At 39.5% G+C, this 206,856-nt stretch overlaps 2 protein-coding genes and 2 long non-coding RNA genes across 8 annotated transcripts; 3 read left to right on the forward strand and 1 right to left on the reverse strand.

Annotated features, from left to right (window-relative positions):
* Nucleotides 1-1,151: 1,151 nt before the first annotated feature.
* Nucleotides 1,152-83,382, forward strand: OSBPL11 (oxysterol binding protein like 11). Of its 3 annotated transcripts, XM_070583635.1 has the most exons (14): nt 6,686-7,081; nt 21,683-21,738; nt 22,155-22,223; nt 29,037-29,212; nt 30,064-30,143; nt 31,707-31,883; nt 40,509-40,710; nt 44,373-44,518; nt 47,922-48,062; nt 54,471-54,969; nt 58,160-58,346; nt 69,234-69,416; nt 79,807-79,960; nt 81,708-83,382. In XM_070583635.1, the coding sequence occupies exons 3-14, from the start codon at nt 22,162-22,164 to the stop codon at nt 81,771-81,773; spliced, it is 2,073 nt and encodes a 690-aa protein (XP_070439736.1). In that variant the 5' UTR covers nt 6,686-7,081; nt 21,683-21,738; nt 22,155-22,161; the 3' UTR covers nt 81,774-83,382. The 3 variants fall into 3 exon arrangements, with proteins under 3 accessions (XP_008516599.2, XP_070439736.1, XP_008516602.2); XM_008518377.2 differs by lacking the exons at nt 6,686-7,081; nt 21,683-21,738 and adding an exon at nt 1,152-2,162; XM_008518380.2 differs by lacking the exon at nt 6,686-7,081 and having other exon boundaries at nt 19,461-21,738.
* A 14,630-nt stretch (nt 83,383-98,012) lies between these two features.
* SNX4 (sorting nexin 4) lies at nt 98,013-157,221 on the forward strand. Of its 2 annotated transcripts, XM_070583636.1 has the most exons (14): nt 98,013-98,249; nt 110,714-110,835; nt 114,651-114,786; nt 114,864-115,013; nt 115,604-115,651; nt 121,936-121,991; nt 125,785-125,857; nt 132,655-132,716; nt 143,429-143,494; nt 146,578-146,667; nt 149,167-149,266; nt 151,146-151,291; nt 152,855-152,969; nt 156,050-157,221. In XM_070583636.1, exons 1-14 carry the CDS (start codon nt 98,109-98,111, stop codon nt 156,095-156,097), a joined length of 1,353 nt encoding a protein of 450 aa, XP_070439737.1. In that variant the 5' UTR covers nt 98,013-98,108; the 3' UTR covers nt 156,098-157,221. The 2 variants fall into 2 exon arrangements, with proteins under 2 accessions (XP_070439737.1, XP_070439738.1); XM_070583637.1 differs by lacking the exon at nt 146,578-146,667 and having other exon boundaries at nt 98,043-98,249.
* A 16,915-nt stretch (nt 157,222-174,136) lies between these two features.
* LOC139077027 (uncharacterized) lies at nt 174,137-189,889 on the reverse strand. Of its 2 annotated transcripts, XR_011529173.1 has the most exons (6): nt 189,814-189,889; nt 188,806-188,915; nt 182,642-182,835; nt 180,649-180,821; nt 174,544-174,653; nt 174,137-174,399 (listed from the first exon to the last, which is right to left on the reverse strand). It is a non-coding gene; the product is annotated as an uncharacterized lncRNA (long non-coding RNA). The 2 variants fall into 2 exon arrangements; XR_011529174.1 differs by lacking the exon at nt 174,544-174,653 and having other exon boundaries at nt 189,814-189,880.
* Nucleotides 185,355-187,252, forward strand: LOC139077028 (uncharacterized). The gene is made up of 2 exons (XR_011529175.1): nt 185,355-185,466; nt 187,002-187,252. It is a non-coding gene; the product is annotated as an uncharacterized lncRNA (long non-coding RNA).
* Nucleotides 189,890-206,856: the final 16,967 nt, after the last annotated feature.

Below are 206,856 nucleotides of genomic sequence, written 5' to 3' on the forward strand. Positions count from 1 at the left end.
TTTTTGTCATTTATGCTTTCCTGTCCTATCCAAGAAGGCTTTGCCTAACTCCAGATCATGGAAATTTATTCTTATGTTTTTCACTGAAGAGTTTTATAGTTTTATCTCTTACATTAATGTCTTTGATCCATTTTGAGCTAACTTTTGTATGTGGTGTGAGGTAGGAGTCCAACTTCACTCTTTGGTATATGGATCCAGATGTCCCAGCACCATTTGTTGAAAAGACTGGAGAGATCTTTGGAAAACATAAATCAGATCATAACCCTCCTCTGACTAAAACTTTCGATGACTTTCCATTGCACTTACAAAAAAATCAAAAAATTTCTGTGCCTATCTCTTCACTCTCATTTCACACCACTCTCTCTTGCTCACTATGTTCCAGGCACCAAGGTCCCTCATTTCCCAGAATAAGTAAAGTTGCTTTTCCTTATCTTCCTCATCTTTCTTCATCTTCCACTTTAAATGTCATCTCCTCATAGATGACTCTCCTCAACTGTTCTTCTAAACTAGGGTTTCCATTCTCATCCCATTTATTTCCTAAATCATTCTCTTTTATTTTCTTCATAGCCTTAATTACCTGTAAATCTGTATTTATTTTACTACTTTATTTGTTTACTTTTTTACTTTGAGTAATACTTCTTTGCATCTGCCATAGTGTTTTGCATATGATATGCATTCAACTCTCAAGTCGTGTTAGAAACTAGAATTTACAGTTAGAAGGGACTTTAGAAATCACCTAGTCAACCACTCTTATTTAACAGAATCAAAAACCAAGGTCTAAAGAGGTCTAAAGAGGTGTTTGGGGTCAGCAAGAGCACCTGGCTTTCATTCTGAAAGCTCTAATATCCATGACAGTTTCTTTTTCATTTACAACACTGATTTGCCTTATTCCAATGTCATGCATTTTTGGAAAAATTACTAAAATGAAGAGGTGTCTTTTGTTTTGTACTTTCTTTTTCTAAGCTTTCTTCCTAAAACGTCTGGAATGACCCCTCAAACAGATGGACCGGAGCTGTCGACGAAGGCCGGCAGTCACACTCCACATGGGGACTGCCTGCGAGCGCCCCTTCATTTCTCCCTCCTTGGCTGTCCCACCTCCTCCTCCCTGTCTTCCGGGTCAGCCGCCCCAACACCGCGACCCCCGAGGCTCCGCCTCCTTCCGGGCCGCGTGCCCTGCTCCAAGATGGCGCCAGGCGCTTCTGCTCTGGGGGAAGTGAGCTCACACTACTCCGGAAGGGAAGGCGGGGAGAGAGCAGGCGGGCGGGTGACCCGCCGTGGGGTTGTGGGTGGGGCGGCGGCCGTATCTGTGGCATTCACGTTTGGGGCTGGAGAGAGGGCGAGGGAGTCGCCCGCCCCTAAGAGCCCAATCGAGGGCCCAGGGCCGAGGGCGCTGGAGGAAGTCGCCCCGAACGGCGAGCGGCTGGCCGGAGGAGGGGCGGTGCTGGGAGCCGGCGTCCCGCCCTCGGCGGCCTCCTTCCCCGACCCTCCTCCTGGCTGCGCGCGGGCAGCCCCGCTCTGTGTCGGGGGCTGCGGCTGGCCCCTCTCCCTGGGGACCCGCTGGAGGAGAAGGAGCGCGGCGGGTCGGTCCGGCCGCCGGAGGTCAGGCCGCGGGTCCGGGTCCGCGCCCCTCCGTCCTTCGCCCGGCCCTCTTGGCTGGCGTCCGCGACCTCCCCACGCTGCTCTGCTTCTCCTTTGAGTATGCCACCGAGTCCTCTGGCAGGGTGATTTTTCCTCCTTGCTTTTGCCAGGAAGGAGATATATATTTAAGGGCTGTCTGTCCCCATCGCAACCCCTGTCCTCTTAAAAGTTTTCCTTGGGTGGGAATGCTTGTCTTCCTTCCCTGGACCGTTTGATGGTTCCCACTCTAGCCGCCGGCTGAGCAACTGGGATCACCTTCAGATCAAATCTTAAAATTATCACCTCTAGAACTCTACGGAGTTGTGCTCTCCCGCCCAAGAAGGGCAGATGGACTTGGGAGTCAAGATGCAGGGGGCTGAACCAGTGTCAACCATGAAAGTCTCAGAGAGCGAAGGAAAGCTGGAGGGACTGGCCACCGCGGTGACCCCCAACAAGAACAGCAGCAGCAGCAGCTGTGGGGGTGGAATCAGCAGCAGCAGCAGCAGCAGCAGCCGCGGTGGCAGTGCCAAAGGCTGGCAGTACAGGTATGGCCCTTTCTCCAAGGTGGTTCCCAGAGGTGGAGGTGGGGTGAGTATGCTGGAGTCTGCGTTCCTGGAGTTGGTGAAAGGTAAAGTTTATCCACGGACTTCCAGAAGCAGCTGATCTCCTCTTTCATTAGCAAGGTGTAGTTCATTAATTCGTCTGCTCAACAAGTATTTATTGAAGGCCTTTTGGAGAATATATAAGTGTATCCCAGAACTTCCTCTACAGCTCCTTTCTCTGATTTAATTCTGTCCTCACTTCTCTTTTTGCCTGTGTTGTAATTTGTTTACAAGCTTCCCTCCTCTGCTTGACTGTGAGGGCAGGTACTGTTTAACTCAGCTCTCTCCAGAGGCTCACGAATACTACCTGCTCAAAACGTGTTTGTTAAGTGATTGAATGGAGTAACTGAATCAGAAAAGATTCTTGCCCTCATGGTGTGTGTGACTTAGAAGGGGAGATGTACATCAGTCATTCGAATACAAGGGCAGAGGTACAGGTGCTAGTACCTGATACCCTAAACCAGTGAGCCTGGAGATGTTTCAGTTGGAGTTGATGAGGCCACATTCTCCCTCTCTGTCTTGATGAGATAGTCTACATTTGTTAATTTTCATTAATCTGGATGAGAAACTTATGGAACAAGAAGACAGTCCTGGAGAAGCAACAGTAGTTTTGTTTTGTTTTTGTTTTTTGATATATAAAGTATAGGGGGATATAAACTTCCAGAATCTTAAGGATGGGTGAAATCAGGATATACTGTACTATTGGACCTAAAGGGATGAATTCTTAAATTTTGGCTAACTGCCTGCCTATGTGTGTCTAACTCTGGTCTTTTTTTTTTTTTTTTTTTTTTTTTTAGCTCTTGTGCTGTTTGTAGTTGTGAAATTTGTGTGAAACTTGAAAGGGATTAAAGCCAAGATTTTGTGAAGGATGTACCTTTACCATGAATAATATCCATCTGTGTGAAATATGAAGACTGTGGTAACATACAGAAAGGAAATCTGGAAGGCTATACCTTTTTATTGGTGAATGATTGTAGGACAAGGAAGTATGTTAGTTACTGTGAGATGTGTAGGCCCACTTTTGAAATCAACAGGATGCTTTTTTTTTTTTTGTAGTTTAAAGACTAACCATATAAAATTATCAGTTGCTTGCCAAGGATATTTTGATATGACCAAGGAAGCAAGAGAAAATAATATTTCATATAGTCAGAGGTCAATCCTCTGACATTCTCAACTCTTTGAAACCCAGTCTCAATTGAATTGAAAAGTGAAACAAGTTTCTTAGAATCAGTCTGGAGAGTTGTTATACAGCCATATAGTTTACTCCTGTACTTTTATTCAGAACCCTTTTTTCCCTTATTTAGGGTATTATTTAATGGTTATATAATTTCCAAACTGGAATCTGTTGGAACCACAGATGAAAAAGGTCTCGGGAGAAATGTAACAGAGGAAATGGCAACTGACAACATAAGACAGTCAAAGAAGATTCAAAAAATTAACATGCACACTCAGCTATATTACTTCCTAGTGCAATAATCCTGGCCACAATGACCTTAAGTCATCCAGAAAAGCGCACTCTATTTAAGAAGGCAGAGAGCTGTATGGTACAGTAGTGAGCAATTTCCAAGGAAATAGCTGAAATTAAAAAAGAGATGCTTAAGTTTCTGGAAAACTCAGTTCTGTGGAACTCTTCCCCAAGGACACAGATAAATAAGGCATTACTGCATTTGCATACTGACATATTTTGTTTTGATTTGGCTTGTCCAAGGCTATTCTTCAACCTAACCCTCTAGCTGATTTATGCCTTTGTCCTCTAGGTCATTGATCAAGCAGTTTTCTCCATTGTCCTGTGTTGCTCCCTCTTCCCTGGCTGCTGCTTCTGAGGCTCAAAGTCTCTAGACTTTAAAAAGAGCAACAATAATAAAAACCAACATAATCCTTTCCTCTTAAAAGCAGTTTATACTCACTGCCTCCATTTCCTTAACCCTCATTTATTGCTCAACCTACAACAGTTTGCTCTGTGCTCACCAAGGATATGAGTGAAAACAAGGAATGTTTGTAGATTCTTATTCCAGTTGATTCTCTATATCTGTTATAATTCTTTTCTTGACTTTTTTGATCTTGCTTTCTCTTGGTTTCTCCTTTATTCCTCTGACTGTTTCTTTCTTAGTTTTTTGGTTGGCTCTTCTCCATTAAAGGTTGGTATGATACATACTCAACATCTTTTCTTCTTATACTACATGTTTTCAGTTGGTTATCATTCTCTTCCATGGCCTCAGCTCTTTTTGGAACTTGAGAGCCCTATATCCAACTGCCTACCTTTAATTTCTACTATCCCATTTTTAAAATGGAAATTTCAGGTTATTGTATGGAGTGGTTGAAATTTAGTAAAGACCCTATGTTTCGGACCCTGGGCTTTGGCTTTGCAGTCTTAGAAATTTAATTGGCATAATGTTTTCAAGGTTCATAAATGTAGCATGTATCATTACTTCATCCCTTCTTATTGCTGAATAATATTCCAGTATATGGATATACCACATTTTGCTTATCCATTTATCATTTAAGGGACATTTGAGTTGTTTCTATTTTATGGCTAATATGGATAATGCTACTGTGAACATTTGTGCAAGTTTTGTGTGGACGCATGTTTTCATTTCTCTTGGGTATGTACCTAGGAGTGGAATTGCTGGGTCATATGATAACTCTTATGTTTAACTTTTTGAGGAACTGCCAGACTATTTTCCAAACAGGCTGCACCATTTCACATTCTCACCAGAAGTATATTAGGGTTTTAATTACTTCATATGTTCATCAACACTTATTATTGTTTGTTTCATTTTAGCCATCCTAGTGGGTGTACAGTGGTATCTCATTGTGGTTTTGAATTGCATTTCCCTGATGATAAGTAAGGTTGAGTATCTTTTCATGTACTTACTGGTCATTTGTATATCTTCTGGGGAGAAATGTCTCTTCAGATCCTTTACCTATTTTTAAATTGGGTTATTTATCTTTTTATTACTGAATTGTAAGAGTTCTCGATGTATTCTGGATAGAATTCCCATATCAGATATATGATTTGCAAATATTTTCTCTCATTCTTTGGGGTGTCTTTTTGCTTTTTTGATATTATTTGCAGCACAAAAGCTTTTTATTTTCATAGAAGCCCAATCTATTTTTTCTTTTTTTTTTCTTATACGATGTCACATCTAAGAAACCATTTCCAAGTCCATGGTCACAAAGATTTATGTGCATGTTTTTGTCTAAGAGTTTTATATTTGAGCACTTATCATTAGATTTCTGATCCATTTTCAGTTAATTTTTCTTTATGATTAATTGTGTTTTTTTCTTTTGTGATATATCTGCTTATATGTTTTGTTTAATTTTCTATTAATATTTTCTCTTAATATTTTTCTTAATATACTTGAAGTCTATTTTTAAAATATTACACATTAATTAATATTTTTTAATATCAATTTTACTTTAAAAATACTTTGTTGATTTTTTTTTTTGAATAGGTAAAGGAGTGAAATACAGTGAAATGTTCACCTTCATTCTTGTCCCAGCCACCCAGTTTCCCTCCCTGGAGACACTATCTTTTACTGATCTCTTCACTATAGTTCTGGAGAAAGTTATATTAGTTCTTTATATAATAAATATGTAACTACATGCAGCATATTTTAATTTTACTGTACTTGCTGCAAAGATTTTCCTAGTCTTTGTATTTTATTACGTTTTTTCAGGCCTAGAGAACTCTTGCTCTTTTTCTCTTCACTTCTAATTATAGAAAGTTATTTTTATAAATACTTGTTTTCATGTAGTTTTAAAATTATTTGGTAGTTTTATATTTAATTTTGCAACGTTTTTTATCTCACAGTGTCTGTGGGTCGGGATCTTCGTGTAGCTTAGCTGGGTCTGCTGGCTCTGGGCCTTTCGTAAGGCTGCTGGTCATCTTGAGGCTCAGCTGGGAAGGATCCACTTCCTGGCTTACACATGTGGCTTTTGACACAATTCAGTTCTTGTGGCCTGTTAAACAAAGACCTCAGTTCCTCACGAACTGACTGCTGGCGGCCTCCTTTGGTTCCTGGCCACATGGGCCTCTCCACAGAGCATCTTACTGCTTGACAGCTTGTTTCATCAGAGCGAGGAAGTGAGAAGGCAAGAGAGTGCTAGCAAGAAAGAAGTCACAGTCTTTTGTAACCTAAGCATGGAAGTGAAGTCACATCACTTTAAACAGTGTATTAGAAGCAGAAGATGAGGTTCAGCCCATAAAAGAGCATGACTACCAGCAGGTAGGAATCACTGGGAACCATGCAAGAGAGTGCCTATCACAGATGTTAATGTAAGTGTACTCTAGATTGTCATCTCCTATTGAGATGGATTTGACAAGCAGGCACTTGGGACTTTGTTTATAAAGCTGAGAGTTTGGGACTGAATGTGATTGTTGGGGAATAGGAGGAGCTTCTAAGAGATCAGTTGCAATGATCTAAACATGAGATAATAAAGGGATGGTGTTAGTAGGCTGGAAAAGAAGGAAACCATCAGAGGATGGTTGACAGACCTTGGTGATTGATTGGGTGCAGGGCAGTAGTGAGAGAAGGCAGTCAAGATTGACTTAAGTCATCTAGATTTGAAATTTTGAAGAGTCTAAAGGAGAAGCAGATTTTGGAATTCAAATGATGCATTTGGTTTAGGTATGTTAAGCTTAAGTTGCCAGAAGGTTTAAGTGGCATATCCAGCCAGCCCTTAGAGATACAGGGCATTGGGAATGTAGATAGTTGGCTTTATAGTATCCAGAATGTTTTATTTCTGTTATCACATTAAATCCTCCCAACAACTCTTGGAGGAAGGTAGGGCATTGTTATCCCCATCTAACAGTTGAAGAAAACAGAAGTCAAAATGAGTTGGCCATCGTTACACAGCTAGTAAGTAGAAGAACCTTTATTCCTTGGTAGTTGTTTGCGTAGAGGTATTTAAAGTAGGTAAGCTCTCTAAAGGAATGAATAATTATTGATAAAAATACTTAGTGTAGGACGTGGTGTTCTCATCATTTACTAGTATTCTAGCTCATGCAGCAAATATTTTTGAACCTCTACCGTATGTGAACCCCTCTGTTCATTAATTCCAAATTAGTGTGTACTCTCAGAACGATGAAAGTAGGGATCCCAAAGCTTATTTTGGGAGGATCATGAAGAGGAATCAGAAAAGGGAGGAGCTTCAACTGCATTTGCAACTTGTGATGACCTTTTTTAAAACCAAAGTTGACACGTGAGTTTATTAAATTAGACTTAAATTTTATTTTTTCCAGAGTAATTTATACTCATATGATGTGGTCTTTGCTCAGCGTTTAAAAGGAAAATAGATTTCTTAATTCTGGATACTTCCTTCCTTTTTCATAGTGACTGTCCAAAGTTTATAAATGTGCCTGCTTCCATTATTTTTATATTCTCATGTCAGCTTTCAGAAAAATTTACAAATCTGCAAATCCGCCACTTGTTTATTACAATGGACAGAAGAGAACTATGCGAAGGAGGAACTGAAAAGCAAATCAGGATATATGATGGACCTACTTTTTCTTATTTTGGGCTCTGTGCTGGCTAACTACCATTAGTAAACAGGCAGATCTCTTTTCCCCATTAGCGAATAGTTAAGTGTTTCAGTAAATGGGTAGAAGTCTGCAAATGTATAGAAATAATTTTTGTGGTCAGACCTGATGTCATCCACTCTAAATACTCTGTTACGAGGAAGAGTACCTATTTGCAAACTGGGAAAGGCGATCTGCCTAAATATGACCTAATGTTTACTCTCCTAGAGGTTTTAGTACTTGTTTTGAGGTTGATTTAAAGAAAAAGTCATAAATGTTTGCTTTTTTTCTCTGTAGGGGTTAAAGGAAAGTATATTTCTGTACCCTTGTTTTTGTTTTCCCTATCTGAAATCTGCTACAGATGCCAGTAGAAACAAGGGAGAGACAACTTATAGGCATGTAACTGAAAACTATAAAATGTTGTTCCAAAATCTAGTGAGAACTATACTAAACCTTGAGGAACAAGATTTGGGTTATTATGGTATACTCTGATTTCTTAATTTCCTTACAGTTTTGCTTTACAGATCTAAATACAGTCTATTTGAGTTCATGTTTTCCATAGAAGTTATACTGTATCAAAACTGTACAAACAGGTTAATGTTAGAACATGCAAATTAATCTTTTTAGGATAAATCACATAATTTAGGTCCTAGAGGAAATTGTCCATCAAATAGACTTCTGGGAAATAGGTCTTCTTAAAACTCTTTTGATTTTGCTTTTGAAAATAGTGGAGAATATTTTTTATGTAAATTATACTACATTGAAGAGAGGGAACATCTTCCCCAGCAAAGAATCTTCCCCTGTACTGAGTTTGCTTAATACCGTGATTTGTGTCCAGACTTACTCAGGTTTAACATAAAACTAAATTGCCTGATTAAACAATCACATTAGTGTTTTGGCATTACCATATGGATTTTAGGATAATTTCTAGAGCAGTTTAGTTTGCTGGTGGCGGAAAAGATTTTCTTTTTGATTTACTAAGTATTATAACAAACCATGATTTCCACTCAGTCTCCCTGTACCTGAGTTTTGGCGGCCTTTGCAGTTTACTACCGTTGCTGTTCTTGAGGTTGGCTAGGAGCTCCCTGGAGGGGATAAACGGAAGTCTATGGTTGCTCCTGGCTGCAGCTGGAAACCATAGTTGGGGATAGAAGGGAGAGAAAAAGAAAAGGAACAAGAGGGAACACAGGGAAAGAAAAAGGACGTAGCTAAGAGATAGGGACATAGAGGGATGGAAGGGAGGGAATGAGAATGATATAAATGGTGACATGAAATACCACCAATAGTTACTTCTGGAATAGGTTTCCTATCCTTGATAGAGGCGTTTTTAATGTGCTGCCTGAGCCTGTACCCTCAATTCTACAAAGAATAACTTCTTTATCAATCTCGTAGATGTTTCACATATTTATAACTAACATAAATGAAAAGTATTTTTAATTTAATTTTTTGGAATAGGTAATATGTTCACTTGATCCGAAAAAATATTAGAAAATATACAGTGGAAAATCTTCCTTCCACCCCCTCCTCCACCTGCTCAGGTCTCCTCCTGCTTAAAAAGAGAGTGTAAACACTCTTGGCTTCTTGTGTGTGCTTCCAGAGATTTTTAGAAAAGAATTAAGCAAATACATTTGCCCCACTTTTAATTTTACCACAAATGGTATCATATGCATTAGTTCAGGCTGCCATAACAAAATACCGTAGACTGGGTGGCTTACATAACAGGAATTTATTTCTCATAGTTCTGGAGGCTGGAAGGCTGGGATCAGGATGCCAGTATGGTTGGGTTCTGTGAGGGCCCTCTTGCAGGCTTGCAGACAGCTCCTTCTCACTGTGTCCTCCCATGGCAGAGAGAGAGAGCACGCTCTCTAGTGTCTCTTCTTGTAAGGGCACTAATCCCATCATAAGGATCCCAGCCTCATGACCTCATCTGTACCTGCTTGTTTCCCGAAGGCCCTGCCTCCAAATACCATCACACTAGGGGTTAGGACTTCAACATAGGAATTTTGAGGAGACACAGTTCAGTCTATAGCTCTATATACACTGTGCTCCTGTAAGAAGTTCCTTATTGATGGACATTTAATTTATTTCCAAAATTTTGTTACTACAAATAATACTTCAATGAATAACCTTGTACACATGTCATCTTGTGAGCATGTGAATATATCTGTGGGAAAAATACTCAGGGCTGGAAGTACTGAGTCAATTTGTAATTTTGATAGTTACTATCAGGTTTCTCTTCATTGGGGTGTACAGTGTCAGTGACTGAGTGCCTATTTCCCAACAGCCTCATCAGTTTTATATGTTACTAGGTTGGTGAAAATCTACAAGTTTGCTAAGTTAGAAAATAGTATTTCAGTGTAGTTTTAATTTGCTTCTCTCTTATTATGAGTGAGGTTTTTAGCATAAAATTTTGAGTTGGGATTTTATCCTGTTTTGCTATCATGGTAAATATTGAATCAATTTAAATCAGCAATTGGGAAGATTCTATACAAAATATAATACTTATGCCTTAAAAATTTTTTTTTCTTATTGTTATATTCTTGGTGGCTCACAGATCGGGTTTTATCTTAGAGTATACATTGTATATTTTAAAGTAATATTTTATTTTTAAATTTTCACATGATTTTATAGCTATACAAGATACTCAGTCATTTGATTATACAGATATTTGTCATTGGGAGATGATTCACTTCCTTGTCAAGAGGGAGTGTGAGGGATATATATTTATTTTGCCACCAAAAATTGTGATGAACACTATTACAAAAAAATTGAGAGATTTTTCTTTTATTCAAATAATAGAATGAGCCTTTTTAATTTTGTTGTTTTTTAAATAATATTTGTAGGTACTAAAAGAAAAAAACTTGAGTGTTTGAATTTGTTACTTAAATTATAAATGTGAAATTTGTAAAAGAAGAATCAACTCTTTAGTGAGATAATAAATGTATAAAAATGAACATTGCTTGGTACTTCTTGTGTGGGCTTCACCTTTCTTTTCCTTGTTTATTCAAATATGGAGGAAGGAAAATGCCTTTCTGCTTTTTCTTTTTGCTTTCAGTTTAGAAAGAATTAGTCCAAAGGAAGAGAACATTCCTTATACTAATTTCTTGGGTTATGCTATTACAGACAAAATTAAATGTTACGCTAAGTATATTTTGGACCTAAGTGTGGTTTAAAGCCAGAGAGAGGTACATATAAAAATAGGATGAGAGAATAGACATACAGATAGGGAGGGTGGCAGTAGTACTTTCAGTACCCTGCCATTCTCTTGGTCTGTGGTGTCTTGGTCTCATTGAAATGGTTACTCTGCAGACCTTTTGGAAGTATACAGAGAAGTAAATGCTATGTGAACAAGATACTGTACTGGAAAAAATTTTCTGCTTTTCTCTAAGAATTTTTAATAAGAAATATATTGCTTTTATTTACAAAATTTTCTTTTGAAATAACAATTTTCTGTTGAGAAAAACCTTTAAATTTTGAGAGATGAGTGATATACACACATTTTAGGCTGAAAGGGGCATTTAACTAACACATGAGAAAACTGAGGACTGGAGGTGAAGTGATTTGGCCAAGGTCACTGCTGGCGTTAGTCAGTGGGAACGGCAGAACTGGACCCTCTGTCCCTTTTAGGTGCTCGCTCCATGGGATAGCACTACCTCACACTTAAGTTTCAGAAACTTAATTTTGAACATAAGAGGTATTGAAAAGCCTGCTAGTACTGTCTGAAAGTCCTGTTTATAGGTAAAAGCTACACCTTATTTTTGTTGGCAGACATCACAGCCATAGGCTGGTGTGAGGAAACAGACTCCTTTTTACATTGAAAGGTGGGAGTTAAATTGGTGCAGTCTCTTCAGAGAGCAGGTTGGCAGTGTTTACAAAAACTAAAAATGCATATATCTTTCACCTAGCAATTTCATTTTTAGCAAATGGACACAAAGATGTGTACAACTGTTTGTTGCAGCATTGTTTGTAATAATAGCCTGGAATAAAAGCCTGGAAACAAATGTCCATTAGTAGGGGGACTGGTTAAATATATAATATACATTATAAATATATAATGTATGTATATACTCTGAAATGTATACGTAAAGTATGTGTGTATGTTTGTAGGTGCATAAAATGTCTCTGAAGAGATACACAAGGAGTTGAGGCAAGTCCTTGTCTCTGACGGGGGGAGCTGGTGGCTGGAAGACAGGGTCGGATAAGGGACTTTTGACTGTAATATGCATGTAATACTTGTTGGGACACAATTCTTCATGGGTCTCTCATTTTTCTACATGTCTGGTGAGCAGAGGTACTGACTGCCATTTGTTTCATACTGTTTCTTCAAAAATGTTTGCGTAGCAAACTGTTTTGGAAGCTAGAGAGAGCATCTCCCTCCTGAGTAACAGTTAGGTTTATTTACTGTCCAATGTGAAAAAGATGGTGTCTCCTTGCCATGGAGGTCAGGCAGACTCACTGTCTGTTAAAAGATTCAGGTTCCCTACACTTGAGGTTCCTCGTCTGTACCGCAACCCACTGCTTGTACAGACGTCTCTTGCCCTCTTTGCATTGCCCCGTGTGACTGGGACTCATAATCTGTCTACTGCTATTGCTGTGACTATGGAAGTATTTTGTCTCTGACTCAGGAATGTCAAGTCTTCTGTCTGCATCCAGGAAATGGTGGGTGGCTAACTTGTTAGCTTGCAAGTAGGGTAACATCTCAGACCCTTCATAGTCCCCATCAAAATACATACTGGAAAAAAGTACAATAATTATTTTTTAAAATAAAAGAAGTAGAGGGGGCCAGCCCCGTGGCATAGTGGTTAAGTTTGGCATGCTTCGCTTCGGCAGCCTGGGGTTCACGGGTTTGGATCCCAGCTGCGGACCTACACCACTCATCTGTCATGCTGTGGCAGTGACCCACATACAAAATAGAGGAAGATTGACATGGGTGTGAGCTCAGGGCTAATCTTCCTCAAGCAATAAAAGAGAAAGATTGGCAACAGATGTTGGCTTAGGGCGAATCTACCTCACCAAAAATAAATAAATAAATAAATAATAAAATATGTGGAAGTCTCAGGGCTTTTCAGCCCCCATCATTCTGACTTGAAAATGTCAGGCTAACAAGGTAAGTCAGATCTAGAAAACTCATCTAGAAAATGAGCCCTTTGCCTGCAGAGGAATTGACTTCCTAGAGTGGGAGAGAACCAATAATTGTTGAGTGTTTACCATGTTGAAATAAACTTCAAATACATATGGCTTGAAATATATTATCTCTTTCCTCATTATAGATCTGCAAGATAGATGCTCTTATCTCCATTTACAGACGAGAAAAGTTAGGACCAGATGGGTTATTTGCCTAAGGTCACGCTGAAATTAAAACCGTTATCTGTCTGGTGTTAAGCTCATGCTCTTTCCACTATAATAAATAGTTTCCTAACTTTCTGGAAGTGTTAGAGGTGGACTTTCTACTTTTCCATGTAGGAGTTTCTTTTGTCCCATCTTCAGTGAAGCTCTGTTAAATGACTGGTATCTGCGTGAGAGATTTCCCAAAATTCCCTGTGACAATCAGATTGTGCATAGGAGTTTGCCTTTTTTTTGTCTGTATATGCAGACATTTACAGCTGTGGTTCTCAAACTTTCTTTGTGAAATATCTCAACTGCATAAGACAATAAGTACCCTTGAGGGATCTAGTTTGTGATTTAAAGCAGCCCGTGGCTGATATAACGTTCTTGAAAATTTTCTGTATTATCTTCAGAATTCATGAAGATTTTATATTCTGCTCTGTAATATGTCTGTTATTGAGTTTTCAAGAGGTCATTGAATATTATCCTGAATTCAGGACCCATTGAGAGAGAGGACATAGGGATCAGACAGGACACAATCAAATTGTCAGGTTTTTTTTTTATCGTGGTAAAATATACATATCATAAAGTTTACCATTTAAACCATTTTTAAGTGTATGGTTCAGTGGCATTAAATACATTCACGTTGTTGTGCAACTATCACCACAGTTCTCCAGAATTTTTCATCACCCCAAACTGAAGCTAGGAACCCATTAAATAACTGCCCTTTCCCCCTCTCCCCCAGCCCCTGGCAACCACAGTTCTAGCTTATGTCTCTATAATTTTGACAACTCTAAGTACCTCATATAAGTGGAATCATACAGCATTTGTCATTTGGTGTCTAGTGTATTTCACTTAGCTTAATGAACTCAAGGTTCATCTATGTTGTAGCATATGTCAGAATTTGCTTCCTTTTCAAGACTGAATAATATTCCATTGTATAGTGTACCACATTTTATTTATCCATTTATCTGTCGATGGACATTTGGATTGTTTCCACTTTGGGCTATTGTGAATAACACTGCTGTGAACATTGGTGTACAAATAACCTGTTGGAGTCCCTGCTTTCATTCTTTTGGGTACATACCCAGAAGTGGAATTGCTGGAAGATATAGTAATTCTATGTTTAATTTTTTGAGGAACCAGCATACTGTTTTCCACAGGTGCTGCACCATTTTACATTCCCAACAGCATTGCACAAGGGTTCCACTTTCTCCACATCTTCGCCAACACTTGTTATTTTCTGGGTTTTTGTTTTGTTTTGTTTTTGTTGTGGTAATAGCCATCGTACTGGGTGTGTAAAACAGTTTTATGAGTGGAAAAGCTCACTGGAGAAAGTGCTTCCGATGTGAGTACAGACGCTTTGCTAATCCTTCACCCTGGACTTAGGCACGCTCGGGCACCCAGTCACGGGCAGCTTGGAGTACTCAGGTGACATCTCTGCCGGAGCAGATAGGAATGTCTTCTCTGGGTAGGCAGGCAGATCTGAGGAAAATTGCCCAGAAAGGGCTGCACCATGCATGCCCAGCTGTCGAAGGTGTGAGGAAGGATGGGGAGGGGGGACGAGCTCTCTGGAGAAGTTCACCACGTGGAAATATGTGAGGAGGGAGCAAGTCTCTTCTTAACATTTATGCGAGTTTTGGTATTAAAAATGCTTTAACTTCTTACAGTCAAGTAAATTTGCTCTAGAACGATACTCTAGTTTTACCCTGTTCTTGTGGCTACCCAGCCCAGTTTGGGGTATGTATAACCTAGTTTGGGAAGTAAGGGCTTATAGGAAACACAGTTCTGCATCCCAAAACAGCAATGTGCATATAGTCACATTGGAAAGTTTAAAAAAATTTAATCCATACCTATTAATAGGTATAAATAGCTCTGTGCATGGACTCTCCCACCTATTCAAATAAGTGAACATTTAAAAGTGTCTTAGGGGTCGGCCTGGTGGTGCAGCGGTTAAGTGCACACGTTCCGCTTCGGCTGCCTGGGGTTTGCCAGTTCAGATCCCAGGTGCGGACATGGCACTGCGTGGCAAGCCATGCTCTGGTAGGCGTCCCACGTATAAAGTAGAGGAAGATGGGCACGGGTGTGAGCTCAGGGCCAGTCTTCCTCAGCAAAAAGAGGAGGATTGGCAGCAGATGTTAGCTCAGGGCTAATCTTCTCAAAAAAAAGAGAAAATGTCTTATTTGATTATAAAAATAAGATATTAAAATTGGAAAATATGAAACAAAGGGAACAAAGTAAAACCATCTCTGATTCTTTTATCCAGTGATAACCACAGTTGCTATTCTGTGTACCTATGTTCTGGGCATTTATCTTATATGCTATATAAAATTTCGTAACCTGCAATTTTAGTGATTTTAATAAGCACTTCCCCATGTTGTTAAAGACTCATAAACATTTAAATTGGTGAATACTATTCCATTACATTTCTTAATCATTCTCCTAATGCCATTCATTTAGCTTGTTTTTCTTCCTTTCTTCTCCATTCATTTCCCTTTTTCTCCATTTTTTATTTTTATTTATTTTTTTCCTATTATAAATAGTGCTACGGTGGATAGGGTTGCATATTTGTCTACATTTCTAATCATTTTTCTTAGACTGGATATCTAGAAGTGAAATTCTTGGGTCAAAGAGCATTAACGTTTTTAAGACTCTTGGCAGGAGGGAGGACCTCTCCCTTAACCTTACACTTTTTGGTATAGATTAGGACACAATTGGAATTAGAATTTGTTTTATCTGAGATTTATTTGAGTATACAGGCTGTGAATTTAGTTTCTTTTTTGCAAGCTACTCAGAATTGTGGTTTTATAGAAAACTTCTGCTTCTATCTTCCCGTTGTTTAATTCATTCAGCAGAGATTTATTGAACACCTGTTGTGTGCCAGGCCATGCACCAGGTGCTGCAAGGAATACTAGGATGAGTGAGAAGCAGTCACTGCTCTGTGGAGTAGCTGGGACAGCAGAAGGAGGCCCACGTGCTGCAGTCACTCCCATCTGTTCAGTTGCTTTTTCCTCAGCTAAGCAGGCTGCTCCCTTGCTTCATCATGCTATTATGTTATCAGAGGAATGAACGAAAGCTAAGCCTTTCTGGAAGACAGTTTTTGCCCAAGAGAATGTAGGAATTTTGACCTGTGGCTTTACTGACAGCTCCTTTATACTTAGTACAGCTTGTGTAAGTTCCTGCCCGCAGTTAAATGCCTTAAGGTGCCCAAGACTGATTCCTCTCCCTGGGCTGTGGAGCCCACCCCTCCCTCATTTCCCCTCTATCTTTCCCCTTAACTCTCTTTATTCTCTCCTTCCAGTTAGTCACTTAGAACTATCCTGCCTTAAGGCCACATGCCCTTAACCACTCCTATTTCTCCAAGACTCTCTTCAGTTACTGCCAGCTGGCTCTGCCTTCATCATTACATTGAACTGTTATCTCTTTTTTTTTTTTAAGATTTTATTTTTCCTTTTTCTCCCCAAAGCCCCCCGGTACATAGTTGTGTATTTTTAATTGTGGGTCCTTCTAGTTGTGGCATGTGGGATGCCTCCTCAGCATGGCCTGATGAGCAGTGCCATGTCCGTGCCCAGGATCCGAACCAGTGAAACCCTGGGCTGCCAAGGTGGAGTGCGCGAACTTAACCACTCAGCCACGGGGCCGGCCCCTGAACTGTTATCTCTTGGTTGTTAAATTTAACGGAAATGTTTCAGTCTTTCTCTGACTTCATCTCTCAGTAGCATTGAACATTCGTGACCACACACTTATTTGAATTACAGTCATGTGGCTACATAACTATGATTCAGTCAACTACAGAGTGCATATATAACAGGGGTCCCATAAGGTTAGAACCATATGGTCTAGGTGTGTAGTAGGCTGTACCATTTAGGTTTGTGTAAGTGCACTCTGTGATGTTCGCATAACGACGAAATCAACTAAGGATGCATCTGTCAGAACAAATCCCTGTTGTTAAGTGATGCGTGACTGTACTTCTGGTTTTCCTCCTGGTACTCAGTTACTTCTTATCTCCTCTCTGCACCCTTCTTGCCTTCAAAATTTTCCTTAAGATTCTCTCAGACTCTGTCCCATCTCTTGTCATTTTATAATACTTCCTGGGTGATTTTATATTACTCTCATGGCTTCAAATACCGGTTACACGCTTATATGCTGATTATTACCAAATCTCTAAGTTTAACCCAAATCATGCTGCCTTACTGGATATGTCCCTGTGTCTGTCCCACAGGTCCCTTAAATTCAACATGTTAAATTGGAACAAATCCAAAACTTCCTCAATGACCCCCCATTTCAGACATGACTTTCATATCTACACAGTTGCTCCAGCTGGAAATCTGGGTGTGGCCGTTGTCCCTTTTCTCTCAGTTCTCATTCTGTGTCTCAATTCATATCTAATCAGTCATCAAGTCCGATCATTTCAACCTCAGTCACTGGTGAATCGCGTGTCTTGTTTAATGACTCATGTGTCTTTAATGAATATTTTTTCATTGGTACGACAGCTAAAAACACAGTCCCATTGTGTCTCTTCTCCAGTAGCAGGAGCCTTTGTCATGTCTTTTTCTTCAAGGAGATATATTTCTCTTAGGTTAGGTTATGGATTTGAGATGAAGAGGAATTGCCTTTTTTATTTTCTCATCCTTTCAGTGGATTTTCAGAGTGCTTTGCATTTAGAAGGTACTGAGTAATTGTGCTGAAGTGAAATGAAAGGATTTGAAACTGTTCAAAAAGCAGCTTAATTTTAAAAGCTTGTGTATCTTCCTTAAGTCTGATAAAGAAGGGTTAAGGAATAAGTGTGTTATAGTTATGGAGATTTAGGAATTGAAACAATCATCAAGATATCTAGGAGGAGATGAGCTTCAACTAAATATAATATAATGCCACTTGGCATAGTTCAGTTAATCAACTGTCAACTTCTAGTTCTAATCTCAATTAAATGTTAACAAGTGTAAAAGATCAGAATATACCCAATTTGTTGAGTTGCTGAAGCACTGAAGAAGACATTAACTTTTCCATGGCTTATTTTTCAGTGTATTAGTCTTTTTGACCATCATCTCTACTTCATAGAACACAAAAGAGCAGTGTGATATAGAGATATGTCGTGTGTTCCCACTTTAACAACTAGATTTTGTTCATATTAGCATGTACATTAAAAATGTTCTATAAAAATTCACACTTTTTTTTTGTGAGTAAGTTTGGCCCTGAGCTAACGTATGTTGCCAGTCTTCCTCTTTTTGCTTGAGGAGGATTGTTGCTGAGCTAGCATCTGTGCCAGTCTTCTCTATTTTGTATGTAGGACACCACCACAACATGGCCTGATGAATAGTGTGGAGGTCCACATCCAGGATCTGAACCCACGAACCCTGGGCTGCCAAAGCGGAGCATGCAAATGTAACCACTACGCCACTGGGCAAGCCCCTAAAAATTCACACATTTTAAATGGGAACAAAGCATGAGGGTTAGAGGTGCTACATGATAACTCAATTATTAGAAAGAAAAGAGGAGGGAACAAGATTCACACAAAGCTCTCTGTGCCGGCCACCAGATGGCACAGTCGTTCCACAGCAGCTGGTTGCACTGACTAGAGAAGGGAGAGGGGGAGGTAGAGAGAGGAACAGTGCAACCAGCTGTTCCAAGGAATTGGGTGTTCTTAAGTTGGATCTTTGTACCCTGGAGACATCTGTTTTATATGGTAAAAGCAGGCCAGCAGGCTATAGTTGCATATTTGAATTTCTAGTTCTTTTGAGGCTTGCTTTATGCTACTATCAAATAAACCATGTTAGTATCCCTCTTGTAATTTTTGTGAGAACGTTAACTCTTTTTAGATATAAGCATCAACGAACTATTTATAACATTAAAAATGAACATAAAACATTACTGTACTGTGAAATATGAAGATACACTGATTTTATTTAGTTAATGATGCTACTAAAATTGTACTCTTAAAAATTCATTGGTAGCTATTAAGTGAATGATATAAATAACTAGATATTAACAAAATGAGAAATATCTTTAGTAATATGAGAGACTGAACAAAGTAAAGGAGATGATGCCTTATCTTTGCTTTGAAGTGAAAATTTTGTTTTTCTCAGTTATGGATAGTATACTTGAGGTTTTAAGAAAGATTCTCCCCACAGTTCACACATGCATTTGAAGAATATATATAGTCCTAGAACCAGAGGTAATGAACTATAATTGAGTTATAATGTTTTTATTACATGCGATAGCTATGAAATGGCACTTATCTCGTAATGAAGGGTTGGTATAAAAAACCTAGATTAAAGGGGAATACCAAAAATGGTGAATTATGGAATATTTTGGTACTTTGAGGAAATATTTAATTTAGGATATTTGACAACTTAGGCCTTTTGTGTATTGATGCAGAGTATAAGTAAATAAATATTCAGGTTATGAAGCTACAGGACAGAATGGACAAAATGTTTTTTTAATTGAGATGTAATTGATATATAACATATTGGTTTCAGTTGCACAACATAATGATTCGACATTTGTATATATTGTGAAGTGATCACCACAATAAGTCCAGTTAACATCTATCACCACGCTTAGTTACAAGTGTTTTTCCTTGTGACGAGAACTTTTAAGATCTGCTCTCTTAGCAACTTTCAAATATACAGAACAGTATTGTTAAATATAGTCACCACGGTGTATGTTACATCCCCAGGACTTATTTTATAACTGGAAGTTTTTGTCTTTTGACCACTCTCACCCATTTTGCCCACCCCGTCTCTGGCAACCACCCATCTGTTCTCTGTATCTATGAGTTTGTTTTTTGTTTGTTTTAGATTCCACATGTAAGTGAAGGAATAAATTTTGAGGACAAGAACAGTTCAGGGAAGCTGAGCTGTGTGTTAAATATCTAAAACAGTGGAGGAACTCTTTGGGAAATTATTTTTGGGCAAAGTCCTGGGGCGTTGGGATTCCTGTGGCCCCGAAGAGCTGTTTAAGCCTGAAGCCTGAGAAAGATGTGGGAGGCAGACAAGAAAGGTCTCTCTCTGCGTTTTCAAGTACCAGTGGAGCTGAAAGAAATAGCTTTGCTGTGACCTGGGGCTGGAAGTAGAGGAGCTCTAGCAGAAACCCAAGGCCCTGGGTTTTTAAAGAATCTTTCCCTCTTCATGTGAGCTTTAGAAAATACTGAAATTGATACGGGCCTGGGTGTGACTGGGGTCCCGGATCAGACCTTGTTCTTAGTATGGGTTCTTGACCTTGTGCAAGAAAGAATTCAAAGGTGGGTCAGGAGAGATGATACAAATTTATTGAGAGACAAAGCCAGGCTGATTAGAAAGAAACTAAAGAAGGAAAGCCAGCTGGGCTGATGAGGTGGAAACCAACCGACCAGCCCTGGGTGTGGTCTGGGGTGCTATTTGTAGTGGTCGAAGTGGGCAGCTGGGGATTGGTTAGTCTCTGGGCCAGGTGGTCATCCTCTGCAGGCCAGGCACCAAGCTGGTGATCAGGCTGCTGGTTGGCTACCTGGGGTGGTCAGCATCTGGTCAGGCCCTGGGCTTGTGATCAGGCCGCTGGTTGGCTGCCTGGGGTGATCAGGCATCTGTTGCTGCTTGAGTGACAGCTTTTGCTTCTGCCTTTTCCCTGTCTTAAAATGAGCATCCAACTGTGCTGTCAGTTTTAACATGACAGAATAGATATATAATTATCAGAACTTTGGGTTTCATTGTGGAAGTTGAGAACCTTTGTCTTCCTGAGATGAGTGACCTTATGAAACCAAAAGAATTTGAGCAGTTTCGCTTAATATTGAAAAACAGTGTTGCTTGCTAGCCTTAGAATGGAAGAAAAATATAGGAAAAAATAACATATTCTCAGTCATGGGATCAGTTCTTTATTTTCAGATTTGATCTTTACTTTTAAGCTTTCTGAAGACATGCAATTAGAAAGGACCCAACAGTGAGGTTGCTCCTGAGGCATCTCCCTGCTTCCTCTCCCCTAATAGCTACTGGAATCTTAGTCAGTTTGCCGTTTTGTTTGCTGAGAGAGTGTCTTTATCTTCATCTCTTTTCATTTGTCATTCAGATCACTCTAAATTTTTTTTGAACTTTGTTCTGTTGGTTGTGTTAGCTCTCCCTTGCTTTTGCTTTGACATCCATGTTTTAAAGGTTGCCAGTTGACTGACGCTTTCAATTTCCTAGATGCTATTAGCTGAAATTTTATCAAATATGCTCTGTGATTCAGGGATGGTAGAGAAAATAAATTTTTACTATCCGTTTTATTTTATAGTGTAAATTTAAAACTTTTAGAGTAGGTGAGTTTAAAAGGAATTCTTAATGTAAATTACCAAATGATAAATGAAGCCCATATATCAAAAAGGTCTAGCTTTAATATCTTTTCATAACTATAAGGAACCTTAAAATACTGGAAAAAAATATCAATGAGATATTGCATTTTCTATGAACCACTATTACAGAACATACCTGTTGTAATAAATGAAAAAAGGGGGCAGGAAATCAAGAAACTCAGTTGTAGTAAGGACAGTGATACAGGTCCCAGATAAAATCTTACCAATGGCAAGGCTTGCAGTGAGACTTTGTCGACTTTGCCGCGTGCCTCTCTGGGGCAGGGGAGTGGGAGTGAGGTGTCACGCTCTCATCAAAAGCAGGATCTTCATTTTGGAAGCCCAAAGAATCGGAGACATAACACGTCGCACAAGAGGTAGGAGGCGCTATTCAAGATGAAGATCTTTTTTAGCTTTTTCTAGAACCATAAAACTGGACTTTATTTCCTCAGTGTTGAATTAAGTTATAAAATGTTTTTATAGTTATATTTGTAGTACATTTGTTTTATATTTGTATAATTTCATACTTATATAATTTTATATTTGAAATATTATGTAATAATTTATGGGAGATTACACTTGTTTTGAAGAAATGTGATAAAAAAAGTCCTGTGGATGAAATTTGGGGATTAAATACCTCTATTTATTAACCAATGAATTTTACTTCTGAAGAAATTTCGAGGCGTTTGTAGAAAATGTGTGTCTACCACTGTTTTTAAAACTGAACGGTTAACTTGCTGGAATTTCTTCTAATTTTCACTGACTTTGGTGCTTTCTGATCTTTTTGAAACAGTGATCACATGGAAAATGTTTATGGCTACTTAATGAAGTACACCAACCTTGTCACTGGGTGGCAATACAGGTAAGTGTAATTATTCTGTGTCATATCACTCTCCTAGGAGGCTGGAAGTAGAGCTTTTTATGTTCTGATATTACTTCAGTAGAGATATGGCTGGGAAACCTTTTAGAGAAGGATTTACCATGTTTTCTAACAGTCTGATGACTTTCTTTTCCTTTTTAGAGGGCAGGAGGACTTGACATCTGTCCAAATGGCAGCCTCTAAATGCCTCAGAAGTTAGTATTTTATTAGCATTAAAATCACTTGTTCACCTGCCTTGGGCTTTCTGTAGGCTCTTAGAGTGGTTTGGAGGAGTATACAGATTTGTGTTAGGTGCCTATTTTGTACAGGATTCTCAAAAGTTCTCTTGGACCTTGGAGAGTTTAAATAAGTAGCCCAAGGTCACACAGGCGGTCAGTAAGTAGCAAAGCCAGCTATCTTAAATACTTTAGAATTGGTAGTTGTGGAGCAGAAGGTTAAACTTTTATTTATTTTTTTATTGTGATTAAATATACATAACATAAAATTTACCATTTAACCATTTTTAAGCATACAGTTCAATGGCATTAAATATGTTCACATTGTTGTACAACCATCACCACCATCCACCTCCAGAACTTTTTGCATCTTCTCAAACTTAAGCTGTTTACCTGTTAAACAATAACTCCGCGTACCTCATCTTCCCGCTCCTTGGCAACCACTATCCTGCTTTCTGTCTCTATGATTTGACTACTCTAGGTACCTTATATAAGTGGGAGCATACAATGTTTGTCCTTTTGTGACTGGCTTATTTCGCTTAGCATAATGTCCTCAAGGTTCATCCATGTTGTAGCGTGTGTCAGAATTTCCCTCCTTTTGCTAACATCTGCTGCCAATCCTCCTCTTTTTTCTGAGCAAGACTGGCCCTGAGCTAACATCCATGCCCATCTTTCTCTACTTTATCTGTGGGATGCCTGCCACAGCATGGCTTGCCAAGCGGTGCATACATCCACATCTGGGATCCAAACTGGTGAACCCTGGGCCACCGAAGCAGAGCGTTCGAACTTAACCACTGCGTCACCAGGCCAGCCCCTTAAGGCTGAATAATATTCTGTTGTATGTGTATAGCACATTTTGTTTATCCATTCCTCTGTCGATGGACACTTGGGTTGCTTCTACCTTTTAGCTATTGTGAATAAATGCTGATGTGAATGGTGGTGTACAAATATCTGTTGGAGTCTCTGCTTTCATTCTTTTATGTATATACCCAGAAGTGGAATTGCTGGATCATACGGTAATTCTATGTTTAGCTTTTTGGGGAATCTCCATGCTGTTTTCCACAGCAGCTGCACCATTTTACTTTCCCACCAGCTGTGCAAAGGGTTCCAATTTCTCCACATCCTCCCTGACTCTTGTTACTTTCTGGGTTTTTAAGTATTATTATTTTTTATAATAGCCATCTAATGTATGTTAAGTGATATCTCATTGTGGTTTTTAAACTCTTTTAAACTGATGAAACTAGTATTTGAACCCAGATAGTTCTGACTTCCAAACTAGTATTTGAACCCACATAGTTCTGACTCTGTGTTCTCTGCATTACAATGGGCTACTTCTTATGCACATGTCATTTGGAGACTTCTGCTTTTGGCCCTTGATAGAGTAACAGGAACTGAATTTGCCTCTCTACCTTAAACAACTAGAAAATGGCACATAATATATGAAAGAATGGTTTTCAGACATTTTAAAGAATAGTCAAAGCACTGGTGAACATGTGGTAGATTAAAAGAGAAGGCAGTTTGGGCCATGTTTAGTGACATTAGGGAATGCAAATGGGGTGATGTGCAGAAAGTTGGACGCCATATGAGAGGTCAAAGCTGGATATGAAAATGGAATCATTGAAGTAAAAAGGGCAGTTCTCTGTGCTTCCCATATTTTATTTTTTAAAAAAAGAGAAAAGTCAAGGGAGCCTTTTCACTTTGCATTTTTTCCACCTTAGTTTTTATGTAATTTTTTGAAGGCTTACACATTTAAGTGACATATAGAATATTACTTTTTAAAAAATTTTATGTCACTTTGCTCTTAATACTATTCTTTGTTCTCTTTTTAAAAAGGGAAATAGGTCAACTCCCAACATTCATTCAACAACCTTCATTCATATAATATTAATGAATATTATTAATGAATTGAGAAAGTCTCAGAAGTGGAACAGAGTAAGAAAGCTCCAAAACGTACCCAACTGTATAAGATTTAGTTTATATTAAAGATGGCATTTCAGGTCAGGGCAGCCTGAGACCATGGGAAGAAGGAGCAGGTGTTTGTATCACTGCATAAGGAAGCCTACCAAAAAGATCCATTGGCCACTGATTGCCTGGGGAGCTATCTAACAGGGCCAAGCAAACGTTCCAGGCTAGGGAGGGGCCCTCCTCTGCCTAGTGATCCCTGCAGCTGCTTCAGATCCCAGTTTTAGCAGTGCAAGAAAGGGGAAGGATGAAGACAGCCCATTCCTGTTTGCTACTGAGAACACTGAACCTTTTACCAACTCGCCCATCAGAGAGGTCTCAGCTTGTCACCTGGATTGCTGTAGGCCCACTTTAGAAAAAACTTTCATCCTCCTTTTTCTGTCAGCCTGGCTGGAGGTCTTGTGGCACAACAGAGACACACTGGGTCCTCAGCATGGAACATGTGGACACAGTGAAAAAGGGCAACAGAAGGGTTAAGACCATATTAAAGGACCCTAGGCTCAGTAGCTCAGTTTCCTTGGCATGCCTAGCCACTTTTGCCCATGTGCTGCAGATAAAGCTTAAGTAAGAAAAGCGCTGCTCCTGTGCCAGATGTTCAAGACGCTTTCCCTACAATCCATTTCTGTTTTGACTAAGGGCGAGTTAGAGCAGCTTGGAGAAATCAGCATGGGCCCACTCTATAAATAACTGAGTGCTCTGGAATGTAGTACCCTAGGAAAGTACACTACAGCAAGACCCTCTCCTGAACCCACTTCCCTTCCACTTTCAACTTTAATCCCCAGGGTGAGATTGCTTCCTGTTTGGTTTAGAAGTTCTGTACACACTCAGTGTTAAAGCCCTCGGATGGTTGGGACAAAGCACATGGTTGCCTTTCCATCCAAAATTTTCACTGAAGTTTATTTTTGTCATCATAAGACACACTTCCAAGTCAGAATATTTTTTAGATTGCATTTGATGATACTTCACTTTAAGTTGTGGGTTGTTCCAGGATTAGTCATTTCCCAAACTGGCAGTCTTTGTTATTTTGTAATTGCAAAAAATAAACGATTACTTAATTTTTCTTTTAAAACAATTTTTCTTTAAAACAATTATTGAATTTCTTTTTTTTAACAGCTTAGGTGACTTTTCTGCATATAAAGATTTGTGCTGAATCTTAAATTTGCCTGTCACACTTAGCCCTTGTTTCTACATTTCTTGAGCTTCTTGGTTAGGACAACTTGCTAAAAATACCTCAGTCAAGAGTCTAGGACCCTTTTAGGCAAAATAGCTTTGTTAAGTTTCCTTACTCTGTGGATTGTTTCTCTATCCCCAGTCTACACATCTTGTAAAATATCTCCATAGAAGGGGTGAGATAAGAACATTGGGATTAATCCACGTATAATGAAAGAGCCCAAAGTGCTCTATTATTACCAGTGGGTCCACAGCATCATCTTGGTGTTAGAAAGAAAATCAGTTATTGGCTTATATCATTTTACTAATCCCTCCTCAGCGTTTCTTTCTGTATATTAAAGTGAGTGCCTCCATGTTGTAAATTTGTGGGAATGCTTTTGGGATAAAAATGTATGTTCACAGCAAACTTGAGATTTCTAAACATACTGTACTCTAAATTTTCTTTGAATTGACTACTTCTAAGAGAAGAGACCAGTCATTTTCCTTTGCCTGTTTGAAGTGGATTGTTCTTATGGCTTAGAAGGAAAGATTTCTTTCCTTCTTCTTTCCTTCCTTCCTTCCTTTTTAATTCCTGAATTTTTTTTTTTTTTGGTGAGGAAGATTAACCCTGAGCTAACATCTATGCCAGTCTTCCTCAATTTTATATATGGGTTGCCCCCACAACATAGCCGACGAGTGGTATAGGTCCACGCCTAGGATTCGAACCCATGAACCCAGGCCACTGAAGTGGAGCATGCCGAACTTAACCACTAGACTATGGGGCCGGCGCCTCCTTCCTTCGTTTCTTGTTTGTTCACTTGTTGTTCTTTTTGTTAACAGCTTTGTTGAGATGTAATTCACAGACCATACAATTTGTCCGTTTAAAGTGTACAACTCAGTGGTTTTCAATATATTCAAAAGGTTGCATTCTTGCTAACAGACTCTATTTATTTGATGAATTTTTTTATAGTGGATTCATGTCTTAGTTTGTTCATACTGCTATAATAAAATACCACAGACTGGGTAGTTTATAAACAACAGAAATTTATTTCTCACAGTTCTGAATGTTGGCAGCCCAAGATCATGGTGCCAGCATGGTTGGGTAAGGGCCCTCTTTCAGATCGCAGGCTTTGTATCCTCACATGGTGGAAGAGGGACTAGAAAGCTCTCTGGGGTCTCTTTTTTTATAAGGGCTCTAAGCCCATTCATGAGTGTTCTGCCCTCATGACCTGATCACTTCCCAAAGGTGCCATGGCTTTCAATGGATGGGTTTTGGGGAGACACGTTCAGACCATAGCACATTCATATGTGCATTTTACCAGGGACAGGTCATATGTTTTAGAAATTTGAGATGTTGTCAGTGGTTATCTTGTGTTAATTCAAATAATCCCTTCAAATCTTTGGGAAAAGAAACAACCCTTTTATTTATTTGTTTATTTTTAAAGATTGGCACCTGAGCTAACATCTGCTGCCAGTCTTTTTTTTTCTTCTTCTCCCTCCCAAAGCCCCTTAGTTTATAGTTGTATATTCTAGTTGTAGATCATTCTGGTTGTGCTGTGTGGGATGCCACCTCAGCATGCTTGATGAGCAGTGCCATGTACGTGCCCAGGATCTGAACCGGTGAAACCCTAGGCCACCAGAGTGGAGCGTGTGAACTTAACCACTGAGCCACAGGGCCAGCCCCTAAACAACCCTTTTAAAAATAGTCAAAAATGCGACAGGCAGTTCACTGAGTAGAACTATGGATGATCAATAAACACATAAAAATTTTTAGATCTTGTAGTAATTAATGAAATAGAAATTTAAAACTCTCCAAAATACTATAATTAATTTATATTTTTTATCAGAATATATGAACATAATTTTAAAAATCAGAAGCATGCTAAAAGATGAATGAGAAAAACAATAGTCCTTTGCTTTCCCCTCTCCCTTCTCAGGCAACCACTTTCAACTTCTTTTGCTTACTTCTCATCAGTTCTTTTTCTTTCCTTAAATAAAAGGCTGATTCTATTCTCTCCCAGTTTGATATGGGTGATAATGGTTGCCACGTTGCTTAAGACAGTATCCTTTAGGAACTTGAACTGGATCAAATTGTCTACCTGATTCAATTATGGAACATACCAACATGTAGAATGCGAAAATCCTCCAAACCCAAACATTAATTTGTTGTTGTTGTTGAGGAAGATTAGCCCCAAGCTAACATCTGTTGCCCATCTTCTGTCTTTTTTTTTTTTTTTGCTCAGAAAGGTTAGCCCTGAGCTAATATCTCTTGCCAGTCCTCCTCTTTTTTTGCTTGAGGAAGATTAGCCCTGAGCTAACATCTGTGCCAGTCTTCCTCTATTTTATGTGTGGGATGACACCACAGCATGGCTGACAAGTAGTGTAGGTCTGCTCCTAGGATCCAAACCCCCGAACCTTGGCCACCAAAGCAGAGTGTGCCAAACTTAACCACCATGACTAGGCTGGCCCCCAAACATTAATTTTTTGAAGTAGAAAATTCTAGATTTTTTTTTTAAAGATTTTATTTTTTCCTTTTTCTCCCCAAAGCCCCCCAGTACATAGTTGCATATTCTTCGTTGTGGGTCCTTCTAGTTGTAGCATGTGGGACACTGCCTCAGCGTGGTCTGATGAGCAGTGCCATGTCCGTGCCCAGGATTCGAACCAACGAAACACTGGGCCGCCTGCAGCGGAGCGCACAGACTTAACCACTCAGCCACGGGGCCAGCCCCAGAAAATTCTAGATATTTTTTAAAAGAAAAGAACAGTTGCACTACTTAAATTGGAATCTGAATTAATATATTTCCTAAAGCAGTTAATCTAGAAACAAAGCAGAACATCAAATTCTTTTCCCAGGTGTATCAGTATTTCATCATTTAGTTTCAAGTTCCTTATGTTTCTGCATCTCCAGTTGCAGCTTTTTCATTTTTAAACAGGATAAGTAATCTTTAGTTGTGACCTGTTTAATGATATAGTCACAAAATCTTTCTACCTTGATATTATTCTCGTTGTATATTTCACTGATTAAATCTTAAATCAAATTCATTTGTTACCTAGCATTTAGTTAAACTCAGAGCTCATGTTTTGATTTCTTTCCAGTGAATTTTAAGTAAAACTTCTCACTACCATTTGTCTTTGGGCAATTTACCCTCCCTGTTAATGAACTCTGGAGAGAAATCTTCCTCTGAAAGGGTACTATATCTTTGTTTCCTTTTTGCATTATCTGGTATGTCTCTTCCCTATTTAATACTTCTCCTGCAGTTGAAGGTGTTAGATCTTTCATTAAACTCATTCAGTTTTTCAGTAATCTTTACTGCTAGCTAATTCAATCTAGTGTTTCCAAGCACTTCTTGAAATGCTTTTGAATTTTTTTTTTAATAGTAAAAAAGCCAGATTGTGTGGTTGAAATTAGTTTGCTTTAGTTTCACTAGGGGAAATGTTTAAAAATTGACTTTTTAAAAAATCATTCCAGGTTTTTTGTTTTAAACAATGAAGCTGGGCTATTGGAGTACTTTGTGAACGAACAGTCTAGAAATCAAAAGCCCAGAGGTACTTTGCAGCTTGCTGGAGCTGTAATATCACCCAGTGACGAGGACTCGCACACCTTCACTGTCAATGCTGCTAGCGGGGAGCAGTATAAACTCAGAGGTATGACTGATAATGGGAGTTAGTAGTGTGATTGTTTTCTTCTTGTGAGAAGTTGATGTACTTCCCTGTTTTCGTTTGGGTTTTCGAAATAGAAACTACTGTCATTGATGATGTAGACCCAATATTCTAAACCTGGGATTTACTTTAAGAATTTATGAAATCTGTTTTCATAAATAACTTTTTTCAAGTGGCACAATGAACAAATCTGTTTAAGATTGACCCCTCTGAAAAATTTGTGTAGATGAAACCCTGATTAGTGAGAAATCTAAAAACATAAACTTCTTTAAATGATATTTTTTATGTCTGCTATGGATTTGTATTTTACCCCTTTTCTTGGTTCGGTTTGCATGCACTCTTTGCGGTTTTCAGTGACTAATGTACATCCTTGGGATTTATTAAAATATTCATATTCATTCAAATAAAGTGTAACTTCTGTTATTATAAATTTAACTTGTATAGAAGTTTATGTTTTTTGTTTAATTAATGGCCATCCTAATTGAGCATGCTGCTAGACATCTGAAAGTATCAAGTACATATCAGTGCTTAATAAAAGTCATTTCTTTAAAAAAGAGCATATTTTTACAAGAAACTTAAGACATGTCAAGGGTCATATACCGACCCAGCTGCATGTAATCAATCCTCGTTATGAAATATCCATATCCAGCTACTGTGTTGCCTCACAAAGTTGATGCTTTGGCCTCCTTCCTGCCCGCCTCCAGTCAGAGACCTTTGCCCCAGGGAGATCAGGACCAATCCCTGGTTTTCAATTATCTGTTCTTCATGTTATAGACAATTAATTGTATTCCAAAAATAAGGATAAGGGTGAATAACTTTTTGATACTTTTTATCAGCTACAGATGCTAAAGAGCGACAACATTGGGTTAGCAGACTTCAGATATGTACACAACATCACACTGAAGCTATCGGCAAGGTATGTGGATCCGTATCTGATATTAATGCACAAAAATGGGGAAGAATGTTTTTTAATTTTTTTTTTACATTTTTAAATTGATATACTATTCACATACCATAAAATTTTCCCTCTTAAAGTATACAGTTCTCTGGTTTTTAGTATATTCTCAAGATTGTGCAACCATTGGAACTATCTAATTCCAGAACATTTTCATCACCCCCCAAAAACACCCATATCCGTTAGCAGACGTTCCCTATTCTCCCCTTTCCCAGCCCCTGTCTAATACTGCTCTACTTTCTCTTTCTATGGGTCTGTCTCTTCTGGGCATTTCGTATAAATAGAATCATACAACATATGTTTTTTGTGTTTGGCTGCTTACACTTAGCAAAATGTTTTCACAATTCATCCATGTCATTGCATGTATCATACTTTATTTCTTTTTATGGTTGAATAATATTCCATTGTATGGATATGCCACATTTTGTTTATCCATTCATCACTTGATGGCCATTTGGGTTGTTTCCATTTTATGGCTATTATGAATAATATTGCTGTGAACATTTGTATTCAGGTTTTTTTGTGTGAACACATGATTTCACTTCGCCAGGTTATACCTGGGAGTGGAATTACTGGGTCATATGGTAGTTATCTGTTTAGCTTTTTGAGGAACTGCCAAGCTGTTTTTCAAAGTGGCCAAACCATTTCACATTCCCTCCAGTAATAATTGAGGGTTCCAATTTCTCCACATCCTTGATAATACTTGTTATTGTCCTTTTATTATTATTATTATTATAGCCGTCCTAGTAGGTGTGAAGTGGAATCTCATTGTGGTTTTGATTTCATTTCTCTAATAGAGACTAATAATGTTGAGCATCTTTTCATATGCTATGAGTCCTTTGTATATCTCCTCTGGAGTAGTTTTTATTTTTTAAAGTGAAAAGGAGGGTCTCAGGACTTGAAAACTGAGGTTAGAGATGTCTAAAAACTAATGTATAGGCAGTATAGTTAAAGGATTCCTATACCTAGGTAATACCTTGACTTTTTTTTTTAATTCTTTCTAGTGTTTTTCCCCGTAAGTAGATTTTAAAAAGTTCTTTGTGATTTAGGCCTGTAGCTTAGTCTTCAGGAAATCTGACATAGAGACTTTATTCATACTGCAAGATTCTAATCATTGGCAGTGATCAGAAAGTGCTAGTTTGTTCCAAAGATACTTTCATGTTACATTAGAAAATTGATTATATTGAATACTTCTGATTACATTTTGTTTTGCTTCAATCATATTTAAAAATCTGAAATTAGGAATTTCTTGTTTTTCTAATATATGTCTAATGTGAAAAAAATTTCTTGACAGCACAAACCTGGAATTAATTTTCTAAATAAATTACCAGTTTACTATGGGATGTGTGAAAGACTTAAACTTTGAGTGTCTTAAATTTTGTCTCTTTAGAAATGTTCTTATAGTCAATTCTGAGGTTAATTTTATTTCTAAAACTGTTTGTGTGTAAGCCTCCAGTGTAAGATAGGATGAAGGTTAGCCTACATTTTTTAAAACAGGAATGATTTTCTTTGTTTGTTTAATAGAATAATCCTCCTCTGAAATCACGGAGCTTCTCACTGGCATCTAGTGGCAATTCTCCTATATCCCAGAGGAGACCAAGTCAAAATGCCATTTCCTTCTTTAGTGTTGGACATTCCAAACTACAATCAGTGAGCAAAAGAGCTCCCTTACCTCCAGACCATCTTGTGGAAGTCAGAGAAGTAAGTATGAATTGAAGTCAAGTTAAAATGCATAAAATAATCTTACCTACTTGGTTTTGTCACAAACAACCTTTAAGTCCTGTTTGTGTCTTCTGGGGCCCTCAGTGTTTAAGTCATAAATATTCCCTAATTATATATGACATCTTAAGTTTCCTCAAGTTTGTCAGCTAGCTTCTGGGTACACTGTCATTTTTCAAAAGTCTCTATCTTTGATTTCTCAAGTAAAAGTACAGACTCCTTTGAGGTAAAATTTATGATCAAGAGGGTTATTAAGCCTAGTGGGAAGACTATATGGCCAAACAAGTGACAATTTTTTTAAAAAACTGATATATAGAGAAAATTTCAAACATACACGGAAATAGAATAATCACTTAGGTTGCCTTATCTCTCCATTTCCCTCGTTCTCTTTCAAACTGAGTACCAAATAATTCTAGTTAATAAAGGATGCAGTTGTTAGGTTCTAAGTGTTCCAGGTATTGTTTGCTGAGTTAAATTTGGTAGAGCTTATAGATAGCTATGCAGTGGATTGTGAAAATAATATCAAATCACACCCAAATCATTCAAGGTAGGAGGCTGGGGAGAATGAGCCCTCTCTCAAGTTATTTGGGGTTGTATTTATAGGTGAAGAAATTGAGATTTAGAAAGATGAAGTAACATGCTTGAGATAGACAGTAGCTTTTGATTCAATTTCTAGTCCTGTTACATAAACAAGTGATCATCACAAAGACCGTTTTTCATAAAACAGTGCATTTTTAGTATTCAGGATGATGGTATTCAATCTGTAGGTAAATATCTGTGTTTGTGTTTTAAGGAAATCAAGGTATTTCTATATTCATCTAGAGTGAAGGAAAAGGAAACATTGAAAGTGGTTAAGATGCAAGGCATAGAATAAAAAATAAGGTCTAGGGACAGACGTGTCATAGTGTGTTCCTTAACCCTTAAGAATTTTTGGAACTCTCCAACCCTGCCTAGTGATGGGAGTTCAAGGGAGGGCTTCTGAGATGCTGGTGATGTTCTGTTTCCTGATCTGGGTGTTGGTTACATGGGTGTGTTTGGTTTATGAAAATTCATTAAGCCTATACACTTGTGATATGTGTACTTTTCTATCTGTGCTGTATGTTGTTATACATCAGTAAAAAGTTAAAAACAAAAAGCATATAGTTGAAGTTGTCATGGATTATGTGCACATTTTCAGGGAAAAGGAACCTTTTCGTATTTGAAATTTTAGCCTCAGTAGAGGGCTCTGCTGGGCTGTGCTCGGGTCGTTGAGACTGTTATCGTATCTCTTTTAGCTTCCCTTCTACTGTGAAGACTTTTATCACCTACTCTTCTCTTTCCTGCTCTCTTGCTACTTTTGTTATTCTCATTGGCCCAGAAGTAATTTCTCACCGTACCCGCGCTACAGTTTTGTGTCTTTAAATGTACTTCTTATATCATTGTGATAGCGTGTTAATATTTAACACATAACTCTGGTACTTGTGTGTAGAGAGTGTGTGTCCCCAAAGTTTCACAACGACGTCTTTGGGAAGGACAGGTGTTTACTCACAGAACTGCCTAATTTAATGGCAGGCTCCTTGAATTATAGCTCCAGTAATTATTCTAGGGTTTGAGTGGTGTTTGGCAATCTCTGTGCCAGTGCCGCCGCCGTCCCTACCCCACCCATGCAAAAAAAAGTTTTAGCTAAGTGTCTGGTTCTTCACTGAGTTGATGTTTTTGCTTTTAAGAGTACAACAAGTCAAACTATAAAATTGTGACTCTAGGGCCGGCCTGGTGGCACAGCGGTTAATTGCACACGTTCTACTCCGGTGGCCTGCAGTTCACCGGGTGGGATCCCAGGTGTGGATATGGCACCGCTTGGCAAGCCATGCTGTGGTAGGCGTCCCACATATAAAGTAGAGGAAGATGGGCATGGATGTTAGCTCAGCGACAGTCTTCCTCAGCAAAAAGAGGAGGACTGGCAGCAGATGTTAACTCAGGGCTAATCTTTCTCAAAAAAACACAAAATGTTGTGACTCTATTAGGAACATTTCTGTATTCTAATAGAATAATTCTATTTGTGAAAAAATAGTCCATTGGGAGGGTATATACCATCTTTTGTCCTCCAGACAAATATTAAATACCTCCAGAACTGCTTTTTCCTTTAAAAGTTAGCTTATTGCTGATTATTTAAAATTATCATAATCTAGTCTCTAGAGGCATATTGTTTCCTAGTCTTGCTTAGGATGCCATGCATTTAAGAATCTCGTTTCAATTTTGTGGCCTGGATGGATTTCATTGTAGGAGTATAAATGCTTTATGAAAGAAGGGCCCTTGGAAAGTTTCTGAGCCTTTCTCCAAAGCATTTTTATCCAATACAGTGACTGAAAAGTTTTGTGTTAAGCTAAAACCAAAGCTAACAGTTTCACAAGTTGAGAATTTTTAAATCTTTGAACTAACTTTAAATTTACCGAAAAGTTACAAAAATAGTACAGGATTTCTGTATATCCCTCACCCAACTTTCCTTATGCTACTATCTTTCGTAATCATGTTATAATTATCAAGCCCAGGAAATTATATTGCTATATTGATACAGTACTGTTAACCACAGTCCTTATTCAAATCTTGGCAGTTTTTCCACTAGTGTGCTTTTTCTTTTTTAGGATGCTATCCAGGATCCCACGTTGCATTTACTTATTACTACGTAGTCTCCTCCAGTCTGTAATTGTTCCTCAGTCTTTTCTTGTTTTTCATGGCCATGACACCTGTGAAGATTATTACTCATTTATTTTTGTTTAATGTTCCTGAATTTGGATTGGTCTGATGTTTTCTTATTATTTGAATAGGATTATACATTTTTGGAAAGAATACCCCAAAAAGATGTATCTGTAGTACCTCATATCAAGGAGTTCATATGTCAGTATATCTTATTACTGGTGATGTTGGTCTTGATCACCTGGTTAAGGTAGTTTCTACTGGATTTCCCCACTCTAAAGTTGCTATCTTTCCCTTTATAGTTAATAAATATCTTGGGGAGATACTTTGAGACTATGCAAATCCTTTTTGTCTTCAAAGAAATTGAGAGAACTTTTGATACCAAGCTGACCTGTGGTTCTAGGTAGGAGTTCTCAAGTTTTTTCATCTTGAGATTCCTTTTGTTTTTAAAAATTATTGAAGACTTCAAAGATTTTTGTTTTATATGGGTTAAATTTACCAGTATTTACCTTATTAGAAATTAAAACTGAGATTTTAAAAAATATTTATTAATTTAAAATAAAAATAAACCCATTACATGTTAACATATTTTTATGTCGGACAACTCTTTTTCTAAAACACACACAATAGTTGAAAAGAGTGGATTATTGTTTTTTGCAGTCTCTTTAATATCTGGCTTAGTAGAACACAGCAAGAGTCTCATATATGTCTCTGCACTCAATCTATTGCAATATGTTGTTTCCATTGAAATACATGAAAAAAAATATGATCTCACACAGATATGTGGTTGGAAAAAAGAGAATATTTTAATAGCCTTTTAGATAATTGTGGCTATTCTTCTTTGATACTGCGCCGAATCTTGACAGTGGTAATGTCTTAAATGTTAGATGCAGTGTGGAATCTAATGTATCTCAGTGAACTTTTTATATTCTGTTACAGAAAAGTCCATTGGTCTGTTTTGCACTTTGAGTGGATCTTTAACCTACGTATGATTTTGTAACAGCATACATTAGTCATTTGGAAAATAGCAGTTCACAGAGTTATGCAGGTCTTGCAAATGTTGATCCGTTTTATCATTATACAATATCAAAAATTCACGTTCATTAACATCCCCACCAGTCTCATCAGAAAAAGGCTTTCAGTATTAGGAGCTGTCAAGCTTATGATGACAGGTATAGGTTTTCCAAAATTCTAAGTTCATTTTAAAGCTCAAATTTTATAGTTGGCAACAAATACTGTCAGTTTTTCTTTAACAAGCTGATTCTGTTTAATTTTGAGAAAATGTTTACCACATGCCCCAAGCCTGAAGAGTCATAGTTTCTAACAGTCGTTCTGTCAAAGAAGAACACTCCTGTGTTTCTCCTCACTCTACTGCAACACTCTGTACTTCTGTACTCTGGACATCAAATGTGTGGGGTTCTCCCCCATACCAAGCAGTTCTCTAATTCGCTGTGGACACCAACTGGGTGTCCTACAATTTCATTCAATTCTGACGCTATTTGCCTGAGATAATGTCAGATCACACAGGACTGCACCCACGTCAGATGCCAATCGCAAGTCCAGGTGATCACCTGTGCTTCTGACCAACCAGCTATAAATCAGAGGTTTCCATTGTTCCTTCCTCGGGTTCAGTCATTTGCTAGAACAGCTCACAGAACTCAGGAAAACAGTTTATTATTATCAGTGTATTATAAAAGAATATAACTCTGCAACAGCCAGATAGAGGAGATGCATAGCAACAAGATATGGGGGAAGGGGTGCAGAGCTTCCATGCCCTCTCTGGTTGCACCACCCTCCCAATACCTCCACATGTTCACCCACTGGAAGCTCTCTGAACCTCCTCCTTTGGGATTTTTATGGAGGCTTCATTACGTAAGCATGATTTACTAAATCATTGGCTGTTGGCGATTAATTCAACCTCCAACTCCTCTTTAGAGGTTAGCGGGTAGGGCTGGAAGTCCTTATTTTTTTTTTTAAGATTTTATTTTTCCCTTTTCTCCCCAAAGCTCCCCAGTACATGGTTGTATATTTTTAGTTGTGAGTCCTTCCAGTTGTGGCATGTGGGACGCTGCCTCAGTATGGCTTGATGAGTGGTGCCATGTCTGCGCCGAGGATCCGAACTGGCGAAACCCTGGGCTGGCGAAACCCTGGGCCACCGAAGCAGAGTGCGCGAACTTAACTACTGGGCCACAGAGACGACCCCAAGTTCTAACTTTCTAATCACAGGGTTGGGTCTCCCTGGCAACCAGCCCCTATCTAGGGACTCTGCAAAAATCACCTTATTAACAGTAACTCGAGTGTGGTTGAAAGGGGTTTGCTATGAATAACAAAAGATGCATTTCACCTTTATGCTCTGAAGCTATTTTAGAAACAAAACCAAATATTATAACAGAAGATGCCTCTCTGCTGATTAGTCACTTAGGAATTTACAAAGGTTTTAGGAGCTGTGTGCCAGGAAGGGGTGAGGGCCAGAAACCGAATGTATATACAGTAATCTGGTTTTCTAACAAACTAGATGCCACTTAAGTGATGTACTATCACCATAGTTGCCGGATCTCGCTACTGGTTTTACAATGTTAGGAACAATCACAGGTCAATTTTCTGTTTCATTGTAAATAGATGATCAACTCATTTGTTTGCTTTGGAGAGAGCCATAACCAAATTTTAATATTTGTGCCATAATTATATTTTAAAGTTTATTTTTTCTAGCCAAGAATATAACTTTTTAGGCCTCTTCTAACATCAGCACTAGCAGGTAGCTTTTTGGGCCATTTGCACAAAGAAACACATTTTTTTTCCTTAAATGTTATATTGTGGTAGCTGATTGTGTTGTGAATATCTTGCTTACAATTTTTTTCCTTTATTAAACTTTTTTTGGCTTATAATATAGAAAAGCACACAAATTATAAGTGTACATCTTTTTTCTTTGTGCTCTGTTAATAAAACAGGTGTTTTTAAATTAATGAACAGGTGTTTTTAATCTAAATGTAGTCCAGTTTTTTAACTGTTTTTCTTATGGTGAGAATAAAAAGTTGTGTTTCCCAAGTTCAAGAAAGAATGCAGAAAGCACACTCTCGTTTGACACTAGATTAAAGTCCCAAGCAAGTAAACACAGAGTGGGTTTAACCAGCTCAAACTGGTCACTGACACCGCTTCCATATGCTTACGTCTGAACATTAGGCCAGCCCTCCAGGCCGCGCTTCTTCTGCTCTGTCAGCTTTGTTTGTAAGTCAGCTTGTCCTCCAACGTTGTACTTTCCCAAGAGGTCTGCATAAGATTAGCTCTTTGATTTGTTCTGTGAGGACGGCTCTCCCTCGCCTGGAAAGTAATAAATTCAGCCTGGTTTCAGATATACTTGAGGAGTAATCTTTTCCCTCAGCAATACTAGCACTTAATTGTGACTTGCTTAAGAAATCTGACAAGTATAAAAGTTAGTGTTCACTAACAACATTCCTAGATGCAGAGGGGAAGAGCAGTTATATTTAGGACCCCTAGACCAGAGAGGGATACCAGAGGCATGAGTTAAGCTTCCCGTTTCTGATTACGTACCAAGAAGTTCTTGTAAAATAAAGAGGTAGCGTAAGTATATAGTTTGTTTTTCAAACGAACACGTTTAGACAGAAAGGAGACCCTATCCATAGTTGCGGCAGGACCATCAGCATAAACTGGGCCTGGCTCTAGAAGTCTGGGGCTTATGCCCCAACTAATTTGTGGAATTTTGTCTATAATTTCTTATCCGGTTTTCTGCTCTACTCAATTAATGATGGAGGTTCTTTTCATTAGACCAGTGGTAAACCTAAGGGATCTATGTGGCCCGTTCCCTTGGCCTCCATCTCAGTTCTTAATTAACCTTCTAAGCATGTGTCCATGTTAAAAGAACCTGACCACGAAAGTGCACATCTTGATATAATTTCTGTGTAACCGCCTCCTGGATCAAGAAATTAAGTATTACTAGCATCCCAGAAGACCTTCATTACCCCGTCACTACATCCTTCCTCGCTATCCTGACTTCTCTAACACCGTGGATTTATTTTGGCTATTCTTGAAATTGCTAAAACTGGGCTCAAATAGTATGTACTCCTTTGAGTATGGCTTCTTTTCAGTCAACATTATATGTTTGAGATTTACTTATGATGTTGAGTGTAGCAGTTTCCTTCTTTTCATTGCTGCACAGTATTTATTGTATAAATACCTTAATTTTTTATTTGTTCTAGTGGTGAGAGACATTTGAGTTGATGAACATATATACGCATGTATCCATTGATTACATGCCTACAAGTGTATAATTGTTGGATCATGATTTATTTAGCTCTGTATATTTAATTCCAGTAGCTATTGCCAAACTGTTTTCCAAAGTGGTTGTACTTATTCATAATTTTGGATTATTTGGAGTTAGTCCTGAAATTTATATACAAAAACATTTACACACATACAAAGCACACATATGTATCCATGTATAAGTATGTATATATAGATACCTTCGTACCCACACTTTTTAAAAACCTTTTTTTCTGGTAAGGGTGAATGTTTGGTCTATTACTATGACACATGTTTTCAGGAGCTATTACACGTATGACACACGTGATTTGCTTAGTAGGATCATTTTGCATCTCTCTTTCACTAATCCTCTGATGATCTATATTAAAAATCATCAGGAACAGAGCTTCTGAAAGCTAAGAGAATCTCTCCACTGTGAAGTTTCTATGTGAATTAAAATAATATCCAGGGGCTGGCCCAGTTGCGCAGCAGTTGGGTTCGCACATTTTGCTTCGGCGGCCTGGGATTTGCCAGTTCAGATCCCGGGTGCGGACATGGCACTGCTTGGCACGCCATGCTGTGGTAGGCGTCCTACATATAAAGTAGAGGAAGATGGCCATGGATATTAGCTTAGGGCCAGTCTTCCTCAGCAAAAAGAGGAGGATTGGCAGCAGATGTTAGCTTAGGGCTAATCCTCCTCCTCAAAAAAAAAAAAATAGCATCCAAAGGATGGGCAATCTGAAAACTTTCTGCTCACAATTGAAAGTAATTTAGCATAATAAATTCAGTTTTCATTTTAAAACATTGGGTTGCTCGTCCATCATTGTTATTGCATTGGCTCTGTTAGGAAAAGTGGACAAGGTTCCTAATCAAAGCAGAATGTATTAAATTCTTTTAACCTGAAAAGCTTATTATATCCCGTATTTGCTCCAAAATCAGCCTAATGGGACCAGAAAGTTAGATAGGAAAAAGGAAGCAGGTAAACCATTGTGTTCTCAATGTAGGTTCAGGTTGAGCCAGACCAGAGCTGCTGTGAAGCAAGCGGTTGAGAGGCCAGACTGGCAATTAATTTTACTTTGGAATGAAATATTTAATGCTGCTATTAAGCATGATCTGGAATGTTCTTTCTGATGACTTGTATAAATTTATACTATTAATAAAAGGTGGCAAGTCTTTTTTTTTTTTTTTGAGGAAGTTTAACCCTGAGCTAACTGCTACCAATCCTCTTCTTTTTGCTGAGGAAGACTGGCCCTGAGCTAACATCTGTGCCCATCTTCCTCTACTTATATGTAGGACGCCCACCACAGCATGGCTTGATAAGCAGTGCCATGTCTGCACCCGGGATCCGAACTGGCGAACCCTGGGCCGCCGAAGCGGAACGTGTGCACTTAACCAGTGCTCCACTGGGCGGCCCCCACAAGTCTTTTAAGCTTTGTTGCTTCCAAAGAAAAAGTACAGCTGCCAAAGATTACCATCTTTTACTCAATTGATAAGCACTATTAAGTGCTTACTAATTGAAAATAGCCAAACAAACTCAAAAAAGATTTCTAAGCCTAAAATGTCCTAAAAATGGCTCTCAAGCTGAATATCGTAATTAAACTAGCAACTGTAGGTCTGTATGTATATGTGTTATACAGAAATCATGAGCAGGACACACAGATCTGTCGTTTTCTTTAGATGATGTCTCATGCTGAAGGACAACAAAGAGACTTAGTTAGACGGATTGAATGCCTTCCTGCTTCTGGCCATCTCAGTTCCTTGGACCAGGATCTCTTAATGCTCAAAGCTACTTCCATGGCAACTATGAACTGCTTAAATGACTGCTTTCATATTCTCCAGTTGCAGCACGCATCACATCAGAAGGGTTCATTGCCTTCAGGTGAGTTATTGATTAAAGGTAGGACTCAGACATTAAGGGCCAAAACATGGAAAGAACTGCATTCCTTGTAATTCTGTTCCAGAAAAGTCTTAATTAAAAAAAAAAAAAGAAAACCAGCAAGCCTTTTGGTTTTTAAGTATCACAGTAATGTTATACAAAGTCTTTTTTTATTGTTTCCTTTTTTGAATTTAAAACAATTTTCTGTCTGACATCATTGAATATGCTTTTAGAGACCTCAAACTCAACATGTCAAAAACTGAACTCAAAACCCACATCTCCTATATTTCTGTTAAAATTGGTGGCATCACTGTCTATCCAGTTGACCAAAGTAGAAATGTTGGGATCATTTCTTGAGTTTTGGTTTACTCTACTATTCGTTATTTCCATATTGAGATATATATGTTAATCTCGTCAGTCACTTTTCAGTTTGAAAAATAAAGTGTACATCTACTATTTGAGAGCAGCTGTTTGTTGAAGTTAATTTACTGGGGAAAAGAATGTTATTGCATGGGAGAACAAAAAATGAGTTTCTCTATTAAATGAGTTGAATAAACATCACATTGGGTTTTTTTAAATTGAGATATAATCGACATGTTGTGTAAGTTTAAGGTATATAATACATTGATTTGATACATTTATATATTGCGATATGATAACCACTGAAGTGTTAGCTAACACCTCAGTCACATCACGTAATGATCATTTCTTTTTTGTAACGAGAACATTTAGGATCTAGTCTGTTAGCAACTTTGAAGTAGGTAATACAGTGTTGACTGTATTCACTGTGCTGTCCATTAGATCTCCAGAACTTAGTCCTCTTCTTGTTGCAAGTTTGTGCTCTTCAACATCTCCCCAATTCCTCCACCCTCATCACATTGTATTAGAAGCAGTAACTTAGTATTTCATAACACTCATTGTTCTCTTATCCAACTAACTCCCCTTGTGAAAGAAAGATATTTTAGAAAGATATTCGGTCTCTGCTCAAGAAAAAGTTTACTTTAGGGACCGCTCCATGGCCGAGTGGTTAAGTTTGCGCTCTCTGCTTCGGTAGCCCAGGGTTTCACTGGTTTGGATCCTGGGTGCGGACCTAGCACCGCTCAGCAGGCCATGCAGAGGCAGCATCCCACATAGCAGAACTAAAAGGACCTACAACTAGAATGTACAACAATGTACTGGTGGGAAAAGGTCTGGGAAAGGCACAGAAAGCTATGAAAACCAGTTAGGTAGGGGAGCAGGCATTCCAGATAGATAGAAGAGCCTGAATTGTGAGTCGTGAACATGGACTGGTGCCTTGGAGGAATTCTAAGTAATCCAGTATAAATGTTCTCCTATTATAAAACAACACACACTCATGAAGAATTTAGCAACTACCATACAACTGAAAGAAGAAACAAAAATCATGTACTGACCTACCAGCCAGAAATTGCCACTGTTTTTTCTTTTTTTCTTCTTAGTTTTGCTTTTCCTCATGGTTATTAGAAAATATATGTTTGTATTTTACATTTTTCACTTAATATCAAGAATATTTTCCAACTTATGATATGCTTTTGGTCAACATAATTGTTGTTGCCTGCCTTATATTCCTTTGAGGGGACAGATGTACTTTGGTTTTTGGTTTACTTAACTATTCCCTCTGTTGAACATTGGATAAGTTACACTGAGCTTTGAAATTTGGGTTAGTTCTAGTGTTGGTAATAATTGTTTTGTCAGAAAAATGAAACAGTTTGTTTCTGGTTTGTGCTACTTAATTTTTAAAAAGTCTATCAAGTGGCACAGTGCTAGTTACTAGATGTTCAATAAATACTTGATTAATTAAATACTGTATAATTTTTTAAATTCTTAGAAATTTCCTTTGTGTAGTTTAAATTAATACATAACCTTTTAAATGACTGCTTCATGATTAATGAAGCATGCACAATATAAATTTGCATTTTTTAATTAGAAAAATGAAGCACATTGTAAACTTTACAGAAGTGCTTAAAGTAAAAGTTGTTCTCCTGTATCACTATTTTTTGGAGCAAAGTTTTGTAGGCATTTGTGGGAATTAATGAACTAGTATTGATATTTCTCACCATTAAGAGCCACGTTTTCCAAATTAGTTCTGTAGAAATTTAATCTTAAGTCACTTGAGAATGAAAATGTAACTGTGGAAAGAAATTCTGAACTACCTTCCCGCTCGAATTTTGAGATGACACGAGAAATGAAATCCAAATTCAGATTAGTGTTTAGTCCCATGAAGCCTTAATGTATGTTCTCCAAAGGCTCGGTAGTGATCATTGATTTAGAGGGATCCTGAGACCAAATGATTAGTTTGATAAAGAGTTTGGTTAAGGTTTCCAATCAGTTAAGGGATCTCTTAAAGCACATCTTTTAAATTTAGTATTTGTGTGCATTTTATTTGTGGAAATAAATCTAGATATTGATAATAAAAATAAACATTTAGAGGCCAGCCCCATGGCCTAGTGGTTAAGTTCGGTGCACTCTGCTTTGGCAGTCCGGGTTCTGTTCCTGGGTACAGACCTGCGTCACTCATCGGCAGCCATGCTGTGGCAGCTCACATACAAAATAGAGGAAGACTGGCACAGATGTTAGCTCAGGGTGAATCTTCCTCAGCAAAAAGAAGTAAACATTTAAAAGGTAGGAACAAAGTGCTTTCATTTCTTTGGAATTTTGAAACAGGCCCCATGAACTAATCCAGGGCGTTCCCCCAATCGTGAATTCCCCTAGTGCAGGGTGAGACTGAACTGAATGGCAAGGCAAGATGCTCTGCTAGCCTGGTAGGTACTTTGTAATTTGTGTCACTGCTGAAGGCTGGGGTTTTGTTATAGAATGAGTAGAGTCTGTACTCATTTTAGTTTCTGCTGTAGTATTCTGAGCATCCCTTATTGTAACACTCTATAACCAAGCTTCTGTGAACCTAGATCAGCCTCTGAAATCAAATGGAACATTTTCCATTATTGATTAGGCATAGAATCCGCTTTGTAAACTAGTTGAGAGTAATAAGAGACATTTGAGTCATTAACTGAGAAGATGACAGGTCTCTGTGACCACTGTCTTTCACTAGGTCAACTGTTATTTATTCAGTAGAAGAGCCTCTCAGTTTAAAAGTATATGGAGCTTTTTTATATGATTGCAAAAAAGAAGAATGGACATGTATTTGCAATTCTTAAGTCAGATCAAGGGGTTATCTTGATTGGTTAGAAAACTGCTACTCGAGAATAAGGTTCAATCACAAATTGAAGCAAATTTTACTGTTTCACAGTCCCGAGGCTCCTCCTGTAACTGTGACTCCTTCAAGCCTAACGGCATACTCTTTGATCACTAGAGGGACAGGGTTCCTACAGAAAGGACAGCAAATCAACAGTTAGGGTGGGAATACGCTTTATAATTCACGGATTTGCCCAAGAAGTGAGTTCAGTCCTGTTCAGGGTTGATTTGTTTAAATGGTATCTGATTTCAAGTTGCAGGTTGCTCTGTTGTAAAATACCCAATCATGGTGCTCATGCTAATGATATACAGGTGGCTGTCTTGCAGAGTCTCTTAACAGGTCGAATTGCTTTTGGTCTTATAGACGCAAAATAAAATTGTTTAATAAAATCACATCTGCTGAACTTTCCAGATTATGAGCAAGTTTCAGCGAAAGTTTTCTCTTACTTCATCAGGAACGACAATCGAGTGGTTGGAACCAAAGATACCTTTATCAAATCACTATAAAAATGGAGCTGACCAGCCCTTTGCAACCGAGCAGAGTAAGCCAGTGGCAGTCGCAGAAGAACAATGTGTTGCAGAATCTGGACTATTAGCAAGGGTAAGGTAATGCAAAAATATGGTTTGGGTGAAAAAATTAGGAATCACTGAAAAAGATCAATTCTCTTTTCACTGTCAGGGCATGCAAGTCAACCTAACGCCAGAGCAATAGTCTTGCAGACTCTAGACATTATTGTTCTACTTTAAACTGCCTTGGCCTTGGAAGAGGTTTTATTGTTTAAAACTTGTACATGTAGTATTTTCCAGGTTAAATTATGTGCCCTTTTTAGTATTGGTTTGTTTTTGCTTGATAAAAATGTATTTAATTTATCTAATATAACATTATTTGTACCGTATTTATCTGTTGCATTCCTTACCCCGTTATCTTAATTGAACATTATTTACTAGATGTTTACTATTAAGTTTACAAGTTTACTCTTAAGTCTTTCTGATAGTGAGCACTTTACCAAACCAATTTTTTAAAGTGTTATTCTACTTAAAATAGCACACAGTTTTAGAGTTTAATATTTTTATAAAGTATTATTCATTCCATATTTTTCAGAAGCTAAAGAATGTTTTATTCTATTCATAGTTTTACCACTGTAACAAATCATACTGGTTTTTTGCCTTTTGTGTTCACATCTGTTATTTTTATGGCCATGATAATTACATAGATGGTTTCATTTTAAGTGCTTTTTACATGATACTTCTCATAAGCATTTTTCTATGTTATTTTGGCCTATATAATTAAAATTTTAAAGGTTAAAGTAGACTATTGGATATCCATATTGTTATTTTTTGTTATTATAAATAGCACTGTATCATCTTGTCTACCGTTTTTTCCCCCTTTATTTGCATAATTTCTTTAGGTTATATTCCCAAGTAGAATTAACTGAGTCAAGAATAAGGCAGAGTTTATGGTTATTTATATATTAGCAAATTACTTCTTAAAAGAAATATGCGACAAAGGGACTTCCAAAACTGGCAAAGTCCTTGGCTTAATGAGGCAGGCAATGGTGGCAGAGCAGGCAGGGGAGAAGGAAAAAAGTATGAAGCACCTTTTTTTCTATAACTTTTTGACTAGCTCATTTGTGGAGTCAAGCCATTAGTAATTATATATCAAGCTGTCTAGGATATGACAAGTCGAGTGTTAGGAATTAGAAGAGACCAAAAAACGAGGACATAATTCTTTTACTGAAGAGACTTATAATCCACTTGGAGTCACAACACACATCCACTGAGGAATGGGATGATAATATGAAGCAGTAGTATTTTTTTTCCATCTTACTTGAAATGGTTTAGGCTGTTGAGATATGGGCATTCAGAGAAAGAAGAAAGATGTATTGAGTAGAGTGGAAAGGAAATACTTTGGAAAGAAGGTGGAAGTGGAATTGGGCTTTGAAAAGAGACAGGATTGGAGGAGGAGTAATAAGGGAATCTCAAGCTGGAGGAGTACCACGAGCAGGGACACTGAGCCATGTATGCTTACTGTGGAGGCTTGCCTGATAATGTTGAACCCAGATTCCATCATTTACTAACATTTGGGCCAATTCATTAATCACTCTTAGCCTCAATTTCCTTATCTGTAAAGTAAGGATAGTAATACCTTATAAGATTGTTATGAAGATAAAATTAATTTAGCAAAGCACCTTGTTTATGGAAAATGATCACAGGGTTGTTGGATTTTACAAATCCCGATGACCATTCATGTTGCATTCTACGGGAAGTGATAATCCCTAGAGCCCTACTCCATAGAATGCAGTGTAAACTGTGCCCCCAGGGAACATAAAAATCATGCAGAAGAATTCAGTCCTAAAGTGATAGACACTAGGGTCACGAGCATGGGGGGGATGTGATATGTTTAGGAAGATTGGTATATAATGTGACCTGTAATTAAAGTGTAGATAGAAGGCTATGGAAGTAGATATGAAGACAAATGAATAGGTATGGGATTTCAAATGAAAAATCAGTTGGACTTGTGATTGACTGGGAATAGGGTTGGATCAAAGATGACTCCAAGTTTTTGAGCCTAAATCACTAGATACAATTGTGGTGCCATTCACAAAGCTAGGAAAATTGGGAAGAATGAGCCTTTTGAGAGAAAAGATTTAGTATGGCTTATGAGCATGTTGAATTTTATGTGAGAAGAGGATATATGATTGTAAATGTATATAAAAAGCAATTGGATTGCTGTATTTCCAAATCTTTTGAAACAGTGAATAGACTAAGTACATCACTGAGTGTAAGTAGAAAAAAATAATCACATAGATTTTTTTTTAATTACAAAAGGCATTAGACTCTACTTAACCTACCAGAATAGACCTGTATTTTCCAAAAATTTCAATACACCTTCTTTGAAATATGAGTGTTAAGGCAAGCTAGAGACATATAGTAGTGGAGGTTTTGCTGTCAGGTGATGAAGTAAACCCGAGGGAGGCTGGAACGAAGCCCTCAGTTCCTTTGTGCCCAAGTCAGAAATCAGAAGGACAGAAATGGGGTTAGTATGAGTTTTGTGGAATATTAGGGTTTCTTTTTGCCATGCAGTATCCAGATAGTACGAATTCCTAGAAACTCACCTTGCCACTGTATTTGCTAACCATTCTGGGATTGTAGGGATTTTATGCATTTGAGCGAGTTTATTCGAATTTTGGTAATGCTTTTACCTTAAGCTTTTCTTTAAGAAAGGCATGATGGCCTCTGAGAAGAGGCATTTCAAGAGGAGAGAAGAGCTTTCAAAGTCTTCCGTTCACACCAAGACTTAGAACCAATGTTAATTGTTAATAGAATTCTTCTTTTTTCCTATTCTAGTAAGTGATTTGAACGTAAAGTTTTTCTAAAAACAGCAAAAACTGTACTCTCTTAAATAGTTTTCTACCAGATTATGTTTTATTTCTTTAATATTATTTTCATTAGAGGACGTTGCAACCCGCAAAGTAAACTTTGTATTGTATAGTAAGGTTAAGGCTATATTTGCATTGTTAATCTGTGTCCCAGGGTCTGACCTCAAATGTAATGGTACCTTTTCAGAGGGTTGGAGAACATTATCTAATCAAGACCTGTTAGGTTTTTTCCTCAACATTTCTCAAATGAATAATTATTATATTTGTTATCCATGTGTAGAGAGGAGGATGATCAACTTTTCTCCATGTTTATGATGAGTAAACGTTGGCAAATATACTAAACTATATTGTGCAACTGATTTAGAGTTGATAACAGGAGATGCTTCCTGACAGTCCTACTACCCATTGAAAAGGGGAGTTGAGAAAGCCTCTCCTCAAGGTTGTAAAAACAAGTAATTCTGATTTACACAAACAGTAGTTGTCTGTGTGATCTTAACATATATAAAAAAGAAAATACAGGAGTATTTCTTGCACAGAGAGACAGTGACAGAAAAGAGACTTTTATTCTCAATAGAAATTAGTAAACATTTATAACACTAGACTTTTGCTTTGTTTTGCATTAAGGAACCCGAAGAAATAAATGCAGATGATGAGGTGGAGGATACATGTGACAACAAGGAGGATGACCTGGGAGCAGTGGAAGAGCAGCGCAGTGTCATCCTCCATCTCTTGTCACAGCTTAAGCTGGGCATGGATTTAACAAGAGTGAGTAATGGGTTAAACTGGCTGTGGAGATCGTTGGGGCAGGACTATACCTGTAATTGTTAATGTTGTCAGGGCTTTTTGTTCTTTTACGTTGTTGTTATTTTGTGTGTGTGTGAGGAAGATCGGCCTTGAGCTAACATCTGTTGACAATCTTCCTCTTTTTCTTGAAGAAGATTGTCACTGAACTAACATCTGTAGCCTTGCTTACTTTAAAAATGTTATCTGGGGGCTGGCCCGGTGGCACAGTAGTTAAATTCACACGTTCTGCTTTGGTGGCCCCGGGTTTGCTGGTTCAGATCCCAGGTGTGGACCTACACACCACTTGTCAAGCCACGCTGTGGTAAGCGTCCCACTTATAAAGTAAAGGAAAATGGGCACGGATGTTAGCTCAGGGCCAGTCTTCCTCAGCAAAAAGAGGAGGATTAGCAGCAGATGTTAGCTCGGGGCCAATCATCTTCTTCTTCTTCAAAAAAGGGTGATCTGAATTAACTAGGTGGTAGGAATCCTTTCACAATGTATATGTATATCAAATCACCACAACATACACTTTAAATATCTTGCAGTTTTATTTGTCAGTTATACCTCAGTAAAACTGGAAAAAAAAAAGTGTGGTCTGAAGACCAGTAGCGTCATCATCACCTATGAACATGTTAGAAATTCAGAATCTCAGCCCTCTATTTCAAACTTAGAAGACCAGAACCTGCATTTTGATAAGATCCCCATGCAGTTCATATGTACATTAAAGTTTGAGAAGCACTCGTTTATTGTTTTTAATTTTAGGCCAGTTTTCTCCATTCCCGGTTTATTTAATTTCTGTGCCTTAATTTGTTTTAACAGTTAATCCATGACATTAATTTAAAAAGCAAATCAGATTTAAAACCTATATATGTCAAATGTTACCACTGTGGGATTATGTACTTTGAGTTACTGTTGACACTACTGTGCATTGGTATAGGATTGCAAAATTGACTTTAGGAGAATTGTTTCAAATTGAGGGTTTTGATGCCATTGAAGGTGATGAAAGTGTAGATTAAAGGTGGTTTGATTCCAGTGAATTGTTCACTTGAAAACATAACTTAAACAGAAAGCATTTTGCCTTTAGAATTTACTTTGAAGCATTTCAAAATCAAAAACACCTTTCTTTACTCAAACTTATGATGATTATAGGCGGGTTTAGAAGTAAATAGACTAAATTAAAAGCCTACTAAAGAAGCAGACATTTTAGGAATTAATAAAGAAATCCATTAACCTTTCCTCTTTCATCTAACCTTAGTATTTCAACTGGGTATCATGTCTATTCTAGAAATCTTCATATTAGTGGTGCAGAAAAGACTATTAGTTATAAAATCAGTTAAAATGAATAATGATATGAGGGGTTTGTTGGTTATTATGGTGTTTGCTTTTCCTTAGTAGATTTAGCTTTATAAGGCATAAGAGCAGTGTTGGAGTTTATGAGGCATAGGAACATTTGAAAAGAATGTGCTTTGATAGTAATCCAGATAGCAAAGCTCTCTCTTGGCATGAATAACTATATATGAAAAACTTTCCCCACATTTGTTCTTTGTTAATTAAAAAGATATGTGTATATATATGTTTTTTATATTTATATATAAAATCATTAACATTGGGGCTGGCCCCGTGTCCCAGTGGTTAAGTGCACGTGGTCCGCTGCAGCGGCTCAGGGTTTCGCTGCTTCGGATCCTGGCCATTGACATGGCACTGCTCATCAGGCCTCGCTGAGGCGGCGTCCCACATGCCACAACTAGAAGGACCCACAACTAAAATATACAACAATGTACTGGGGGGATTTGGGGAGAAAAAGCAGAAAGGAAAAAAATTTTTTTTTTAATTATAAACATCAACCAACCACAAATTATAAACATTCACATAACATTGAAAAGAGTGCTGCTTTTTGAACAACATTAAAGAACCTGGTGACTAAACTGCAGTCACATCTACCTCCTATCCATCAAGAACACTGATACAACACGTATTTATTGAGCCCCCCCTTATATTCCAGACACTGTGCTGAGTGCAGGAACTATAACAACTAGAAGGTAACCATGGTCCTAGCCTGTGTGTTGTAAATAAGTAATATATGTGTTCCCCACTGTTCATTTTGCTCCTTTTTAAATAATAGTATGAATTTAGTATAATTAAACACCTCACGGAAAGTTTTGGAAAACAGAAGGAAAAAATCTCCTATAATTTCACCACTCTAACAACACAACTCTCACTTTTGAGAATCCCTTCCAGTCTTTCTTCAGATAACCATAGTTTATATCCAATTTTGTTGTATTTCCTTTTCTCAGTTAATATCTTTGTGAAATGTATTATGCATGCAGAAGACTGAATAGAATGCATATAAACAGATGGAAGAACACTGGTAAAACACATACCTGTGTACCTACCTCTCAGATTAACTTATAGAACATTGCCAGAACTTGGAAGCTCTGTGAGTGCCCCTCCTGGTTGTAGTCCCCTACTGTTTCCTAGATGTACCCACTTACTTGACTTTTGTGTTAATCATCCCCCTACTTTTCTTCATAATTTTACCACCTGTATATGTACCCCATAAGAATGTGTTATTTGGTTTAGAAAAAGTGATAGCCAGCACACGTTTAGCTGTATGAGGAAGGGGCTATAATGCCTTTCAGAGAAGGCTCCCAGGGGAAGATAAACTAAACAGTCTCTGGCTTCAGCTTCTTATAAATTACTGAGAAAGTTTAAAAGAACCATTTCTGAGGAAATCAGAAGGCAAAATTGTGAGTGAGTCCTGTGAAATATACAGCTCACAGTTAAAGCATTTGGTGTGAGCTGGATGCTGGACATCCAGGAGGAACGTGGGCAGGGGGAGTGAGCTGCTCAGTGTTCTCTGCTGCTGAGCGAACTGTGACCTAGCCCCAACTCTCAGGAGTAGATTGAAGCCAGAACGCATCTGTGGGTGAAACAGTCTGTGGGTGAAATGAGTGTCTTCGGCCAATCCAGACAGCAGAGCGTGGAGAGGAGAATAGGCACCTTATCAGCAGAGGGTCAACACAAGCCAAATACAGATACAGTTGAAACCAGTTTCACTAGGGCATTCTAGCCTCAGGTTTAAAAAGATGATCTCAATGGCAGCATGAAGCACGTAGATGATAGTCTTCCACCTGTCTGGGTCTTGAATCACGTCATTCTAATCTGGGTCATTTCCCTGTGTCTGCTGTACAACTTTCTTCCTGGGATGGCCTTTCATTGTCCTCCTGGCGTTTCCTTTACCTTTCTCCTGTGCTGAATCTGTTTCCTGATTCCTCGCTTCTTTTTTGTTGCCTCTCATTTTGATGGAGCACATTCTCCTTTCCCTTCTGAGAAAGATCTGTCGGAGGCAAAATGCGAAAATGTATGTCAGAAATGTCTTTATTTTGCTCTCATATTTGATTACTGGTTTGGATAGAATTTCTAACTTATAGTTAATTTTCCTTTAGAACATTGCCTCCTTGCTGTAGGGTTTTAGTGAAAAGACTGATGTCATTCTAATTCCTCATCTTCTGTTTGTGACCTGTTTTGCTTGTTTTTGGAGTCTTTTCTTTGTCCCCAGAAGTCTGAAATTTCACAGTGACGTATCTTGGATAGGATTCTTTTTTCTTTTCTTTTTCCTTTTTCTCCCCAAAGTCCCCTGGTACATAGTTGTGTATTTTTAGTTGTGGGTCCTTCTAGTTGTGGCATGTGGGACGCTGCCTTAGCATGGCCTGATGAGCGGTGCCTTGTCTGCACCCAGGATCTGAACCAGTGAAACCCTGGGCCACCCAAGCGGAGCGCACAAACTTAACCACTCTGCCACGGGGCCGGCCCTGAGGATTCTTTTTATCCGTTGTCTCTGGGCACTTGGTGGGCCTTTTCAGTAAGACAACACATACTTTTCAGTTCTCTGAATGTTTCTTGAATTTTTTCATTGACAATTTTCTATTTTTTCCTGTTCTCTCTGAAATCCTTATTACATAGACATTGAACTTCCTTGTCTGGTCCTCTATTTTTCTCTTCTGTCTCTCTCCTATGTTGTAGGAGATTTCCTCACCTTTATTTTCTAACCTTTCTCTTGATTTTTAGTTTTTGCTGTCATATTTTAAAATTTTCTTTTTCAAAAAGCATCCTTGTTTCATGTATGTAATATGTTCTCAATTCTCTGAAGATATTAATTATTATTTTTAAGTTTTTTCCCCTCCCTCCAGTGAGGTTTCTGTTTCCTCCAACTCTGTTTCTTTGTTTTGGTCTTTAAATTCCTAATTAGAGGTTTTCTCAGAGATCAGGTATTTCTTGGATTTCTGTGCATGAGTAAGTGTAGGGGAACTAAAAACCTGATTTTAAGTTTTGAACATATGGGTGGGGCCTATGCTTTTCAGTGTTGAGTAATCTAGATTTGTTGGGGAACCTGGTGTCAGTATCATTAGATTTTTCCTCTAATGGGTTAGTCAAATTCCGCGAAAGGAATTCTTCTAATCTCCTGCTTGGTGAGTAAGCAACTAGGAGTTGTGGAGGAGAGGGCTGTGTGCAAGAGGATCTCAGCATCTAACATTTAATTCACATGGGGTGACTTCGTCCCCCTGTTATCAGTATGGTATCTACTCTCTTGGGAGTCCTTGACGTTCCCCAGACTAGAGAATAAGCCGCCTTAGTTCACTCTCCAGAGACTAAACTTCTTGATTTTGGCTGCGGTGCAAGAGGGACAGTTACCACAGTGCGGAGTTGGGGAGGGGGGTTATGGATCTAATTGCTTTGCACACAGATTTCACTCCGTTGTCTTTATTTTAGCGTTTCTCTAAACCCTCAGATCCAAAGGTACCTGGTACTGTCAGTTCCTGAGTCCTCTCAGGAATCTGTAAACCACTGCTTAAGAGTCATCTTTCTAGTTAACAACTCCCAAAATGTTACTGCTTTTTGTTAGCTTTCCTGATACCTCTAGGTTTGCCCTTATATGACATTTATTTATATAATTTTAATGGGATTTCAGTAGAAAGTGAAATTAAGATGTGTGTGTTCAATCCATCCTGAAATGAACCTGAAACATCAGTATCTTTTGTATCACTTATATCATCTTCATAACCATCTTTTTAAATGACTGTAATAGTCCATTAAATTAAAGTCCTGTATTTAAGTTAGCTAGAACTGTAGTTAAAAACATAGTTTGTTCATGGATGGACCTTGAGGGTATTATGTTAAACTAAATAAGCCGGATAGAGAAAGACAAACTCTGTATGATTCCACTCACATGTGGAAGATAAACAAACACATGGACACAGAGAACAGATTAGTGGTTACCAGGGGAAAGGGGAGTGGCGGGTGGGCACAAAGGGTGAAGTGGTGCATCTATAATATGACTGACAAAAAATAATGTACAACTGAAATCTCACAAGGTTGTAAACTATCATAACCTCGCTAAAAAAAAATTTTTTTAAAATAGGTTGTTTTAATTTTATTTTCACATTCTTTTTTTTTCATTCATATTATTTCCTAAGACTAGCTTCCTGGTAGAGTATTCACAAGGCTAAATGGATCTGAACATCTTCAGGCTCTTGAAAAATATTGCCAGATTGTTTTCTCAAAGAGTTGAACCAGTTTGCAGTGCCTCTCCAATTCTGCTTTAAATAAAACAGTCAGTCTTCCTTACCTTACCTGGCTTTACGTGGCAAAAGTTCTCTTCTTGGAAATAGTTCTCTTGTGCTTAAAATTAAATGTAGGTTAGAAATTTTGCTTTGGTTAGTGATCCTCTTTATTCTCAGGGAATGGCATTTATTTCCTCTTCTCATACCTCGTATCATGATCAATTTATTTTTAAAGTAGGAGAAGAAGAAAAGCATGGGTAGCATTTACTTTGAGTTTTACCACCATTTCCCTCATAACACTTTTATTCATTCCAAGGAGTTTGGGGATTTAAAAAAAATTTCTTGGGGCCGGCCTGGTGGCATAGCAGTTAGGTGTGCATGTTCTGCTTCTCAGCGGCTTGGGGTTTGCCAGTTCGGATCCCGGGTGCAGACATGGCACCGCTTGGCAAAAGCCATGCTGTGGTAGGCGTCCCACATATAACGTAGAGGAAGATGAGCATGGATGTTAGCTCAGGGCCAGTCTTCCTCAGCAAAAAGAGGAGGATTGACAGTAATTAGCTCAGAGCTAATCTTCCTCAAAAAAAAAAAAAAATTTCTTTTACCTGACCCTCTTGAAGGCCTGAATTGGTATTTAATTTTAACCACCTGGCTGTCATTTCCTTTCAAGCATGCTTATTTTTTAATGAGACCATACTTTTCTTCTGTGACTTTGTTTTTACTATCCATCTAGAATGAAATGTGTTCAGAGAGATAAGAATAGTTATCTACTGATATATACATGGATTAAAGTTTTCCTCTTTGGTTAATTTTGTCGTTGTTGTTGTTTTAGGTGGTGCTTCCTACGTTTATCCTAGAGAAGCGTTCCTTGCTGGAAATGTATGCAGACTTTATGTCTCATCCAGACCTATTTATAGCCATCACTAATGGAGCCACAGCTGAGGACAGAATGATTCGTTTTGTTGAGTACTACCTTACCTCATTTCATGAAGGCCGTAAGGGAGCCATTGCTAAGAAACCGTACAATCCTATCATTGGTGAAACATTTCACTGTTCCTGGAGGATGCCAAAAAGCGAGATAGCATCCAGTGTTATTAGCAGCTCTTCCACCCAGGCAATCACAAATCACGCTCCTGTGTCAGAGGAGGCTTTGAGCCAGGTGGGATCAGACTGTTATACAGTCAGATTCGTCGCTGAGCAGGTTTCCCATCATCCTCCAGTCTCAGGATTTTATGCAGAATGTGCAGAGAGGAAGATGTGTGTAAATGCCCATGTCTGGACTAAGAGCAAATTCTTAGGCATGTCGATAGGCGTGACAATGGTTGGAGAAGGTAAGTAGAAAAATTGTTCTCCAATTTTTAATATCAAACTACAGTCTTAAATTTTGGGAAGCTAGATAAATATTACGTATAAATTTGAAATGTTATGTGTACTACTTTTTTGTTCCAATTCCTAGTGTGTCCCAGAAGGCTGGGGGTGGTGGGAGCATACCTATGAACAAATATAAATTCTCTTTTTAAATGATTTTTTTCTGATTTTAAATATAAAATGTTTTTATTGTAGAAAATTTAGAAAACTTAGAGAAATATCAAGGAGAAAATAAAGCATCTCTAATCCCCCTGTCCAGAGATGGATAAATTTAGCTAGAATTTAGTATTTTTTCTGTGTGTGCATGTTCAGACTTTTCTTTTTGTTTTCTCAAATTAGGATTAATTCCCTCTCTATAATTTGTGTCCTGCTTTTTTGCGCTAAATATTCATTTTCTCATGTCATTGATAATACTTGAAAACATGTTTTAATGACTGCATAATATCCTATGAACTGGGATATTTACTATCTTTTAACTATTTACTCTATTTGAACATTGAAGTTGTTTCCATATTTTCATTTTTATAAAAACCACTCAAGAAATATCTTCTAGGTAAATCTTTATCTACATCTTTTGTATTTCCTGAGGAGATATACATGGAGTATTTTAAAATACGTTGCCACACTTTAATTCTACTTCAGGAAAAGGTCATGAAAAAATAATTTAAGGAAATACAGTGTTTTTTGGCCAAGAAGATGCAAAAAATCAAGAACAAAAAAAGCCTCCACAGAAATCATAGCAGAGTTAATGAAAATACAATGGTGGAAAACCCATTTTAATATTACAGGCAGACTCTTCTGTGTAGCATAATTGGTTCTGATTGTAAACTTACATTGTAAGCACAGCGTAATAAGCCTGTGACGCTGACATTTTGAGATTATGTTGTTGTAGCTGTCAGGAAAATACTTTATCCTCCTTTTCAGTTTTCCCCATTTTTAAGATCTGTTGTGATAATTTCCAAATAATGTCTCAAGCTAATCAAAACTTTCATAACATATAAAGTACTCGTGTTTTATCAGTTAGAAAAAAAATTGCCACCTTGAGTTACAAGCTCCATAACATTAGCCCTAGGATCTTCATCAATCAATTTATTTATTTTTTAAATGAAAAAACTGAAGTTTAGAGGTGGTGGGACATATTCAGGATCACAAAGGTTAAAGCATAGACAGATTGAGAACCTCGTTCTTTGACTTGCTCTCCCCGACAACAGTTACTCTTATCAATTCATATAACAGAAAGAATCTGATAATGGTAGCCTCTCCCACTCCAAGAAAGGAAATACCTCCAAAAATAAGGAGAAGCATTAATATCTTAACCATGCATTAATCATGAAGGAGGTATAAAATCATTAATTTTTGATTATTTAAGTGCTAATTATATGTTTATGGATTGTCTTTTAGAGATTAAATTGCTATTGGTACCCTCAACAGAAAGTAAATAAAATCAGTGAATGGAACGTAAGACAATTTATTTTGCTATTAGCAATCTTGTTTTTTATTTATTAGTAGGGGGAAATTCTGTTTAATGATAAATGAGATTTTAGAATTCTTTGAATCTCAGTTATCCTAACTAGTCGTTTATCATGTACATTCAAAACTGGCTGTGTATGTCTTCGGATTTTAAATTCTGTGTGTGTGCTACTTATGTTAAATATATTCTTAGAAATCAAAGATCATAAACCCAGTTTATAAGATATTTTTTAAAAAATAATAAAAATATATCTTTTCCAACTTAGAATTAGTCAACAGTTATTATTAAGTACTTAAAATATACCTCAGTATGTTGTCTATATCTCTTCTGACAGCTCCCATTATATATAAATCTGTTACAGCCAGAATCATGTCCCTTATGAAATGGCTCAGTAATTCTTGATTTATTGTTACCCTTTGTGAAGACTGTTAAGGGTAATACAAAAAAAATAGTTGGTGTTGCTTTATGTAGACTACTTTAGAATCTGTTTATTTGCTTATCCTAAAAATTAGCTATATTAAAATATCATAATTCTTGCCCTTATTTGTGAACATTAAGAACAGAGTACTTAATGAACATTCATTAAGAGGGAGATTACCATAAGAGTTCAGACTAGTACTACATTTCCAGTTCAGTATTTGGTCTGATGGCGACCCAGGTAGTGAGCTTAGGTTAGTAATGTAGCTCAGATATCCTTAGTGTCTCTTAATTATCTAGTATAAATTAATTATTGATTAATATAATTTTTTTTTTTAAAGATTGGCACCTGAGCTAACAACTGTTGCTAATCTTCTCTTTTTTTTTTTCTTCTTTTTCTCCCCAAATCCCCCCAGTACATAGTTGTATATTTTAGTTGTGGGTCCTTCTAGTTGTGGCATGTGGGATGCCACCTCAGCGTATCCTAATGACCGGTGCCATGTCTGCGCCCAGGATCCGAACTGGCAAAACCCTGGGCTGCCAAAGCGGAGTGTGTGAACTTAACCACTCGGCCATGGGGCTGGCCCCTGTAATTCTTTTTATATGTTTTTTAAAACCATCTTTGTTATGGGATTACTTAATATGGAACAAGCCCCGTTAGAATAATATTTGTTTGAAAACTACCACTTCTTATGTCTTGTAGCTTCACCCTAAATATTTCAGAATTTGGCAAACAAAATTATTATGATGATCATAATTTTTGTCATAGAATTAGGTTTTTTTTCTTCCTAACATGCATAGAATAGAGTAGAAAATACTTTTTTTTTCATCAAGCTGTCTTGAGATTAAGGTCTATGACTCTATAGCATTAGACATTTAGTTATTCCCAAACTGAGAAAGTTATTAGTACCTATTAATGATCAGACTTTAACCTGATGCAGTATAGCATGTCTTTAAACACTGACATAAGGTTTTACTTTATTTTTAGGAGTATTAGAGGGAACTCTTGAATTGTTCCCATTGTGACATTTTCTGCTCCCATGAACCCCAAAGGGATAGTTAGGTCGTAGTGAAAGTAACCTTGATTCACTATTACCAGGAAATGTTGTCAAATACAGTTGTAAATGAAGTTAATTTCATCCAAAATTAAGTGAAAATTAAGCAAAATAATGATGTTTATTCACTAGAGATGAGAAGAAATAATAGGATTTTTCATAACTGTCTTTTTTTTTGAGATATTAACCACCGTCATGTTTCACATTCAGGTGTCCTCAGTCTGTTGGAGCATGGAGAAGAGTATACATTTTCTCTGCCTTGTGCATATGCCCGGTCAATTCTAACTGTTCCTTGGGTGGAACTGGGTGGCAAAGTCAGTGTCAACTGTGTAAAAACTGGGTATTCAGCCAGCATCACTTTTCATACGAAGCCATTTTATGGTGGCAAACTGCACCGGTAAGAACATTTTAATGATTCCTGGCTCTTATTCTACCAGTTTGATCTTATATTATAACTCCTTATTGTTTTTCTGCTTTGTTTTATGTGAATGGAGTTGAATTTTTATTTGCATTTGTTTCTTGTTTAATATATTTCATCTTTCAAGGCATTCTGGAAATCATGATCTAGTTTTCAAAATAGTGACAGATCTATCTACTCTTGTAAAATTTTCCTGATAAAGTAGTTAACAAAATGTAGAATGGAATTCCTAACACAGGAACATGCAGTCTCTGGCCCAAGGTTTGCCTTTAAAGGAATTCAGACTTGAATGCAGACCTCAGTGGAGGCAGCTGTTGCTACAAGTTAGGGGGAAAATATATCTAATCACAAGAAATAGTTGAGGAAGCACAATGATAGAAGCCAGTCTTTAGGTACTAGTACTGATTGGTGCCTTTGTTTTAATCCCATCTAGGATTGGCCAGTGATTATACCCCCTTTTCAACTTGTTAGTCTCTTCGGCACTAGTCCAGATCATTCAAACTACGGAAGACAAGTTTTTCTAATAGGATCCTCAAGAGGAAACTAACTCTTTCCTTAAGCCCTTGATGTCTATTCTGACTGTCCCTGAAATAGAGATAGTTTTCTTTTTCTATAAACTTTTTATTGAAAAATAACACACACAGAAGTATACAGGTTGATATATTTTCACAAAGTGAAGATTTGAGCACTTTGATCTAGACATGGAACATTACTAGCATCCCTGAGGCCCTCCTCATGCCCTGTTACAGTTACACACACACACACACACACACACACAGGTTAACACACCCCTCCCACTTAGGGTAGCCACTGTCCTGATTTCTAACACCATAGATTAGTTTTGTCTGTTTTTGACTTCTATATAAATGGAGTCATACACTATGTACTCTTTCTTCTTAGACTTCTTTTGGTCAATATTATGTTTTTGAGATTCATCCATGTATACTTGCAGTTCATTCTCCTTAGTGAGGACTCTATTCCATTGTTTGACTATACCACAATTCATTTATTCATTCTAATGTTGATGGGCATTTGGGTAGTTTCCCACTTTGAGGCATTACAAATAGGGCTGCTGGAACACTGTTTGGTAAAGGTATATATGAATTTCTGTTGGGTAGATACCTAGGAGTGAAGTTACTGGGTCATAGGAGATGAAAGTTGAACTGAGGTAGATACTGCCAAACAGTTTTCTTTAGTGCTTATGCCAGAATACACTTCTCCAGCCGTGTATGAGACTTTCCATTGCGTATAGCTCTTTTACCTCTTCACTGGCCAGCTGGGACTCAACAATCTTTGAAGTGGAAAGATTGATTGGCTCCCAGGCATTGAGTGGGCCTTTAACAATACAGATTTCAAAACACTGAAGCAGAGAATTGAAAAAAAGAATACAGGGGCTGGCCCTGTGGCCGAGTGGTTAAGTTGGCGCATTCCACTTCGGCGGCCCAGGGTTTCGCTGGTTCGGATCCTGGGTGCGAACATGGCACTGCTCATCAGGCCATGCTGAGGTGGCATCCCATGTGCCACAACTGGAAGGACCCACAACTAAAAAAAATACAACTCTGTACCAGGGGACTTTGGGGAGAAAAAGGAAAAATAAAATCTTTAAAAAAAAATGAATATAGTTCATCTAAGCAGAACCACTGGACATTGTCAGAATAGTCACCTTTTACCCTTAAAGAAGATATTAATTTAGTTCACACTTTGTTATATGTTCTTCTACTTATTTCCTCATCAGAGTAATCACAGGATTCAAACCTTGCAATTAGAAGGGGCTTTGGAAGTCACTAGCCCAACATTTACTAGGTGCATAAATCCCTTTGCAACACATGCCTGATAACTGATTTGTTCAATCTGTGTTGGAACATTATTATTAGTACAGAACTCACAATGTGTGATGCCTCACACATTCCATTTTCAGACTCCCCCTATTTATATGAAGTTAGAGCTGAAATCTGCATCCTTGTAACATTCTTGCCTTGGTGAAACTGTTCCTCAGTGCATACACTTGAGTAGAATGCTTAAGGGAAGACAACTACAGTAATAAATTTTCCGAAATCCAGCACTTTTTATTGGCAGTGATATTGATGTACTTCTTAGTGGCGTATGTTTTCTTTTCTCTTAAGTATTATTTTCTGGATAAAGAGACATGCAGCAATTTTAGTTGTCTTTTTTGAGTACTATTTCCGGTTCCTGAAACTTCATTCTGCGAGTGTGTGTGTGTGTGCATAAGTCTGTGTGTGTGCATGTACGTATGTGTGTGTGTTATTTGAAATCCTACAGCATTCGTGTTATGTATAAAAACATTTTTTTAAAAAACATGTTGTTTATACACAAACTAATTCTCTTGATTGATATGTCCTATTTCCCCAAAATGGCTGTAAGCTTTTTGACAGAACTGTACTGTTTTGGGCCTTCCATTGCATCTATACAGTGCTGTGCGCATAGTAAGTGATCTGTAAATCATTTTGGAAATATGGTTAAGTGTGAGTTTCTTTCTTCTTGGAGATAGAATCTAGTCCACTCTATCAAACTGTAGCTATTCCCAATGATTCTTTAATTTATTGCTGGTCAACTTCTTAGGTATGAAGCCTTGGATTTGATTTTTTGGATCTTCTCACAATTAATATCCCCTTTCCTCCTCCAGGATAACCCTTCAGGTTTGAAAACAGCTCTTGTAGGCTGTCTTCATTTTTCTCTTCTCTGAGTTTAACATCTTTATTTCTTTCAACAGTCACTCTTAGTCACATGGAAAACTAGGATGGTTGTTTTGGTATTAACATGTTTTATTCAATGCCAGATAGTTGATAGTAACTGAAATGAAAATCCTAGAGCCACAGCCGCAAATCAGTAGCTATTAACAACATCGGTACCAGCTGCTAGGGCAGTGGGGCTCAGCCTATAAGGAAATACTGAGGCTTGTAAACACCAACATACATGGAAAGTTTGTGTTGGAATATTTAATTGTATCTAAGCTAAAAACCCAACACAAATTTTATGGTAACTTTTTTTTTTTTACTTTTGAATTAAGTGTGCTTATCTATATATTCCTAGTCATTCCTTACCATTTGAATATATCTTTTAACCCTGCTATAAGAAAACAATATACTGTTTTGTGCCAGCTATTTTGTGCCATTTTCTGTTTTCCAGCTATCATTCAAAGATATTTTCCTCTTGGTGCCTAGTTTTGTAATGATAGCTTATAATAACTATGAAAACAGAAAATGGACTGTAAAGGGACCCAAAGGGTGATGGAAATCTTCAACAACTTGATATTGGTGGTAGTTGCACCATTACATGCGTTTATCAACACTAATCAAACTGTACACTTAAAAGTGGGTGTATTATATGTAAATTTGCCTCAAAAAACCTGTAAAAATAGAAGAAATAGGAAGTGAGTAACTGATCAATAGTGATGAAATATTCGAGAAAATACTGGCCTTTTTACCCAATAAAATAGTCCATGCTTTTTGAAGACATAGATAATGATTTAGATTTTTCAGCAACAATATTTATTGCATACGTATTTTCATTTACTGATCTAGTCTTTGTCTTTCATTAATATTTCATATGACAGAAGTCTGAACTATTGCCTCAGTTATGTAGTAAAGGGATCTTTATAGGGTTTCTTCTAATATGAATTGTCTAATGTTTAATAAACTGAGAGTTCTACTTAAGGGCTTTTATACATAGAAATCTCTCCAGGGAGAGAGCTGTAAGGTTATAAGGTCTTTAATGAATAGTTACTGAAGACTTTGCTTCATTCATTATGTTCAAAGTGTTGTTCTCCAGTGTGAATTCTCACTTTTTCCAAGTTTGGCTCTATGAATAAAGGCTTTGCTACATTCATTTCATTCAACTTGTGTCTGCTGTATGAAGTCTCTAGTGCTCATCAAGAGACTTTCTTCTGTTAAGGACTTGTCCACATTCGTTACATGTATAGGATTTCTCCCCATTATTGTGTACACTAAGGCCAGAGCTCCAGCTGAAGGCTCTTCCATATTGATTACAGAAGTAGCATTTTCCTCTAGGAGTTTTCTGATGTCAGGTAGAAAATATCAGGTTTTCTGATATTGAGGTAGAGTTCTGGCTGAAGCCTTCACCACATTCATTAGTTTTAGAGTTTCTCTGCTGCGTGAATTTTCCTGTTTTAGCATCAAGGCTAAAACTTTGGCCAAGTATTCTCCCCCCATTAATTAGACATAGGCTGAATCAATGTGAATTCTCTCGTGTTTAAAAGGAAGAGCTCTGGCTGAAGTCTTGTCCACAACTACTATATATTTATAGGGTATTTCTCTAGTGTGAATTCTCTTGTGTTATGTAAGAGTGGAGTATTGACTAAAGGCTTTCCCATATAGATCACACTCATTCAGTTTCTGTTCAGTGTGGATTATTTCATGTTGTTTAAGGAGTGAATGACTATGGAGAGTTGCCTCACAGTGTTTGCCTTCATATGATTTTTCTCCAGTATGTTTTCTCTTGTGCCATTTGCAGTATGAATGATTAATAAAGGTTTTTCTCCAGTGTGAGTTCTTCCATGTCTATAATGGGTAAATAATGACGATAGGAGTTTTTGAAATTATTATTATTCATCAGAAGTTTTTTCTCCTCTGTGAACTTTCTTGGACTGATTAAGAGACAAGATCCTTTTTAAAGATTTCCCTCGTTTATTCCATCCATATGTTATCACATGTTGAGCTGATGTTGACCTGTGAGTGAAAACTTTCCCATATTCATTGTGATTCAGAGGGTTCCTTTCCAGTATTAAATCTCTGCTACTAATAAAGAAGAGGCTGTTAAAGCCTTGCCCACATATATTCATTTGTATTTATACATGTAAATTCTCTGATAGTCTTCAGTTAAAACCTTATTCCACATTTAGTACACATAGTGTTATGTCTCTTACATGTTCAAAATATTCTTCTTTTGTAACAGCTCAACTGTGTAGCTATTCTGATTAACTTTTAAGTCTTAACTTTGCTTCAAGCACTTAATATATGAATTACATTTATGCAAATGTCCCTTTATAAAAATTCAGATTATAGTTTTAAACTCAGGTAAATTTTTTTCCCCCAAACACAAAATATTTAAACCTTTTCCTCAGCCAGTGCTTTATCTTGCTTTAGGTTAAAGTAATAAATATAAATTGTAACAATTTATCATATTCTCAGGACTATCTTTGTGTGGAGAATCAGAATTCATCTCCCAAATCTTAACCATTGCCGTGACATTTAGGTTGTTGCTTGCTGCAAATTTCCTGCATAGAAATGTTCTCTTGATTTAAGTCCCTCTCCAGTACTTAGACTTGTGCCTTTAGGATATCCTCTTTCTTCTCTTCATAGCTCTTCTTGCTCCAATAAGGAAATCGTATGTTTTTCAGAGCTGATGCCTCACTGAGACTAGATTACTCACATTCTTCAGTATCACAACTCTGTTTAAGTTTCTCTAATGCTCAGAGTACTCACCCTTCCTGATGAAGTCCATACCCACATCCTTGTTAAGAACCCCGTTGTCATCTGTCTCAGTCTGTATTCCTTGCTAGGAACAGGCAGATCACTAAGCAAGCAGAGTGGAGATAGACTGAGGAGCCCAAGGCCCATCCGTGGCTGAATCTCCAAGGGCTAGAGAGTGGATCTGCAGGATTAGGATGCATGGTGGCCAGTCGGGGAGAAGGTGGCCAATTTCATAATGCCTTTTCCCCGCTATGTAGTTTTCACAACCTTTCCCGTACAAAAAAGTTTTCATTTATTTAACTACTTTGTATCTACAGTTTTCTTGAGATAGAATCTCTGTTTTAAGAGTTGAGAGGGACTTTAAAAGGATGGGACATACTCAGGCTTCCTTTCATAATAGATTTAACGTTACCATTGTATTTATCCTTAGTGACTTTTTTTTTTTTTTACAAATTTGATCTTTATTCTGAAGACCTTGGGGAGCCAATTAAGATTTTATGCATAGAAGTGATATATTTTATTAATTTTGCTTATTTTTATCTTTCGTTTTGAAATAATTTTTTTTACAGTAGAGTTATAAAAACTCTCATCTACCCTTTGCCTATATTTCCCAATTGTTAACATTTTGCTTCATTAGCTTTTTCAAAATCTCTTTCTCTCTCTAGACACACATACTTTGTTATTATTATGATTCCTGAAACATTTCAGAGTTAAAGACATCATGACACTTTACCCCAAAATATTTTAGCCTGAATTTTCTAAGAACAAGGAAATTCTCTCACATAATCACTGAACAGTCATCAAATTCAGGAAATGTAACATTGATATAATACTGTTATCTAATGTACAGTCCATATTTAATTTTGTCAGTTTTCCCAATAATTAGCAGTATTTTTTCTCTTGATCCAAGATCATGTATTACATTAATTGTTATGTCTCTTTAGTCCTCTGGGCTATTTCCTCAGTCTTTCGTTGTCTCTTATGACATTGACATTTTTGAAGAATATAGGTTGATTTTATAGACTGCTTCTCCATTTGCGTTTGTTTTTTTTGAGGTTTTGACAAGAATACATTATAAGCAGTTTTGCACCTGGAACTGATTTATTTTATTTTATTTTTTTGCTGAGGAAGATTGACCCTGAGTTAACATCTGTTGCCAATCTTCTTCTTTTTGCTTGAGGAAGATTTGCCCTGAGCTAACATCTGTGCCAGTCTTCCTCTATTTTGTATGTGGGTCACCACAGAGTGTGGCCGCCAACAAGTGCTATAGGTCTGCACTCGGGAACCAAACCTGGGGTGCTGAAGTGGAGCACACCAAACTTAACCACTAGGCCATGGGGCCAGCCCCTGGAAGTGATATATTTTAAATCTGTATTTTAAAAAAGATCAATCTGGTGGCAGATGAAGAATGGACTTGGGGGGCACTTGGGCATTCAGAATTGACAGACTGCAAGGAATAACTGATAGGACGTAGAGGAGTTAAGGGGCATCTAAGATAACTTTGGATGATGTCCTAGTTATCTACTGCTGGTGATAAACCCCTCTAAAACTTAGCGCTTAAAACAGCTGTTTATTATTCTCTTTCCCAGTTCTGTGGATTGACCAGGCTCAGCTGGGTGATTCTCACATGGTGTCTTTCATGTGGTTGTAGTGGGATGTTGGTTGAGGCTTCAGTCATCCAGGGCCTTGACCTAGCTCTATATCCAAGGTAGCTCACTCAGGCGGGAGGCAGTAGATCTGGGTGTTGACCTGGAGCTCAGCTGGAGCTGTCATTCAGAAGGCCTGCATGTGGCCCTCACACATGGCCCGGACTTCTTCCGTCTTGGCAGCTGGATTCCTAGAGGGAGCATCCAAAGCAAGCATTCTAAAAACCTTCCTGGCTTTTGATACCTGGTTTTCATACTTTGACTTTTTAAAGACTCCTAATAATTTCAGATTTCTTACTTTTGTTAATCAGTCATTATATTTGCCATCTTGTTTGTTTGAATTTCTTACTTAAATTGGCTTCTTTTCCCTCCATACTCTTTAGTATCCACAAGGCCGCACTCACTGGGTCTTCTCGTTACTTGGAAGTGTAACACTTTTCTCTAACACAGTCTCTCTCTCTCTCTCTCTCTCCTTTGCGTTCACATCTCTTCCCATAACTCGAGGGATGCTTTTGGCTGACTCCAAAGTTTCCTCATTTTTTCCATTCTGATCTCCCTTAAGACCAATGGTTTCACCTAATTTCTCACTTACAAGATTCCTATTAGAAAGACTTCTCTATTCTTGACATTTTTTCTTCTTTGATTTTACAGAATATTATAACAAAGGCCTTCTTTTATCCCTGTATTAATGGCCTTGTCTCCCTCCTCAGGCAGCCTAGTTTTTCCTGCTATCTGCAATCAGAGCAGACACAGTATCTGCTGTCTGCATTTGCTACAAATGTATTATCTTCCACTTGTCTTCTCTTACTCCCTCATTTTCCACAGCTATCTATGATGCAGCCAAGCAAGGCTGCTTAACTATTGCTCATGCTCATGTCCATCTCCTGATCCCATTTTCCACACACGCATATATATATTTTATATATATTTTTATATATTTATATATATATATCTCTCTCATCATTATCATCCTAAAGTGAGGTAGGAATTATCTATATAGATAAATAAATATAGCACTATATCTGTCTATATAATGGTATGATAGAAAGATTATGCTAACTATCTGAGTGACACACTTTTCTGCATATTGGAGCTACAGAGTAGAAAAAAGACTATCTCTGCCTTCAGGAAGCTTTCAGTCTAGTGTTAGAATCCAGGGCGCTATCTTTGGAAAGCATTTGCAAGTCTTTTAGGAAAAACTCACATATAATAGTTAAAAATAAAGTCTGTAATTTTATAATAACCATAATGATGGAAAAGGGCAATAATGCTGTAAAGCCAGGATTAAGTAATTACTATACCTGAAAATAAAATTTAGTTCTGACTTATCTGTTAAAGTAAAAAAGAATCATGATGCTCAAGATACTTCTCATTGTCTGATAAAGGAAGCCTGTCACTTTTTCAAGAGAGACAAGCTATTTTCCTGGTATTAAATTCTAAAGGGATTTGTTGTAGGTTTCTTTATATAGTGGTATTGAGTAACATTATGGACAACATTTTCTTTAGTATTTGTGCATAAAATGTAAGTATCCTTCTTATGAGTATTTCTTATATATATCAATGAAACCTAAAGCTAAAATCTTAACTTTCAATCAATGAAAGCTTTCTATATGAAGGCAAGTTAATAAATCTAGTGATTTTCTGGTATTCCAAATAGCTATAGAGACAGGGTCTAGACAATCTAACAAGCCAATTTGATGTCAAGTTTTTAGAAAGTGAGAGAGCAAATACCTTATCAATTATCCCCATTTTAGAGATGAGTAGGATGACAACTTAAGATTTAGCTCTTTGGTAACTGTCTTAAGGGCAGCATATTCTGTTATTGGTTGATGCGTGATCTAGATGTGTGTGCTTGAGCTATTTAGATATTCATTTACTTATTATCTGTGATTGCTTTCATGCTACAATGACAGATGTTAAGTAGTTGTGACAGAGACAATCTGGCCCTATGAATCCTAAGATATTTACTTTCTGGTCCTTTGCAGAAGTTTGCCAACCCTTCATTAGACCGTTATGATGAATTATTATATGCAAAATGAGGCGAGGCCCTTCTTCCTCCTTGTGTTCCGTTTGCAAGTTCCTCATGGCCTACCTCTAGTATGTGTGCTTCTTTTTCCCTGCCCCAGTTCTCTTCACACTGCTCTTGCAGTGTAGCTGCACTAAGCAGCAGGGACCCCATGTGACCCAGTGTGCATCAACAGAGACCCAGGGTTTACTTGTCGAGTGGAAAGGCATGTGGGAGATAAGGATAACTTGAGAGATTGTGCTGTGGCAGTAAAAGAGAGATCAAATGAGGAACAGATTATTGTTCCTTAGTTCTTGGAGTATAGCTTTAGGTATGTGTGGATGGAGGAGGGAAGAGATAAGTGTTCCGTGTCATCTCCTCATATCCTGTTTGGTTAGAGATAAATTTTTAAGAAAGGGAACAATGTTGGCAAATGGAATCAGAGAGGAAACATGAACATCACAAGAAACATTCAGTCAGGCAAGAAACCCTTAGCAGTGGAATTAAGTTCATATGCTTTGAAATATAACCCAGAGTTCCCACCTTTACTGTAATCAAGCAGCCTTGTAGTCATGGTGTTGTTTGTATCCAGTGAGCTATAGTTACACCTAACTTTTGATTTTGGATGTTTGGTTTGCTCTTGGATTCCAAACTCCTGTACACCTTGACCGCTAAGATCTAGTTCATAGGTCATTTGCTTATTGGCCCCTACACCTCTGCCTTGAGCTCTAGGTTTGCAGACCTTTAACTTCTGATTAAAAGCTGTGGGCTCCCTAAATTCAACTATGTCCCTCTGGTTCCCAGGCCCTTGTCTTATACCTGACATATGCTACCTAGGGTTCCTGAGCTGTCACATGACCCTCTGGGCTTTGGTCCTTTGAATTCCCTTTTGAATCCAGATAAACCATAATCCCTGGCACACTGGTTAGACCTTGACATTTGCCCACTGGTCTCTGAGTACTGAACCTCTATCTAATCTGACCCTGTTATTGTTTCCTACAATGAACAGAAAATACTTCATTGAAAATAGTTAGACCTGTTCCTATTCCAACTTTCATTTGAGCTGCATCCTACCTGTCGATAAACCAGCCAGATAACTCTTCATTAAACTTTCAACAACAGTAGTGTTTGAGTCCTAAGTTCTGTGTTGATAATAATGTTTTGCATACCAGTACTCTTCTAATTTTTCTATTTCACCAAGAGAATTTAAAAATTTTCAACTTATCTTTTCTATTTTTCTACTCATTGATTTGTCTGGTCTCTATATTTAATTTAAAATTAGGCTTGCGCAGTTTTATAAAGAATTGATATATCCATAACTCAAAATATAATGACTACGAACTTTTAAATAAATTGACCTAGTTAAAAAGAAAGTCAGATTGTAATGTTGTAACATTTTTAGACTACAATAAAAAAGAAATGTTAATATTTTTCATATTTCTACTTAGTTTTAATATGATAATTTTGTTTGTAGCAAGCATTTTATGATAATTTATGGTGATTTAGTCTCTGGTTTGATTCCCAGTATTCTTTCTAAAGATTAAAATTGATGTTATTTGAAAAAATGCTAATTAAAAAAATTATCTAGTAAGCTGTCATGGGATTTATAAAGAGTCTGACTTTGCCATTGACGAATTGAAGTGAACTGTTTAACCAGTTTGAACAGAATTTACAAGGAGCATTCTTGGGTTTCAGAATCCTAAGAAACAAACCTAATATCACTTATTGCACTCAGAGCATGTCTTTATTTTCTACCTGCCTCCAGGGTTACAGGTGAAGTAAAACACAACATCACCAACACTGTGGTATGCAGAGTGCAAGGGGAATGGAATAGTGTTCTTGAGTTCACGTATAGCAATGGAGAGACGAAGTATGTGGACTTGACTAAATTGTCAGTGACAAAGAAAAGAGTAAGACCTCTGGAGAAACAAGATCCATTTGAATCCAGGTATGTCATCCTCCCATCCACCCAGAAAAGAGTCAGAAGCTATGGATCTTAATCTAAGCCTTTTCACTAACTTGCAACCTTGGGTAAGTCACTCCACAACTTTACACCAGCTTCCTCATGTGTAAATTGAAAGGGTTGGTCTGGTCTGATGCTCTTAAACCCATTACCAGCTATGACCTTATATGATACACAGTCACATTTTAGTAAAAATCAAACATTTATAAACTTGGCAAAAGTGTTAAAATTTAATCAAAAGATTACTATCCTTATCATAAAAACTCTTACAAATTATTAACAAAAGGACAGGTGCCCCAATAGAAAAATGAGCAAAGGATATAAGGACGTAGTTCACAAAAATACGGGGAAAAAATGCCCACTGAAAAAATGAAAAGTTGTTCAGTGTAATTAGAATTCAAAGAAATACAAATTAGTTAATAAGACAAATTGTTTTTAAAATACTCTTTTGAGGAAAACTATGAGCTAATAGACGTTTTGATACTGCGAGTTAGTATCAAAGGATATCCTCTGATCAAATATCAGAGGATATTTTGGCAATATATGTCATAGGCCTTTAAAAGTCAATGAGGAGGATCTGTATGTGTTGATAAGGTTAGTCTCCAAATGTGTTTACAGTGGTGCTTCTGGAGAGGAGTACTGCAGTCTGGGAAGCAAAAAGGCGCACTTTTCATAGAATGCCCTTGTGTACTGTTTAAATTTTCTATCACATGGAAGTATTGCTGTATCAATTTTTTAAAAAGAGTACAAGGAAAGAAAAAAAGAAATACAAGGAAGCATTGAACATCTTAATTTAAGATTACATGAATAGAACCAATCAATTTATAACTAGATGTGGAAAGGGATTAAATACCCATTAACCAGATACTCAGATTGGGTCAAAAAGTAAAACAGTAATGATTGAAAAAAAAAATTCTTCTAAGGATTTATCCTAAAAGAGAAGTTCTCAAGGTTTGGTCTGCTCAGAATTTTTTCATAATAATGCTAAGATGTTGTTTCCCTTTTTCACTCTGTTAGCAGTTGCATGCGTGGTGCAAAAGCGATGGTGGATAGCACTGCTGAGCCTTAGCGCTGGTCACAGCAGTGGCACCAGATCACACTATACAAGTAGTCACTGTATCTTCACTGCCACGTCCTTGCATTTTTTTTTAGATGCCAGTTTCTTTTTTTGAATATCCTTGAAAAAGCAGTACAGATTATTAGTTTTATGCTGTCTAGACCATCGAGTACCCATCTTTTTAATATTCTGTGTGACAAATTGGGAGTATGCATAAAACATTCATCTATCTACTAAAGTAGAACAGTGGTTATCTGGAGGAAAAGCACTTGTGCAGTTGTTTGAGTTACAAGCTGAACTAATTACTCTTTTCGTGAAACACCGTTTTTAGTTAAAAGAATGATTGACAGAAAAACTATAGCTTTTCTAATTTCAATATTGGGCAAACATTTTTCTTGTAAATGAATGACATGAACATGGCACTTCAAGAAAACAGTTGACAATATTTGTTGCTAATAATAAAATTTCACTGGAAATAACCTAACTGTCCATCAACAGATGAGTAGATAGATAAATTGTGGTATATGGACACAATGGAATATTATTCAGCCATAGAAAAGAAGAAAGTCTTGCCATCTGTGACAACATGGACGGACCTTGAGGGCATTATGCTAAGTGAAATAAGTCAGACAGACAAAGACAAATACTGTGCAATCTCACTTTTATGTGGAAACTCGGGGGGAAAAAACTCATAGAAAAAGAAATCAGATTTGTGGTTACCAGAGGCGGGAACCGGGAGTGGAATTGATGAAGGTAGTCAAAAGGTACAAACTTCCAGTTATAAGATGAATAACTACCGGGATGTAATGTACAATATAACGACTATAATTAACACAGCTGTATGGTATATTTGGAAGTTGTTAAAAGAATAAATCCTAAGAGTTCTCATCACGAGGAAAATAACTTTTTTTTTTTTTTTGTATCTGGATGAGATGATGGATGTTAACTAAACATTGTGGCAATCATTTCACAATATATGTAAGTTATTATGCTGTACACCTTAAACTTACACAGTACTGTATGTCAATTATATCTCAATAAAACTGGAAAAAAAATTTAAGCTTCAAGGCAAAAATCAGTTTCGGAAAACTTGTATCTGCCACCATGAACTTGGAAACTTTCCAGGTAAAGAGTTTTCTGATGAAATTGGTGGTGATATTAATAAATGTGGATTTTTTTAAACATTATATAATAAAATATGTGGACACCTAGAAGATCATTTTTCAAATGATCAATGCGTGATATTACAAAATCATTCAAGACGCCATTCAAGATCCATTCAAAAAATGCATTCAAGATGCCAGTTAGACCATTAGATTTCCATATAGCAGAGTATGAAAAATTTATTGACATTTTTCAGTTTCCACATTTCAGCTAACTTTAAAAAACTACCACTTACTGAGTTTGATATAGTATCAAAGAATTGAATTATTTGAAAAGTCTATTAAAATATTCTTCGCTTTTTCAACTGTATATCTGTGTGAGGCTAGATTTTCTATTTATATTTTAAAACAGTATATCACAACAGATTGAATATAGCTGCAGATACAAGAATCCGCCTATTATTAAACCAGGTGTTTGAGATACTGCTGGATTCTCTTTGCCAAAATTTTATTAAAGATTTTTTTATATCTACATTCATGAGGGATATTGGTCTGTTGTTTTCTTTGGGGAAAAGTTCTTTTTTAATTTTTATGGAGATCATGTTGGTTTATAACATTGTGTAATTTCAGCTGAACATTATTATATATCAGTTTCTGTATAGACTGCATTGTGCTCACCACCAATAGTCTAGTTTTTGTCTGTCACCATACATACGTTCCCCTTTACCCCTTTCGCCCACCCGCAACCCCCTTCCCCTCTGGTAACTACTAATCTGTTCTCTTTATCCATGTGTTTATTTATCTTCCACATATGAGTAAAATCATACGATGTTTCTCTTTCTTTGTCTGGCTTATTTCTCTTAACATAATACCCTCAAGGTCCATCCATGTTGTTGCAAATGAGACGATTTTGTCTTTTTATGGCTAATATTCCATTGTATATATAAATCACATCTTCTCTATCTGTTCATCTTTTGATGGGCACTTTGGTGGCTTCCACGACTTGGCTATTGTGAATAATGCTGCAGTGAACATAGGAGAGCATAAATCTCTTTGTGTTGTTGATTTCATGTTTTTTGGATAAATACCCAGTAGTGGGATAGCTGGATCATTTAGTATTTCTATTTTTTAATTTTTTGAGAAATCTTCATACTGTTTTCCATAGTGGCTGTACCAAGTTTGCATTCCCACCAGCAGTGTATGAGGGTTCCCTTTTCTCCACATCCTCTCCAACATTTATTTTTTGTCTTGTTAATTACAGCCATTTTAACAAATGTAAGGTGATATCTCATTGTAGTTTTGATTTGCATTTCCCTAATAATTAGTAATGTTGAACATCTTTTCATGTGTCTGTTGGCCATCTGTATATCTTCTTTGGAAAGATGTCTGTTCATCTCCTCTGCCCATTTTTTGATCATGTTGTTTTTTGTTGTTGTCGAGTTGTATGAGTTCTTTATATACTTTGGAGATTAGCTCCTTGCTGGATATATGATTTGCAAATATTTTCTCCCAGTTAGTGGGTTGTCTTTTCATTTTGTTCACAGTTTACTTTGCCTTGCAGAAGTTATTTAATCTGATGTAGTCCCATTTGTTAATTTTTTCTTATGCTTCCCTTGAGTGAGAACACTCGTGTGTTCAAAAATATACTGCTAAGACCAATGTCAAAGAGTGTACTGCTTATATTTTCTTCTAGGAGTTTTATGGTTTCGGGTCTTACGTCCAAGTCTTTTTTTTTGATGAAGATTAGCCCTGAGCTAACTACTGCCAATCCTCCTCTTTTTGCTGAGGAAGACTGGCCCTGAGCTCACATCCATGCCCATCTTCCTCTATTTTATACGTGGGACGCCTACCACAGCCTGGCTTTTGCCAAGCGGTGCCATGTCTGCACCCAGGATCCGAACTGGCGAACCCCAGGGCGCCAAAGTGGAACATGCACACTTAACTGCTGTGCCACCAAGCCAGCCCCAATATATGAGGGCTGAATACTGCCATTTTATCTCTTGTTTTCTGGTGGTTCTATATTTCCATTGTTTCTTTTCCCTTTTATTTAGGACTGCCATTTCAATTTGGTGGTTTTCTGTGATAGTTTTTTCAGTTTTCTCTTTATTTGTGATTTGTGGCTCTGGTGTGGGTTTTTTTTTTTTTTTTTTGAGGAAGGTTACCCCTGAGCTAACTACTGCCAGTCCTCCTCTTTTTTGCTGAGGAAGACTGGCCCTGAGCTAACATCCGTGCCCCTCTTCCTCTACTTTATATGTGGGACGCCTGCCACAGCATGGCATGCCAAGCAATGCCATGTCGGCACCTGGGATCTGAACCAGCAAACCCTGGGCCACCAAGAAGCGGAACATGCGAACCCAACTGCTGTGCCACTGTGCTGGCCTCTCTGCTCTGATTTTTTGTTTAGTGGTTATCATGAGGCTTTTATAAAAGATTTCATAGATGAGGGGCCAGCCCTGTGGCCAAGTAGTTAAGTTCGCATGCTCCACTTCGGCAGCCCAGGGTTTCTCTGGTTCGGATCCTAGACGCGGACATGGCACCGCTCATCAGGCTATGTTGAGGTGGCGTCCCACATGCCACAACTAGAAGGACCCACAACTAAAAATACAACTATGTATTGGTGGGATTTGGAGAGAAAAGCAAAAAAAACCCCAAAGATTGGCAACAGTTGTTAGCTCAGGTGCCAATCTTTAAAAAAAAGAAAACAAGATTTCATAGATGAGATGGTCCGTTTTTTGATAGCCTCATATCTCCATTAGCCTAATCAGGTTCCATCCTTTTCCTTTTCCCCTTCTGCATTATTGTTGTCACAAATTGTTCTTTTTTGTATTGTGAGTTTGTGACTGAATTGAAGTGTTTATAGTTATTTTTCATGCTTTCTTTCCCTTTATCTTTTCTGTTTTAATTGTTTACTAACATAGTCTAATAGCTGCGATTTTCTGATTCTGTCTGTTTTTCTCCTTGCTTAAGGTTTTATAAGACTTTGCTTTTTAGTTTCAGATAGGAGGGCTCTTTTCAACATTTCTTGTAAGGCAGGCCTAGTGACAATGAACTCCCTCAGCTTTTGTTTATCTGTGAAAGTTTTTATTTCTCCATCATATCTGAAGGATACTTTCACTGGATAGAGTATTCTTGGCTGAAAGTTTTTGTTTTTGAGTATTTTGAATATATCATTCCACTCTCTCCTAGCCTGTAAGGTTTCTGCTGAGAAATCCACTGAAAGCCTGATGGGGTTCCTTTGTGGGTTATTTTCTTTTGCCTTGCTGCCCTTAATATTTTTTTTTTTTTGTCATTGGTTTTTTCCAGTTTTAATAGTATATGACTTGAAGGAGGTGTTTTTGCATTGATGTAATTAGCAGTTGTACTGGCTTCATGTACTTCTAAGTCCAGTTCTTTCCCTAGGTTTAGGAAGTTCTCAGCTATTATTTCTTTGAAAGGGGCCTGCCTGGTGGCACAGCAGTTAAGTTCGGACCTACACACTGCTCATCAAGCCATGTTGTGACGTACAGAATAGAGGAAGATTGGCACAGGTGTTTAGCTCAGGGCCAGTCCTCCTCACAAAATAAAACAAAACAAAACAAAAACCTCTCTGTTCCTTTCTCCCTTCCTTCTCCATCTGGAATACCTATAATCCTTGTGTCACTTTTCCTAATTGAGTCAGATATTTCTTGAAGAATTTCTTCACTTTTTAAAAAGTTTAATTCTCTCTCCTCCTCCACCTGAAGCATTTCTATCCTCTAAATCACTAATTCTGTCCTCCATAATGTCAGCTCTCTTTTTTATGGTTTCTAGATTATTTTTTATCTCATTAATTGTGTTCTTCATGTCTAGAATTTCTGTGGTTTTTTGGTAAGCTTCAGTCTCTTTGGTGAAGAATTCCTTTTGTTCATTTATTTTATTCTTTGAGCTCTTTTAACTATCTTTCTGAGTTTTCTTGTAACTCATTGAGTTCCTTTATGACAACTGTTTTGAATTCTCTGTCGTTTAGATTGTAAATTTCTGTGACTTCAGGATTGGTTTCTGGAGACTTGTCATTTTTGTTCTGCTCTGAATTGTTATTCATAGCATTTGATGAATTGATCTTTTGCCAGCACATTTGTGGTAGTATCAGGTCGCAGATTCCCCCTACCACTGCTGGTGGAGGGGTAGACAGGAGTTATGTTTTCTGATCCCGACCCATTTGCTGGAATTTGTGCTGATGGGGGTGCTCAGTGTTTGTGCAGGCTGGCCTCAGCCACTTGGTGGCGCATGCATGCACAGGTGGGACCTCTTTGCTCCACCAGCAGGTTGCTCTCTGCAGGCAAGTACACAGCACTCGGCAGGGGACCAGCCAAGATGCTATGCTAGCTGGGATGGGAGGGGTGCTTTCTTTTGTCAGTGGGCCGGCTCTGTACTTGCTGGCAGCTCAGTTGAGCCACCACCACTCTCAAGGAGTGTTCCCACAGGCAGGTCCACTGTGGCACAGGGGGCACTCCCACCAGCCAGGCCACCACTCCAAAAGTGATCATGTACAGGCTGGGTTGCCCCCACCTCCTCTTACAGTCATGTTGGCCGCTGTGTGAGGACCTGTGACCTAAGTCACTGCCATCAGAGAGGCAGAGGGGTCCACTCACCCAGTTCCACTGCTTTCCAGGAATCCAGTTCACCCTCCTTCAGCTGTATCACTGCATGGATCTCTCAGGCATCCTGTTGTGCTGTGTAGAGAATCCTGTGTTGGTTAATGAATGTCCATTTTGTTGTAATTTAGAGGGAAGAGACAATGGGAACAACTCACTCCACCATGATGCTGATGTCATTCTCCTTTGGGGGAAAATTTTTAACTACAAATTCAACATCTTTAGGTCACAGGGATATTTCGGTTATCTATTTCTTCTTGAGTGAGCTTTGGTAGTTTGTATCTTTCAAGGAATTGGTTCATTTCATCTAATTTGTCTCATTTACTGGTGTATAGTTCATAGCATCCCCTTATTTTTCTTTTAATGTGTGTAGGATCTGTAGTGATGTCCCCACACTCATTCCTTATATTGGTAATATTTTCTTTTCCTGATCAATATGATTAAGGACTTACTAATTTTATTCAAAGAACTAGTTTTTGGTTTTGTTTGTTTTTGTCTCTATTTCTGTTTTCTTTTTATTGATTTCTGCTTTTATCTTTTTTTTTATTTCCTTTTTTCTGCTTACTTTGTGCATCATTTGCTATTCCTTTCTGTAGTTTCTTAAAATGGAAGCATAGGTCAGGTGTTAGCAAGCTTCCATAGAAGGCAAGGGAGTAAGGATCGTAGGCTTGATGGGCCAGATAGTCTCTACCATAACTACTCATCCTGCCATTGTCGTATGAAAGCAGCCATAGACAGGGAACAGATAGATGTTGCTTTGTTGCAATAAAAATTTATTTACAAAAATGGTCAATGGACCATGGTTTGACCGCTGGTTTAAGTCATTAGTTTTTCTTCTTTCCTCATATAAATGATTAATACTATTTATTTCCCTCTAAATCTGCTTTATCTATATCCCACAACATTTGAACTTTTGATATATATTTTCTGATTTCCCCTGTGATTTTTTTTTGACTCATGAAGTTATCTAGTAATGTTTAATAAGGTTATTTAGTTGTTTAATCTCCAAATATTTGGAGATTTTCTAGATGTCTTCCCATTATTCACTTCTAATTTAATTTTGTTAAAAGAATATATCTGTATAGTTTCAATCCTTTAAGTTTATTGAGATTTGTTTTATGGCCCTGAATACATTCTCTCTTGGTACATGTTTCATGTGCACTTGACAAGAATGTGTATTCTGTTGATGTTAGGTGAGAGTTCTGTAAATGTCAATTAGGTCAAGTGGGTTGGTAGTATTTTTCTAGTCCTCTGTATCTTTACTGATTTTCTGTGTACTTATTCCATCAGTTGAAATCAATAATTTAGATCAGTTATTGAAATTACCAATAATAATAGAATATTTCTCTTTGTAGTTCTATCAGTCTTTACTTCATGTTATTTGAAGCTCTGTTATTAGGGGCATACACGTTTAGGATTGTATGTCCTCTTGATGCACTGATTCTGGAATATCATGAAATGATCTTCTTTATCTCCGGTCTCAGTTCTTCCTTTGAATTCTACTTTAATACTAAAATTGCCACTTAAAAAAAGACTTTATTGAGATATATTTTACATATCATGAAGTTCACCTGTTTCAAATGTACAATTCAGTGATTTTTCGTAACTTTCCTGAGTGGTGCTATCATTACCATAAATCAGTTTCAGAATCTTTTCACTCTCCCAGAAGGTCCCTCATGCCCATTTATAGTTAATCCCCATTCCTACCCCGAGTCTCAGGGAACTCACTTTCTGTCTCTATAAACGTTCCTTTTCTGGACATTTCAGATAATTCAAATCTTACAACATGTGCTCTCTTCTGCCTGGCTGGTTTCACTTAGAGGTTCATCTGTGATGTAGCATGTATCAATAGTTCATTCCTTTTTATTGCTGAAGAGTATTCCATTGTACAATACCACATTTTGTCTATTCATTCACCAGCTAATGGACATCTCCAATTTTGGACTATGATGACTAATTCTCATGCAAATCTTTCTGTGGATATACATTTTTCATTTCTCTTGGGTAAATACCTAGGAGTGGAATTGCTGGGTTGTCTGGTAGTTTTATGTTTAACTTTTCAGGAAACTGCCAAATTGTTTTCCAAAATGGCTGCACAGTTTTACATTCCTGCCGGCAATGTATAAGGATTGCAATTCTCCACCTCCTCATTAACATTCCTTATTGCTTATCTTATTTATTATACTTATTCTAGTTGGTGTGAAATAGTATCTCATTGTGATTTTATTTTTTTCCTATTTATTTTTGTGTGTGTGAGGAAGATTTGCCCTGAGCTAACATTTGTTGCCAATCCTCCTCTTTTTTTTTGCTTGAGGAAGATTAGCCTTGAGCTAACATCTGTGCCAGTCTTACTCTATTTTGTATGTGGGATACCTCCACAGCATGGCTGATGAGTGGAGTGGGTCCGCACCTGGGATCCAAACCCACAAACCCTGGGCTGCTGGATTGGATTGTGGGGAATATTAACCACTCAGACATGGGGCTGGCCCCTCGTTGTGATTTTAATTTGCATTTCCCTAATGACTAATGATGTTGAGCATGTTTTCATTTGCTAAATAGCCATCTGTGTATCTTCTTTGGTGAAATGTATGCTTGTATCCTTTGCCCATTTTTGTATTCAATTGTTTGTCTTCTTATTGGGTTGTAGGAGTTCTTTGTAAATTCTGGATACAAATCCTTTATTGGATATATGTTTGGCAAATATTTTCTCCTAGTCTATTGCTCATCTTTTCATTTCCTTGGTAGTGTTTTTTTTAGTATAGAAGTTTTTGTTTTGATGAAATGAGATTATCAGTGTTTTCTTTTATGGATTATAGTTTTGGTGTTGTATCTAAGAAATCATTGCCTAATCCAAAGTCTCAAAGATTTTTTCCTAGATCTTCTTCTGAAAGTTTTATTGTGAGGTGAGGGTCCAAGGTCATCTTTTTGCATGTGAATATCCAGTTGTCCCAGCACCACTTGATGGACAGACTATTCTTTCCCCAAATAATTGTCCTGGCAGTCTTCTTTTGCTTGGAGTTTGTTGAGCTTCCCCTTCCCTGTGCTATGCCTATAAACTCTCTCTAGCCAGTGAGTTGGAGCACTCATAGGACTCCCCTCGTTTGTTTCCCTACGCTCAGGAATCACTGTCCTGTGCTCCCTTTTGCTCAATATCTGCAAACCATTGTTTCACTATATTTTGTCTGGTTTCATCGCTGATCAAAGGCAGGAGAGTAAATCTGGTCCCCATTACTTCATCATGTCCAGAAGCAGCATTGGTCTCTCTTGTATTTCAGCTTTTTAAAAATATATTTATTTATCTTTTCACTTATTATTCCCTAGGTTTCTTAAAAATAAAAAGCTTGCTTTTATAACTTGGGAAAATACAAATTATTTTTAATTTAAAAAGGAAAAGCAAATGCAGCAGCATCCTGGACATTAGTATCAGCCACACAGTATCAGTATTTTTGAAACTCATAGGTATGAAATTAGAAAATAGCTAATAGAAAATAGCTCTGACTTAGAAAATGTAATTTTAAAAACTATTGTTAATTTTGAGGGTCTCAGTTCTATTTAATTATCTTTTTTTAAAGAATGTAAAATGTGTGGTTTTCTGATTTTAGGCGATTGTGGAAAAATGTGACAGACTCTCTGAGGGAATCTGAAATTGATAAGGCCACTGAGCATAAACGTACCCTGGAAGAACGCCAGAGGACTGAAGAAAGGCATCGAACTGAAACAGGCACACCCTGGAAAACCAAATATTTTATTAAAGAGGTATGTCCTGCATGTCTTCAGACTAAAACTCATTATATACTTAGTGAGAACTTTAGCTTACTAGGCTTTCTTGAATTGTTATCGCTTATACATCTTTATTTCTAAAAACAGTCCAGCTTAAACATGAGCTTTTTCATGGGCTTTTCACAATTTGTCAAAGTAAAATAGTTTACCAACAGTCCAGATGAAATAGATTTGGAGATTTAAATTGGCCACAAATGAAAATGCTGATATACTCTTCAATGACAATCATAGAATGTACAATTTATCATTTATTTCCTTTTGTACCACACTGAAACTCTGTGTTCACTTCCAGAGACCACATTTTAAGGGAGAGATGGTCACACAAAGGATAGTGAAGTGGCTGAAATCTTTGCAACATTTAAGAAGAAAGAATGAAGTTGTTTTTAGCTTGGAAAACATAAAATTGGGGCCATTCATTATAACCTTCAAATATACATAGGCTTATCACATAGAAATTTTTTATCAGTTTGGATAGCAGACATGAGCTAGACCCAAATTACCAGGAAGCAAATTCTGAGTTTAACATAAGAGGGAATTGTATAACAATCAAAAATATCCAATAATAGCCAGAGAGTATATTTTACAGTAAAGTATTCTCATCACTAGACCTATATAAGAGACCATGGCTTATGCAGAAGAGTTGATGTACTGATTTGGCAGTTGGACTAAATTATTTCTGAAGTCTTGTCTAAATTTAAAGATTTTTGTTTTGTTTATCACTTTCTGGTAGAACTCAGAGTAAAGTGACTAATGGACCAGAGCTGACATCAAGAAAAGCTTTCTTGTCTATAGCCAAGTCTAAGGAAGACTAAGGAATCTGGAAAAAGTAATTTGATTAGGATTTTTGCATAGTTATTACCTTCAAAAATCCATAGTTTGTTATAGTAGCTTCGTTACTTTCATTTTTCTAATCTTTGGGTATCTAATATAAATACTAGCTGTTTTCATGGGATAGGAATAATAAAGAGAAAGTAGATTACATCTCTACACTTTTGTATGAAGAAATAAAACTTTGTAATTAATATTCAAAATTAGGGGCCGGCCCTGTGGCTGAGTGGTTAAGTTTGCACTCTCCACTTCGGTGGCCCAGGGTTTTGCTGGTTCGGATCCTGGGCGCGGACATGGCATTGCTCATCAAGCCATGCTGAGGTGGCATCCCACATACCACAACTAGAAGGACCCACAACTAAAAATATACAACTATGTAGCAGGGGGCTTTGGGGAGAAAAAGGAAAAACAAAAACCTTAAAAAAAAAAAAACCTGAGCTCAGAGGAACCAGGGAAAACTAATGGAGGTAGAGTCGGGAAAGAACTAGAAAATAGTATTAAGATACCAGAGATGCTAGTTGAGATGGAGAGAACAGCTGGTACCTTGCTGACTGTTTCTTTGTGCTCCACCTGCCGCCTGTCACTGTAGGTGAAGCTCGATCCTCAGCGTCTTGGCAAAATTGACAGAATTGATTCAAATGACTTCTGCGAAATAAAGTGTTCATGGGGCATCATCTAGGTTCTTCCCAGACCAGAACTTCTCGCCTAATCCTAGCTAAACCACAGGTGTTGTTTGATGTCTTAAGCACAGGGATTTTTTTCCTTCACAAAAACCGTTGTTTTTATATGTGAAAATAGAATTCCATTTCAATGAAGGCATTGCTTCTAGTTTTGGTTACTGCTTCTGAAAATATTAGAGGAATGGTTTTTTAATTTATTTTTCTATTTGTTTCAGGGAGATGGCTGGGTTTATCACAAACCCCTTTGGAAAATAATTCCAACAACGCAACCAGCAGAGTGACACACACTAAGACTCGACCAAATGACATCCTTCTCTGTTTACCCTAAACCCTTCCAGAATGGAGTCATTGCACTGAACGGCCTGCTTCCTGATTGCACAGACTGAAACTAGGTAAACATGAATGTACCTATTAGGGCACCATAGAACTACCGCAAGACCAAAGTGTTGAAGGAGCACGATGGACCTCTCACCAACATGTTCATGTGATGTGAGCAATAGCATCCTAAAACCTTTCACCTGAATTATTAGATGATTGATCTTTTATCCGGTTCCTGCTCCTAAAGCTAAGTTTGAATCCCCTATTTTTGCATGGGAGCAGCAGATAAACACCACAGTGAAAACTCAGTGATTTTGATTTCTTTATGGTGAAAAGTGAAGTCTCTTTCAGAGTTTGTGCTTTGCTTTCTGTCAGTAACTGAAGTATTCACTACTCTTTAAACAAACCAAGAGGAGGAACATGACCCAGAAATGGATTCAGCCATTGTGCCTGAAATCAGTGTTAAAAAAAAATCAACCGGATTGTAGTAATCAGGCCTTCTGTTCCTTCAAAGAGACTGCGTGCCTGTGTCTGAGGAACTTGTCCATTATCCCTCTGTTGGAACTCTTTTAAAAAGCGTATTTATACATTGATTAGAATTATAACCATGGAGAGTTTTTTCTTCTGAGCATTTTAATATACTTGAAAACAACATTGACTTGAAAAATTTCAGAACATTTTTCAATACCTAGTTTTATTAATTATTACACTTGAGAGACAGTTTTTTAAAATATGTTCATGTCAATATGATGAGATTTTGGCCTTTCTCAAGAACTGAGGCATTAAAGAACATAGCAAATATTAAAAATAAAACTGTTACTTTTTTCCTTACCTTTTTTTCATTTGTAGGTTAATATCCAGTATTATGTGCTATCCCTCTGGATAAGTATGCTTAATCTTACCTCTGTTCACTCAAATTTTAAAACAGCTATTCGTATTTGTCAGTAACTCAGAAGTTATATATGTGACTGAGCGCATGTACGGTATGGTCTTACTTTCTTTTCAAGGAAACACAAAAGTGTGTGAAATAAGGAGTGTGAAATAAAATGGTATCAGGAAGTTGTATTCAGGTACAAATCTTTTTTTTAATAAGTCTTTTATTGAGGTTGAAGAATTGCTGGCAATTAAAAGAATAGTATGGCTTTCATCATTCATTTAAGTATTTATTGAGTACCTACTGATGGTGCTCGACACTTGTTACTGCAAGCTACCTTAATTTTCCAAGAGTGGTGCCTTACTCTGTTTCTTCTGATGTGGTCTTCCAATCAGTGTGTGTAACATACCTGGTATTCACCAGCCGTTGTAGGTGGCTGTATCTGTTGCATCATCATAAGAAGTTTAAGCTTTGTGCTCTGATAAATTGTGTTTTATTGAAGGGGTTAATAGGATGAAGACAGCAAAACAATAATTTTTTCAACAAATTGTAAATTATAAGAAAATAATTGGTTTATGTACAACCATTTTAATGATTCCCCTGTTCATTTTTGCTGTGAAATGCACTGAAAAATCTCAGAATGAGTTATAGTTCCTGTGTTGGGAAAATTGAAAAATAATAAAACTAGAGAACAATGATGCCTTTGTCTGTTTTATGAATGGAGAGAAAGTTTATATTTGGAGTTACTGCCCTAGTCATATGAGAGGGACATTGATTCTCTCTTAACTTATCTTCAGGAAGGGAGATAGCGGAGTAAATTTTCTTTTTTTTTTCTTTTGAGGAAGATTAGTCCTGAGCTAACATCTGCTGCCAATCCTCCTCTTTTTGCTGAGGAAGACTGGCCCTGAGCTAACATCCGTACCCATCTTCCTCTACCTTATATGTGGGACGCCTGCTACAGCATGGCTTGACAAGCGGTGCCATGTCTGCACCCAGGATCCGAACCAGCGAATCCCAGGCCGCCGAAGCGGAATGTGCGAACTTAACCACTGTGCCACCTGGTCAGCCCCAGTAAATTTAATAAGAGTTTTTAAAAATTAAAATGTTTTAATTTTCCTATCTTTTAAAAATACTGGAAATAGAGGAAGAATATAAAATAAAACAACAGATTTTTGTTTTGTTCTTTGGACCATTTGAATACCCATTTATTTCTTTGAATTGTTGAGCCATTTTAAGAATTATTGAAATATGATTTTAAAAATTCTTATGAAAAGTAATACATGTGTGAGTAATTGAAATCTCCCCACGTTGTTGAACTGAACTCTTTGACAGGAGTGAAATAATACCACTTTGGGGAATTGTTTTACCCTGTCCCTCTCTTCTTGACATCCCGCTGCAGCATATCCACCTGACAAGAGCTAGAGGCCTTTTCTGTTTTGCTTTCTTTTTATTTATACTTTGTTTATATTTGGCCAGGGAAATGAGCCTTCGTAGCAGTTGACAGATTTGTATTTCTTTCTTTGGGCCAAAGTTGTAAACGTACACTTTCCTTCTGGCTGTTAGGAATTGTGTTAAGAAGTCCAAGACTAGAAATGACAGAAAGAACATGTTCTGGCCATGTATTTAGGCTTTTATTTTTTTACCGTGGTGATGACACTTACTACCCTATACCTTCTGTCAAATATTTGTATTTAAGGGGCCAGCCCAGTGGCACAGCAGTTAAGTTTGCATGCTCTGCTTTGACAGCCTGGGGTTTGCCAGTTCGGATCCTGGGACCTACCCACCACTTATCAAGCCATGCTGTGGCCGGTGTCCCACATCTAAAGTAGAGGGAGATGGGCACAGATGTTAGCTCAGGGTCAATCTTCCTCAGCAAAAGTAAAGAGGAGGGGGCTTGGCCCTGTGGCCAAGTGGTTAAGTTCACGCGCTCCGCTGCAGGTGGCCCAGTGTTTTGTTGGTTCGAATCCTGGGCACGGACATGGCACTGCTCGTCAAACCACGCTGAGGCAGCGTCCCACGTGCCACAACTAGAGGGACCCACAACAAAGAATATACAACTATGTACCAGAGGGCTTTGGGGAGAAAAAGGAAAAAATAAAATCTTTAAAAAATAAATAAATAAAAAATAAAGAGGAGGATTGGTGGCGGCTATTAGCTCAGGCAATCTTCCTCAAAAAAAAAAATTAAAATAAATAAAGATTTTTTTTAAAAAATGATAAGATCTTCCGCAGTTAAAACAAAATAATTGGGGGCCCGCCCTGTGGCACAGCGGTTAAGTTCACACATTCCGCTTCTCAGCGGCCCAGGGTTTGCCAATTCGAATCCCGGGTGCAGACATGGCACCGCTTGGCACGCCATGCTGTGGTAGGCGTCCCGCATATAAAGCAGAGGAAGATGGGCACAGATGTTAGCTCAGGGCCAGGATTCCTCAGCAAAAAAAGAGGAGGACTGGCAGTAGTTAGCTCAGAGCTAATCTTCCTCAAAAAAAACAAAAAACAAAAAAATTGTGTTTAAGCCCATAATCATGTTCCAATTGATTGCATTTTAAATAGACAGTTTTTAAGTTGCCAAAGGTAATTTTAGACTGTGTATTGGGTGAGATATGGCATCTACATATTGATTCAATGAGTTCTGCATGTTGTGACCTACATCCTACTTGTCACCAAAAATAAGAAGAAGAAAAGTATTGAGTCTCTCCTCCTCATAATTCTAGCACTTATACTTTACTCTCACTATAAATATCTGGTACTTGAACCAACTTCTACAAATGGATTCTTAAAGGATTTATTAATTAATTAGGTAAGCCTAAAATTTTCTTAAAAATCCTGCCTGAAGATGAAGGCTAACTTCTATTTAATGTGTTCCACTAGAGAAAGGCAAATTGGTATGATTACTCCAGAATCTACACTTTGGAGGAATTCTTTATAGCTACCGCAGTGACTGCAAGCTGAGTGGTGATTCACCAGAGATAGTAGGAAAGGGAAGAAAAGGTGATTCTACCAAATGGGGATCAAAAAGACAAAGCTCATACGCATGAAGATGAAAATTCTAATAAAATATATGTTCTAGTGGCATAAAATCCCTACTATGTCCAAAAACCAAGCTGCACAAGAGAGTCTTAACATATTACAAAGGCTTTTCACATTGTTTTCCTTTGATGTTCACAACAACCCTGTGAAATTGGAAAGTCAGGGATGGCTGTTCAGACTTTACAGATGAAGAAATTATTGCTCAGAAAGTTTGGTGCTCACTTCACTAGCTAAGCAAGTGAGCTTAGCTAGACCTTCATTCATTCAACAAACATCTGTTGAGTATTGCTTTGGGGCCGGGTGGGGCATTGGACTCTGTTGTGGCAAATAACTGATCCTATTCCTACAGACTTAGATGAGAGAAGAAACTAAAACTTAAATTCCCGAGAATGAGATATTGACACTAGCAAGGCTGTTAGTCTTTCCAAACCCCAGAAGGGCATCGTGGTACCTAGGTACTATGGAAGGCAGAGTTGAGCAGTGAGTCGAAAACAAGAGGATTGGTTCAAAGTCTGCAGAAAGAGCCCCAAACAGTGCAGCCAGGTGAGTAGCCCTTGTTCCACCCTACAAGAGACTCTAGAGAAATTGAACCAGAGAGGGTCCTGATTCAGGAACACAAATAAATTGATAAACTGAAAATGGGGAACAAGTTAAAGTCTACATACTTAAAGGTGAGACTTTCTAGCACTTTCCCCTATTCCATTTCCAAAATATTGGTAGTCAGGCTTATACCCTCAGGCAAGAGATTAAAAGATCCTATTTGGGAGAAAAACTATGGACAAAAAGTCCTTCAGATATATTTGAAGGATCTGCCAATAAAAAATCTCAGTTGATAACTCTGTTAATTACTTTAAAGTACAGCAACTCCCTCAATATAACCCTCCGTCCTCTCACATCACACTACACACATCCAGTCTCCCACAAACACGCTACATATATAAACACGTTACGTCTCATTTTAATATCTAAGGATCAGCAGACGTGAGGAAAGCTTCCAACATGAATAAAAAAAGAGATCAAGGCAAACAGGAAAAAAAGAAGTTAGAGGAAGCAGATAATTCAGTAAATGAGGGGAGATAACTGCAGAAAAAATTCAGTCTTCAGACAGGTGAGATGATCTTGCTTCTCTGAAGCACGAACATAATGCTGTTTTTAAAATGGACTGTTCAGAGAACAAGCACAGGTCTTGGAAGTTAAAAATATGATAGTTCAAATTAAACACTCAAGTTCTGGAAGAAAAAGTTCTTGGCGAATAGAACATAAGGAGAAAAGATGGACGATAGGAGAGAAATGATAAGAAATTAGAGGAACAATCCAGGAAGTCTAACATACAACCAGTGGGAGTTCCAGGAAAAGAAAACTAGTGGAAGGGAAGATGCTGTTTAAAAATATGTATATATTTACAAGAAAATTTCCCAGAACTGAATGACATGAATCCAGTTGAAAATGCCATGCATACCCCACACAATTGGGGAAAAATAAAAGCCCAAACCAAAACACATCATTGTGAAATTTCTTAAGACTAAGGATAAAGAGAAGATTCTAAAAACAGAATGCCATCAGCCTTCTCTGTAACATCACTGAAAGCTAAAAGGCAAAAGAGCAATACCTCCAATTTTGCCTAGAATTTTATTCCCAGCCAAAAGATGAATGCAAAATTTCAAAAAAATTTTATTCCAGCATTTCCTTTTCTGGAAGCTATTAAAGTAGATGCTCCAGCAAAACATAAGAGGAGGGGAAAAAACAGGAATTGGAGAAAAGAGTCAAAGACAGGCATCAACTCTACAATATCTAGACAAATAATCTCCCATGAACTAGCTCCTCCCACAGCTATTTTATCTGTGGACAGCACTGACTGAAGTTCTTTGAACCAACATCTGTCTCACTATAACTGATGTCATTGGTCTCGATTCTAATGGAGTTCATATAAGAGTAGAATCTTTTTTCTTGTACAGAGCAGTACTTCATGTATTTGAATATCAGTTCTCTCAATTTTAATATTCTGGAGTTACTCAGCTGTTCTTCATATGGTAGTGTTTCATCTCATCAGTTTCCTAAGAATGCATCATATATCGGTGTTCTGTGGACTACTTGCAGAAGGCCAGAATATTGCAAGTGGAGTCTTATTTTAGACCCATATGTCTTTCTTCTTTTTAAAGGTTTTGTTAATGTGTAATAGACTTAAAGTAAACATTTTTAAGTGTACAATTTGATAAGTTTTGACACATGTCTACACCCATGAAACATCGCCACAGTCATGATAATGAAAATATGTGTCATTCTCAAAAGTTTACTCTGACCCCTTTCTAATCTCCCCTTCCCACCTCTCTCCTCTCTCCATGTCTTTCCCATTTCCAGGGAACCACTTGTATTGGTGTCCTGAGGCTGCTGTAACAAATTACCACAAACTGAGTGGCTTACAACAACTGAGCTTTATTCTCTGACAGTCCTAGAGGCTAGAAGTCTGAAATCAAGATGGCAGCAGGGCCACGCTCTCTCCAGAGGCTCTAGGGGAGAATCCATTCTTTGCCTCTTCTGGCCTCTGGTATCTTTTGGCATTCTTTGACTTGTGGTCAGGTATTCCAATCTCTGCCTCTGTGATCACTTGCCTCCTCCTCTCTGGGTCTTCTCTTCTGTCTGTCTCACATCTCTCTCTGCCTTCTTCTTACCCTTCACATTGGATTTAAGGCCCACCTGGTTAATCTAGGATGATGATCTCATCTCAAGGTCCTTAATTACATCTGCAAAGACCCTTTTTCCAAGTAAAGTAGCATTCACAGGTTCCGGGAATTGGGACGTGGACATACCTTTTTGGAGACCATCATTTAACCCACTATGTCATTAATTTTCTTTGTGTCACGTAGATTAGTGTGCGTTTTCTAGAATTTTATAAAATGGAATCAAATAGGCCGGCCCCATGGCCAGGTGGTTAAGTTCACGTGCTCTGCTTCAGCGGCCTGGGGTTTCGCCAGTTTGAATCCTGGGTGCGGAAATGGCACTGCTTATCAAGCCATGCTGAGGTGGCATCCCACATGCCATGACTAGAAGGACCCACAACTAAAAGTATACAACTATGTACCGGGGGGCTTTGGAGAGAAAAAGGAAAAATAAAATCTTTAAAAAAAACAAAAAGGGAATCAAATAGTATTGTCTATTTGGGGAGGGGGTCTGGCTTATTCTCTCAGAATAAAGGAATGAGCATAATTACTTTGCTGATTATTTTGCATAGTTATTTTATCCATGTTGTTTCATGTATCAATAGTTCATCCCTTTTTACTGTTGAATAGATCCATTATTTGGATTATACCACAGTTTGTTTATCCATTCACTGGTTGGTTGATAGATGTCTGCAGCCACGTCCCTAGCCCCTCCTCCCTCAAGTGGAAGAGAAAGAACATCTGCTCCTGCTCGCCGGCTTTCAGAAGAAGCTGAGTCAGACACTCTCCGTGCCTCAGTGAGAGTTTGGCGCTAGAGCTCTGTCCCAACCACTGCTCTGCTGCTAACCAGTTGTTAGAAGTGACTGTGGGCAAGGTTGACTGCCTCTCCGGGCTTCTCTGTCCTCATCAGAAAAATGAGGGGGTTGGATTAGAGGACCTCTGAGATAATCCCATACCTGTGATCTCCAGTTTAGGTTATTTATAATGGAAAACAACTCAAGAGGAAAAAGAAGTGGCCTCCACTCCCGTTCCCCTCCGGTCTGAAGTGGGTGGTTTCTGGAATTAATCTGCTGACTCAGACCTCTGCAGCTTCAGCACTTTTCCGACCTAACAAAGGGGAGGGCTGAGGAGGGTACGGTGGCTCAGAGCCACCCGCTCCCTGGTAGAAGCAGAGCTCTGACTGATGAGGGCCTGGCTGTAGAAAGGGACACAGTGACTCCTGCTGGAGGGGGACAGGGTTTCTCTTGGCCTGATTGTTACAGTAAGAGCTACAGTGGGCAGGAGCCTGGCTCTCTTGCCTGACTGGCTTAATAAGTAAAAGTGCTGTTTGTTATTACTTGTTTGCTTGTTTTGTTTTGTATGCTCTGCCCCTCCCCCCACTCATTCATTAATTCAGCAGACCTGTGTGCACACCTGCTGTATCCTGAGCACTGGGAACATGAAGAGGAGTAAGGCCCTGCCCCAGCTCTCACTGAGTTCCCTGGCCCAGGAGAGGACACTGACTCATCAAGTTAGTAAACAAAATGAGAAGTGCCAGAACAGAAAAAAGCCAGCCTTCAATGCAGGGGGCTAATGAGTGTGTGGGAAGGAGGGCACAGGAAACCCCAAGTCGGGAAAGTAGAACTGGTCTCAACACAATGCAAAGCAGATTCAGTATAAGTTTATTTACTTAAAATTATGCCTAGGATTTAGAAATTCGTTTATTGTTCTACAGATGTCAATAAAAAAGGTAAAATAGGAAAAACCAATTTAAAAGGTCTCCAAAAGTGATCAGTCACAGTCCATGTCTCTTGCCTATTTCTTGCTCACCTTTCTGAATGTGTTGCACAGGCCGCTTCTCGGGCAGAGGTAAGATCCCGGGTGCCGCTCCCTGTCTCCTGCCACCACTTAATTCCTGCTCCTGAGTGTCAGCATTCACAGCCCTGCCCTCGCCTTGCTTTGCTGCCCTGGGAACCACTGCTGTCTGAGGGGTGGCTGGCTGGTTGGCTGAAGTAGGATCCCCTCAGGAGGGCTGTGCCTCTGATAAGTGACAACAAAGGTGTTCCCCTGCGGCAGTCAGCATAGCATGGGGCAAATGGTAGCAGAAGTTTCGAGTAGAAGATTCCATCTAAGACGTAAGTGTTTAAAACTGATTCCTGGTGATTTAAGTTTTCTCACAAATACAGCCTTCCTCTCGCCTCCACTTATATCATCCATAAGAGACACACTTTAAACATAAAGACACAGACAGGTTGAAGGTAAATGAATGGAAAAAGATCTACCATGCAAGCAATAAGCATTAAATAGCTGGTGTGGTCATATTAATACCAGACAAAATAGACTTCAAGACAAAGAGTATTAGCAGACATAGATACTAAATAATGATAAAAATGTCAATTCCATTAGAAAGACGTAACAATTGTAAATGTGTATGTACCTAATATACAATTTCAAGATACATGAAGGAAAACTTGACATAATTAAAGGGAGAAACAGACAATTCCACAATTATAGTTGGAAATTTAACACTCCTCTCACAGTAACCAATTGAACAACCAGACAAAAAAAAATCAGTAAAGCCATACATGACCTGAACAACACTCTCAATCTCCGTGACCTAATTGATATTCACTGCCCACTATAAACCACAACTGCAGAATACAGGGTTTCAAGTGCGCATGGGACATTCACCAACTTGGATACTTGCTGGGCCATAAAACAAGTCTCAATAAATTTAAAAGGATTGAATTCCTACAGATTATGTTCCCTTCCTAAAACATAATTAAATTAGACAACAGTAACAAGATATCTACGAAAACTCAAAATATTTGGAAATTAAACAACACATTTCTAAACAATCTATGAGTCAAAGAAGAAATCACAAGAGAAATTAGAAAATGTTTCTAAGAAAATAATAAAGAAAAACATCATATGGAAATTTGTAGAATATAGGTAAAGCAGTTCTTAGAGGGAATTTTATACCTGTAAATGCTTCAAATTTCTTTAAATTACTAAGAAAGTTTTAATGTCAGTAATTCAAGGTTCCACCTCAAGAAACTAAAAAAAGAAGTAAACCCAAGATAAGCAAAAAGAAGAAAATAATAAAGAACAGAAATTAACATAGAGAAAGCAGACAAACCAGAGAGAAAATTACCAAAGCCAGAAGTTGGTTCTTTGTAAAAAGAGCAACAAAATTGTTAAGCCCCAGTTCAGTGGACCAAGAAAAAGTGAAGAGAACATAAGTTATAGAACACAAATATCAGGGGGAAAAAAGGAGTTACAGACCCTACATTAATGAGGCCAGGATTACCTGAATATCAAGACCTGACAAAGAAATTACAGAAAAAGACAAGTATAGACCAATATCCCTCGTGAATAGAGATGCAGAATACTTAATTAGTTAGGTCTGTTAAAAGATGGGCTAAAAGTAGTTGAATTTTTTCTGGAGACAGACTCAGTTCAATATATGGACGAAGCCAAACTAAGCAAAGAAGAAATGGTTCTCTCAGAAGGTGGTAAAGAACAAGTAATAAAAACAAATAAAGAGATTAAAACACCAATGAGATGACCTTTTTCCCTCTCCAACTGATAGAGATTTTAAAAACAATGACTGCTGTTAGTGAGGGGAAATGTGCATTCTCAAACATTATTGGTGAGAATGTCACCTGGCACAACCTTGTGGAGGATGGTTTGGCAATGCCTATTAAAAGTAGGGATTCGGGCCTTGCATCTTCCATTCTCAGACCCAGCTTCCTATCATAGGAGAAGGGCAAGTTCAAGCGAGCTTGATGTTCACAGTACAGTACTGGATGAAAAAGAGCAGGTTTCATACAAAACATTGTATAAAACATGATCCTATTTTTATGAACTATCTATATGTCCATGGGGGGAAAACTGTTCAAAAATATAAATAGTGATTGTTTCTGATCTTGGTATTCTGGATGATTTTTATTTTTTTCTTTTTGCTTGTTGGTATTTCCTGAATTTAAAAAATGATGAGATACATTGTTTCTGTAGCAAGAAAGACATTAAAAGTCATTAACATAGTGTGATTCTCGTCCATGGTATTGTTTACAAACACTAGTCTTCATGACCCTGTGGTAGGTGTACTGGCAGGAAGTTTAAGCATCAGGTAGAAAGTTGGACTTGATGACTTCTGAAGTCCCTAAAATCATCTAATTGTGATTTTATATTTTTGTGCATATACACATCACTACATATATGATTCTGTATATGTTGGTACAAGTCTATGTGTCTGTGAATATGTTAGTCATGTCTTTTTAGTCTATATTTTTGATGCTTTGAGATTTTGGGGTCTTGCTGATCCTTGAGAGACTGCCCCTCCCAGGGCTAGCTAATTCCTAGCACACCTTTCATAGTCAAACCAACCAATCCAGAGCCCATACTCCCAACCACTTCCTTTATGGGATCTTACACTCTAGGCCACAATTCCCCTTCTCTAACCACCCCAGGGCCAGCTACCAAACAACCAGGGACAGCCACTACACCCAGAGCCTGCTGAAGTTATTCAAACTAGCCAATCCTAACACTGCTTACCTTCCCTGGCCCACTTCTTCCCACAGAGATCACAGTAAAGGCTTGTGCCCATGTTTTGCCCTATTACTCTGCTTCCCTGTGTGGTCCCCATGCCTGGTACGCCAAGCTTCCTGCTTCTAAGGATCTATGAGTATAAAAACTTCTTCCACAGGCCAGCCCCATGGTGTAGTAGTTAGTTCGGCAGGCTCCACTTCGGTGGCCCAGGTTTGTGGGTTCAGATCCCGGGCACAGACCTACACCACTTGTCACCCAGGCTGTGGTGGTGACCCACATACAAAATAAAGGAAGATTGGCACAGATGTTAGCTCAGGGCTAATCTTCCTCAGAAAAAAAAAAACCATAAAACCTTTTTCCTTCATAACAGTCATTTCCCTGTCTGCATGTCTTACCATAGATGATCAAAACAAATCCTGACTACGCTTAAAAGAGTGAATATATATGTATGTCTCTAGATCTCTTCTACTACTCGTTTCATTCACTATAAACAAACATAATTGGATGAAATTTTGTTCTGGCAGGAACACTATAACCCATAGGCCGGTTTCCCCCAAATGGGTTCCATTTTATCCTTCTCAGAGCAGAGTCTCTACATACTTGTTTAGGGGGAAGGGGGCACGGAAGAAGAAGAATTATGACTGTGAACTCCTAGAAAAAAAAAATCTTCCAAAATAAAACACCCAAATGGATTTAAAATGATTTTGAAGAAGAAAATAAAACAAAAACACACACATAAAAACACCTCTCAGGGGCTGGCCCCGTGGCCGAGTAGTTAAGTTCGCGAACTCCACTGCAGGCGGCCCAGTGTTTCATTGGTTCGAATCCTGGGCGCCGACATGGCACTGCTCATCAAACCACGCTGAGGCAGCGTCCCACATGCCACAACTAGAAGGACCCACAACTAAAAATACACAACTATGTACCCGGGGGGCTTTGGGGAGAAAAAGGAAAAAAATAAAATCTTAAAAAAAAACAAAACAAAACACCTCTCAGAATCATGTAATAAATCCTTCGTAACTTTTAGGCAGCCTAGCTTTCCAACAAAGATCGGGTGGTCTGACCTCTTATGAATACCAAAGAAAATTCTCCATTTCTAGAGTGTCAACTGCCAGGGTGCAAAGTACCCTTATAGGTAAGCTGTTACCCATATGTACAATATTAGTTGAAAGGTGCCACAAGACTCATCCGTCCCAAAATACCTGGCCAATGACCTGCCACAGTGCTTGCTCCCAACCTATCTGGTTTGAGTTTCCTAGTTGTAAACAACTATTTGCTTCGGAAGACCTCTATCAGAGCGTGTTTAAGTCATCTGGAGGGGAGAACTATATCTATCCTGTAGTGGCTCTTTGGATTTTGGGCTGTTGAAGAGTCCAGTAGCTGGCTTGCTGTAGGACTTGGGGGAGTTTCCCAAGCCGTAGGGGTTCTGCTGATTCTGGGTGCGTATTCCAGTCTTCTCCGCGGGTGGACAACCATGAAACAGTTTGATGATCTCCTAGGCAGACATTGAGACTGCCTGGGACAGGGCAGATGCTTAATATTTATTACATGTTTAGTTGAATAGATGAGAGTTTCACTGTGTCAGTTACAGCTCTGTGCTACATAGAACAGAAACCAAGTCTAGTCATATTAAGCAAATAGAGAAAATCCTGGAAGGATATCAGGAGTTTACGGAATTAAGGCTGGTGATGCAAGCACAGAAAGTCGCAGAATCAAGGTAATTCTGGAGACTTGGCACAGAACCCACAGGAAATTCATGGGTTGCAAACAATCTGGCCCTAGCACCACCACTGGCCCAATGATGTCTCCAACCTCCAGCATCTGTTCTGACTCAAGATTCAAAATCCTGTGAGTTTTAGAGTCTGAGTGGCTGAGTTGAAATAATTTGTCCAGAGGTAGTAAAAGAAGGATCTGAGCTCTTCAGCTATAATGGGAGGCTGCAATAGAAAGCACACACTAAGAATTGCTCTCCAATCAAGGCCTCACACAATGGGGAATTTGCCCAAAAGGAAGATAGTGGTACCAACAGGAAGGGGGCAAATTACATATTGTGCTGTGAACTAGGACAGATGTCATCCACACTGAAACTAAAATGAGAGAGGGAGTGGAGCTGGAGATGGTCACTGATCAAGGTTGAAAGAGAAGGGTGTAGTTTCACAGGAAATGGAAGAATGTCACCTTCACAGATCCTGGGTGGCTGGCCAGGCACAGGAGGAGAATCCTGGGGAGGGGGGAACAGAACCTGGATGGTGGGGAGCAGAGAATAGGTGTTTCATGTAGTTCATAGGCTAACACAGCTCAATAAATATTTGTTAAATTGATGACAAAATGGAAACCTAAATCATGCTCTTTAGATGTAAGAGGCTGAAGTTCCTCTGGCTGGCTGAAGAGGGGAAAGTGTCCCCACAGAGGGTGACATCCTTAGAGCCAGCCTGGCTAGTCACCCCTGCTCCTGAGACTTTTCCCATTCACTCCCAGCAGGTGACCTCTGGCCTTCCCCTGTCTGAATCAGAAGAATGGGGAGAACCTGTATCCAAAATCTCCATGGAGTTAGCCTTGGGCTTTCCCAGATTTAGCCAGACTGGGATGACTTGGCCTTCATAGCCCAAGGCAATGTGCCTTTCTCCCTGGGTTTTCAGGTGAGGAATCAACTCTCCATTTCTGCCAATTATTTGCCTCCTTTTCCAGAAGAATCTCTCCTCTTCCTCTCCCCCATGCAGAGCAGTATGGCCAAGAGCTTGGCTTCTGGGTGTCCTATAAATCTGGGTTTGAATCTCAGGTCTTCTCCTTATTTGCTGGCTGTACGACCTTGTCAAATATTACTCAGGCCCGCTTCTTCATCCATGAAAGGAAGAAAATTATGCCTGTCTTGCAGGGGCATTTCATGAAAATGTATGCAAAGTGCCAAGCACATAAGAACCTGCAGGGCAGAGGGTCCAAGAGGTGGACCCATTAAAAAGTTCAAGATACTCTTCTCCCACCCCAGGCTTTTTACATAAACACTAGTTATCGTCTTGTAATCAAAAAGATTCTGTTAGCCTGTAGGCAGCCTCAAGGGTAAGACATATTATCTAGTGGATACAAATAGCAATTTTTGAGAGATGTATTATTTTGTAATTGAGCAGAAATAATTTCTCAGGTACTATCAGAGCTTAAATGAAATTTTCCTTAAAATCTTCCAATTCCTATTTAGCCTAAGGAAATACCTGGCTGAGTATACAAAGATGTTATATGGAAGGATGGTTACTGCAGTGTTGTTTATAAAAGTAAAACTTAGAATCAACTTAACTTATAACTCTAGAGGATTCTAAGGTTAAATAAATTACAGTAATTTTTTATAGTAGAACTCTGTCTAGCCTTTAAGAAGATTCTGTAGAAATATTTTTAATCACCAAGAAAGGTGTTCTTGCTGTATTTTAAATAAATTTAAAACAGCATTATAGTGTGATTTCATTTTTATTATATTTATGTATGATATTTGAAGTGATATTTATATACAAAATATTAACGTGCTTATCTTTGGGTGTGGGAGTATTGACAGCTTTTATTTTTAGGCATAACTATTTTCTAATTTTCCCACAATGAACATGTATTATATAAATATAAAATAGGGGAAAATGATCATCTGATCCTTTTTGCCCTGATTTTAGACTCTTCAAGCACCCTTTTGATTTTCCAGATTTGGTTCCTCAAGGTCATCTCCTAAGGAGATACAGGGACAAAGTTAAATCCAGCTGAACAACTTAAAATGGATATTAAAGGCAGTCTTGAATTTTTTTTCCCCATAAGAAAGTGGTATGAATGAAGGGGAAACAGATGCCCCTACTCTGTTTCAGTTTTCTTCTTGTTTTAGTAACCGCAGAGAGCACCATGGCTTCCCCTCGGTGACGGCTTTGTAAAGCCCTGTGCCCTTTTCTTTGCTTCTCCTCACTGCAGAGTGAGATACTCAAGACACCAGGCCAGAGCAATTGTCCTGATGGCTCCAGGACCTACTTTCCTGGGTATCTCAAAACTGGGAAAGGGCACAGGATGATGGATACAAATCTGTCCCTGGAAAGATATCTATCCTTTCTGTGATAAATTAATGAAATAGTCTTCTGATTTAAAAATGTATCTCCTGAGATTTGCCTAGCATGAATAATCCCTCACAAATGGATAAAACACCTTTAAACATTTATTGAGTAAATGTCCTAGGTTTGGTAAGAGAAAATAATAAGAACATAGGGTTCTTGCCTTAAAGGAGTCCAAAGTCTAGTTGGGGCAACAGGCATATAAATAAATAATTGTAAAATAATAGGAGAAAGGTCATAACCAATTTATGAATAAAGTGATATTAGCGGTTGGACCTGATAAGTTAAGGTTTTAGAGATGAAGGGGAAATTCCCACCAGGCCAGAGAAAGCATTCCAGGAGGAGGAGGAAATTGTGTCACAGCTTGAAATAAGCTAAGTATTTGGGCAGCAAGATCAGTTTCTCTCCTTGAAAAACTGATGACCACACTTTGTATAGAAGGTACCTCCAGGTACCACAGTCTAGTACACCCAGGGAGCGTTTCCCATCAGGTTACCATAGTGAATGCTCGTCAAGGAACTAGGGTCCGATAATTCAACGAGACGCCTGTAGAAAATTACCAGACATCTTCAGGGCTTCTTGAGACACTCAGAACTACTTCAGCCAAGCGCTTCACTTCTCTCTAACACTTGCAAGTGTTACTTTTTGCTGATTGTGTTACTCAACCTGATAAAAGTTAATAATTTATGCCGTTCTGATCTTTCTGGGGGTAAAAAATGGAACTAATAATGGCAGGCAAAACAAGAGGCCAAGAGAGAGGTCAGACCGCGGCCTCCGATTTCTTCTAAGCTCCAAATTTCCTTCAAGTGATCACCAACCTGAATGGTTCCAATACCTACTCTGGTCTTCACTTTTCCCTTGACTCTCTCTCTCTTCTCTCCCTCCATCAGTTCGCCCGAATTTCTGGGTCTCCCGGATAGCAGCTGATCAGTGCCTTTGCAGACCCGCCTTTCCCCAGAAACCCCAGCTCCAAGCCCAGCCGCAACCTGGGAGCCCTCTCGCTGGGCGCTGCCTCGTGCAGGGCGGGGCGGGGCGGGGCGGAGGGGCGGGTCCTGGCGGGGCAGCCGCGGATGGAGGGGCGGGGCTGGCCGGGCGCGGCGGCGCAGGCGCACTGGGTCCGCCGCGCCAAACTGCAGCCATGGAGCAGGCACCTCCCGACCCCGAGCGGCGGTTGCAGCCGGCGCCCCTGGAGCCGCTGGGTCACCCCGACGCTGGGCTGGAGGCTGTGGTCGGTGAGGAAGTGGAGGGGGCCCGGGACGAGGGCTCCGGGGACGGCACGGTGAGGAGAAGGGTCGGCGGGGGCCGCGGGGCCTGCGTCGGGGCCTAGCGGGCGGGCTGGGCTCGTCTGGCGGGGGCCAGCGATTCGGCCAGGGGCGCCCCGCGGTGACGAGGAAGGGCCGGGGCCGCAGGTGCAGCGAGGGGGAGGCTCAGTGGAAGGAGGGGTGCTGGATAGGGGCGAGCGCGGGCGCCGCGGGACCAAGGGGAAGGGTGGAGAGGGCGGCGGCTGGGGAGGGAGGGCATCTGTGGGTGCGCGTCCGCGGGCGTGGAGGCGGGGGCCCTGGACAGGCCACGCTGGAGCAGGTGCAGTGTTCAGAGGTCGGGGAACCCGGAGGTTTGACCTGAAGAGGAGCGCTGATGTCTCTGGCAGTCTGGGAAGGGGTTGTGCAGGGGAGATGGCTTAACCGGGACACCATGGCGGGTGGACAGCGGTGTTTGAAAAGGAAGAGAATGGGGGACTTGAGGAACAAGCCTGGGGCAGTAAGGATGGTTGGCCTGGTACCACCGTCAGGAAATTGAAGAAAGTGTCTGATTTAAGAAGAGGTACAAGTGAAAAAAACATTTTAAAACTGTTTATTTGGCTGTAATTTCTTCATTTGGGGGTCAGTGCCGCAGTTCCCATTGGAGACTTGTCATCAGGATCCCCTGGACCTGCCTTGTGAAGCCCCTGGTAATTAGTGATTTTCATTTGCTGGAGGAAAGGAGAAAATGCATCATTTTATGTTTGTAATTGATTTCATTCCCAAGTGTGTAGACCAGGTTAAATTGAAGCGTTTCAGAAACTAGCGCTCCACATCATACCGCGCTGCCCAGTGTGCATTGCTCATCCCTTTTGCTTCCTTTTTTCTGGAACAGGTGTTACTGTTAATATAAAACTGCCTATCCTTATGATAGACGGATAAAGAGTAGTTAGAGTTGTTTGCTGGATGCGATTAGAAAGACTCAACTTTACGTTCAGAGACCTGATAACCAGGAACTTCAACACAGGAGTTGAAGGTTTTGCCTTCTTAGGGAAATGTCAAGGTATATATATATAGGGTAGTAGTAAAACACAAAATTCGACTGAGTAAATTTCAAAGATCTTACTGGCTTTATTCAATGATTCATGAATTGGGCAGCTTCTCACCCAGCAGATAGAAAGGAGCTGTACAAAGTGGAAGGCTTTCATAGGCAGATCGGAGCGGGACAAGGAAGTTATACTAGCAAAAGAGTGAATTGGTTATGTCAAGATCCCCTTCCTTTAGGGGACGATAGGAGTCCATCAGGCAGATTACATCGCTGGTGCTGACCAGGTGGTTCCCGTTGACTGTTTAAGATTCCATTCCTGGGAGAGGCTGAAACTGTAATTAAGGTAGATATTAAGTCTGGGCTTGGTGACATGGGGCTTAGCATAGGTGACTCCATTTTGGGCCTGTTGTCTCTTTTTTTAACATTAGTATGAAGATTTTTGGGGGTGAATTTTAAGTTTTTCATTTAATTTTTTCCTAACTTTTAGTATTATTTGTGGAGAGGTCAGGATGTCCTGTTAAATGTGAGAGAGGTGTGTGTATTCTTTAGTGCATAAAATTTGGCTCTTATATGATTTGCTTTTTATGCAGGTTCCCGTTTGTGACTTAGTTTTTCGGTTTTCTTTTTAAAAATAAAAACTTTTATTGTGAACTATATCATTAATGGAGAGAAGCTTCCCACAAAATAATGATCAATTCCTTTGAAGCCGTGATATGCTCTCCTGGGGTGTAGCTCACTCCCTCCACCACAGAGATAACCTGTATTCTGAATTCTGTACTAACAATTCACTTGCTTTTCTTTATAATCTTACCATATGTGTCCCTAAAGAATATATTGTTTAATTTTACTTGATTTTCAAATTTACCTAATTTTATTATGACTTCCTTTCTTTCTCAATATTATGTTTTTGGGATTCACCCAAAATGTGCTTCGTTCATTTATATTCATGGCTCTATAGTATGCCATTTTATACATAATCTCTAGTTGATTTCTCTTCTTTTTACAGACATTGGAGTTGTTACGATTCTTGCTATTTCTAAAAAATTACTACAACCATGAACTTCTTCCTGTATATCTCCTGGTGCAAGTGTCTAAGAGTCTAATATAAACTTAGGAGTGGAATTGCTGGATTGGAGGGTAGTCGCATGTTCCACCCCAGTAGGTAGTGCCAAATTGTTTTCCCAAGTGACTTATACTCCCATCAGCACTGCCTCATGCTCTCTATCCTTATAAACACTTAATATTTTCAGACTTTAAAATATTTGCCAGTCTTGTGGATATGTATTAAAGCAATTTTAGGTTGTTTCAAAAGTTAAGAATCATATCTTTTGTTGGCTACCTCATGAGTTTAATTATGATTATGGTGATAAAAATTCTGGTAATTTTTTTGTGAAAGCTTTTAGGTAGTTAACTAATATGAAGTTGAAACTATAGTATGAAATCCATTTACGTTAATTTAAAAGTGATTATAACTATCTCATTAAGTTTAAGATAGTTGAAAACCCAAAGATGCCATCATACAGTAAAAGTTGTAGTTATATAATATTACCCGACTTCTTAGGAAAATGTTTGTAAATATGTGTTATAAGAGATTGTCTGTTAGTGACCAAACTTAGGGGGTTTTGCAAAACATCTCCCTAATTTAGTAATTCATAGAGACAGAAGCCATTTGGACAAATGTTTCAGAATCACCGGTTTAAACACACACACACACATTCACATATACTCTGTACATTGTCCTCTGTCCCCCCAAGAAAACTCCCCAAGCCCGTCCTTAGAGGGTCATCTACTTCTTTTCCCTTATCCTGTCCACTCCCCCACTCCAGTCTACCCAGTTGAGAGGTATTGCAGTGACTATAGCCACAATTAACAAATTGCTACTGTTACTGATAGGAATGTGGTCTGGGCGGAAAGGTAAGTTGGATTTGTTGTTTGTGTGCTATGTACAGTAAGGCTCTGCTTGTCGTTTAATTTTCCAGATTACCCCCAAAAGACAGATAGAGATGAGGAAGCAGAGACTGAGAGAGAAGTGATTTGGTGAAGGTCACAGCTAGTCAGTGGCGTGGCTGAGATTTGAGGCCAGGTCTGCCTGGCTTTCAAATCAGTGCTTTGTCCATTAAACCAGGCAGCTTTATTCCAAAAAAAAGTTAAAAATAGTCTTGTAGGGGCTGGCCTCGTGGTGCAGCGGTTAAGTTCACACATTCCACTTCTTGGTGGCCCAGGTTTCGCCAGTTCGGATCCCGGGTGTGGACATGGCAGCGCTTGGCAAAAAGCCGTGCTGTGGTAGGCGTCCCACATATAAAGTAGAGGAAGATGGGCATGGATGTTAGCTCAGGGCCAGTCTTCCTCAGCAAAACAAGGAGGATTGGCAGTAGTTAGCTCAGGGCTAATCTTCCTCAAAAAGAAAAAAAATGGTCTTGTAAATTGCTCCAATACGGTTTTTAAATTTTTTATTTAAGATTGTTGTAATTTTAAGAAGAAAAAAATGTAAAACATGTGTTGATTTATCAAGCAGTTTTTCACCACAAAAATATCTGTGCAGATAGTGTGCAGAGATGGCAAAAGGTCCCCTCATCAGCCTTATCTTTGACTCTGCGGACTGTGAGTGGAGAGCAATTTGTGCCCATTGCCCTGCACCTCGGGGTGGTGGAAACCAGCACTGCCCAGGAGTCGCAGGTCTCTTCTGGTTTGAAACATCGCTAATCAAGATTCTTTAACTTAAATAAATAAAATATAATTTAAAAAAATTCTTTAAATTCTGCTGTAAGCTCTTATTCTGTAATCTCTTGCTTTTCTTTCTATGAGTCTTCAATCCTCTTCCTTCCAATTATCTAGTTAGAAGTCTCCTTTCTTTTCCTTTTGTATTTTTTCCTTGTAAGGCGGAGTGCATTCTTTTTTGTCTAAGTGTTGTCAGTTCTATTTAAAGTAATTTAGAAAATGGAAAAATGAGAGAGGAATCCAGTCTCCACGAGAGTAGTAATTAGTCCTGGCAGAAGCGGGAGGAAATAGCAAGGGCATGGAGGTAAGAATACTTCTTTTTTTAAGCTGGAAGATTCCATCGCGTTGGCAGTTAAGAGTATTTGCCCAGAGAAGACCCACTGCCTGAGGGGTTCATGAGCGATTTTTAGGGAGAGCGCTCTAGGCCTGGGAGTGCAGGTGGGGGCACGGAGTGCTGGAGCAGCTGCTGCTGAAGACGTCTGTACACAGTCTGCTCCTTCACTGATTGGTGCAGATTGCTGAGGGGAGTAGGCGAGAACTGTGAGTGGGGTTTGAGGCATTTGTGGGTGAGGATAACATAAAAAAGGAAAAGAAAATGCTTCAGCATAGTTAGAGAAGTTATCAGTTTAGCACCCATTGATTAAATCACACTTAAGAGTGTTTGCCTTATTTTCTGCCTTGGCAGCTTTCAGATTTTTTTGAAGGTGACTCATGGTACCAAATACATTTTTACATCATAATCAGCATACATATACTTTTATACATACGTGTTGTTTCAGGAAGCAGTACTTTAACCTTTACTTCATGCAGTGCCCTCTGATATTTTTCTTTTCTTCATCATCAAAAAGAAACATTGGTCACAACCCGCCAGGTTAATTTCATGAACCATGAATGTGTTGTGACTCAGTTTGGAAAACTGTTCAAACTTACGTAGTGTTCTGCTTATTTATACTGAGGAAGATTAACCCTGAGCTAACATCTGTGCCAGTCTTCCTCTGTTTTTTGTATGTGGGTCACTGCCACAGCATGGCTGCCAACAAGTGGCATAGGTCCGCACCTGCAAACTGAACCAGGGCCACTGAAGTAGAGTGCACCGAACGAAACCACTAGGCCATGGAGCCAGCCCCATATTGTTTTATTTTAAATAAAAATTAATGTTTTCTGAATAGCTGTGCTATTTTCTTAAATATATGTTTTAATAGATAAAAAGCACAAGAACACAGGTCATGTATTGTGACCTATTTTTCTTAGTTATCTAAGAAATACAGCTGAAGTTCAACTTCACTGTTAGGCTTAAGTAGACATATTATTATTTTTTTACATAATACAAGCTGCCTTTGACCATTGTAGACATATCCCCTAAGAGAGGTAGAGTCAGTGGATGGTTCTTTTTTGAAAGATTGGCACCTGAGCTAACAACTGTTGCCAATTTTTTTTTTTTCCCCTGCTTTTTTCTCCCCAAATCCTCCCAGTGCATAGTTGTATATTTTAGTTGTGGGTCCTTCTAGTTGTGGTATGGGGGACGCCACCTCACTGTGGCCTGACAGACAGTGCCATGTCCACGCCCAGGATCTGAACCAGCAAAACCCTGGGCCGCCAAAGTGGAGCACGTGAACTTAATCACTCGGCCACAGGGCTGGCCCCTGGATGGTTCTTAAACTCCATATCTCTGACCTATTTCAGTAGCATCACACCTAGAAAAAAACATTGGAAGTACACTAATATATCAACAATGGTTAGTGCTGGGTTGTGGGAAATAGGTGATTTATATTTACTTAATTTTTCCATTTTTGTACACTAAGCATGTATTAATTTTTATGATCATGTATGATTTTTATGATTAAAGAAAAATTTTAACCTACAAGTGATAGGTGATAGCTAGTACTTGCTACATGGTAGGCAACTTAAAACTCTTTACATGCATTAACTCATTAAATGTTCCCAAGAACATTATGAATTAGGTATTCTTATCCCCATTTTACAGATGAAGAAACTGAGGCAGAGAGGGTAAATAACTTGCCCAGAGTTACACAGCTTGTTTATGGCAGAGATGGGATTCAGATTCTGGCAAGCTGGCTACTAATCTGAGGGAGAATTGATCTTGTAGTTACAAACTTCTGTCTTTTCCTGACCACCTGCTTGGGCTGGTGCTGTAGCGGTTTCCTTTGATTTGAGTTTACCTTACTTGTGTTTGAGTTTGTCCATTTTATAATATTTATGCCTTGTGTTAAGTCTGTCTTTGTTTGCTATAGGGAATTTAAAACATTTGCATTTATTACTTTAACTGGCTTTATTTTTGCTTTTTTTGTCTTTTTGCAGTCTTTTATTTTTTTAAGATTTTATTTTTCCTTTTTTTCTCCCCAAGGCCCCCTGGTACATAGTTCTGTATTTTTAGTTGTGGGTCCTTCCAGTTGTGGCATGTGGGACACCGCCTCAGCATGGCTTGATGAATGGTGCCATGTCCACGCCCAGGATTCCAACCGGTGAAACCTGGGCCACCAAAGCAGAGCATGAGAACTGAACCACTTGGCCACAGGGCTGGCCCCAAACTGGCTTTATTTTTAGTTGATTTTATTCTGTCCTATTTCATACTTTCTTATTTTGGTTTCTGATTTTGAGTTTTCCTTTGTGGATAATTTCTTTGGTTTTATCCTCTGTAATGATTTGGAAGGTATGTATCTTTGTTTTTTTCTTCTCCAAAACAACTGAGACAAAAATTATTTATGTAAACGTAATGACCATTTTAAAAAACTTTTGAAATAATCCCATTTATTGAAATGATCTCAAATTTCTAAGCAAATACAGTACAAAGAACCTTTTTGCCCTGAACTGTTTGAGAGTAAGCTGCCATCATGATATTCCCTGATCTCATCCCCAAAACTTTGTATTTCAAGGGCAAACGAGGACATTCTCCTATATAACCACAATGCTGCCATCAAGATCAGGAAAATAGCATTGATAAATTACTGCTATGTAGTTCTCAGACTTCGTTTAAGTCTTGCCCGTTGTACCAATAGTGTTCTCAGAGCACAGTGATCCTGTCCTGACTCCTGTATTGCGTTTAGTTGTGGTCTCTTTAGTCTTCTCCAGTCTGGAAGAGTCTCAGTCTTTACTTTTTTTTTTTTGAGGAAGATTAGCCCTGAGCTAGCATCTGCCAGTCCTCCTCTTTTTGCTGAGGAAGACTGGCCCTGAGCCAACGTCCGTGCCTATCTTCCTCTCTTTTATGTGGGATGCCTGCCACAGCATGGCTTGACAAGCAGTGCATAGGTCCGCACCCAGGATCTGAACCAACGAACCCTGGGCTGCCAAAGCGAACTGTGCACACTTAACTGCTGCACCACCGGGCTGGCCCCCTCAGTCTTTACTTTTGTGACTTTTGTGACTTAATTACTTTGTAATTAAGTAATAGTTTGTGGGGAGGTACTTGGACATACTTTGAAAGTATGAAAATATCTTGTTCCTCATCAAACTTTCTATTTGTCTGTTTCAGTATGGACTCACGAATTTTTGTTTTTTAACAACTTTATTAAGGTATAATTTATATACCATAAAATTCATTCATTGTAAGTATATAATTCAGTAACTTTTTTTTATTAAGGTTATGAAAGTTAACATCCTTGTGAAATTACAGTTGTACATTATTATTAGTCATGTTGTAGGTACACCACTTCACCCCTAGTGCACCCCCCCACCCCCCCTTTCCCCTGGCAACCACCGATCAGTTCTCTTTGTCCATATGTTGACTACCACCTATGAGTGGAGTCATACAGAGTTCGTCTCATAATTCAATAACTTTTAGTGAACTTTTAGAGTTGTGCAACCATTACCACAACCCAGTTTTAGAACATTTCTGTCATTCCCCCACATTCCTTCATTCCCCTTTGTAGTTAATCCCCCTTGCGATCCCTAGCCCTTGGCAACCACTGTCTCCTTTCTATATAAATTTGTCTTTTAGGGTATTTCATATAAATGGAATTATATAGTCTGTTGTCTTTTGAGTCTGCCGCCTTATAATGTTTTTGAGGTTTATCCATGTTATAGCATGTATTAATAGTGCCTTTTTATTACTGAATAATGTTCGATTATATGAATATATTACATTCTATTTATTCACCATTTGATGGACTTCGGGGTTATTTTCAATTTTTAGCTATTTTGAGTGTTACTGCTGTGAACATTCATTTACATGCAAGTCTGTGTGTGGATGTATGTTTACATTTCTCTTGGGTTAGATTTGTAGGACTGTAATTGCTGTATTATATGGTAAGTTTATGTTTAACTTTTTAAGAAACTGCCACTGTTTTCCAAAGTGGCTGTACCATTTAACATCACCACCAGCAGTGTACGGGGCTCACCTTTCTCTGCATCCATGCCAGCACTTGGCATTGTCTGTCTTTTTGATTATAGCTATTCTATTGGGTTGTGAAGTGTTTTTAATTTGCATTTTTCTAATGACTGTTGGTGTTGAGCATCTTTTCATGTGCTTATTGCCATTTGTATATCTTCTTTGGTAAAATGTCCATTCAGATTTTTTTTGCTCATGTTTTGGGTGGTTTGTCTTATTATTGAGTTATATATGTTGTTTAGATATTCTGGATACAAGTCTTTTATTAGATAATATGATTTGCAGATTTTTTTTCCTCAGTCTATGGCTTTTTTCTTTTTCTTAATGGTGTCTTTTGAAGAGCAAAAGTTTTTAATTTTGATAAGTCTAGTATATCAATTTTCTTATGGATGGTGCTTTCGGTGCTGTATCTGAGAACTCTGCTTATCCCAAGATCATGAAGATGCTATAAATTTCAGTTTTAGCTCCTATATGTGGGTGTATAAGCCTTTTTGAGTTAATTTCTGTGTATGGTGTGAGTAAAGGGTCTAAATTTTTTTCCTTTTTTCGGAGGGGTATGTATATTCCGGTGTCCCAGCACCATATATTGAAAAGACTCTCCATTCTCTATTTACTTGCCTTCGTGTGTTTGTTAAAGTCAGATGACCTTGCGGCCAGCCCGGTGGTGCAGCGATTAGGTTCACATGTTCAACTTTGGTGGCCCAAGGTTTGCTGCTTCAGATCCCAGGTGCGGACCTATGCACTGCTCATCAAGCCATGCTGTGGCAGGCTTCCCACATATAAAAAAAATAGAGGAACATGGGCATCAATGTTAGCTCAGGGCCAATCTTCCTCAAAAAAAAGAGGAGGATTGGCGGTGAATGTTAGCTCAGGGCTAACCCTCCTCAAAAAAACAAAACAAAACAAAAAAAGTGTTCAAAATAATTTTTTTTTTAAAGATTTTATTTTTCCTTTCTCCCCAAAGCCCTCCAGTACATAGTTGTCTGTTTTTCAGTTGTGGGTCTTTCCACTTATGTGAGATGCTGCCTCAGCTTGGCTTGAGGAGCGGTGCCATGTCCGCACCCAGGATCCCAACTAGTGAAACCCCGGGCCACCAAAGTGGATCGCGTGAACTTAACAACTTGGCCACGGGGCCAGCCCCTCAAAATAATTCTTAAAAAAAAAAATCAGTTGACCTTAAATGTAAGAGTTTATTTCTGGAATCTCAGTTCTGTTCCATTGCTCTCTCTGTGTGTCCTTCTGCCAATAGCACACTGTCTTCAGTCCGTTAGTTATTTAATAAGTTTTAAAGTCAGATAGTGTAGATCTTGCAAGTTGTTATTTCTCAAACTTGTTTTGGCTGTTCTAGATCGTTTGTATTTTCATTGAAATTTTAGGAACAGTTTATCAGTTTCTGCAAAAAGTCCTGCTTGGATTAAGTATTTTTGAAGGAACGGTATATTAGTATATTTTATAATATTTCACTTATATTCTATGTCTGATGCTTCTTTGTCATTTGTAATTTATTATTGTGAAATCGAAGGCAAATCTGGTCTTTATTCTTTTGTAGTGGTCTTGTTTCATATTTTTCTGGATTAATCTTGTTAGGGTATTTTTTTCTTTAAGTTGAAAATGTTTAAATATTCTAATCAATTACACATGGACCACATGCCTTTCAATTTGAAGGCTTAGAATTTTGTTTTCAATCCAGGAAAGAGGTTTGTTTGTTTCTTTTTCTTTTTAATTATATCGATGATTATTATTTCTGTTCTATTTCTTCTGATTTCTTCTTTAAGTACTTCCATTATTTAAACCTTGGTTCTTAGTTTTCCTCTTTTATCATCTTTGATCATTTTCACTTTTTTTGGTCTTTCTTTCGTCAGCATTCTGGAGGGGCTTCCCGACTATGTCTTCTTACTGATTTGATTTCTTGCAGTGTAAGTTCTACTGCCAAGAATATATTTTATTTTTGCTATTTTATTTTTCTTTCTTTGCATTCTTTCTTTTTTGAGTTGGCTCCATGTTCATCTCAGTCTGCCTATTGGGGTTTTTCTTTGGCCTGTTTTCTTTTAATTTTTTTCCTATAATTTTCAATATAATAATAAACATTGTATTTTCTTTAGTGTGTGATTTAAATAAGATTAAGTAAATTAAGTGCTGTAGACACTCTGACTCTTTGCATCCACAGTCCTAAAAGTTCTTATATTAAGGTTAATTCATGTTGTCATTACTCTTAAAGAGCACCACACGTGGACGGTAGCTCACTGGAGGATTGAGAATTGCTCATACAAGCAGTGGACTCAGGCATCTGGTCTCAGTTATCCTCGCATTCCTAATGACTGGCATTGTAGAACTCAAGACATATTTAGTTACTGAATTAGTAGTTTCTTATTGTTCCTTTTATCACTGTTATCTGCTTTATGCTCACTTTTACTGTTTTTTACTGTTTGCAACATTTTTAAAACTTAGAATAGATTATATTCATTTTCACTCATTGATTTGGAAATAAAGAATTTCATCAGCCTTTTAAATATGCCCATCTTCTATGTTTATTTAGTCTTAGGTAGTTATTAGTCTTACGTCAATTCACACATCAAGCGTCTACATTTGGGACATTGTTCCTTTTGGATATGAGTGTAGCCTCACTCTAATGATATTCTTCACTCTGATGAGAAGTCCACTTTGAATACAGGTAAAATATTGTATCTCTTTAAAACATGTCGCTGGTCTCATCTTTTGGTCATCCAGTCAATCCATTTCTAAATGTATTGAATGTATCCTTTTAACAATTATGGTATCAGTTGTGTTATTCTTGGCACTATTTATGCTTTAATATTGACAGTACAAACAGTATAAACAAGTTTATATCATCTCCCAAACCCTGCTGGTATTGTATAGTGCCTTTCTTTAGTTTTGATGATAGCTGATTTTATTCTTTTCTTTTCCTTTTCTGTAATTGCATGGCATGACAGGGTAAATTCATGACTCATGCTTATCTTTTTGGCTCAAGAGATAATTTGCTTTATCAGTCATGTGCTTCTAGAATTCAGGGAATTTTTCACTGGAGTAGATGGTGGTGAATCTGGCTGTGGGCCAAAAGTATGAGTTTCCTATGTATATCTCAACCAATGAGGGCTTCATAATCCTGATGTTGAGTGGTTTGTGCTTATGTAACTTCTTGAGCTTTCTTTTAGTTGGATGATTTCCTCCTCTTAGTACATAAACGTACAACTTACGCTTTATAAAAATGTCTTGTTTAATGACTGAGTGATTACTGCTTTTGTTGACTAATAACAGTTCTTTTCCATTGGCTTGGCCCTTAGTTCTGTATCCTTTTCTGTTATTTTCTTTTAGCATTTTTACCTTTTTCTCCGTTTTTCTTTAACATTTTGGGGACACTTTCTATGTCATCTTTATTCATCATTGATTTTATTTTTTGTGGTGGCACATAGCTTTTTCTGTCCTCAAAGCACATAGGTTTAATTTTCTGTGTAAAGCATCACCATGGGTTTTACTGCATATAGCTTTTTCCTTTATCCATCTTTCTACTTACATCTCTTCTTCACGAACTGCCCCCAATTATAATATAGTCTGGGGTTTTTAATTAAAACCCACCTCTGAACTTTAAGAGTGAACAAAGGAGAAAAAAAAGAAAGTCCAGCAGTTATCACGTGGTGTCACTTTGTCTTCCTTGTTTAGACTTGGAGTATCTTGTATTCAGCAAACTCCTCTCTTCAGTGGCGCACTTCCCTCACATGGAGCCTGTGAACCACTGGTGGTGTGTTTGTCGTTCTTTCTGGTCCTTCGATGTAGACCTGGGGATGTTCTAGCGGGAAAAGAAAAGAGTCTGCTCTAGTTACAGCTGCTGCTGTCTCACAGGTGGAGCCTGTTAATCACTGCCGAAAAGTTTAGGCAAATTTAAAGTTGAATATAAGATCGACTCTTTTTTTTTTTAAATTAATCTGCCTGCTGAAAATCTTGACTTTTGGCATATGTGTAGCATTTTATTTTTGAGAGAGATTGATTTGACTTTGATAAAATAAAAAATTAGATATCAGTGTTGAGGATCATTTGTCTTTGTATAAAGTGTTTTTAGATTTTTTCTTATGCATTTCTATATAGATTTATTCTTGGTCACTTATATGAGATGACTATGTTTTGTTTTTATTTTTTTTACTGCTGCTATCTTGCCTATGTTTTAATAATTAAATGTATAATACCTGTTAAAATAGCTTCTGGAAAAGTTTACTGTGTATGCTGATAACGAGGGGCCTATCATTTGGCAACCCCTAGCAACTCAAGAAATATGAGGAAGTAGCTTGAAATATGTACCAATAATGGATTTTATTATAATAGCTGGGGTTTTTGTCCATCTTAAAGGTATTTTTGTTGTTCTTCCATTTGTTTTTGCCCAGATGACAGAAAATAATTTTTGGTTGAAGAAGATAGAAATTAGTGTTTCAGAAGCAGAAAAGCGAACTGGAAGAAATGCCATGAACATGCAAGAAACATACACTGCTTACCTCATTGAGACAAGGTGGGTGATGAGAATTAGGCCTCAAGTTAGATGGAAAAAGCTTTGGTAGCTATTTGATGCAAATGCTGTTGTGTAACAGAATTGTTTACAGATTGTTGTCTTTTTAGGGATTTTGTTTGTTTCTTTACTTTTTAACAGGTAAACAGGTCTGTCATTTACTGTGGTACTCTTGATAGCTGTATTCTAATGTACTTGTTTTAGGGGGAGAGGGAAGGTTAGTGGAATTGTTTTGGGATCTGGAATGTTACCTGACACATGCTTTGGTTCCGCTTTTGGTGTTAGATACAATTCTGTGCAGTTTTGGGAGGGGCTACCAGGTTAACAGCGGTGTATGAAGTGGACTTAGGTAAGTGGAGATAGTTAACAAAGAAGTCTGGGAGGAGCTGCAGTATGGTCTTAGTTATTTTAGGAGAGTTGGGAGTTATAGAGAAATTAACAGGAAAAAAATTGAGACTGGAGCTTTAGACCTTGGCATAAAATTGAAAAGACGAAGTAAATCATGGAGTAGGAAATCAAAACTTACCAGAAAAGTTGTCTTTTACCTCTTAAGGAAAAAGTTAAAAGAATTAGATTGTTTTGTCTAGAGAAAGGCAAGGGAAGACTCAATTTATTTCGCCAGTTATAAACAGTTTATATGAAGACTGTACTGACTAGTTCTTTTCTCTCTGCAGACTGAGCAGAAATACTTTCAATTAAAACCGGATATGAGAGAACTTTTTAGTATCCTGTAAAATAGAATAGTAGAACTACCAGACTTAGTTGATAAAGAGTTATAATCCGGGGCTAGCCCCGTGGCCGAGTGGTTAAGTTTGCGTGCTCTGCTGCAGGCGGCCCAGTGTTTCGTTGGTTCGAATCCTGGATACAAACATGGCACTGCTCATCAGACCATGCTGAGACAGCGTCCCACATGCCACAACTAGAAGGACCCACAGCGAAGAATATACAACTATGTACCGGGGGGCTTTGGGGAGAAAAAGGAAAAAAAGTCTTTAAAAAAAAAAAGGAGTTATAATCATGTTTGAGGTGAATACATTTTTAAGAAAAAAGTTTTAAACCCTCCTTTTTTGTAGACTTTACCAAAAGTCACTGAGCTTGCCTTCAGGCTGAACCTGGTGTCTTTTCAAGACTTTCTCATGATGACTTTCTCTGATGCCGCCTCAGCATGGCTTGATGAGTGGTGCCATGTCCCCGCCCAGGATCCGAACCAGTGAAACCCTGGGCCACCAAAGCATAGCGCGTGAACTTAACCACTTGGCCCCGGGGCAGCCCCAAGAAATTTCCATTTTTTTTTAACAGAAGCTCCATGTGTTTTTGAAGCAGAAAATTATGGCCATGGACCATCATTTTGATTATCTTTTAAGGTACAAAGGATTTAAATTCTAAGGTAGTCAAATTTATCTTTTCCTAATGATTTTTGTTTTTCCTATCTTAGAAAATCTTTTTTTCCCCAGAAATTCTTGCCTTGCCCGTATAATAGATATCTGCTTTGAGAAGTACTGCTTTTGAATAGATTATTTTATAAGTAGTGTACCCCTAAGGTTAACTGACCTTCCACAACTACAGAACCATCGGATTTCCTAATTTGATCATGTAGGATTCTTTCTGTAATTCAGTGTTACGCAGATAATCTGGGGCAATATGAAATGTTATTGAGCCTTGATATTAACTAAAAGTTTAACTTTTATCATGTAGCTTACCCACCTACTCTTTAGATGCACTTGGAAAGCCCATTTAGTAATTGCCTGTAGTGTTATACTTTAGTAAGGTATGATTGAATAAGGCTGAAGTCCCTGGTTTTTAATTTCTCCAGAGATTTTGTGTTTTCTTGTTCATGGAATATGGACCCTTTCAAAATAGATGAGAATATGCCTCTTTTAGAGTAGGTAAGAATGCCTCGATGGTTTGGGAGGCAGGATGATGTCGCTACTTAATTCTTCTAATTTGTAAAATGGAGCTAATGATACTATCTACTTTATTGTGAAGGTTAAATTAAATGTTGCATGTAAAATCAATTATGTGCTGTTAAATATTTGTTAAATGACTGGACAAATGAGGTTGTTTTGTGGTCCATTGAAAGTCTTCGGTATGCTTTTGGTCAGTTTCCAATGATTAGCCCCTGCCTCACGTGGCCTTTTTTTAAAAACCATTAGCAGGTCTTCGAAGAACAGCCTTGTAGGTGTACTGCTTATAGGCTATATATAGTTGCTATATACAATAGCTATACTATACTATATACTATAGCTGCTTATAGTATAGGTATACTGCTTATATTGACCTTCCTATTAGCAAGGTGTGGCTTCTGTTGGTAATGATTTTGACTAATTTGAAACTTGATATTAACCCAGATGTTTTTTCACCTGAACTTGAGAATCAGAATTGGAATGGTATTAGTCATAGCTAATGGTTAGATCAACTCCTTAAAATGAATTAAGATTTAATACTCCTATATTTTTGCCATGGGAGCCATTGTGCATTTGAACTTCATATTTTGTTTCCTTTTTATTAATATGCAATGAATAAATTTAGTGGCATACTCATATATAAATAATTAAGCATTGAGCATCTCTTGTGCTGAGCATGGGATAGTATATATACTTTCTCAAGACTTGACTTTATTCCAAGACTGGTTTAGCTTCTGTGCCTTTATGCCCTAATATACAAATGCACATTGTGGTTATATGTGTGTTTCTTGGAGGGCTTGTAAGTTATTGTCAAGCAAGCAATTGGAAAATAGGAAGGTCTGATAATGTTTAGAAGACTAATGATTTCTAATAGTGATTATGCTAGCAGAAATCTTGTCAAAATAATTTTAAATATCGTTTATATGATTTTATCCTAACTTTCCCCAACTATAAGTTGAACTTTCGTATGGATGAGACATGGCATTGGCTGCAACTCTTTATATTAAAGGTAAGACTAGAGGTGAATTTTTTTTTTTTTTAAAGATTGGCACCTGAGCTAACATCTGCTGCCAATCTTTTTTCCTTTTTCTTCTCCCCAAACCCCCCCAGTACGTAGTTGTATATGCTCGTTGTAAGTCCTTCTGGTTGTGCTTTGTGGGACGCTGCCTCAGCATGGCTTGATGAGTGGTACTAGGTCCATGCCCAGGATCCAAACTGGTGAAACCGTAGGCTGCCGAAGCAGGAGCACGCGAACTTAACCACTTGGCCACAGGGCTGGCCCTAGAGATGAATTTTTGCATCCCTTCTCCCCCAACCTTTTGGAGTTAATTAACATTTTGCTTTTGTGGTACTTGGATGCATCTGATTCATTTGTAACCTTAAATCAAGTTTTTTGTGGTATCTTGGTCTTCAGCATGAATGTTGTTCTCTTGTTGTGGCAGAAGTGCAGTTAAAAATACCTTCTATTTAATGAAACACTAGCTAAACCAGGTTTTACTATATTGTAAAATCGATTATTATATATTAACTGAATTAGTATACATTGAGGCTTTTCGAATGTTCTTAATATGACTATTTCTCTTGAGTTCAGATAGATTTTCTGTAACAGAAGAAGAGTGCTTAGTTAGGAGTGAGGGCTTTGGAATCAGGGATCTGAGTGCTCTCTCCACAGGTCTCTGTGACTGTCGGAAGAGCGTGTGCTGCGCTGTTGCTTCCTTGTCTGTAAAATGGGGACAACAGTTCCTGCTTCACAGCATTGTTGTGAGGCTTAAATAAGACAATACGTGAAAAGTTCTTTACTCAGTGCCTGGTTCATAAGCATTCAGTAAATGGAGTTATAAATTTTAAAGGAGGTTAGATGCATGTATTTGTATTTTTAAAAAATAATAGAAATCTTACTCTATTTCTTTTCAGGTCAGTTGAACATATCGATGGTCAGAGTGTCCTAACAGACTCGCTGTGGAGGCGGTATAGTGAATTTGAGCTGTTGAGAAACTACCTTTTAGTTTACTATCCACATGTTGTTGTGCCCCCTCTACCAGAGAAAAGGGTAAGAAGTGAAATGGCAGTATAGTTTAGAAGTATTTAGCATCGAGAGTATTCTTCATGATTGTTTTGTTTACCTAGGCAGAATTTGTTTGGCATAAGCTGTCTGCTGACAACATGGACCCGGATTTTGTGGAAAGACGACGAATTGGTTTAGAAAACTTCCTTTTGAGAGTTGCTTCACATCCCATCCTTTGTAGAGACAAAATCTTCTATTTGTTTTTAACACAGGTATTTTTCTTTTGTTTGGTCTTTTTCAAAAATCCATTTGACTTAGGATTTTTTAAATTTTAAATTGTGGAATGCTTATTCTTAAGAATCCTTTTGGAGCAACTTTGTTAATTAGTATGTATTTCATTGGTTTTTTTGGTTTGTTTTGAATTTCAAAATTATTGAAAATCATTCTTTTGGCTAAAATTTTCTACTTAAAGATACTAAAGATGGGACTTTTGCTATCACTTAAATGCTGTTAAAGTTAGTCATTAGTTTTTTGAAGCACAGATCTATAAACTCCTGAGTCCATCTTTGGGTAATCTTTTGGAATCTGGATTGGATGTTAATTGTGAAGTGAAAAGAATTCTTTTTTTAACCTCTCTGTCCCATCTCCCCTGAAAGAAGAACAGAACGATAGGTATTTAATTTATTTAATTTAGAATATTCTTTATGGGTTGTTTTATTTTGCAATGATTTCTTTTTTTTTTTTTTTTCTGGCAGCAGTGCTCTTTTATTCAGAGAATAGCATGGAGTAGCATGGGGACAGGACCCATGGGCAGTAAAGAGCTATTTTGCAATGATTTCTAAAATTAACTTTAAATTTTTAGGAAGGTAACTGGAAGGAGACTGTGAATGAAACTGGGTTTCAGCTAAAGGTAAGAATATTTGTATGGAGTAATTTGCCTTGTTCCTTAACAATTCCCAGCAGATGCCATGCATTTAGTGGGTACTTGATATTTATTGAATGAGTGAATGTTGGAAGTAAGCTTTGCGTCAAATATCATTGGTAAGATTTTCAAAGAAACACTGCAATTTACTTTTGGTTGGTGTAATTTTAGTTACTAGTGAGACTATAGTGGGTATACTTACGAATTTAATTCTGTTGGGAGAGAACATTTTGAAGCAGTAGTTTAGGTACAAGCTGTAGATTTTTCTACAGTATGCTCATATTATACTTTGCATCCTTTTTGTCTTCCCTCTGTGCTCACCACTGCCACTCACAGTGGTGCCCCTCATAGTTGCTCCCTCGTCATCAGAGAAGAAAGACACTTTGGAAGAATCAAACCTGAGTTTCCCATTTTAGTTGCCTAAACGTTGAGCCATCAGTCATGCTGCTTCTGTCTACTGGGGCATGGTGGCCAATTTTGAATGATCACAGGAGTCGTTTTCAGTTAGCATCTGTTAATGATACAGGCTTATTTAGTTTTTGTACAGCTTTTCAATTTAGTCATTAGAATTAGTGTTCAGGAATGAAATTGTTTTCTAAAAATTGAAGAGCACAGTGGTGATGCAGGTGGGCACTCTGATTCCACTCTACTCTCCCTATTGTCCCCAAAAGTAATATAACACTGGTTGTTGCAGATTTTTGAAAGTTTTCATCTCTTGTGTAAACTGAATAGGTAAGTAGAGAAATATAATAGAAATTGTTAAAATGATTCACATGATAATGCCATACAAAAATTCAGTAGGTCTAGGCAACAAGAACAAAATGTGTTTACAGTAATTTTAAAAACATCTCCTGGGGATTTATGCATTGATATATAGGTATTTGAAATTTAGAAGAAAAAAACTAGGAAGAGAAAAAATTTTTCTGCACAGAAAATATAATCAGGTATCTAATTCTATCATAAACTGATTCTAATTTGTAAATATTTTGTTGGCAGATTACATGAAAAAATTAGAATTATCTTGGCCACAATTCATTAATTTATGGCACTCGAGAGAATACTGGAATTTTAGTTTAGAGATGGATTTGAAATAACTCTGGACTTTAAAAAGTTATTTATATTTTGATAGAGTCTTTTTGAGTAGTCTGAGATATGTTAGGAACTAATAATAAGAAAAAGAGCAAACTAAATTATAATTGTTTTGTTGATATCTATTTATATAATACAAAATTTTTAAAATTTTAGTCATTTATTTAGTCATTACTTTAGTAACTGGTTCTCAGTTGTTCGTCCTTGAACCCAGTTTTTGGCCATAACTTTGGTGACCATGAGAAAACTCTTGGATTTCTCCATCCATATAGACTATGCTGTTTACAGAGTGCTTTGAATCTTGTGTGTAGGTGCTGTTTAAGAGTTAAGATATAATGTTTTGTATTTGGGTAGGCTTATGCTGAAACCTTGGTTTCACTTTTATAAAGTCTTTGAAAGGTAATAATATACATTATTAATAATCTGAAAAGTCAGGGGCCGGCCCCATGGCCGAGTGGTTAAGTTCGCACACTCTGCTTCAGCAGCGCATGGTTTCACCAGTTTGAATTCTGGGTGCCGACGTGGCACCGCTCATCAAGCCATGCTGAGGCGGCATCCCACATACCACAACTAGAAGGACCCACAACTATGTACCGAGGGGCTTTGGGGAGAAAAAGAAGAAATAAAATCTTTAAAAAAATAAAAAATAATAATTTGAAAAGTCAGAATTTTAATGAAATGGACCAGAAATAAACGTATGGAGAAAATTTGGAAACCTATGTGTCTTGAGGTGTTCCTTATTTTATTGTGGCTGTTTCTTGTTTTAAGTCCTTCCTTCCATCAAGGAAATGGGACCTTTTGGACCACCTCACACACATGTGCTTGCATGCATACATACAAACATGTATGTGAGATTGTCCACATGCCTACGTGTTATATATATATATATATATATATGTATAGTCACATTTCACTTATCCAGAGGTCGTGTATTTGGCAGTCACAACTAACCTGATCACAGCTGAAAGCTGGGATTTAAGGAAAACTGACTTCTGAGATGTTCCAATGGACGGAACCAGGCTTACTGCTATACTTATAGAAATACTTTGGTCCTTTCAGATAAGACTTACTTAATTTTATTATAGTTATTCAAAGCAACTTGGTTATTTTCTAGACTACAACATATTAGAAGAAATTTAAAAGTGAATAGTACTGGAGACAGGCACGCTATGACAGTAGTGATAATTGACAGCAGAGCCTGCTAGAAAAGAAGGATAACAATGATAGGAGAGGCAGATGCCGCAGTATGGGGGCATGTGGCCCGGGGCCAAATCCCCACACACCTGTGTAGCCCCTAGGGCTTCACTGCATCACAGAAGGGTTCAGTATTAGTTGTTTATAGTGGTTACCTTGGGGCCTCAAGAAAAGTTTGAATTATGCTTGCTATGTACTCATAATTCAGTGTTTCTTTCTTTCTTTATTTTTTAGCATGCAGCTAGTTCTTTAAAAATTTTTTTAATTCAGTGTTTCTTAAAATGCAGTTAATGGGCTTTGTGCATCTAAATTTGTTGGGATTGTTTGTTTAAAATCCTGAATCCTAGAGTTCATCCTAGACATACTGATTCCCACTAGCCTAAAACTTAACAACATTGCAGTAAGGTGAAAGATAAGGATACTTTTAGGAAGATAATTTTAGTAAGATTGTCAAAAATGGTAAGAAAAAAAGTTTTTTAGAACTTAAAGCAGTATCTTATCTGATATCATTAACGTTATAATTATATGTTTACTGTGTACTAAACACTGTACTGTAATCTACTGTAGTTTCTTTCTTTTTTTCCTGAGTATTGCCTCAGTACCTTTGAGGTTAGTTCAGTATTACTCCCATTTTTTAGATGAGGAACTCTAGGAAGTGACTTACCCAAGGTCACATAGTTTCAAGTGATGGAGGCTGAATCCAAGTCTAGGCCTGACTCAAAGCCCTTCTTAATTAGCATCTCATATTACTTCTCTATTCACTTCTTAGTTATGTAATTGATGTTTATAAATATAGTTGGTGAAGTGTTGGAAACTATATTTCAGTGAAAATGAGATCATTTCAAATCAGACCAAGTATTTGTATTTTATAGGAAAATTTGACCTTGGCTATGAGATTGTCATCCTCAAACTGAAATGTCAGCTTACTTTAATTTTCCTTTTTTCAGACATGTTTAATTTAATCTATAGTTTAGGCCTACTAGATTAATATTTTCTTAAATCTTTTTAGAGTAATTATTATGTCCAGCAAGATAATTATAAAAATTTAGTTTCTTTTTATCCATGCTCTATTTACCATAAACGTGAGCAACAGATCTTTTCATCACTGCTGTAGATTAGCGTTCATATAATACTCATATTACATTTATATAATACTCATATTACTCAATTCAGTGAAAGCCGAGCAAAGAGTTTTATCTCTAGAGTAATGAACATAAAAACTAGATACTTTAGTTTAAAGTAATATCATTTGAACTCAGTTAACTCAGTAAGTTACTTACATGAAAGTAAGTGCCATCCATATGCCCAAACCTTAAATGAATTTAGGCTGACTCAGAAGAATCTGGAACTCTGTCTGTTGCTTGAAACAAGGACTACCAGAGACAAGATCTGGGCCCACAGGATCTCTGCTAATCTGTGTATCGCACAGGAACTCCAAGAGAGCCACCGTGGAGATTCCAAATGCTGGGGCCCTGCAGAGCGTCATGTGCTCTTCTAGGTGCTGTGGATACAGTAGTGAATGGGCTGGAACCATTCATAAGCTCTGTGTTCTTAGGGAGCTTATATGTTAGATGGAGACATTAATTTAACCTTTAAATAAGATACTTTAAACTACTTAGAAATGATAGAAAGGAAATAAATCATCATTGTGAAAGCGTGTGACAGCCGGGATTTTTTTCCAGGGGTTATTTTGAGATAAGTGACCATAAAATTTATTGTCCAGATGGGGACACTTTTGAGAGTAAAAAGGGGCACTATTAATAATTAGATTGGGACAACAGGCGTAATACCAGGTCTGTCCTGGGCAAACTGGGTCACATGGTTGAAGAGATAATGTTTGAGCTAAGACCGGAATAATAAGAAATCTGCAGTGGAGTCAACCTAGGGGCCAAGGAAGAAGAATGTTAGAGAGAGGCCAAGCTGGGTAGTGGTTTACTCCTCAAGGTTTGGGGGACAATAAGAATCAGAAAATGAAATAAAGGAAAGACAAGGTCCAAGACAAGGAAAGCAAAGTGTGTAATAGGAATTGGAAAGGGAGAGGGAGGTGGAGGTTAAAGGAGACTGTGGGAAAGGTAGTAAGTTGGGGCTATAGAATAGTCAGGTTATTCTTTTCATTCAACCAATATTTACTACATGTTTATCTTGTGCCATGCTTTGTGAGGCATTGGGGATGCAGCAATGAACAAAGCAGATGAAAATATTGCCGTAGCAGCCTCTGTGCAACTCCAGGGGCACCATCCACATTGTGGTTTTTTTATGGCTCTTAGATTCTAGTGGGCTGCTGGGAAACAGGTAAACAGCTAGGATGATTTCAGATAGTGCTGCGTTAAAGGAAATAGAGTGGTATGACACAATGATGTAAGGGCTTCTTTAGATATTTAATGGGAAATCTGATGCGATGGTTGGTTACTTGTCAGATTTGGAAGAGTCCAGGTAGTTTTTTAGAGATCTAGCTTTGGGCAGAAGTCTCTAATTTGGTACAATTTAGGCAATTTCTCTTTTTATGGAATCTTGTGAAATGATGAATAGATTGAGCTGGATGTTGTGAATGACCTGACCTAACAGAATATTTGGTAAGCAAAGGTTAAGATGGTGACAATTTACATTTTTATGACTTCTAAATTGGTAAATAGGTGATATTAAAAGTAAAAAACAAGTTGATGGTATTAAGAAGTATGAGATTCAAGAAAAGGTACAAATGAAAATTTTCTTCTTTACTCGTTTTTATGTAATTTCATCCTCATTTAAAGAATCACATTTTCATGTGACTATTAAGTCATTAACACTTTAGTGTTTAGTGATTTTAATTAACTTAAAGAACATTAGGAAGTAATATATGCCTTAAATTCATTGGTGCTTTTATTTGTAAGGACTTCACATGTATTAGCTTTTTTGCCCTGGAGATGTAAGAAAGGTCAAGAATTGGTGAAACACTGATTTGAGAAATAAGAGAATCCCCTGAGATCAGTGACAAACTAAGCCTCTTTACCTCTTGACAGCTCTTAGAATTTCTTTTGATCTGAAGTGCTAGGAGGCTGAGTTGATGGAGGACCATATTTGTTGCATTTGTTTTTATTTTCTTAGCCAGGTAATCTGGGGATCCCTCCTGTTTTTGTTTTGTTTGTTTGTTTTATTATTTTGGAGTATTTATAATTACAGATTGGAAGATGGAATAATGTAAAATTTTCGAACTGATTGGAATTTTCAAAACCAACCAGATAGTGAAATTGATTCCTGATTGAGCTTCCTTTGATGAATCCTGGTTTCTGTGCCCTGGTCAGAAAAGTAATTTAGTGAGGTTTTTTCTTTTAAATGAGAACTTAGGATAGGATTTAGATACGTTAAGTATAAATTTATGCAAGGAAATTATTTATTGTTGATCCCTCTGTCCTTCCTTTGAGAGCAGTTATCTAGAAATAAGATAGTTAAGGTTTGCTGTAACATTTTCTGCCAGCTAGTAAGTAATTTGATGTCATCTAGCTTGTTTTACTTTAATACAGGTATTTCCATATTTCTTTTTTTCTAAAATACTGATCATGAAAATGAGAAAAACCGATATACATTTGGTTTGGATTCCACCTGAGAACTACCCTCATTAATGCACAGGTGTCACAGCTGTAGTTTTATTTAGTTTGGTTATACAGAGCATTGCTTTTCTTGATTTAAAGAAAAAGTAAACTATTTTTTTTCACACGACCTATTCTGAGTTATAATAATCAGAGCTACGTGCCTGTTAGTGTGTTGGTGTTTACACTTGTGTTACTTTGGTATCATTGAATGCCGTGTATTCAGTTTAATTTATAACATTATTTTTGTAGTGTTTTCAAAAATAACTACTAAGCTGGTTTTTTAGGTATGTTTAATGTATTTGACACAAATGCTATGAAGAAAACTGTACTTGAGCATCTTAATTCTAAAGGGAAAGTAAAACTGTTTGGATTTATACCCTGAAATGTAATTGTATTAAGTGAATAAATTATTTTTTCCAGGCAGACTCCAGGTTAAAAGCGCTTAATGCAACATTCAGAGTGAAAAACCCAGACAAGTAAGGTTTTGTTTTAATAACAGTTACAATGTTGTTTTGAATGATGCCTATCAATCTATTTAATTTTTCATTTCTGAATGTATGCACTTTATTTGCTAAATACTTTAAATAGTACTTCACATTCAGTGAAATCCTTTTATAGTCTAAAACTGATTTTGAAATTTGGTAACTTAATTGGATTTAAGGTTGTGAGTAACTGAAGTTTTAGAAAATTAAGCCACTGCCTTTTCCTAGGAGGGTTTATTAAATGTTGTTGAAGATATCAGAAAAATGAGAAAAGTAATTTCATACAAAATAGTTTTTCTTTTATGAATTTGCTTGTCAAATATCTGCAGAGCTCAAGAGGAGAAGGTTATATATTATATATAGATTTTGATAATAAACTTTCTACTTTGTATACCAAGAAAACTTGATAGATAAATGCATACCAGTATAATTCATGGAGATGTATTTATATGACAGTTACTTGACTTCATTAATGTTAGTTTGGTGTTTGTGAGAGCATTTCTGTGTTATGGGAAGCCAGTGTATTCAGAAATATCTTTCCATAGGATGGGACTTGGGTATTAAGATTTTGGCTTGTTCGTTATCTGAATTTGGTGGATAATTGTCCAGACTCTTCACTGTGTGGACCTTTACCTGGTGTTTGGTTCAGCCGAGTTTTTCAGTTAGAAGTGTGCTTAGGCAGAGAAGACTTTCCCATTTTTGGTGACCAAGTTTATGATGAATTTCTCTAGTTAGGCCTTCCGCATTAATTTCTACACAGTGCAAATTCTTAGCAGACAAAGGCCAAGTTTGCATAGTCTAATAGCCTATTATGCCTGACTTTATAAACAATAACACATTACCATAATGCCTCTGGTTTTTAATGTAAATTTTGAATATAAAATAGAAATATTTTAAAGTTTTGGGACTTAGGAAATTGTGATGATAACCATTGAGATGTGGGGTTTTTTTAATAGACTTTATTTCTTAAGGGTAGTTTTAGGTTCACAGCAAAATTGAGTAGAAAGTACAGAGCTCCCATATGCCCCCTGGCCCTACATATGCACAGCCTCCTCCACTATCATTATGCCGCACCAGAGTGGTACATTTGTTACAATTGATGGACCTACATTGACACATCATTGTCATCCCAAGTTTGTAGTTTACTTTAGGGTTCACTCTTGGTGTTGTATATTATATGAGTTTGACAAATGTATAATGACATGTATGCATGATTATAATAATATACAAAGTATTATCACTGCCTTAAAAATCCTCTTTGTTCTGCCTATTTATCCCTCCCTCCCTACAGCCCTGGCAACCACTGATCTTTTCACTGCCTCCATAGTTTTGCCTTTTCCAGAATGTCCTATCGTATAGTATGTGACCTTTTCAGATTGGCTTCTTTCACTTTGTAATATGCATTTAAGGTTTCACTAAGGTTTTATAACTGTTATAATGACATCTATGGTATAAAAGAGATGTTCTCTAGATTAAGAACTAAAATTATGTCACCCTCCAGAAAATGCTTTGGAAAACCTAATAAGCAAAGTTTATGACATTAGTAGATACACGTTCATTAGAGGAACATGTAGATGAGACTATTTTTAAATTAATATTTTAATATTAACATTTTATTAGTTGAATGTTTTTCAATTTAATGAAAAATACTTTCCCAGTTGAATATTTGTCTTCCCTTTTCTGACCTAATCTCATTTTCTAGATTGCTAAATTTTACTTAATATCCATATTACATATAGAATTTTAAATGTGATATGACAACAACATAACCAAGGCAGTGTTTTGCCCCTAGTCCTTGTTAAAGTGTATAATTAATGTGTAATTACTAATAGGATTTGTTTGCCTTAAGTTCTAGGTAAGAGAATTGTCTACATCAGTCATTATTAGAACAGATTCTTAATATACAGAATCTCTGTTCTAGGTCTAACTGTCCCAATAGATTAATTATTTTATACCATTACTAAAATAGTTGATATCAGTAAAATAGTTTTATTCTCTCCTTTCTTAAGATCTAGAAAACCAGAAAGATTGTTTCAGAGGGATTACCAAATTAATACTTGCTTCATACATGTTTAGCTTTCTTCAAACTAGATTGTTAAGAGCAGTGAGGAGGAAGACCTTGAGTCTTCCACTTTTATGTGGCAATATTTAAACAATATATGGGCACTATTTAGGAGGTAGACCCAGGGATTAGTAGAATGTATGGGGTGAAAGAGAGGGGAAGGAAGTACAGATGGCTCCCAGGTTTCATTCTTTAAAGTGCTAGGGAATACAGAGGAGAGAGATTTTGGGGAATAGGGAAAGATAAATTGCTTACTTTGGACATGTAAGTAATTACAGATGTCTCCAAGTCACTTGGCTTCATCTATAGATCTGCTATTTAAGAGAAAGATTTGGACTGGAGGTGGAAATTTGGAATTCAGCAGCATGCAGATCGTAATTGTGAAGACTTGTGAATGACAAGTCACATGGAGTGTGTAGATTCAAGGATTGGTTGTAAAATGGATAAGGACCTAGGACTGCACCCTAAAGAAGCCAGCACTTTATCCAAAGTGTAATTTTAGGATTACCAGCATCTGAATCCCATGGGCAAGCTTGTAGTAAATTCAGATTCCTGAGTCCCACTAGGACCTCTGTGTACGGTTGTTGTGGTTATTTACAGCCGTCTGTTACTGAGACACCTTCAGTAGTGTTTTAACAAACACTTCAGGAGTTCTTTGCACACTAAAGTTGGAGGCGTAAGAGATGAGTGAAGAAAGAGAGCACTGTAAAAAAACTTTAGGAGTGACCAGAGAGTGAAAGGAAAATCATGGGAAATAGCACTGATGTCAAGGGAACAAAGTTTTTAGGAGGGTTAAGTTCCAGTTTTGCTGGAAAGATCAAGTAAGGTGAGGACTAACGTACATTAGTGGATTTTAGCAACATGAAAATAGTAGGTGACTTTGTCAGGAATATTTCTCCACTATTGTGCTGGAGGCAGAACTGGATTGTAGTGAACTGAGCAGTGCATGGGAAGGGAAGATAAAGGTGTTGCTAAAGAGAGAGTGCCCTGTAAAAGTGGCTGTGAAAGGGGTGGTATTGAGAAGGTGTTAACAGTTGGTTCTGTTGTTAAGGGAATATGTAAGTGTATTGTAATCTGGGAGAGACCCTAAATAAATTGATATGCTAGTGAGGAGCTTGTAGAGAGAGGAAGTTAGAAAATAGCAATATGGGGTGTAGCTGGGATAGAATCTAGTGTTGGATGGGAAGAAGGGTGTAGGTATGGGAAAGTTTCTAAGTTTACTGGCAGGAGGTGGAGGGAGTTCCTATCTGATGGCTTCTGTTTAATCTATGAAGCTTAGTTGGAGAGTAGTGGGTGGTGGTATCAGAAGTCTCTGGTCTTTATGGAGAAGAGCAGTTATTAGATTAGGGAAGCAAAGATCACTGAGTAGCATTACAGTTGAAGTTAGAGACCAGGAGTTTATGGTTGCAGCGTAAGATTGTATTAGCACCATAAATTTTTTCCTGTTGTTTGTTTTCAAGTAATTTCTCATACCACCAAATTTTATCTCTCTCACTCCCACAGTGTAGATTATGAAGTATGACATCTTTTCTTGGCTCTAAAAATATCAAAAGAAAGTTTGATTGTTTTATTTTAGAATTTTTAAAATTTGTATTGGTGTGTAAATGTTCAAGGCCAGCATGTCGTTAAAGAGAATCAGTTTTATTATTCTCAGGAACTAATGATTTGTTTTTCAGTTTTTGACTTGTTTTCATGAGAAAAATGATGTTTTGTTTTATGTTTCAGGAGATTTACTGAACTAAAACACTACAGTGACGAACTACAGTCCGTCATCTCACACCTTCTTCGAGTTAGAGCTGTAAGTAGTCACCGAGAGCTTTTTGACACACATTTATAAGGACGTGCTTCTCATTTAATCATCATGTTTTTAAGTAATGGATACTATTTATGATGAATAACTGATTTTTACATTCAAATTTAGTGTGTTCATCATCCAAACTGCTTTTTAAAAAAATGGGAAATGTTTTCTGACATAAAAAACAAAGTGTTTTAGCCTGTTGTCTTCTCGGCAGTTTGTATATTGTTGTTTTGACATCTTGTCAAAAGACCTACTATTTCAGTGTTGGAATATAATTAAGTAAGTGTGGAATTTTAGATCTACATATGATAATATCCTATTCTTTCAAGGTTTTTTTTAGGGTCTATGAAATAGTTTACATATGTTAGGCCATCCTGTGTCCATGCTCCTAAATTCTACTAAAGAAACTTATGTGAGGTAACGGTCTGCCATGGAAAAAGGAACTAGAAATCAAGGAATAATCATTGTATTTAGCCATATAGTTTGGCTATAGCAGACATGGAGAAAAATGCTTTTGGGTAAATTAATGTACCTGTAAAATGTTGTATCATCCTCTCTGACCCTTTGGGGTAACCTAGAGGAAACCTTAGAACTTTCCTTAAAGGCTTTGAAAGACAGTGGGTTACGGGGTTCAGGATCATATCTTGTGCTGATTGGAATCCTCTTGCAATGACATTTATTATCTGGGATTTGTTTTAATGGAAGAGTCTACTGGTAAGGAGTAGAGACTGGGGACAGCTTTCGATGAAACTAGATTGGCCATATAGTAATTATTGAAGGTGAACATTGGGAACTGGAAGTATATCCTACTGTTCTCTACATTTTGTATGTTTGACGATGTCCATAATAAGTATAAAAAAATAGAACAAGGGGAAAAAATCCAGTAATGTATATGTGACGATATGAAAGATCCTCGTATTGGCCCAGTCTTCTTTTTAACCATTCAGAGTACCATTGGACTCCTTAAATAAATTCTAAGGTACTTTCTAGGAAAAGAAAAAGTACCTGTGAGAAGTATTAGGCTACAGTCACAAACTGGGTATTGGAAAGGACTGTGGATTAATGAGATAAAATTTCTAGGCCTTTACTGGCCTTGAAATTACCCAAATAAATTAGGCAACAGTTCTTGTGGAAAGTGGAGGTGGGAGACAGAGATGCTGCAGAAAATGAAGAATAATTCATACTGCTTTGTTTTCTGTGCCAGAAAAGTGGGAAAATCTACTTAAATTAGAGATCTGGCTGAGTATGAAAATTGTGTTCTCCTAAAAGGCCTTCAAACACAGGGAAGAGGGGGACACTGTGGAAAGCGTTGTTTGGCAGGAGGGTTAACAGATCTGGGAGTCTCGGGTAGGCAGAGGCTCGCAGTCTTTCATGCCCAGAAGAAACTAAGGGACAAAGCAGAGAAACCAGCCAGAATCAGATTTATCAGAAACCTCAGATGAGTGGTAAATTGAACAAATTGTAACAGTTAAACTCTCAGAAAATCTGTTAAACATAGGGAGTAAATTTAAGTGAGATTTAAGGGAGGGGGAAATGATTGTCGTTGTTGAGAGACTGTGCTACAGCTCATTTAGCCTGAAAGAGGCTATGGATGACTGCTTTCATAAAACATATGAGATATAAAATAAGATGCACTTTTCTGTCATTGCTGTTGTCTTTATAGCAACACTGTCTGACGTTGTATTCTGTACTTATTTGTGTTAACTATCTCCCGTACCTAGTATACGTGAGCTCCACGAGGGCAGGAGCTTTGTTTTCTCACTGTGAAATCCCTAGAATAATGCTCAACTCATAGTAGGCACTCGCTACATATATGCATTGAATGAATGAATAAATGAATGTATATGCTGACAGGGTTATGTTTTAAAAGATTTGAGAAAGCACTAAGATAAATTGCTTCTTTAACTTAATTATAACCAACCAGGGTGAACTGGTTAGTAATGTATATGTGACAAGAAACTTTGAAGAAAACGACCTTGTCAACAAAGAGTTTATGATGCACAGGTAAGAGAATGCTGGGTGTAGATATTTATCCTGAACTTTATGAAAACAGGTTTCAGAACTTTATTGACATGAAAGATAGCTTGAGCTCTTCAAGGGAAAGGCAGCATTAATCTGTGAGTCTGTACAAGTGAGAGAAATGCCAATGAAAAATACGGAATGCTTTCTGATGAGTGAAAATTCTGATTGTTCTAAAATTGGGAGAAAGGCTCTTTAGTCATGGACAGTAACAGAAAAGTAAAAATGGCAGGTTAAAGCCCTACCCTGACAGAAGCCTGCACACAACGCAGAAGGCACCACAGGGAGACCATTCAGAGCATCGAGAGAAGGCGGCTTAGACGCACGATGATGAATTGTTAACAGTGAAGGGAAAGTAGAATTGTTTGATTGTCTTTTCTGTCAAGGAGAATTCTTTCAAAAGTAGAAAAGGCAAAAAATACCTTACAGATTAAAGAGTTAAATATTTAGGACACCAAAACAGATCAACCAGAAAGGGTGGATGGCCTTAGACTAGAGGAGCTGGGTTTGAAACTTGTCTCTGCCATTTCTCAGGTCATTCAGGCAAATCCAGTAACCTTTCAGTTTGTTTGCTTTGCTGGGAAATGAGAATATCGGCCTGGCACATTGTTAGGTACTGAATAAATATTTGTTATATGAATGAGTGCCTTATTCGTAGAATTGTGAGACTTGAGATAATTTGTGTTTCATACACTAAAACAAAAGAAAAATAATACTGATATCTAACTTTTATTTACCACTGTATTTCAGCCACGGTGCTCAAGCATATTATATATTTTTCTTCGTTAATTCCCACAGTAGCCCTTTGAAGGCATGTGCTGTTACCATTTAATAGATTTGGAAACAAAGGCAAATGAAGTTGAGTAATTTGTCAAAGATCACACTGTAGATATGTGGAGCTAGAATTTAAACCTTTGTCTATCTGACTCCAGAGCTCATACTCTTAACTACCTTCAAGGATGCTTTGACAAAGGACGTGAATTCAAGTAGATTGAGGGAGAAGAGAGTTCATTTTCGTTAAGCCCCCTTGCTTATTCCCAGGAACCTTACAAATGTCATCTTATTTAATGCTCACAAAGTAATATGATGAAGGTCATTTCCACATTTCCAAGAGAAACACATAATACTAAGGCTTGGAGTGGTTTAATAAATTCTCCAAAGTCAAAACCTAAAGTAAGAAGGAGCTGGAATTTGAACTCACATTTGTCTGACTCCAAATCCCTTACTTTTTCCACCCTTATGCTGCCTCGCTAGGAGAAATCAAATTTAAAAGGGAGGGGGGAATGTTTAACTTTGCTAGTACTCTAAAAATGCAAATTATAGTTATTGAGATACTGTATATTTAATTTGTAGTCATTTCTGAAGATGGTAATATCTAATGTTTGTGAACTGTTTGGGGATGGTGACAGTGTAAAGTATCGCATACAGCTCCTTTGGGAACCCTTTTGGCAGTTCACTATCAAGAGTCTTAAATCTCATAATCTTTGACTCCATAGGAGATAATTCAAAAGAAAAGTCAAGTCCAGATTTTCAAAATAAGGTCATCTCATAGAATGTCATAAAACTTTGTCCTTTTTAACATTTAAACACCTACTACTTCAGTGAGGATAGAGAAGGCATTCTCATCAGTTCCAAATCATGCACAACTGGGGGGGGGGTCATTGAATGAGTCTGTCAGATTTCTTCTCTTGTCATAGAATTTGCTCAGTGTCAGTCCTCCACTGCCAAATGTCAGATGATCAGTTTTCAAAAAGAAAGACTTGTCAACAGAAATGAAATTGAATAGCAGTCTAGACTAAGTCATTAGGTACAGCCCCTTTTTCCTGGCACCAATTTTTTTGTTTTTAAGATTCTATTTTTCCTTTTTCTCCCCAAAGCCCCCCAGTACATAGTTGTGTGTTGTAGTTGTGGGTCCTTCTAGTTGTGCTATGTGGGACGCCGCCTCAGCATGGCCTGATGAGCGGTGTCATGTCCGCACCCAGGATCCGAACCAGTGAAACCCTGGGCTGCCGAAGCAGAGAACGCAAACTTAACCACTTGGCCATGGGGCTGGCCCCTGGCACGAATATTTTTGATTACCAACGATCATTGAATTAATCTGGTTTCAGGTTTTCATAATCCATGTTTTATTTCTCTGCCACTTTTGTCTTTCCTTTTCTCTAGAAATGATCATTTTTGGTTTATAGAGGTTTTTTTGCTTCATCTTCTTTCTCACTGCCTGACGATCTAGACAGAAGTCATTTCATGTTTTGGTTTGCTAGAAGAATTTGTTTCCATGAATAGTTCATACCAGAAACTTCTTTGGTCCAGTAACAAGTGCTGAGTGTCTCTTTGTGGCCTAGTTCATGAGTAGAGTAGTTCCTCATGTGATTGTTCCTCTTTTAGAAAACTCCTCTTTTTGTCATGCTCTATGGACCAGAATATTTTCCAGAGCTCTAATTACTATGGTAGAAACTCCTTTTATATTAGCTGCCAGGAGTGATAGACTTTAAAGAAATAAACTTTTAAATACCTGGAATTCACACACTTTTTCTTTGGACATTTATTTTGAATCTGCATTTTGCAGTTATGTTGCTTCTAGTTTTTGTTCTTACGTGGTTATTTAATAAGCTCTCTCCTTCTCTTTCATCGTTGATATCTTAAGTGGATGATAAAATGCTCAGCTTTCAAGAGGAGGTTTTATCTTTAAAAGTATGAGGATCTAGAAAAGTTAGTGGTCTAGAATGGCATTTTCCATTTTATACTCCTTGGAATGCCAGTCCTGTAAGATGTTCCCTGCTGCAAACCATCTCTCTCTTCAACAGTCATGATTCACACGTGGTGTTAAACATCTAAAAAGTCCTGCAGGAAAGAAACCTGTTAAACTTTATCTCAGGGTTTCCCAAACTTACTTGACGGTGAAACCACTTTAAAAAAAACAAGCAACTTTTGACATGCTATAGGACTCTCAAAAAATAATTGGGAAATAATATCCTAGAGAAATTAGCATAGAAGTTTGGGAACAACCTTAGAAAGCTTCTTGCAGAATAAAGACTGAACTTTGTCCTGAAAGTGGAGTCTAGTGTAGCAACTGGCAAACTTTTTCTGAAAGCCAGATGGTAAATATTTTCAGCTTTTTGGGCCATATGGTCCCTGTTGAATCTATTTAGCCCTGCTATGAAAGCAGCCGTAGACAGTGCTAACGTGAATGAGCATGTCTGTGTTCAATAAGACTTCACAGAAACAATCTGCAGACCTGCAGTGTGCTGCTCCTTAGTCCAGTGGGTATGTGTTCCTCCAGAGCGGGCCAAGGAGAGGTGGAAAAGATTTTATGATCCTCTCACACCTGCTCCAGGTATTTATAATGGTGGTTTGTTCACTTGCAGCTGAAGTATTGAAAGGGTTAAGATTTGTTGTATGGGGAGCTGGCCCCGAGGCCGAGTGGTTAAGTTTACCCGCTCTGCTTGGCAGGCCCTGGGTTTCCCGTCAGTTCAGATCCTGGGCGTGGACATGGCACCACTCATCAGGCCGTGCTGAGGCGGCGTCCCACATAGCACAACCAGAGGCGCTCACAGCTGGAATATACAACTATGTACTGGGGGGCTTTAGGGAGAAGAAGACAAAAAAAATTTGTTCTATGGTTAATGCCTAATTCCTCAAATTCCTCATGTTTGAGTAAGGGATTAGGTAATTTATCCTCAGGATTTACATTTAGAAACTGTATACCAGGAGTTTTTTTCAAGGGTTTTATGTGGGTTTAGCTTTTGGTCTTCCAGTTCATGTCTGTAACACTTTAGGGGAAGGTAAAGCAAATTACCGCGTGTGGTGTTTTGTTTTGTCTTTCGTAAAGTTTGTGTGAATGACTGGGCAGTACGTATTTCATCCGAGGGATCTAAATTCTAATTCTGTTGTTATTAAACTGTCTAATGTGTTTGTTGGTTAGAAGGAGTTATATTAATAAAGTAGCATAGAAGTCTGTTGCATGTGTTCAGCGTTTGTCTAAAACTATCAATAGAATTGACAATTTATATTTTTAGTGGAATTTACACTTTGGGGACTCTATAAGGAAACAACCTGAAATTTGGAAAAAGCCTTACTCTCAGAGATACTTATTACAACATTATTTATAATACTGAAGAAATTAGGGATAACTAAATATTCAACAAGAAATGCTTATATATTTTATATACTACTAGCTTGAATGTTATACAGCTGTTTAAAGGGGTACCTGTTAAAAGTAATAACCTGCTGGATAAAAATATTACCATTCTTGATATAGGAAGTTTAAAAGCAATAATTAAAACTTGTATATATAGAAAGAAGTATGAAAGCGATTCGATAAATATGATGAAAACACTAGTTTGGGGGTTTTTTCCCTGTGATGAAACTGGAAGATTTAAGTTTTTTCTTTTCCATGTTTTCCAAGTTTATTGTACTAAGCGTTTATTTATTTATAATTTAATTTTTTTGTGAGGAAGATTGGCCATGAGCTATCATTTGTTACCAGTCTTCCTCTTTTTGCTTGAGGAACATTGGCCCTGAGCTAACATCCATGCCAATCTTCTTCCACTTCGTATATGGTATGCTGCCACAGCATGGCTTGATGAGTGGTGTTTAGGTCCGCACCCAGCATCCGAACCCATGAACCCCAGGCCGTCAAAACGGAGCATGCGAACTGAACCATTACACCACTGGGCCAGCCCCAAGTATGCATTTTTTATGAGGATGAAATATTTTTTTTAAAGTAGTCTGTATATAACTTTGACCTAATAGCAATTTCTTTTAAATATTTCTTCCAGAGAGTAGCAGATCGACTCTATGGTGTATATAAAGTACACGGGAATTATGGGCGAGTTTTCAGGTAAGCATTATACAAACTTTAAAAATAAAGATTAGCTTTAATTCACTTTTTACCTGAGAACTATAATTCTTGAAAATAGAAGATTATGTTTTTAAATGATGTCCTGTAGTAGTGGTTTTTAAAGTTTTCATTTTAAAGCCTTTCTTTAAATAAAAAATAGTGAGGAAGTCCAATATATTGAGCAAATAAAAGTGAAACTGCTCTGAAGCAAGGAGCAGTGCCTTTTACCTTCTTGGCAGAATGCCCAAGAAGATTCCGTTGGAAATCACTGTCTCATTAATTAGTGATTTTTCTTTTTTCTTTCTTTGTGTCGCTTTATAATTTCTGAAGGCTTTTTTGCAAGATGGATTTTTCAGTCTTAGGATAATTTTAGTGTAAATTAGAATATTTGCTTGTATATATAACTTGTACATTTTGGTGGTTTTTGAACCTTTCTTTTTCTTTTTTCCCCCCAAGTAATTTTATTGGGATTATAATGGTTTATAACATTGTTTAATTTCGGGTGTGTATTACTGTTTATCACTTCCTGAATTCACTTCATCATGCTCACCCCCAGTCCTCTAATTTTTATCCATCACCATACTTATGTGCCCCTTTATCCCTTTTGCCCACCAGCCAGCCGCCTTCACCTCTGGTAACCACTAATCTGTTCTCTTTATCCATGTATTTGTTATCCTCCACATATGAGTGAAATCACGCAGTGTTTATCTTTCTCCTTCTGGCTTATTTTGCTTAACATCATACCCTCAAGATCCATCCACGTTGTTGCAAATGGGACAATTTTGTCCTTTTTTATGGCTGAGTCATATTCCATTGGATATATATGCCACATCTTCTTTATCCATTCATCTGTAGAAGGGCACTTGAGTTACTTCCACATCTTGGCTATTGTGAATAATGCTGCAGTGAACATAGGGGCGCATAAATCTCTTTCGATCATTGATTTCAAATTCTTTGGATAAATACCCAGAAGTAGGTGGCATAGAGGTTAAGTTCACACGTTCCACTTCAGCAGCCCAGGATTCACTGGTTCAGATCCTGGGTGTGGAAATGGCACTGCTTGGCAAGCCATGCTGTGGTAGGTGTCCCACACATAAAGGAGAGGAAGATGGGCACAAATGTTAGCTCAGGGCCAGTCTCCCTTAGCAAAAAAGAGGAGGATTGGCAGCGGATGTTAGCTCAGGGCTAATCTTCGTCAAAAAAAACACAAAACACCTAGTAGTAAGTAATCTTAAAATGCACCTCACAGAGCTAGAAAAAGAAGAACAAACAATCCCAAAGTTAGCAGAAGGAGGGAAATAGTAAAAATTAGAGGAGAAATAAATGAAATAGACTAAAAAGACAGTAGGAAGGATTAATAGGAGATAAACAAAATTGACAAACCCTTAGCCAGACTACCAAGAAAAAAAGAAAATTCAAATAAATAAAATTAGAAATAGAAGAGGAGAAATTACAACAGATACTCCAGAAATGCAAAATATTATAAGAGAATACTATGAAAAACTATATGCCCACAAATTCAATAACCTAGAAGAAATGGATGAATTCCTAGACTCATACAACCTCCAAAAACAGAATAAATAAGAAAAAGAGAAGCTGAATAGACCATTCACAAGTACAGAGATTGAAACAGTAATTGAAAACCTCTCCAAAAACAAAAGTCCAGGACCAGATGGCTTCTCTGGAGAATTCTACCAAACATTCAGAGAAGATTTAGTACCTATCCTTCTCAAACTATTCTGAAAAATTGAAGAAGATGGAATGCTGCCTAACACATTCTATGAGGCCAACATCACCCTGATACCAAAACCAGACAAGGCAACACAAAGAAGGAAAACTACAAGCCAGTATCACTGATGAACGTAGATGCAAAAATCCTCAACGAAATGTTGTCAAACCAAATACAGCAATACATTAAAAGGATCATACACCACGATGAAGTGGGATTTATTCCAGGGACACAGGGGTGGCTTAACATCCGCAAATCAGTCACCATGATACACCTCATGAATCACATGATCATCTCAATAGATGCAGGGGAAACATTTGACAAGATGATCCAATTCTCAATAAAATGGGTAAAGAAGGAAGTCACCCCAACATAATAAAGGCCACATATGACAAACGAACAGACAACATCTTACTTAATAGTGAAAAACTGAACGCCATCCCTCTGAAAACAGGAACAAGACATGGGTGCCCACTCTTGCCACTCCTATTCAACCTAGTTTTGAACGTTTCTTTTATGAATTTTTGTGTGTGTTCATTATTTTGCTTGTGACATTTTAGAAGTTAGTATCTATATCTTTTTATAAGAAAAATGTCCTTGCTAATGTTCCCTTGTAAGTCCTTTTGATTGAATTAATTTAAAAATATGACTCATTTTACATTTTTGAATAGGTTATACATTCATGTGGCACAAAATTCACCAAAAACTAAAGCTTATACAGTGAAAACTCTCTTTACCCCTGTGTGCCAACCACCTAGTCTTCTCCTCTGAGGCAACTAATGTCAGCTTCTTGTGTATACTTATAGTAAAATGTAACACTATAAATGTAATATATTAACATACAAACAAATGCATTTTCCTCTTTTTTTTTCCTTACCATGAAAAGGGAGAATGTTGTATGCATTGCTGTGTTCACTTGTTTTACCTTGCTTTTTTCGCTTAAGAACTGCTCTCCAAGATGTATTGTTACCAGTCCTGGATTGGGCTTTATTGAGCAAGGGTGTCATAATTTATTTAACCAGTTTCTTGGTAATTGTTTCCAGTCTTCTGCTATTGCATTCAATGCTGCAATAACTATTCTTGTGTGTGTCAGTTCACACGCACGTATGAGTATAGGTGGATAAAATTCTACAAGTGTTGTTACTGGGTCTAAGGATAATTGCATTTGTAGTGTTGGTAGATATTGCCAATTTGTCCTGTATAGAAAATATTAAACTCCCACCAGCAAGGTATTAGCATCTGTTTCCTCATACCCTCACCCTAAGAATGTGTTAGCAAACTTTTGTCTTTACCAGACTGATGGTGGAAAATGGTTTCTCACTGTAGTTATAATTTGCATTTCTCTAATTATGAGTGAACTCAGACTTTTCTTCCTGTGATTAACAGCCAGTTTTTTGCTATTTCATAAGTTGTCTGTATATATATTTCACCTTTTTTTCTCTTTGGCTGGAAGTCTGATTTCTTAATTGATTTGCAGGAATTCTTTATCTTTTAGGAAAATGAGGAATTTGTGAAATGAATTGCATTTTTTTTTTCATTCGTCGTGTGTTTTTTGATTTTTTTTTTTTAAGATTTTATTTTTCCTTTTTCTCCCAAAGCCCCCAGTACATAGTTGTGTATTTTTAGTTGTGGGTCCTTCTAGCTGTGGCATGTGGGATGCCGCCTCAGCATGGCTTGATGAGTGATGCCATGTCCACGCCCAGGATCCAAATCGGTGAAACCCTGGGCTGCCAAAGCAGAGCACATGAACTCAACCACTGGCCACGGGGCCAGCCCCTGACTTTTCTTATGTTGGCTTTTAATAGGCAGAAATATATTCTGTTTATTAAATTCAGTTACATATAAATGATTAGCTTTTCTCCTTTCTAAAATAATAGCCTCTGATTTTTGTGTATATCTTAATAAGGTCTTCCCCACTATGGAGTGTAAAAAAAATTTCTCATTGGGACTGGCCCCGTGGCCGAGTGGTTAAGTTTGCGTGCTCCGCCGCCGGTGGCCCAGTGTTTTGTTGGTTCGAATCCTGGGCGCAGACATGGCACTGCTCATCAAGCCACACTGAGGCAGCGTCCCACATGCCACAACTAGAAGAACCCACAACGAAGAATACACAACTATGTACCGGGGGGCTTTGGGGAGAAAAAGGAAAAAATAAAATCTTTAAAAAAAAAAAAAAAATTAAATGCAGGTTGAGACAATGTCAGGATTATATGACAATTTTTAATGAAGAGAAGCATATTGATATTGTAAACATAAACCTTCATTACTAGGAGAGGAATATATGGCTAAATAGAAAAGGAGTAGTATAAATGGGAAGAAAGGCAAATAGTGATCAATTTTCTGAAGTCTATGGCATGATGTTTGACATATCTACAATTTTTTAAAAATTTATGCATGAGTTAGTCCTGATTTTTAGAATATAACCCAAAGTGGAATTCCAGTTAAGCTTGGGAATATGTCACTTGAAAATTAACATAAATCAGACACTCCCAAAGGTAGCACATTTATTGTAATTAATAAATGGACTTGTATTAATTTGAGATGCAATAGATACAAGGTCACATGGTTGAATAAAATTTTAAAGAAAATTCTTTGCATTAATGTCTCATGATAAAGGTACAGAGTTGTCTTTTTGCCAACTCAATAAATTAATAGAGGGCCAGCTCTGTCGCCTAGTGGTTAAGTTCGTGCGCTCCGCTGTGGCGGCACAGGGTTTGGATCCTGGGCGCGGACATGGCACCGCTCGTCGGGCCACATTGGGGTGGCGTCCCACATCCCACAACCAAAAGGACCTGCAAGTAAGATAGACAACTATGTATCGGGGGGGGGGGGGGTTGGGAAATAAAGCAGAAAAAAAAATTTAATTAATTAATGGAAAACCATTTTACATCTAAAATATTTCATGACAATTGAGCCAGGGAGACCAGAGTGGCTGAGGTAATTTAAACAGGTGATCAGCAGCCTGAACCATAGCAGTTGCCAGGAGGGACTATGAAGGAGGTATAAATGGTAGGACTCACCAGTGGATTCTTCCACGCATTCAGCACACGTTTGCTGAGTTCCTGCTACCATGGTAGGTGCTAAGGAAACCAAGATTTAATTCACGGCCAGCTGAGTGATTAAGATTGTGATAGAGAATGTAGGAGAAATAGCAAGTTTGAGGGATGAGTTAAAAGGGTTCTGTTTTGGATAGATTGCATTTGAATGAAAGATTTCTGTCAAGCAATGGGAAATTTGGATCAGCAATTTAAGAGGCTGGTGAGATTATGAGTGGTGTATAAAAGATGTATCCTAATGGAGGGATTTTTGAAAATGTAGGGTTAAGTGATAATGTTAGAGGGTTATAGTAAGTACGCGAGAGATTCAAGGGCCCAACCTTGGGGAATACCTGTGTTCAGGGATCAGGCAAAGAAAAAACCAGTGAAGGAGACATTGGAAAATTGATGAGGATCCAGCTTTGTGCATTGTCAAGCAAGTAAAGGGAGCATTTCAAGAAGAAGTTGGAGTATACTGTACAGGAATTGAGTTCAATGAAAAGCGGGGAAGTGGGTAGGTAAATCTTTGGTGTTGATTTGGAGAGCAGTTTGGTTTGAGTGGTATGTGATATTGCAGTGATCCTAGGAATGAGAGGAAAGGATTAAGGAAGGAAAGAAAGCAGGTTACTGATAGTCTTTTAAGAAAGTCCCTGAAGTTCTTCTTGAAGGGGAATAAGGCCTGTTTGTTATTGTTTTTTGCAAGAGGAGCAGGGCTAGGAGGGTGAGTGGGAAAGAAGATAGAGGAAGGTAGAGAGCCGTCTTAAAGCCAAGGAGCAGTACGTTGTAGGAGGCAACGTTAACTGGCCTCTGTTCCAGGAAGCAGGTGTCTCTCCTGAGAACAAGTAGGGTACTCGTGGTTAGGGAACTTGAGGGGAGTGCTGTAGGGCACTCTGTCTCAAACTAGTACAGAAGAGGATTCCTCAGCTTGTCCTTCGGCATACCTTTCTTCACCTCCCCTCACCAGCCCCGTGAAGGATGGATGGGCTGGAAGCAGCTGTGGCAGAATCTCTTTGAAGGCTCGAGTTCTATCAATTCATGCAAAATTTGCATTTTATTCTGTAGAACATCCGTAGTTGGTTAAGTATATAAAGCTTTTTCTCCTCAAATGTAAAAGTAAAATTCATTCTTCGTAAAAATTGTGCCATGTTTATCATAGGGCTTCAAGTATCCATGATAAAGTGTCCCAGTTTGAGAAGCGCTAGTGAGGATATCAGTTAAGAATGTGGAAAAGGATAGCGGAGCAGTGCCAGTTGGTGGGGAGTGTTTTTTATCTTTTGAGAGCTGCTGACCTGTAAGAGTACTGAAGAAATTGGAACGTTGAGGGTCACATAATTGGAAAAAAGCTTAATGTGTTCTTATTCTTTGATTTGAAATTTAAGAGGGGAAGAACTATAAAGCTGGTTTCCTCAGCTTTGTTTCTTAATTTAAATTTTTTCAATATATACCTCAAGTAATTTTGTAAAATTATGACTTGTTGCTAAATTGGAAATTGTAGTGAGAGAAGGGTCTAAGAAAAAAAGATTGAGGGGCCACCCCCATGGCAAAGTGGTTAAGTCGGTGCACTCTGCTTTGGCAGCCCAGGGTCTCACCAGTTCAGATCCTGGGCGAGGACATGGCACCGCTCATCAGGCCATGCTGAGGTGGCGTCCCACATGCCACAACTAGAGGCACTCACAACTAGAATATACAACTATGTACTTGGGTGGTTTAGGGAGAAGAAGAAAAAAAGATTGGCAACAGATGTTAGCTCAGGTGCCAGTCTTTAAAAAGAAAAAAAAAGATTGAGCTATGAGTGGAAAAGGACTGTCAAAGTAGGAAAGAGGACAAAACATAAACGTGTATGTTAAGAAATGAGCAGGAATTAGATGCACAGAGAACAAACAGGGAAGATTTTGTAGTATGTTCATGTCACACGTTGCTGTTAGTTTTTTTTTTCTTTTTTTGAGTACAGGAGTTCATTTTGTGCTCTTCTTGAGTTCCTAGGCTTTTTGCGGATTCCTCCTGGATTACGCACCTGATCCAATTTAGGATAGGCTGAAGGGCCATTCCCCATAGGTGCCTATAGGACTTGTCTGTATTTTCACTAGTTTCAGACTGACCTAGGAACTTTCAGATCTACCGGTCCAGAACTGGACTGAATACATAGGTGGGATTCACCCTGCAGAAGACTTGGAAAAAAAGGGAAAGAGTTTTAAGTGCTCGTAACTATGCATTTGTGGTGAATGAAAGCTATCAGAAGCTAATAGCCTTAAGTGTTGTGTTCTGTTAATTGAACATTTCAGAATACCCGTTTTAATTCATAGATTGTGAATCCATATAGAAGCAACCAAAAAAACCCATCTCTCCCAGATTCAGTTGGTATAATTCCTTTCAAGGGATTCCAGGAAAATACACAAGCAAATTTCTTTCAAAAAATCATGGGCAAAGGCACATGATCAAGGATACGCAAAAGTCATTGTGTACCTCAGAGGCACAGGATGTATTTTGTCTAATGAGTCTACACCTTATTTTTTGGTCATATGCATGGTGGGTTGGGTCAAGAACTCTTTTGAGTAAGCAAACCAAAAAGAAGTGTTGGAGCTTGGGATTATTAGATAGAACACTATTGGCAGTCAGTTCTAGTCTTAGCTCTGACTCTGATGAGCTGCCTGAGTAAACAGTGTTAGATCTCTGAGCCTGATTTTAAGTTTTATTCAGTTGTGGCGTTAAATGGGGAGAGTGATTTCCAAACCCCTTCTTAGCATGGAACTTTGTCTACATGAAATCTTCTGCAGAAGTATAAACAAATAGGGGCCGGCCCGGTGGCGCAGCGGTTAAGTGCACACATTCCGCTTTGACGGCCCGGGGTTCGCCCGTTCAGATCCCGGGTGCAGACATGGTACCGCTTGGCAAGCCATGCTGTGGTAGGCGTCCCACATATAAAGTAGGGGAAGATGGGCACAGCTGTTAGCTCAGGGCCAGTCATCCTCAGCAAGAAGTATAAACAAATAAAGCCTGTTGCCACAGACCTGCTTGGGACTGGACGCTTTCCCTCTCGTGCCTCCATCCCTGATGAACACCAGATTGGGTGACTAAATTTAGCTCTAAACCTCTATTTTTTTCCTAATAATATTTTTTATTCCTGTCCAAAATCCTGATCCTTGGGCATTCTTGGAGTCTTTTCCTTTCCTTCTTTAACAGAATTGTAAAAACCTAAAGCAGGAGGGATCTTGGTGGTTTTATAGTTCAGAGTTCTTAATCAGAGAGGTAAGGACGGACTTCAGCTTGTCTGAAGTCTCTGCAATTACACGGGAAATTTTGTGTTTATAATTTTTCCCCCTTAAGGAAAAGGTCCATAGTCTTCATCAGATGCTACGAAAGATCTATGACCCTCTTTGATCTGGTTCATCTGTGACAATAACTCATCGATTAAGTACTTTATGATAGCCATTATACCTCTTACAAAGTTGATGCTAAGTCCTTCTACCCTTTCTAGTTCCTTGTATGTTAATGGTTTCCTCCTCTCCCCACTCCACTGGTTAACATTTTCTGTTTCCAGTCCTAGACCTAATGAGCACTCAGGTCACCTGGAGAACTGTTAAAATGACTGTTGTGGTTCAGTCGATCTGGAATGGGTCCTGTGATTCCGTGTTTCTAACAAGTTTCTAGGTGATGCAGTTGCTGCACCACAGTTTGGGGAGCAAAAGGCTAGACTCTGTGTGCCCTGAGGGGAGAGGTCTGGTGCCCAGAGGGGCTGATACATAGAACCTGGCACATATTTCTCTCCTCTCATTTATTAGTTCATTTATTGGTTCATTCTTTCATTTTGCCTATAAACTGTAAATGCCAAGTATTTATCAGGCACTAAACTATTTAATAGGAATACATAGATGATTAGGTGTAAGTCCTATCTTCCTTGAACTAGTTTTTAGTCTTGTGTGGTAAACAAAGGAATTAAATTTGGTAATGTTGACCTTGAGTTGGTAGTGTCATCAAACCAAAGTGGGTCCAATTCTTGTTGAGTTGAAATCAAGAGCTTTCACCAGAAGTAGTTGTCAAACAAACTAAAGTTTATTGGCTGCAAATAAGGAGCCCACAGGGAATTAATTCCCAAAGCCATGGCTCCCCAAACACAGGAAAGCAAGGGTCTTTTATTTCAGATGGGGAATGAATATTCAGGGGGAGGCGAGTATTTGCTTGCGCGGGCTCAGTTGGAAAACATTCTTCCACATACCCCACATGTTATGGTGAGAAGCTGAAGGCTTCTCCTGGGGCGGAGATCTTAGTATTAAAATGAAGCAAAGTGCGACCGCTCATTTGTGCAGGTGCTGCTCTTGCAGTGGGACTTAGTGGGTTCGGGGTGGTTGATGATTGCATCTCTTAACATAACAACAGCAGCAGAAATAATTTGGAGAAAGAGTTAAGTGCTTCCGAAACCCCCCTTGAGTTCCTCAGGGCAATTAGTCTGTGACAGTAGCACAGGAAAAGGTACTCAAAGGTTAGATGGGTGAAGTACCTGTGGGACGTCCAGTAGACAGTTGATCTGGACTGCCCGTTTGTTCTGTTCCCATGACCTGCAGTTACATTAACTGTGATCCCTACGTTACATATTTGGCTAGTTAAGCTCTAATCTCCCCACATCCCTAGAGTGTCTGTTTTATGTGAAGAACTGGGCTTTGGGTATGTTGAATTGAAATTATAGAGGTGTGTAAACGTAGAATTGTCTTGTAGGCATTAGAAATATGGCTTTAGAGCATAGACAATACAGCTAGAGATGTTAAAAATCCATTTTGTAAACAGCAAAGCACTGAAAAAAAGGTTAACTTTGCTATTACTATTTTGGGAGTAAACATGAGAAGAAAATTATCAGAGGACATCTTACCTGTTTGTTCTTTAGTCATGACCATACTGTTACGTAGGTGATTTATGTTCGTTTTGCTTCCTTGACAATATTAAAAACCATGTGAGGTTTTTTTCCTTCTGGTAGTATTAAGCATATAAGCTGATATTTCAAGAACAGTGTGTAAAAACTACAGATTCACAGAATAATCATGTTTTAAATTCTTTTATGATATGGTACAATTGAAGATGTTTATTATACATTCTTTACATAGCAGAAAAATTGGAAACAACCTGAACGGCCAGGAAAATGGTTAAAAAAATTATGTGTTGCCGTCTGAAATAATGCTTAGAACAAATTGTTTTAATAATGTGGGCAAATACTGTTAAGGGGAAAAAGCATGATATAAAATTGCATATACTGGATAATCTCAGCCGTATTAAATGAGTAAATAAAAAGACTAGAAGGAAATAGATCAAATTATGTCATCTCTTGGTATTTGTGATTATAGATTATTTTCCCTGTTTACTATAATATACATTTATAACTTCCATAGAAAGAAATTTTTATTTGAAGCTTTTCACAGAAATGACAACAGAGTGATCTGTGGTTCTAGTAGACTTTCTCCTGCAACTTTAGTGCAAATTATTAAAGCTTTACTCTGCACCTGGTGTTTCCATACAGTTGTGTTTTTCTGTTAGCTGTCGATAGTGACGTGCAATCAGGTGTGTTCATCAGAATAACCCATGCAGTGTTTAAAAATATACATGCCTCAGCTCAACCACAGTGATTCTGATGACGTGGATCAAGAGCAGGGCCAGCATCCATAGTTTCTAGAAGCTCTATAGTTGATTTGACTGGGCGCCCCGGCTGAGAAACTTGTCTGTGAGCAGAAGCTGTTTTGTGTGATACTTTGCACTTAGCAGCCGGTGTCAACTTTTGAACTAACATTTTAAAGCCTCATTTGCATTTAGTTGTTAAACTTAAGGGGAAAGCAGCATATTCGAGTCATAGAAAATAAATCCGAATACAGATACTATATGTTGCCTAGAAAAACGCCTTGTTAAAGATTCCATTTAATAGTATTCCATAGCTAATTTGTGATGTTTTTGGTTTATCGTTTTCTTCCTAGTGAATGGAGCGCCATAGAAAAAGAAATGGGTGATGGACTGCAGAGTGCTGGTCATCATATGGATGTGTAAGTACCTGGAGGATGTAAGGCAGAGCCTGAGGGGAAGGTCAGTGGGGAAACTTGGGTGATTCTTCCGTTCTTCTGTTTTTGTCACATTTGCTGGCATTTTTATCATGCTCTGTGTATGCAGATCTGACTCACATTTATCTCAGGAGTGCAGGGTTAGTTTAACATTCGAAAATCACTCAGTCCAATTCACGTATTAGCAGAATAAAGAAGAAAACCCGTATGTTCATTTCAATACCTGTGGAAAAAGCATTTCAACATCCATTCACAGTAAACATTCTCATCAAACTGGAAATAAAAGGAATTTCCTCAGTCTAAAACTTACAGGTAATATTGCACTCAATAGTGAAATATCGATGGTTTCACCTAAGGTCAAGAGCAAGACAAAATTGCCTGCTCTCCCCACTTCCACAGGTCCTAGTCAGTGCACTGAGGCAAGTGAGTTGAGTAAGAGGCATAAACCTCAGAAAGCAAGAAGTAAAACTGTCTATTTGCAGTTAAAGGATCTCTTACATTGAAAATCATAAAGAATCAATCAAAGGGGCCTGCCCTGTGGCATAGTGGTTAAGTCTGCATGCTCTGCTTTGGTGGCCCGGGGTTTGCAGGTTTGGATCCAGGCACAGATCACACTGCTTGTCAAGCCATGCTGTGGCAGTGTCCCACATGCAGAATAGAAGAAGATTGGCACAGAGGTTTGCTTAGCAACAATCTTCCTCACCAAAAAAAGAAAAAAACAAAAATGTTACAGAACAACTGAATTTAACAAGGATGCAGGATACACAATCAGTGTATAAAAAGATCAATTCTTCTTAGATACTAGCAACACAATTGGAAAATCAGAATTTTAAAGCAGTACTATTTATAATAGCATCAAACAAAATAGAGATTAATTTAATGAAAGATTGGAAGACCTCTGCCCTGAAATCTTTATATTACAAAGATTGCTGAAAGAAATTAAAGATCTAAATCAATGGAGAGAGAAACCATACCATGGGTTGGAAGACTGAGTTGTGTTAGTCTGACCATTCTTTCCAAATTGTGCTTTCAATCACAATTCCAGTGACTTTTTTGTGGAAATTGATCAGCCAATTCTAAAATTTATATGGAAATTCAAAAGACCTTGAGTAGCCAACAGCATTCAAGTAAGCAAAGATTTCTTAGGAGATGAAAAAAGAAAAATTTTTTAAATGGCAAACAGTTCATCAAAATTAAAAATTTTTGCTTATCAAAGGATAGCATTGGGGAAAGGAAGAACGTGGGAGTTGTTAAAAGGGTACAGTTTTAATGGGGGAAGATGAAAAAGTTCTGGAGATGGATGGTGGTGATGGTAGTACAACAATGTGAGTGTACTTAATGCCACTAAACTATGACATAAAGATGGTTAAAAAGGTAAATTTTATATTATGTATATTTTACTACACACACATACAAACACAAGACACCATCAAGATAATGAAGGGACAAGCCACAGACTGGGAGTAAACGTTTCTAACCATAATATATAAACAACTCCTACAACTCAGGAATAAAAAGAAATATTTATTTTATCTAAATATTATTTTTCTTTGGGCCATATTCAAGCTAACTGGGTACTTTTCAACCAGTTTATTAAGAAGTCTTCATTCTGTTGACTTATTTTCAGTATTTGCAGGAATTTAGGATTGTCCCTTCAGTTGTATTAAGGAAAATTAATCTCGGTACTGATATCTAAAAATCTTTGCCATTTACACTTTTCTACCCAAGGATATGCCATTTATCCCTACACTGTGTTTCCTATCTTTGAGCCCCTAACCCCATGGTTCCTCTTTTTGGTTTGTTTCCTTAACATTAACTCTTCCAGAATCTTAGACTTATCAACTTTCAGTCACATAGAGGAAATTCCACACTCTAACAAATGTAAATTTCTAATGACAGAATATGTACTTCACCTACTTTTATAAATCCTGTAAGCACATCACTTTTCAATGAACTTAACATAGGTTCATTTATTTAATTATTTTTAGAACTTCAGTAAACTTTGTTTACATGCCTACATGAAGCAGGCCTGGAGACATAAAGTGTGTTTTTCTTTTATTCTCATGCAATAAGGAATCAGAATTAATTTGAAAAAAGGATGCCTATTGTACCGGTCAGAAGTAGTAAATAACATAGCCCATGTCCTTACAGAATTTATAGTGCCATCAGAGAAATAAAACCAATGCACAACACGTTACTTTTAAAGTTTAAGTGCTAAATTGTTGATAAGAGATCAGAAGTAGAGTGATTAAATGAGCACTAAAGTAGCCTGGGACGATTTCCACGAGTTGTTGAGATATATGCTTGTAGGATTTGGAGAAGGAGTATGGAGAGCCATCACATTTCTGTATAAGGAACAGACTGAGCTTCAGGAATGAGAATAACATGACAATGAGGAGCTCGTCCGCATCAAAGCAAAAGTTGCTAGTGAGCATTTGAATAAAATAAGGCTTATACAATTTTCTGTAATCTTTGTTTGCTCGACTTTTCCTTTTTTAGCTTTTTGGCCTTACTGTATGTAGTTGCTACCAGGAACACCAGTGCACCAATTATACTAAACTGTTATTCTTTCTACAGATTTTGTAGCCCTTTGGTATTATCTTTGAAGAAAAGATACTGGTCATACTGTGCTTAAGCACTCTATAGAAGGACCATTTTTTGTTTGTTTTGGTTTTTATTTCTTTTTTTTTTTTTTTTATTAATGTTATGATAGATTACAAGCTTGTGAGACTTCAGTTGTACATTTTTGTTAGTCATGTTGTGGGTACACCACTTCCCCCTTCGTACCCTCCCCCCACCCCCCTTTTCCCTGGTAAGCACCGATCAGATCTCCTTCTCAATGGTTTTTATTTCTAAGCCATTGTTGATCAAAACATTTTGGTAAAATTCAATAAAATAGTCATGGTAGTTAAAAATGCCATAAATGTTTCCATATACTTGTTCTCACTTTCTGTACTTAGCTTTTTAAGTAGGAAATGATCTGTGGACTAGACTTTGAATAGAACTTCTTTAGAGCGTTAATACTTGTGTCCTGGTAAAAGTCACTCTGTGCGATGGTTTTTAAACAGGTATGCATCTTCTATTGATGATATTTTAGAAGATGAAGAACATTATGCAGATCAGTTAAAGGAGTATCTTTTTTATGCAGAAGCACTGCGGTAAGTACCATACGTGTTCCAGACGTAGCTCTGTGGCTGGTCACCACTCTCTTCTTATGCTCCTCTACAATAAGGATAGTAAGGTCATGTTGAAATGAATTTATCCCCTCAGATATTGGATGGGGTCTCATGTATTCCTCTGTGTTGCAGAGTGCTGGGCACAGAAATTTAAGACGAGCCCTGTGCTTGAAATATATTGATAAAACCCATTATCTAAGGCATCAGGTCTGTCTGTATGTTGTTCTTTCTACTTTTTTGAGTTTGAAGATTGGAAGCAAAGTACAGATTGTGTGTGTGTCGCACTATCTGTCACTAGGTTGTATATTGCTATTTTTATTCTGTGATTTTTTTCACACTTGCATATCTTATGTCCTCAGTACAGTTGTAAAACTTCTTGGTATCAGGACTTTGTCTTCTATTTTTCTGTTATTGCCTACAGAGCCAACAGAAATCTCTGGTAGATTGTCCTATTTAATTAAGAAGTTACTATAGTTTTTCTGTCCAATTTAGAAAAATGAATCATTTTCCTATAATAAGTGGCTTTTGGTCATAGTCACTTTTGGTCATTTTCTTGTCACTTTTAAAAGCAGTTATAAGAATTCTGTTAGTAAAACAGAGGAGCAATGTTCCTTTAGCTATTCAGTAACTGGTATGAAAACATCACATTGTTAGCCTTTTTCCTTCTAGAACTTTGAGTAGTAAGAAGTTTCACCAAGGTATTTTCGAGTTACCAAGCAAAAGAAAGTTACTGAATACAGTGGAATTCTCTGCAGCTCTTAAAAATTTTAGAAAAGCTTAATGTGTATTGATATGGAAACATGTCCATAGTGTATATAAGGAAGAAAAGATGTAGAATCGCTTGGGGCATGTGGACGTGTGTATTTGTAGATGCCCAGCCAAAGTCCAGAAGGATAGACACCGTCTTCTAACATGGTTGTGTCTGGATGGTGGGAGTAGGGAAACGAGAGTGTTCTTGAAACTTTTTATTTTGTCCATTCCTTATTGGAATCTTTTTTTATTTTTATAGTGAGCATGGATTACTTTGATGATAAAAACTAATAAAGCTTTCTTCTTGTTTATTGAGAAATGACTGAGGTATCTTTTTAAAGAATACTCAGTTCCTATGTGAGATTATAGCATTAGTTCCTATGTTATACAGAAGATTTTTTTATTTGATTTTGAGGTCACATTGGTTTATGACATGGCAATTTCAGGTGTACGTCATTATATTTCAACTTCTGTATAGACTGCATTGTGTTCACCACTAGAAGTGTAGTTTCCATCCATCACCATACATATGTGCCCCTTTACCCCTTTCACCCTCCCCTCACCCGCTTCCCCTCTGATAACCACTCATCTGTTCTCCTTATCTGTGTGTTTATCTTCCACATATGAGTGAAATCATATGGTATTTGTCTTTCTCTGTCTGACATAACTTTGCTTAGCATAATACCCTCAGGGTCCATCCATTTAGTTGCAAATAGCACGATTTCATCTTTTTTATGACTGAGTAGTATTCCATTGTATATATACACTACATCTTCTTTATCCGTTCATCCATTGATCGGCACTTGGGTTGCTTCCGTTCTTGGCTTTTGTGAATAATGCTGCAGTGAATATAGGGATGCGTATATCCTTTTGAATTAGTGTTTTCATGTTCTTTGGATAAATATCCAGAAGTGGAATAGCTGGATCATATGGTATTTCTAACTTTAATTTTTTGAGAAATCTCCACACTGTTTTCCATAGTGGCTGCACCAGTTTGCATTCCCACCAGCAGAGTATGAGGGTTCCGTTTTTTCTACATCTTCTCCAATACTTGTTATTTCTTGTATTTTTAGTAATAGCCATTGTGGTGAGCGTAAGGTGCTGTCTCATTGTAGGTTTTTTTGTTTTGTTTTTTGAGGAAGATTTGCCCTGAGCTAACATCTGCTGCCAATCCTCCTCTTTTTGCTGAGGAAGATTGGCCCTGAGCTAACATCTGTACCCATCTTCCTCTACTTTATGTGTGGGACGCCTGCCACAGCATAGCCTGTCAAGCAGTGCCATGACTGCACCCGGCATCCGAACCGGTGAACCCCAGGCTGCCGAAGTGGAACATGCGAGCTTAACCTCTACGCCACTGGGCCAGCCCCTCATTGTAGTTTTGATTTGCATTTCCTTAGTAATTATTGATGTTGAACATCTTTTCATGTGCCTGTTGGCCACAAAAGATGTTTTCTTAATGTACGTGATAATGGTACGTTTATTGAAAAAATGTTGCAAGTATCTAGAAAACAACCTTTTTGTTTTAAACATACATAAAGTTTTTATGCTTAGCTTCTGCTAGATTTAATTTTCAATGTTGGGCTACTACACTTTAAAATTGAAAATTCTGGGTACACAAGTTCTGACCCGAGTAAGACATTGTGAATGCCTCCCCTTTACTTCTGGAAAAATTGTTTAACATGTTAAATGGAAAGACACAAAAATTAAATTGCAGCGCTTTTTCATCCCTAGGGCTGTGTGCAGGAAACATGAGCTTATGCAGTATGACTTGGAGATGGCTGCTCAGGACTTAGCGTCGAAGAAGCAGCAATGTGAGGAGCTGGCAACAGGGGTGAGTGTTTCTCATTTAGAGCTCTAGGATTATTGCAGCGAGCCTTATGTGGGACGAGTGCAGTTATAATAACCAGGGGATCTGTAGCTTTCACAGGGGAATAATTTGTGGGCAGCTTTATAATTGTTTGGGTTGTGATCTTGCTATAAAAAGATGTAAGCCATTAAAATGTTGTACTATATTATTGTAAGACATTTTGCTGACATTGCCCCGTGTAATAAGTGTCATCTCATTGCTGATTAAGTCTGAGTGAAAAGACATTATTCTTTGGGATTGAAATAATGACCTTTGTCAGGTTTAATTTTACAAGGTATATTATAGAAATTTTACTTTACTTTCTATCAGTTAAAAAAAGAATCCTTCCCCCGTTAGAATCAGTGCCTCTCTCCTAACAAGGAGCTTTCTGTGTGCTTTATCCTTGAATGCTTAGTGAATACTTGCGAAGAAAATTCCATATCTTATTGTATTAAACTTAGATCATTTGAATAACCAGCTTTCTACTGTCCAGCTGTTTCGTTGGAATAATGAGCTGTCGTCGTGAGAGCACACAATCTGGAAGTATTGAAGCAGTGACAGTGCCAGCATTTAGGAGTCACTTACTGGTTAACAAGCACTTTAGTTTTAAAAGTGCTTGTATGTTACCCACTTGATACCTGTATGAAAAGTCACACCTATGTGGGAGAAGATCTGTGACCATAGGCAGGTATATGTTAGGCTTGATTTATTTTTAAAACTCAGGGGAAGGTCCCAGGCCATCTTCAGGGAGCTTGGTTCTCTTCGCCCGCGTGTGAAGGGACAGGTGCTCCCTCAGTACACTCCAGAGAGTGAGGAAATGTAAGAGCAGCACAGCTTGGGTTTAGGCATCCTGTTTGATTAATAGAGACCCAGGTTTTAGTGTGAGTTATGCAGATTTTAAATATATTTCTTTAGTTTGATTTATTTCCGTTGTTGCCTGTTGAATATTATGTATTTCTTATGCTATAGGATAATTTTTAAAAATATGACCACTAATGTAAAGAAATAACTTACCTAATACTTCACCTAGAAGTTTTCCATTCTATTAAGAAGGTCAGTTCGAATTTTACCCTTTTTGACTATTCTATATTATTCCAGTGTTAGAAATCATATGAGGAGCCCCTGGTTGTAAAGCTTATGGTGCTTCTGTCTGAGCCGGGGCGAAAGTTTTTAATTTCCTTTTTTTAAGTGTACAGTTTAGTAGTAGTAAGTACATTCACATTGTTGCATAACACCTAAAAATAGTCAAGATGATAAACTTTATATTTTACCATAATGAAAAATTTTTTTAAAAAGGACATTAAAAACTTTTTGATCTTGGGGGCCGGCCCTGTGGCCGAGTGGTTAAGTTCATGCGCTTTGCTGCAGGCAGCCCAGTGTTTTGTTGGTTCAAATCCTGGGCGCGGGCATGGCACTGCTCATCGAGCCATGCAGAGGTGGTGTCCCACATGCCACAACTAGAAGGACCCACAACTAAGAATATACAACTATGTACTGGGAGGCTTTGGGGAGAAAAAGGAAAAAAACATTAAAAAAATAAATATTTAAAAAAAAAATTTTTGATCTTGCAAAATTGAAACTCTATACTCATTAAACGTCAACTGTCAATTTCCCTCCTCCCAGCCCCTGGCCACCCCCATTCTACCTTTTCCTTCTGAATTGGCTACTCCAGATACCGCATAGAAGCAGAATCATACAGTTTTTGTCTTTTTATGACTGGGTTATGTCACTTAACATTATGTCGAGGTTCATCCATGTTGTAGCATGTGTGAGAATTTCCTTCCTTTTTAAGGCTGAATAACACCGCGTTATAGGTATATACCATATTTTGCTTATCCATTCATCTGTTTCTATTTCCTTTTAGACCGTGAGAACATTTTCTTTGAAGGGAATGACTACCAAGCTCTTTGGTCAAGAAACTCCAGAGCAGAGAGAAGCCAGAATAAAGGTGCTAGAAGAACAAATAAATGAAGGAGAACAACAGCTAAAGTCTAAAAATCTGGAAGGCAGGTAAAAATGCTGAGACGTTTAGCAAAGCTGGACGTGTAGGCTACATGGCAGATTACTTCTTTCTAATCTTTATAACCAGCTTCATTAGCATCCCTGAATATACCCTGTTCTTGTCAAATGCAATGATTGAATCCCTAATTTGAGTTATCAAAAATCATGTTATAGAAGCATTGTTTTAATGTGGGGGAAAGAAAAAGAAGAAAGAGTTTCAGCTTCCTAATATTTTTTCACTTCACTTTGCGTGATTTCTACCCCTTGCACATTTCCTCTACCCTTCTTTTCTGTCATTTGACAAAAGGCTGCTCATTCTTCAGCACCCAGCTCTTGTGTTACTTCCTTTGCGAAGTCTTCTCTTATCCCCGCAGACTGTCGTAGCACTGAGTTCAGGCCACTGTAGCGTAGCAGTTTTGTATGGGGTGCTTAGTTGTTCTTTATGACTGTCCCTGGCTAAATTATGAGCCCTTCAAAGTCAATGACTGCATCTTTTTCATCTTTATGTCCCAACACTTTGTGTAATGGTGGCTAGTAGTTAAGATTCAGTGCTCTCACCACTGAGGCCTGGGTTTGTTTCCAGTCAGAGAACCACACCACCTTTCAGTTGTCACACTATGGTAGCTGCATGTTGCTGTGATGCTGAAAGCTCTGCCACTGGTATTTCAAATACCGGCAGGGTCATCCATGGTGGGCAGGTTTCAGCAGAGGTTCCAGACCGGGACAGACTAGGAAGAGGGACCTGGCCACCCACTTCCAAAAGAACTGGCCGTGAATATGCTATGAGTAGCATGGGAGCATTGTCTGTTACAGCACCATTGGGTGAGATGATGGGGCGAAAAGACCAGGCAGGGTTCTGCTCTGCTGTCCACAGGGTCGCTAGGAGTTGGAATTCACTCAGTGGCATTAACAGCAACAAACCTCGAATAGGGCTTGGCATGTAATTATTCCATAAATATTTCTAGAAATTTAATTCTCAAAGGTATGCCATCACTGTTTGGCTCATTTTTCTTACTGTGGTTTTTGTCTGATAGTCAGTGAGTAGACCAAGTGTATGTCATTGGTTTGGAGGTGGTTTTGTTAATTTTTAGAACTGCTTGCACTAAATAAATCAAAGTAAACTTACATGAATAGAGTTTAAAAAGACAAATGCCTCAGACTTTTTAAGACTCTCGTCATTTAAAGCAAGGACGTGATAAATGTGATACATAATCCCATTCTTGTCACTAAGAGAGTATATTTTCCAGTGACCCTAGGAAGGCAACTTCATGTGGCATCTGTTAGGCTTGTGAGCTTCAAGGAGCCGTCTGCATCTGTTTTATAGGAATAATTTGAAGCTGGAATTCTTGTGGCAAAAATATAGATTATTAAAACGTAGAAGAATGTATGACTGTCTGCTTTTCTCCCACTGTAATTTTTAGGAAGAGAAAAAAACAACTATTTTATACAAGCAATAGCTTTTTCCTCTATATAGAGAAATTAAAACCAACTCAAATGAGGACCAGTTATTTGAATTTACAATATATAATTTACTTAATTTAAGAATAATAATGACTGTACCTTTTATTTCAGAGAATTTGTGAAAAATGCTTGGGCTGATATTGAGCGCTTCAAAGAACAAAAGAACCGTGATTTAAAGGAGGCCCTCATAAGCTACGCAGTCATGCAGATCAGTATGTGCAAAAAGGTAGGTTTTGGTTTCAGTGAAGATACAGGTATATTCAGAAGTGCTTACAAATGTCTTTAAAACTAATTTCTCTTATTTGGACCAGAATATTTATCATTTTCATTTTTAAAGCCCATTCTTCTCCCCTTCCAGAAAGTTTCCCAATTTCTCTACTTAATTTTGAAAGAAGTGTCATAACCAAAATATTGATTACTGAGTCTCCACTCATCTGAAGTTCCAAATTTATATGCCCCATTTATAACTTGTATTTGAAAATATACTCTAACAATGTTACTTTGATTATATCATGTTCTTGGATAGGGCGGTGAAATACTGTTCCTAACAGTGATGTATACTTTGATTGGAAAATAGCTTAAATGTTATTTTGGGGAAATGTGGTTATGACGTGGTTTGTTGTCAGAGTAAATCCTTCATGGAGCTGATATCTGCAGTAGAAGATATGAACGGTGAAGCTCATTCTGGTTAAAATAAGTGTTTTGACAATGGTGGAAATCTTTCTGAAATACTGTTGTAAGAACAAAACATAAAACATTCCTTAACCTTTTTTTCATAACCCAAGATCTGCCTGTCTGACCGCCAGTTAGTGCCAGTGCTTTACATTTGTCAGGGATTTCACAGTTTATCCAGCCATTTAACCTGTGTTCTCTTAGTAGATCATACAGTAAGACGGATTCCCGTATTTATGAAGACCTCTCAGAGGGAGGAATCATACTCAGATAAACACTCTCAGGCTTTAACTTACCCCAAATTTCTATTTTTCTGGCCAGGAACCATCACTTTCCTAGACCTCTTCACTTGTATCACCAGCAGTAGCAGTAGACAGCAAAGATACTCTGAGGCGTTAGCACGAGACCCACACAGTAGTCAAGTGGGCTCCTTTTTTGTTGGGCAAATTCATATTTATGTCTCAGTGAGATTTAAGTTACTTCGTGTTGTGGATCTCTGGGGTCACTTAAGAGAAGTTAAAACCATGACCCGTCAGTCTGCAGATGCTCATGGCTGAACATATTGTAGTTTGGTGCTCTGGAGTTCCCATCTCTGTTGCTGTCATCCCGTCTCTCCACTGCCTGCCTGCTTTACAGGGGGCTTCACATTTACGTCTTCCTTCAGACCTGCCTTTTTAAATCTCAGGTGGTCTCATAGATCAGAAAACAAAGGCTTTTAGAGTTGGTTCTGTTTGGTTTTGTTCCTATAAAAGACTCATTAATAAGCTCCTTGTGATCTTTCATTCGCTTCTTTTCCAAAGTAAAATGCAGGCTTCATAGAATATCTCAAAGGATTTTTTGCCCCACTTTGCTTAGGGTGGTGTGGTTGAGGGTGCTAGAAATTAATCTCTAAATTAAAAAGATCTTACTGTAGGTATATTTGGACACACTGCTGGATAGCTTATGCGCCTACCCATGTGTCCCGAGGTCCTAACTGTAGTGAACAGGAGATTACTGACACGAGACGAGAAGAGTGGGTGTTCACCTTATTTCCCAAGAACAGTGCTGTAAAGTTTCGTCATGTTTTGTTTTCTTCCCTGCGTGGAACAGATTCATATATTTGGAAATCCAGTGTTCTTGTTTTTAGAAACTTAAAGTTAGGTATGAGAAGTCAAGATTAACATCAGGGCTTTTTTGGATAAATATGGGTGTCTATATTTTGTTCTTTTACTTGTGTATTAACTTTTAAAGTATATCATACTTTGTTATAAAGTCAGCTATTCAAAGTGGTAATTTAATATAAGTGAATTACTAAATTGCAGTAGTAATAAACCAAAACAAAAAAATTTTAAGTAAAAAAATATTAATATTAGTATTTAAAAAGCAAATATCACTTCTTAGTGTTTTTCTAGTCAACCTTTTTAATGGTAAATTTTCCAGTTTGTTGAACAAGGAGGCTGAGGCTTTTAAGAAATACTTGATTGAGTGTCCAGTTATTTTATCTTTTTAAATTTTAAAAATTATCATAACAATAACATATATGCTCATTGCAAAAATTTCAAATAATCCAGAGCGTATTAAGTAAAAATTCTCTCCCTCCTCCCTCAAGTCCCCTTTTGAAACTCACCACTGTTACACCCTCAGTGTATCCTGGCAGACGTTTTTGAACATACACGATCTTGCAGAAAATACACTTTCCTCTTCCCCTCAGAAATAGGATCGCATTGCATGTGCTAGTGTGTAGTTGCTTTGTCACTTGATGTCTCACAGACATCTCACTAGGACGGTGCGTGAGATCTCTCTCAGCCTTTCTAACAACAGATACTCTATTAGGTAGTACTTTATCCAGCCAGCCTGAGACATTTTAAAGGATTTTTGTTTTTATTTACTTGTTTATTTGCTTTTCGTATTCCATCAGAAAGGAAAAAGACTCAAAAGATTCTTGATTTTTTTCTCTTGTTTGAAGCCTTGATAAATATTGACACACTTAAATGTTTAAGTATTAAAGAAAATATTCCTTCATGGATTAGCAGTTATTGCAGAATATAAATTTTTTTTATTGAAAAAGTACCTTTGTTTCTACCACTTCCTTAGGTTTTACTGTTGACATTTTTATAGACGTGCATTTTTATTTAAGCATATTAGGTATATTATAGGATATTAGCTTTGCTAAATAGTCTGTCAGAACCATTGAGAGGGATTTGAGAATTTAGTTCATAATTGATTTTTATCAAAACATTAGTTTTTAGACTAATTTAATAATTCATAAATTTATATTTGTTAGACTAATAAGGTTTATTCTTTTGTTTCAAATGTTATATAGAAAAAACTCCTTGAGAACTTGTTTGATTTACAAACAGAAACGATATGAACATGTGATAGGAGTAAATGAGTTTGTTATGAACCTTGAAAACAGTTTTTCAAGAAGTTGTAGTTCTTTCTCCATTTTGAAGATGGGTTCATACAAATGATTCTCTTGCTTTTGTCAGAAACATTAGACATTCACTTACATTAGCCATTGCCAGAAACAGTATCATACGTGCTGGACTTGCTGTTAATTTTTCCGAAAAGTAAGACTTCGCACACCAGTAAGCCGAGTGCCTGGGCTTTCAGAATCCTTCCAAAATCATTTTAAAGTTCCTTTTTTTTTTTTAGGGAATTCAAGTTTGGACCAATGCTAAGGAATGCTTTAGCAAGATGTAATCCTGTGAAATGAATTTCTCTTCAATCAAAGTGCCCCAAAACAGAAGCACAAGTAAATAAAAAAAATTTAAGTTGCTACGCAGTATACACAAAAATACGTAAGTTGAGTAGCTTCAACTTTCTTTAATTTGATTGTAGTTGTGTTAATATAGCACAAAACACATGTATTTTAATAGAGATTAAATATTATAATTTCAGGTTTTGGGGACTGGTGCTGATTCCAAAAAATTAATTTGATAAAATATACCAATGGATAGTTTGTCAGGCTTCTGAACCAATGACTGAATATCAAGATGTTAGGTGATTTCTAGATGTCTGTTTCAATGTCACCTGTTTCAAATCTGTTTATGTAGGGAGTTTTTTCCTAAGATTGAATTCCTATCTTTACTTGGTAAGACCCACTAATCTGTTATAGGGGGTTATTTTTTCTTGCCTTATAGTTGAGCTGTTTGGTTTGACAAAGCTCAGCAGAAACTTAGTGTGAAATCTAAGATTTTCTCCCACATTCATTGATGCCCCCTGTAACATTTGCATACACTAGAAAATGCCTTCAATTTGTGTTTTACCAGAATTTTGATACTGGTCAGAAATTTTATACTGCCAACAAAGAAGACTCAACTTCTCAGATATATAGTGGAATACGTTGTTATGATGTAGGAATTGCTATATAGGAAATTTTAATTGAGTGTGTTACATATAAGCATTAAATTCTTCTCAAATAATTCTTAACCTCAGTGATGAGCCTAAATTTACTCTGCTTGGCTCTCTACACATGGCATTTCAGGGTACAAGATGTAGCATTTCAATGTATAAGATATATGTAGTAAACATATGTTTTAGTATCTTCATTATTAAACATCCTTCTTTTCTGTCGCTTGGCTGTAATTTTTGTAAAGATAAATTATCTTGTTTTGTGTGTGTGTTTTTGTGGTATATGTTCAGAAGCCAAGCACCCTCGTTTTGCTAGCTTTGCAGAATCTTACATGTGTACTCATTATTTCTAATTATGTAAAATAAAATTTCCAATACTGTTCAGCGTTTGACTTTTTTACATGTTTAAAATGTTGCTGGATTTTTGTGCTGTTTGCCAAACTTATACAATAAATAAAGAGGTATTGTGCTGATTTTCATATATTTTGTTATTTTAACAAAGTGGTCTATACATTTTAGTATCTGATGCCCTGTGAGAAAATAATTTATGGCATATTATGTTTTGAAGTGTTTAATTGTATAAATTTGTCTTACACCAAAATGTTGGATATTTTAAAAAATAAGCTGAAATGAGATACAATTTTTTTAATTTTACTGGTTTTTATTTAAAAGGATAAAATTATTAGAAGCAAAAGTCCTCTGTATAGATGTACATTTCATTCCATTGAATTGTAATCATCTCTTGACTCATGAAATGAAATACTTTCCACTTGGCATTTAAAAATCAAAAGCCTTCTCCCCCACACTAACCTTAGACTAAATGTAAAATATGTTAGATTTTTTCTACTGGGTGACTTAATTTGAGAAGGCCGTTGTTAACCTGTATTTTAAAAGATGAATTAGGAAAAATATTTTGTTATTTCTAAAATATACACATATTCACTTGATTGTATGTATATTTAACTAGAAATAGCTTGACTTGGGTTGGTTTTGAAAAAAGTTTCATTTGATAGCACAATCATTCCTTTTAAAGAAACTCTTAAGGAATTTTATTATGGAAATCATTTTGGTACTATCCAGAATAAGTATATGCAGTAACCGTTTTCGGGATTTAAAGATTCTATTTTTCCTTTTTCTCCCCAAAGCCCCCTGGTACATAGTTGTATATTTTTAGTTGTGGGTCCTTCTAGTTGTGGCATGTGGGACGCCGCCTCAGCATGGCTGATGACCGGTGCCATGTCCACGCCCAGGATCCAAATCAGCAAAGCTCTGGGCCGCCTAAGCAGAGCACGTGAACTTAACCCCCTCCTTTTCAGTTTAAAAATCAGAACTCAAAATGAATTATTGGGGGGGGGTGTTAGATCTCCAAAGATAAATATAAAAAGATAATATAAGCAATAACTAAAGAAAAATGACTCATTACATTGATATAAATACTTAGTAACAGAGGAAGATTTCATCTTGACAATGTACTCGTGATGCAGTTGGTACAGTCAAAGCATTAAAATTAACTGAAGTCATACTTAACCTTCATTTACATCCAAAAACTTGAGTGTGGATGAATGAGTCACTGATAATTACAACGTAGCATCCAAAACAGGAACTGAGGGTTCTTAAAATTCAAGCATCCTTAGAATAAACACATACCCAGCTCGGAATGGAATGAAAAATCAAGAGTTATGTAACAGGAATGCTAGGCTTTTTATAGCCTTATAGTCATTCTTTTGATTTATATGCACACTCTCCTTACTGTTTGTCCTAAAAAGTTTTCCCTAAAAAAGGATTTAGGAATTTCTTTCAGGGTTGAGTAACCCAGAAATAAGGTAATGTAAGGCCAAATCAGTAGAATTACACTTGCCTCCTAAATTATATAGCTTTAGCTATTTATGTATTTGAAAGGAAGGAAGAAGCTAGGGAAAAATGAGCAAATTAAACCCAAAGTAAGTAAAAGAAAGGAAATATTAAAAGTAAGAGCAAACATCAGTGATACTAAAAACAGATAAATAATAGAGTTGACAAAGCCAAAGTTGGTTCTTTGAGACAACTAATAAAGTTAAACCGTGAGCAAAACTGAGCGGAAAAAGAAAAAGCACAAATTATCCCTATCAGGAGTGAAATGGAGGGTGTTATAGATCTTACAAACATTAAAAAGATAACAAGGAATATTATGGACAACTTTAAACCAATTAATTAGATAAAGTCAACAAATTCCTTGAAAAATGTAGCTTACTTAAACTGATACAAGGTGAAACAGAAAATCTGAAGAGCCTTATATCAAAGAACTGTATTATATCAAGAATCTTCCTGCAAAGGGAGACTCCAGGTCCAGACGGCTTTGTTGGCGAGTTGCAGCAAACATTTCAGGAAGAAAAAGCTTCAATTCTACACAGCCTTTCAGAAATTCTCTCTCTTTTTTTATGAGAACAGTATTACCAGAGTAGCAAAACTGCCAAAGACCTTTCAAGAAAAGAAAGTGACATATCAATATGCATCATGAACACAGAGGCAGAAATCATTGAACTATCAGCCAATTGAATCCAGCAGTATGTGGAGCATAATAATGCATCATGACCAAGTTGAGTTTATCTCAGAATACAAGATTGGCTTTAACATTAAAAATCAATTACTATAATCCCCCATATTCATGAAATGAAGTATCTCATGATTGTTTCAGTACAGACAGAAAAACCATTTGACGAAGTTCAACACCGATTCATGATTTAAAACTTTCAGCATCTATGGAAAACCTACAGCTAACATACATAATGTTGAAAAAGTTGAGTCCATCACTAGACAGCTGCCCACTAGACAATGTGTCCCCCCATGTCCCCCTCCCCTATGACCAATGCTGACGTTCCTCTGGCTTCCCCCCCACCTCCCTCCAACTGTCCCCTCTCCTCTTGTCCCTTGTGCTCACTGCTGAGCCTTTTCCTCAGAATATTCGTTGAACCCTGAAACAGATAGATGCCCCATACTTGAAGCCCTGACGGAGGAGAGTATGTTCACCAGGTGGATGCTCCAAGTCCAAAGGTTTGGGGAACCTACTGATTCAGCAGATAGTTAGAAAGTTCATCCTCAGATGAAGGTGGAATGAGCTGATTCAGTAGCAAAAGCCCAAATGAATAAAACGTTCATGTGATAGAAGCACCGTTCAGCAGAAGACAAGGAGAAACTCCTAAGTACTCGTTTGCTGAGGCCTTGATTTCAGAGGATATCGCTAACATGGATCGAATGTTTACTGCTGAAGCCAAAGCCCAAAGTGAGGCACCGTGCAGTGACGTGGCTTGCCCAAGGCCCACAGCTAGTAAGTGGTAGAGCCAGGATTGGAACCCAGGTATGGCTCCAGAGCCTGTACTTTTCGAGCCTTTTCCCTTTTGGAGGAGCAGAGGACTTTAGGCGTCAGAGACGTGAAGGAGAGCCTCTGGGGCAGAGCCAGGAGGGTGGGAGAGGGATCCACAAAGCTAACTCTCTGATGCCCAGATGGCAAAATAGGTGACAATGTCTTGGATCCTACTGGGAATGGCAGCAGGAAGAGGCAACATGAGAGTGAGGCGGGCTCTGGTGAAAGACTAGACTGGTTCTCCAACTTGAATGTGCTTGTGAGTCACTCGGGGATCTAGTTAAAGTGCAGGTTCTGATTCAGTCGTTCGCAGCGGAGCCCGAGTCTGCATTTCTATCAAGCTCTCAGATAACGTCAGTGCTACTGGTCACACTTTGAGTAGTGAGGTGTGTATATGTGTGTGTGTGTGTGTGTATATAAAATATATGTATAATATGTAATAGTACTAGCCATTAAGCCAATGGCCTGGCCAAACTGAGACCGCTTTAGGTACAGTTACTTAGCAAATAGACAAAAATGTAGTAGTTTTACAAAAAAAAATAGGTAATACCAATTTCTTAATACAATTCCGTGTTTACAAGTTTGTATCAAAAGCAAAATTTAAAACTATGTGAAGCCTTGATGATAAAGATGCGTAGATGGATAATAATTATGATGCAAAAGTTACAACAAACTCAATAAGATGGTAATAGCAAGAATAGTATTAATGAGGCTTTTATCCAGCGCTGCAGAAGACTTCCTGTTAAAGATGGTGGTGTAGACATGGGGTTATCTTTGTGCCTTCTCTAAATTCCTCTAAAATGACAGAAAGTTTTTTTTTTAAGTACTGTTGAGGACAAAGGGAAGAGAAGAAGAGAGAACTCTTACAAGAACTGTTCACAGAATTTTGGAGTAAGATGGAGGAGTGTTAATTGACTTAGCAAAATGGTGGCAGCTGGAACTTACGTGCTTCTAGCTGGAGCTGCTAATGAGAAACAAGCTAACTGGCACAACGGAATCCAAGACAGACTCAGGAATGAGAGGAAACAGGCACACTGGTAAGAAGAAATAGTCGTGCAGTTAAAAGGGTGGGGTAAGGGTTGGTTGAAAGTCTGTGGCAAGAGCAGTGAGATGGCCTGTCCCGCCCCGGCTCCATGTGCTGAGGAGACATCACACACACTACCACGAATTCCAGACTAGTACAACATTCCAGGAAACAGTTAATATACGAAAAATTGCCATCAGAATAGCATCAGGCTTCCCAACAGCAAAATTTCTTAGATGCCAGAAGAGAATAGAGTAATGCCTTCAGAGTTCTGAAGAAAAAATGATTTCCAACTCAACAGCCAAACTGTCAAGCAAGTGTGAGGCAGAACAAAGACGTTTTTGGGTATGCAGTCTCGAAAACTTCTCTTCCTATGCACCCTTTCTCCAGAAGCTACTGGAGGATGTGGCTCACCAAAGCCGGAGCATAGACTAAAAGTCAGGAAGACATGGGATACGGAAGACAGATCTCACATAGAAGAGAGAGGAAAGGTTTGCCCAGGATAAGGCAAAAAGGAGTCCCAGGAAGGCACTGGCCGGAGTGGAGCCAGAGATGGAAGGCTCCCGGAGGAAGGTCGCCGGGGAAGAAGCTGGAAGTGTAGGCTCAGGTCTATGGGATGTATGGGGACAAGTGCAGTATTGTATTTGGAGGCCACTGGAGTGGGATGATTTAGCCATAGATAGAAAGAAAACCAAGCAATAAAAACACAAGGCTCTGACAATATTCAGGAGAAAAGAAATGTTCTGCAAGAAGAAACTCATAATCAGAATATACTACATGGCTCTGCAGTTAAAATATTTACATAATTATAATAATGGAAACACAACAATCAGCTTATCCAAATTCGGTGCTAACAACTCTAGTGATTGGTTGGGGGGGAGGTTAAGAGAGCCACATGCTCATCTAATAGGTCTTAAATGAAGACACAGCCCTAGAAACGTTGTTTGGAAATGTAAAGATAAACATCAATAGAAACAGAGAAAAGAATCAAAGGGACTGAGGAATAGGAACCATGGGGCAGGGGCTGCTGTTTTTTATCATGAACCTTTAAATACTATTTAATTTTTAAATTGTGTGATAGATAATTGATTTAAAAATTTTAAAGTCAATGAATTGACTTTAAAACATGTCCCCTATAGAGAAAGCAAAAAATGCAAGTAGCAGAACAGCGTGTATAGCATGAGCCAATTTTATTTTTTAATAAAAAGAGGGTTGATTGTGTCTCCGTGTTTGCATATGCTTGGGAAATACCTGGTAAGACATTAAATGGTTCACAATGGTTATATTTAGGGTGTAGGTTGGCAATTGGTTGGAATAGCAGCCTTTCACTTTTTTCTTTTTTCTTTTTCTTTTCCTTTTTTTTTTTTTGGCTGAGGAAGATTAGCCCTGAGCTAACATCTGTTGCCAATCTTCCTCTTTTCTTTGCTTGTGGAAGATTAGTCCTGAGGTAACATCTGTGCCAATCTTCCTCTGCTTTATGTGTGGGATGCTGCCACAGCATGGCCGATGAGTGCCGTATGTCCGTGCATGGGATCCGAACCTGTGAACCTGGGCCCCCGAAGCAGAGCATACCAAAATTAACCACTACACCAGAGGCTGACCCCAGCAGCCTTTTACTTTTTAGTGTATTTTAGTACAAATGAAATTTTTGCACCGTTATGTATTACTTATATAATAAAAGGCTAATTTTTTTAAAGTGTAAATAAAAAATAATTACCCAAAGCAGATTATCTATTAAAAGAACACCACACACCTGCAGATGATAGGAATAATCTTTGTAAAAAATATCACTATGCATCAAACTGCTTTGCAACCGAAAGAAAAATAGCAACAAACACTGCCTCAGATGATGTGGCCCGGTAGGAACTTTATCAAAGTCAGCACATGTCCTCGACCGTGGGGATCCACTGGAAATGGATACAGACGTGGGCAATCACAGTGACAGAAGCGCTCATCTTCCCTCCAAAAGTGGCTCCCCAGGGAGTGTTAACTAAAGAAATTAACATCAGAAGATTGAAACAAACAAATATCAGGAATTAGGTTATCAGCAAAATGTGGCTACAGCATCCCGGAATGGAAGGGCAGTGTCCACATCTGCCGCCTCCCCTTATTACTAGAAATGTGCTTGGGGTGTGCATGCCGCACTCCTTCACGCAGAGGATGATGACATAGTGTGAGGCAATGGCTGATTCAAAATGCGTGCAACAAAAATGAAAAAGTTACTTATCTCCTAATATTTATAAGAAGCGGAGAAACAGGTAGAGACTAGTTTTAAACAATAAGCACATAAAGGCGAAGGAAAGCCAAAGTCTGTGCCCCTGTCCTCAGCCGGGGAAGTAAAAGAGGTCAAATGAAAGAAGACCACACAGTATTATAAACATAAACGATGAAGGACACGTCAAAGTCTCTTTCAGATTGTGAGGTTCGTACTGGACATTTCAATAGAACGTTAAAAATTTTTTAAGTTAATATATGAAGATGGTAAGAAAAAAAAAAAAGAAAATTCAAATGGTGCTGAAGGCCTGTGCGTGGAAAGTGGGGTCCTTCCTCTTATTCCTCACTGCTCTGGCTCCCTGTTCATCTCCACAAAGGTAACCGCTGTTGTGCGTTTCCTGTGTATTCCTTCCAGAAATAGTCTATCATCACGTGTATGCACCCCTCCACACGCACGAATGGGAGCATCCAGCGCACACCTAACGTAATCTGGAAGATAGCTCCACGTCAGTACACACACTTCAACCCCTTTTTGGCCATGTGGTATTCCACATAGACCATAATTTATTTAATTAGCCTCATATTGATGCAAATGAGAGTGGTGTCCAGTGTGGGGCTGTGATAAATGATACAATGAATCTCCTTGTCTTTATGCTCATATGAGAGTACATCTATAGGATAAATTGCGTGGGGATTTTTTGAAATAAAGTTTTATATCCTACATCAAGTGATACATAGTGTATTTCCAATAATCTTGAGTGAATTTCATGTTCTCCTGGTTCCAATTTGAACATGTGGTTCATAAAAGACAAAGTCAGCTCTTGTTTATCTGTGAGAGAGCTGCCCCTGCAGATTTTCACGTAGCGACTCTGGCTCAGCCTCCTGCGCAGCGGTGGTCAAAATGGGATTAAGAGTGGGCGGCAGGGGAGGTAGCCGGAGCGGCTGACCCGGAACAGGGTGGTGCATTCTAGCGCATGCCTGTCCAATTACAGTCCCATGTTAATTTAAAAATAATCTGGCAACGATCTACCATTTAAAATTGCCTAAATTTTACCCCCACTCTCACCCCCTGCCCACGAGGTGAAAATAACTATATTTTATTTGTTCAAAGAGAAAAGTTATCAAAGGCACTGAAAGTTGACCAACAAATGCTTTGGGGTTCCAACATGACAGATTCTTGTCAGGAGAACCAAGTGTCAGGCATGACACTCAGGGCCATACCCGGCTAAGGCGCAGGATTTGAGCCCACTGAAAGTTGGTGTGGGCCAATGTGGACATTATGGGCACCTTTCAGCTCCTGCCCTCTCCTACTCAGCTCCTGAGCTTCCAGTTTGGAGGGAGGGAGAGAAAGTTATTTGCGAGTTTCTCCAAAAGGACAGAATGGTTGTGAGAACAAATTAATACTGTGCAAGCAAGCACCCAATGCCCAGAGAGGCAGAAGGAAGGGACGATTCCATCCGGAGGCATCAAGTGGATAATGCTTCCCACAGTTGCTAAATTTTAGCAGAATGGTGGAGAGCACTGAGCCAGTAGGTGTGTCTTCTGGTTAAGGGTGGGAGTAAGGGCCAAGGCATTCATTCCCTCAAAATCAATCCTTACCTTTCCTACTGAGGAGAAGAAATGTGAGAAATGAATTTTCAGTGGTGAAATTTGACTTGTTAATCAGCATAATTGACTTTCATTGATATCATTAATGGGATTCCAAATTTGAAAAAAGTTAGTTAAAATTCATAGGATTCTGATTCATGGACTTTTTGGGTAGGGCCTGGGAATCTGCATTTTCCAAAAATATTCCCAAATGATTCTGATGAGCAGCCAAGTTGAAAACACCTCATTCTAAGGACAGAGGCAATGGAAACAATGACCACTACTCTGGAGTTTAGTTATAAATGACAACCCCATACCCTTCCTTGCCTTCCAGACATGGTCAGTACAAGTGGAGCTCATAAAAGTTGAAGGCTTTCACAATATGGTCCCAGGTCATGGATGTGGCGAAGAGTTCACTCTAGGCCATGTTGAGCTCGGGGTGTATGAGAACATCCAGGTCAGGGTGAGCAGGGGGGAGTCGGATGCACAGGTCTGAAGCTCTGGAAGAGTCTGGGCTGAAGATGGGGCTGGGAGACATTAGCAGATAGATGGAAAGTGGACCCTGGGAATGAACAAAGTCACTGAGAGGAGCAGGTTGAATGGAAGGATGAAACTGTGTGTGGATATGGGTGTGACCGTTGTAACTAATCTTTCTTCCTTCTACTACATTTTGGTAAAAACTCCACTCTCTTTCTATCCTAATCTATCTATTCCCAGTGCCATTTCTCGTGCCATTACAACATCCCTCCTGTCTGCTCTTGTCCAGGCTCTGAATGCCCAGTTCTTTCAACCATCAGGCACATGCTTTCCAGACCCCACCCTACCTGAGCTGATATTACCTGGAAGCCTCTGGTTTGAAGAATCTTTCTCAAAACTTAGTACCCATGGGCCGGCCCAGTGGCACAGCGGTTAAGTGTTCACGTTCTGCTTCAGCGGCCTGGGGTTCGCTGGCTCAGATCCTGGGTGCGGACGTGGCACCGCTTGGCAAGCCATGCTGTTGCAGGCATCCCACATATAAAGTAGAGGAAGATGGGCACGGATGTTAGCTCAGGGCCAGTCTCCCTCAGCAAAAAGAGGAGGATTGGCAGCACTTAGCTCAGGGCTAATCTTCCTCAAAAAAAAAAAACCAAAAAACCTTAGTACCCAGAATTAAGTATGACCCTCCAGAGGTCAGCCCAACGTAAGCAGGAAGCAGGAGGACTGCACATTGCTGGTATGTAGGCACCACTGAGTTCCCATCAGCAAGCTGAAGATCACCACTTTGTGAACTGGGTATCTTCACTGTTTCCTTTATACCCCTAAAAACGCTCAAGAACCAAATCCACGTTTCATCACATAAGTCTCCTTTTCTTGATTCACTTTACAGGTGTATTCATATATATGTGAAGAGAGAGATCACAATTTTCTCTATGTATATATCTATATCTATCTGTAGATAGATCTATGGCTGTAGATACACACGCATGGGCATACGCAAGCACACACACACACACACACACACGGAGGATTATCTTCTTAGCATACCAAAAATGCTGGTCAAGCCTGATAGAAACACCTGATAGAGTTCCCCTTGTGCTTCTGGGCTGGTTAGGTGAGGATGACTGAAGAACTGGCCCCACTGCCCCAAGTCCTGGTGGCAGCCCCTGGGGAGGTTTCATTCCTGGTCCCTGGCTCAGCAGAGGCCCAGGCATTCCCACCTCCGCGTCCTTCCACCCCACAGCAGCCCTGGAGAGTCAATGGAGGGGACGGTATCCTCTGATTAAGAATTTGCTCAACTGACCATTGAAATAGACCCAATTATTTCAGTGATTGATAGGTTCCCAGAATCTTCAGCTAAAAATGAGCTTAGAGATGATTCCCCCTCATTTTGAAAATGAGGAACCGGGACCAGAGAGGGGAAGTGACTTGCTCACAGTCACACGGGCCGTGAGTGCAGATCCCTGACTTCTGGACAGTATTCTCTCTCCACATTTGTCTCCTGAGCTAACAGGCCTGTGTGGCTTACCCAAGCCTCTCTGGCTATCACAGCTCACCACCTGCTCAGCAGCCAGGGAGGGGCACTGAAAGGGCATCCAGCGAGTCCCCACACCAGGTCAGGGGTACATTGAGAGTGGTTTGGGGAGGACACAAGAAAGCAATTGGCTGAAATGAAGGTTTGGGATAAACACTGCATTTCAACCATCCAGCGACTTTGGACAATTACTGTTGCCAACACCTCTAGAGTTCCCTCCTAAACATGAGCCTGTGTATGTGACACCTTGGCACAGTGAGCAGGGAGCCAGTGATACCTGTGTTTAGCAGGTGGCCTGAACTCCAGAGAACTCCATGCGAGCCAGGTCACACAGTGAGGGCTAGACCAAGCCCGGGGGTCCTGGATCCCTCCTTGCTTGGCCCGGCCTGCAGGGAGGCCCTCAAAGGCTCTTTAGGCATCCCCTGGGGGATGGGCAGAGGGTTTCCTTAGTTGTCGCCGACCATAGGGAGTCCTGTGACCTTCCCACCTGCCATGAGCTCACCAAGCCTACGTGACACCTGAGCTCCGGACGGCTCCTTTTCAGGCCCAGCTCATGTTCCTCTCTGGGGGACATGCCCCGGCGTGGAGGTAACTGAAGACCCCCGTCTCCTATTAGAGATGGAAACTGAACCGCAGCTTTTGGTGGGACCTCTGGATATTCACAACAGGGCCACCGCCTGGGAGCAGGATGACTAGGAGAACGCGGCACTGTGGAGAGCAAGGGATGCGAACGCTGGGGTGCTCTGCGCGCTCCCCAAACTCATTCGCTTTGCGTTTGCCTCAGGGCCTTTGGACCTTCTGCTTCTCCTGCCTGAGGCGGGCTCAGCCCTCAGCCCCATCTCCTTTATCTGGAGAACGATCCTCACAAACTCACCTCAGCCACAACGTCCTCTGGGAGGTCTTCCCTGAGCTTGAAATCAAAAAGCCTCTGGATCCCAAAGGTCCCCGTTCCTCCTGTCTTAGAATTTAGCACCAGGTACCGAAATTGCTAGTTTCCACGTGTGCATGTGGTCAAGTTTTAGGAATGCCCCGTGTGTGTTTGAAAAGAACACGCCTTCCAGGTGTAGGGCGCCATGTACCACGCAGGGCCGTTATGTTAAGCTTCAAATTGGGGGCTCAAATCTTTTTCCCTACTGATATTTTTTATCTGCTTCATCTATCAACTATGGAGAGAGCTGTATTAAAATCACCTACTTCAATGTTGGACTTGTCAATTTCTCCTTAAAGTTTTGCCAATTTATGGACTTAGATAATGAGCATTTTTTCTGGAAAAATCCTAAGGACTGCCCAGGGATAAACCACAGTTTAATTCACTTGTCCTCTATTATTGGACATTTATTGTTTCTTACTTTTTACTTTCGTGAATCATACTGTAATGAGCATCTGTGTATACAGTTATTTCTGATTTCCTCTGGGTAGAGTCTTAGCTGTGGCATGACGACGTCAGGGCATACGAACATTTTAAAGGCTTGTCATCTACGTTGCTCCTTCATGGCTGCTGATAAAATGAGAATTTTCAGTGTGGAGTCACCCAACTGGCTCTGGTTGAACTATCTGTTCCTAAAATCCCTCAGCGGTTTGGGCTTGATCTTTTCTGTCAGCCAGGCATCCCCATATTTGTGCACTTGGCAGACAACGTATATAATTTAGAACTTACGTTCTCTCTGTTAAACGTTGCCTGTTAGATTTGGCTCATCCCTCCCAACCTGGCAATATCTCTCAGCCTCTGATTCAGCAGCGGCAGACACTGATGTGGGGGCCGCGCCTCCTGTAGCTTCACTTGTCTCAGCATGGAAAGGATGAGAACAGACTCCCGGAGGGATATCGAGTTCTTTTCCAATAAGAGTAATAGTTACAGTTTATTAAACATTTACTCCGCACTAGGTACTGCCCATACATTAACTCACTGGATCATTGTAACCCAAAAGGACTCGGGTTCCGGCCTGCAACCCAAATGGCCAACCCTGCTCTAGAGGAAGTGGCCGCCAGGTGGCGGTAGAGCCAATGGGCCCAGGAAGAACCTCTCGCCGGAGATGTGAAATCAGCCGCAAAACTGCGTTTTTCCTATAAAAGTAGCATTGACTCTTATTGACGTGCCTAAAACGAGATTAATCAATAAAATAAACATTAACTCGACTGGCACATTCCTCGGGATAAAAAGATAATAAAGTAAACAGACCTTTGAACTTGGACCTTTCTAGCCTCGATTTCATCAATACAACGCCTGGGGGAAAATCTGCTCATAACTCGGCCGCGCCTGGCTGATTCTCCCTGGTTTTCCGCCCACTCTCGGCTGCCCCTGCCCCCTGTGCCAGGACAGCCCTAGCAGTAATCGAGGCTACAGGGCGAGCCTCGTCTGGGAGAGCCACCAGAATCTGGGGCAAGGGGTTAGAGAGGGGGACCTTGGGGGTCTGCGAAAGCCCTCCTGGGGTTCCGAGTCCCGGCTTTGGAGAGAATTCCCGACTCCCCATCCAGCCAGCCGCCCTTCCATCTCTCCAGCTTGTGAGGAAGGACGCGCCTCTTTCTCATCGAAGAGTCCACAAACCCCTCTCATTCCTTCAATCTCCCAGTCGTGGTTTGAGAATTTTCTGCCTCCTTAAAAAACAAACAAAAACGGTTTTCTTGTTTTTAGAGTTTCTGAACAAGCACCGGGGTTTGCTCGCTGTTTCCCCTCCTGGTCGGCAGCGTCTCTTTCAAACCATTTGAACAAACACACAGGCGTCTTGTCTAGCTGCATTATATTTCAACAGAAATAGGACATTAGAACCTTTTTTAAACGTTCTGCCACACGCGGGTTCTGCCCCGATGATCCAGTGTTGAACTTGAAGCCACTCCCAGGTGTCCTGCCTGCCAGCGGACCGCCTCCCAGTGTCCAGTCCTCGCTCCAGGGGGAAGGTCTCTCTGCTCCACAGGCAGGTGAGTTCCTGCCTGTCACAGGAGTCAGGGACCTCCAGGTGGGGCCGGACCTGGAGAAGCAGCCAGGAGTGGGACTCTGGGCTGCAAAACCAAGAGTCCACTTTCAGGCCTGGTTTGATTCCTGGCTCCACTGTTTACAAGTTCTATGATTTCCGGTAAGCTACTTACTGTGCCCTGCCTCGGTTTCCTCGGTACCAAGTGGGGATGAGTATAGTGCTTCTGGGCAGAAGTGTTGTATTAGACGCGTTAATGCATGTCCAGTGCCCAGCACACTGTCCTGAGTGCTCAAGAACGTTGGCTATTGCTCAGTTCAGTAGGGGATCAGACGGCTCGTGGACTCAAGGCCCCTTACTGCTGAGCGGCCCGCAGAGGTCAGCATAGTCTGTGCTGTGGTCTGAAGGTTTGCATCCCCCAAATTCGTATGTGGAAATCCTAATGCCCAATATGATGGCATGGGTGGGGGGGCCCCTTTGGTCCCGAGGCTGGAGCCCTCGTGAATGGGATTAGTGCTCTCGTAAAAGAGACCCCACAGAGCTTCTGCCATGTGAGGACACAGCAAGAATTTGGCAGTCTGTAACCCGGAAGAGGGCCCTTACCAGAACCCGACCACGCTGGCACCCTGATCTGGGACTTGCAGCCTCCAGAACTGTGAGAAGTTAGCTTCTGTTGTTTATAAGCCACCCACTCTGTGGTAGTTGGTTACAGCAGCTCGAAAGGAGTGACAGGCTAGTTCTTTCCAATAACCAGATGTCTTGCTTTACCAGCTTGAATGAAAATAAGAAACTATTTTTTAAGATCCAAATAAGTGATTCCATGCTCCCAACATAGTACTTATTAAAAATGTCCTCCTGTTGTTTGTCAATTATACTTCAATAAAGCTTAATAAGTAAACAAATGAATAAATAAAATGTTTAAATTAAAAATTAATAATGAAAGGGGCTGGCCCCGTGGCCGAGTGCTTAAGTTCTCACGCTCCACTGCAGGCGGCCCAGTGTTTCGTTGGTTCGAATCCTGGGCGCGGACATGGCACTGCTCATCAAACCACGCTGAGGCAGCGTCCCACATGCCACAACTAGAAGGACCCACAATGAAGAATATACAACTATGTACCGGGGAGCTTTGGGGAGAAAAAGGAAAAAATAAATCTTTAAAAAAAAATTAATAATAAAAAAAGAGAGTGTCCTCCCAATAGTGGGTCTAGAGACCCCTGAGTGCCTCCCAGTCACAGTCCCTTCACCTCTGAGAAGACGCAAATAGGCTGAAAGGGCCACTCGTTGTGCGGCTGCTGCTGAGAAGGTGGGTGGCCTCGCAGTGCAAGGCCACGTCCACTGAGGAAGGGCCTAGGCCACTGAGGCCAGCCTCGCAGGCCGCAGGTGTTTCTCAGGGCTCAGGATGGGACGGGGACTTCTCTCTCTTAGGTCATGGTCGGCCTAGGGCCAGCCTGGGCCCCCCTGAGCTCTCTGAACTTGTCCACACGCAGGCTCTGGTCAGCCCTTGCTGGCTGTCCCCGCAGCCTGGGATGAGAGGCTCCCAGGGAACTTCGCAGCCCCCTGACGCTGGAGGAGGCCCCCTCAGTGCAGCTGCCAACAAAGATAACAGGGCAGCCCAGCGATGCTGCAAACCACCCCTCCCCCAGCCAGGACCTGCGCACCCCTCACCCGCGCCACGCCCTCCCCTCCCACCTTCAAATCCGGTTCCCAAAACCCCGGAGGAAGTCCTTCCCCTCCCAGTCCCCAGGGCCACCATCATGCCTGCTCTACATTCATCCTCCCAGCAGGGTCTCCTATTTCCTTTGGCAGAAACCGCCATCCTGTTGCCCCTGTATGTGAGGAGGAAACCAAAGCCTAAGAGAGGAGAGGTGACTGCCCAGGACACACAGCTGGTCAGTGGGCTGAGCTCACATGTCCTGACACCCAACTCAGAGCTCTTTCCCCAAACCACCATGGGCCCAGGGTCGAACGGTAAAATCGGGAGGATGAGATCGGGGTCAGAGGTCAGGAGCAGGTCAGGGTGTCAGGGAACCTCAGAGAGCTGCGAGGGGCCTTTGAGCCTGCAGTTGGTGGGGGTGGAAGTGAGGAGGAGGCTGGAGGCTGGTTTTCATTTTTAGTAGGAACTTCCCTCAAGAGCTGCGCGATTAGGTGTTTAATGAATCAGAAACACTTTTTTGAGGATCAGAAGGAAATACCCAGTGCTGGCTTAGGGCCTTACGGGCTGTTCAAAACCAAAACCAAAACCAAAACCCTAAAGTCTGGGGACTGTGAATTCCACTCGTTTGCATGTGAGCTGCCATTAATTGATACACTGAATTCGGTCCCCAACAAGGCGCACATAAAATTAAATTAACTAATTAGCGCAAATGTCTGCAACTGCTCTCAGGACAATTGCTCAACGAGGGAGCAGGGAGAACCCAGGAACTTTAAGATCAGGCTCGTCTTTTCCCGTAAACTCGGAGCTGCAAAAAGCAGAGAAACAAACACGAGCGTAACATCGCCCTCCCAGCAGCCCGCAAGCAGATGGATGGGGTCCCCACGGAGGGGTCAGACCAGAGCCCCCATCAGTCCTGACGTGGTAAGGCCTGACCTCTCCACGCTGAAACCTTACACCCTCTCCCTAGGATCCTTTCTTGTGGAAACTGGAGCTGCTTTAGGACACCTGGCCTCAAGGTGCCTGGGGGGCAGGTGGGCGATGGGGAAATCAAGCCCAGTTTGGCATATCTTGGGGTCGAAGAGTGGGGCATTGAAGCTGCTCTGAGCACTTCATCACAGACCCTTAGGGGAGAAATCTAGAGAAGGAAGCTGTTGCCCTAGATGCTGGCTTCTCCTCCCACCTGAAGGCGGTGGATCTCAGTGTGGAGCCCGACCAGCCCCCCCCAGATGATTCTGATGTACATTCAAGTGTGAGAAGCTCTGCCCTAAGGCCTCCTGGGACTGTAGTAACCTCATGGCTAGATTGTCCACAGACAGGCCTGCATCTCAGTTCTGGCTTTGCGGTGGGTGGAACCAGGATGAGGCCAGGGGACACCTGGGGCATAGGTTGTAAGAAGGCCCTGGCTTGCTGGGTCTGAAAGCGGATGGGCACCCGCGAGGGAGGTGCACCCTGGCTCAGGCAGCCTTGATTGTCTCACCCTCGTCCCAGCCCTGTCTTCCCACTGGATAGGTGTGCACCTTTGACCCTAAAAAACTGCATTCTGATTCTTTTGATCTGAAGTGCAGCCCGGGAACGTGCATGTTAAGAGCTCCCCAGTTATTCTGATAGGCCCCCAAACTTGGGGATTACTGGCTTAACCTTTGTGAACTTCAGTTTTCTAACCTGCGAAACAACATAATGGTATCCACTGCACCACGTTGCTGTGGGGATTAAACAAGATAATGCGTGTAAAGCACTGGGCGCCTGTCTAGCCTACAGTAAGCACCCAGCAGGGGCTGTGAGAGGCGAGTTCCCTGGGTTGCCATTGGGGGGCACTGAAAAGGTTTGGTTCACCCCAGCGATTTTGTGATCAGCCTTTCTCCTGACTGAAGTTCACCCTGTGGGGGAGGCGCACTGTGTTAACCCCTCCCTCGCCAGGAGTCAGATTCTGGAGACAGGACACAGGATGGTCTGGACACCCTCTAGAAGACAAGCTGTGGGTTGTCCCACGCAGTGACGTCCTGCTGAGCCCCGGGGTGTGGCAGCAGGCTCTCCACTGAACCAGGGAGGAAACTCGGTGTGCTGGTGACTGGAAACATGAGTCCAGCTGAAAGGAGAAAGGGGACAGATGCTTGTGGAATACCAGCCCGGTACAAATGTGCTTCCACTGTCTCCTCCACCTCTCACGAGAACCTGTGAGGTAGGTAGTGTCGTCTCCCGCATCTTACAGTGAAGAAGCTGAGATGCAGAGAAGTTCAAGCTGCTCCCAAGCTCGAGCTCGTCGCCATATACAGTGGTGTTCCAGTTGTGCTCTGCAGAACCCAGGCCATTTATGTCACGTTAGGGGCACTATCGGGGCAAGGATGGGGGGGCCCTGGGCCAGCTCAGACCGCTCACTCCCTCTTCAACTATGACGTGGCTTTCAACTGGTTTGGGCCTTCAAATAAGATTCTGTCAGGACTTTCTGGTTAAAAGAAATTTGAAAAACTCACTGCTCGGCACCACCCACCTGCCTGAAGGCTCTCAGGGGTCAGTGTATGCCCCAGCCAGGCCTGGACTCGGTGCCCCAGGACCTCAAGATGAGGTTCTTTGGGCCTTAGCTTTAGCTGAGAAATTAATATGAACGATATTAGGCCTCCAAGTGAGTGTGAGACAGAATTCTCAAACATCTTGAATTGACAAAGGAGTTTTAAGAACTGGTTCTACATCTCTTGGATGCCTCAGGCAGATCAGGGATCTGAAAATCAGTTAGAGCGTGGGGAGAGGGGATGACGTGTGAAGAGTCTTCCTTGGAGAGATCTGTTGCCATGCTGAGTCCTCCATGTACCCACGTGGGAAGGAAAGGGGGTGTCATCGGCTTCATCCCCAGCTGAGCAGGAAAGGCTTCCATGACACTCGCTGGAGAGCTCACCCAGTATTTCAGTCACCTATTGCTGCAAAACAAACCACTGCAAAAATTAGTGCCTTCAAACAACAAGAACCACTGATTTGTTCACAATTTTACAGTTTGGGCCAGGCTCAGTGGGGACAATTTGTCTCTGTTCCACATGGTGTCAGCTCCAAAATGACTCACTCACCTGGCTGGCAAGCTGGCACTGGTTGATGGCTGCGTGGTCAGTGGGGATTGCTGGCTGAGGGCTTTGCTTCTCCTCTGTGTGGCTGCCTGGGCTTCCTCACGGCATGGAGGCTGGGTGCCAACAGGGAGGAAGGGAGGAAGGGGAAGCTGCCAATCCTCTTAAAGGACAGGCCCAGGACTGGCACAGAGTCACTTCCACCACATGCTGTTGGTTAAGCAGTCACAGGCTAGCTCAGATTCTAGGGGGTGGAGTATAGGAGTATAGACTCCACTTCTTGCTAGCTGATTGGGCATGTATATAAAGGAAGGGAAGGAATTGATGGCGGCCATCTTTGGAGATAGCGACCATACCACAAGACCTCCTGAGTTGAGGGGGTGCCTGGAGCCTGGGGTCTGATTCCCTTCTCTGGAGTAGGACAGACAGATGCACTGATTCAGGGATTTGGGGGCAGAGCTAGGAGCTTGCTGGTATCTTAGGGTCATCCCAGACTTCACTGGAACAAAGGCAAGTGTTTCCCATGGATCAGAAGTGGGCCACACAGAGGAGTTAGCCTGTGGGGCCCCAGTAAGAAGCTGGAAGTAAAGATGTCACAAGTGACCATCCAGAATACAGATGCATCACGTGGGTCAAGGGAACTGGGAGGAAAGTCTTGGGGTGGGAGTCTCTGAGCCATCCATGAAAGCACCCACAACAGGGAGTCAGCTTTAATTCTCTGTCAGCCCAGAGAGTGCAAAGCTGTCCAGGCAAGCAGCGTGAGACCAGACCCCTTACCTCATCGCCTGCCCTTTCCCTCATCTGGTGATGGTGGAAAGAGCCGCTATGGGATGGAGCCCAGGGGACTGGGTTGGAAGAAGAAGTCTTTCCCAGAGATGGTAGCACCAACTACAAGCCTCGGCTGTGAGAGAGGGAGACTTTCCTTCAAATGGAGACTGAAGAGTCTTTAAGGAAAGCCCATTATATAACCACTGAATGAGATTGTCCTTCTGACCTAAAGTGACTGCAAGGCTCTCTGCTACCTGAAACTGAGCACCCAAAATTCATGAGGCCTCCTGAGTTTTCATCCAGTAGCAGAAGAAAAGTTTCCTCACTGAATAAAGTTTAAAGGGTAGTGGGAGACAGAAAAATAAAGTTTTAGTCACAAACCATGCTTGTTCATCATACAGGTACAATCAATGCATGGTGCCCCAGCAAATCCTGACCCGGGTCTGCGTTGCCTCTCCACGGCTGGAACGCCGCCACGAGCCCACAGTCCAAAGGCCGCTGTGGAGCAGGCACGGCATGAGGTGTTGTGTTGTTTGTTCCTATGACCTTGCTTTGCTGGAGGGAGAGAGGCTCACAGAAGTTCACCCAGGTCCTGGGGAAGACTTCAAGGGTGGAAAGCGTTTTCATTTCCCTGCAGGACCTCGGCTCCATCAGATAGAGAAACTCTCTCTGACTCTCTTGGACCTCTTGCCCTGACTGGAAGTCTCTTCCATTTCTTCTGCCTCAGGTCTTAGGTCTGGAAATGATTGCACAACTCCCTCACAAATACATCGTTGGGCATCTGCACCCACTGCCCAAGATCTTAGTATTGCCTGGATTTCTGGGCTGCTGTGTTGACAGCTGAGGTTGCAGGGTCAAGCAGATTGGGGGTAGCTGGTAGTAAGGAAATACTGGATGTCTTAATAAAATACAACCCAGAATTTCTATGTCTAGTCATGAGAGCAGAGTCTCTTGGTGGGGAGAGCTGGACCGTGTGGCTCCAACTTGGAGCTTGAGCCTGAGTTCTCCCCATGAGTCTCTCTTCAGCTACTCCTGCCTCCCACACGCTGCTCCCCCCTTGATACATCACCTTTGTCTCATGATCTGGACTTCTGGGACAAGACTAGCCCGCTCAAATAGGTTTTATCAAAACCTTAGGACATACAAATGAGAAATGAACACAAAGAGTAATATGGAAGAGGGAAGTTGGCTCACAAGCCAGGGTTTATTTTGTGACTCTCTCCAGAAGTCCCTCTCTCTGACTCCAGACCTCCCAGCTCCACAGGGTGGACACCACCTTGGCTCCCCCCACCAGGGAAGTTCAAGGTCAGCACAATGAGGCTCATGAAAAGAACTGGATTTCCCCACTCCTGCCTGCCTAGGGCCTCATGTAATAATTCATTTTCTTACGTAAAGAATCTCTTCTTCCCAGAGGGGATTAGCCCTGGGAATTACTTATCATTTCAAGGAAGTCTGGCTGTTGGGCTGTCCCTCTTCCCACTCCTAGGGATTTCTGGATTGGGATCAAATTCTATTTCAACACCATGACCCCAAGATTCATATAGCAAAGATTCATAAATCAAACACAATGGTAAAACTTGGATCCAGATTTTAACTCTTAAGTGGCCAATAAAATCTCCTGGGATTCTTCCAGTCATTAGTACTATTCGCCAAATGTTTGAGCTTCATCTTCCGGCCACATTGTATGCTTTGAAGTTAGGTGTAGGCCTGTGTGGTGGTTTTAAAATATCCATGTGTTTTTTGATACTCTTCCCTTCCGGAGATGAAGTTTAGCTTTGCCCATATGATATGGGCTAGAGTTAATACCTCACTTAGAGTGAATAGGATATTCTGGAAGTGATACTGTCTGACTTCTGAGACTAGGTCATAAAAGGTTTTGTGGCTTCCCTCTTGGGATCTCTCTTGACTTGCTCATTCCAGGGGAAGCTGGCTGCCATGTCATGGGAACACTCAAGCAGCCCTTTAGAGAGGTCCACTGGCTAGGAACCAAGGCCTCCTGCCAACAACCAGTCCAAAGTTGCAGGCATGTTAGTGAACCGCCCTGGAAGCAGATCCCCCAGCCCCTGTCAGACCTCCAAATGCCTGCAGCCCTGGCATCTTCGCTGCAGCCTTGTGAGAGACCCTGGGCCAGAACCACCCAGCTAAGCCACTCCCAGATTCCTGGCCCTCAGAAACTGTGTGACAGCATAAGGGGTAATTGCTCTCAGCCACTAAGTTTTGCGGTTATTTGTTATACAACAATACATAATGAATACACCTTATGACTCGCTTTGGTCTATGAAGAATGGACCCAAGTATCATGTGTCATTTCCAAGAAGAAGCCTTTACAACAAGGTACCATCCACGGTGCTCTTTTTCTCGTCAGTTGCAGATGGTGGCTGCCTCCTCAGCCGGACCTGGAGTGAGGAGTGTCTCTGGGTCAGGGTGCTAGCAGTGGAAAGAAGATACAGGCCAAAGGGGAGCTGAATAGAGGTTAATGAAGGGACCATCCACAGCAGTGTGGTCAGGCTTAGTAGAAACCGGGAAGGGGTGGTGAAACATCTCAGGTTGGCATTTCTACCCCTAAAGCCGAAGGGGCGGGGGAGGGAGCAGTTGCCAGAATTTGGTGGGAGCTGTAGCTATAGGAGAAGGCTCCTCAACAGGACTGTAGCCTTCTGTAGAGAAATGCAGCCACCGCCAACCAACAGCCCTACAAGGAGGGCTCTGGAGGAGTAAATACCCAACCTTACCTCCTGCTGGTGCTTCCCACTGGCTAACCTGTGTAGTCTGAAATAGCAGTTTTGCCGGTATTTAAATGACTCTTTAAAAATGGTACCAAGGAGTTCAATCTTTTAGTTCTTTTGGGATGCAATTTGTAGCTTACTCATTTAATGGTTCATTGAGAAGAAATTTTTCTTGAAATAGCTGTACTGCTGAGGTCATTCTGAGGTTCTTCTATGGAAGAGGTGGCCAGCATCTGTTTTAGATACTTTCTCGCAATGAAGTATTTTCTTCCTTGTTAAATGGAGCTTTCCGATGGCTACTGGCCTACCCATGACCTGCACGCCAAGAGTCTTGCTCATGGAGGTTGTGGCCTCCCATTTTAGGAGGATACATCTTTTTCCAATTGATCTTGGGCCTTCCACCCTTCTGTAAACGTAGATGATGGTCCAGCCCAACCCTAAACGCAACTAGAGGATTTGCACATCACCCCTCCCTGCAGAGTTGCTTTAGCTAACCTTAGGCTTTCAAGACCCAGGAATCCTAGCCGGAAAAAGGGCCAACTGAACGGGACTGAGCTTACAGAATAAATGACTCAATGTGCAAAGTGCTTAGAGCATTCTTCCTCTCACAGAGGGCCTGTGCCAAGTTGGAGATTTCAAACCGTTCCTTAGAGCCTTGTTACTGTAGCGAGGTAAGCCCCACCAAGTGTCCACTACCCAGGCATCTTCTCCCTGGGCCTTCAGGTAGGTCATGATCAATCATGATTCTACAGATTAAAATATCTTTCCTGAGAAATAAGTATCAGCTCTTGCCTAATGTCGTTGCTCTTGACGTTTGGACCTGTGTGGAACACTGGCTTTCTCTGCCGGCTGGACAGGAAGTCCAACTCACAAATATTCACAAGGTAGTGTCAACTCGTATTTGAACACCTGTCTGCCAGAGCTACGCAGACCCTCCTCTCGATACCTTAGACTAATAGATGATGTTCTGTTCTAAGACATTTAATACTGGACAGAAGCAGTTTACTAATCTAGACCCTGGAAGTACTGTCCCAACATCAAATTAAAATCATAGCATGTCTGTGGGAGGAGTGAGGTCCGAGGCGGCTTGCCAAGGGATACTCAAGTAGGATAAATACAGCCCATCTTCCTGGAGCACCAATTTTGTTAGAAGTTTTAAGGGGGAAATACATTTTTATGTATAACACATTATGAAACAGACTGTAAAATTCACATGGCTTTTAAATATAAATTGCAAATCTTCGAAGAAATTTTAGCTTACAGCTGGCCTTTTTGGGCTACAACCTCTCCTCACCCACCCCCAGCTCGTACTCACGTGAGGGGGCTTTCACAGCAGAGCTGGAGCAGCATGGGATCTGCCTTGCTGGTGGCAGAGCTCCACCAATGAGAGGAAGACAGAAATATGACCAGGAGACAGAGACCCAGACCCCACCTTTCAGCTCTTTGCATAAAAACCTTCCCCAGGTTAGGAGCAGGTACCTTGCTGGGGGCTTTTATGGCAAGTTCATAGAGAGCCATCCAGGCAAATGAGCTTAATAGGATTTCTTTATAAAATGTTTAAAGATAGTAAGAGGTCTGAGCACCCAATTCAGATGTGCGGAGGGGGGTTTTTCCCCACACCAGCAAGCCATTCTCCGACACCAGCTGTGTCCTACAGTTCAACTCAATTCTGACACTATCTACCCAGAGATAGTGTCAGATCCCACAGGTTAAAGGCTCAGTCCTACAAGACTGTCCCTACCGCGCCACCCCCGACTTCAGACTGGCTTCTGACCGACTGGCTAGACATGGGAGGTTCCAGTGACCCCCTCCTTGGATTCAATTAATGTGCTAGAGTGGCTCACAGAACCCAGAGAAACATTTTGCTTACAGATTACCCATTTATTATGAAAGGCTATAACTCAGGAAAGGAACAGCCAGATGGAAGTGACGCATAGAGCAAGGTATGGGGGAGGGGAGCCCAGCTTCCATGCCTCTCCAGGAGTGTCAGTCTCTCCAAAGCTCCATGTGTTCACTAACCTGGAAGCTCACTGAAGCCCCTCCTTTTGAATGTTTATGGAGGCTGCATTACATAGGTATGACTGATCCAATCATTGGCCATTGATGATTGAACTCAGTCTCCAGCCCTCTCCCCTCCCCGGAGATCACGGGTGGGACTGTTCCAACCCTCTAATCATGCGGTCGGCTTCCTTGGTGACCAGCCCCCTCCTATCTTTAGGGCGTTTCCAAAAGTCACCTCATTAACATAAACTCAGTTGTGATTGAAGGGAGTTTGTTATGAATAACAAGACACCCATTTCACCTTTATGGCTCTGAAGCGATTTCAGGAACTGAAGACAAGAGACCAAATACTATAACAAAAGATGCTGCCATTGCTCTTATAGCTCAGGAAATTCCAATGGTTTTAGGAATTCCATGCCAGAAACTAGACAAAAACCAAATGTATACTATTTCTTATGAATCACAGTATCACAGATAGTCTTCAGTGTCCCTCAGTACCCTTTATACGAGGATTCATGTAATAAATTCCTGCTTGATTTTAGACCTCAGAAAAAGCTACCTCCACAGAAGAATGGTAGAATTCTTTGTCTTATTGGACAATGAAAATTATGTAACTTACTGTGTTTCTTTCTGCTTCTTTGCCAGACATCTTAGAGCCAAATTTCCTAGGTCTTGTAATGTGTTCGACTCTGATGCCAGAAAATGCTACCCCTTCTGCCTCCTTCAGATGGACTCTGAGCTGCTCCATCCCTGTATGTCAAGTCTTGTTCTGTGTCGTAAACAGTCAGCCATCTCGGGGAGCAAACAGGGTACAAATTATAATGTGAATTTTTTCAATCAGCTTTTAAAAGGTTGTGATCAATTTACAAGCAAAATTCAGATACAAGACAAAAACTTTTAACACGGACCAGAGGACAAGTCAAACACTAGAGAGGGACAGCTATGGATATTATTTTTTAAAAAGAGAAAACCTATACAAATTTGCATTGTTTTGCTATGATAAATAATGCTGCAATGAATACCTATGTGCAATTCTCATAATGTATGTGCAAGGTATATTTTTAGAAGTGAAATTATTGCCCATATGGTGTAACTATTTTCAAGGGCAAACTAATTTGCTATCTCTATTATGATGCTTTGGGTCACAAGAGATGCAGTATAGCACAGCAGCTGCAAGTGCAGACTCTGAATGGCCTGGGTTCGAATTCAGGTTCCACTACTGAGTAGAATTAAAAGCAGGCTGTTTACCCTCCGGTTCACTTCAGGAGATAATGATAAACACAATGGTCTACCCAGCAAAAAATAGAATAGAAAAGAAAGAGCAATGGAACATAAAAATAAGAAAGCATAAAACAAAATGAAAGAAGAAAACCCAAATAAAACCATTGTGAAAATAAATGTAGATGAATTCAACTTGTCTTGAGTAAAAGACAGTGTTGCTCAAATTGGGTCAAAAGTCAAAGGAGAGATCGATTGACTGTTTCCTCACCTTCAGCTAAATCTTTACTCTGAAATCTGGTCATCCCGCCCAACTCACCACTGTCGCTTCTCTTGTCACGTCCTATAGATGGTCACTAAATCCAGTGGAATCTTTTCAGCTCTTGTCTTTCTTAACCTCTCGGAAATATTTGATGCTGTTAGCCACACTTCCTCATAACACAGCTCTTTCCTCAGCTTCTATAAAGCTGCATGTTTTCTCGTTTTCTTCCTTTCTCTCTGGCTGCTCCCTCTCAGTGTCTTTTTCCTTCGCCCATCCCTTAAGCGTTGGTGCTGTTCCTCAGCGGGCTGCCCCAGGTGCTGTTCTTTCTCCCTCTGTATAGTTTTTCTATAAGATCTCAGGCACTCCCAAAGCTTTGATGACAACCCATACACCGATGGATCCCAAATCTGGAATCCCAGTCCAGGTCTCAGGAGAGATCCTGAACTCCAGATCTGTGTATCCAACTGCATATTGGATATTTCCATTTAGGAACTTTGTAGGAACCTCAAACTCAACAGTACCCAACTGAACTCATAATTTCTCTCTTCTCTTTCTCCCGTTACTAGTAAAGGGCACCCCCTGGTTGCTAAAGTCAGAAACCTGGGATCTAGCTTTGAAACCCCTCTCCCTTACCGCCCACATCAAATGAATCAGCCTCCCCTAAGTCTTTTCTGAGTCCATCGGCTTCCTTGCATGTTCACTGCCAACACCCTCTTCTGTCCCACCACCGTTTCTTGCCTGGGCTTTTGAACAGCTTCCTAAATGGCCTGTCTGCCTTTAGTCATGCTGTGCTACAATCCAATGTCCACTGTGCTCCAGAGTGTGTCTTCTATAGAAAAAAATTGACTATGATACACCTATGTTTAACATCCTTCCGTGACAAGGTCCTTCGGGACCTGCCATTGAGTACGCCTTGCTCTTCTCATATTCAGGCCTTTGCACATGCTCTTCTGTTTCCCTGAAACATTATTTGCAATTCTTTTCTTAGCTTACCTCTTCTCATTCTTCAGTTCTCAGATCAAATGTCACTTTCTCAGGAAAATCTAAAATAGGTTAGGCTTCCTGGCCATGTGTTTCCTTCTCATCATACAATTTTTCTATCATTTATCACAAAAGTGTTGAAATTTCTTACTTAATTCTCCTGTTTCTCTGTTGTACTGCAAGGTCCATGAAGATGGGAACTGTGTCCATCTTTTTCACCGCCTCGCACCCCAGCACCTAGCACCGTGTCCAGTAATCATTAGATGCTCGATAAATAGTTGGTGAATACATGGACAGAGGTACAAGGATATGTCCTCTTCATATTACTCGTAACGGCAGAAAAACCTGGAAAATATTGAATTTTCTAACATGAGGGGTTGAGTTCAAGGGAGTGTGGCCCTTCCTATGTTGAATTACCCATGCAGTCCAGTCATTGGAAATATCACAGTAAAAAAAATGTTTAATGACATATGGAAAGATAGTTCTCATATATTGTTACGTGAAAACAACCGTATTATATATGTCGATGCAGAGTCTGATCGTAATTTTGCTCTTGTGTTTTTAATTTTACCTTAGAATTCCTTATCTCACGCATCTACTTTTCTATTTATTTTGTTCTTTTTCTCCTCAGCTTGTTTTCATCCTGCGGCTGTCTGCCCGTGTTTTGTGAAAGACGTCTCTCCTTCCATCCTATTTAGGATGCTGAATGACGTCCCGGCACTTTCTTTCTGGCCCTGCAGTGATCTGCATTTTCAGGGACTTGTCCCTTCCTCTTGTTCTTTAGGGAGGAAAGGATTTGTCCTTTCTCTTACTCAGTAGCCTTTTTCCATGGGCTCCATTTTTTTCTCATTTTACTTACTTGGATTGAATGAAACAAAGCCGTCAGCTTGGCCCCACGCTGTCTGCTTGGGAGATAATAGCATCCTTTTCTTAGATCAACAGCTTGAGAGGAGGTTGGTGTGAATAGTGCCCAGTGGAATTCTGAGTTCTAGAGGATTCTAGTATAGCTTTGCTCACCAAGGTGACATCTCCTTCAACACCTACGGCCCGGGTCTTTGATTCTGTGACCCCATATGGTACATGACAACTTTAATTCCTTTTCCATTAAAAAGAACCAGGGCTTCGAGGAGAAATGGCTGAGTCCAGGTCTGAGTGGGAAATATACAAGATCAACCTGAACATCTTGTGGCACTAGGTAGTGAGGATTATGCATTAAAAGGATTCAGGAACCAATGGAAGGGGCTTCCACTGGCTGATGATGGATAATTTGAGCATCAGTGGGGATAATTGCAATGGATTGAAACACATCAAATAATTAAATTCATGCGTTCACAACATCCCCCACCCCAACCCACCCCAAAGCCCTAATTGGTCTCTGTGGGAGGACACTAGAGACCAAATCATTATTTCGAAAATTGATAAATAAAGGTAAGAAATCAAGCATTTATGTTGCCTTTCCTGTATGAACTCTATCACTGAGAAACCAGATACAGACTGCGGGGAAGTTTCTCTTCGTAGGAGTGCTACGGTTAGTAAATGAAGACGGAAGGCTAGAGCTAGAACGTTCAGACCTAGGCTTTGATCGCGAAGAGCCTCCAGCAGCACAACAAAGAAATGGAACCAGATATTAAAGGAGTCCTGGTGGAAGAAAACAGCAGCACCTATAAAGTAGTTTTGGCAAAAGAAAAAAAATCTAAAAAAGCTGATCAAGCCTCTAGATTCAACTCCCTTTTTACAGGAAATTCAGAGGATAGAGAAACATGTTGACCATTTCACCACCAACACGAGGATGCAATCATCAAAACCTAGATTGTGCTCCCTTCAACAAATAATTTGCCAGTAAAAACAAAAAATAATATATATATTTATTATAATATAATATTCTCACATACATATATAAGAAATGGTAAGGGGAGAATGTACAGAGACTTAAAAGATATAACCCCATTCTCAATGTATGGACCTTATTGGAATCCTGATTCAAAAAAAAATTGTTAAAAAAAACCATATTTATCAAACGAAATTTGAGTTCTTACTGGATTTCTTAAAGTAAAAAACTGTTAACTGTTGGGGTGATAATGATATTGTCTTAATGTAAAAAGGTCTTTATTTTAAAGATATTATTTTTCCTTTTTTTCCCCAAAGCCCCCCGGTACATAGTTGCATGTTTTTAGTTGTGGGTCCTTCTAGTTGTAGCACGTGGGACGCTGCCTCAGCACGGCTTGATGAGCAGTACCATGTCCGCACCCAGGATACGAACCCGCAAAACCCTGGGCCACGGAAGCAGAGCACGCAAACTTAACCACTCAGCCACAGGGCCAGCCCCCAAAAGTCTTTATTTTAAAGATACATGCTGAAATGTTTACTGATGAAGTGATATGATGTTTGGAGGCTGTTTCAAAATGTATGGGGGATAGTGATGGAATATAAAGGAAACAAGGTTGGCCATGAATTGATAATTGTTGAACTGGGTGATGGGAACACAGAGGCTATTATACCATTATATTATTCTGCTAATTTTGCACATCTGATATTCTCTATAATAAAATATTTTATTTTATTTATTTATTTATTTATTTATTTTTTTGAGGAAGATTAGCCCTGAGCTAACATCTGCCGCCAATCCTCCTCTTTTTGCTGAGGAAGACTGGCCCTGAGCTAACATCCATGCCCATCTTCCTCTACTTTATACGTGGGACACCTACCAGAGCATGGCCTGCCAATCAGTGCCATGTCCACACCCAGGATCTGAACCGGCGAACCCCGGGCCACCGAAGCAGAACATGCACACTTAACCACTGTGCCACCAGGCCGGCCCCAATATAATAAAATATTTTAAAAGTTGCAATTATCAAAAAAAGTTCAATGACATAAAACTCTAACACTTGAGTCCCTGGTAAACACTGCCTCTGTCCTTACAGTACTTGGAATCCTCCTAGCACCTCAGGACCTACAGTGGATCCCATCCCACCACAGGTACGTTCTTCAGTCAGCATCTACAGCTAAATTCGAGCCAAGTCAAAATAACCTTGAAAATCCTTTAAGTTTCCCGCAAAATAAATAAATAAGATACTGTGTATAAAATCACCTTGTAGAGTGATTCTTATGTATGTTAGCATGTGAAAAGCCCTAAGATAAACTAAAGGAAGCTCTAATAATCTGGAATACTTTCTCCACTTGTTTTCCTGGACACAACTTTTTCTTGATTCTCCTCCTACCTCATTAACCACTTTGCTTCCTTCCTGTCACGCCTCTCTCAGTGTTGGAGTGTCCCAGGCTTCAGTCCCTGGATCTCTTTTCTTCTCTATCTACTGTAACCTCCCAGTGAATGCATCAAGTCTCGTGACTTTAAATAACGTCTGTAAACTGATGACTCCCAGATTTCCATCTCTAGCCCGGAATCTGTCCCTTGAACTCCAGATTCGTTTATGTAATTGCCTACTTGACATGTCCATCTGGCTGTCTAATAGACATCTCAAATTAACATACCTGAAACAGAATACTTGATTTCCGGATCTTCCCCATTGTTTTTCCCCCTCCAGTGTTCCTGTTCCCCATAAATGGCACCAGTTGCTCAGACCAAAAACTTTAGAATCATCTTTAATGCCTCTTTTTTTCTCATATCCCATGTTCTATCTTTCATTGAATCATATTTGTTCTTCTTTAAAATATATCCAGAATCCAATGACTTCTTACTTTTGCCTGGATTATTTCCGTAGTTTTACAACTGGTCTCCTGGCTTCCACCTTTGCCCCGCTGCCAGTTTCTTCTTAAACCTAGCAGCCAAGTCGTCTTACATCAGATTATGTTGCTCCTTTTCTCTAAATCCACCCATTGTGTCCCATCTTAGAGGAAAATCTAAAATCTTAAAATGGCTTACGAAACCCTTCAAATTATTGCTCAGTGAACTCCACTACTTTCCGCTGCCCAGCTATCCCGCAGACCTTGTGTCTGTCTGTTCTCTACTTCACTGGCTTTGCTCCAGCCCCACTGACTTCACTGTTGTTCCCTAAACATGCCAAGCACACCGCCACCCCAGGACCTCTACCTTCCTTTAGTCCCCTGCCCAGTTCTCACATTATTACCTCCCACCATGACACATACACAAACACAGGCCCATACACACAAACACACACACACATTTCTTAGCACTCCCTCTCCCACTTATTCCACGTTATTTTTCTATAACACTTATCTCTGATATACTAAACAGTTCTTTTTTATCATTTGTCTTCTCTACTGGAATGTAAACTCTCTAAGAATCGGAAATGTGTTTGTTCACTGCTATATTCCCACTGCATAGTTCTTGGCACGTAGAGAGAGCCGCTAAATAGTAATTGAATGGATTAAATCAATGAAGGGAGGAACAAGAAGAAAGTCTAGATACAGATGGGTAGGCATGAAACCTTGAAGATCCCCCCAACGCTCAGCAGTGAGTGGGGGATGGGAGGAGAATTGAGGAGGGTTCCTGCTTGTCTCCAGATGTACTCCCTTCTGTTTCATTATTACAGCTCCTCAAAAGCTGTCACGTCATGAGATGCTCTGTGGAGAGGCTCATACCTCAAAGAACCCGGGGATCCTCAGTCCAACAACCACTGAGGAGCTGAATCCCACCAGCAACCACATGAGCGAGGAAGCAAGCAGATCCTTCCACTTGAGCCTTGAGATGACTACAGCTCCGTGAGAGACCCAGAACCAGGCACCCAGCTAAGCCCTGGCTGGACTGTGACCCACAAGAATAAATATTGTTTTACGCTCCCAAGTTGTGGGGTAATTTGTTACGCAGCAATAGTTAACTAAGACAGAGTTTGGTTTAGTGACTGCACCAGAAATTCCTTGAAAGCAGTGACTATTTACTCAGTGCTTGTCAGATGAATATTTTTTGCATGACTGAATGACTTAGGGTTTTTAATCTTTTTCTGTGTCTGTATGTATTTTAGTGGGGAGTTGGGGAAAGCTACATCAGGCAGCTGCTAACTAGATGCTACTTTAAATGTAATGTCTTTCTCTTAGCCTTGCCTCTCAGTCCCTAATTCCACTATCGGTTTAAGTAAACCTCTCAGTGGTTGTGATCATGTAGACAGAGTGAAGTTTCCTAAACAAGTGATCACTTTCCAACCTGTGTAGGATGAGTGTTTCAAAGATAGGGATGAGCCAAGAGGGGGTAATTTTTATCAGTAACAATGGCCCCTTGATTAGAAATTTGAATGCTGCTCTTCTTAGAACATTAACCTGTAGTTATCAATGACAGGTTATTGTTATTGATCAAGTTGCTTGATATTTCGCTCTTCAATTAAGATGCACATCCCTGGAGGTGTGGTCCACGGGGAACAATCTTCCCAGTCTAAATGGTGCATCATAGAGGGAGGGGACTTTTCTAGAGCCACTGATGATGCTAGCCCCTAGGTCACCAGCATTTAATCTTTCACTTTGAATCTCAGCCAGAGAATGTGTTAAATACAAGAGATTCAACGCATTAACTATTGGCTTCCAGCTTCTGATTTTTTCCACATGCGCATTGACACAGGCAATACCTACGCTGAGACACAGTGAATTCCTTTCATCAGAAAGCTGACTGAGCCTCAAAGTAAAAATTCTTGATTGTACCAGTCAGAGGCTCAGGGAGAACTGCTAGGCTCTGCCAAGTCATGTTGCCGGTGGCCAGGCTGACAGGGAAAGTAAGAATCAATAGATGTGAACACCTCCCTTTAGACCCAGGCCTCTCCTAGGCGGATAATGTGAGAGCCCAGGAGAAAGGTGGTTCGGTCAGAAGCTTTTCACTGAATCCCACATTCCATATTCCAAGAAAGGATTCTGCTTTTTGTGGGGTGTGTTCTAGGGCCCTGGGGATTGGGAGAATGCAGCTGCTTGGCTTTTTTTTACTCAAATTTGTATGCGTCTCCAGCAGATGATTGCTAACACTGCCAGGGCTGGACAAGCCTAGTTCTAATTTTTTGAGGCACAAAAAAAAGATTTTCCAAGCTGCTCTCTCTGAGGAGGAGGAGGGCTTGGTGGTGCATCACCAGCTGGGCAGGGTGGGGTGCGCTATGATGGGTAAAACCGGAATTATGCAAGGGTGTGGGGAGTTGGGCTTAAGACCCAGTACAAGAAGGGATCTGGGAGGGGCTTCCCCTGCAGGGGAGCGGGTTAGTTAGTATAGTTAATAGCAGGGAAGCCCTGGGTTGGGGAGGCAGCTCTGTGGAGGCGGACTTCTATGATGCTCAGGCTGAAGGGGAAGGAGGTTGGGAAACTCTGACAATGAGAGAGTTTAGGCTGGTCCTTTAGAAGTAGATCCAAAGCTTCACATAGACTGACCCGTCTTTGTCCTGGCCATGCGCTTCCTCCCTGTGTCAACGTGTGGAGTGGTCTAGGTCTTCCTCTGCTGGTATCTGAGCATTTCTGAGAAGCTCTGGGGAAACCAGATTCTGGAAATAAACAATTATTTATTCTTAAGTAATTTTGATAGCCTCTGGAGTCCTATCTGGGCCCTGATTATCATTTGATTCATTTCTTCACGTGTTCATCCATTGAATATGCTTCTTGAGAACAACTTGGCGTCAGATGTTGTTCTATGCTTTGAGGGTTCGAGGGTGGGGGAGGCCCATGAAGTCTGTGCCTTCGTGGAGTGTGTGCGGGGATGTTAGGGGTCAAGCACCATCCAAAAGGATGAGTCTGCTGGCTCATCAACTCCTGTGGGCAGTTACTATTCCAACAGTCAGCACAGATGTGATTTTCCCAGTGGGTAGCTATTCTTGAATATAAACAGCTGTGAATCAGCACGTCAAAAAAGCCTCCTTAAAGGCGTCTTCTCTCTTGTCTGAGTCTCTGGAAGCTTCAGAGAAAGATGTTTTCGTCCAGGCATGAGGAAGCTGTGTGTCGGCCAAGAGAAACTCAAAACGCCTGTAGGTAGGTGAGTTTAGCCTGACCATAACCCCACCAATTTTGTCATTAGAGATGTAAAAACATCCCTCAACCTTCACCCCACTGGCACTCCACCATCATAGTTGGGTCTAGTGGACTCAAGGCACAAGGTCTACCGGGAATCAAAACCACAGATGTAGAGAATTCATCCGTTTATTCCTGACTGGTGTTTTGGAATATGACAGCACTGTTGAACCTCTAGACCCCAAGCAAACTGGTTTGATCTGAAATGATGTCTGAGAGGCACCTGGGTCAGATGGCATCTCTCAAGTCTTCAAGAACAGCTTCTTATCTCTAGCTACATGTTAGAACAACCTAGAGAATTTTAAAAATTATCCACGCCTGAGCCCAATCCTAGCCCAATTAAATCAGTAGCTCTGAGTAGGGGGTCTGGGCACTTACCTTTGTTTTTTTAAGCTCCTGGTGACGCTGATGTGCAGCCAGAGTTGGGCACCTCTTCTCTAGACTACTCTGGACTGGAGGCAGGCCTAAGCTGTCAGAGAGCAAAGGTAAGTTAAACAGGCTGCTTGCACATGCCACAGGGACATTCAAGCTCACTGGTAAGTTGGTCAATAGGTGTAAATTTCAAAAGCAAATTTCCAAAGTTCAGCTCACTTCTCCTACGGCTGGAAACCTTTAAAACTGTAAAAGCAGACTTTTATTTCCAAAGCAGCTTTGAAGTTTGAAATTTAAAGCTGGCAAGCTGTGTCATCCTGCAGAAGGGAATATTTTAAATTCCTGGAGCTCACGTCAGAATTTCAAAGGATAATATTAATAGGTGAAAGTTGACTGATGTCTAGAGCCGAGCAGGTAGTGAGGTTTAACAAGGATCATAGTTACCAAAAACTTCTGGACCCTTTCTCTGTCTTCTTCATAGAGATAGACAATTATGGAGTTGGAAGGCAAGCCCTTACCCAACAAAAGAATCCTGTCTGGAACATCTCTGCTGGAGGGCCAGCTAATCTCTCCTAGAACAATTTAGATAAAGATGCGCTTATCATTTTCTAGAAGAGTCTGCACCACTTCATTAGTGTAAGAAAGGTATATCGCTGGGTTGGGCTGAAAACAGCAAATGTATCTCGTTTGTCTGGATTCTGCCCTCAGCCAGTGTTGGAGGGTTTGTGATGGCCATGTCCACACCCTCCCCAGGTCCTCGCTTCTCTAGCCTGTGTCCTTAGTTTCTCTGATCATTCTTGGTGTAAGATGGTTTTCAGATCCCTCACTACCTGATTATTCTCTCAGATTTGTCAACGTACTTCTTAAAATATGACACCCAGAACCAAACACTGAGTATAAAATATCAGAGGCATCAACAAGTGCAGTGGCAAGACTGAGACACAAAACCACCGCAGTCTTGTTTCTCTGTAATTAGAAAGGGCCTGGCTGGGTCAGCGTGGGGCCTCTGGCATGGTCTGAGATAGACCTGGGAGAGGCGCAAATCTCAGGTGACCACAAGCACCTGGTCAGAGAAGGAGGAACAAGCTATAGGGCCAATCTTTAACCAAGGATTAGACACAAATTCTACTTTGTCACTTTAGTACAATTACTCTTTTAATTTTCCTTAGTAAACATCTTGAAACTGTGTGGTCTGCTCTGTGTGTTGTCCTTGTAGTGTGGAAAGGAGAGAGATCACAGATGGAAAATAATGAAGAGCAAGGAAGAAGATGCTCCCTGTGCACTGGGCAGGAAGAACTCCATTGGCCACTCTGAGATACCGGCTGAGAAGTCAGAGGATCTGATGTCAAGCAACAGTGATATGGGAGGACTGAGTTGTCCCTAGGCAAAAGCTAGTGGAATAATCTGGAGTGCAGAGAGGGACTGAGACCAATGGTAGGTTTTGGTGTTTAGTGCTCTGCTCCCCTGCCGAGAACACTGGGAAGCTCAGCGTTCCAGGAGAGCATGAAGACGCAGAGGTAGTGCCCCGAAGGTATGCATCAGAAGCCACTCCTCTTGGAGAAGGAAGAGAAGAGTTGTCTTAGCTCCCTTGCACACCTGTTTTTGTCTTGTGCCAGAGAGCCAGCGCTTTAAAGGATGCATTAAAGAATGTCTCATCTTGGAAACAGACAAGTTCAGAGAGCTTTCCAAGGGTGGAAGACCAGAGGCAGCTTTGTCCTTCAGAAGGTGAAGGCTGCTCGGAGAGCTGGCAGTCTGGAGGGGAGGATGAAAGCGAGCGCAGTTTCCTCATGTTGGAGCCAGAGAGAAGAATTGTAATTAGAAATGATGTAATCATTCCGCTTGCTCATAATTTCTGCAGTGGTAATAGTTGAACCTGGAGATTCTCCCTCTGCAGTGAAGATGTTCTGTGTCTCACCAACAGAATGGGCTTGTTTCAGAAAGATGCTCAGGGGTGGGCTAAGGTCTTAAGTGGTCCTGGGGACAGTCCTCCAGGAGGGGCCTCCGAACCTATGTTGGCACCAGCCCAGGCAGCAGCCACTAGCTCTTTGTCATTTTGTTTGTTTAGTCCTCAACACATCACCACGCACAATCCTTCGTAATACAAGCCTTTCTGATTTGGTGGGTGGTTGATGACTGACATACCACATCTGATCCGATTTTCGCCTTCTAGTTTCACCGTCTTCCTGGATATAATCTTCTGAAATACAAAGAAGCGACAAGAGACAGTGAACTACATAAACTGAGGGTGGGGGAATAGGGGAGAGGTGGTTTTCTTTGTCTGAAATACCTGGATTCTTGAGTCTGTCATGGCTTGCCTGACATCTGAAACGATGTGACATTATGGTAATTGGAAACAAATACACACAAAGAACTTCCATGAATGGCTATTTTCCTTTTATGGAAAAAACAACCTATTATTGATGCAATTTCTTTAAACTGGAGGGAGTCGACATTTAGCCTGAGTGGATCCTCAAAAGCTCCTCTAACAACTCAAACAAAAGACCCAGATACTGCCTGGTACGATCCACGACACCTCAAAAATTCCACGGAACGAATTATTCTCCTGTTTTAGAGAAGAAGGAAGCAGGTTTGGAAATGGAATCTGCTGAAATGAATGTCAGCCTGCAAGGAGTTACATTACTTGAAGAGAAATTTAAATCTCCTGAACATGTGCACCTATCCAGAGAGATAGAGTGTGAAAAGTATTTGTTCATTCATTCATTCATTCATGCATTCATGTATTCATGTATTTAGCAAATATTTATTGGCAGTCATCTCTGTATCTGTCTGTTTGGCTTTCCAGGTTGGACGCCGCTCTGCATAGGGTTCTGACTCTGCAGGAGGAAGACAGTGCATGTTCGTTAGTCTCCTCCTGAGAGGCAGGGTGGCCCCAGGCGATGGGATGCTGGTCAGAGACATGGAGCATCACCCTTACATTTGTGAGCTCCCAGGAGCTTTCACATTTGGAAACACAGTTATGGAGGCAGATGATCTCACCCACCTGACTGGGATTGGGGCCACCTGAACCCAAGCTTGCGCGACTTCCCTACTCTCCACATTAAAATGTCTCTGTATCTTTACTCACTGTCGTCTTCCCTGCTGTTTCAGGAAAGTAGTGTCCAAGGCTGACCTCTCCAGCTGTCCTCACCCTCGCCAGCATCTGGTCTTTCTCTTCCCTCTTGACTTTTTCTGCTCTCCACAAGCACACCTAGTTCTCCCCCTCATGTACAGACAAGCTCGCTCTTCTACTAATCCTCAAACTACCAGAATTTTCTCTATTTTCAGTGACCACCAACCTTCTCAGATGGTACTTCCTCCTCTGCGGTCAGTCCATCCTCTCCCTACAAACTCCCTACAGCCCACCAGATGAAACTACGTGCAAAGGTGACCAATGGCCTCTGTGGTAGAGAGGTGTGTCCCCATATCTGTCATATTTTTCTTCCTTGAGAAGTAGAACCCATCAGTGTTAGTGGAGCACGACTGCCCAGCCAAAGACTGCATTTCCAGGTTTCCTTGCAGCTGGGTATGGCCGTGTATGTAACTTCTGGATCATCCCCTTAAAAGGAAGGGACATGCTATATCCACTTTTGCTTTTTATCTTCATGCTGGCTAACTGTGGAGGGATGATGGGAGCAGTAACTTTAGACCTGAGATAGAAACCTCATGCTCATGATGGCAGAGCAACAAGATAGAAGGAGCATGGGTCCCCAATGAGATGGCTTGGCCATGTCAGCCCTGAACTGTTGTGTGAGGGGAAATACACTTCACACTGCTATTTTGGCCTTTATTACAGCAGCTAAATCTGTATCCTTATAGAATAACCCACATCTTCATCAATACAAGCTTCAAATTGCCGATTCTAATGACCGTTTCCCAGACACTACACCTCTTGATTTCCCTGCGGCACTAGGCACTATGGATAACCTTTCTTCATGAAGTTTTCTCCTCCTCCTGTTCCCCCCTGATTCCCCTCCCACCCCTCTGACTGTCCCTTCTTTGTCTACCTCAGGGCTTTCCCTTCTTAATCCCTGCTCTAATGGTGATTCTCCACTGACTTTCTCCTCTACACTCAGTGCCCTTCTTTGGTAAGCTGATCCCCCAATGCACTATTTCAATTCTTTCTTCAGACCTCACCAGCTCTGCCTTGGTCTGCCTCCCGGTCAGTGCTGATGCTTTCCACATAGCAGTATGGCGTGACGGTAAAGGCCACGGACTCCAGAGCCAGACGCTCCTCTTGGAATCCCAGCTCTGTCACTTACTATGGGGTCTTGAGCAAGTCACTTAACTTCTCTCTGCCTCAGTTTCCTCATGGACAGCAGGAGGATAACAAGAGCCCTTATCTGAAAGTGTTGTTGTGAGGATTAAATGGGTTAATAGATGGATGGGACTCAGACCAGAGCCTGGCCCCCGGAAAGTGCTATCTAAGTGTTAACTCTTGTTGTTGGCATTCACACATGAGGACACAGGTCCCAGTTCCTGACCAAGCCGTGGCTGGCCCAGACATTACCTCAGAGTCACAGTCACTTCAGGTGCTTTGGTGGCAAGAAACGTGATCGGATATTGCTGCCTGCCTGGATTCCTGATCTCCTCCTTGCTCTGGTCTCTGGCAATTACAAGATAGTTTTCTTCCCCTTTGTGTCAATGACTTTTGGACACCGGTCTCTAGCCCTGATCCTTCACTGGAGCCCCAGTACTGCCTCTGAAACCAGCCGTGGCCATAGCACGTTGAACTCATCCTTCAGTCACCGTCAAAGCCTCCTGGATGGGTTCTGCTTGGTCGGTGGAATCACAGGCCTCGTCCTTTGGGGCTGATCCATTGTGATAATTCCCACATGCTACTGAGCATTTTTACTGGGAAATTTCTCTCTTCTTCGGGATAATTACGGTGTCAGACTTGTGTGGATTAGTAGTAGGAACACCCAATTCCAGAATCAGACTGATTCTAATTCAAATCCAAGCTACTCCACCAGCACTGGGGAAATTATTAAACATGCATGGTTTTGCAACACAACAAGTACGTTCTGTAAAATTGGATACGTTCAGATAACACACACGGGGAACTTGGACATAGGAGGCAGCCAATAAATATTTTTTCTCTTCTGTTAAAAGTAAGCTTATTTTATTTATTTTTTTGCATTTATATTTTGCATTTATATTTTGCATTTCTTTTCCTGTTAACCTTATAGCAAGGGGCCAGAGGGTTTGAATTTGCTTGTGCCCTTCTCTGCAGGGGAAGCTCACTGTTAGTGGGTTTGCTAGCAGGACAATAACTCAAAAAACTTTAAAGCTAAATGAATGCATTTGTATCAGGCTGATTCCAGAAATCTGTTTAAGTGACCCTTTCATACAGATTAGCTCGCTTCCTTCCCCAGCCATGCCGAGTTGAACAGGAGGCATAGTCAGTTTTTCATCTGACTTACCCAGAGTCTGCCCAGACGAAGCTTTGCTTTTCTGTTTTTTACAGGAATTGTTAGTGAAAGGTAGGTCACTGCCATCCACCCCTGGTTCTTCAGGCTTCTGAAGTCTCAGGACAAATGCAGGAGTGGGGAAAATAAGTGGTTGTCTATATACCTTGCTTCTGAGGAAAAAAAAAACAACAAGGCTAGGTCTAAAAGAAATCAAGCAAGTTCTTGTCTCTTTCCCCAAGAGCGAGCTTGATTCCCTTAACAAAAATAAGCTAGCTCCTCCAATACTGGCAGTGGAAGCAAGCTCTAAATATTGCATGGGATATACTTATACTCAAAATTATTTATTGTTTATCTGAAATTCAGATTTAACTGCCGATCCTGTATTTTATCTGGCAACCCTAACTAGGAGAGGAAGGAAAAGTGTTGGAGGCGATGGATTCTGTGTGAGAAGGGAGAGGAAAATACGGACAACGTGGGCAGGCCAATGCCCACTCGGTGAGACAGACAGAGTTCTCGTGCACAGATGATCTCAGTCGGTGAAGCAGTCCGCTCTCGCCGGGTTGGAGTCCAAGACTCTGCGCCCTCGAGGGCTGGTGGGTTTGGTTATTCTTTCCTTTCTTGCTCTACAGAGAGTGCCCCGTGGAGGTCTCTACCACCCGCCCTTCCTCAGACAGCAAGACTCTTCACTCCAACCCCGATCTGTTTGTTCTGCTAAGAGCCTTCTGAGAAATGGAACACTGAGGGGAAAAAGTGGAGACGCAGTAAAATGCCTAAAGTATAACCTAATCTGGGCCAAATGTAGCCCACAGCATCCTAAAAATGAGACACGTGGGCACCTCCAGCCTCTAATTACACAGTGAGGATGACGCAGACTGGCTGCAGCCCCGGGTTGCTAGAGAGTGTATAAAACCAGACATTGCTTTTCTCATGGAAAATGGGAAAGCAGTCACTTTGGAGATGGTGGCGTGGAGAGAAGGCATGCATTTAATTCTCGTCAGTATGAACATGTTTATTTCAACCTACCTAATATAGTTTTTGTGATATTTAAAGCATCCACAATGGTCTGTATGTTGTAAAATGAAACCAAAACAAAGGAGCTCAACATCCCTAGTTATTAGGGAAAATACAAATTAAAAACACAATAAGGGGGCCAGCCCTGGTGGCCTAGTGGTTAAGTTCAGCACACTCTGCTTCAGCAGCCTGGGTTTGGTTCCTGGGCGCAGACCTACACAGCTCTGTTAGTGGCCGTGCTGTGCTGGCAACCCACATACTAAAAAAAAGAGGAAGATTGACATGGATGTTAGCTCAGATGAATCTTCTTCAGCAAAAACAAAAAATGAAAAACACAATAAGATACCACTACCTTCCTTCTAGAATGACTAAAATTAAATTACAAAACAAAGCAACAACTGACAACACCAAGTACTAGCCAGGTTGCAGATCAACAATGCAAGATGATACAGTCACTCTGGAAAAGAGTTTGATGTTTTTTTACAAAGCTAAATATACACTTACTATAATACCCAGAAATCTCACTCCTTGTGTTAAACTTGTTTATTTCAGGAGAAGTGAAAACCCATGTCCACACAAAGACCTGTACGTTAATGTTTATAACAGCTGTATTCATAATAGCCAGAAAACTGGAAACAACCAAAAGTCGGTCAACTGGTAAGTGGGTACACAAACTATGGTACATCCAAACAATGGAATACTACTCAGCAATGAAAAGGAAGAAGGCTACTGATACGTATAAAACCACAGATGAATCTCAAAAACATTATGTGAGTGAAAAAAGCCAGACTCAAAGGCTACCTGCTCTAGGATTCCATTTATATGACATTTTGAAAAAAGCAAAAAAACGATAGGGACAGAAAATTGATCAGTGGGATGGGGACTTTTTACCAAGGGGTATGAGGGAATTTTGGGGGTGATGAAGCTGTTTGATACCCTGCTTATGGTGGTAGTTATACAACTGCATACATTTGTCAAAACTCGTTGAATTGTATGCTTAAAAAGATGATTTTGCTCTACATAAATTAACTCAATAAACCTGACTTTAAAAATCCTGAGGTATTATTTTTATTAGGATATTGTTATCATCTGTGTTAATGTGAGCTAATATTTGAGTATTTAATATATGCCAGTCACTATGCTGTACATTATATGCATATTGGATGATTTTAAACATATGTACATTAGAGAATTGTTATATATATTAGATGATTATATGTATGCATATATATGAGAGTGATTATTAGATGAAGAAACTAAGGCTCAGAGAGGTTAAGGAACTTGCTCAAGGTCACACAGATGGTAAGTGGTAAAGCTGAGATTTGAACCCAGGATTGTCTGACTCTGGAGCCATCCCATCTTGCTGCCCTGGTTCGAGGTGTAAGCATAATCAACTCGCATTTATCTAGTCAGGGTTTCTCAATCTCAGCACAACTGACATTCGGGCTGGATAAGTTTTTGTTTTGGGGGGGCTGTCCTGTGCATTATAGAATGTTTAGCTTCTACCCACTAGATGCCAGGGGTGCCCCCTCAGTTATAACAACCAAAAATATCTCCAGACATTGCCAAATGTACCCCAGGGGCAAAGTCTCCCTCTCTCCCCATTAAAAACACTGAGCTTTCAGCAGGACTGTCCCAAAGAAAGACCCACATGGAGCCATTGGGAATATACTAAAAAATACTGAATTGTATACTTTAGAAGGAGGAATTTTGTGGTGAGTGAATTATATCTCAATTTTTTAAAAAGAACTCTGCGAGTGATTATATTATTACTTCTATTTTATGTAACAGAAAACTCGTGTTCAGAGCCTCTAATTCTAAGAGGCTGAACAAAGCGTGAAAATTCCCCCTTGTACCTCCAAACTCTTAACAGTTTGGTGTATTTGCTTCTAGTACTTTTTCTATGCAGTCACAAGTGCGTGTGTGTGATATAAATATAATACCAGTCATGCTATACTTACTGTTCTACACCTTGATGGCTGTTTTTATTTTATGTTTTACTTTAGAGATCAGTCCACGATACGGGCTAGAGAGAGAGACACACACAAAACCAGAGAGGCAGAGAACGAGAGGAAGGAGTTCCTTAGTATTTCATAGAATGAATGCATCCTAATGTATTTAAGCACTTCCCCTATTGATGGATATTTCAGTCCATCCATTCTGTAAATAACGTGTTTATTCCCCAGAGTTCCATCCTTTTTGGGCCACTACTCTTCTCACTCCCACCCACTCTCCCTGGATTATCTCTCCTCCGTTCTCAAGTTACTGGCATCCAATGGTACCACCATTAGACCTAGACAAGAGTGTCCTGCCCTAGATTGTGTACTTTAAAGTCCCCTACATATGCAAGCATACAAAGCGTAAGTTAATTAAGGACTATTTGGGCACCTTTGTCATTCAGGATCCAGCACTCCGCACAGGTACTGTGTGGCCCATGTCTTTAAACATCCGCTCTACTAACACTGCTTACGTTGCAGGGAAACACTTCACAACTCTTGCCCTATGTCCCCAAAATAAAAGGCAGCTGCCTCCAAATCTGTGCTGCCGACAGTGGAGACAGATGCTGCTTCTGAGTCTGGAGAGGATTTGAGCAGGGGGAGTATTTAGACAATTAACTTGCCAAATGATGGCGTGAGTATAATAGATTATTGCATAACAAAGTGTTTCCCAGTAGTGCTGAGCGTTCATATTTTTGCTTCTCTTCATGTTGTAAATCATGACTCTCCTGGTATTTACAACAGTTGCACAGAATGGTGGAAAAACATTATAATAGCAAATAATATTGTTTATGTAATGGTAAACAATACTCTTATTATTAATTATATATCCTTTTATTCAATATATTATATTATTTTAAATTTATATGTATGTAGGTCTAGGCATAACATATGTGAAGCTATGTAAATAACCAATTCTTTGCATTGGCCACCAGATGGACTGTGGTAAATTGTTTGCAAAGATAGCTGTCAATAATTCTTCGCCTCCCTGTCCACTCATGCCATTTCTCCCCTCAAAAATTGGAGTCTGTTTCTCTCACTTGAATCTGGGATGACCTCACCACCTGCTTTGACCAATAGAATGTGGCGGAAGTGCCTGTGCCAGTTCAGGGCCTGGGCCTTAGGCCTGGCAGCTTCTGCTTTCTTGTTGGGATCCAGCCACCAAGTAAGGAAGCCACCTTCATTCAGACTACTGAATGATGAGAAACCATGGAGGGAGAGGTCCCAGCCTCCTAGCCATCCCCTCAAAGGCCCCAGACATGTGAATAAGGCCCTCTTCGACCCTCCATCTCCAGCTAAGCCGCCATATGACTGCAGTCTCATTAATGAGCCCAGGAGAGACTAATAGAAGAACCAGCAAGGCGATTTACAGAATGGTGAGAAATGGGAGATCATTATTCTAAACCACTAAGTTTTGAGGTGATTTGTTATATAGCAAAAGATAACTAAAGGGGCCAGCCTGATGGCATAGTGGTTTTCACATGCTCCATTTTGGGGACTCAGGGTTCACAGATTTGGATCTCGGGCATGGACCTACACATCACCCACCAGGCCATGCTGTGGCGGCATCCCACGTACAAAATAGAGGAAGATTGGCACAGATGCTAGCTCAGGACAATCTTCTTCAAGCAGAAAGAGGAAGACTGGCAACAGATGTCAGCTCAGAGCCAATCTTCCTTGCCAAAAAAAAGAAAAAAAGAGCTAACAAAAACATGGATGTTGCTAGAGTTGCTAATAGTTTTATCTTTATAAAAATATTTAAGATTAAATGGCCAGCCCCATAGCCAAGTGGTTAAGTTTGCACGCTCCGCTTTGGCGGCCCAGGGTTTCGCCCGTTTGGATCCTGGGCGCAGACGTGGCACTGCTCATCAAGCCATGCTGAGGCAGCATCCCACATGCCACAACTAGAAGGACCCACAACTCAACAAAAAAAAAAGCAACTATGTACCTGGGGGCTTTGGGGAGACAAAGGGAAAATAAAATCTTAAAAAATAAAAAATAATTTAAGATTTTAAATTGTCAAAGAATTAAAACTTTCAACTTTAAGTAGTTTTGATGTGAATTGTTGATATTCATTAATTATAATTTGTATTTTGCTTTTTAACTTTAATCATTTTAACAGTTTAGAAGAAAAAAAACTTTACAAAACATAAAAGATAATTAAAAAATGTTTACAGTTCTTTGATTTACTTTTTTTTAGTTAAGAAATGCACTTTTGTGTTCACAAATCCTCCACGACTTTGGGGGAAGATGACTGAAAGGGTTCTTAGTGGTAAAAAGACTGGAAACCCCTGAGCTCAGGAATGCTGAGTTCAGAGGGCAACGAACTCTGTCACCCCTACAAGGCCCTTCTGCCGGTTCCTGCCCGTTTGAGCAGAATATCCAGCTCAGTTAATTGCTGGACCAAAAGGAGGGTAGACCTGGGGAGCCTCAGAACAGGAGAGGATGGAAGTTCCAAAACCAAACAGCTTTCAAGAAGAAAAAGCCGGAAACATTCTCCCTGCCTGCCTTTGCTCTGCTCTTACTTTGCCCCTGGAACAGAATTTTGAATGAGCATGTGTTACTCACTTGCTCTCTGGGAGGCACTTTACACGCATTACTTTAATCGGTGCCCATTTCACAAATCGGGCCAGATAGCTAGTGAACCAGGATCAAGAACCCAGACAAATCTGGTGCTTGAAGCCCCTCGACACTATGCTATCGTGCCTCTTCTGTTAAGACAGGCCATTTTAGGATTAGGGCAGACATCTCCACCTTCTTTAGACTCCATTACTTCTGGGTGATGATATTATGGCTACTTTTTCTTCTTTATGTTTCTATAATTTCTGAATATTCCCTGATAAGGACTATTACATCTCTGATGGGAAAACAAACTTTTTATTTTTAATAACCCTTCCACGGACAGCCTCATCAGTAGCCAACGCCTGCAGGCTGTGCTGGCGGAGTCTTCCGCTGGTGGCTGTTGGATCTCTGGGGTGGGTCTAGATATGGGGAGTCATCAACCGAGAGATGGATTTCGAAACCTTGGGGAGTGGATTAGGTTCCCATAGGGTGAGTTTGTGGAAGAGAAAAGTGGGCTGGGAGGAAGAACCCTGGACGACAAATGGTGGAAGAGGAACTGGTGAGTGAGGCGGCCAGGAGGAAAACCAGAGAAAACCTCCGCGTGCTTTACCTCCGTGTAATATGGCATAGTAATATTGTGCTGTGCAATATTGGCAGGTATTTTGTCAACAATTTCTACTTTTTAGTCTTAAGGAATGTCTTGAAAGTATAAGAATTCTAATAAGTGTTAGTCTTAGAATGCTGGGATTTGGTGTTTTTCTCCAGGTAAAATGAATGGTCCTTGATCGGGCCCCCAGAAGTAAATCTCTACGTCCTCTGCTTTATGAATGCCCGAATTATTCTTGTCTTTGTTATTGGTCGTGGTGTCTTTTCTCCAGAGACATGGGAAATACTAGCCCATTACTTTATTTTCTAGCTCTTAGCCATGTAATAATTGATTCTGAGCAAGTTACTTGACCTCTCTAAGCCGCAGTATCTTCATTTGCAAAATGGAAATCATTGTGCCTTTCATAAGGTGTCAGGAGAGGGCAAAAATTGCAAAAAAAAAAAAAAAACGTGCTTAACACAGTATCAGGAATATGATCAGTGGGGAGAAAATAGCACCTACCAGTTTTAAACAGCTACGCTGGGGTCAGTGCTTTTTGATGCGTGCACGTAGGAATTGCTCTGTCCATCTCCTGAAGCTGAGAAGTCAAACTGGGGTTCGGCCAGTTTCTGAGTCAGATAAAAATCTCAGCTCAGGGCCCGCCCAGTGGCGAAACGGTTAAGTTCGCACGTTCTGCTTTGGTGGCCCGGGATTGGCCGGCCTGGATGCTGGTGCAGACATGGCACCATTTGTCAAGCCATGCTGTGGCAGGTGTCCTGCATATAAAGTAGAGGAAGATGGGCACGGATGCTAGCTCAGGGCCAGGCTTCCTCAGCAAAAAGAGGAGGATTGATAGCAGTTGGCTCAGGGCTAATCTTCCTCAGGAAAAAAAAAAATCTCAGCTCAACATCGACTCCCAATCAGCAGCCAGCCAAGTCCTCCAAAAACTAGTTTACATTTTTTATGAAAATTTACTAAAAATTTTTTGTACTTTGAATAGTTACATCTATTTTTTAACTCTTTGAATTGCTACTGTCAATTGAATACTAATTATGTGAAAATCTTCATTATAAGAACGTTATTGAAAATTTTGCTGAAATGAAGGCATAAAAAATAAATTTCATGGAGGAAATAAACAGTCGTTCATGAATTATGTGTATATTTTATGACTTACCCCAATCGCCAACCCATCAACAGAACTCCCAAGTCGTCTTTGCCATTTTGCCAACTTTCCATCATATAAAAACCATCGTTTTGCACATAGTTTTAAAAATTTTCACATTATGAAGATATGTTTGTCAAGGTAAACAGAGACAGTGTATCTTAGTTAGCAATAATTCAGTTTGATTTATAACTTTTAAATATTTAGGTCTATAGTGTGTGGTTTGTGTTCTTGCCCCAGGCCCTGCAAACGGCCTGGGCTTGTCCCTGGCATGACCTTTCCTTCAACCATCTGACGCATATACTTATTTGCCTGCTCAATAGCTCCACCTGTTTGCCCACAAGAACCTCAGAATCGGCCTGTTCAAAACAAAGTCGTTTTTCTCTCCCAAACCTCCTCCCTCTTCCGGTGATTTCTCTATCAGTCACCCAAGCCAGAAATCTAGAAGTCATCCTGGGTTTCTTCACCCACTCTCCCTTAACCATCTGAATAATTCTCCAGTCTGTCCTCTTCGCTTTATCTTTATCGCACCTGCTCTAGTTTGGGCCTTACGAGACAGTAACACCTGGAGCGGTGCTTCTCAAACTTCAGAATTATCTGGAGGGCAGGGCATGTTAAAACACAAATTGTTGGGCCCTACTCCCAGAGTTGCTGAATCACTGTCATGGGACCTGAGAATGTGCATTTCTAACAAGTTTCTGGGTGATGCTGACGCTGCTGGTCCGGGACTATACTTTGAGACCCACTGGCCTAGAGATTGATTTCAAATTTTACTCTTCTTATTTACTATGTGACCTTGGGAAAGTTACTTAGTTTCTCTTGGTTTCTTTCCTGGCCTATATAATGCTGGTTAAAGTCTTACCTTTGGAAGTTGAATTAAATGAGATAAGACAGCTAAGTATTTAACAAAATAAGCCTGGGTAAATCAAGACTTGATGAAAGGTGGTTATTTAGGTCCTTATCATCTTTCCCCTGGACTTCCTGCCAGTCTTCTCCATCCTTGATAAAACCATCTGAGTGATTCATCTCTATTTCTAACCACAGTCTCTTTCTTTCTGTTCATGCCTACCCAAACATATTCAAATCTCTTTCAATTTTTAAAAAGCCCACAACCTGGCTTTGGTTCCATTCCTTCCTCTAGTTACCCTGTCTCTATCCTGCCCATCTATCTAAGCATCTTGAAAGTATTGTCTAGTATTGCTGTCTCTTACTTCTTCCATTGTAACTCACTCTTCAATCCATCATAGTCTGGCCTTTGCTTCCACATTCTCCTAAGCCAGCTCTTTCTAAAACAACAAATGGGTTCCCCTCATTGCCAAATCTCCTGGACACTTGATCTCTCTATGACATTTAACACTGCCAACACATCTTCTGTAGGAGGCAGTTTTGAAAATGAATCCCAGTGATCTCCACCTCCTGGTATTCACTCCCTTTTGTAATCCCCTCCCTTGTGTGTGGGCTGAGCCTAGTAACTTTCTTCTAAGGGACAGAGTAAGACAAAAGTGAGATGGGATGATGTGGTATTTCTGAGACTGAGTTATAAAAGATTTGCTTGCGTTCCTTCTCTGAGTCCTCTTTCATGCTTGTTCTGTTGAAGCAAGCTCCCAGGTTATGAGGTGTTCTATGGAGAGACCCACATGAGAAGGAGCTGAGGCTCTCCTCTTAACAGCCCTCGAAAACTGAATCCTGCCACCAAGGAACGGTTTGCCAACAGTGCAAAAGATGATCATGTCCCAGTCAACACTTCAGATGAGACCACAGCCTTGGCTAACACCTTAATTGCAGTCTTTCAAGATACTCTAAAACAGAGGACTCAGCTAAGCAGTGCGGATTCCTGACATACAGAAAGAGTGAGATAACAAATGTGCTTTGTTTGAAGCCACTAAGTTTTGGGGTAATTGTTACACAGCAATAGATGACTAATAGATCTTCCTTCTTTTGTTTTTTAATTGCTTTGTCTCCCCAAATCCCCCCAGAACATAGTTGTATATTTTAGTTGTGGGTCCTTCTAATTGTGGCATGTGGGACGCCGCCTCAACATGGCCTGATGAGTGGTGCCATGTCCATGCCCAGGATCCGAACTGGCAAAACCCCAGGCTGCCGAAGTGGAGCACACAAACTTAACCATTCAGCCACTGGGCCAGCCCTTTAAAGATTGGCAGCTAAGCTAACAACTGTTGCCAATCTTCTTTCTTTTTGGCTTTTTTTTTAAAGATCTTATTTTTCCGTTTTCTCCCAAAGCCCCCAGGTACATAGTTGTGTATTTTTAGTCGTGGGTCCTTCTAGTTGTGGCATGTGGGATGCTGCCTCAGCATGGCCTGATGAGCGGTGCCATGTCCGGGCCCAGGGTCCAAACCAGTGAAACCCTGGGCCGCCAAAGAGGAATGTGCGAACTTAACCAGTCAGCCACGGTGCTGGTCCCTGTTTCTTTTCTTTTTTTTTTTTAATATCTTCCTTCTTAAAACTACTTTCCTATGGACTTCCACAACTCCTGGTTTTGCTCCTAACACCCTGTCTCCTCCTTCTCTCTCCTTCATAAGCTCTTCTGATTTTGCTCTCACCTCCTGGTGTTTCTCAAAGTTCTTTTCTACATACATTTCCTTGGCAATGTCATCCATTCAAATGCCATCTGTAGTCCACTAACCCTCAGATTTGTATCTCCAGCTCTTTTGAGTGCCAGGCCTATATATTCCATTGCCTAACTGGCATTTCCACCTGGATCTTAGTCTCACAGACGCTTAGACTCAGCATGTCCGAAACTGAACTTGTTATTTTCCACCAAATGCTGCATCCTCCTGTGTTTTCTGCCTCATGACCCACCATTCACCCAGTTGCTCAAACCAGAAACCTGAGAGTCATCTTTCATTCTTTATTCGACAAATATTTACGGAGTACCTATAATGTTCCAAGCAGTGCTCTAGGCTCAAGGAGAGTTTAGACTCTTGTGAGAAGAGAGACAATAAAGATAAATAAATTACAATGAACGTCATGGAGAGGGAATTGCAGTAATAGACAGGGGTGGTCAGAATAGACCTCACAAAGAGGGACACACTTGAAGGAAGCATAGATTGTGCTACATGAATATTTGGGAGAAGAGCATTTCAGGAAGAGGGGACAGCTAGTTCAGGCCTTGACCAGGAACTTAACTGGGGGTTCAGTGTGGTTGGAGTAGAGAGAACCAGGGAGAGATTATTAGAGATGAGGTCAATGAGGTACCCAAGCCCAGATCATGTGCAGCCTTACTGGCCATTGCAAGGAATTTAAAAGTTTTACCCTCAGTACAATAGGGAGCCACAGGAGGGTTTGGAGTGGAGAAATCACGTGAGCACTCTGGTTACTATATTTAGAATAGAATGTAGAAAAATCATTCCTCTTCTTTTTATCTCTCAGCCCCAGGTATTTTTTTTTCTCACTGAGCCCTGTTTATTTTATCTCTTAAACATATCTTGAACCCATCTGCTTCTCTTAATTTCTATTGTCACTACCTAAGTCAAAACAACAACATCCCTCATTCATTTGTTCAACTGATACTTATTGAGCAGCTACTCTGTTCCAGGTGCTATTCCTAGTCTCAGTGCTTGGGGCACAGTAGTGAACAGGCAGTCTGTGCAGAGCTTACCTTTCTCTCTTGGATTTATTGCTTTTAAAAACTTGCCATCTTGGCCAGCCCCAGCCTAGCGGTTAAGTTCAGCACACTCTACTTCAGCAGCCTAGGGTTCAGTTCCTGGGTGCAGACCTACACCACTCGTCTGTCAGTGGACATACTGTGGTGGTGGCTCACATACGAAAAAGAGGAAGATTGGCAACAGATGTTAGCTCAGGGTGAATCTTCCTCAGCAATAAATAAATAAAAATAAAAACTTGCCATCTCTTTAATTGTCTTATGTATTTACTTGGTTACTTGCTCATTGTATCCTCTCCTCACCAATGTGGAAACTTTGTGAGACCAGGGACATTATCTAGTTTGTTCACCAACTGTATTCTCAGTGCCTAGAACAGCACCCTTCATATAATATGTGCTCAATAAATACTAGCTGAATGAATGAAAAAACTATGGCAATAGCCTCCTAACTGGTCTATTTCCAGTGGCTTATTTTTTTTTCTTGAGGAAGATTAGCCCTGAGCTAACATCTGCTGCCAATTCTCTTCTTTTTGCTGAGGAAGACTGTCCCTGAGCTAACATCTGTGCCCATCTTCCTCTACTTTATATGTGGGACGCCTACCACAGCATGGCTTGCCAAGCAGTGCCATGTCCGCACCCGGGATCTGAACCAGTGAACCCCGGGTCGCCGAAGTGGAACATGTGAACTTAAGTGCTACGCC

Source organism: Equus przewalskii, chromosome 18 (genome assembly GCF_037783145.1).
Source record: "Equus przewalskii isolate Varuska chromosome 18, EquPr2, whole genome shotgun sequence".
In the NCBI taxonomy this organism is placed as follows: domain Eukaryota; kingdom Metazoa; phylum Chordata; class Mammalia; order Perissodactyla; family Equidae; genus Equus; species Equus przewalskii.

Coding starts and splice junctions, on each gene's coding strand:
- OSBPL11 (XM_008518377.2), top strand. CDS start 1,966: ATGGACTTGGGAGTCAAGATGCAGGGGGCTGAACCAGTGTCAACCATG. Junction 30,144..31,706: donor ACACTGAAGCTATCGGCAAG/GTATGTGGATCC, acceptor TTTGTTTAATAG/AATAATCCTCCTCTGAAATC. Junction 79,961..81,707: donor CCAAATATTTTATTAAAGAG/GTATGTCCTGCA, acceptor TATTTGTTTCAG/GGAGATGGCTGGGTTTATCA.
- SNX4 (XM_070583636.1), top strand. CDS start 98,109: ATGGAGCAGGCACCTCCCGACCCCGAGCGGCGGTTGCAGCCGGCGCCC. Junction 114,787..114,863: donor CCCCTCTACCAGAGAAAAGG/GTAAGAAGTGAA, acceptor TTGTTTACCTAG/GCAGAATTTGTTTGGCATAA. Junction 125,858..132,654: donor ACCTTCTTCGAGTTAGAGCT/GTAAGTAGTCAC, acceptor TATTTCTTCCAG/AGAGTAGCAGATCGACTCTA.